The 243,793-nt window shown below is 46.4% G+C and overlaps 3 protein-coding genes and 1 long non-coding RNA gene across 7 annotated transcripts; 2 read left to right on the forward strand and 2 right to left on the reverse strand.

Moving 5' to 3' along the window:
- The first annotated feature begins 28,646 nt into the window (after positions 1-28,646).
- Positions 28,647-47,137, forward strand: LOC143804203 (gastrula zinc finger protein XlCGF66.1-like). The gene is made up of 7 exons (XM_077282063.1): positions 28,647-28,781; positions 39,166-39,255; positions 39,363-39,530; positions 39,614-39,737; positions 39,853-39,950; positions 45,581-45,638; positions 45,999-47,137. The coding sequence occupies exons 2-7, from the start codon at positions 39,178-39,180 to the stop codon at positions 46,778-46,780; spliced, it is 1,308 nt and encodes a 435-aa protein (XP_077138178.1). The 5' UTR covers positions 28,647-28,781; positions 39,166-39,177; the 3' UTR covers positions 46,781-47,137.
- Positions 47,138-62,644: 15,507 nt separating this feature from the next.
- Positions 62,645-101,159, forward strand: SLC4A1AP (solute carrier family 4 member 1 adaptor protein). Of its 3 annotated transcripts, none has more exons than XM_077282067.1 (14): positions 62,645-64,524; positions 65,242-65,440; positions 65,819-65,941; positions 66,998-67,058; positions 72,027-72,166; positions 72,690-72,850; positions 74,011-74,080; positions 75,504-75,693; positions 77,293-77,392; positions 78,300-78,510; positions 90,677-90,775; positions 93,497-93,582; positions 93,660-93,732; positions 100,628-101,159. In XM_077282067.1, the coding sequence occupies exons 1-14, from the start codon at positions 62,848-62,850 to the stop codon at positions 100,675-100,677; spliced, it is 3,240 nt and encodes a 1,079-aa protein (XP_077138182.1). In that variant the 5' UTR covers positions 62,645-62,847; the 3' UTR covers positions 100,678-101,159. The 3 variants fall into 3 exon arrangements, with proteins under 3 accessions (XP_077138182.1, XP_077138183.1, XP_077138184.1); XM_077282068.1 differs by having other exon boundaries at positions 78,318-78,510; XM_077282069.1 differs by lacking the exons at positions 75,504-75,693; positions 77,293-77,392; positions 78,300-78,510.
- A 7,229-nt stretch (positions 101,160-108,388) lies between these two features.
- LOC143809029 (uncharacterized) lies at positions 108,389-150,886 on the reverse strand. The gene is made up of 3 exons (XR_013222033.1): positions 149,412-150,886; positions 111,662-111,805; positions 108,389-108,847 (listed from the first exon to the last, which is right to left on the reverse strand). It is a non-coding gene; the product is annotated as an uncharacterized LOC143809029 (long non-coding RNA).
- A 4,252-nt stretch (positions 150,887-155,138) lies between these two features.
- Positions 155,139-243,366, reverse strand: LOC143804212 (uncharacterized). Of its 2 annotated transcripts, XR_013220997.1 has the most exons (6): positions 242,830-243,366; positions 205,331-205,409; positions 195,933-196,414; positions 177,971-178,024; positions 156,517-158,595; positions 155,139-156,336 (listed from the first exon to the last, which is right to left on the reverse strand). XR_013220997.1 is itself a non-coding variant. In XM_077282071.1 (5 exons), exons 1-5 carry the CDS (start codon positions 242,896-242,898, stop codon positions 158,467-158,469), a joined length of 813 nt encoding a protein of 270 aa, XP_077138186.1. In that variant the 5' UTR covers positions 242,899-243,366; the 3' UTR covers positions 155,139-158,466. The 2 variants fall into 2 exon arrangements, 1 of the variants encoding a protein (XP_077138186.1); XM_077282071.1 differs by having other exon boundaries at positions 155,139-158,595.
- Between the last annotated feature and the right edge of the window lie 427 nt (positions 243,367-243,793).

Raw genomic sequence — 243,793 nt, forward strand, 5'->3', positions numbered from 1 at the left:
CCAAATCACATGAATGTCTAGAATTGATGTTTCTTGAAACGGCTGATCTCTAGTGTGCCTATTCTAATGCTGATTTTGAGCTTTTTGTAGATGGATCCCGTCACCAAGATGACCAAGGATGCTACTGTACCAGATATGCTGTGGTCTCAGAACATGAGGTAATCAAGGCAGAGTCAATGCTAGCTCATATGTGTGCACAAGAAGCAGAAGGTAAGACTGTAAATATCTACACTGATTCCAGGTATGCTTTTGGCATTGCACACGGTTATGGGCCTATCTGGAGAGCCAGGGCTTTCCTGACAGCAAATGGCCACCCCTTTAAACATGCTGAGGCAGTCCAGCAACTTATGAATGCACTACAGCTTCCCACCCAAACAGGCATCATAAAGGTAAAGGCACATACTAAAGGCACTGATGGACGGACAAAAGGGTAACGCACTGGCAGACCAGGCTGCCAAGAAAGCAGCAAGCACTCCTGTAGCCTCTCAAGTACATCACCTAGACACCCCACCATCTCCATTTGTGTTGAAAGACATCTTAGCCCGGTTACAAGAACAGGCAAGTAAGGAGGAGAAAAATAGGTGGCAAAAGATAGGGGCTTGCTCTGATACCGTTACCGGACTATGGGGGAGGGGTGAAAAGGTCTGCCTACCACAGGTACTGTACCCAATGATGGCACAGGTTCTGCACGGGAATGTGCACCACTCGAAGACGGCCATGTGTGATACCCTATAGAAACAATGGATTGCCCCCGAGTTTTCCACCTGCGCAGAAAGGCAGGTACAGAGCTGCATGATATGTGCCACACATAATCAGGGTAGGACAGTGAAAACCCCATCCAAACACACTCCCCGGCCCCTTTAACCAATTCCAGAGACTGCAGATTGATTAAATTCAGTTACCCAGGGTAGGGACGTATGAGTATGTGTTGGTCTGCATTGATTTATTTTCAGGTTGGCCAGAAGCCTACCCAGTTGCCAAAGCTACGGCTAAGACAACGGCGAAGAAACTGATGGCTGAGATCATATGCAGGTATGGAGTTCCTGAAGTCATTGAAAGCGATCAGGGTTCCCATTTTACTGGAGAGATCATGTCAGAGGTAATGGCAGCACTGGGGGTAAGTCAAGCATTGCATACTCCATCCGCAGAACAGTGGAAAAGTGGAGAGACTAAATGGAACTTTTAAGCTTAAAATCCAGAAGGCAATGACAGAGACTGGTAAACCATGGACAGAATGCCTTCCTCTAGCTTTGTTTTCAGTAAGATACCCCAAACAGGAAGACAGGACTGTCACCGTATGAGATTCTGTTTGGCAGGAGCCCCAATCTTGAATGTTTCTTTCCACAACAGTTGTAGCCCAAGTACCAGGACTTGACTAGCTATGTGCAGACCTTACATGGACACCTTGCCAAAGTGCATTTAACTGTCTTCAGTTCTCTTCCAGACTCAGACAAGGTTCCTGGACACCATCCTTTTGTGCCAGGAGACCTGGTGTATGTGAAAAAGTTTGTGCGCAGAGATTGTCTCCAGACGAGATTTGAAGGACTTCACACGGTGATCCCTGTCACCCCCACGGCAGTAAAACTTGAAGGAAAGAGCACCTGTATCCACGCCTCACACTGTAAAAGAGACCGAACCAGTGTTTAGTCACAGAAGTGACTGAAGGGAAATGTTGCTGTTGTTTTTGATCTCGGGGCTGGGGGCCATCCTCGCCCCTACCTCTTCGGCCCCTATTGTAAATAAGAATTCTGGCCCCACTATTCTCTGGGTAAACCTGACAGCCCCGGTGAATATCTGGCGATTTGATTTCTGTAATGTAGTCAAGTGCCCCGAGACTGAACGGGTGGTAGAGGGAATCATCCAGTTTTATATGTGTGTTACCAGAAATGACAACAATAACCGTTATTATTGGTCAGATGCTGCCTGGAGTACAGGGAATGATTGGGGATATAAACCTAGCGAAGCCATGTTCCCTAAGGATGGGACGGGTAAGAGTCTCCGTGAGAGAATGCATCTAACAGCCCCAAGGAAAAACCTATGGTTAGAATGGGTGAGATACAATGTAAGAGTCCAGAATATCTCTGTAGGATGTATTGCTTGTGCTGCTGCGAATATGCATCTATACACACATGCACTGCTTTTTCCTGATGACAACACCACTGCCTGTGTCATGAATTTGTTGAAAGGTTTGAAGTCCACTGATTGCCCAGATCATGTCCCATTAATTCATAAGGAACCCAGACTAAAGGTCCCAGGAGGAGTAACCGTATTAGCTGACAATTACACCTGCTATAATTCCCACGACGCCATAGGTACACCAGTAGGCATCTTTGAGACAGGTTTCTGCAAGGAGAACAGTTCCTTAGATACTGATTTGCTAATCAAACATACAGAATATATGTACGACATTTATTGGTTATGTGGAGATGGTAAGCTCCGTCCTAGGTTGCCTAATGCCTGGATAGGTCAATGCACCCTTGTTAAACTAGCCATGTAGTTCAAGATTTTATTTTTGGGATCCAAAGATACCTGATGAACCTACCAGAAAGAGGAGAAGCCTCGATCAGCTCCACATGAGTTATGAAGAAGATCCACTAGTATATATTGATGCTATTGGGGTGCCAAGGGGGGTGCCTGACCAGTTTAAAGCCCAGAACCAGATTTATGCCGGCATTGCTTTTATAATCCCACAGGTGCAGATTAATAAAAATGTTGAATGGATCAATAATATATATTACAGAGAACAAAGATTTGTCAATTATAGCTGTGATGCCTTTCAGGATATAGTTGAGGATTTGGGCCCTAACACTTGTATGACCCGTGCTGCAACCCGACCTAAGAGAATTACACTGAATCCTGTCCAGACAAGATCACATGTAGTGATATAAGAAGCTGACACAGGATTGTGGTTGGCGGATAGTGGGGACATTAACTTTTAGGAGTAGGCTGACAGTAATCCTTTTGGGAAGGAGCTGTAGACCAGCATGTCATGTCACTCCCCACCACCAGAGAACCAACCACATCAGGTAGGGTAAGACAGATACAGGAGTATTATCCCTGGAGGCCCTCTGACTAGCTAGCTACGCAAAAACAATTGGCTGACCCTGAGAACCAACCTTTCTCATTCTACAGACAAATAATGACCATATGATGGACGTATTACGTGCACCTAGGCAGGCCTAGGTAGTTAGTGAGCACAAAAACAAGTGACGTGCTAAGACGCAAATTAAGATTTTCTACAGATGTGACAAAAGGAAAGTGTAGAGCTATTTCAGTTGAAATGGGAAAACAGTCCCATAAACCCACTTGATGTTAGAATATTGGTAAATACATTCATTGACGGTATGACCAAAGACATACGAGATGAAATATAGACAGCCAGACCTGAATGGCGAAATGTAGATCCAAGAGACCTGAAGGTTTCTAAAGAAGTTGAACAAATTAGGACAATAAGACGACGTGTCATGTATGCTGGAGTAGACACATCTTTCTTCTCCAGTTGGTTAGGTGGGATCAAGGGATTCCTTCAATAAGTTTGTTTAGTACTAATTGCCCTCCTCATAGTTGAATCGATAATTCTCTGTTGTGTTATTCCCTTGTACAAAAAGGTTATTGCCAAAGCAACTCCGACTGGCACCTTCCTCAATCAAGAAGTAGATCCATCAGAGTACAATGGTACTGATCCAGGGGAGATCCCGAAGTATATTCCTCTCAAGAGAATAGACAAAACCCCCCATTCTCAGATGATGCCAAGAGATTTAGTTTAGGGACAGTGGGAGAACTCCATGTGAGGTTAGTGAAGGGTTCAGATGCCTGGAGGCCTCTCGCTAGGGGAGAGTTTCTGAGGTGTCTGGATGAAGAAATCCACCTCCCCTTTTCCCATCACATGGACAGTCTCGAAGGATCTTTCTTTAAGGGAAAAACTTAGTGTTTAGGGGGGATTGTCAAGGTGAAAATATACTTTCTTATATACCTTTGTACTTTTATATATCATATACTGTGAAACAATAAGTTTTCCCCTGCTAAAGCAAATGTAATTGTATTTAAAGATGGCCGCCAGAGTTCAGTTTCGTTTCAGGTTAGTGTCTGGAGGGATGAAGATTCATTTCTTTAGAAACGAAACTGAAGGAATGTGAAGAAGAGGAGGATCCACCAGAAGATGTTAGAACAAATCAGAAAGACTGAATGCTAGCTTAAACCCCGCCTAATGCACGCCTTCCCCTAACACTCAATATAGTATTGTGTATTTTTAGAATAAAGCCAGTTGCTGTGACCGTTACACACATGTGTGTGGATTCACGAGCATGCACTGAGTGTTGTGAATTTGCTTTTTGCTCCCTCTAGTGGTTACTAGTTTTTTGACTCTGGTTTTTCTGTCATTCCTTTTATCCGCACCTGGGTCGTTAGTTAAGGGTGTTGCTATATAAGCTCCCTGGACCTTCAGTTCAATGCCTGGCAGCGTAGTTATCAGAGCTAGTCTGCTGTGCTCTTGTCTACTGATCCTGGTTCCAGTTATTTCAGCTAAGTCTGCTTTTTGCTTTTTGCTATTTGTTTTGGTTTTGTATTTTTGTCCAGCTTGTTCCAAATCTATATCCTGACCTTTGCTGGAAGCTCTAGGGGGCTGGTGTTCTCCCCCCGGACCGTTAGACGGTTCGGGGGTTCTTGAATTTCCAGTGTGGATTTTGATAGGGTTTTTGTTGACCATATAAGTTACCTTTCTTTATTCTGCTATCAGTAAGCGGGCCTCTCTGTGCTAAACCTGGTTCATTTCTGTGTTTGTCATTTCCTCTTACCTCACCATTATTATTTGTGGGGGGCTTCTATCCAGCTTTGGGGTCCCCTTCTCTGGAGGCAAGAAAGGTCTTTGTTTTCCTCTACTAGGGGTAGCTAGATTCTCCGGCTGGCGCGTGTCATCTAGAATCAACGTAGGAATGATCCCCGGCTACTTCTAGTGTTGGCGTTAGGAGTAGATATATGGTCAACCCAGTTACCACTGCCCTATGAGCTGGATTTTTGTATTCTGCAGACTTCCACGTTCCTCTGAGACCCTCGCCATTGGGGTCATAACAACTGAGATTGAACCAGCTACCTGTCTGACTCATTCTTACCCGGTACCACATGCTTATAGTTTAATTTGGAATGACTGGTGAATGAGGATTTATATTGTCGTTTACGACCCCGACAGTGCAGTCACTGTGTACATACATTACATTACTGATCCTGAGTTACATCCTGTATTATACTCCAGAGCTGCACTCACTATTCTGCTGGTGCAGTCACTGTGTACATACATTACATTACTGATCCTGAGTTACATCCTGTATTATACCCCAGAGCTGCACTCACTATTCTGCTGGTGCAGTCACTGTGTACATACATTACATTACTGATCCTGAGTTACCTCCTGTATTATACCCCAGAGCTGCACTCACTATTCTGCTGGTGCAGTCACTGTGTACATACATTACTGATCCTGAGTTACATCCTGTATTATACTCCAGAGCTGCACTCACTATTCTGCTGGTGCAGTCACCGTGTACATACATTACATTACTGATCCTGAGTTACATCCTGTATTATACTCCACAGCTGCGCTCACTATTCTGCTGGTGCAGTCACTGCGTACATACATTGCATTACTGATCCTGAATTACATCATGTATTATACCCCAGAGCTGCACTCACTATTCTGCTGGTGCAGTCACTGTGTACATACATTACATTACTGATCCTGAGTTACATCCTGTATTATACTCCAGAGCTGCACTCACTATTCTGCTGGTGCAGTCACTGTGTACATACATTACATTACTGATCCTGAGTTACATCCTGTATTATACCCCAGAGCTGCACTCACTATTCTGCTGGTGCAGTCACTGTGTACATACATTACATTACTGATCCTGAGTTACATCCTGTATTATACTCCAGAGCTGCACTCACTATTCTGCCGGTGCAGTTACTGTGTACATACATTACATTACTGATCCTGAGTTACCTCCTGTATTATACCCCAGAGCTGCACTCACTATTCTGCTGGTGCAGTCACTGTGTACATACATTACATTGCTGATTCTGTGCTATATTTTCTATCTGTTGCTCCTCAAAAAATTAAAGCGAAGGCTACAATCCCACATCCTAGATATCATTAAATGAAATATTCCAGTTGTAAATCTTTAGTCATTTTATAGTGGAATGTGTTGAGAAGAATAAAACAAAAAAAAAAGATCAATGTAAATCACAATATCCCACGGAGGTCTGGATTTGGAATAATACTTAAAATCAAAGTAGAACATCAAATTACAGGCTGATCCAACTTCAGTGGAAATGCCTCAAGACAAGGAAATGATGCTCAGTAGTGTGTGTGGCCTCCATGTGCCTGTATGACCTCCCTATAATGTGCAGGCATGCTCCTGATGTGGCAGCGGATGTTCTCCTGAGGGATCTCCTCTCAGACCTAGATTAAAGCATCCGCCAACTCCTGGACAGTCTGTGGTGCAACGTGACGTTGGTGGATGGTGCGAGACATGATGTCCCAGATGTGCTCAATCGGATTCAGGTCTGGGGAACAGCGGGTCAGTCCATAGCTTCAATGCCTTCATCCTGCAGGAACTGCTGACACTCCAGCCACATGAGGTCTGGCATTGTCCTGCATTAGGAGGAACCCAGGGCCAACCGCACCAGCATATGGTCTCACAACGGGTCTGAGGATCTCATCTCGGTACCTGATGGCAGTAAGGCTACCTCTGGTGAGCACATGGAAGGCTGTGCGGCCCTCCAAAAAATGCCACCCCACACCATTACTGACCCACTGCCAAACCAGTCATGCTGAAGGATGTTGAACCAAAAAAGAAAGGAGTACAAATGTCCAAAGAACCATAATTAAAACAATAGTGACTTTTATTAAACAAACTCAAATAACAAACAGATCCACTGCGCACCCACTGTCGGCCATTGAAGAGAAGCCCAGAGGTACACGTAAAGGTAAAGTGCCTTGGTGACATATATGGTTCACCATATATATTTCACCATATATGTCACCAAGGCACTTTATATGCTATATATGGACTATATGTCTACATTTGTCATTTGTATTTGGAGACGCTTTTTATAATTATTTATGTATTTTTTATTATATTTATATTTTATGTATATTAATATCACTTATTTTTCTTGTGTAGAACACTTATGTATTTTTTATGTAGCTGATGCTAACACTTTTTATCTGTACAACCACTAATTTGTATGCACATTTTTTGTGTTCGGGATTATATGTATATGTGTTCTTATCTTCACCAAGATGGCCGCACTGTATGTGTACCTCTGGGCTTCTCTTCAATGGCCGACAGTGGGTGCGCATGCGCGTTGGGTGTTTTTGCTGCCCGCCTCCTTTGGCTGCTATCTGACAATGTGAGGCGCACACATTATGACGTCTTACGGCGGTATTCCGCCTGTATGCGCCCCACAGTGACGGCTGCTAATGGCGACTGGCGTGACTCACCAGTGCGCATGCGCTATTCTTTAACCACATTTCCGGTACCATACGGATATAAACACACGGGATAGGGATAATTCTAAACCCTGTTGATAAAGCTACACTGCGAAACGCGCGTCCGGGGCCGCTGGGTGAAGTGTGGGTCGCTCCCCCTACATTTACTATGGGTAAGTTTGCAAACTATTGATTTGTTATTGGCGTTTTTTGGGTACCATTTTTTGGTTTTTAGGAACCATTTGACTTTATATTTAATTATTGAGTTCCACATGCCGCCATAGTTATATCTATTGCTGTCCTTCCCTGGGGATGAACTTTGGTGACCTACTTCACCTGGCTTACCGTGTTATTCCCTTTGTTACCTCTGTTAATATATAGTGCGTACTGCATATATATTTATTATTATTATGGATCTGTTTGTTATTTGAGTTTGTTTAATAAAAGTCATTATTGTTTTAATTATGGTTCTTTGGACATTTGTACTCCTTTCTTTTTTGGTTCTGCATTGTTGGAGTTGTTCCTTTGGCTGGGCACCCTTGGGGTGTTTAGGGAGGGATTTTTACCCTCAGCTACATGATACATTGGGGCTTATTGATTACGGTTGTATATGCTGAAGGATGTTGCAGGCAGCAGATCACTCTCCATGGCGTCTCCAGACTCTGTCACGTCTGTCACCTGTGCTCAGTGTGAACCTGCTCTCATCTGTGAAGGGCACAGGGCGTCAACATCGAATCTGCCAATCTTAATGGGCTCTGGTAAGGCCGGCGTCACACTAGCGAGTTTTACGGACATATGAGAGGTGCAGAAAAAACGGATTGCATACGGTACAATGATTCTCTATGGCCCAGCTTCTATCATCCGTATTTTACGGATCCGTATTATACGGTCTTGTACGGCCGTAGAAAAACGCAGCATGCTGCGTTTGTCACCGTATTGCGCCAAAAAATCGCCAATGAAAGTCTATGGGGGCGAGAAAAATACGGAATGCACACGGACCAGCAGTGTGACTTGCGAGAAATACGCAGCGGTGTTCTATAGAAAAGCCGGTAATTCAATTGCCGGCTTTTCCTATCTCCTTCACAAACCCGACATGATATGAGACATGGTTTACATACAGTAAACCATCTCATATCCCTTTTTTTTTGGCATATTCCACACTACTAATGTTAGTAGTGTGTACGTGCAAAATTTGGGTGCTCTAGCTTGTAAAATATAGGGTTAAATTGCGGAAAAAATTGGCGTGGGCTCCCGCTCAATTGTCTCCCCCAGAGTGGTAAAGCCAGTGACTGAGGGCAGATATTACCGGTAATAGCCTAGAAAGGGTCCATGGTTATTGGCCCCCCCTGGTTAAAAACATCTCCCCCCCCCAGCCTATTCTGGCACTTGGCCACTCTCTTCCCACTCCCGTGTAGCGGTGGGATATGGGGTAATGAAGGGTTAATGTCACCTTGCTATTGTAAGGTGACATTAAGCCAGATTAATAATGGAGAGGCGTCAATTATGACACCTATCCATTATTAATCCAATAGTCCGAAATGGTTAATAAAACACACACACATTATTAAAAAGTATTTTAATGAAATAAAGACACAGCGTGTTTTAATTTTTTATTATACTCTTAATCCACCTGAAGACCCTCGTTCTGTAAAAAAGGAAAAATAAAAAATCAACAATATCCCATACCTTCCGTCGGTCAGTCACGTCACACGATGTAAATCCATCTGAAGGGGTTAAATCATTTTACACCCAGGAGCTCTGCTAATGCAGTCACTCCTGTCTGTAAAATGTTGTGAATGAATGTAATGCAGGGGAATGTCCTGTAGTTACCTTGAGTCGCGGTGATGCGCCCCCTGCTGGATGTCCTCATATGAACTCGAGCCTGAGAAAATTTCTGCGTAATACGGCCGTAAAAATCGGACCGTATTTTCATACGCTGAGTGTGACGCCGGCCTAAATGTCAGTCTCCCTGCACGGTGTTGGGCTGTAACCACAACACCCATGTGTGGACGTTGGGCCCTCATATCACCCTCATGGAGTCTGTTTCTGACAGTTCGAGCAGACACATGCATGTTAGTGGCCTGTGAGGTCATGTTGCAGGGCACTGCCACTGCTCCTCCTGTTCCTCCTTGTACAAAGAAGGAGGTAGTGGTCCTGCTGCTGGGTTGTTCCCCTCCCATGCCCCCCTACAGACAGGGCCGGCGTTAGGGGCAGGCAGACCAGGCAGCTGCCTGGGGCCCCCACTCCCCCAGGGGCCCCCAGCTAGCGGCAAATCACGCAGCCGCTATGGGGCCCCGGGCCCCTGTGAGGCAGGGGGCCCGCCTGCCGCCAGCGCTGACTCCCCCGCCGCATTGAACTGTACCGGCATCTGCCGGTACAGTTCAAAGCAATGATGGAGGAGAGAGCGTCACCTGACGCCCCCTCTCCCATCATTCCCCGCTCTGCCTCTGACACAGCGGGTGCGCGCGCACTCACTGTGTCCCAGGCAGAGCAGCTGCAGCCGCCGACACAGGAGCAGCGCGGGCACGTGTGGAGAGGTGAGGAGCTTGTGTTTTTTTTTTTTCTTTTTACTGGACGGGGAGAGGAGAGGGGAGGAGGGGAGAGGAGAGGAGAGGGGGGGATGTGAGCTGTGGTGTACACCACTGGGGGCTGTGCTGTATACTACTGGGGGCTCTGCTGTATACCCCTGGGGGCACTGCTGTACACCACTGGGGGCTGTGCTGTATACTACTGGGGGCTCTGCTGTATACCCCTGGGGGCACTGCTGTACACCACTGGGGGCTGTGCTGTATACTACTGGGGGCTCTGCTGTATACCCCTGGGGGCACTGCTGTATACCCCTGGGGGCTCTGCTGTATACCACTGGGGGCTGTGCTGTATACCCCTGGGGGCTCTGCTGTATACCCCTGGGGGCTCTGCTGTATACCCCTGGGGCTCTGCTGTATACCCCTGGGGGCTCTGCTGTATACCCCTGGGGGCTCTGCTGTATATTACTGGGGGCTCTGCTGTATATTACTGGGGGCTGTGCTGTATACTACTGGGGGCTCTGCTGTATACCCCTGGGGGCTCTGCTGTATACCCCTGGGGGCTCTGCTGTATACCCCTGGGGGCTCTGCTGTATATTACTGGGGTCTCTGCTGTATATTACTGGGGGCTGTGCTGTATACTACTGGGGGCTCTGCTGTATACCCCTGGGGGCTCTGCTGTATACCCCTGGGGGCTCTGCTGTATACCCCTGGGGGCTCTGCTGTATACCCCTGGGGGCTCTGCTGTATATTACTGGGGGCTCTGCTGTATATTACTGGGGGCTGTGCTGTATACTACTGGGGGCTCTGCTGTATACCCCTGGGGGCTCTGCTGTATACCCCTGGGGGCTCTGCTGTATACCCCTGGGGGCTCTGCTGTATACCCCTGTGGGCTCTGCTGTATACCCCTGTGGGCTCTGCTGTATATCCCTGTGGGCTCTGCTGTATACCCCTGTGGGCTCTGCTGTATATCCCTGTGGGCTCTGCTGTATACTACTGTGGGCTCTGCTGTATACTATATGGAGGACTATGGCGTGTGCATTTTAATATATGGAGGACTATGAAGAGTGTATTATACTATATGGAGGACTGTGGAGCACATTATATTATATGGAGGACTATGGGGTGTATTTTACTAAACAAGTAAAATGCTGCATATTCATTGGGTGATTGGATTGTTTATGCCGGAATAAAAATCATTGTTCTCAGCAGCACATCACCCTATGTAAACTGTAGATGTGCTGCTGATAACATGATACTGTATGGTGATCTGTTAGTGATCTATTAGTGATGGTTCTGTCCCATCATTCTTTCTCAGATGGTGGAAAGAGGCCGGGAAACAAGCGTCCAACGACTTCAGTATTGTCGATCACACTCGTTTAGCGGCCTGAGATCAGCGCAGGTAAATACAACCGAAATGCTTCTGTGTGACGTGCAATATGTTAGCATTTGGGGCCCCATTTTAAACTTTGCCTAGGGCCCCACTTTGCCTAAAACCGGCCCTGCCTACAGATCGGAGGAAAAAGGCAGTGGCACTGAGAAGGAATGCCTGCAGCCCTGCACTCATCTCAAGAACCGTTAGCGTGAACAGGAAAACAAGATTAAAGCAAGTACTTCTTAAAGCATGTCTAAACTGTCTATAAACTGCATAAATCAATAGTCTAGTGTATGTTTTCTCTGCATGCTTCATATTTTAGTTTGTGTTTCCTATGAGCTCATGTTTGAAGAGGTTGCTCTGATGCTCTTCATGTTATTACCTCCTCTAGCTTAGGATGCATGCATGGGAACTTCCTGGTTCTTAAAGAGACAGTGCGTGCACTCCTTAGATGTCCCCAGCCAATACGTGGAAGTCATCCGGTACTTAAGGCACCTTCCCCCATTGGGAGGTGCCTGTTCAACATCTTGGACTTTAGTGTCTAGTTTGTCTGTAAGCTGCTAATTCTGTTGTCAGGTCCACTCCTTGCCTGAACCTGTTTCCGCCACCCTGAGGGGTGAATAACCTGTACCTTGGAGCTGTACCTGTATTTGTTCTTGTCTGGACCTGTGTCCCTGGAATTGTATGCCCAGGCCTGAACCTAAACCTGTGTCTGAATTTGGACCTTACTCTTATCCTGTTTGTATCCAGCCTGTATCTTTCCCTGTATCTGCTGTGTCAGTATCTGTACCTGTCTCTGTATTCTTGTACGTCGGGATCAGCACTTGTTTCCGCACTAGCTGTGTCTGATTCAGTTCCTACCTCCAAACCGGTTGTCTGAATCTGTCCTTACCCTGTACCTGCTGTAGCAGATTCCTTTCCTAATCTGCTGTGTCTGACTCTGTACCTTTCCTTATTTTTTTGTGTCTGAGCCAATACCTAGCTCCAAATCTGTAGTGTCTAAACGGGCATCTATCTCTATTCTGCTGTCAATGTGCAATATCTGTGTGTACACTGGCTACTTCATAGGAAGTACCCTGTGGGAAACTCCGCTTCCCTGCTTGTCCGTATCTGCGGGTCTTAGTCTGTCTAGACTGAACTGGGTCCTACCCATTCCTGTATTGCAGTTGTACCTACCAGTGACCCATTTGTTCCATCCAGTGTGAAGTGGCTCCTATCTCTGCCTGTATGTCAAGTCATGCCCGCTAGCACCTGTCTGTATATCGGCCGTGCCCGCCAACACCTGCCCGTTTGTATACCAGAAGTCTGCCAGTACCTGCCTGCCTGGGAATCGGCCATGCCAGTCAGTATACCTGCTGGACATACCGTGCCCGCCAGTATCCCTGCTGTTCCTGCCAGTTGCTATTATTACAGCTTCCTGTCCCTTTGGGGGGTCAACTGCTACTGCCGGATGTCGCCCTGGAGTGGTACCTGGCAGCTACCGGCCACACAAGCCTGACCTCACCACTAGAGGCTCCTGCGAAGACCAAAGTGGCTGCTTAGTCACTGCCCTCCAGGGTAGGTGTGCTCCGTGGCACAGTGGGTCCACCATCCACGCTTTCACAGAAAGTCCGAGTGCGAGAGTAAGGCTGCCGTCACACTAGCAGTATTTGGTCAGTATTTTACATCAGTATTTGTAGCCAAAACCAGCAGTGGGTGATAATACAGAAGTGGTGAAGATGTTTCTATTATACTTCTTCTCTAATTGTTCCACTCCTGGTTTTGGCTACAAATACTGATGTAAAATACTGACCAAATACTGCTAGTGTGACGGCGGCCTAACATGTATTGCATATTTACAATTTGTTAAAGTTGTTGTTGTTCTAAAGTTGTTTTCCGATAAATATATTTTATGTTCTATCTAAATAGCTTGATTATCTTAATATATACTTACCTTGTAATGTCTTCACATCCTGTTCCATCCAGATGTGTCCGGATCCCAGAATTCCAAGCGGCCAAAGTTCACTGACCGCCATATTGGGACACCCAAGTGATAGGTGTCTCAATATGGAAACTGCTGGTGGTACCAGCCTCTTGCGCAGTACCACCAGCGGAACACCGTCACACCACACACTGTATACGTGGTACACACCACACAAACACACACTGTAAACGCCGTATGCACCACACACACTGTATACGCCGTATGCACCACACACACACACTGTATACGCCGTATGCACCACACACACTGTATACGTGGTACACACCACACAAACACACACTGTATATGCCGTATGCACCACACACACACTGTATACGCCGTATGCACCACACACACTGTATACGCGGTACACACCACACAAACACACACTGTGTACGCCGTATGCACCACACACACTATACGCCGCATGCACCACACACACTGTATACGCCGTATGCACCACACACACACACACACTGTACAGTATATGCCGTATGCACCACACACACACACACACTGTATATGCCGTATGCACCACACACACACACACACACTGTATATGCCGTATGCACCACACACACACACTGTATATGCCGTATGCACCACACACACACACACACTGTATACGCCGTATGCACCACACACACACACTGTACAGTATACGCCGTATGCACCACACACACACACTGTATATGCCGTATGCACCACACACACACACTGTATATGCCGTATGCACCACACACACACACACACTGTATATGCCGTATGCACCACACACACTGTATATGCCGTATGCACCACACACACACACTGTATATGCCGTACGCACCACAACCACACTGTATATGCCGTATACGCCACACACACTGTACAGGGGCGGATTATCAGAGGGTCAATATGGGCAGTAGCCCAGTGGTGTGGGGGGGCCCTGGGCTACCGCACAGATTGACCCAGGCTGCTAATCCGCCCGAGTGTGACTGAATGCCCGCCAGCATTTATGTGCCCCCGGACCCGGTGGGCAGAGAGAGGGGGCCCGCATTGGGCCCCTTCCGGCGCTGCGGCGGTTTCCTATTGACGTGCGGGCGCGTGCCCGCACGTCAATAGTTAACAACAGCCGCCAGCGAATTGGAGGCTGGCAGCTGAAGTCGGCCACAGCGTACACGTCGCCGGCGTCTGACGTCATTGTCAGTCACCGGTGAGTGTGCGCTGCTGGAGGGAGCTCGCCGCCTGGAGCGCTGGCCAGGTGAGGAGACTCTGTTTTTTTTTGTTTTTTTTTTTTGATAAGCTAACGGTGGACACACTGGGGGCAATGCTGGAGGACACACTGGGGCAATGCTGGAGACACTGGGGCAGATTGCTGGAGACACTGGGGCAAATTGCTGGAGACACTGGGGCAGATTGCTGGAGACACTGGGGCAATGCTGGAGACACTGGGGCAATGCTGGAGGACACACTGGGGCAGATTGCTGGAGACACTGGGGCAATGCTGGAGACACTGGGGCAGATTGCTGACACACTGGGGGCAATGCTGGAGAACACACTGGGGCAATGCTGGAGACACTGGGGCAATGCTGGAGACACTGGGGCAGATTGCTGGACACACTGGCGGCAATGCTGGAGACACTGGGGCAGATTGCTGGACACACTGGGGCAATGCTGGAGGACACACTGGGGCAGATTGCTGGAGACACTGGGGCAATGCTGGAGACACTGGGGCAGATTGCTGGACACACTGGGGGCAATGCTGGAAGACACACTGGGGCAGATGATTGCTGGAGACACTGGGGCAATGCTGGAGACACTGGGGCAGATTGCTGGAGACACTGCTTCAGATTGCTGTAGACACTGGGGCAGATTGCTGGAGACACTGGGGCAATGCTGGAGACACTGGGGCAGACTGCTGGACACACTGGGGCAATGCTGGAGGACACACTGGGGCAGACTGCTGGACACACTGGGGCAGATGATTGCTGGAGACACTGGGGCAATGCTGGAGACACTGGGGCAATGCTGGAGACACTGGGGCAGACTGCTGGACACACTGGGGCAATGCTGGAGCACACACTGGGGCAGACTGCTGGACACACTGGGGCAGATGATTGCTGGAGACACTGGGGCAATGCTGGAGACACTGGGGCAGATTGCTGGACACACTGACGGCAATGCTGGACATACTGGGGCAGATTGCTGGACACACTGGGGGTAATATGCTGGAGACAGTGGGGCAGATTGCTGGACACACTGGGGGCAATGCTGGATACTCTGAGGCAATATGCTGGACATACTGGGGCAGATTGTTGAACACACTGTCTGGGGGCAATGCTGGATACACTGGGGCAATGCTGGAGACACTGGGGCAATGCTGGAGACATTGGGGCAATGCTGGACACACTGTGGGCAATGCTGGACAATTGGACATACTGGGGCAGATTGCAGGACACACTGGTGGTAATATGCTGGACACACTGGGGCAATGCTGGACATACTGGGGCAGATTGCTGGACACACTGGTGGTAATATGCTGGACATACTGGGGCAGATTGCTGGACACACTGGTGGTAATATGTTGGCATTACGGTGGCAGATTGCTGGACACACTGGGGGTAATATGCTGGACACACTGGGGGTAATATGATGGACACACTGGGGGTAATATGCTGGACACACTGGGGCAGATTGCTGGACACACTGGGGGCAGGACTGGAGGCATGGGCAGAATGTAGACACGGGGCATGATTGGAGACACGGGGCAGAATGAAAGACATGGGGCAGGATTGGATCATGGGGCAGGATGGATACGATGGGGCAGGATGGGGAGATCATATGGGGTAGAATGGATACTCATGAGTGCAGGATGGGAGAACATATGGCTGAAGCCAGGAATGAGACACACGGGGCCAGGGTGGGGAATATTATTACCATAGGGGCTAATTAAGGGATATTATTACTGCAGTGATGTATTTATTTTATTTTTTGAGTATACTGTTTTAAATGGGGGGGGGGGGGCGGTCCGGTTACTGTGCAGAGTGACTCTATATCGCCTTTTTTTCTTCATGTGGTGTAATGTAGAAGTTGTGAAAAATTAAGCAATGTGTTCTGCAAGCGGAGCTCGAGATAACTGTGTTATATCCTGCAGAAACGAGTCCTGGCTGGAAGAAGTGATGGCGGACTTCACCTAGAGACGTCACTGGTGAGTCAGTGTTACCTATACACTGACACTATACAATGTATACTATATACAGAGGTCCTGTGTACAATGTCACCAGTGATCACTGTATTACCTATACATTATATACAGAGCTCCTGTGTATAATGTCACCAGTGATCACTGTATTACCTATACATTATATACAGAGCTCCTGTGTATAATGTCACCAGTGATCACTGTATTACCTATACATTATATACAGAGCTCCTGTGTATAATGTCACCAGTGATCTCTGTATTACCTCTACACAGACACTGCATACTAAGTACAGATCTCCTGTGAATACTGGCACTTACGGTGATAGTATTGTGTTTTTTTTTTTTTTATTACTGATCAGTATTGTAGTATTCAGTCACTATGTGGTGGTAATTTGTGGTCTTGACATGGCGCGGTGGTATTTGTCCCTTGTATGTGATATTATTGGTCAAAATATACCTAAATTGTATTGCAGATTTTAACAAATATTTAATAGGTTACAGTAGAGTAGGGCCCGGCCATTTTTCTGGAATAATCTGGTTCGGGTATAACATGACCCCCGTCACATGACCGGGGGGCCCACAGTGTCTGAACAGCCCGGGGCCCTGGCTACCCTTAATCCACCCCTGACACTGTATATGCCTTTTGCACCACAGACACACACACTGTATACACTACGCACCAGACACACACACTGTATACACCGTACGCACCACATACACACACACACTATATGCCGTATGCACCACACACACACACTGTATATGCCGTATGCACCTCACACACACTGTATATGCGGTATGCACCACACACACACTGTATATGCCGTATGCACCACACACACTGTATATGCCGTATGCACCACACACACACACACACTGTATATGCCGTATGCACCACACACAGTATATGCCGTATGCACCACACACACACACACACACTGTATATGCCGTATGCACCACAGACACACTATATATGCCGTATGCACCACACACACACTGTGTACGCCGTATGCACCACACACACACACACACCGTAAATGCCGTATGCACCACACACACTGTATACACCATACGCACCACATACACACACACACTATATGCCGTATGCACCACACACACTGTATATGCCGTATGCACCACACACACACACACTGTATATGCCGTATGCACCACACACACTGTATATGCAGCGCCCCAGAATCCTGGTCGTTGCAGTACTGTGGCTCCGCCACTAAGGGGGGGCCATGGTGCGTTCGATGGCACTGAAGGAGTTCCTCTGAACAGGTATCACAGACACCAATATGTTTCACAGCTGGGCCTCCGGGGGGGTTTTGTTGAAAGAGGCAGCACCTTGCTGAGGCGCATTACCGGTGGCCGGAACGCCGAGGGAGTGGAATAAGATACAGCTTTAAGCCATACTCCAAACAGCGGCAGGACAGTCAGTCTCAGGCGGGCTGTCTACCACATATCACCTATGAAGTCTTGGGGGGCAATTGCGGGAGAGGGGCGTCTCTAGGGTCCCGGAAGAACTCCAGGCCTACCTGACAAACGGGTGCCGTTCTTACTGTAACATCAGGAAGGGACGGAAGATTAGCAGAAGACCAGTTAATCGAGTTGTGAGGGAACTTAAGAAACAGACACAACAGTTGTGGGGTACTTTCCGTGAGCACAGCAGGGAAGGACTACAACACACAGCGCTAAGAAGGAAGGCACTGATTTCCACCTGTGAAGAGAACTCTGGAGGTGCCATTGGACCGGCCGGACTTGCGCAGCCTGGTGAACCGTATTCTGGACTGAGGACTCAGAGATCTCCAGTAAAGAGGTAAAGAGACTGCAACCTGGTGTCCTCGTTATTTACCGCGACCTGCACCCCACAACTGCACCGCTACACCACCGTTACAACACCACTTATTGCACCGGACGTCCCCCACTGACGGACAGGGCCACGGACCGGGTCTAGCCACCGTGACAACCCCAGGACTGAGACCTAGAGGCCCGGCTCCGGGTACCCCTCGGCCCTGCGGCGGTGTGGGGGCGCTCCAAACTTGGCGTCACGAACAGGATCTACTTAAGCCTGAAGAATCAGGTCATGTGTGCCTAGGAACTGTGATTTACTGTGCTTGGACTGTACTTTATTGAGAGAACTGTGTGCTGCGCCATTTGCCGCTAAGAGTTCGCGCCAAAATCCGCCGCCATTGCAGCGCTGAGGAGAGCGCAGGAAGAGAAGAGGGGCGTGGAGTGGGCGTAGACGAGCTGGGGAGCGCGAACAACTATGGCCGCCCAGTCTAAGTATTTCAGCCGAGGTCCGCCTCCTGATCCTGGCCGGAGGGTGGAGACCATGGGGACGGGGCCGCCCACGGAAGAGGCCGCGGGAGGAAGACGCGGGAAAAGAGCAAGAAATGGCGGCACCAGGAGCACCACGCGGAGCTGATCCGGCCCAGTCCGAGGCCGCACAAGCTGGGACAGGCTCCGAAACGCCAACGCTGCGGGGTCTGACCCTCACCGAGCCACTGCTGGGCCGACCCCCTGTGCCGCTGTCTGACGAATGTGTGGCTGCAGCCGAGGCCCGACAGCTGGCCCGCCGACTGAAGGCCGATGCCCGTGCCCTTACCCGGGTGGGCCAGCCCACCGAGATCGAGTTGTCTCCTGTTGTCGCTAACCCGGCCGCGGCGGAAGGTACACTACCCGCACCGGGCCTGAAAATCATGCCGGATGCTGAGCACTTACGGCGCCTTATGGCAGAGTGGCGGAGCCGGCCCCAGCCTGCGGAGCAAGTGGATCTGATTAGTGCCCCTGAGATCTCGCCATCACACTGGGGTGTTGTGGTGGCCTTCAATCCCCGGCACGGAAGAGGAGTGATACAAGAAATTGGGGAGCCAGTACAGGTCCGGGTAGACCGGGAGGAAGTGGAGCCTTGCAGCGGGAGGTTCGATCGTGACCTGGAGCCGGGAGACGCCGTCACCTATACGAGGTGGAGAAGGGGCACTGGCGAGATGGGCTGGTTCGCCCGAGGTGTCCAGCGATGCGTCGCCCTCCAGGCTGCTGCGGGAACACCAGGGGGGGATGATCCCGTGAGGAAGGTAGCGGAACCCGGCCCCGCAGAACCGCGAGAAGTCCAACATCGCCGCACCCCAGAGGGACGGGTGCACCTGCCGACAAGGAGGACCTCCCGGCAAGGGATTTTATCATTACTGGGACCGGAACGGCGTCCTGGCTCACCGGGGCGGTCTGTTGGCCTGGTGAGGCCGGATAGGAGGTCGCCTTCCGCAGAACCCCAGTAAGGTTTTATTGCTTGATGAAAATGTAAATAGTTACTGTTTGTTCTTTTGTTCCTGTTGCTGCTAAACCCGTCCAGGGTAAACTTTAAAAAGGTGACCCCTTTGTTGACCCGGGGTCACTATTGTTGTTTTCCAGAAGTTTTGCACAAAGTTACACAAACTGCAGTGATCATGGACTGTGCATGATTCAAACTTTCCTGTAAATAGTTTGCACCTTCTTAAAGGTGCTTCCTACTGGTTTTAGTTAAAGACACTTTGCGAAGATGCCATTCCGGAACCTTTGCACGAACTGGTAGGCTGAGAAGAAGAGCTACCTCAGAAAGACTTGATCTCCTCTTAAAGGGGAGGTTAGAAGTGAACTTGAAAAGTGATACTGTTTCCGAACAGTAACGTATGCTGAAAGAAATGTAACTGTTTTACATGAAAAGTTATATGTGTTTAATGTGTTTGAAATGTGAAACTTGAATAATGTTCTTTAAAAGGAAAGATGCAGAAAGCCTGTTGAGGTAGACTAGAGTTCTGCATAATTGGAAACGTAAGAAAGTAATAATGAAGGTGAGGATAGAAGGTAAACCCTGCGTCCCCATAGAAAGTTAGTTCGTTACTAAGGACAGAAAGTAGACCCGTAGGGGTTAGTGAGTGAGTCCTTATAGGAGCCAAGCAGAGTGGGCTCCATGTTCTCAAACTGAAAGGAATGTTATGTCTATACTATGTATAGTAGAGAAAGGCAGTAGGCCCTGGCTGAACGGGGCGGTCCTGTAAAAGAAAGGAGAGGCAGTAGGTCTGGTGCCATAGGGACAGGCGGTCCTGCAGGTTCAAAAGTAGGAGAATGAAGAGTTAACTTGCCCTGTAATGTGATTATGGGAAGGCCTTTGGTAAACTAAGAGTGTATGTTTCTTAAAGGCAATGTTAATTTATTGGTCCAGAGTTTGCACTAAGTAGAATACCCGGTTGGGTAGCAGGAGTTAGGTATAGCCTGTAATTTACGATGTTGACTATGTTTGTAACGTTAAAGTGTCCTCACCTCCCATAAAGGAAGCCTGTTCAAGTATACTTATTGTTTTGCACTCAACAAAATTGTATGTCTTTTTGCTAATCTGTATTGTTGTTTTTCTTCCCAGTCCCGGAGTACTGTGTTTAACCAGGGGGGAGTGCAGCGCCCCAGAGTCCTGGTCGTTGCAGTACTGTGGCTCCGCCACTAAGGGGGGGCCATGGTGCGTTCGATGGCACTGAAGGAGTTCCTCTGAACAGGTATCACAGACACCAATATGTTTCACAGCAGGGCCTCCGGGGGGAGCTAAGGGTGCTATTCATTAGGCCACTCCCCACCATAGTGGGTAAACTGGGGGTCAGGCAGGAAGTTAGGGAGAACGCTGACTGGATTGAACGAAGCAACACCTAGTGAGAGAGGGTGTTGTGGAGGAAGAGACAGTAGGGTCTCTGCCAGGGGTGGGATCCTGGCAGAGGCTTGGCTTTGGAAAGAACGTAACGGGACCGTGCCTGCTCAGCATAGCGGCGGTGCCCAAGAAAGGACTAGAAGCGAGATAGATTGTGCTGAGTGAGAAGCGAGATCAAGCAGAAGGAGAATACCAGCAGGGGTTTTGTTGAAAGAGGCAGCACCTTGCTGAGGCGCATTACCGGTGGCCGGAACGCCGAGGGAGTGGAATAAGATACAGCTTTAAGCCATACTCCAAACAGCGGCAGGACAGTCAGTCTCAGGCGGGCTGTCTACCACATATCACCTATGAAGTCTTGGGGGGCAATTGCGGGAGAGGGCGTCTCTAGGGTCCCGGAAGAACTCCAGGCCTACCTGACAAACGGGTGCCGTTCTTACTGTAACATCAGGAAGGGACGGAAGATTAGCAGAAGACCAGTTAATCGAGTTGTGAGGGAACTTAAGAAACAGACACAACAGTTGTGGGGTACTTTCCGTGAGCACAGCAGGGAAGGACTACAACACACAGCGCTAAGAAGGAAGGCACTGATTTCCACCTGTGAAGAGAACTCTGGAGGTGCCATTGGACCGGCCGGACTTGCGCAGCCTGGTGAACCGTATTCTGGACTGAGGACTCAGAGATCTCCAGTAAGGCCGGCGTCACACTGGCGAGTTTTACGGACGTAAGAGCGCAGAAACTACGTCCGTAAAACTCGCATAACATACGGCACAATTATTCTCAATGGGGCTGCTCCTATTAGCCGTATATTACGGTTCAGTATTATACGGCTTTCTACGGCCGTACAAAATCACAGCATGCTGCGTTTGTCAGCGTACTGCGCAAAAAAATCGCCAATGAAAGTCTATGGGGGCGAGAAAAATACGGATTCCACACGGACCAGCAGTGTGACTTGCGAGAAATACGCAGCGGTGTTAGTGAAAAGTCGGTAATTCAATTGCTGGCTTTTCATTTCTCCTGCACAAACCCGACAGGATATGAGACATGATTACATACAGTAAACCATCTCATATCCCCCTTTTTTTTGCATATTCCACACTACTAATGTTAGTAGTGTGTATGTGCAAAATTTCAGCGCTGTAGCTGCTAAAATAAAGGGTTAAATGGCAGAAAAAATTGGCGTGGGCTCCCGCGCAATTTTCTCCGCCAGAATGGTAAAGCCAGTGACTGAGGGTAGATATTAATAGCCAGGAGAGGGTCCATGGTTATTGGCCCCCCCCCGTGGCTAAAAACATCTGCCCCCAGCCACCCCAGAAAAGGCACATCTGGAAGATGCGCCTATTCTGGCACTTGGCCACTCTCTTCCCACTCCCTGTAGCGGTGGGATATGGGGTAATGAAGGGTTAATGCCACCTTGCTATTGGAAGGTGACATTAAGCCAGATTAATGATGGAGAGGCATCAATTATGACACCTATCCATTATTAATCCAATTGTAGGAAAGGGTTAAAAAACACACACACACATGATTGAAAAGTATTTTAATGAAATAAACACAGCGGTTGTTGTAATAATTTATTGTTCTCTCAAATCCATTTGCAGTCCCTCGCTTGGCAACATAATAAACGCACAAGATACATACCTTCTGATGTACTGTCAGGTCCAACGATGTAATCCATCTGAAGGGGTTAACTAATATTACAAGCAGGAGCCCTGCTATAATGCAGCTGTGCTCCGTGCTTGTAATTCCCCTGCGAATGAATGAAATGTAGGTCATTGACCTACATTTCATTCTTTCGCGGTGAGGCGCCCCCTGGTGGATGTCCTCATATGACCTGGAGCGTGGGAAAAAGTTCCCAGGCTGCAGTTCATGAGAACATCCACCAGAGGGCGCCTCACCGCGAATGAATGAAATGTAGGTCAATGACCTACATTTCATTCATTCGCAGGGGAATTACAAGCACGGAGCACAGCTGCATTATAGCAGGGCTCCTGCTTGTAATATTAGTTAACCCCTTCAGATGGATTACATCGTTGGACCTGACAGTACATCAGAAGGTATGTATCTTGTGCGTTTATTATGTTGCCAAGCGAGGGTCTGCAAATGGATTTGAGAGAACAATAAATTATTACAACAACCGCTGTGTTTATTTCATTAAAATACTTTTCAATCATGTGTGTGTGTGTTTTTTAACCCTTTCCTACAATTGGATTAATAATGGATAGGTGTCATAATTGACGCCTCTCCATCATTAATCTGGCTTAATGTCACCTTCCAATAGCAAGGTGGCATTAACCCTTCATTACCCCATATCCCACCGCTACAGGGAGTGGGAAGAGAGTGGCCAAGTGCCAGAATAGGCGCATCTTCCAGATGTGCCTTTTCTGGGGTGGCTGGGGGCAGATGTTTTTAGCCACGGGGGGGCCAATAACCATGGACCCTCTCCTGGCTATTAATATCTGCCCTCAGTCACTGGCTTTACCGCTCTGGCGGAGAAAATTGCGCGGGAGCCCACGCCAATTTTTTCCGCCATTTAACCCTTTATTTTAGCAGCTACAGCGCTGAAATTTTGCACATACACACTACTAACATTAGTAATGTGGAATATGCAAAAAAAAGGGGATATGAGATGGTTTACTGTATGTAAACCATGTCTCATATCCTGTCGGGTTTGTGCAGGAGAAATAAAAAGCCGGCAATTGATTTACTGGCTTATCACAGATATCGCGCTGAATGAAATCTAAATACAGAATATATATATATGTGTCTCAATGACATATATATATATATATACTGTATATATGTTTTCCCTAACATTTGAGCACATAAATCCATTAGATGTCGGTTTTGCAAGCCTGCGCGAAAATCTCGCAGTACGGATGCCATACGGATTACATACGGAGGATGTCATGCGCAAAATACGCTGACACACCCTGACTACGGATCACTATTTTGGGAACATTTCTCCGTATTACGGCCGTAGTACGGACGTATAATACGTGGCGTATTGTCTTACGCCGAGTGTGACGCCGGCCTAAAGAGGTAAAGAGACTGCAACCTGGTGTCCTCGTTATTTACCGCGACCTGCACCCCACAACTGCACCGCTACACCACCGTTACAACACCACTTATTGCACCGGACGTCCCCCACTGACGGACAGGGCCACGGACCGGGTCTAGCCACCGTGACAACCCCAGGACTGAGACCTAGAGGCCCGGCTCCGGGTACCCCTCGGCCCTGCGGCGGTGTGGGGGCGCTCCATATATGCCGTATGCACCACACACACACACACTGTATATGCCGTATGCACCACACATACTGTATATGCCGTATGCACCACACACACACACTGTATATGCCGTATGCACCACAGACACACTGTATATGCCGTATGCACCACACACACTGTGTACGCCGTATGCACCACACACACACACACCGTAAATGCTGTATGCACCACACACACTGTATATGCCGTACGCACCACACACACTGTATATGCCGTACGCACCACACACACACACTGTATATGCCTTACGCACCCCAGATATACACACTGTATATGCCGTATGCACCACACACACCGTATATGCCGTATGCACCACACACACACTGTATACGCCATACGCACCACAAACACTGTATATGCCGTACACACCACAAACACACACTGTATATGCCGTACGCACCACAGACACACTGTATATGCCGTATGAACCACACACACTGTATATGCTGTATGCACCACAGACACACACAGTATATGCCTTATGCACCACAGACACACACACACTGTATACGCCATACGCACCACAAACAAAACAAATTAAACCATCTGGCTATACCAATCTGGACAATGGAAGAAGAAACTCCCAAACCATGTAAGAAAAACGAAGAAATAGAGTGCTGACATATGTATAAAAATATATAAACTTTATTAATCACAATTGATAAGTAAAACTAACAATAAGAGGTGTACATAAAGAAGGAAACATCTGTGTGGAGATGATCAAAGAAATGGGGTTATCACAATTCAGGGAAATAATTAGTGACACGTATGCCCAGATATACCGGGTCTAACGCATGGGGTAACCTATTAGTACTTGCTATGACGCTATACCTCCAAGAGAGTCAGACCAATATACACTCACCGGCCACTTTATTAGGTACACCTGTCCAACTTCTTGTTAACACTTAATTTCTAATCAGCCAATCACATGGCGGCAACTCAGTGCATTTAGGCATGTAGAGATGGTCAAGACAATCTCCTGCAGTTCAAACCGAGCATCAGTATGGGGAAGAAAGGTGATTTGAGTGCCTTTGAACGTGGCATGGTTGTTGGTGCCAGAAGGGCTGGTCTGAGTATTTCAGAAACTGCTGATCTACTGGGATTTTCACGCACAACCATCTCTAGGGTTTACAGAGAATGGTCCGAAAAAGAAAAAAAATCCAGTGAGCGGCAGTTCTGTGGGCGGAAATGCCTTGTTGATGCCAGAGGTCAGAGGAGAATGGGCAGACTGGTTCGAGCTGATAGAAAGGCAACAGTGACTCAAATCGCCACCCGTTACAACCAAGGTAGGCCTAAGAGCATCTCTGAACGCACAGTGCGTCGAACTTTGAGGCAGATGGGCTACAGCAGCAGAAGACCACACCGGGTACCACTCCTTTCAGCTAAGAACAGGAAACTGAGGCTACAATTTGTACAAGCTCATCGAAATTGGACAGTAGAAGATTGGAAAAACGTTGCTTGGTCTGATGAGTCTCGATTTCTGCTGCGACATTCGGATGGTAGGGTCAGAATTTGGCGTAAACAATATGAAAGCATGGATCCATCCTGCCTTGTATGGAGCATCTTTGGGATGTGCAGCCGACAAATCTGCGGCAACTGTGTGATGCCATCATGTCAATATGGACCAAAATCTCTGAGGAATGCTTCCAGCACCTTGTTGAATCTATGCCACGAAGAATTGAGGCAGTTCTGAAGGCAAAAGGGGGTCCAACCCGTTACTAGCATGGTGTACCTAATAAAGTGGCCGGTGAGTGTATATATATATATATATATATTACCTCCATAGCATGTTTAGTCTTCCAATCTTTGCATGAGCAATGTAAAGAGGTGTAGCCCATAAGTGCCACCCATATGATCACTCAATCGGTGTCAGTTTCCCTGTCAGTTTCCCTGAGAAGAACTTTTTATTGTTAAAGTGCCAGTGCAGTTAAATGCTCCCTGGGCACCGCCCCAACGTGCGTTTCGCGTTTGCTTTCTCAAAGGGGTTTTCTTTAGCACTTTAACATGGGTAAGTTCTCTTTTACTTCTTGGTTACTCCCGTGTTTATTGATTTCCCTGTACCAGACTGAATTACTGTGATTAAGTTTCCTATACTGCTACTGTTCTTCTGTGTATCCGCACACATGGCTCTCTTCATCTCGTCTGCCATCCTACATACCCTGGTCCTAGCTGATAGACTTGTTGATCATCAAGACCCACTCTGCTGCAATGTTAACTGCGATCCGTGCTGCTCACTCAGAAATCCGACTTTAAGAATAAACCTCACCCGATCAGCCCAACTGTATATGTCACCAAAATATATGCCATCCCCGTGCACCACTGAGGCTCCATTTCTGGACATGAAATGGTGTGGGGTTATAGGCAATAACTGCGCCACGTATAGGTTGGTTTCCTGAAAAAAATCCATGAAAGATAATCATCTGAAAAAACAAACTTAGATTGATCACCGTAAACCCTGTTGTGATAATAGAGATCACTGTGGAAGCAGTTCATTCTGACTCCTGAGCACATAGTTAGCTTGGGGTGCCCAAGAGGGTTCAATAGACTAACCCTGACATGCCTTCTAGGGACGTCATCTAATTCAGATGATAAAATAAGTTGAATTTTGCCTTCACAGGCAGCCTCTGTGTCTGATAAAACATTGCTGGATGCCTCCTCAACAATAAACTGTCTGCGGGTGATATACTTCTTTTTGTCTGTGTGAGACAGGGGAGACCATGGGGAGGGGTCTGTGTGAGAGAGGGGAGACCATGGGGAGCGGTCTGTGTGAGAGAGGGGAGACCATGGGGAGCGGTCTGTGTGAGAGAGGGGAGACCATGGGGAGCGGTCTGTGTGAGAGAGGGGAGACCATGGGGAGCGGTCTGTGTGTGAGAGGGGAGACCAAGGGGAGCGGTCTGTGTGTGAGAGGGGAGACCATGGGGAGGGGTCTGTGTGAGAGAGGGGAGACCAAGGGGAGCGGTCTGTGTGTGAGAGGGGAGACCATGGGGAGCGGTCTGTGTGTGAGAGGGGAGACCATGGGGAGCGGTCTGTGTGATAGATGGGAGACCATGGGGAGCGGTCTGTGTGATAGAGGGGAGACTATGGGGAGCGGTCTGTGTGAGAGAGGGGAGACTATGGGGAGCGGTCTGTGTGAGAGAGGGGAGACCATGGGGAGCGGTCTGTGTGATACAGAGGAGACCATGGGGAGCGGTCTGTGTGAGAGAGGGGAGACCATGGGGAGCGGTCTGTGTGATAGATACAGAGGAGACCATGGGGGCGGTCTGTGTGATAGAGGGGAGACCATGGGGAGCGGTCTGTGTGATAGAGAGGAGACCATGGGGGTGGTCTGTGTGATAGAGGGGAGACCATGGGGAGCGGTCTGTGTGATAGAGGGGAGACCATGGGGAGCGGTCTGTGTGATAGAGAGGAGACCATGGGGGTGGTCTGTGTGATAGAGGGGAGACCATGGGGAGCGGTCTGTGTGATAGAGGGGAGACCATGGGGAGCGGTCTGTGTGATAGAGGGGAGACCATGGGGAGCGGTCTGTGTGATAGAGGGGAGACCATGGGGAGCGGTCTGTGTGATAGAGGGGAGACCATGGGGAGCGGTCTGTGTGATAGAGGGGAGACCATGGGGAGCGGTCTGTGTGATAGAGAGGAGACCATGGGGGTGGTCTGTGTGATAGAGGGGAGACCATGGGGAGCGGTCTGTGTGATAGAGGGGAGACCATGGGGAGCGGTCTGTGTGATAGAGGGGAGACCATGGGGAGCGGACTGCGTGATGGAGGGGAGACCATGGGGAGCGGTCTGTGTGATAGAGGGGAGACCATGGGGAGCGGTCTGTGTGTGAGGAGACCATGGGGAGCGGTCTGTGTGTGAGGAGACCATGGGGAGCGGTCTGTGTGTGAGGAGACCATGGGGAGCGGTCTGTGTGTGAGGAGACCATGGGGAGCGGTCTGTGTGAGAGGAGACCATGGGGAGCGGTCTGTGTGTGAGGAGACCATGGGGAGCGGTCTGTGTGAGAGGAGACCATGGGGAGCGGACACTGATTATCTCCACGCTCTGACGGCTGCACAGCCATAGACTCGTCCTCTGTACTTGTATCCTAGTTACTGCAGCAGTTGTGGTGATGTCATGGTCATGTGATGATGATCAGTCACGTGAGGGGAGGAGTAAAGCAGGGCATTTCCTGTGATGTATGGAAGGTCCTACAGTCTCTGCCATGTAATTACCTGATCACATGACGGTGACGTCAGCACAGGTCCTGTCCCCAGCAGGAGGTGACATGCGCAGTGATCGCTCGGTGAGCCGCCGCTTCCTTTGTTTCCTCTCTGTATATTCTGCTTTCCTCTCTCGGTTTCTTATCCCGCAGTTGTCCTGGATGGTGAACATGATGCGGGGGGCGGCCTGACGTGTAGAATGTACTCTGTGGGGGTCTTGTGCATATGATATGCTCGGGGACAGTGTATATAATACAATTGGGTGTCTGTGTATATAATATACTGGGGGGGGGGGCTGTGTATATAATATACTGGGGGGGGGCTGTGTATATAATATACTGGGGGGGGGCTGTGTATATAATATACTGGGGGGGGGCTGTGTATATAATATACTGGGGGGGGGGCTGTGTATATAATATACTGGGGGGGGGCTGTGTATATAATATACTGGGGGGGGGCTGTGTATATAATATACTGGGGGGCTGTGCATATAATATACTGGGGGCTGTGTATATAATATACTGGGGGGGCTGTGTATGTAATATACTGGGGGGGGCTGTGTTTGTAATATACTGGGGGGGCTGTGTATATAATATACTGGGGGGGCTGTGTATATCATATACTGGGGGGGCTGTGTATATAATATACTGGGGGGGCTGTGTATATAATATACTGGGGGGGCTGTGTATATAATATACTGGGGGGGCTGTGTATATAATATACTGGGGGGGCTGTGTATATAATATACTGGGGGGGCTGTGTATATAATATACTGGGGGGGCTGTGTATATAATATACTGGGGGGGCTGTGTATATAATATACTGGGGGGGGCTGTGTATATAATATACTGGGGGGGCTGTGTATATAATATACTGGGGGGGCTGTGCATATAATATACTGGGGGGGGCTGTGTATATAATATACGGGGGGGGCTGTGTATATAATATACTGGGGGGGCTGTGTATATAATATACTGGGGGGGCTGTGTATATAATGTACTCGTGAGATTGTGTATATAATTTGGGGAGGGACTGTATTTAATATACTGGGGCTGTGTATATAATATACTGGGGGTCTGTGTATATAATATAAGGGGGGGCTGTGTATATAATATACTGGGGGGGCTGTGTATATAATATACTGGGGGGGGCTGTGTATATAATATACTGGGGGGGCTGTGTATATAATATACTGGGGGGGCTGTGCATATAATATACTGGGGGGGGCTGTGTATATAATATACGGGGGGGGCTGTGTATATAATATACTGGGGGGGCTGTGTATATAATATACTGGGGGGGCTGTGTATATAATATACTGGGGGGGGCTGTGTATATAATATACTGGGGGGGGCTGTGTATATAATGTACTCGTGAGATTGTGTATATAATTGGGGGAGGGACTGTATTTAATATACTGGGGCTGTGTATATAATATACTGGGGGTCTGTGTATATAATATAAGGGGGGGCTGTGTATATAATATACTGGGGGGGGCTGTGTATATAATATACTGGGGGGGGCTGTGTATATAATATACTGGGGGGGGCTGTGTATATAATATACTGGGGGGGCTGTGTATATAATATACTGGGGGGGCTGTGTATATAATGTACTCGTGAGATTGTGTATATAATTGGGGGAGGGACTGTATTTAATATACTGGGGCTGTGTATATAATATACTGGGGGTCTGTGTATATAATATAAGGGGGGGCTGTGTATATAATATACTGGGGGGCTGTGTTTATAATGTACTCGTGGGATTGTGTATATAATTGGGGGAGGGACTGTATTTAATATACTGGGGCTGTGTATATAATTGGAGGGCTGAATGTATAATGTACTCGGAGTCTGTATATAATTGGGAGGGGCTGTGTATTTAAATGGAGGAGAGACTATATAATATACTGGGGGGTTGTGTATATAATATACTTGGTGGGTCTGTATATAATATACTTGGGAGGTGCTGTGTATTTTTAATTGGGGGGTCTCTGTATATAATTTGGGGGGGCTGTGTATATAATTGGGGGTATATAATTGGGGGGGCTGTGTACATAATATACTTGGGAGGGGCTGTGTCTATAATTGTGGAGGGGGCTGTATATAATATACTTGGGAGGGGCTGTGTCTATAATTGTGGAGGGGGCTGTATATAATATACTTGGGAGGGGCTATGTATATAATTGTGGAGGGGGCTGTATATAATATACTTGGGAGGGGCTGTGTATAATTTACTTGGGAGGGGGCTGTATATAATTGTGGAGGGGGCTGTGTATAATTTACTTGGGAGGGGGCTGTATATAATTGTGGAGGGGGCTGTGTATAATTTACTTGGGAGGGGGCTGTATATAATTGTGGAGGGGGCTGTGTATAATTGGAGGGGGCTGTATATAATATACTTGGGAGGGGGCTGTATATAATTGTGGAGGGGGGCTGTGTATATAATTTGGGGGCTGTGTATATAATTGTGCAGGGGGCTGTATATAATATACTTGGGAGGGGCTGTGTATATAATTGTGGAGGGGGGCTGTGTATATAATTTGGGGGTCTGTATATAATTTGGGGGCTGTGCATATAATTGTGGAGGGGGCTGTGCATATAATATACTTTGGAGGGGGCTGTATATAATATACTTGGGAGGGGGCTGTATATAATTGTGGAGGGGGCTGTATGTAATTGTGGAGGGGGGCTGTGTATATAATTTGGGGGCTGTGTATATAATTGTGGAGGGGGCTGTATATAATATACTTGGGAGGGGCTCTGTATATAATTGTGGAGGGGGCTGTATATAATATACTTGGGAGGGGGCTGTGTATGTAATTGTGGAGGGGGGCTGTGTATATAATTTGGGGGTCTGTATATAATTTGGGGGCTGTGTATGTAATTGTGGGGGGGGGCTGTGCATATAATATACTCGGGGGGGACTTGAGACACAGTAAGTGACTGCTCAGCCGGTCGCTATCCTCCGCAGTGATCTTTTGAAGTATTTGTGTTGAGAAGTGTTCTGGTAAATATTTATACTTTGATTATTATTTAGACAAATATACTTCAATATCTTTGATAATTTTGTCTTTCAGTATTGGCTTTAGAAGTGATATTCATAGGGGTACAACGACAGAAGGAATGGCGGGGACCAGGTAGCGCAGCAATGAGAACAGTGGGGGATTGTTGTGGGAGAAGAATGTTTTTTAAGTGGAATTCCCCTTTAAGAGCGCGTATACTAATGGTGTGCTGTCTTCTAATTTGGGATGATGTGCAGTGGAGATAAGTGGTAGAATGTGGGCACAGGCTTCCTGCAGGGCAGATTGACAATGGAAATGGCTGTGGTTTTGGGTGGATGGCAGAATCACTTGCTGTAAGGCCTCATTCACAGATCTGTGATTTTTCTCCTAGGAATAAACACGGACCTTTGTCCATCAGTGGTTTCAGTCTGAGTTTTCATCAGTGTTTGGTTCGTCTGGCAGTTTTTACCATCAGAGTTTTATCAGTGATTTTTAACTGATGAAAAAAACAAAATCTGCAAAACTTCTATATATTACATTGTTAATCAGAGACAGCGCACGGATTGTACGCTCGTGCCATCCCTGTGCTGTCCATCATTTTCCTTGACCCGTAGACTTGTATGTGTGATTTTAATCCCCAACCCTCATCAACATATCGGACACACGTGCCCTAAAAAAAAAGTACAAACGTGAACAGGCTCATAGACTGTACAGTGACATGTAAATGTTCGTGCACCCCTTGTCAAAATGATTATTGTTTATAAAAACCCAGCCTCCTCTAACCTTGTGCCAAAATCCAGCAGCCATGGGTTCTTCTAAGCAGCTGCCGATCACTCTGAAAATGAAAATGGTGGAGGCCACAAAGCAGGAGAAGGCTTGAAGAAGATAGCAAAGCGTTTTCAAGTTGACCTTTCCTCAGTTTGAAATGTTAATAAGTAATGGCAGTTACCAGGAACAGTGGAGATCAAGATAAGGTCTGGAAGACCAAGCAAAATTTCAGTGAGAGCTGCTCGTAGAATTGCTAGAGAGGCAAATCAGAACCCCCACTTGACTGCGAAATACCTTCAGAAAGATTTAGCAGACTCTGTAGTTGTGGTACATTTTTCTACTGTTCAGAGAGACACCTGCACAAATATGGCCTTCATGGAAGTGTCATCAGAAGAAAACCTCTCCTGTGTCCTCGCCATAAAAGTTGGTGTGAGAAATATGTGAAAGAACATCTAAACAAGCCTGATGCATTTTGTAAACAAGTCCTGTAGACCGATGAGGATAAAATAGAAATCTTTGGCCACAATGATCAGAGGTATGTTTGGAGAAAAAGGCACAGAATTTCAGGAAAAGAACATCTCACCAACCATTAAGCATTGGGGTGGATCAATCTTGCCTTGGGGTTGTGTTTGCAGCCAATGGCACAGGGAACATTTCAGGGGTAGAGGAAAGAATGGATCCAATGAAATTTCAACAAATTCTTGAGGTAAGCATAACACCATCTGCAAAAAGCTGAAGGCAAAAGAAATAGAGGATGGCTTCTACAAATGGATAATGATCCTAAACACACATCACAATCCACAATAGACGACCTCAAAAGCCGCAAGCTAAAGGTTTTACAATGGCCCTCACAGTCCCCTGATCTGAACATCATTGAAAATCTGTGTCTAGACCTCAAAATATCAGAGGATGCAAGACGACCCAGGAATCTCATAGAACGGAGGAATTCTCCAAGAAAGAATGGATGAAAATCCCTCAAACAGGAATTGAAAGACTTGTCTGTCTACAAAAAGTGTTTACAAGCTGTGATACTTTCAAAAGGGGGAGCTACTAGGTACTCACCATGCAAGAAGCAACAAACTTTTGCATCTGCCCATTTTCCTTTTTGTAATTTTTAAAATTTTAAAAGATGACACATTTTTTTTGCCTAAAATACAAAGGAAATGTGTCATCTGTAACTTTAGCCCTTTTAGATATCAGTTTTATCCATGAGAATAACAACACCTATGTGATTCCGGACTTCTGAATAAGGCCTTAAAGGGATCCTGTCACCTGAATTTGGCGGGACCAGTTTTCAGTCATATGGGCGGGTGTTGTGAATCTGCTTTTGGGCTCCTTCTGGTGGTGGCTAGTGGTACTGGTGACTCGGGTCTGTTTTCTTTCTCAGTTCACCTGTTTTCATCAGTAGTGGGGTGTTCCTATTTAATCCTGCTCTTCAGTCATTGCCTTGCCGGCCATCAATGTAACCAGAGCCTTTCTGTTGCATGTTCCTGCTCCTAGACTACTGATCAGCTAAGTTGGACTCTTAGTCCTAAGTTTGTTGCATTTTTGTTCCAGTTTACAGTTAAGTCTTTCTCTGTAGCTGGAAGCTCTTGTGGGCTGAAATTACCACTCCGGTGTCATGAGTTGACACATGAGTTTTAAAGTAATTTCAGGATGGTATTTTAAAAGGGTTTTCAGCTGACCGTGCAGTTCCCTTTTGTATCTTTCTACTATCTAGTAAGCGGACCTCGCTTTGCTGAACCTACCTTCATACTGCGTATGTCTTTTCCTCTGAACTCACCGTCAATATATGTGGGGGGCTTCTGTCTCCTTTTTGGGGGAATTTCCCTAGAGGTAAGCCAGGTCTGTTTTTTCCTCTACTAGGGTAAGGTAGTTCTCCGGCTGGCGAGAGACTTCTAGGGATAAAACTTAGGCACGCCCCCCGGCCACTATTAGTTGTGTGGTAGGTTTAGCTCACGGTCAGCTCGAGATTCCATCACCCAAGAGCTCGTTCGTTATTTATGTGTCCTGACGTTCCCCTGCCATTGGGAACCATGACAGGCGGGGTTTTCGGGTGTTTGATTCACCCTTTCCTTACCCGCTGGCTGCAATATTGGATTGAAATTCATTCTCTGTCCTCCATAGTACATGCCTGCGCAAGGCAGGGGGACACAAAAGGCAAATGGTAAAAAGTGCTAATACAGTGCAGATACACAGTGCTATTGTGTGCATTTAAGGGAGAGCAGGGAAGGTTAGTCTAAAGAGATGTGTTTTTAGAGCAGGCTTGAAGCTGGATACTGGCAATTAACTGGATTGTCCTGTGGGTAGTGCTTTCCAGAAAACGGGGACAGCACGAGAGAAGCCATGGATATGGGAGTGGGAAGTTTGGATAATGGAGGATGTTAGTCTTAGGTCATTAATGGTGCAAAGAGGATGAGTAGGGTAATAGACTGATGAGGGAGCAGATGTAGGGCAGTGCAGAACTCTAAAAAAAAAAACAGTACACAGGTAACGTTGCTTACCTGTCACGGCCTCCAAACAAATGCACTTTCAAGGTGCAGCTGACCCAAGTTAAAATGGCAACTACACAGGTGCAATAATACCGATGAGGCAGCCAGCCTACAATCAGGGATTGGCCGCTTGGCACACCAGTGCAGACAAATAAACTGTATGTGGCGTGTTCACACAGAAATGCAGAGCATCTGACTCAAAGCCTATTAGTGATGCCATATGGCGGGCTTAATCAGTGCTGACTAATGCATCCTGTGTGAACAGCGGCCACAGTATACAGAGCCAAACGGGTCCAACTGCACCCTGAAAGATATAAAGTGCACAAAAACATAATAATGTATGCAAGGTATTGGTTTATATTATGGCCACGATACTTGAGACGGCAACCCGCGTCAAGGGTCCTTGTATCTTGCCGGTCCTACTCTAAACAAAAAACACAAAAGAGGAAAAACCTCCACCAACTTCTAGGAAAAAAAAAGAAGTGCAGAACTCTGTAGCAGGGCTGTGGAGTTGGTGTCCATTTTGGTGGAGTTCGAATAAAATGAAGCACCTCCAACTCCTAAAATATATAATAAATTGGGTACAGTAGTGCAATGCAGAATGTGCTGAAGAATTTGGGGAAGTTATGAAATGTCCTATAAATGTCTGTCCTGTTCCTGATATAAGGATCTTGGCTTTTAGTTGATGAATCTGTGCTACACTTTATGTACGTGATTATACAAAAAAAGGAAAAGAGTCATAGCTAGATAAATAGAAAATAGATACCAAATTTTATTAAATACAAATTAAACACACCATACAAAAATTATGTTTAAAAGAAGCAACGTATAGAGCAATCAAAAATAGGCCAGTAAATGTATATTGGGTTAGTGACAAAATATCGCCCAAGATAGTGAGTGCCAGCGGACCTGCAGCACAACTAGGGATGTAAAATCTTAATTGTCACATAAAAAGAAAAACAGAACACTGGATAGTGACTAGTTAGTATAGCTTAGGGTGGACAGAGTAACTGTCATAATCAGGCTCACAGGTGCAACCAGCTACCAGCGGCTGATTTATAAAGCATATCCACCCATTAAAGTGTACCAAACTAACAAACTCCAGCGGCAAAAGTATATCAGCTGACAAAGAAAGATAATAAATATACATGTGAAGTCACATAACATTACCCGTCATGGTGTAGTGCAGGGCGGCTGGGACTCTCCCCGACGTACGTTTCAGTACGAATGACCTTCCTTACTTGGATGGAAGAAAAGTGCTCCTCTTTTTTCCATCATCGGAAATTGTGCTGGAATTATGCCATCTATTAGAAAAATCTATTCACCCGATGCTATATGTGGTGGGAAGAAACGGACTACATCTCTACTGTAATATTTATAATATACAGCTTATGTTCCCTATTGTTCCTCCGCTTTTCCCCTTTCCCCCTCCCTTCCCCCTTCCCCCCTTCTTTTCTCCCCTTTTTTTTTTTTTTTTTTTTTTTTTTTGGTGTTTTTAAAAAAATGGGTGTCATTTTTTGGATTCAATACATATTATATGGTTGTATCTGCAGCACGGAAAAAAGCACTTGCTGGTTGCAGTATAAACGCCGATATATTATCTCTTTATAGCCCTGGTGCAGTCTGACGCGCACGGTACCTTTTCACTGTCTGCTAACATGCCGTGGGACGGTGCCGACTTCCGTGTACCAGGTTGCTTGGTGACGGCCAGGCGCCGGCCGCCCCATGTGACCTGGGTCCGGATTCTTGGTGCCGCTGTGCGGTGATGGGCAGCGATGCGATGGTGCGCGCCCAGCTTATTCCTATTGGTGCCTTCTGACCATGTGATCAGTTCGGACGCATATAAATACTGAGACACTTTCTAGTAATAGCCACGCCCCCTGAGGAAGGTCATTCGTACTGAAACGTACGTCGGGGAGAGTCCCAGCCGCCCTGCACTACACCATGACGGGTAATGTTATGTGACTTCACATGTATATTTATTATCTTTCTTTGTCAGCTGATATACTTTTGCCGCTGGAGTTTGTTAGTTTGGTACACTTTAATGGGTGGATATGCTTTATAAATCAGCCGCTGGTAGCTGGTTGCACCTGTGAGCCTGATTATGACAGTTACTCTGTCCACCCTAAGCTATACTAACTAGTCACTATCCAGTGTTCTGTTTTTCTTTTTATGTGACAATTAAGATTTTACATCCCTAGTTGTGCTGCAGGTCCGCTGGCACTCACTATCTTGGGCGATATTTTGTCACTAACCCAATATACATTTACTGGCCTATTTTTGATTGCTCTATACGTTGCTTCTTTTAAACATAATTTTTGTATGGTGTGTTTAATTTGTATTTAATAAAATTTGGTATCTATTTTCTATTTATCTAGCTATGACTCTTTTCCTTTTTTTGTATAATATGCAGCTCCTGAGTCGCTTATGTTCACAATATGCAATTGGCATATAGATGTTAGGTAGACATCGCAATATATATGGTAAATTATGATTTGGAGAGGTTTTTTTCTATTTATGTACGTGATCAGTAGTGCGGCTGGTGTGGAGTCGGAGTTGAGGAGTCTGTGGTTTGGCTTACTGACTCCACAGCCCTGCTCTGTAGCGGATGGGTAACCAGTGTAATGGCTGGCACAGGGTTGGGGCATCGGTGTAGCGGCTGCACAGGAATCAGGGTGGATAAAAATCAATGTTTTTTAAAAAAAATAAAAAAAATCGGATTTTTTTGATTTAAATCGGATTTTTTTGATTTAAATCGGATTTTTTTCAATAAACTGCTTTTTGAGGAAAATATTTTACCATCCAAAGGTTCTTCCATCATGAGATAAAGCTGAGTTGTTTAACTCAGTAGAATAAAGGCTGTATATGTGTAACATTCACAATGCCATGCTCTTCCAGAGGTTTCTGTAGGATGCTGACTATCCAACAAGTTTGGGCATGTCAACTGAATGGAAAAAGAAACTAAACCAAAAGTGAAACCAAGCTAGAAGTGTGGAATTAAAGGGGCAGTATGAACAAAATGTGGAGGCTATTAATAGTTTATACAATTAAGACATGCTGCTTTTAAACACCTACCTATTGCCATATAGTAAAACAAAAAAGATTTTTACTTACTTTGGGGTCCCCCCCTCACCCTGGCGTTAGATCGTTGCCCCTAGTTTCGTCCGTGTAACTATGGGCGCACATGCGCACTGCTCTCACTTCTCATTTTAATCGTGATTTATATTAAAAAAAACCTTTTGATTTAAATCAGTGATTTAAATCATGATTAAAATCATGATTTAAATCGATCCGATTTAAATAGAAAAAAATCTTTTGATTTAAATCGTGATTTAAATCATGATTTAAATCGGCGTGATTTAAATCAATCCACCCTGACAGGAATATGATCCTGGCTGCTGCATTCAGGACGGATTGGAGAGCGGAGAGTTTAGTAAGAGGGAGAACGATCAGTAGAGAGTTGCAATAGTCCAGACGAGAGTCGCAAATGAATAAGGGCGACAGTAAAAGATTTTGCTGAATCATAGGTGAGGAAAAGGAGGCAAATAATATGCAAAGACAAACAAACAAACTTGAAGGCGAGCTTTAGGTTTAATTAGATAACCTTACAGCGTTTGGGAACAGACACAAGAGATTGGACATATCATAAACTAAATGTTGCAAAGGGAGAAGAGAGATTCAGGCTTTACAAGGGTAAATAGCAGAGAAAATGAACATATACCAGTATGAAGAGAAGAGTGTTAGATTTCTGCCATATTTACCTGCTGTGCTGAGCAGTGTGTATCCTGTGTAATACTATATTCGCTATAGTGGGAGCCGGACGCCGAATACATAATATAATCCTCAGTCTGGTATATAGGTCACCTGCATTGTGTACTGTGTGTCGTCCTGTGTAACTCCCAATTCATGACACCCTGAACGTCATCTAAGATTTTCTTCAAAATGTGATTTTGCGCTCAGTCCTTGTTTCCTCTATGTCTTTATGTACATAAATCTCACAAGTAAACTTTTTACTTTGAAAGACGATGATTAGTGATGAGCGAGTGCACTCGTTGCTCGGGTTTTCCTGAGCACGCCCGGGTGTCCTCCGAGTATTTGTAACTGCTCGGAGATTTAGTTTTCATTGAGGCAGCTGAGGCGTGCTCAGGAAAACCCGAGCAACGAGTGCACTCGCTCATCACTAATGATGATCTATTCTATTAGTGACCCCCGAGGATGGAGCAGGACAGAGACCACATGGCGGCTCGGATATTAGACCTCACCCTGGAGATAATCTACTGGATCACTGGAGAGGTGAGATCTTCACATCACTCTGATCTCTAGGAATAAAGCAGGGAAATGACGGGAAAGGTGAAGGATTCTTGTCCTCTGTGTAGTGATCGGCGTCTCCCCATACACAGGATCACACAGTAGTGAAGACGTCATCTGGGGAGTGTGTGACCCCCCGTGTGTCAGGAGGGCGGAGCAGGACCCCGAGTGACATCACCGAGCCTCCACCTCATTCACTGATACATGAGCAGAAGATCCTAGAACTGACCAATAGGATCACTGAGCTGCTGAGCGGAGAGGTGAGCGCTGCCGGGAATGCTGGGACATTATACAATAACGCCGGGGGAGGGGTCTGCTAATGGCGGGTCATTGTGTGTGTCAGGTTCCTATAAGGTGTCAGGACGTCACCGTCTATTTCTCCATGGAGGAGTGGGAGTATATAGAAGGACACAAGGATCTGTACAAGGACGCCATGATGGAGGATCACCGGTCCATCACATCTCTGGGTAAGAGGAGACCTTCCTGGGTTGTAGAGAACAGGTCTGAGAGTCGTCTAGATTCCCCATCATCTGCTCATCACATGTAGACAATGTATTCAGTCACTGCAGTTATTTCCTATAGATGGATCCAGTCCGAGAAATCCCCCGGAGAGAAGTCCCAGTCCTCTATATTCCCAGGATCGGCCAGAGAAGGAGGAAGATGTCCCCTGGGATCATCAGGTAGATGAAATGCCTACAAATCCTCTATAGATTGATGTAATGAGGCTTCTACTTATATCCGCGGCATATAGACTTGGTGATGTAGAGATTCTCTGACCCAGACATCCAGTCTTCACAGTTTGTCCCATGTTAAAACCTTTCAGGTCCTTATAGTTGTCCATTTTTAGTGCGTCACAGAGAAAAAATAGAAGAACCGACTGCTCTCTTACTTCCTGATATATCCCACTGCTACCAAGAGCCCTTGTCACAAGATATTCTACGTTATTCCCTTCATTGATGAGCGGTGGTAACGTTGTCGCTGATCAGTGTATGCCGTTTGGCCTGTCTATTGTTGGTTGTGGTCCGTACAAATGTTTTCTGCTTTTCTATAAGCTCGCGTTAGACTTTCAGCTGTTTTTAAATTGAGATTCAATGTGGATAAATGTAAAGGTATGAAGTATAAACGATGGTCAGCACTCACATCTTTTTGAAAGAATTGCTTTATTCATCCAGTAGTTGTTAATGCAGAAAATAAATATCCATTGCGCTCCCAGGCAACATGTTTCATACCTACATGGTCCATTGAGGCTTGACAAAAGACCATGCCAGTCTGAAACAAGTTGCCTGGGAGCACAGGAGATATTTCTTTTCTGCCTTTTTACATTTTGTGCCTTTTTATACTACTGGATCCAGGGCTGCCTCTAGGAATTTCGGGGGCTCCATACTGACAACATTTTTGGGGCCCCCTTGAGACTCCGCGTAGGCTCCACCTCAGCTCCGCCTCCACCCTTCGAACCTTCCACTGTTCCACCACCCACTCTTGGAAAAACTCAACTTCTCCACCACATCCTCATCAATCTGATATTAACATTTCCCATCAAACACCAGATCACACTCAGAACCAGCAGCTTTTGGTCTGGCCAAAAGAATTTTTAAGCCGCCACCACGACACGGTAGACTCATTTGGCTGGGCCCTACTCTACTCTAAACTCTTAAAGGGAACCTGTCACCTCAAATTGGCGGGATATGTAAATGCCTTTTTTCTGGTCCGATTGGCGGCGTTTCGTCTTCATTTCTCCACCCCACCAGTCCCTGTTGTCCGCAATATGTTCGAGAATTAGAGTACTTGTCCTCCATAGTTCGCGCGTGCGCAATGCAATCTTCGCTCGCACACGCACAGTATGCTTTGCCCAACTGCGGGCAAAACCGAAAAGTATTACTGCGCATGCGCACTATGTCCCGGAAGTATTTCGCTGTGTTCTGGGACATAGTGCGTGCGCAGTAATGCTTTTCGGCTTTGCCCACAGTTGGGCAAAGCATACTGCATGAGCAAAGATTGCATTGCGCACGTGCGAAATATGGAGGACAAGTACTCTAATTCTCGAACATATTGCGGACAACAGGGACGGATGTGGTGGAGAAATGAAGACGAAACGCCGCCCATTGGACCGGAAAAAAGGCATTTACATATTCCGCCAATTGGAGGTGACAGGTTCCCTTTAAATATAAAAATATTTTTAGGTATTTTTCTTTAAAGGAATGAGTCACATAAAATTTTTTTTAAGTGACCATTAATACAACATACAAGGGACAAATGCCATCACACCATGCCCAGATCACATAGTGACCGAATAATACCACATACAAGGGACAAATACTGTCACACCATGACCAGACCACATATTACCACCACATAGTGACCTATAATACCCCATATAAGGGACAAATGCCATCACACCATGACCCGACCACATATTACCACCACATAGTGACCAAATAATACCACATACAAGGAACAAATACCACCACACCATGACCAGACCACATACTACCACCACATAGTGAATGAATACTACAATACTGATCATTAATAAAAAAAAAACACAATACTAAGTGACATTATACACAGGAGCCTCTGTATTCAGTGTCAGTGTACAGATAATATAGTGATCACTGGTGACATTATACACAGGAGCTCTGTACAGAGTATACAATGTATAGTGTCAGTGTACCAGTGACGTCTCTAGCTGAAGTCCTTCATCTTTGCTTTTCTTTTTCATGCAGCACAGACCGCCATCACTTCTTCCTGCCAGGACTCATCTCTACATAAAATAACAGTTAGCTAGAGCACAGCTTCCAGAGCCCATTCCCCTCTTTTTCCCTTCCTTCTACACTACACGTCTGAATATAGATATGCACCCACCATTCCAAATATAAATTATAATCCGCTAGGCTTGAGCGACACGGATCGGTCAATTTCATAAGTCGCCGACTTTCGGCAAAGTCGGGTTTCGTGAAACCCGAGCCGATCCCAGTGTGGGATCGGCCATGCGGTCGGCGATCTTCGCGCCAGAGTCGCGTTTCGTATGACGCTTTAACCGCCATTTTTTCAGCCAATGAAGGAGTGTGGGCAGCGTGATGACATAGGTGTCGTCTTGCTTTCTGCGGCGTCACAAGGGGGTGGGGGGTATAAACGCCATCTTACCGTTTTGGATGTAGCGATTTACACAGTCCGAGGAGAGAGAGAGAACACGAAACCCGACTCGATCCTAAAAAAGTAAAAGTCGCTCAACCCTATAATCCGCCACTGAGCCCCTTCTAGCTGTACATGGCCACTTTCCCCATCTAATAAATATATAAATTTAATTAGCCCCTGTACTCTTTCCCCCAATTCATTGCCAGTCACTGCATATTCAACACCCCCCCACTATGAACCTCCTGCTACCCCAACTCATTATATTTACATGCCCCTTCCGCCCCAATTCATTGTCATGTCTTCTCTCTCCCACCCTCTATTCATTATCAACAGCTCTACCCCCACATTCAATACATAATTTACTCCCCCGCCCTCAAAATTCATTATTATTTGCTCTCTCCCGATCATTTACTCTCCCCACCCCCACCTTCAATTCAATTGCTGTCCCTCCCCTCCCCACTTAATCATGTGCAGTCCCCCTCCCCCCACTTCATTATGTACAGTCCCCTTTACCTCACCCATTTAATTCATTTTGTACAGGAAACAAAAAAGTTTTGTATACTTACCTCACAGTCGCTCCCCAGCAGCGCGGCTGTGCCTCCAGCGTCCGGTACATGTCGGGCGGCGCGTACGCGATGACATCATCGCTTACGCGCTGTCACCTGACAGGAATTACACAGAAGACGGAGGGAGCAGGAGCTGGGCAGCCGGGAAAGCTCCCGGGCCCCAGCGCCCACGTGTGCACCGCAGCGTGCACCACTTTGCTGCACGATGGGGCCCGATGAACAGTAGCACATAAGCGAGGCCCTGGACCTGCGGGCCCCTCTGTGTGCTGCTGTTCACCGGGCCCCATACAGCAGTAAGGGCAGTAATGCCCTGACGGTTGCCCTGACTGGATCAATAAAACAATTACCGTATATACTCGAGTATAAGCCGAGGCACCTAATTTTGCCACAAAATACTGGGTAAGCCTATTGACTCGAGTATAAGCCAGATATGCAATGTCCCCTCATTCCCTGTCCTTGTATGCATGGCCCTCCCTGTCCCTGTTCTGGTATGCAATGTCCCCTCATTCCCTGTCCTTGTATGCATGGCCCTCCCTGTCCCTGTTCTGGTATGCATGGCTCCCCCCGTCCCTGTCCTGGTATGCATGGCTCCCCCCGTCCCTGTCCTGGTATGCATGGCTCCCCTCGTCCCTGTCCTGGTATGCATGGCTCCCCCCGTCCCTGTCCTGGTATGCATGGCTCCCCCCGTCCCTGTCCTGGTATGCATGGCTCCCCCCGTCCCTGTCATGGTATGCATGGCTCCCCCCGTCCCTGTCATGGTATGCATGGCTCCCCCCGTCCCTGTCCTGGTATCCATGGCTTCCCCCGTCCCTGTCCTGGTATGCATGGCTCCCCCCGTCCCTGTCCTGGTATGCATGGTTCCCCCATCTCTGTCCTGTATGCATGGCTCCCACCGTCCCTGTCCTTGTATGCATGGCTCCCCCGTCCCTGTCCTGGTATGCATGGCTCCCCCGTCCCTGTCCTGGTATGCATGGCTCCCCCCGTCCCTGTCCTGGTATGCATGGCTTCCCCCGTCCCTGTCCTGGTATGCATGCTTCCCCCATCTCTGTCCTGTATGCATGGCTCCCACCGTCCCTGTCCTTGTATGCATGGCTCCCCCGTCCCTGTCCTTGTATGCATGGCTCCCCCGTCTCTGTCCTGTATGCATGGCTCCCCCGTCTCTGTCCTGTATGCATGGCTCCCCCCGTCTCTGTCCTGTATGCATGGCTCCCCCCGTCCCTGTCCTGGTATGCATGGCTCCCCCGTCTCTGTCCTGTATGCATGGCTCCCATGGTCTCTGTCCTGTATGCATGGCTCCCACCGTCCTTGTCCTTGTATGCATGGCTGCCCCCGTCCCTGTCCTGGTATGCATGGCTCCCCCGTCTCTGTCCTGTATGCATGGCTGCCCCCGTCCCTGTCCTGGTATGCATGGCTCCCCCGTCTCTGTCCTGTATGCATGGCTCCCACCGTCTCTGTCCTGTATGCATGGCTCCCCCCGTCCCTGTCCTGGTATGCATGGCTCCCCCGTCCCTGTCCTGGTATGCATGGCTGCCCCCGTCCCTGTCCTGGTATGCATGGCTCCCCCGTCTCTGTCCTGTATGCATGGCTCCCACCGTCTCTGTCCTGTATGCATGGCTCCCACGGACCCTTGTTTACTTAATTCTAAAAGAAACATATTTGGTATTGCTGGGTCCTTAAATGATCAGTCTATGAAAATATGAGTCACCCATATAGTAAATAGGGTATAATGGTGTGCACTCAGTTTGGGGCGAGGTGCTGGTGCCACGGACTGTAAGAGTCCAATTAAATATTAATTTAGAAGACACCGCACACTCTGGTAATTGAATATGCAAAAATAGGATAAATTTATTCAACATAAACAGCACATGTTCTATTTTTTCTTTTAGCGACTATATGAATAAGACTCGGGAGAGTCGAAACGTCAATGTTACTTTCTTGGTCACTTAATATATATTTGAATTTTGCTCCCATGTGCTGTTTACGTTGAATAAATTTATCCTATTTTTGCATATTCAATTACTAGAGTGTGCGGTGTCTTCTAAATTAATAACCCATATAGTAAACGCCATAAAGAAAAAAACATTTCAGACTCCATAATTGCCATTTTTCGGTCACTGAACCTCCCACATAAAATGTAATAAAAAGCAATTAAAACATTGTACCCAAAAAAAGGCGCTAATAACAAAGTCATCAATACATGAAAAAAAGAATACAAAAGTGACGGGCCTGAGTGTCCGGCAATGCAAACAAATTTTTTTGGTTTTTCTAACGTTCTGAATTTTTTTTTTGTAACCACTAAAATGTATATAATAAAGTATATACAAGATTGGCATCTGCCTAATCCCACTGACCTGACTATTCAGGTTCCCAAGTTATTTTTTTACCATAGAATACATTATATAAAAGCAAAACCCCAAAAAACCAGTGAAGGAGTTGTAATTTTTTTTAGACAATTTTATCCCACTTTTATTTTTTTTCCTCAGTACATTATATTGTAGATTGATTGGTGTCATTCATGTGTTTTTAACAATTTTTGACCTTCATCAGGATAAGATAAACTAGGGTAACTTTTTATTACTTCTCATGTCTTTAATGTGGGATTCTTGCAGGACAGTTCGGGTGGAACGTCGAGTGGATTTGAAAACATCTCATCAGTGTCATTGAGTGGTAAGAGCCGCTCGCAAATCTTGTTTCGCTCCTGGGAAGTTCGCAAACAATGTCTTCTTCGTGATCGTTATTTTTACCATTCTCATTGCTCTTTCTCTTTTCCAAGAATATTAGGGTGAAGGAGGGCCTTGTAGAAGGGGTGTGGTATATAAATGGGGGTGTGGGATCTGTAAAATTGGGTGTGGCATGTAAATGGAGTGTGGTCCGCCACTATTTCTACCCGTGTACTGCGGGACCTCTCCATGTGTCATATTCCTCTATGTCCTTTGTGCTTTGTTTCCTGCTTGTTGTTGTCTCAGATTTAGCAAAGTTTCATTAGTTTCTTTAGAAAACTATCCAATTTTTTGTTTCTTTCTCCAGATGAACACTTGATAGGAGACTTCAATCCACATCACAATATGTCTCTCTGTTACGAAGTAGAGGAAAACAATATCATAGAAGCCAAATTAATCACCGATGATGAACCTGCCGTCATTCAGTGCATTAATTTATCCTCTGATATCTCCGATCACTGGATACCTTCATCTGATCAATCGCTGATCCAGGCGCAAACTGGAAACGTATGGAAATATTTTAAAAATAAATCTAATCGTTCTTTGCCTGACAAAACTGTGACAGACGCACAGCCATTTTTATGTTCAGAATGTGGGAAATGTTTCGCCAAAGAAATTCAACTTAAGAGACATCAGAGAACTCACACGGGTGAGACGCCGTATTCATGTTCTCAGTGTGGGAAGTATTTTAGCCAGAAATCGCATCTTGTGGACCATCTAAGAATCCACACAGGAGAGAAACCATTTTCATGTTTAGAATGTGGGAAATGTTTTAACCATAAGAAAAATTGGTTAAGTCATCAGAGAACTCACACGGGGGAGAAGCCGCACCCATGTACCGAATGTGGGAAAAGTTTTAGTCGGAGATCATATCTTATGACTCATCTGAAAATCCACGCTGGTGAGAAGCCGTTCGCTTGTTCAGAATGTGGGAAATGTTTCAGTAATAAATCACATGTTTTGGAACATCTGAGAACTCACACAGGGGAGAAACCGTATTCGTGTTCCGAATGTGGGAAATGTTTCGCCCACAAATCCAATTTCGAAAGACATAAGAAAACTCATTTTAATGTTCAAATTGTTTTATAAAATGTTTCCGAGGTGAAGCGGCTATCTATATATGCCTTCTAATATACAAAGTAATCCCTTCAGGTCTCATGTTTTAAAAGAATGGCACAGCTTGAAGTCTCACTAGAGCGGGACATTAGTGCTAGAGTAGGAGTTCATTTTCTACCTCTCTAGTTGAACACCGCTGTCTCCTACTTATTTTGAAACATTTGTCTCTAAATATCCTCGTTTTTAGCTTAGCATGGAATTACATTTACAGAGACGAGCTACCATACCATAGTATAGACAAGGTCCAGGAGCCAGTATGTACTCGTGTGCCTCACTTTATCGATTTGTTCACTATTCTAAATAAATAAAACATGTTAAGTTTTGGCCTTTAATTTCTGATTCCTAAAATTGATTGGTTTGTGAACTTCCTGATATTCAGTTTGCAGAATAGATAATGTGAAGGTATTTTTGAGGCATGGTGATCAGTGAGTGGCTGAGTGGATATTTCTGTACATTTTCACAGTATGGAGATGGGACCAGAAGTAATGACAATATAAAAAAAATGATCAAAATATTGGTTTAGTGAAAAATGAAGCGTCTCATCATTTACTTTTTTCATTTTTTGTCCTGTTTTTTTTTTTTTGGGTTTAGTGCAGAGGTGGGGAACCTTTTTTCTGCCATTTTGAGTATTTATACTACGCTTCGGGGGCTGTACAAATTCCACTTCAACTCCTCCCACAAGGAACGTCCTGGCACTGGTGTCAGGATATAATATTTAATTTCCTGAGTCTCAGCATTCAGTAGTGAACATTGTGTGCACCAGCTCACAGAGCAAGAAGAAATTAAAGGACCAACGGCTATCAAACACAGCTGCCAGTCCAAGCTCTTGGATCCCCAGGAATCTGCCCATGGGCCGGAGAAAAGGTTATTAAGGGTCGTAGATGGCTGGCAGGACTGAAGTTCCCCATCCCTGGTTTAGTGAATCATTTACTTTTTTTTTTTTTTTGTCACTTTTCATTTTTTGTGTCTTGACGTTTTCGCACCAAGATGTTTCAAAATGGAGCAGGTTAGTTCATGAATTTATAAACATACTGATAAACCAAGCAATTACTGAACTGCAGGTTAAATCAAAAGAGTGTTGTTTTTTTTTTTATAAAAAGTTATAGTTTTATTACTACAAGACAATACCAACATTGAAGTAAAACAATGCCTCAAAACCGTAGAAACAAATATATGACGGCAGAAAATCGTGATGAAAATTCAAGTGATAGCAGGTAAGTACTTAATTACATTATGAGCACCTCTTGTTAGGCTTGATGATAGAGCATGCTGAGAAAATATCTCTATTAAATCTCCATTATGTTTGACAAAATGTCAACTTAGAATTTATTAAAGGGACATATAAACAGAATCAAGATGCCCTATATAGAGATAGATTATCAATCAATATATTTATGCCCAGCTAACTAATATCACCTACCAATACATAACACGTGTCAAGAAAGACATTTTGAAGCCGAAATCAACTAGTATTCTAACCCATAAATAGTCCTATTTATCCAATCTTATTGTAAACACTATAAATAGAAACTATAGCAAATTAAGCTGACTCAATTGCTGACTTAATTTGCTATAGTTTCTATTTTTAGTGTTTACAATAAGATTGGATAAATAGGACTATTTATGGGTTAGAATACTAGTTGATTTCGGCTTCAAAATGTCTTTCTTGACACGTGTTATGTATTGGTAGGTGATATTAGTTAGCTGGGCATAAATATATTGATTGTTAATCTATCTCTATATAGGGCATCTTGATTCTGTTTATATGTCCCTTTAATAAATTCTAAGTTGACATTTTGTCAAACATAATGGAGATTTAATAGAGATATTTTCTCAGCATGCTCTAACAAGAGGTGCTCATAATGTAATTAAGTACTTACCTGCTATCACCTGAATTTTCATCACGATTTTCTGCTGTCATATATTTGTTTCTACGGTTTTGAGGCATTGTTTTAATTCAATGTTTGTATTGTCTTGTAGTAATAAAGCTATAACTTTTTATCAAAAAAAAAACAACAACACTCTTTTGATTTAACCTGCAGTTCAGTAATTGCTTGGTTTATCAGTATGTTTATATATTGAGTGGAGTGTTACCCATCCCGAGAGTGGGGTAATGGGTCTGGGTCATATGTTTACATAGTTCATGAATTTGTAAAAAGTGGCATTTGATGAATCAGCCGAAACCCTGTGAAGACCACAATCCCCACCAAAAATGATGAATGGAGAAAATAAGGCGAACACATAAAATTGAATTTAAAAAAATCTCAAAGGAAAAGAAGTGTACCTTTAGGTGCAAATGAAAAACTGACAAAAAGCAACAAAAATTTAGACAAAAAACACAAACTTGACAGTGAATCAGTCCCAAAATATTTTCACAGTCTGCGCCACTTGAGACACATTTGTGTACATTTCACGAGTTCAGAAATCCTCCACCAGTGGATATAAACTGCTGTCAGGACACAGCAGATTCAGAAGGGAAGGAATGGCGTGTAGTAAGGATGACAAGTTCTTGCTTTAGCAAATTTAGACCCGATTACCGTACATGTTTAATAATACCAATAACTGTCGGTTTATCTATAACCTTTAGACTTACACATGTAAGAATAAATAAAATAGATACATAAATAGAATAAAACAGGAGTGTTAAGTTTACATTACTTAGAACATTTCTATATTTTTTTAAGCAAGTTAATTGCCATATAAAGCAGTAATAAGAGCATAATAGATATAGGAAATCCTGTTATAACAGAGCAGGTAACTGATATAGATGAGATAGAATAACAGTCACAATTACAAGTGCCTATAACTTACGTAAACACGTAACTTTCTATGAACCTACAGAGATGACATGTAATCGTATCCCCAATGATAAAGATGTTCAAACGTGTACAAGAGCAGCTCACCAAGAAGAAAATATCCTACGCCCCAACGTATGTTTCGCCTGGCTTTGTCAGGAGTTGTGAGATTACCCCCAGTATACGGAGAAAGATCGTGGTTACGTTCAAGTTCTTACAGGTGCATGCGCCATCCATGACCCTCTTACCAGAACAGTTAAGTCGCCGGATCATGCTGTGCATGTGCATGGCCATCAAACTAGCGAATAGCAAACATGCCGGATATCGAAAAATACAAGGCTGCTCGCCTGCACGAACCCTAAGGACAAAAAACAGCTTTGAGATTAAATAGAACCAGATGTTTGTATCAAAAATAATAGCATAATTTTCTGGGGACCCAACTATCACATAATTTAAAAAAAAAAAGATATTGTCGGGCATTACACTAAAAAAGATAAGTGTGGCACTCGTGCCAAGAAAAGCTCTACAGCCAATAACAAAACAAGATAAATAGTTGAACGCATACAAAATGAAGTTCGACGACGTACAAAATGGAGACCACTCTTCCATACAAAATCGTGGTGAGTCTGTTAAAACGACAGAGTAAAAGAGAAAAGTCGTCAATAAACAAAGTTCACCTAATGCAATTAGTGAAAGTGAAATGCTGTAAAAAATAAGTGAAAGCAAATTGTGTGCAGAGCGCTTGTTAAACGATTGTGAAACGTAAGGCTGCAGTCAGATGCAGCAGCAGCTTTTCCCACATGCTCGATGAGGACACGTGCAAGAAGAAAGGGATGTGGCCCAAATGACAATATCGTGTACAAAAATCTAAGCTTTGTGGTACAAAAGTAAGATGGCAAATGGTATAAGCTTAAACTAGACTGAAGGTCAGCTAGATTAATCATCCTACATGAGACAAGGCGATGAATCTGATGAGTTTTAAGGCTGTCTGCGCTATATAAACGTAAAAGAGCTTTAGTAAATGGCGCCATTTTGGTTTATGACTAACATTACCGAAACGCTCTAATATGGATATCGATGAAAGGACACCGCTAAATAAAATGGAGAAATAAGGGGAATGTTATCTCTCACCTGGTGAGGTGGATCCTCGAAGCCCTTGGTCCGGACAGATGAAGTTGGAGCAGTCAGGAGATCTACATGGAACAATGGAGGCTGATGTGGCAGAATGAGGAGCAACAGGAGGACACAATAAGAATCATGGGAGCAAACGAAGCAGGGCAGTGCATTGAGAAAACGACAACAGGTGTAGAAGAGTTGTAGAATACAAGACCGAGCAGGGAATGAATCATGACTATATAATATGGAATATAGTGGAGCTTATTACATGGTAATGCAGGATGAAAAAAAGCCGTAGGTCAGTTATGTTCAACCTTTCACTTCTACATTAGATGGTTTAGAACTCACAATGCCCTTTATTATAGGACCAGCATCCAAGCCTTTTTTAGAAGCTGATATTGTGCCTGTTGTTACTATTATTGCGGTCGGGCATCGCGCAGTCTGACTATTCTAAGGGCTGATTGAGACGTCTGCAGATCTTGGTCCGATAATGGACCGCGAAGCACGGACTGACCATGGGTCTCTCGACCCAAGCATGATAGCTGCATATATTTCTACGAGGTTGTCTACGCAATGTTGCGACTGCCAAAAACCTGTCATTCTGAGTTTTTCTTTTCCTGTTACACCGTTTACCGATCTGATTAATTTACTTTAGATTTTGATAGAGCGGACATTTCTGACAGCAGCAGTACCAAAAACGTGTGTTTTATTTTTTAAAATTATTTTCAATGGGGGCAAAGAGGGGTAATTTGAACGGTTTTTCTTTTAAACTTTTTTTTTTTTTTTACTTTTTACTGGTTTCAATAGTCTCTTTAAGGGACATGCAGCTGTGATCGTCCAATCGTCAGCAGAAATCACAATCTCCTATGAACGCCGGCCACGAGCTGAAGATGCTGTTGACTGTTCTCTCCGTCAGTACAGAGATTACGTACCACCTTAATTGAGTCCCGTTGACTTGCAGACATCTGTCAAGCATGCGGATCGTAAAACCACTGTGCCATATGGTGGGTTTACCCTGGAGGGGCATGACTAAGCCGCTACCTGTTTTTTGCGCTACAGCACCTGATGGTGGAGTTAGGCTTGAGCTGCAGGTAACCGCCAAGTACCACTCCAAGGGCAGTCCCCAATACTTTGGCAGCTGACCCCAAGGGTCAGGATCGCAGTCACAGACTCGGTGTCACTGGCAGGACAGGATTCAGAGTCACTGGTTGGCTAGGTGTCAGAACTTCTTCAGACAACATGAATTTCTGGGTCATAAGATAGGACGGGCACTAGTGCTGGCTCAGGTGCCGCCAGAGCGGAGCAGTTCCACGCTCAGCCAACATGGGAAACAGGAACAGGTTCCAGTTTAGACAACACGGTTAACTAGAACAGGGACCTGCAACTGACTAGTTGCACAACTACTACCTAACCAAAGGGGAAGCATTGCTCAGTCACCTACCTAAAGGGAAGTGTGCCTTAAATACCTGATGCCTCCCAGCTATTGACTTGGGGCATTCCCAGAGTGCCAGCTGATTCTTTAAGAAGTGGGCAGCACACACACTAAGTGTGGTGCCGGTAGACTTGCGAACGTACACAGTCCTAGGGGAGCAGGAAGCCACGGCAGAGCAAGAAGACACCACAGTGCGGTGAGTATGTTGATGTCACTGCTAGGAGGAAGGAGAGTGACCATGCAGGGATACCGGCATTACAGTACCAGCACCCCCCTACACTCCCTCTTCTTCAGGCCCTCAAAGAATCTCTGTAGAAGAAGTGGGGCATAAATATTCTCCTTGAGTTCCAACGATCTCTCTTTGAAGCCAAGTACTCTCCAGTCTACTAGAAAAATGGTTTTATCCCTCACTTTTTTTCATGCTTCTCACCACCAAGATATCCTTAGTGCAGACTGAAGCAAGAGTGATTCCAGGATCCTTGAATTGCAAAGTCTCTCCCTGCCTGGTATGATCGGTCATCGCAGTGTAAGAATTGAAGATAAGTTGAGGTTCTTCCTCTTGGTTGGTGGGCAGGAAATACCTGGAAAGTGCAACTGCCTTGTCATTCTTGTCAACCTGCCATTTGAGAATTGAAGATACCCTCTCTGGGTCCATCTTCATAGCGGCATCCACGATTATACGTCTTCAAGACTGTAAAGATCCCGGGAACAAGTCTATGGAACAATCGCCCGGAGTGTGTGGAGGCAATGATTCCAGCTTCATCATCACTATCAAAGTCATCAGCGCATGATCAGTCAGCGGGCAGCAGACCTGGCGGAGAAGATGGCATCACTGGCAGCTGAACTTAATGTACATGGACCAGACGTCTCTCGTGACACGACTGTCCCCAACGAAGCACCTCACCCGATCTCCAGTCCAGAATGGGCTCATGAGTTCGCGACCATGGAAGACCCAGAAGAAGTGGATGCAACAGACCAGAAAACACATAAAAGGGGCTATCTTCTCCGTATGCGGCATTCCTATTTGGAGTTTTACTTGTTCAGTAACAGCTTGAATGACTACAGATAGGGCCTATCCTTGAAGCAGGACACCACCAAAGGATTCTGGAAGCGTCGAACGGGTATCTGATACCGATTCATCACGGCTTGCTGCAAGAAATTTCCCACTGAACCGGAGTCAAGGTACACGGTCTCAACGAACCGGGCGCCTTCACATGATACAGATACCATACATTCAGAGTCAACGGTGGAGAGGAATTACTCTCGCCCAGGGTAGTTGCTCTTACAGATCTTAGGCTTTGGAGTTTCTCCCGACTACTCAGGACAACAACAGACGAGATGTTCCGTGTTACCACAGTAGTAACACAATCCCTTGACACAATGGTGTTCCTGCTGCTGCTCAAAAATCTGCCTGGATTTGATGCGCTTTTGATGCGGATTTTCATGTGGTTTTTTTTTATGCGGATTTGTATGCGTTTTTTAAGCTAAATAAAGATCTATTATTTAGCAAAAAAAAAAAAATTGTGATGTCATTTCTTGTCCAACCTCCTCATTTACATACTCCATTGAAGAATAACGTTTACACACACAGATAATAGATAGATGGATCTATAGATAGATAGATAATAGATGGATAGATCTATAGATAATAGATAGATATATAGATAGAGCTATAGTTATATAATACCAAGCGCGATGTTTAGTAATAAAACATAATAAAATGGTACATAAAGATTTAAACAAAGACTCTCACACACAAAATCTGCATTGGCCGGGGTCACACACGCGAGAAACTTGCACCTGAATACCGGAACTGCCGCCTGCACTCAGACTGGAGCGTTCAGATGCATAGAAATACACGCAGCCGCGCACTCCGGTCCTGAGTGCCGGGTATTGAGGTGCAAGACTCATGTGAGTTTCTCACAAGTGTGACCCCGGCCTTAAGCGCAATATCTGTTTAATTTAAAAGAAAAATTTGAAAAAAAATGTCATGGGCTCCCACGCAATTTTCTGCGCCAGAGAGGGAAAGCCAGCGATTAGGAGCCGATGTTCATAGCCTGGGAAGGGGTTAATACCCATGGATCTTCCCAGGCTACGAATATCAGTCCGCAGCTGTATGTTTAGCCTTTACTGGCTATTAAAATAGGGGGACCCCCAAAAACAGTACGTGGGGTCCCCCTATAATAGCCAGAAAAGGTTATGCAGACAGCTGCGGTCTGATATGCATAGCCTAGGAAGGGACCATGGACATTGCGCCCCCCCCCCCCCCGGCTACAAATACCAGCCCGCAGCCACCCCAGAAATGGCGCATCTGTAAGATGCCCCAATTCCGACACAGCCTCTCTCTTCCCACTGCCCTGTAGCGGTGGCATATGGGGTAATAGTTGGGGGTTGATGCCACCTTTGATGCCACCTTTGAATTGTAAGGTGACATCAAGCCAGCTTAATAATGGAGACGTGTAAATAAAAGACCTATCTGGTACTAATCCTATAGATGTTAAAGGGTTAAATAAACACACACATGCAGAATAAAGTATTTTAATGAGATAAAACACAGTAAAGTTTTGCCATCTTTATTGTCCAGCCAATCCATGTAACGCCCTCGATCTCCTGCAAAAAATAATAAACCAACCCAAATACTCCCTGGTCCGACGTAGTCCATTCAATAACGAGTGTCCCACGACGATGTCCCCTATAGAGCAGTCACATCAGGTGATGTAACTGCTGTACAGGGCCAGTGACACACTGACTGGAAACAATGGCTCCTGCAGTGTTATCACTGAGGGTTCAATGGCCTCTCACTTTACGGCACTGCTGTGTGAGAATTTTCTCATGCAGCGGTGCCGCAAGTGACAGTATGAACTCTGCACTCGCAGAGGCGGAAGGGATACAGAGCGGAAGATTATCTCCTGTCACTGTATCACCGGAGCCCCTGGAGAGTGGTCGCATCTGCCGATAAGACAGCTCTTCATGGGTGATCGTCATGGGACACTCATTATTACATGGATTGCATTGGTCCAGGGAGCATACTGTTGGTTTTTTATTTATTTTTTTACAGGTGATCGAGGGAGTCGGGAACTAGGTGATTGACGAGTATATACTGTATGTTGTATGTACTGTATATACTGTATGTATGTACTGTATATGTGGGGGTTTTTTTACACTTGAACACAGTAGCCGGATGATGGGACTACTACTGTCCCATTATCTGGCTAGCTGTCACTGTAGCAGGCATAGCCGGATGGGACTAGTAGTAGCATCGGACGATGCCTGCCTACATACAGATCAGCACAACACACAATCACCCGCACACAGACATGCACATCTTCTCCACCCACACACGCTTCCTCCTCCCGATCTGCAGCGTTTCTCGCAGCAAATCCGCAGATCTTTTTTAAACCTGCGGTTTTGCTGCGGATTGCCCTGACACAATGGTAGTCAATGGGTGCAGAAATGCTGCAGAACCGCAAAACGAATTGACATGCTGTGGAAAATAAAACGCTGCAAATCCGAGCATATGCACACCAAATGTCAATTTCACATTGACTAACATTGGTAGTGCACTTCAGTGCGGATTTGATGCAATTCCGCGCATCCAATATACAATGCTATACAATGGACAGAGCCTGCGCCATTCAGAGCTTTTGGTTCCAACGTCTCTACTCGCACCACCACTGCCTGCAGAATGAGTACGGTGGCGCCCGGATGCCTTGATCCTGTAGGAGATAAGGAGACGGCTTGGCGCAGTTGTGGATTCTGGGGTCTCGTTGCCCACAGCTGGTGCCCGGATGCCATGTTCCTGTGGGAGATAGAGAGACGGCTCGGCACAGCTGTGGATTCTGGGGTCTTGTTGCCCGCAGCTGGCGCCCGGATGCCATGTTCCTGTGGGAGATATGGACACGGCTTTGCGCAGCTGTGGATTCTGGTGCCCGGATGCCATGTTCCCGTGGGAGATACAGAGATGGCTTGGCGCAGTTGTGGATTCTGGGGTCTCGTTGCCTGCAGCTGGCGCCCAAATGTCATGTTCCTGTGGGAGCTAGAGATGGCTTGGCGCAGTTGTGGATTCTGGGGTCTTGTTGCCCGCAGCTGGCGCCCGGATGCCATGTTCCTGTGGGAGATAGAGACAGCTCTGCGCAGCTGTGGATTCTGTTGCCAGGATGCCATGTTCCTGTGGGAGTTATGGAGACGGCTCGGCGCAGTTGTGGATTCTGGGGTCTCGTTGCCTGCAGCTGGCGCCCAAATGTCATGTTCCTGTAGGAGCTAGAGATGGCTTGGCGCAGTTGTGGATTCTGGGGTCTCGTTGCCCGCAGCTGGCGCCCGGATGCCATGTTCCTGTGGGAGCTAGAGATGGCTCTGCGCAGCTGTGGATTCTGGTGCCCGGATGCCATGTTCCTGTGGGAGTTATGGAGACGGCTCGGCACAGCTGTGGATTCTGGGGTCTCGTTGCTCGCAGCTGGCGCCCGGATGCCATGTTCCTGTGGGAGATACAGAGACGGCTCGGCACAGCTGTGGATTCTGGGGTCTCGTTGCCCACAGCTGGCACCCGGATGCCATGTTCCTGTGGGAGATACGGAGACGGTTCGGCACAGCTGTGGATTCTGGGGTTTCGTTGCCCGCAGCTGGCGCCCGGATGCCATGTTCCTGTGGGAGCTAGAGATGGCTTGGCGCAGTTGTGGATTCTGGGGTCTTGTTGCCCGCAGCTGGCGCCCGGATGCCATGTTCCTGTGGAAGATAGAGACGGCTCTGCGCAGCTGTGGATTCTGGTGCCCGGATGCCATGTTCCTGTGGGAGATACGGAGACGGCTTGGCACAGCTGTGGATTCTGGGGTCTCGTTGCCCACAGCTGGCGCCTGGATGCCATGTTCCTGTGGGAGATACAGAGACGGCTTGGCACAGCTGTGGATTCTGGGGTCGTGTTGTCCGCAGCTGGCGCCCGGATGCCATGTTCCTGTGGGAGATAGAGACGGCTCTGTGCAGCTGTGTATTCTGGTGCCCGGATGCCATGTTCCTGTGGGAGATACGGAGACGGCTTGGCACAGCTGTGGATTCTGGGGTCTCGTTGCCCACAGCTGGCGCCCGGATGCCATGTTCCTGTGGAAGATAGAGACGGCTCTGCGCAGCTGTGGATTCTGGTGCCCGGATGCCATGTTCCTGTGGGAGATACGGAGACGGCTTGGCACAGCTGTGGATTCTGGGGTCTCGTTGCCCACAGCTGGCGCCCGGATGCCATGTTCCTGTGGGAGATACAGAGACGGCTTGGCACAGCTGTGGATTCTGGGGTCTTGTTGTCCGCAGCTGGCGCCCGGATGCCATGTTCCTGTGGGAGATAGAGACGGCTCTGTGCAGCTGTGTATTCTGGTGCCCGGATGCCATGTTCCTGTGGGAGATACGGAGACGGCTTGGCACAGCTGTGGATTCTGGGGTCTCGTTGCCCACAGCTGGCGCCCGGATGCCATGTTCCTGTGGGAGATACAGAGACGGCTTGGCACAGCTGTGGATTCTGGGGTCTCGTTGCCCACAGCTGGCACCCGATGCCATGTTCCTGTGGGAGATAGAGACGGCTCTGCGCAGCTGTGGATTCTGGTGCCCGGATGCCATGTTCCTATGGGAGATACGGAGACGGCTTGGCACAGCTGTGGATTCTGGGGTCTCGTTGCCCACAGCTGGCACCCGATGCCATGTTCCTGTGGGAGATAGAGACGGCTCTGCGCAGCTGTGGATTCTGGGGTCTCGTTGCCCACAGCTGGCGCCCGGATGCCATGTTCCTGTGGGAGATACAGAGACGGCTTGGCACAGCTGTGGATTCTGGGGTCTCGTTGCCCACAGCAGGCGCCCGGATGCCATGTTCCTGTGGGAGATACAGAGACGGCTTGGCACAGCTGTGGATTCTGGGGTCTCGTTGCCCACAGCTGGCACCCGATGCCATGTTCCTGTGGGAGATAGAGACGGCTCTGCGCAGCTGTGGATTCTGGTGCCCGGATGCCATGTTCCTATGGGAGATACGGAGACGGCTTGGCACAGCTGTGGATTCTGGGGTCTCGTTGCCCACAGCTGGCACCCGATGCCATGTTCCTGTGGGAGATAGAGACGGCTCTGCGCAGCTGTGGATTCTGGGGTCTCGTTGCCCACAGCTGGCGCCCGGATGCCATGTTCCTGTGGGAGATACAGAGACGGCTTGGCACAGCTGTGGATTCTGGGGTCTCGTTGCCCACAGCTGGCACCCGATGCCATGTTCCTGTGGGAGATAGAGACGGCTCTGCGCAGCTGTGGATTCTGGTGCCCGGATGCCATGTTCCTGTGGGAGATACGGAGACGGCTTGGCACAGCTGTGGATTCTGGGGTCTCGTTGCCCACAGCTGGCGCCTGGATGCCATGTTCCTGTGGGAGCTAGAGATGGCTTGGCGCAGTTGTGGATTCTGGGGTCTTGTTGCCCGCAGCTGGCGCCCGGATGCCATGTTCCTGTGGAAGATAGAGACGGCTCTGCGCAGCTGTGGATTCTGGTGCCCGGATGCCATGTTCCTGTGGGAGATACGGAGACGGCTTGGCACAGCTGTGGATTCTGGGGTCTCGTTGCCCACAGCTGGCGCCTGGATGCCATGTTCCTGTGGGAGATACAGAGACGGCTCGGCACAGCTGTGGATTCTGGGGTCTCGTTGCCCACAGCTGGCGCCCGGATGCCATGTTCCTGTGGGAGATACGGAGACGGTTCGGCACAGCTGTGGATTCTGGGGTTTCGTTGCCCGCAGCTGGCGCCCGGATGCCATGTTCCTGTGGGAGCTAGAGATGGCTTGGCGCAGTTGTGGATTCTGGGGTCTTGTTGCCCGCAGCTGGCGCCCGGATGCCATGTTCCTGTGGAAGATAGAGACGGCTCTGCGCAGCTGTGGATTCTGGTGCCCGGATGCCATGTTCCTGTGGGAGATACGGAGACGGCTTGGCACAGCTGTGGATTCTGGGGTCTCGTTGCCCACAGCTGGCGCCTGGATGCCATGTTCCTGTGGGAGATACAGAGACGGCTTGGCACAGCTGTGGATTCTGGGGTCGTGTTGTCCGCAGCTGGCGCCCGGATGCCATGTTCCTGTGGGAGATAGAGACGGCTCTGTGCAGCTGTGTATTCTGGTGCCCGGATGCCATGTTCCTGTGGGAGATACGGAGACGGCTTGGCACAGCTGTGGATTCTGGGGTCTCGTTGCCCACAGCTGGCGCCCGGATGCCATGTTCCTGTGGAAGATAGAGACGGCTCTGCGCAGCTGTGGATTCTGGTGCCCGGATGCCATGTTCCTGTGGGAGATACGGAGACGGCTTGGCACAGCTGTGGATTCTGGGGTCTCGTTGCCCACAGCTGGCGCCCGGATGCCATGTTCCTGTGGGAGATACAGAGACGGCTTGGCACAGCTGTGGATTCTGGGGTCTTGTTGTCCGCAGCTGGCGCCCGGATGCCATGTTCCTGTGGGAGATAGAGACGGCTCTGTGCAGCTGTGTATTCTGGTGCCCGGATGCCATGTTCCTGTGGGAGATACGGAGACGGCTTGGCACAGCTGTGGATTCTGGGGTCTCGTTGCCCACAGCTGGCGCCCGGATGCCATGTTCCTGTGGGAGATACAGAGACGGCTTGGCACAGCTGTGGATTCTGGGGTCTCGTTGCCCACAGCTGGCACCCGATGCCATGTTCCTGTGGGAGATAGAGACGGCTCTGCGCAGCTGTGGATTCTGGTGCCCGGATGCCATGTTCCTATGGGAGATACGGAGACGGCTTGGCACAGCTGTGGATTCTGGGGTCTCGTTGCCCACAGCTGGCACCCGATGCCATGTTCCTGTGGGAGATAGAGACGGCTCTGCGCAGCTGTGGATTCTGGGGTCTCGTTGCCCACAGCTGGCGCCCGGATGCCATGTTCCTGTGGGAGATACAGAGACGGCTTGGCACAGCTGTGGATTCTGGGGTCTCGTTGCCCACAGCAGGCGCCCGGATGCCATGTTCCTGTGGGAGATACAGAGACGGCTTGGCACAGCTGTGGATTCTGGGGTCTCGTTGCCCACAGCTGGCACCCGATGCCATGTTCCTGTGGGAGATAGAGACGGCTCTGCGCAGCTGTGGATTCTGGTGCCCGGATGCCATGTTCCTATGGGAGATACGGAGACGGCTTGGCACAGCTGTGGATTCTGGGGTCTCGTTGCCCACAGCTGGCACCCGATGCCATGTTCCTGTGGGAGATAGAGACGGCTCTGCGCAGCTGTGGATTCTGGGGTCTCGTTGCCCACAGCTGGCGCCCGGATGCCATGTTCCTGTGGGAGATACAGAGACGGCTTGGCACAGCTGTGGATTCTGGGGTCTCGTTGCCCACAGCTGGCACCCGATGCCATGTTCCTGTGGGAGATAGAGACGGCTCTGCGCAGCTGTGGATTCTGGTGCCCGGATGCCATGTTCCTGTGGGAGATACGGAGACGGCTCGGCACAGCTGTGGATTCTGGGGTCTCGTTGCCCACAGCTGGCACCCGATGCCATGTTCCTGTGGGAGATAGAGACGGCTCTGCGCAGCTGTGGATTCTGGGGTCTCGTTGCCCGCAGCTGGTGCCCGGATGCCATGTTCCTGTGGGAGCTAGAGATGGCTTGGCGCAGTTGTGGATTCTGGGGTCTTGTTGCCCGCAGCTGGCGCCCGGATGCCATGTTCCTGTGGAAGATAGAGACGGCTCTGCGCAGCTGTGGATTCTGGTGCCCGGATGCCATGTTCCTGTGGGAGATACGGAGACGGCTTGGCACAGCTGTGGATTCTGGGGTCTCGTTGCCCACAGCTGGCGCCTGGATGCCATGTTCCTGTGGGAGCTAGAGATGGCTTGGCGCAGTTGTGGATTCTGGGGTCTTGTTGCCCGCAGCTGGCGCCCGGATGCCATGTTCCTGTGGAAGATAGAGACGGCTCTGCGCAGCTGTGGATTCTGGTGCCCGGATGCCATGTTCCTGTGGGAGATACGGAGACGGCTTGGCACAGCTGTGGATTCTGGGGTCTCGTTGCCCACAGCTGGCGCCTGGATGCCATGTTCCTGTGGGAGATACAGAGACGGCTTGGCACAGCTGTGGATTCTGGGGTCGTGTTGTCCGCAGCTGGCGCCCGGATGCCATGTTCCTGTGGGAGATAGAGATGGCTCTGTGCAGCTGTGTATTCTGGTGCCCGGATGCCATGTTCCTGTGGGAGATACAGAGACGGCTTGGCACAGCTGTGGATTCTGGGGTCTCATTGCCTGCAGCTGGCGCCCGGATGCCATGTTCCTGTGGGAGATAGAGACGGCTCGGCACAGCTGTGGATTCTGGGGTCTCGTTGCCCGCAGCTGGTGCCCGGATGCCATGTTCCTGTGGGAGCTAGAGATGGCTTGGCGCAGTTGTGGATTCTGGGGTCTTGTTGCCCGCAGCTGGCGCCCGGATGCCATGTTCCTGTGGAAGATAGAGACGGCTCTGCGCAGCTGTGGATTCTGGTGCCCGGATGCCATGTTCCTGTGGGAGATACGGAGACGGCTTGGCACAGCTGTGGATTCTGGGGTCTCGTTGCCCACAGCTGGCGCCTGGATGCCATGTTCCTGTGGGAGCTAGAGATGGCTTGGCGCAGTTGTGGATTCTGGGGTCTTGTTGCCCGCAGCTGGCGCCCGGATGCCATGTTCCTGTGGAAGATAGAGACGGCTCTGCGCAGCTGTGGATTCTGGTGCCCGGATGCCATGTTCCTGTGGGAGATACGGAGACGGCTTGGCACAGCTGTGGATTCTGGGGTCTCGTTGCCCACAGCTGGCGCCTGGATGCCATGTTCCTGTGGGAGATACAGAGACGGCTTGGCACAGCTGTGGATTCTGGGGTCGTGTTGTCCGCAGCTGGCGCCCGGATGCCATGTTCCTGTGGGAGATAGAGATGGCTCTGTGCAGCTGTGTATTCTGGTGCCCGGATGCCATGTTCCTGTGGGAGATACAGAGACGGCTCGGCACAGCTGTGGATTCTGGGGTCTCATTGCCTGCAGCTGGCGCCCGGATGCCATGTTCCTGTGGGAGATAGAGACAGCTCGGCACAGCTGTGGATTCTGGGGTCTCGTTGCCCGCAGCTGGCGCCTGGACGCCATGTTCCTGTGGACGCTGCGTACAGCCAGTCTGGGTCCATAGATCACGTAGTGTCGGTGCCTGTCCACTGTTACTCTCTGTATCGGGCACATGTAGCGTCTCGCAGGCCGATAACGCCATAGCGCATGTTCCGCGTCGCATGCCGGGAAGAAGCTTGTAGAGACTACACTACAACGCCGGCCATACTGCATGCGGAGCGTCTGGGGCCAATAAGTCCGGCCTGGTAGGACATGATCTGTAAGGACCATTCTCCATTGTGGCTCTCTATGGCTATACATGGCTGCCTCCTGACACAAGGTAACAAAACCCCCAGAAAGTAATAATCAGCCCCCAATGTAGAAACATCACGGCTGGATCACTGGGTCGGGTTTTCTAAGTCTAGGTGAAGTGAGCTCCATTCTGGGCACTTCCGCCTGGAATTCCGTTGCCATAACAACAATATTCTACCTAACAACAAAGTCAGTCGCGCCGGAAGTGATGTAATCTCTTGGCGCCGTCATGTGACCGGAAGAGGCTCCTTCGTTTCCGGTGCGCTCATTTTGGCTGCTTCCCGTGACCCGGCCGCGTTGTGTACGAATATCAGAGGCTGTGAAAGTGGCGCTGGATAGATGGAGGCCGCTCAGCTGTCCCCCCTTGATGGGGAGCGGCCCTGTGATCCCGGGTCCCTGGAGGCCGGGGATCCGGAACCCATTGGCGGGAATGAGGCCACCTGCCATGGCAATGGCGGGACCCAGGGCGATGAGGGGCCACGCGATCCCGGGGCCAGGGATTCCTGGATCTGGAATGATGAGACCCCCGGGGCTCAGGATGCTGAGGGGGTCAGGAATTCCAGGGTCTGCATTGATGAGGGATCCGGTACCAGCATCTCTGAGGGGCCCCAGGATTCCGGGGCCCGGACTGGGAAGGGGTATGGGGATTCCAGGACCTGTGGGGATACCGGGGCCCGGCGCATTGAGGGGCCCAGGGCCAGGATTGATGAGACCACCAGGGCTTCCGGGTCCTACTCTACGGGGACTGATGCAAACTCCGGTGAGGGGCCCCATGCCCAGACTGATGAGGCCGTCTTCACTCCCAGGTCCTCCAAGGGGCCCGAAACAATCTCCAGTGAGGGGCCCCGGACTGATGAGACCTCCCTCACTCCCAGGTCTACCAAGGGGCCCAACACAATCTCCAGTGAGGGGCCCCGGACTGATGAGACCTCCCTCGCTCCCAGGTCTACTGAGGGGCCCAACACAATCTCTAGTGAGGGGCCCTGGTCTGATGAAACCTCCTTCGCTCCCAGGTTCTCTACGGGGACCGGTACAGTCTCCAGTGAGGGGCTCCGGACTGAAGAGACCATCCTCACTGCCAGGGTCTCTGCGGGGATCGGCACAAGCTCAAGTGAGGAGCCCCAGACTGATAAGACCTACTTCGCTCAAAGGCCCTCCAAGGGGGCCAGTGCAACCACCAATAAGGGGACCGGGAATCCTGGCGCCATCACCAGCAGCAATGAGGAACCTGGGGATTCCAGGGATGGGGCCCATGCGATCTCCAATGATGCCCGGGACTATTCACCAGACCAACGGCTTACCGAGTCCAGTAGGCCTAAGGGGACCTATGCTGCCAGGACCTCCAATAAGAGGCCCCATGATGTTAGCTCACCGGAATCCTGGGATGCTGGGGCCAAGGATCCCCCAAAACAACCCCTTGCAGAATCAAATAATGGGGAAAATGGGTCCAGGGTCAACACCCTGGAGAGTTCCTCTGAGGGGCCAGGGTCCTTTAAGAAGCCCATCGCTCCTATCAGGCCCAGCTCAAATGAAAAGGCCTTGGACCAGCTTGACAAACCCAGCAGCTCCACCGTTCACTCCATCAGCAGGGAAGCGGCCCCGGATGTCAGCGCCCGGCTTCCCTCTGATGCCTACCAATCCTGCCCTGCCATTCCCTATCGGGAGCCTACCTGGTCCGGGTGGCCCGAGGCCGTTTACAGCTTGGAAGTGCTGAAGGGCGGCAGCATCCTGTCAACCAAAAGCTTGAATGGCTCTAGCTGGACTGTTTTCGGCAGGCTGCCTACTTGCCACGTGTCTCTTGAACATCCTTCTGTTTCACGGTACCATGCAGTCTTACAGTACCGCTCGGTCCCGGGGACGGAGCCAGATCAGGGACCTGGGTTCTATGTATTTGACCTGGGCAGCACCCATGGGACCTTCATCAATAAGCAGCGGATCCAACCCAAGACCTACTGTCGCATCCGAGTGGGGCACGTGCTGAAATTTGGCGGAAGCACCAGACTCTTCATCTTGCAGGTCTGTTAAGTTCTGACAAGATCTCAGCTTGTTGTTTTTTTATTTTGTCATAGATTTTTAATATTTCCCACAGCTGATTTCGTGCTACAATTGTATCACCTCTGCGGAATCCTCTGTGAGCTGCTGGGCTGCCGATTGATACATTTTCTGCTCAATGATATGTAACAAACCATCATGGCAGGGTCTTTAGTCATTGTGGGAGCTCGGGGGTACATTTAATATTATGGGGGGTGGGTGACTTCAGAAGAGGTGATGAAGGGGATATTTAGGAGTATTACCATGGAGGGGTGTGGAGTACAGCGCTTCACACTGCTCCGGTATGATGAGAGCAAAGGCTAGGAGGAGTATGAAACACTCCAGACAGTTGTCGCCCATTGTCCTCCGCTCTGCCTGGCACCCGGTAACTGTCCAGAGACATGATTGATTGAATTTCTGTCTAGAGCTTCTATCGTGTCCGTCAGCGCAGCCTCCACCCTCATTGACATCGGGACAGGGAGAGCAAATGTCTCAGATACGACACTGTCATGTCCCCACTCGGTTATTATTTTTCCATAATGCCTTTAATGGGGTAAAATGCAGCCAAGAGTCTTTTCTGCAGCTGTCCTGGGACTTGGCTTCTGCCTTTTGTTGAATTTTGGATAATATTTACCCTCTATGGTGCAGGTTTAATGGGCGAGATCTGATTGATTTGGTTTTTTTTGTTTGTTTTTTTTTTAGGGTCCAGATGAAGATCAAGAAGCAGAGTCCGAGCTGACAGTAACAGAGATCAAAGAAGCTCGGCGGCAGAAAGAAAGTCTGCAGAAGAGGATGCTGGGAGATGATTCAGATGAAGAAGACAACCCCGAGGAGGAAGGAGAAGTGAAGGGGAGAAAGGAGTGCGGAGGGGCAGACGAAGCTGGCTGCACGTGGGGGATGGGTGAGCCAGAACCTCACATTCAGTTTTTGTCCGACTGTGGACGTGACATTTCATATAGGAGATCCCATCAGTATATGATATTTATGGGGTCTTCTCTCCATGTTCTACATGTTGGCGTTCATGTCCTTCAGTGGCTGCTTGCGGTCAGTGATTGGGAACAGCTTTGTGAATGAGAAGCCTTGTCAGCTCTCCTGTATTTGACTTACAGAGAGATTGTCTGGACAGAGTACAGTCCAACCAAAGGCTCAGCTGTGAGATGTATTGGATCATGGTGGGTGGAATGTTTCCATTCACTGACTACAAGCAGAGATTCGGAGTTGGATTAGAAATTCATACTAAAAATATATTAATGTTGTGTTTTTTTTCCCCACTTTGCAGGGGAGGACGCGGTGGAGGAAGAGAATGACATGAACCCTATCGCCATGGAATATCAGGCGGAGAGGGAAGCGCTTTACTCTGGAAATCCTAAAAAGGCACTCCAGGGATTCTTTGATAGAGAAGGTAATGATCCAGTGAATCTAGCGCATTTCAACGGCTGAGGACATTTTATCATTGTTTGTTACAAATTGTGCAAGATCCAGTTAAAGGGAATTTTCCATTAAAAAAAAGTCCACAAAAAATAGCGCTTATCAAAAATATATCAGCTAGTACTCTCCTTCTGTGTCTCGACATCCAACGCCTGCTCTCCGCTCTTGTCTCTGTGTTTAGACTGTAGCACGGACATCACAGCTGCAGCCAGTCGCTGAGCTCAGCAGCTTGTCGTCTGCATTAGCAATGCTGCTGAGCTCAGTGATATGAGCCGTCGACACAACGTGACCTCTGCATTCAACACACAGAGACCATAGTTAAAGCAACGGACTGGCGCTGGATCTGCGGAGAGGAAATGCTATCAGATTGTTATTTTAGATGAGTCTTCATTTGGGACCCCCTTCATACTTGTTGTCCAGTGCCGCACATGTCCACAAAATGATGCGAGTGACACTGATAACAGTGCGTCAGCAAATATTTGCCAGGATCCGTGCACAATACCCATCGATCGTGCGTATGTCCTGGCAGTTATCTGCCGAACCAAAGTCATCATTTCCATTCAGAAGTGAACGGCCCAGGACAACATCTGCTTTGTTTTGGATTTGCATTAACACATCATTGCAGTGACTGATCCGGCAGCGCTGCTTCTTCCTCGTGTACTTTTTTGGTGCTCTCATGAATACTGTAGATTGTATTAGTCTGAGCAGTCGTGTGATAAATACTGTGATGCCCGTCGTGCATCAGAGCTACGGAGTTTACAGAAACCCATATGTGACACAATATCAGGGGAGCCTAAAGTTCAGTAGTATGATCCTGTCCCTCATCAATCTTACCCGACCTAGGAGTAAAAAAAAATAAAAATGCCACCATCAAAAAGGCAACACATGTAATGCCTCCTCTGTCCCCCTACCCCCAATGTGTGCCACATATTATATATAATATACCTCAGGTGATGACAACCTCCAGTATAAATACTATTTTTGGGTCATTTTAGCTCATTGGTGTCTTAATCATTCTTGTATCTTGCAGGAGAAGAGCTGGACTTCGAATATGAAGGACGAGGCATTGGGTCGTGGCTCTGCAGTGTAAAGTATGTCAGAGCAGTAAATATATGAAGACCTGGATATAAAGGGCACCTCTCCTTCATTGCTGCCTTATACCAATGTCATTAAAGATCACAAGAGTTTTTTTTTTTTTTTTAAATGTTTCATTTTAACCTTTTTACATTTTTTCCACCTAACTGCTTTACTGTGGAAACAATGCTGCAAAGTAAAAATGCTTCCAAAAATAGAAGGTAATGGTTTCTTTATTAACAAAATGAGCAAAAAAGAAATATTAATCCTGTCAGTATCTGTGACCGCCCGTCGCCTCCATCACTTCTTCTCCGTCACTTGTGCACAGTTTCTGAAGGAACTCGGCATGAGTCGGACAACGACCACCAAACGTCCAGTCAATGTCCTTAAGAGCGAGGAGTCCTGGGGGTGATGATCCGGCCCCACAGATCCCTGATCTCCCATCATCCCGTCTGTCTGGGATCACAGGAAGAGACAGAAGGATCCGCACAAGCCTCATACACAGAAGATCTGGGGTCAGGTCTCCAAGATGTTTGGCACAATGTCCTGCCGAGATCCTCCATAACCTGTGTACAAGTGACAAGAAGAAGTGATGGAGGCGACGGGCCGTCACCAGATACTGATGATGGAGGCGATGGTCGGTCACCAGATAGAGATGATGAAGGCGACTGGCGTTCACCAGATAAAGATGATGGAGATGACCGGCTGTCATAACATACGGATGATGGGCGGTTACCGGACAACCTTTGGTTACCGGACGATGGGGGCGACGGGCAGTTACCAGATACTGATGGGATTAACATTTCTCTTTTCGCTTCTATTTCTTTTTATTATTATTATTATTTTTATTATTATTAAAGATTTCTTCTCTTGCAGCATTTTTGTTACCTGCCTAACTCTAGCACAGTACTGTATACACATATTTTTATTTTATTTTTTTAATCTTTTTGAATTATTTGACTTTCCTTAATGGGAGCTGATCATGTCCAGGACCTTTTCCTCCTGCAGATATAGGGCTAACCTGCAGGTATGTGGCCTTAAAAATCGTGCCTGCCTTACTGGAGCAGCGGCTGCAAAGAGGAGAATTGCCTTTTATTTCCTCCCTGCAGCTGCTCATTACCAGTGTTCAGGGTGGTGCAGGGAGCACTGTCTCCCCATACTGTGTGCGTGGCTGTAATCACTCCCTGGGGCTCTGACAGTCTGGTCTGCAGAGAGTATGCGCGCATGGCAAGCTGTAAAGTCCTGGGGAATGATTATGGCGGTGCACACAGTATAGTGAGGTGCTTCACCGCCCCAATCACTGGAAACGAGTGGGTGCAGGGAGGTTATAAGTTAATTTTCTCTGTAGCTGCTGCTCCAGTAAGGTAACAATGCCGGACTGCCGCACTCTTTACCCGTAGATTCTCTATATAGCTGCAGGTAAATGGCCTTACTAGGCATGATGGCTTCTTCCCATTAATTCGTTTTTTGTTTGTTTGTTTTTTTTGAATGGGAGGAAAAAAATTCCACCATTCTTTTTGTGACTCTTATGGTAATTTTACATTTCATTAATTTTTTAACGGATTGGTACAAATACTGTTCAACCAAGTCTAATGTGGTTTTTGTTTTGTATTTAACGTTTTATGCTTTAGTCCATAATAATAAAAGGTGAAGTAGTTTTAGTGTCACAGCATTCAGAGAGCCACAGCTTTATCTTTTACGTTACAAGTGGTTTTTTTTTGTTAAAGTCCTTATCGGTGGTGTTTTGGGGTGTATGTTGTCTATCGGTTCTTATAAGTTAATATTTTTCAGGTGTCCGTCTGATGTAGTTGGCTTTTCCCTCTGCTTACCATCAGTTATCGTTTTACTGTGTGTCGTTATGATTGCAGATTTTTTTGTGAGAGAAAGTTAATGAAAAGTTGTTTTGTTTGTTTTTTTTAAATAAAAGTAAATTTTTTTTATTTTAACATTCTTGAGATTTTTGATCTTTTAATAATGCATGGCCGTTGAAAGCGTTAAGATTACACTGTCTGATGGTCTGTTATCCTCCCAGCTGCCATAGGAATCCCACCCAAATGTGGTGATAAGAGGAAGGGAACTGTACGCTGCGAGGGGGTTTAATAATCTCAGACCGACCGTATTGGTTGCTGTCACTTTTGTCGTCAGTCTGTTTTGCCGTCTTATAAAGCGCAGACAAAATAATGTGGAAGCCCCTGGACCGGCAGCTGCGTCAGTAGTTTGGCCGCTGGACCAGAGCCCTGCAAGTCTTCTAGCTGCCGCTTCTCCAGCTTTACCTGTGCATTGTACCACAGCGATGGTGTCGGCTACAGAAGGAGGCTCACGGGTCTGGTCTGGTGGTCGCTGGACCAGGTCCTGATAAATCAATTGTTTCAACTATTGCACTTTTGTAAAAATGAGGAGCGTCAGAAGACGTCAGCTCAGTGTCTTCAATGAAAACCCTTATCTCCTGTCATTAAGGGTTTAGTTAATGTCAGAGGTCGGCATGGAGGGCTCAGTAAGTGCTTGGATAATGGTGTTGCTGCCGTCTCGACACCTTCATCAGTTTAGGATGAAAAACACGAGAGTTTCCCATTACACTTCTTCTATTAACTGGAACCCAATTTTGTTTCTCCTCCCCAAGCTCCAATTTACGTGCCTGTAAGTAGGCAGCATTACATTTACTCCAGAGCTGCATTCACAATTAAGCGAACTTTAGAGCTGCACTCTCCCAGTATTTCCTGCTTATTTAGGGCTGAACCAGCGGCCATCATCATAACGCAGTTGTATAGTAACCTATGAAAGTACTTGGGCCTCCTGTCTTCGCCCCACTTTTCTGTTCACTTTACCGCTGGGTTTTACAGTGAAGGAAATAAGTATTTGATACCTTGCTGATTTTGTAAGTTTGCCCACTGACAAAGACATGAACAGTCTATAATTTTAAGGGTAGGTTAATTTTAACATTGAGAAATAGAATATCAAAAATAGAATCCAGAAAATCACATTGTATAAATTATATACGTTTTATTTGCATTTTGTGGTGAGAAATAAGTATTTGATCCCTCTGGCTAACAAGACTTAATACTTGGTGGTACAACCCTTGTTGGCAAGCTCAGCAGTCAGACGTTTTTTGGAGTTGATGATGAGGTTTGCGCCCCTGTCAGGAGGAATTTTGGTCCAATCCTCTTTGCAGATCATCTCTAAATCATTAAGAATTTAAGGCCATCGCTTGGCAACTCGGAGCTTCAACTCCCTCCATAAGTTTCCTATGGGATTAAGGTCTGGAGACTAGCTAGGCCACTCCATAACCTTAAAGGGAACCTGTCACCTGAATTTGGCGGGCCCTTTTTTCGGTCCGATGGGCGGTGTTTTCAGGTGTTTTATTCACCCCTTCCTTTCCCGCTGGCTGCACGCTGGCCGCAATATTGTGTTGAAGTTGATTCGCTTTCCTCCGTAGAACACGCCTGCGCAAGGCAATCTTGCCTTTGCGCACGCGCAGTATGCTTTGCCCAACTGCGGGCAAAGCCGAAAAGCATTAGTGCGCATGCGCGGGCGCACTATGTCCCGGGAGTATTTAGCTGAGTTCCGGGACATAGTGCGCCGGCGCATGCGCACTAATGCTTTTCGGCTTTGCCCGCAGTTGGGCAAAGCATACTGCGCGTGCGCAAAGGCAAGATTGCCTTGCGCAGGCGTGTTCTACGGAGGAAAGCGAATCAACTTCAACACAATATTGCAGCCAACGTGAAAGGAAGGGGTGAATAAAATACCGCCCATCGGACCGAGAAAGGGCCCGCCAAATTCAGGTGACAGGTTCCCTTTAATGTGCTTCTTTTTGACCCACACCTTTGTTACCTTGGCTGTATATTTTGGCTCATTGTCTTGCTGGAAGACCCAGCCACGACCCATTTTTAATGTCCTGGCGGAGGGACGGAGGTTGTCACTCAGGATTTTACGGTACATGGCTCCATCCATTCTCCCATTGATGCGGTGAAGTAGTCATGTGCCCTTAGAAGAGAAACACCCCCAAAACATAATGTTTCCACCTCCATGTTTGACAGTGGGGATGGTGCTCTTTGGGTCATAGGCAGCATTTCTCTTCCTCCAAACATGGCGAGTTGAGTTAATGCCAAATGTCTCATTTGACCACAGCACCTTCTCCCAATCACTCACAGAATCATCCAGGAGTTCATTGGTAAACTTCAGAAGGGCTGCACATGTGCCTTCTTGAGCCAGAAGATCTTGTGGGCACTGCAGGATTTTAAACCTTTATGGCCTAATGTGTTAGTAATGGCTTTCTTGGTGACTGTGGTCCCAGCTGCCTTGAGATCATTAACAAGTCCGTGCCCCCCCCCCCCCCCCCCCCCCGTGTAGTTTGAGGCTGATCTCTCACCTTCCTCATGATCAAGGATACCCCACAAGGAGAGATTTTGCATCATGGTGCCCCAGATCGATGTCGATTGACAGTCATTTTGTATTTCTTCCATTTTCTTACTATTGCACCAACAGTTGTCTCCTAATCACCCAGCATCTTACTTATGGTTTTGTAGAACATTCCAGCTTCACACAGGTCTGTGATCTTGTCCCTGACATCCTTATAAAGCTCTTTGGTCTTGCCCATGTTGTAGAGGTTCGAGTCTGACTGATTTAAGAGTCTGTGGACAGGAATCTATAAAGGTGACTATGTAAGACAGCTGTAACGAGTTGATTAGGAGCTTCTAACTGGTCTGTAAGAGCCAGAACTATTAATGGTTGGTAGGGGATCAAATACTTATTTCTCACTGCAAAATGCAAATAAATGTATATAATTTATACAATGTGATTTTTCTGGATTTCATTTTTGATATTCTATCTCTCAATGTTAAAATTAACCTACCCTTAAAATTATAGACTGTTCATGTCTTTGTCAGTGGGCAAACTTACAAAATCAGCAAGGGATCAAATACTTATTTCCCCCACTGTATGTTCTGTGATGGCTGCTCTTCATGGTCCGCGTCTTCTCTTATGCACAGGCTGCCCGTGGACGATTCTTCTGGGAAGCAGCTGGTAGCAGAGGTGGTACATTCAGGAAAGAAAAAAGACGCCATGAGGCTGTGCGCCCTGGAGGCCTGCCGCATGCTGGACATGAGAGGGTTACTCCGCCAGGAGGCCGGTGAGTACTAACATTGCCCAGGAGCGGTGCAAAGGCTTCTACATGGATTTAGGCATTAAGTCTTTATAGCTGGACGTCCGATCGGCCGGACCCCCTCAGATTGGTAGATGAGGACCCTCACCCCATCGGCTCGGTCATACAAGGCGATCATTCTATGGAGCCATTCACATGATAAAATCTGCTGTTAACACCTCTGTGTTATACGTTGTTGTTGTTTTAAGCTATTCCTCTCTGTTATCAATCATATCAGACTGGCGAGATGCAGATAAAAAAAGAAAAATCACAACTCTCTACTCTCCAGTGCCAAGAACTTAGTGTCCATCCGATCAGCCTGACTTCCTGCCATCTCCAGCCTGCAGTGGCTGATGAGAGGACAGTAGACTGCACACCATTACTATTTGTTGCCACTTTTCTGGCCATCTTTTGCTTTTTCCGCAGTTGTAAATTCATGTAGGTGCGTTGTATTCTTCCATGTTGGTTGTTTCTTCCCAACGATAATGATCCAACCTGTCGTTTTCTCTAGTGTCGCGCAAGAGAAAAGTCAAAGAGTGGGAGGCCGAGGATTTCTACGACAGCGATGACGACACTTTCCTCGACCGCACGGGAGTCGTGGAAAAGAAGCGGCTGAATCGTATGAAGAAAGCCGGGAAGATTGATGAAAAACCGGAAACCTACAAGTCCCTGGTGGGTAATGAGGGAAGACGTGGGTCCAGATGCAGGTTCACTCCAGTCACACCCAAACCTGCAGTTATGGCTAAAGATGAGAGAAACGACTTACAGGACCTCGTTCAGCACCACATGAGTAGTCGCTGATTGCCGGACGGGAGTCTTGTGAATAGAGTTGAGCAAATTTTTTCGGGTCCCCGCTTATTTGGCAAGCTATAACGCTTGCCGAATAAGCTGCAGAGGGAACCCGGATACATGGAGCGCGCCGGCTGATCGGCGCCGCAGCTGCATGTGTCGCGGCTGTGTCACAGCACATGCAAGGAGAACCCAACAAACAGGCTCTCCATGCATGTGCTGTGACACAGCCGCAACACATGCAGCTGCGGCGCCGATCAGCTGGCGCGCTCCATGTATAGCGGGGACCCGAAGAAATTCGCTCAACTCTACTTATGAACCTCCTTACATCTGTCGGCATCCCGTAATGCCGATAGGTAGTAGGTGGTCTGCAGGACTCCCGTCTGACGGTCACAGACCACTAATGTGGTCCTACAAAGCGAATCACCCCTCTTCTAGTTGTGAGAAATGCTAGTTCACCTACCAACATGGATTTATTCTTGTCTTGAGATGCATCATGACTCCAGTCACACTCAAAGCTGCTGCTTGCTTATTCAGTTTGTGCACTGAGCGCCCCTGCAGAGTGTGAGATGTAGGCGGCCATTGTACATTTTGGAAGCAAAAAGGGTTTAGGGGATCACAGCTGATGCCGGTCTCAGTCAGAGACATGCAGCTTTGGATGTGACTGGAGTATAATAATAATGCTCAACAAGTGGCACCATGATTGTAGGGAGATTCTTATAAAATATTTTGTGCTGATGTCTTTGATTGTTCTCGTCATCTTTTCGGAGGCGGATGCAGAATTCCAAATCTCCTGCATCTATATTAGAAAAAAGTTCTGCCTTCTTCCACCACTAGGGGGCGCGTATTGTTGTCTGGTCACGGATTCATTTTACTGCACATCTGAGAGCTGACCACTATAGAAAGATACAATGCCATTTTGTATTACGTTAATGTCGTATTGATGGGTCATAAAAGGGACTTGAAATGTTTGAATCCGTCGGGCGCCGGTCCCGGAACAGATTTTACAGGTCACTGATGTGATTTTATGTTTCTGTCTTTAGATTTCAAAACTGGATCTTGTCGAGAAAGAAATGGAAGAGATAGCGACAAAGCTAAAAACAAATCGACAAGGTAATAAATATTGGAGGCCCCACCCTAAATGATATTGGTCTGGGCTCCCTCTAATATAGGAGGGATTAACAATAGCAACCCTATTTCCCAGCCAGATAATAATAATAAAAAAAATATAAAAAATATAAAGAAAAATATAAACAGCCAGGCAGAGAAAATTGAAATTGCTAAAAAAATGGATTGGCTAACCACTCGGGGCGTAAAAATAACAAGACAAAAAACCACTATATAGGAGTTAAACAAAATATATATAGATAGATATATAATAAGACAATATATACAAAATAAGTACAATAAAATATGCCTTTATTATATATTCTTGGCAGACAATGGCACAAACAATGTGCCCGTACTTGAAAGTAATAAATACCATAAAAATGTTCAAATACATATATATTACAAAACATAAATGGAAATAGCAAAAAAGCAGATGAAAAAAGGGGGGATAAAATAGAAATCATATAAGATATTCTGCAACCATCTGAAAAAATAGGACAATGGTGTGCGCATATAATCAGTCCCACAGAAAAAAAAAAAAAAAAAAAAATATATATATATATATATATATATATATATATATATATATATATATATATATATATATATATATAGTCAACAGTATATGTGTAATGGACATTAATCAGTATTCACTTAAGTGTAATGTGAAGCGAAAGTGCATGTGCAATATAAAAATATATTTGATACAAAGAATCAAAAAGATGACAGTACAGTCAAAAAAGGTGCAAATAACGAAAGTTAGTTTAATATAATATATACATATATTTATATCTATACTCAGTGCGCACACCAAGACTGTACATAAATTCAAAGATGGTGTATACCTTTTAATGCCCGACTTTCGAAGTACAGCGCACCCCAACGCGCGTTTCGGATAATCCTTCGTCAGCCCCTGACACAGGATTATCCGAAACGCGCAACACCACCGGACACCACAAAGGTACGGACCTACTCCTCCCAAATTCCTGCCAGGGTTCACCATGAACAAATAATGGAAAGTGAAGGTTCTACTGGAACCCACAAATGGACGTCGGCGCTACTTCATCCTTTATTGATCCGCGTGTGCAATAGACTCGTTTCAGAGCCGGACCTTCCCTTTTGTTGGAAAACGCCAGTAACTCCAGTTTGGCATACTGCTTTTCTTTTTTCTGATGATGGTCAATCTCCAAAATGCATTTTTTACTGCAGAGCTGGATAAATAAAAGTTCATGGAGGCACCGCGGTGTTAGTGACTATAACAAGGAGGGTGACAAATGTCTGGTCACCACCGTGGTGGGAATTGAGTCACGTGGCGTGATCGCTCGTGTCCCATTATAACCGAGAGCTCCCAGATGTCGGAGCATTCAGATTCTCCGTCGTACCGATTGTGACTGACCTGGTGTCTCTCACCTGCCTTTCCCCCCAGATGAAGCCCAGACGTCCACCCAAGACTCCCTGGACGCCTTCATGACTGAAATAAAATCCGGCTCCTCTTTCGATAGCGTGACTCGCAAGAAGCTTCACATACAATCCTTGGAGCTGAAGAAGGAGCAGCAGAGGCTAAAGAGCCTCATAAAGATCGTTCAGCCAACCAGACTCCCTGAGCTCAAGCCTGGGTAAGTGACAGCCATTAAAGGGAACCTTGCAGAAGACTGATGGTACCCGAAACACAGGCATCATGAATCGTGGACAGTGGCGTCATTGCAGCCAAGGGTAGTTTACTAGTCACAAGGCCAGTCCATCGAGACTTCTCTTCTCGCCCCGGTTCCAACGACTGACAGGTCTCTCCCAAAGGAGAAGCCACTGGGACTGGCCTCTAGTACTGGTCATCTGAGACCCATGGCTCCCGGCCTCTAGTACTGGTCATCTGAGACCCATGGCCCCCGGCCTCTAGTACTTGTCATCTGAGACCCATGGCCCCCGGCCTCTAGTACTGGTCATCTGAGACCCATGGCCCCCGGCCTCTAGTACTTGTCATCTGAGATTCATAGCCCCCGGCCTCTAGTACTGGTTATCTGAGACCCATGGTCCCCGGCCTCTTGTACTGGCCATCTGAGACTCATGGTCCCCGGCCTCTTGTACTGGCCATCTGAGACTCATGGTCCCCGGCCTCTTGTACTGGTCATCTGAGACCCATGTCCCCCTGGCCTCTAGTACTGGTCATCTGAGACTCATGGCCCCCGGCCTCTAGTACTGGTCCTCTGAGACTCTTGGTCCCCGGCCTCTAGTACTGGCCATCTGAGACCCATGGCCCCCAGCCTCTAGTACTGGCCATCTGAGACTCATGGCCCCCGGCCTCTAGTACTGGTCATCTGAGACCCATGGCCCCCGGCCTCTAGTACTGGTCCTCTGAGACTCTTGGTCCCCGGCCTCTAGTACTGGCCATCTGAGACTCATGGCCCCCGGCCTCTAGTACTGGCCATCTGAGACCCATGGCCCCCGGCCTCTAATACTGGCCATCTGAGACTCATGGTCCCCGCCTTTAGTACTGGCCATCTGAGACTCATGGTCCCCGGCCTCTAGTACTGGCCATCTGAGACTCATGGCCCCCGGCCTCTAGTACTGGCCATCTGAGACTCATGGCCCCCGGCCTCTAGTACTGGCCATCTGAGACTCATGGCCCCCGGCCTCTAGTACTGGCCATCTGAGACTCTCAGTCCTCGGCCTCTAGTACTGGCCATCTGAGACTCATGGCCCCCGGCCTCTAGTACTGGCCATCTGAGACCCATGGCCCCCGGCCTCTAGTACTGGCCATCTGAGACTCATGGCCCCCGCCTTTAGTACTGGCCATCTGAGACTCATGGTCCCCGGCCTCTAGTACTGGCCATCTGAGACTCATGGTCCCCGGCCTCTAGTACTGGCCATCTGAGACTCATGGTCCCCGGCCTCTAGTACTGGCCATCTTAGACTCTCAGTCCTCGGCCTCTAGTACTGGCCATCTGAGACTCATGACACATAGGGACAGACCCTAAATGTTTTATTACACAGAAGCAAATTACGGCATATTCCATCACACCTCTAAATACTCTGCGCTGCTGGGGAGCCGGTCACTATGTCACTATATTGATCATTTGCTAGAATTTAGCACATTTGTGTCCTGAAATACTCTGTGCTGCTGGGCTGCGTCGGTCACATTACAGATCCGTCCTAGGTAACGTTACATGGTGGACAAGTAACTGACCGAGCGTTAGTGAAACCTGACCTTGTCATTTCAGCCCTGCATCTCAAGACCCAAAAATGAAGAAGCTGACGTTACCAATGTTTGGGGCGATGAAAGGAGGAAGCAAATTCAAGCTGAAAACCGGGACGGTCGGGGTAAGAGGCGCAGTGTGGCTGCAGGTTCATAGTCGGCGCTGGTGAGATTGAGATCTGAGCAAAAGTAGGAAAATCGATTATTCCAAAGTCCTGAATTTAAAGGGATAGTCCGGCTCTGCTGTATCGGTACGTGAGCTGGGTCAGTGCGGTCAGAAACCCACAACGATATCCGCTGGTGTCGCCCCCCCCAGCCCTCTAATGTAGACGGGACATCACTGGCTTCATTACTTGTGTCTGTTTCTAGGAAAGCTGGGTGGCTACCAAAGTGCTGATACGTCAGGTCAAGTCACCTTTAAAGGCTTTTTCCACTGTTAGAGATGTTATTGACTGCTGCAGCCAATCACAGCTTGTGCCGTCTACATGAGCTGCCGTGGTGATGTGAGCTGGCGAGTGATATCACTGCTAAAGCCAGTCACTGAAAACGGGGAATTGACGTATTGCAAGCGCCGCCCCCGGGAAGGTGATGACTACCGGAGCTTATTAGACATTTCAGGAAACGTGGGCTCCGGGAGACCCCTTTATTCCCATTTACAGGCCCTTGTATGAGCCACATTACATAGACCGTGGCTCTGATAATGCGCACTGATGCTCTTCGGAAAGTGGTCCATCCATATGACAGCGCCAATCTGGGTTCTGCGATTGCTTTGTACCATCCAGTAAAGTAGATCTGCCCTTCAGGACCCTGGGAAAGCTGGGTGACCACCCTTATGTTACAGTAATGGTTTCCCCAGATATTTTCCTCTAGTGCATCGGACGGTCCGACATGGTCTAAAGTACTGGTACCCGCCAGAATTCCTGTACATCAACTTGTATTCAGCTAAATGGGGAACTACAAGTCCCAGCCAGCTCTGCACATTAGATTAGCAGTGACTAAGACCCCTCCATATGTTGAATAATTGGATATTAGTATATTCCTGTGTTACAGAAGCTGCCCCCAAAACGGACCGACCTTCCCTCCAGCCTGTTAACCATGAAAGGTGACGATAACGAGCCAGAAGAGGAGGAGGATGAAGATGACAACATGGAGACCGCCAGCCGCACAGAGAATCGACCGGTACAGAGCGAAACCATGGAGCGCATCCCGGAAAACCGCCACCACCCTACCCAGGGAAATGAAGGTACTCCATGCCTGTGAACCTCCTCCAGGACTGGGGCATTGTGATGAACTTTCTCACTATTTTTAACCCCAAAACATTAAAACGGCGACCAGATATAAGGGTGTAGCGCCCCCCTGAATTGGAAAATCTCTGAGGCTCCAGCTACCGGGGGTAGCTGAGACAATGGACAAGCACGGTCAGAGACAATCTTACCGGTCTCTGATCAGCGATCACGTAAAAAAAAAAGCAAAAAACTGTGATCCGGTTAAAAAATGATTTCTCTGTCCTCTGACATGATATAACATATCAGAGGAAAGAGAAATTATGACCCTGAGCCCCCCACTGTACCTTTTAACCGGATCCATGATCCCCCTCCTTTCCCCCCTCCTTTTGCTGCTGAAAGAAAAAGGCAGCTTCATGCGCAGTGTGCCTGCCAGAATCTTGTAGGGTTAGATTAGGTTTAGGTCCAAGAATTAATTGCCCACCATACAAATTTATATTCCCATCAATGTATTTCCCAAAAACCCACTGCCTTTAACTACTGTTCCTGGATCCCCACAAATGTCCCTGAAATGAAAAGATTTTCGGGCATTACCCTCAACATGGGATTAGTTAAAAAAAAAAAATCACACTCCGCGCCTACTGGGCAACACAAATCTGTCCACATCACCCCTGTATATGTGGTTGTCATGTCCTGAGCCCACTATGAATGCTGCATTCGACGAGTCCTTGATGAGTTTAAAGGGCCGTCTGCCATTTAGATCATTCCTCCCCTTCAAATATGGCATCAAGCTCTATAAAATGTGCAAGAGCACAACAGGGTAGACGTGCACCGTCCTAATAAATGACGGTAGGGACCAAAAGTTAGCTCCCAAAACTGCCCCAGACAATTGGCATCCCATTTAAAATTGTCTGGGAGCTAATGACTCCCGTTTCTCCATCAAGGTTATACCACGTGTATACCGACCACTACTACACGAGTATCCCCCTATACAAATCCCGCCACGCTGCAGGGGCCTGTGGGACAGTCAGGGAAAAACAGTGGGGTTCCCATCACAGATGGTGTCCAGACGTTTGGAGAGGGGGGGCGTCATTCTCACTCGCAAGTGACCAACTTTTTGCAGCGAAGCAGAATGATATGTGCTGACCGCGCTGTATGCGGACCCCACTGTGACCGACAGAGACGGGGTCACCACCATGGACAAGGAAAACTCAGTCTGCATCATAGATTACAATAAATATATGCAAGGCGTTGACTTGTCGGACCAGGTGCTGCAACCGTATCGGGTGAAGCGTAACCGAGGGCCTAGTGGCATCCTACCTCATCCAGATTATTACCTACAGCAGCTTCATCCTCTATATAAAGTCACAAGGAGCGCTGACATGGCTGCAGTTCCAGGAGAAAATTGTAGTGTCTCAAGAGGCAGCCTGCGAGTCAGAGGATGTCTGGGGACTATCAAAGCGACATTGTATTCGCCTTGTCCCTGCCGCTCCCACCCAAAACCGGCCACAAAAAAAGATGATGTCTGGTTTGTAGGAAGCACGGTAGAAGGAGTGATTCCCGCTATTATTGTCCCATGTGCCCATTCCAACCTGGCCTTTGTATCTCCCCCTGTTTGAAACTGTATCACACAAACTTTCTATTATTAATTTGACATGAATAAAGCTAAATTATGTGGTAGCATCTTTTATTATATATATGTATATATGATCTCACCCCCCCCAATGGCGGTGGTCATTTTGTCCTTTCTCATTCTCGGGTCCTCTACCAGAGGCCTGGTTGTTTGAGGGTTCTGTGCAGGATCTTAGTTGTTCCCAGCATTGCGCTTTTCTGGACAAAGAGCTTAGATGTTGCTCCTGGGATTTGTTGCAGCCATTTTCCCAACTTAGGGGTCACTGCTCCTAGTGCTCCTATCACCACTGGAATCACTGTTGCCTTCACCTTCCACATCTTCTCCAGTTTTCCTTTGAGGTCCTGGTATTTCTCCAGCTTCTCATATTCCGTGTTTCTGTTGTTGCTATCACTTGGCGCTGCTGCATCTATTATCATTGCTGTCTTCTGATCCTTGTCTACTATCACACTGTCTGGTTGGTTAGCCAACACCTGCTTATCCGTCTGGATCTTGTAGTCCCACAGGATTTTAGCCCTTTCATTCTCCACCACTTTTTCTGGGGTCGCCCATCTGGACTTAGGGGGACTTAGCCCATATGCTGTGCAGATGTTCCTGTATACAATTCCCGCTACTTAGTTGTGGCATTCGGTTTACGCTGTTCTTGCATTTTGCATCCTGCCATTGTGTGTTGGATGGTTTCTGAGGTTTCTTTGCATAGTCTGCACCTTGGGTCTTGTCTTGTGTGGTAGATTCCTGCTTCTATGAATCCGGTACTTAGTGCTCGCTCTTGTGCTGCTATGATTAGGGCCTCTGTGCTGTCTCGGAGTCCAGCTTTCTCCAACCATTGGTAGGATTTCTCCCTGTCGGCCACCTCCATTATCTGTCCATGGTATGTCCCATGCAGCGGCTGTCTTGCCATAGATCTTCATGTTCCTGTTCCTCCTTCCAGATCTGTTGTTACTGCCTTAGGCTTTCTCTCAGCATCTCATCTTTTGGTGCCATTTTTCTGATGTATTCCTGGATACTCCTGGTTTCATCCGTGATGGTGGCTTGGATGCTCGTCAAGCCTCGACCACCCTCCTTTCTGTTGGTATACCATCTTTAGGTTTCAGACTTAGGGTGGAGACCTCCATGTATTGTGAGGAGCTTTTGTGTCTTCACATCTGCAGCTTCCATCTCTTCTTTTGGCCAGCACACTATGCCAGCAGGGTATCTGATAACTAGTAGGGCATATGTATTGATGGCGCGGATTTTATTCTTCCCATTGAGCTGGCTCTTCAGGACCTGTCTTACCCTTTGATGGTATTTGGATGTTGCTGCTTTCCTTACCTCCTTATGGTTACCGTGTGGGATCCCGAGGTACTTGTAGCTTTTCTGTATATCTGCTATATGCCCTGCTGGTAATTCCACGCCATCAGTCTTGACTACCTTGCCTCTCTTTATTACCAACTGGCCAAGGTCTTCACTGTAGATCCTTGTCAGGTGGATATATATTTTACTTCATTTTGCAGATTATAAGACACCGGTTTATAAAACCTACCCAAAATTTTGGGGAGGAACATAGGAAAAAAATGTTGCTTTTTTTAAGAAAATGGTGCATGTTTAATCCGCTTTTGCAGTAGCTTACCTGGGGGGCACTGGTGGTGGAGTGGTGTCCCAGGTGCTAGGGTCGCAGCTGGCAGAGGTAGGAGATGCTGTTGGCACCAGGCTGGTAGGACTGGGTTCGGCAGCGGCAGGAGTCGGGCGACGGTTGCAGGAGCCCCAGGCTGGTACGATGAGGTGTTCAGTGGTGCAGGGGCTCCGTCAACATTTTGTGAAAGCCCGGTGCCACGCATCTGAGTACTCCGGAAAAATGGCCTCTGGAGGCGGCCCATACACAATTAAGATCTCAGTGCTGAGATCTCGGGAGAAGAGATCTCCGTGCCTCCGGTGGCCATTTTCCCGGAGTTCACTGCATAGAAGAGTATGGAAAGTGCGGTGCTTTCAAAAAATGTCGGCGAAGCCCCCGCACCACTGAAACACCTCGTCATACCAGCGTGAGGCCCGCAGCCATCGCCTGACTTCTGCTGCCGCCGCCAGAAGCTTCCAGCAGCGGGGACCCTGGGACCCCGCTACACCACAGCCGGTAAGCTCCACCACGGCTGCAATTAGGATTAGAAGACGCACCCCCATTATTCCTTCAAATTTTATATTTATTATATATTATATTTTTATATTTACAGTTTGAGTCCCAGTAGAGAGGAATTTTTAAGACAATAAACAGAATATTACTCTGTCGCCTCATTGGGGGACACAGGACCATGGGTGTCCACTAGGAGGCGACACTATGCATAATCTGAAAAAGATTAACTGTGGCTCCTCCTGTGCAGTATACACCCCTGGACGGCGTCAGCCTTCTCCAGTTTTTGCTTAGTGTCGCATAGGAGGCACACCTAAGATTTTTTACTCCGTTTTTTTCCAACGGATTACAGATGAAGAAAAGAGGGTCTCCTGTGAGACTCCCGGCATGGCTCCTTCCTCGGCCCCCTATCACGGGGTGCCCGGTTGAAGTAGAGACGGCTATTCCCCATGTTGCTCCTTCCCCAGTCCCTCGGGTGCTGGTTCGAAGTCGAGACTCCCCTCCTTCCCCAATTCCTTTTGGTTTCTGGGTTGAGGTCGAGGCGAGGATAAAGGCCCCTGAAGGTGACATCTGCACCCTCCCTATTCCCCATCTGGGGGCATTAGGTTGAGACGCCTCAGGTAGGGCCTGTACAGGCAGCATTCTACAGCTCCCAGCAATGGGCCAGCACACTGCGCCTGCATCCAGGGACCCCAGCCCAGCTGCGGGCTCCTGTTGGGGCCGGGGGAGTGCAGGCAGGCATGGCACATACAGATACAGGGCTCCCTGCGCCCCTGTCTCTGCGGCAGCACCAGCTCTATACTGCCTCGGGGACCCCTCACCGGGCCCCCCTTCCGATTACAGCCCCACCGCTATCCTGCCTTTAAATCCGGAGGGGTCTGGTTCAGATCCGACCCCCTCCCAGACTTTCGCGCCGGCCTGGAGCCCTTCTGGGCATCAGGCATCTAATTTAGGCCCCGGCTTCGGCCTAGCTGAAGCCACCGCCTCCTCTCCACCCCCCGGCCCGCCTCCCGGATGACAAATATGACACTACAGTGTCAAAAAGGGGGTGGATCGAGACAGAAAGGGCGCGTTTTTACACAGCTTTGCCGCCTTTCTCAGCTCTCCGCCCCCTTCTCCCCCTGCCTCTTCTCCTCGGCGGCCATTTCTACTGCAGCAAGGATTAACCCTGCATCTCCCGGTCAGCAGGACCAGGCAGCCAGTCTCTGGGGGGCACAAGACTAGATCTTCGGCGCTGGACCTAGGGGCATACTGGTGGGGTAAGATCACAGCTGGGTTGCTTTACTCGGCTGTGAATCCATATTACCTATAAGGCTCCCCTATAGGGTTCTCTGCAGTAACGTCCTCTGCATAGCAGCTCTTCTGCACTCTGTGCACTATGCCGGGCTCAAGGTCCAAGAGAACCAGGCAGGACTGCTATTATGCATTCTGTACAGCCTGCGGGACCGCTCTCCCCAGTGGCAGCACGTAACGCACTGCCAGGACTGCATCCAGACTATTGCGTCAGAGCCCCAAGAGGCCCCTGCCAATGCTTCGGTGTCTAATGCCACGCCGGAATGGGTCACTCAGAGGTCGCAATCTATGACGCAGTCTATAGATAACCTAACCTCCATATTGCTTCAGGCTCTGCAGAGTCATGCCTCGGCTATTACCGCTACCCAGCAAAGGGAGAGCTTGACTCAGGAACAGATCGACCTGGCACATCCACGTCTAGGTCAGGACGCAAGCGGACTCATAGGTCAAGTCCATCTGCTTCATCCCATAGCACACGGTCATCCCCTTCTAGGGAGAGACACCGTAGTTCCAAGTCATCTAGACCATCCCCTTCCAGGGGCAGACAATGCAGATCTCCGCAGTCCCCGACCAGAGAAGGTCTCCTCCCCAGGTCACCCAGCAGGGGACGCCTCAGTGATACACAGGATTCGGAAGGCATCTGTGACTCAGACAGGGAAACGGAGGGGTCCCTGGTCCCAATCCCCCCCTATCAATACAGCGCTAGTCGAGGACATAATCTCTTCCATCCATCGGGTGCTGGACATTTCTAATCTTCCACCAGAGGATTTCCTTTGAAGGACCTCTGAAGCCTTCTAAGGTTTTCTCTAACCACCCAGACTTTAAAGCGATCCTTATAGAGCAGCTCTCACAGCCTGAGAAAAAATTTGCTAATCGCAAATATCTGGAGGCAAGGTACCCTTTCCCACAGAAGGACACCAAGGAATGGACAGATCCACCTGAAGTGGACCCCCCAGTCTCTAGACTAGCAGCACAGACCCTCCTTTCACTGCCAGATAGCTCAACCCTCAGGGACGCAGCAGACTGGCAGGTAGAACGCATGGCTCGTTCAATTTTCGAGGCAGCAGGGGCATCTCTGGCTCCCGCGTTCGCCTCAGTTTGGGCTGCCAAGGCCATACTGGCTTGGGCCAAAAATGTACAAGCTCTCCAAGCATCTGCTCCTGAGCTGTTGGACCAAGCGGTTCAAATAGCAGTTGTAGCAGATTACATGCTTCATGCAGCTCTGTATTCAGCAAGGGGTTTAGCGGGGATAGCATCAAACACCATCACGATTCGGCGTATCCTCTGGCTGCGGGAATGGAAAGCCGACGCAGCCTCAAATAAGTCCCTCACGCACCTCCCGTATCTCAGTGGGTGACCTTTCGGTGAAAAGTTGGACACAATGATATCCAACGCCACTGGGGGGGAAGAGTACCTCTGTCCTTCAACTGAAACCTATACACACTTACAAGAAGTGTAACAAAACTGATTCTGATCCTTTCGGAATTCCTCAGGCTGGTCCGTCTCGCATCCAGCACAAAATCGTAACCGTTCCCCACACAGGGAACAACTCATGGTTGACGCAAAGGTCGGACAAGACCTGGCAGTTAAAGCAGGCCAGTCAAAGCCCAAAGGAGGTAAACCTCAGATTTTTTCCTCCTCATGACTCACGGACCACGGAAGACATCCCACCCATAGGCGGCCGACTTTGCTCTTCCAGCAAGTCTGGATGCCTACTACAGAAGACAGGTGGGTCAGGGAACTAGTGTCTTCCGGATACAAGATAGTGTTCAACCTCCAACCCACCGAACCGAGTCTTCCTCTCTGTTCCCCCAAAACCACCAGCCAAGGCTCGTGCCTTCCACCAAGCGGTTCCCTCGCTTCTTCAAGCAGGAGTCATAGTACCGGTTCCCATGGCTGGGCGCTTCCGAGGGTTCTACTCCAATCTATTCGTAGTCCCCAAGAAAGGAGGCAGCGTACGGCCCATACTGGACCTAAAACAACTCAACAAATATGTACGGGTTCGTCGCTTCCGCTGGAGTCCCCTTCGGTCCATCATTGCGTCCATGGAGAAGGGAGAATATCTCGCCTTCATAGAAATACAAGACGCATACCTGCATATACCGATTGCACCTGCTCGTCAAGAGTTTTCTCAGGTTCGCAATCGACCAGGACCACTACCAGTTCGTGTCTTTTCCGTTCGGACTCGCCACAGCTCCCAGAGTATTTACCAAGGTCATGGCAGCCACCATGGACGTCCTGCACTCCAGAGGCATAGTAGTCGTTCCATACCTGGATGTTCTACACATCAAGGCTCCTAGCTTCAAGGACTGCGAGCTCAGCGTCTCAATCACAATCGACACTGAGTCGCATGGGCTGGTTAGTCAACCTACAAAGGTCATCACCAACCCTGAGTCTGTCTCTGACCTTCCTGGGAATGCTATACAACACCTCCAGGGGTCTAGTGCTCTTTCCCAGGCACAAGGCACTGGCTCTCCGCCTAGTTGTTCGCATCCTCTTCCACAAACCCCCTTGATCTCTACGGTTTGCCATGAGTCTTCGGCAGGATGGGGGCAGCAATAGAAGCGGTCCCAATTTGGCCCAGTTTCACCTCAGGCCTCTCCAACTAGCCATTCCCCAGTGGAAGCGACGATGCCCATCAACATCCTGGGAATTCGTGCCATCCTCCTGGCATTGAGGGCCTTCCATCACTTACTGGCAGCCTCTCACATCAGAATACAATCGGACAATGCCACCACTGTGGCTTATGTGAATCACCAAGGCGATGCGAGAAGTGTCACACATCCTCCACTGGGTGGAGGACACAGGCTCGGTTCTCTCGGCAGTCCACATTCCGGGTGTGGACAACTGGGAAGCAGACTTCCTCAGACGACAAGGAATAGATTCGGGAGAGTGGTCTCTCCATCCCGAAATTTTTTGCCAGATCTGCCATCGCTGGGGGACCCCAGATGTGGACCTAATGGCATCCCACTTCAATGCCAAGGTCTCCAACTTCATGGCCAGAACACACGATCCGCTGTCGCTCGGAGCAGACGCTCTGGTTCAGGACTGGACCCAGTTCCAGCTTCTGTACATTTTTCCATCTCTACCCCTGTTATCCAGAGAGGTGAGGAAGATCAAGCAAGAGGGAGTTCCAACCATCCTAATTGCCCGGACTAGCCCAGACGTACATGGTACGCCGACATCGTACAACTCACAGCAGATGCCCCCTGGCGTCTCCCCGACCGCCACGATCTTCTATCACAAGGCCCGTTCTACCACCAGAACTCAGGGGCTCTCAATTTGACGGCGTGGCCCTTGAGACCTGGGAACCATGATCAGGGCACGGAAGCCAGCCTCTGCCAAGATTTATTACCGTACCTGGAAAGCTTTCTTTACCTGGTGCGAATCTCGTGGCCAGACCCCACTCCCTTATTCCCTACCCAAAGTACTTGGCTTTCTCCAATCGGATCTGGAGGCCAGGCTGTCATTGGGATCGCTTAAGAGCCAGGTGTCAGCCCTCTCAGTGCTTTTTCAAAGGCGCATTGCTACCAAGCCGCAAGTAAGGACTTTTCTTCAGGGGGTTTCCCGATTGGTTCCCCCCTACAGACGACCACTAGAAACGTGGGACCTCAACCTGGTCCTGACAGCATTGCAGGAACCACCCTTCGAAACCCTTAAGGAGGTCCCGCTCCGCCTTCTCTCCCAGAAGGTGGTTTTCCTGGTGGCAATCACCTCGCTACGCAGGGTGTCTGAACTGACAGCACTCTCCTGCAGACGGCCCTTCATGGCCTTTCACCAGGACAAGGTAGTTCTTCGTATGGTCCCATCCTTCCTTCCGAAGGTTGTGTCCAACTTCCACCCCAATGAGGAAATTTCACTACCATCCCTTAGTCCGGTCCCGGTTCATAGAGTGGAGAAGGCTCTGCATACGCTTGACCTCGTCAGGGCATTGCGAACATACGTGTCTAGGACTGCGTCCTTCTGGAGGTCTGATTCTCTTTTCCTCCTTCCGGAAGGCGGCCACAAGGGTCTGCCAGCTTCCAAAGCTACCCTTGCCAGGTGGATCAAATCCACCATACAAGAGGCCTACCGCGTTAAGAATTCTCCTCTTCCAGCCGGTATTACGGCACACTCTACACGGGCGGTAGGGGCCTCCTGGGCCATTCGGCACCAGGCTTCGGCACAACAAGTGTGTAAGGCGGCCACTTGGACTAGCCTACACACGTTTACTAAACACTACAGGGTTCATACCCAGTCCTCAGTGGACGCGAGCCTGGGTAGATGTGTTCTGCAGGCGACTGTGCCCTAAGTATAGGGGCCTGTCTGCACAATATTCGTCCATTGCTTCCCACCCAGGGACTGCTTTAGGACGTCCCATGGTCCTGTGTCCCCCAATGAGGCGACAGAGTAAAGGAGATTTTTGTGTACTCACCGTAAAATCTCTTTCTCTTAGCCTCTAATTGGGGGACACAGCTCCCACCCTGTTGCCCTTTCCGGGCTGTTATTACTGTTGAGTTCTCATATTGTTTTCTTGAGCTCGTACATAGTTGCCTTCTTACAGGCATAATTAAGTTATTCATGTTGCGTTCCTCCTACTGCTTTTGCACAAAACTGGAGAAGGCTGATGCCGTCCAGGGGTGTATACTGCAGAGGAGGAGCCACAGTTAATCTTTTTCAGATTATGCATAGTGTTGCCTACTAGTGGACAATAGCATAACACCCATGGTCCTGTGTCCCCCAATTAGAGGCCAAGAGAAAGATGTTACGGTGAGTACACAAAAATCTCCTTTTTGTTATCAGTAAAACACATTTTATCCCATTTCACAATTAATTCCAGGACTTGATCACTCACATAAACGTTTTGGACCATTTATCTTAGTTTGACTGTTATTACAACTTTCCTTTTCATTTATATTATACTAGATTGTGGCCCGATTCTAACGCATCGGGTATTCTATAATATGCATGTCCCCGTAGTATATGGACAATGATGATTCCAGAATTCGCGGCAGACTGTGCCCGTCGCTGATTGGTCGAGGCAACCTTTATGACATCATCGTCGCCATGGCAATTATTATGACATCTACGTCGATACTGTGCCCGTTGCTGATTGGTCGAGGCGAATTCGCGGCAGACTGTGCCCGTCGCTGATTGGTCGAGGCAACCTTTATGACATCATCGTCGCCATGCTGTGCCCGTCGCTAGATTGTGGCCCGATTCTAACGCATCGGGTATTCTAGAATATGCATGTCCCCGTAGTATATGGACAATGATGATTCCGACTGTGCCCGTCGCTGATTGGTCGAGGCAACCTTTTTGACATAATCGTCGCCATGGCAACCATTATGACATCTACGTCGATACTGTGCCCGTCGCTGATTGGTCGAGGCATGGCGGCCTCGACCAATCAGACGCGGGATTTCCATTATGACATCATCGTCGCCATGCTATGCCCGTCGCTGATTGGTCGAGGCCCAGGCGGCCTCGACCAATCAGAGAATGAATAAATGGGACAGACAGACGGAAAAACCCTTAGACAATTATATATATATCGATATATAGATATTTAGGTTGGTGATCCGGGCTTGATCACCTTAGTGGAGGATCTCTAATAATCAGGATGTTCCGTACATATACACTGTGCGACTTACTGTCTGGCTCTCGCCAAGCCTCCTGTACCAGACAATACTTTCCGGATTCTGCAGGGGATCGGTTATTTTGTGCACATAGTGTTTCTTACCTTGGTTGGCGGGAGCCTATTATGGGGTACTACGTCTTTTGACACATTGTCTCTCACATTGGGATTGATTGAGCTGAATGGGGGGTCGGCTTATACTCGAGTATATACGGTAAATATATTTATTTATTATTCATTCCACTTTGCATTAAATCCTGTGTAGCAACTGAAGGGTTAAAAAAAATCCAGACAACAGCTCTGAAGTACTGGAGGGGTGCAGTTTTTAGAATGGTGCCACTTTTGGTGAGTTTCCTATATACAGGCCCCTCAAAGTCCATTTAAATCTGAGCAGGTCTCTAAAAAAACAGGTTCTGTAAATTTGTTGAAAAAAATGAGAAATCGCTGCTAAAGTTTTAACCCTTCTAACTTCTTAACAAAAAAAAAAAATGTTTCAAAAATTATGCAGATGTAAAGTAGACATGTGGGAAATGTTAAAGGGGAAGCTGTCCTCAGTATTGTGCTCAGTGACCACAGACAGTGTCAGGTCGGCGCCGTTATACTGATTACACTGATACCTGGTGATGAAATCCGTCTTGTGGTTGTTGTTTATTTAAACTTTATTTTCAGTTTTTAGTTAATGATATGCTCGTGCTCCAGGGCGGGGAATGCTCTGATTTACGTATTCATACTGATGGCTTTTGAGAGGTCACTGACCCTTATTTTATTCTGCATTGAATTATGGTTTGAAAAAGAAAATTAGAATTCACATTCATCAGGCAGGTGGCAGCGCTGTACCATGATACGGTGGATAATATGCCTGTTTTTGTTATTTAGACAAAGTTTTGTTGTTAAAATATATATATATATATATTAATCAAAATGGTGCCGGCGGCTGCACGGTACCATCTGTTGCATTCAGATATATGCTACTGTGCAGGTGGCGGCAGTGCCATCTTGACGGAGCCATTTTTTTTTTTCCTGTAGCAAAATAGCACCACCTGCGCAGTGGCATGTATCGGAATGCAGTAGGATGGCACTGCTCAGCCACCGGCGCCGTTTTGATTAATACATATATTTTTTAAAACCAAACTATATGTCTAAATAACATGAAAGCAGGCATATTCTCCACCGTATCATGCTACAGCGCTGCTACCTGCCTGATGAATGTGACGTTTTGGGTTTTTTCAAACCATATTTCTAAGCAGAATAAAATAGGGGTCAGTGACCTCTCATAAGCCATTAGTATGAATATGTAAGCAGAGCACCACATGAAGACCCCCACATCCCCCCGCCCCGGACCACGAGCATATCATTAACTGAAAACTATAAATAAAAATTAAACAACAACCACAAGACGGATTTCATCACCAGGTCTCATTGTAATCAGTATAACGGCGCCGACCTGACACTGTTTAGTTACCGAGTGGAGGCGGTGCAGCCATCAGTGCTTTTCATGATGCAGACGTATGCAACGTCCCATCACCTGTTCTCATGTTGTTGCAGCTCCTGATATGGAAGAGAAAATCCAAAGTGAAGAGCCAAAGAGAAAATCAGAGGCCCCCAGTGCCAGTCTGAGGGCTCCGAAGGGCCACAGTCCTCCTGGTAAGCAACAAAACTAAAATCACTCTCATAAAATGTCATTCACTGTGTGTAGAATATACAGGTGCTTCTCACAAAATCATCAAAAAGTTCATTTATTTCATTTCTTCAATACAAAAAGTGAAACTCATATATTACTGTATATAGAGTCATTACCACAGAGTGATCTATTTCACGTGTTTATTTCTGTTAATGTCGATGATTATGGCTTACAGCCAATGAAAACCCAAAAGTCATTAACTCAGTAAATTAGAATAATTAACAAAAACACCTGTAAAGGCTCCTAAGTGTTTATAAAGGTCCCTTAGTCTGTTTCAGTAGCTCCACAATCATGGGGAAGACTGCTGACTGACAGATGTCCAGAAGGCGTCACTGACAAACTCCACAAGGAGGGGAAGCCACAAAAGGTCATTGCTGAAGAAGCCGGCTGTTCACAGAGTGCTGTATCCAAGCATATTAATGGAAAGTGGAGTGGAAGGAAAAAGTGTGGTAGAAAAAGGTGCACAAGCAAACGGGATAACCGCAGCCTGGAAAGGATTGTTAAGAAAAGGCCATTCAGAAATGTGGGGGAGATTCACAGGGAGCGGACTGCTGCTGGAGTCATTGCTTCACCACACACAGACCTATCAGGACATGGGCTACAAGTGTCACATTCCTTGTGTCAGCCACTGATGACCAATAGACAACGCCAGAAGCATCTGACCCGGGCCAAGGAGAAGAAGAACTGGACTGTTGTCAGTGGTCCAAGGTGTTGTGTTCAGATGAAAGTTTATCCAGGTCCCAGAGTCTGGAGGAAGAGTGGAGGCCACAATCCAAGCTGCTGGAGGTCTAGTGTGAAGCATCCACAATCAGTGATGGTTTGGGGAGCCATGTCATTTGCTGGTGTAGGTCCACTGTGTTTGACCAAAGTCAGCGCAGCCGAATACCAGGAGATTTTACAGCACTTCATGGTTCCCTCTGCTGACAAGCTTTTTGGAGATGGAAATGTCATTCTCCAGCAGGACTTGGCCCCTGTCCACACTGCCAAAAGTACCAATACCTGGTGTAAAAACAACAGTATCACTGGGCTTGATTGGCAGCAAACTCGCCTGACCTTAACCCCATAGAGAATCTATAGAGTATTGTCAAGAGGAAGATGAGAGACACCAGACCCAACAATGCAGACGAGCTGAAGGCTGCTATCAAAGCAACCTGGGCTTCCATAACCCCTCAGCAGCACCACAGGCTGATCGCCTCCATGCCACGCCGCATTGATGCAGTAATTGATGCAAAAGGAGCCCCGACCAAGTACTGAGTGCATTTACTGAACATGTATTTCAGTAGGGAACATTTCAGATTATAAAATCATTTTTTCATGCTGGTGTTATAAAGTATTCTAATTTACTGAGATAATGACTTTTGGGTTCTCATTGGCTGTAAGCCATAATCATCAACATTAACAGAAATAAACACGTGAAATAGATCACTCTGTGTGTAATGACTCCATATAATATGTGAGATTCACTTTTTGTATTCTAGAACTGAAATAAATTAATTTGTTGATGATATTTTAATTTAGTGAGACGCACCTGTATATGAGGTTATTCTAATCCGGCATCTGATAATCCAGTGCATAATATATACAATGAGGTTCCTGTCATCCGGCCGCTCTGTCCTCTGTGGTGTTCGCACGGCGGCTGCTCTGTCCTCTGTGGTGGTCACTCTGCGGCCCTCTGTCGTGTTCACTCTGCGGCCCTCTGTCCTCTGTGGTGTTCACTCTGCGGCCCTCTGTCCTCTGTGGTGTTCACTCTGCGGCCCTCTGTCGTGTTCACTCGGCGGCCGCTCTGTCCTCTGTGGTGGTCACTTTTGCGGCCGCTCTGTCCTCTGTGGTGATCACTCTGCGGCCGCTCTGTCCTCTGTGGTGTTCACTCTGCGGCCGCTCTGTCCTCTGTGGTGTTCACTCCTCGGCCGCTCTGTCCTCTGTGGTGCTCACTCTGCGGTCGCTCTGTCCTCTGTGGTGTTCACTCTGCGGCTCTCTGTCCTCTGTTGTGGTCACTTTTGCGGCCGCTCTGTCCTCTGTGGTGGTCACTCTGCGGCCGCTCTGTCCTCTGTGGTGGTCACTCTGCGGCCGCTCTGTCCTCTGTGGTGGTCACTCTGCGGCCCTCTGTCCTCTGTGGTGTTCACTCTGCGGCCCTCTGTCCTCTGTGGTGGTCACTCTGCGGCCGCTCTGTCCTCTGTGGTGGTCACTCCTCGGCCGCTCTGTCCTCTGTGGTGGTCACTCCTCGGCCGCTCTGTCCTCTGTGGGGGTCACTCTGCGGCCGCTCTGTCCTCTGTGGTGTTCACTCCTCGGCCGCTCTGTCCTCTGTGGTGGTCACTCCTCGGCCGCTCTATCCTCTGTGGTGTTCACTCTGCGGCCGCTCTGTCCTCTGTGGTGTTCACTCTGCGGCCGCTCTGTCCTCTGTGGTGTTCACTCCTCGGCCGCTCTGTCCTCTGTGTTGATCGCACGGTGACCGCTCTGTCCTCTGTGGTGGTCACTCCTCGGCCGCTCTGTCCTCTGTGGTGTTCACTCCTCGGCCGCTCTGTCCTCTGTGGTGTTCACTCCTCGGCCGCTCTGTCCTCTGTGGTGTTCACTCCTCGGCCGCTCTGTCCTCTGTGTTGATCACGCGACTGCAGCTGAGTTCTCTGTGTTGTTCACGCGGCATCCGATCTGTCCTTAGTTCTTTCTTTGGTATTTCCTATTTTTAGGCGCTAAGACTGAAGATGGAGACGAAGAGACGGCAGCTCCGGAGGCCTCAGCAGTGAGACAGAAGAAGGTGCTCGGGCCGAGCCGGGTGAGTGCGACTCTGTACTGATAAATGTCAGCAGTGTGTGATGGAGAATAATGGTCCAGAAATGTCTCTGTCTGCAGCCCCCACCAGGAGCCCTCTCTTCCAAGTACCCCGAGGACGACCCTGACTATTGTGTGTGGACGCCCCCGACAGGTAACGACCGCCTATAAAAGGGGCTGACCGTATTCTGACTATTTGGGCTCATACTCATCTGTGTTTAAAATGGACGAGTGCAATCCGATAAATGACTTAACGTTGATCAATGATTCTCGGCTCATCTGCCTTTTTTTTTTTTCTCCGCTCGGACGGACAAATTGCAGCATGCTGCGAGTGGCCGTGTCAATCAGACGAGACTGAGTAAAAATAAATTGCACGACACACGGGCCATGCGTGTACCATGCGATTTTAACGCACCTATTTAATTGGAAACCCGAAATTTCATCACCTAAGTACAGTAAATTCACAGCATGGACTGTCAGAATAGCTATAGAGAAAGAATAAAAGAAAATATGGCGTGGGGTCACCTTTAATTTTCTTAACTAGCTGAGGAAAAGCCAACAGCTGGGGACTGATGTTTATACTGTAGTATGGGAAGGAAGTAATAGCCATGGAGCTTCCCATGCTATCAATAGCTCACAGATGTCTGCTTAGCCTTTACAGGTTATTAACAAGAACTGACCCCCCTTCAGAAAATTTGGTGTCCCCCATATTATTAATAACCAGTAAATACTAGGCAGACAGCTGTGGGCTGATATTTATAGCCTAGGAAGGGGCCATGGATATTGGACAATTCCCAGACTAAGAACATCAGCACTCAGCCTCCCCAGAAATGGCGCATCCACTAGAAGTGCCAATTTTGACTCTTAGCCTCCGTTCTTCCCACTTGCCCTGGTGCAATGGCAAGTGGGGTAATAGTATTGGGGTTGATGTCACCTTTGTATTGTCAGCTGACATTAAGCCCAGTGGTTAGTAATGGAGAGGAGTCTATCAGACACCCCAATTATTAACCCATAGTCAAATGTAATCGAGGCAAACACAGCATGAAGTCCTTTAGTTGAAATAAAAACTCCCAGACTTTCTTTCACCCATTAATATTGTAAGAAAAATTTAAAAAAAACAAAGGAATCTTCACCTGTCCACCGATAATCCATTTGTTCCTCTCTGAGCCCAACTCTGCTACATCTGGATGCTTTGCTGAGCGGCCACATAAAATGCAAAAACTCAGCCCGGCATCCAGGAGACACTGAGCTGCGCGTGAAGAACGTGAAAGTAATGTCTGTAAGGTGACTGGAGTTCATAGCTAATAAACTCCGCTCACCACACTGACGCCTCCGATCGCTGCGTAAGACATTCTTATACAGTCCGCCCCGTACTCTGCAGTGCCGGCTGTGTTGTGCAGTCTGCCCCGTTCTCCACAGTGACGGCTGTATTATACAGTCCGCCCCGAACTCCGCAGTGATGGCTGTGTTATACAGTCTGCCCCGTTCTCCACAGTGCCGGCTGTGTTATACAGTCCGCCCCGTACTCCGCAGTGCCGGCTGTGTTATACAGTCTGCCCCGTACTCCGCAGTGCCGGCTGTGTTATACAGTCCGCCCCGTACTCCGCAGTGCCGGCTGTGTTATATGCCCCATATTCCGCAGTGCCGGCTGTGTTATATTCCCCGTACTCCGCAGTGCCAGCTGTGTTATATGCCCCATATTCCGCAGTGCCGGCTGTGTTATATTCCCCGTACTCCGCAGTGCCGGCTGTGTTATACAGTCTGCCCCGTACTCCGCAGTGTCGGCTGTGTTATATGCCCCGTACCCCGCAGTGCCGGCTGTGTAATACAGTCCGCCCCGTACTCCGCAGTGCCGGCTGTGTTATACAGTCTGCCCCGTACTCCGCAGTGCCGGCTGTGTTATACATTCCGCCCCGTAATCCGCAGTGCCGGCTCTGTGTGTTATATGCCCCGTACTCCGCAGTGCCGGCTGTGTTATACAGTCCGCCCTGTACTCCGCAGTGCCGGCTGTGTTATACAGTCCGCCCCGTACTCCGCAGTGCCGGCTGTGTTATACAGTCCGCCCCGTACTCCGCAGTGCCGGCTGTGTTATACAGTCCGCCCCGTACTCCGCAGTGCCGGCTGTGTTATACAGTCCGCCCCGTACTCCGCAGTGCCGGCTGTGTTATACAGTCCGCCCCGTACTCCGCAGTGCCGGCTGTGTTATACAGTCCGCCCCGTACTCCGCAGTGCCGGCTCTGTGTGTTATATGCCCCGTACTCCGCAGTGCCGGCTGTGTTATACAGTCTGCCCCGTACTCCGCAGTGCCGGCTGTGTTATACATTCCGCCCCGTAATCCGCAGTGCCGGCTCTGTGTGTTATATGCCCCGTACTCCGCAGTGCCGGCTGTGTTGTACAGTCCGCCCTGTACTCCGCAGTGCCGGCTGTGTTATACAGTCCGCCCCGTACTCCGCAGTGCCGGCTGTGTTATACAGTCCGCCACGTACTCCGCAGTGCCGGCTGTGTTATACAGTCCGCCCCGTACTCCGCAGTGCCGGCTGTGTTATACAGTCCGCCCCGTACTCCGCAGTGCCGGCTGTGTTATACATTCCGCCCCGTAATCTGCAGTGCCGGCTGTGTATGTTATATGCCCCGTACTCCGCAGTGCCGGCTGTGTTATACAGTCCGCCCCGTTCTCCGCAGTGCCGGCTGTGTTATATGCCCCGTATTCTGCAGTGCCGGCTGTGTTATACAGTCTGCCCCGTACTCCGCAGTGCCGGCTGTGTTATACAGTCCGCCCCGTACTCCGCAGTGCCGGCTGTGTTATATGCCCCGTACTCCGCAGTGCCGGCTGTGTTATATGCCCCGTACCCCGCAGTGCCGGCTGTGTTATACAGTCCACCCCGTACTCCGCAGTGCCGGCTGTGTTATATGCCCCGTATTCCGCAGTGCCGGCTGTGTTATACAGTCCGCCCCGTACTCTGCAGTGTCGGCTGTGTTATATGCCCCGTACTCCGCAGTGCCGGCTGTGTTATATGCCCCGTACTCCGCAGTGCCGGCTGTGTTATATGCCCCGTACTCCGCAGTTCCGGCTGTGTTATATGCCCCGTACCCCGCAGTGCCGGCTGTTATACAGTCCGCCCCGTTCTCCGCAGTGTCGGCTGTGTTATGTGCCCCGTACTCCACAGTGTCAGCTGTGTTATATGCCCCGTACTCCGCAGTGCCGGCTGTGTTATATGCCCCGTACTCCGCAGTGCCGGCTGTATTATACAGTCTGCCCCGTACTCCGCAGTGTCGGCTGTGTTATATGCACCGTACTCCGCAGTGCCGGCTGTATTATATGCCCCGTACTCCGCAGTGCCGGCTGTGTTATATGCCCCGTACTCCACAGTGCCGGCTGTGTTATATGCCCCGTACTCCGCAGTGCCGGCTGTGTTATATGCTCCGTACTCCGCAGTGCCGGCTGTGTTATATGCCCCGTACTCCGCAGTGCTGGCTGTGTTATATGCCCCGTACTCCGCAGTGGCGGCTGTGTTATATGCCCCGTACTCCGCAGTGGCGGCTGTGTTATACAGTCTGCCCCGTACTCCGCAGTGCCGGCTGTGTTATATGCCCCGTACTCCGCAGTGTCGGCTGTGTTATATGCCCCTTACTCCTCAGTGCCGGCTGTGTTATACAATCCGCCCCGTACTCCGCAGTGCCGGCTGTGTTATATGCCCCGTACTCCGCAGTGCCGGCTGTGTTATATGCCCCTTACTCCGCAGTGCGGCTGTGTTATATGCCCCGTACTCCGCAGTGCTGGCTGTGTTATATGCCCCTTACTCCGCAGTGCCGGCTGTGTTATATGCCCCTTACTCCGCAGTGCCGGCTGTGTTATATGCCCCTTACTCCGCAGTGCCGGCTGTGTTACAGTGGGGCAAAAAAGTATTTAGTCAGTCAGCAATAGTGCAAGTTCCACCACTTAAAAAGATGAGAGGCGTCTGTAATTTACATCATAGGTAGACCTCAACTATGGGAGACAAACTGAGAAAAAAAAATCCAGAAAATCACATTGTCTGTTTTTTTAATCATTTTATTTGCATATTATGGTGGAAAATAAGTATTTGGTCAGAAACAAAATTTCATCTCAATACTTTGTAATATATCCTTTGTTGGCAATGACAGAGGTCAAACGTTTTCTGTAAGTCTTCACAAGGTTGCCACACACTGTTGTTGGTATGTTGGCCCATTCCTCCATGCAGATCTCCTCTAGAGCAGTGATGTTTTTGGCTTTTCGCTTGGCAACACGGACTTTCAACTCCCTCCCAAGGTATTCTATAGGGTTGAGATCTGGAGACTGGCTAGGCCACTCCAGGACCTTGAAATGCTTCTTACGAAGCCACTCCTTCGTTGACCTGGCGGTGTGCTTTGGATCATTGTCATGTTGAAAGACCCAGCCACGTTTCATCTTCAATGCCCTTGCTGATGGAAGGAGGTTTGCACTCAAAATCTCACGATACATGGCCCCATTCATTCTTTCGTGTACCCGGATCAGTCGTCCTGGCCCCTTTGCAGAGAAACAGCCCCAAAGCATGATGTTTCCACCACCATGCTTTACAGTAGGTATGGTGTTTGATGGATGCAACTCAGTATTCTTTTTCCTCCAAACACGACAAGTTGTGTTTCTACCAAACAGTTCCAGTTTGGTTTCATCAGACCATAGGACATTCTCCCAAAACTCCTCTGGATCATCCAAATGCTCTCTAGCAAACTTCAGACGGGCCCGGACATGTACTGGCTTAAGCAGTGGGACACGTCTGGCACTGCAGGATCTGAGTCCATGGTGGCGTAGTGTGTTACTTATGGTAGGCCTTGTTACATTGGTCCCAGCTCTCTGCAGTTCATTCACTAGGTCCCCCCGCGTGGTTCTGGGATTTTTGCTCACCGTTCTTGTGATCATTCTGACCCCACGGGGTGGGATTTTGCGTGGAGCCCCAGATCGAGGGAGATTATCAGTGGTCTTGAATGTCTTCCATTTTCTAATTATTGCTCCCACTGTTGATTTCTTCACTCCAAGCTGGTGGGCTATTGTAGATTCAGTCTTCCCAGCCTGGTGCAGGGCTACAATTTTGTTTCTGGTGTCCTTTGACAGCTCTTTGGTCTTCACCATAGTGGAGTTTGGAGTCAGACTGTTTGAGGGTGTGCACAGGTGTCTTTTTATACTGATAACAAGTTTAAACAGGTGCCATTACTACAGGTAATGAGTGGAGGAAAGAGGAGACTCTTAAAGAAGAAGTTACAGGTCTGTGAGAGCCAGAAATCTGGATTGTTTGTTTCTGACCAAATACTTATTTTCCACCAGAATATGCAAATAAAATGATAAAAAAAACAGACAATGTGATTTTCTGGATTTTTTTTTCTCAGTTTGTCTCCCATAGTTGAGGTCTACCTATGATGTAAATTACAGATGCCTCTCATCTTTTTAAGTGGTGGAACTTGCACTATTGCTGACTGACTAAATACTTTTTTGCCCCACTGTATATGCCCCTTACTCCGCAGTGCCGGCTGTGTTATATGCCTCGTACTCCGCAGTGCCGGCTGTGTTATACAGTCGACCCTGTACTCCGCAGTGCCGGCTGTGTTATATGCCCCGTACTCCGCAGTGCCGGCTGTGTTATATGCCCCGTACTCCACAGTGCGGCTGTGTTATATGCTCCGTACTCCGCAGTGCCGGCTGTGTTATATGCCCCGTACTCCACAGTGCGGCTGTGTTATATGCTCCGTACTCCGCAGTGCCGGCTGTGTTATATGCCCTGTACTCCGCAGTGCTGGCTGTGTTATATGCTCCGTACTCCGCAGTGCCGGCTGTGTTATATGCCCCGTACTCCGCAGTGCTGGCTGTGTTACATGCCCCGTACTCTGCAGTGCCGGCTGTGTTATATGCCCCGTACTCCGCAGTGCCGGCTGTGTTATATGCCCCGTACTCCACAGTGCGGCTGTGTTATATGCTCCGTACTCCGCAGTGCCGGCTATGTTATATGCCCCGTAGTCCGCAGTGCCGGCTGTGTTATATGCCCCGTACTCCGCAGTGCCGGCTGTGTTATATGCCCCGTACTCCGCAGTGCTGGCTGTGTTATATGCCCCGTACTCCACAGTGCGGCTGTGTTATATGCTCCGTACTCCGCAGTGCCGGCTGTGTTATATGCCCCGTACTCCGCAGTGCCGGCTGTGTTATATGCCCCGTACTCCGCAGTGCCGGCTGTGTTATATGCCCCGTACTCCGCAGTGCCGGCTGTGTTATATGCCCCGTACTCCGCAGTGCCGGCTGTGTTATATGCCCCGTACTCCGCAGTGCCGGCTGTGTTATATGCCCCGTACTCCGCAGTGCCGGCTGTGTTATATGCCCCGTACTCCGCAGTGCCGGCTGTGTTATATGCCCCATACTCCGCAGTGCCGGCTGTGTTATATGCCCCGTACTCCACAGTGCGGCTGTGTTATATGCTCCGTACTCCGCAGTGCCGGCTATGTTATATGCCCCGTAGTCCGCAGTGCCGGCTGTGTTATATGCCCCGTACTCCGCAGTGCCGGCTGTGTTATATGCCCCGTACTCCGCAGTGCTGGCTGTGTTATATGCCCCGTACTCCACAGTGCGGCTGTGTTATATGCTCCGTACTCCGCAGTGCCGGCTGTGTTATATGCCCCGTACTCCGCAGTGCCGGCTGTGTTATATGCCCCGTACTCCGCAGTGCCGGCTGTGTTATATGCCCCGTACTCCGCAGTGCCGGCTGTGTTATATGCCCCGTACTCCGCAGTGCCGGCTGTGTTATATGCCCCGTACTCCGCAGTGCCGGCTGTGTTATATGCCCCGTACTCCGCAGTGCCGGCTGTGTTATATGCCCCGTACTCCGCAGTGCCGGCTGTGTTATATGCTCCGTACTCCGCAGTGCCGGCTGTGTTATATGCCCCGTACTCCGCAGTGCCGGCTGTGTTATATGCCCCGTACTCCGCAGTGCCGGCTGTGTTATACAGTCCGGTTTCCAACAGCTGTTTCTCGATATTTCTAATCGTTTCTCTGCTTTTTTGTTAATCAGGGCAAACTGGTGATGGACGGACCCATCTGAATGAAAAGTTCGGTTACTGACCCCACCCCGCTGATCATGATCCACTTCCTGACAGCCGGCACCTACAGGTTTGTCTGCGATTGTCTCTGGATGCTGCCGCATAATTTGTTGCATGGACACCGGATGAACACGTCCAAAGCGACTGGATCCTTCCCCCTCCTCCATCAACTATGGCGGCAGAGAAGCCGGACCCCCGACAGATCACATCGTACTGATCCTCCTGCACCGCTCGCCCTTACCCAATTTTGGTTTTACTAAATTTACAAGCGATGTGTTATTTCAGTTCTTTTTATGAAAAGACTCCGTAGCCGTGCCCCTGTAGACCCCACAGCTCCTATAGGCGCTCAATTCTCCTTGTGGATTTTTTATTTTTGTGCTTTCTCGTTTTTATTTTATGGATTTTTTTGTTATTGCCACATGTACAATTTGGAAGTTGTAAATACCTGATTACTTTGTAGAACTTTCTAAAACAAGATTAAAAATGTTACATTATTCTGTTTGATATCCATTGACTCCTCCTTTATAACCTTATTAACCAATTATTCACTGCCTGCAACATACAACATACTGATCCTGAGTTACACCCTTTATTATCCAGAGCTGCACTCACTATTCTGCTGGTGCAGTCACTGTGTACATACATTACATTACTGATCCGGAGTTACATCCTGTATTATACCCCAGAGCTACACTCACTATTCTGCTGGTGCAGTCACTGTGTACATACATTACATTACTGATCCTGAGTTACATCCTGTATTATACTCCAGAGCTGCACTCACTATTCTGCTGGTGCAGTCACTGTGTACATACATTACTGATCCTGAGTTACATCCTGTATTATACCCCAGAGCTACACTCACTATTCTGCTGGTGCAGTCACTGTGTACATACATTACATTACTGATCCTGAGTTACATCCTGTATTATACTCCAGAGCTGCACTCACTATTCTGCTGGTGCAGTCACTGTGTACATACATTACATTACTGATCCTGAGTTACCTCCTGTATTATACTCCAGAGCTGCACTCACTATTCTGCTGGTGCAGTCACTGTGTACATACATTACATTACTGATCCTGAGTTACATCCTGTATTATACCCCAGAGCTGCACTCACTATTCTGCTGGTGCAGTCACTGTGTACATACATTACTGATCCTGAGTTACCTCCTGTATTATACCCCAGAGCTGCACTCACTATTCTGCTGGTGCAGTCACTGTGTACATACATTACATTACTGATCCTAAGTTACATCCTGTATTATACCCCAGAGCTGCACTCACTATTCTGCTGGTGCAGTCACTGTGTACATACATTACATTACTGATCCTGAGTTACGTCCTGTATTATACTCCAGAGCTGCACTCACTATTCTGCTGGTGCAGTCACTGTGTACATACATTACATTACTGATCCTGAGTTACATCCTGCATTATACTCCAGAGCTGCGCTCACTATTCTGCTGGTGCATTCGTTGTGTACATACATTACATTACTGATCCTGAGTTACCTCCTGTATTATACCCCAGAGCTGCACTCACTATTCTGCTGGTGCAGTCACTGTGTACATACATTACATTACTGATCCTGAGTTACATCCTGTATTATACTCCAGAGCTGCACTCACTATTCTGCTGATGCAGTCACTGTGGACATACATTACATTACTGATCCTGAGTTACATCCTGTATTATACTCCAGAGCTGCACTCACTATTCTGCTGGTGCAGTCACTGTGTACATACATTACATTACTGATCCTGAGTTACGTCCTGTATTATACTCCAGAGCTGCACTCACTATTCTGCTGGTGCAGTCACTGTGTACATACATTACATTACTGATCCTGAGTTACATCCTGCATTATACTCCAGAGCTGCGCTCACTATTCTGCTGGTGCATTCGTTGTGTACATACATTACATTACTGATCCTGAGTTACCTCCTGTATTATACCCCAGAGCTGCACTCACTATTCTGCTGGTGCAGTCACTGTGTACATACATTACATTACTGATCCTGAGTTACATCCTGTATTATACTCCAGAGCTGCACTCACTATTCTGCTGATGCAGTCACTGTGGACATACATTACATTACTGATCCTGAGTTACATCCTGTATTATACTCCAGAGCTGCACTCACTATTCTGCTGGTGCAGTCACTGTGTACATACATTACATTACTGATCCTGAGTTACGTCCTGTATTATACTCCAGAGCTGCACTCACTATTCTGCTGGTGCAGTCACTGTGTACATACATTACATTACTGATCCTGAGTTACATCCTGTATTATACCCCAGAGCTGCACTCACTATTCTGCTGGTGCAGTCACTGTGCACATACATTACATTACTGATCCTGAGTTACGTCCTGTATTATACTCCAGAGCTGCACTCGAATATAATTCCAGATTGACAGTGAATACTGACACTAGTAGAGCAGTGGATTTGTGAGCTGTCATGACATAGGAGCTTCCCAGTTTATCGTGCCTAGGATGAACAGCCCCTTTAAGGATTTCCATGCAGATATAGTATTCCTGTTACCAGGAGAGGGCGCTCTGCTTCTTCCAGCCTCTGTTTCCGGCCTCCCATGGTTCTGACTTCTATGCCGTAATGTTCTTCCTTTTCTCTGTTTTCATAGGAAAAGAATCCATAAAATTAGGGGTTGAAATTTGGTCATTGCTGCAAGGGCTGTAACCCGATGATCTGGTCCTCTGCCTCCGTGGGGGGGAGGGGGACTTATTATTTTGCATCTTACAGACTTGGAGGGTTAATATTTGCCGGAATATTTACTATACACAATAGATATTTTCACATCAAATGTCAGATGTGGGCGAGGTGCGGGCTCCAGCGTCCGCCATTGTGTACAGTAACCACCACACATCTGATCCCCTCCGCTCACACCGGGTATAATGGACACTAGTCTTGTTTCTGGAAGGAAAGGCTTTATTTACTCTGTAAGGTTCCAATGTACTCATTGCACAATTAGTCGTTTTCACTATCCCTGCTTTCTGTCATTGAATGGCACCTGTCACACAATATCAATTTTCCATGTGTGAATTGTGCAGTATGTTACATTGTACAACACCATATAGAAACATTTCCGGGGTTAATGCTCCCCCAGAGAACCATTAAAAATGTTTTTTAAACAAACAAAAAAAAGCATAAAATACTAATATTTAAAAAAACAAACCATCGCTGCCTCTAAGGGACCCATAAATGAACTGAACCTCATGAATATTCATAGACTTTCCGGAATATAAAACTAAATGTATATATATTCACCACTGTTAGTAACTAAAAGCCCAGTGGCCTAATAGTGTGTGATATATAAGGAAATGAGCCAAAAAGCCGGATATTAGTGATGTAAGAAACAAGGAAATGGTGTAAGACCTATGGCTATTAGAAACTGTGACGTGTGATCAACAACAAAACAAACATCCGGGATGGAAGTGAATATTCTAGAACATTTATTCTACTGAATCATGAAACCCTTCCATCACGTATGTTTGTAGATCACGTGTCGGGCTGATTCTTATAGCCATAGGTCTTATAACATTTCCTTGTTTCCTACATTTCTGCTAAAGGAATACCATCAATATTTTTATATTAAGTGATTATCCCAACTTTATTCATTTCTGATGGTTCATGTCATTGCATTAATTGCGTAATTTACCTCAACTGGATGAGCCTATATATTTGTATATTTTTGATTGATGCCATAATAAATCCAACATTCCCATTGTAGCATTGTACATCTGCTAACTTTATATTTTTGGGAGGAATTTTTCCCTTAGTCACAAAATATAATGCACAAGATTCTTCATAGCACCTGCACTTTAAAATTTGGCATACATACCGGATGATGGTGCGTATGTGCTGCTTTCTGTCCTCACTGACTTCCCGGAATGCATCTATTCTGATCGCTTGTGCTGAAATGGAGTGGTACAAGGGGATGGAAATAAATATTAGGGCATATAAACGTAAAGTGAGGGGTCAGGATAATAATATATAAAGTGCTGGTGCAATAACCGGATATTCCTGATACTCACTATATACTCGAGTCAAGATAGTCATATTATTCTAATCGCCATATTAGTTGATACTCCATAAATACCTGAAATAGTGCAGTGTGTCCCATTAGATGCGCCCACCCTGACGCTCGTTTCGGTGTCAGCCTTCACTCCATAAATACCTGAAATAGTGCAGAGCGTCCCTTTAGATGCGCACACCCCGACGCGCGTTTCGGTGTCAGCCTTCACTCCATAAATACCTGAAAGTGCAGTGTGTCCATTTAGATGCGAGTTTTGGCGTCAGCCTTCGTCAGACGAAGGCTGATTCCGAAACGCGCGTCGGGGTGGGTGCATCTAAAGGGACCCTCTGCACGATTTAAGGTATTTATGGAGAATCAACTAATATGGCGATTAGAATAATATGACTATCTTCATAGTGACTATCAGGGATATCCATTTATTGCACCAGCACTTTATATATATTTATCCTGATCCCGCACTTTACTTTTAGATACCCTAATATTTATTGCCATCCCCTTGTACCACTCCATTTCAGCAGCATTATTCACTCTCAGATTTTTCTCATTTTTTGCAATCTTTGCACTTTACAGTTGCTTTTTTGCACAGAGGCACCGTTTTATTCCTATGTATGTATATAAACTGCTCAAAAAAATAAAGGGAACACTGAAATAACACATCCTAGATCTAAATGAATGAAATATTCTCATTGAATACTTTGTTCTGTACAAAGTTGAATGTGCTGACAACAAAATCACACAAAAATCATCAATGGAAATCAAATTTATTAACCAATGGCGGTCTGGATTTGGAATGATACTCAAAATCATATTGGAAAATCAAATTATAGGCTGATCCAACTTCAGTGGAAATACCTCAAGACAAGGGAATGATGCTCAGTTGTGTGTGTGGCCTCCAAGTGCCTGTGTGATCTCCCTACAATGCCTGGGCATGCTCCTGATGAGGCGGCGGATGGTCTCCTGAGGGAACTCCTTCGTAAAATTTACTATTCATCTTAATTGTTGGACTCTTGTTCTCGTTTTTTTCCTCCATTTTTTTATATTGTGGTTTATTATATGAACACTGTGTCTAACTGATTTTTTTGGGGGGGCTATATAGCAGTATTAGATCATCATGATTTTACAGTATTATGTAGGGACTATGTTTTGTTATATTGTTTGGTACTATTACATGGGCGGGCACTGTTTGGTACTATTACATGGGCGGGCACTGTTTGGTACTATTACATGGGCGCTGTTTGGTACTATTACATGGACACTGTTTGGTACTATTACATGGGCGCTGTTTGGTACTATTACACGGACGCTGCTTGGTACTATTACACGGGCGCTGCTTGGTACTATTACACGGGCGCTGTTTGGTACTATTACACGGGCGCTGTTTGGTACTATTACACGGGCGCTGTTTGGTACTATTACACGGGCGCTGTTTGGTACTATTACACGGGCGCTGTTTGGTACTATTACATGGACACTGATACTGTTACATGGACACTGTTTGGTACTATTACATGGACGCTGTTTGGTACTATTACATGGACACTGCTTGGTACTATTACATGGGTGCTGTTTGGTACTATTACATGGGCGCTGTTTGGTACTATTACATGGGCGCTGTTTGGTACTATTACATGGACACTGTTTGGTACTATTACATGGGCGCTGTTTGGTACTATTACACGGACGCTGCTTGGTACTATTACACGGGCGCTGCTTGGTACTATTACACGGGCGCTGTTTGGTACTATTACACGGGCGCTGTTTGGTACTATTACACGGGCGCTGTTTGGTACTATTACACGGGCGCTGTTTGGTACTATTACACGGGCGCTGTTTGGTACTATTACACGGGCGCTGTTTGGTACTATTACATGGACACTGATACTGTTACATGGACACTGTTTGGTACTATTACATGGATGCTGTTTGGTACTATTACATGGACACTGCTTGGTACTATTATATGGGTGCTGTTTGGTACTATTACACGGGCGCTGTTTGGTACTATTACACGGGCGCTGTTTGGTACTATTACACGGGCGCTGTTTGGTACTATTACACGGGCGCTGTTTGGTACTATTACACGGGCGCTGTTTGGTACTATTACATGGACACTGATACTGTTACATGGACACTGTTTGGTACTATTACATGGATGCTGTTTGGTACTATTACATGGACACTGCTTGGTACTATTATATGGGTGCTGTTTGGTACTATTACACGGGCGCTGTTTGGTACTATTACACGGGCGCTGTTTGGTACTATTACACGGGCGCTGTTTGGTACTATTACATGGACACTGATACTGTTACATGGACACTGTTTGGTACTATTACATGGACGCTGTTTGGTACTATTACATGGACACTGCTTGGTACTATTATATGGGTGCTGTTTGGTACTATTACATGGGCGCTGTTTGGTACTATTACATGGGCGCCGTTTGGTACTATTACACGGGCGCCGTTTGGTACTATTACACGGGCGCCTTTTGGTACTATTACACGGGCGCTGTTTGGTACTATTACACGGGCGCCTTTTGGTACTATTACACGGGCGCTGTTTGGTACTATTACATGGACACTGATACTGTTACATGGACACTGTTTGGTACTATTACATGGACGCTGTTTGGTACTATTACATGGACACTGCTTGGTACTATTATATGGGTGCTGTTTGGTACTATTACATGGCGCTGTTTGGTACTATTACATGGGCGCCGTTTGGTACTATTACACGGGCGCCGTTTGGTACTATTACACGGGCGCCTTTTGGTACTATTACACGGGCGCTGTTTGGTACTATTACATGGACACTGATACTGTTACATGGACACTGTTTGGTACTATTACATGGACGCTGTTTGGTACTATTACATGGACACTGCTTGGTACTATTATATGGGTGCTGTTTGGTACTATTACATGGCGCTGTTTGGTACTATTACATGGGCGCCGTTTGGTACTATTACACGGGCGCCGTTTGGTACTATTACACGGGCGCCTTTTGGTACTATTACACGGGCGCTGTTTGGTACTATTACATGGACACTGATACTGTTACATGGACACTGTTTGGTACTATTACATGGACGCTGTTTGGTACTATTACATGGACACTGCTTGGTACTATTATATGGGTGCTGTTTGGTACTATTACATGGGCGCTGTTTGGTACTATTACATGGGCGCCGTTTGGTACTATTACACGGGCGCCGTTTGGTACTATTACACGGGCGCCTTTTGGTACTATTACACGGGCGCTGTTTGGTACTATTACATGGACACTGATACTGTTACATGGACACTGTTTGGTACTATTACATGGACGCTGTTTGGTACTATTACATGGACACTGCTTGGTACTATTATATGGGTGCTGTTTGGTACTATTACATGGGCGCTGTTTGGTACTATTACATGGGCGCCGTTTGGTACTATTACACGGGCGCCGTTTGGTACTATTACACGGGCGCCTTTTGGTACTATTACATGGGCGTTGTTTGGTACTATTACACGGGCGCCGTTTGGTACTATTACACGGGCGCCGTTTGGTACTATTACATGGACACTGTTGGGTACTGTTTGATACTATTACATGAGCAATGCTTATAAAATTTTTAGTGGCTGTATAGAAGTGTTACTTTATCAGGATATTACAATATGATATGAGGACCTTGTAGTTCTTTATATAGGCACGGTGTAGAGCTGTATTTTGGGGATTATATTGCACTTGCTCTTTCAGGACAGTACGGTATTATTTGGCGTCCATGTGGCGCTGTTTCCCTTGGACTCGTGCTCTGGTTCCTCTGGTTGATTCCAGCACGTTCTAATGATCAGTTATAATCTATCCCCCATTACATCGCGGATGTGCGGTAATACTCACCAGAGCTCCGCTTAATCCGAGGTTCATCTTTTACGGCTTTTTTTTTTTTTTTTGCTGAAACAGAAATCTTGCAGGTGACATTGTCGTAAACCTGATGAATTTTTAATGCGTTTGTATGTTTTTGCATTTAGCTTACAACTTGAAGACATTCATTTCCTGGCCAGAAAGGTGCGGGGAATCCGCAGGCGTCCGGGGAGGATTTCTGGCCGGGGACTGACGCCGAGTCCGAGATACTTTATATCTAAACACGGAGACAAAGCATTAAATTGTCGTCAACATTACGGTTTTTATCTACAAATCATGTTCAGCTCCGAACACTTCTATTACACATTTGGAGACACGTAATATTTTTTTTCTCCATTCACAACCAAAGCAGCTGCACAAACCTCCATCCACATCCAAAGCTGCATAGTTTTTTTTCCCCCCTTACCTTTGTTTTATAGGATTATGTACTCGGGGGTCACGTTTATGATCTGTATTCTGTTCTGTTGGACAGGAGGATATACACAGCTTGTAGGATGAGGGTCCGGACCTTTCCCCTTGACAACATTGAACCCATCAAGGTCAACCCGGCTGAGAGCTCGCAGAGCAGTAGAATTGTGTACGCAGCTCTGGATGTGACTAGAGTATGAGAATGCTGCTATATCTAAATGCATGATGTAGAATGGCGCTCAATGTGATCGGATTCATAGTCACTTACTAGACACTAACACATCATAATCCTGGAGCTACAAATGACGTCTTGTCCCTCGGCCAAAATTTGCTGGAATTCAATTTAATGTGGGAGTTTGGATTTAAAATAGTTTATTCTCCTGCAGAAACCAGAATCACGTGTATAATAGACAACCAGAGATTATCCTGGAAAATACCAGCAGCAGAAAGGACACGGAGCATCTAGAATATCCACCCTCCGTATAGCAAGAGTTACCCAGAGCCAACAGGGGGCATTCATCTACTGTACATAGGGGCAGTATTATATTATATTCTTATACATTAGGGCAGTATTATAGTACTTATATTCTTGTATATAGGGGTCAGTATTATAGTAGTTATATTCTTGTACATAGGGGCAGTATTATAGTAGTTATATTCTTGTACATAGGAGCAGTATTATAGTAGTTATATTCTTGTACATAGGGGCAGTATTATAGTAGTTATATTCTTGTACATAGGGGCAGTATTATAGTAGTTATAGTCTTGTACATAGTGGGCAGTATTATAGTAGTTATATTATTGTACATGGGGGCAGTATTATAGTAGTTTTATTCTTGTACATGGGGGCAGTATTATAGTAGTTTTATTCTTGTACATGGGGGCAGTATTATAGTAGTTATATTCTTGTACATGGGGGCAGTATTATAGTAGTTATATTCTTGTACATGGGGGCAGTATTATAGTAGTTATATTCTTGTACATGGGGACAGTATTATAGTAGTTATATTCTTGTACATAGGGGCAGTATTATAGTAGTTATATTCTTGTACATAGGAGCAGTATTATAGTAGCTATATTCTTGTACAGAGGAGCAGTATTATAGTAGTTATATTCTTGTACATAGGAGCAGTATTATAGTAATTATATTCTTGTATATAGGGGTCAGTATTATAGTAGTTATATTCTTGTACATAGGAGCAGTATTATAGTAGTTATATTCTTGTACATAGGAGCAGTATTATAGTAGTTATATTCTTGTACATAGGGGCAGTATTATAGTAGTTATATTCTTGTACATAGGGGCAGTATTATAGTAGTTATAGTCTTGTACATAGTGGGCAGTATTATAGTAGTTATATTATTGTACATGGGGGCAGTATTATAGTAGTTTTATTCTTGTACATGGGGGCAGTATTATAGTAGTTATATTCTTGTACATGGGGGCAGTATTATAGTAGTTATATTCTTGTACATGGGGGCAGTATTATAGTAGTTATATTCTTGTACATAGGAGCAGTATTATAGTAGTTATATTCTTGTACATAGGAGCAGTATTATAGTAGTTATATTCTTGTACATAGGAGCAGTATTATAGTAGTTATATTCTTGTACATAGGAGCAGTATTATAGTAGTTATATTCTTGTACATAGGAGCAGTATTATAGTAGTTATGTTCTTGTACATAGGAGCAGTATTATAGTAGTTATATTCTTGTACATAGGAGCAGTATTATAGTAGTTATATTCTTGTACATAGGAGCAGTATTATAGTAGTTATATTCTTGTACATAGGAGCAGTATTATAGTAGTTATATTCTTGTACATAGGGGCAGTATTATAGTAGTTATATTCTTGTACATAGGAGCAGTATTATAGTAGTTATATTCTTGTACATAGGGGCAGTATTATAGTAGTTATATTCTTGTTCATAGGGGCAGTATTATAGTAGTTATATTCTTGTACATAGGGGCAGTATTATAGTATTTATATTCTTGTACATAGGAGCAGTATTATAGTAGTTATATTCTTGTACATAGGGGCAGTATTATAGTAGTTATATTCTTGTTCATAGGGGCAGTATTATAGTAGTTATATTCTTGTACATAGGAGCAGTATTATAGTAGTTATATTCTTGTACATAGGGGCAGTATTATAGTAGTTATATTCTTGTACATAGGGGCAGTATTATAGTAGTTATATTCTTGTACATAGGGGCAGTATTATAGTAGTTATATTCTTGTACATAGGAGCAGTATTATAGTGGTTATATTCTTGTACATAGGGGCAGTATTATAGTAGTTATATTCTTGTACATAGGGGCAGTATTATAGTAGTTATATTCTTGTACATAGGAGCAGTATTATAGTAGTTATATTCTTATACATAGGGGCAGTATTATAGTAGTTATATTCTTGTACATAGGAGCAGTATTATAGTAGTTATATTCTTGTACATAGGGGCAGTATTATACTAGTTATATTCTTGTACATAGGAGCAGTATTATAGTAGTTATATTCTTGTACATAGGAGCAGTATTATATTAGTTATATTCTTGTACATAGGGGCAGTATTATAGTTTATGTATTCTAGCAGTATTATGAGTATTTCCCTTCCCTATTTACCTGTATTAAGAATTTAAAGAAAGTTTCCATCTTTGTCAGTTCACTTTCGCTAATGATGTCCTCGTCCGTCTGATTAAGCCGCGGCCTCACAGGTTAGTCGGCCTCTTATTCCAGTTCTTCTCGGGACCTCAGGGCGATTCTAATCTATGACAAAGAGCTCATGTATCAGATCTGTCGTTAGTGAACTCCGCCTTTTACCCATTTTATTTCTCTGGCGAGACCACCAATATTCAGACTGTAAAGACAAGAGGATTTTTTTATGTGAGTTTGGAGAGTGATATCTTGTGATGCGATTAGTTTTATGGAGCCTTTTATTGCGCAGATGACAGACGCTCTCGGCTTATAGACGAGGTTCAGTCTTGTATGAAGAGAAAAAGATCTGAAGTGAAATGGCTGAATGTATAAATCGGGACAGAAAGTGAGTCGGGGTCATGGGGGGTAAATTATGTGGCTCAGTGGCCTTTAAATGAAAGGAAGTGCAGCCATATGGCAAAGATCATAGACGCAGGGTCGGTTTTAGACAAAGTGGGGGCCTGGGCAAAAGTTTAAAGTGGGGTCCCAAATGCTAACATATCGGACCATCCCACAGAAACATTTCTGTTGCATTTATAAGCGCTAAGTTCAGGCCGCTAAACGAGCACGATTGAGAATATTAAAGTTGTTTGACGCATGTTTCCCGGCCACTTTAGGGTAGGTGCACACGTTTAGTAATTGGCAGCACTTTGGACGCAGCACATGTCCACTGCCGGCTATTGAACGCACGTGATTCCGCATGTGTTCATTGGACCGTGCGGATTCACTGTGTCCAATACATTGTACAGGCGAAATTCATCTTGTGGATACAAATAAAGATAAATTGACATGCTGCAGTCTGGAAAGACGCGCCACATGTCTGTCTCCGTGGGTGAGCTGCGGGCATCTGTGCACGTACAGTGGGCATGGGATTTCTTGAAATCTCATCCACTATGCTGTAACATCTGGCCGCTGCACAAGTACACAGCGTCCAACCCTCAGCGTTTACTGACCGTGTGTACCTACCCTTACTCCATCTGAGGAAGAATGATTGGTACAGATAGTCCTCGATACCGTATAATGCAGATCCCATATAATACATATAGTATAATGTACTCCCCATGGTCCTTCATAGTGTAATGCAGCCCCCTCATAGAGTATAATGCAGCCCCCCAGAGTATAATGTAGCCCTCCACACACAGTGTAATTCAGCCCCCTCTGAGGGGAGTTGTTATGATCCTAGTGGCAATGATCACAAGTTTGACTAGCTAAGTAACTAAACCGACGACCAGCTCTGGGAAAGTGGTATCTGGATTGACCGCAACCTGATCCTATCCGCAAACAACTATAGGCAGCCGTGGAACGTTACCTGGAAATCCTAGACGTCTCTTCACGGCCTGAGAAACTACCTATTCCTAGAGGGAAAGTAAAGTCCTTACTTGCCTCAGAGAAATGACCCCCAAAGATATAGAAAAGCCCCCCACAAATATTAACGGTGAGTTAAGGGGAAAGCACAAACGCAGAGATGAAATAGATTTAGCAAATGAGGCCCGCTAACACTAGATAGCAGAAAATAGGAAGGGAGCTGTGCGGTCAATAGAAAACTCTAAGCAAAATATCCACGCAGAGATTGCTCGAGCCCCCGCACCAACTAACGGTGCGGGGGAAGCAACTCCGTACCCCAGAGCTTACCAGCAGCAAGAACTCGCATATTAGCAAGCTGGACTAACTCATCATACACTGAAATCATATTGCAGACAGATGAGCAAAAAATAATCAAACAGAAACTTAGCTTCTCCAGAAGAGACTGAAAACGAAGATAATCAGGGGAGATCAGAATAGCACTGAATACATCGACAGCCGGCAACAAGTGGAAGTGAAACAGAGCCAAATAGGAAACTCCCAAGTGCATAACGAGGCAGCTGATCCAGCCACAGATCAGCAGGATAACAAACAAAGCCACCAGGGGGAGCCCAAAAACAACACTCACACAATACCACCTGTGACCACAAGAGGGAGCCCGAAAACAGAGTTCACAACAGTACCCCCCCTTGAGGAGGGGTCACCGAACCCTCATCAAAAACCCCCAGGGCGATCAGGGTGAGCCACATGGAAGGCACGAACCAAATCAGCCGCATGAACATCAGAGGCGACAACCCAGGAATTATCCTCCTGACCATAGCCCTTCCACTTAACCAAATACTGAAGCCTCCGTCTAGAAATACGAGAATCCAAGATCTTCTCCACCACGTATTCCAATTCTCCCTCAACCAGCACAGGGGCAGGAGGCTCAACCGAAGGAACCACAGGCACCACATACCTCCGCAACAACGACCGATGGAACACATTATGAATAGCAAACGATGCTGGGAGGTCCAAACGAAATGACACAGGGTTAAGGACTTCCAAAATCTTATAAGGACCGATAAACCGAGGCTTGAACTTGGGAGAGGAGACCTTCATAGGAACAAAGCGAGAAGACAACCACACCAAGTCCCCAACGCGAAGTCGGGGACCCACACAGCGACGGCGGTTGGCAAAGCGCTGAGCCTTCTCTTGTGACAGCTTCAAATTGTCCACCACATGATCCCAAATCTGATGCAACCTACCCACCACAAGATCCACTCCAGGACAGTCAGAAGGCTCCACCTGACCCGAGGAAAAACGAGGATGAAACCCTGAATTACAAAAAAAAGGCGAAACCAAAGTAGCAGAACTAGCCTGATTATTAAGGGCAAATTCGGCCAATGGCAAAAAAGCCACCCAGTCGTCCTGATCAGCAGAAACAAAACATCTTAAATAGGTTTCCAAGGTCTGATTAGTTCGCTCGGTCTGGCCATTCGTCTGAGGATGGAAGGCCGACGAAAAAGACAAATCAATGCCCATCTTAGCACAAAAGGTCCGCCAAAATCTAGACACAAACTGGGATCCTCTGTCGGAAACAATATTCTCAGGGATCCCGTGCAAACGAACCACATTTTGAAAAAACAGCGGAACCAACTCGGAGGAGGAAGGCAACTTAGGCAAGGGCACCAAATGGACCATCTTAGAAAAACGATCACACACCACCCAGATGACAGACATTCTCTGAGAGACAGGGAGATCTGAAATAAAATCCATGGAAATGTGCGTCCAAGGCCTCTTCGGGACAGGCAAAGGTAACAGCAAACCACTGGCACGAGAACAGCAAGGCTTAGCCCGAGCACAAATCCCACAAGACTGCACAAAGGAACGCACATCCCGCGACAAGGAAGGCCACCAAAAGGACCTGGCCACCAAATCTCTGGTACCAAATATTCCAGGATGGCCTGCCAACACCGAAGAATGAACCTCGGAAATAACTCTGTTGGTCCATCTATCTGGGACAAACAGTCTCTCCGGTGGACAACGGTCAGGTCTATCTGCCTGAAACTCCTGCAGCACTCGTCGCAAATCTGGGGAGATGGCAGACAAAATCACCCCTTCTCTGAGGATACCAGCCGGCTCAGAATCTCCAGGAGAGTCAGGCACAAAACTCCTAGAAAGAGCATCAGCTTTCACATTCTTCGAACCAGGCAGGTACGAGACCACAAAATCAAAACGAGAGAAAAACAACGACCAACGAGCCTGTCTAGGATTCAGCCGCTTGGCCGATTCGAGATAAATCAGATTTTTGTGATCAGTCAAGACCACCACACGATGCTTAGCTCCCTCGAGCCAATGTCGCCACTCCTCAAATGCCCACCTCATAGCCAACAACTCCCGATTACCGACATCATAATTCCGCTTGGCAGGCGAAAACTTTCTTGAAAAGAAAGCACATGGCTTCATCACAGAGCCATCAGAGCTTCTCTGCGACAAAACAGCCCCCGTTCCAATCTCGGAAGCATCAACCTCCACCTGGAAGGGAAGTGAGACATCTGGCTGACATAAGACCGGAGCCGAAGAAAACCGACGCTTCAGCTCCCGAAAGGCCTCCACAGCCGCAGAAGACCAATTAGTCACATCAGAACCCTTCTTGGTCAAATCCGTCAAAGGCTTAACAACACCAGAAAAATTAGCGATGAAGCGACGGTAAAAATTAGCAAAACCCAAGAACTTCTGAAGACTCTTAACAGATGTAGGCTGAGTCCAGTCATGAATAGCCTGAACCTTGACTGGGTCCATCTCAATAGTAGAAGGGGAAAAAATGAAACCCAAAAAAGAAACCTTCTGGACTCCAAAAAGACATTTTGAGCCCTTCACAAATAAAGCATTGGCACGCAGGACCTGAAACACCATCCTGACCTGCTTAACATGGGACTCCCAATCATCAGAAAAAAACAGAATATCATCCAGATACACAATCATAAATTTATACAGATACTCGCGGAAGATGTCGTGCATGAAGGACTGAAAGACAGAAGGAGCATTAGAAAGTCCAAAAGGCATCACCAAGTACTCAAAATGGCCTTCGGGCGTATTAAATGCAGTTTTCCATTCATCACCCTGCTTAATACGCACAAGGTTATACGCACCACGAAGATCTATCTTGGTGAACCAACTAGACCCCCTAATGCGAGCAAACAGATCAGATAACAATGGCAAAGGATACTGAAATTTGACCGTGATTTTATTTAGAAGGCGATAATCAATACAAGGTCTCAGGGAACCATCCTTCTTAGCCACAAAAAGAACCCCGCACCAAGAGGGGAAGAGGAGGGGCGAATAAGTCCTTTCTCCAAAGACTCCTTTATATAACTCCGCATAGCAGCATGCTCCGGCACTGACAAATTGAAAAGTCGTCCCTTCGGAAACTTACTACCAGGAATCAAATTTATAGCACAATCACAATCCCTATGAGGAGGTAGAGAATTGAGTTTGTGCTCATCAAATACATCCTGGTAATCTGACAAAAACGCAGGGACCTCAGAAGGAGTGGACGAAGCAATTGACACCACAGGAGCGTCGCCATGAATTCCCTGGCAACCCCAACTTGACACAGACATTGCTTTCCAATCCAGGACTGGATTATGAGTCTGCAACCATGGCAGACCCAACACGACAACATCATGCAAATTATGCAGAACAAGAAAGCGAATCACCTCCTGATGAACAGGAGTCATGCACATGGTCACCTGCGTCCAGTACTGAGGTTTATTCGTAGCCAATGGTGTAGAATCAATTCCCCTTAGTGGAATAGGGAATTTTAAAGGCTCCAAAACAAAACCACAGCGCCTGGCAAATGACAAATCCATCAGGCTCAGGGCAGCACCTGAATCTACAAAAGCCATAACCGGGTAAGATGACAAGGAACAAATCAGGGTAACAGACAAAATGAACTTAGGCTGTAAAGTACCGATGGTGACAGATTTATCAATCTTTTTTGTGCGCTTAGAGCATGCTGAGATAACATGAGCTGAGTCACCACAGTAAAAGCACAACCCATTTTGCCGTCTATAATTTTGACGTTCACTTCTGGTCAGAATTCTATCACATTGCATAGACTCAGGTGTCTGTTCAGAAGACACCGCCAAATGGTGCACAGGTTTGCGCTCCCGCAAACGCCGATCAATCTGAATGGCCAGAGTCATTGACTCATTCAGACCTGCAGGCGTAGGGAACCCCACCATGACATTCTTAATGGCTTCAGAAAGACCTTTTCTGAAATTTGCAGCCAGGGCACACTCATTCCACTGAGTAAGCACCGACCATTTCCGAAATTTCTGGCAATACACCTCAGCTTCATCCTGGCCCTGAGAGAGGGCCAACAACGCTTTTTCAGCCTGGTTCTCAAGATTAGGTTCCTCATAGAGCAATCCAAGGGCCAGAAAAAACGCATCAACACTAAGCAATGCAGGATCCCCTGGCGCCAATGCGAAGGCCCAATCTTGAGGGTCGCCACGCAAGAAAGAAATAATAATCTTAACTTGCTGAACGGAATCACCAGAGGAACGAGGTTTCAAAGAAAGAAACAATTTGCAATTGTTCTTAAAATTCAGGAACCTAGATCTATCTCCAGAAAACAACTCCGGAATAGGTATTCTAGGCTCTGACATAGGACTGTGAACAACAAAATCCTGAATACTTTGTACCCTTGCAGCAAGATGATCTACACTGGAGGCCAAACTCTGGATATCCATATCAGCAGCTGAACTCAGAGCCACACCAAGATTAAGAGGAGGAGAGAAGCTAGACACACAGCAGCTAGACACATGGCAGCAAAAAAAAAAAAAAAAATTCTACAAGGCTTCTCTTCTCCTGCTTCTGCCATGCAATTAACACTTTATGGGCCGGCTGTACTGTTATAATCCTAGTGGCAAGGATCACAAGTTTGACTAGCTAAGTAACTAAACCGACGACCAGCTCTGGGAAAGTGGTATCTGGATTGACCGCAACCTGATCCTATCCGCAAACAACTATAGGCAGCCGTGGAACATTACCTGGAAATCCTAGACGTCTCTTCACGGCCTGAGAAACTACCTATTCCTAGAGGGAAAGTAAAGTCCTTACTTGCCTCAGAGAAATGACCCCCAAAGATATAGAAAAGCCCCCCACAAATATTAACGGTGAGTTAAGGGGAAAGCACAAACGCAGAGATGAAATAGATTTAGCAAATGAGGCCCGCTAACACTAGATAGCAGAAAATAGGAAGGGAGCTGTGCGGTCAATAGAAAACCCTAAGCAAAATATCCACGCAGAGATTGCTCGAGCCCCCGCACCAACTAACGGTGCGGGGGAAGCAACTCCGTACCCCAGAGCTTACCAGCAGCAAGAACTCACATATTAGCAAGCTGGACTAACTCATCATACACTGAAATCATATTGCAGACAGATGAGCAAAAAATAATCAAACAGAAACTTAGCTTCTCCAGAAGAGACTGAAAACGAAGATAATCAGGGGAGATCAGAATAGCACTGAATACATCAACAGCCGGCAACAAGTGGAGGTGAAGCAGAGCTAAATAGGAAACTCCCTAGTGCATAACGAGGCAGCTGATCCAGCCACAGATCAGCAGGATAACAAACAAAGCCACCAGGGGGAGCCCAAAAACAAAACTCACACAAACCACCTGTGACCACAAGAGGGAGCCCGAAAACAGAGTTTACAACAGGGAGTATAATGCAGGCCCCACCCCCACAAACACACAGTATAGTGCAGCCCCCCCACATACAGTGTAATGCAGCCCCCAGAGTATAATGCAGCCCTTCTAAGTATAATGCAGGCCCCACCCCCACACAGTACAATTCACCCCCCACACACAAAACACACAGTGTAATGCAGCCCCCTTCACACAGTATAATCAGCCCCCCACACAAAGTATAATTCAGCACCTCAGAGTATAATGCAGCCCTACACATCATAATGCAGTCCCCCACAAACACACAGTATTGTGCAGCCACCCCCACACAGTATAGTGCAGCCCCCTTCACACACAGTATAATCAGCCCCCCAGAAAAACACAGTATAGTGCAGCCACCCACACACACATAGTATAATGAAGCCCCCCACAAACACACAGTATAGTGCAGCCCACACAAACAGTATAGTGCAGCCCCTACATACAGTACAATGCAGCCCCCCTCATACACAGTAACGTGCACCCCCCACACACAGTATAATGCAGCCCCCTTCACATACAGTGTAATCAGCCCCCTCACACACAAAATTTAATGCAACCCCCCCTGAGTATAAAGCAGCCCCACACAGTATAATGCTGCCCCCCACAAACACACACAGTATAGTGCAGCCCCCACACACAGTATAATGCAGCCCCCACACACAGTATAATGCAGCCCCCCCACAAACACTATCGTGCCGCAGACATGAATATGGAATGGCTCACATCAGCTTGGCTGCCTCTCAATCTGTGAACAGGTGTCTATGTGTAAAGGCCTAATTTATAGAGTCAACTTGGAGGTCAAATTTGTAGACCAGCCTCTTAGGTTAATATTCTAATCCTTGGATTGTGACTGGATCCTGGCTATTTTACCAATTAACACATTTTTTTTCTTTGAACACTCTTTGTGTAAATTTTCTTTCTAAGATTGAATATACAGTGTGAGGCTGCAATTCGGCGTTTTCCCATCAAAGGCACTAAGAGGTGTGAAGTGTTTCCAATTCTGTGTGTGTTCTCAGGACACCCCTCCCTCCGGGGTGACTGGAGACCAGGAGACTACCTGCTCAGGATAACAAAGGTCATGACATTTGTGAGAGCTGCAGTCTAAGACAGATGTTAATTTACTGCTGGTCATATATACATACATATTTCACTACAGGGGGCGGTGTGTATACATGGGGACAACCCATGGAATTGATAATGCACACACTGATTACAAGCAAACAGGTCACAGGTGAGGATGTTACCTTTAGGAGCCATTCACACCCATTTGTGTCAACTTCTGAGCATGTTATCAGGCCAAAATCACCAGGGGATGGGAACTTTTGAGCACAACTGTATCTATTGTCTATCTATAGATCTATCTATTTATTATCTATCTATAGATCCATCTAACTATCTATTATCTATCTATTATCTATCATCTATCTATAATCTATCTATAATCTATCTATCTATCATCTACTGTATCTATTATGTATCTATCATCTATCTATTTAATATCTATTATCTATCTATCAATCATCTATCTATCTATTATCTATCTATCTATTATCTATCTATTATCTATCTGTCTATTATCTATCTATCTATTATCTATCTATTTAATATCTATTATCTATCTATCTATTTATCTGTCAATCATCTATCATCTATCTTTAATCTATCTATCTATCTATCTATTATCTATCTGTCTATTATCTGTCATCTATCTATTTAATATCTATTATCTATCTATAAACTATTATCTATCATCTACTGTATCTATTATGTATCTATCATCTATCTATTATCTATCTATTATCTATCTATCTATTATCTATCTGTCTATAATCTATCTATCATCTATCCGGTGAGCCGGACGCACACATTAGTGTCGCCCCGTGCATTTCTGTGGCCGTCAGTGACTTTGGTGGTGACTGAATGTGATAATCTAATGAGACAATGTAAGAGGAACGGATTACGGAAATCTCTGAGCTATCAGGGACCACCAGCACGGAGACGGATCCGGCCCAGTCCTAATCGCCTCCAGCTAAGGGAAGTCAGAGATACTGTATGTAAGTCAGAGAAAAACAAGAACTCGTCCCCGGAGGACGGAAATATCCTTTACAGATCAGTGAAACATCTGCTGCATGAAAATTCAGATCAGCGCGTTCTGGAGCTACGTGCACGGCTGTGCGCACGGCAGGTTGGGGTCCGGCCTGGAGTCAGCGCTCCACTTCTCTCACTGTCAGCACAGACTGGATTGTTCTGTCATTGTGTGATGGACGCACCTGGTCTATAAACCACAGCCTGTGCGCTCACGATGAGGCCACGAAGGGCAATGGACAACTTCCCCATGGACAATGTAGACCCAAGTTCCACTCGCGGAGGGTCGTGAAGGAGGGATGGCTGGTGATGAACTGAACAATCGACAGAAATTAAGGAAAGGCTTTTACTTTTTCTCTGGAGCCCCTGAAAAAAATACAGCACATGTAGACTTGTGCAAAAAATCCAAAACGGTATCTCTCTGGTTAATGGGGGTGCAACGTTAGTCCGCCTCCTGTGGTGCACCCTGGGTAACGCTAAAGGACTAACAATCTTGACGACCAAACAATCAAATTACATCTAGATCTCTTGGTCAATATATTTTACATCGGGGGCGTGGCCTAGCTTCTGAGGATGCAGGTCGCATAGTGCGGGAGCTCCGTTCCCAGGACCCATAAACCGGCACACAGCAGCACACAGACGGTGCCTTTCTCTCCCAAACTCCCCGCACTTACCCCTGACTGGCCGGTGAGTGCATGGGGAAATCTAAAGCCGCCGCAGGGGACCCCGCCAGGCGCATTGTGGATTTCTTTGCAGCAACCCCGCAGCAGACTCAGAAATCCAAGATGGCGCCGCTATCCCCGAGATCCTCTAGAGCTGCGCGCCGGGGCTCCCAGTCTTCTGCCTCCAGCTCAGCTGCGGCTGATCCCTCAGAGGCCCCGGTTACAGCCTCGCTACTCAGAGATATGCTGGGAGACCTCCGCACCTCTATACAGGACGATATGCGTTCCATGATGGCAGATCTCAGGGGGGAGGTGGAGGAATTGGGAGGCCGCACAGATCACCTTGAAAATAAAATGGCCGAACTAGTGTCTTCTCACAATGACCTATGGGAGGCTCATGATAACCTGAAGCTGCTAGTTACCAAAACCCATGCTAAAACCCTGGATCTGGAGGACAGGTCCAGGAGAAACAATGTGAAACTCAGAGGTATTGCTGAAACAGTTGGGGCTGATGATCTCAAAGCCTATCTACAAGACTTCATCATTTCTGTCCTCCCTCTTTATACCAAAGAGGACATTGTGATAGACCGTATTCATCGTATCCCTAAGCCCTCAGGCCTTGATCCTGCAGTCCCCAGAGATGTACTGGCTCGTATCCATTTTTTTACTATGAAAGAGGAATTTATGCAAGCATTGAGACTGAAACCCTCGCTGCCTGAACGGTTTGCCGCCATTGCTGTTTTTCCTGACCTGTCCCCGGGGACTCTTGCCCTCCGCAGGGCATATGCTCCATATACTTCAATCCTGAGGGAAAAGGGCATTTTATACCGCTGGGGTTTCCCTACCAAACTCTGCATCCGCAAAGACGGTTCGATTACCACGTGCCTATCCCCGTCGCAAGCAGCCAAGACCCTGTCCCAGTGGGGTTTTGATCCTCCTGCACCTGCTCCTGCCTCTTCCTCCCTCAAGTCTGGAGGACCTAACTCCCGAAGGCGCCGCATCATCCCAGACTGGAAGGTTGCCTGAAGTGTCTCTATCCTCCATTTCCTGGCTGGAAGAATTTAATTTCTTTCTTTCCCGCAAAGTTCTGATTTTTCTTTTCTTATTTTGTTTGCTGATTTTTTGCTGAGACTGGTTCCCGGCGGGAGTTCCCTCAGCTTATTGCCCCTTAGGTGAACTGTTTTCTATTTTCACCTTGGAATCAGGTTATCCCTGAGTGTCCATTTGTTTAAATGTTTGGATGTTCGTTTCCCCTCCCCCCCTCGTCTTCCCTCTTCTTCCCTCCTCCCCTCCCTTCCCCCCCCCTTTCAGTCTAATATTGCTTGATATCCCACGACGTATCGATATCTACGTTATGTGTATAGGTTTGCATGTCTACTTCTGCAAATTGTGTAACATTTTACAATGAGTGTTTCTTTATATTCTATTCATGTTAACGGTCTCAACTCCCCTGGTAAGAGATCTATAGTCTGGCGTCAACTCGCTAAATCCAAACATGATATTATTTGTTTGCAAGAGACTCATTTATTAGAACGGGATAATATTAGAATGTATTCGAATTTATATCCCCATCAATTTTTTGCGAATGGGAAGGTCAAAAAAGCTGGGGTGGCAGTCTTCTTTAGCAAAGCTAACTCTTTTCAACTAATTAACTCTATAGCCGACCCGGCGGGCAGATACATCATAATCTTATGTTTACTCCACAATACCCCTTATACCATTACTTCTGTGTATGGCCCAAACTTTGGTCAGATCAAATTTCTAAATAATCTATTTCAAATTTTGAGTAACTGTCAACACGGCTATAAGTTAGTGGCCGGAGACTTTAATATCCCGGTATCCAAGAACCTAGATTGTTCTTCGGCTGCTGTGACTAGGGGTGATGCGGCCCAGCTAATTAACTCCAACAATTTTCACGATATTTGGAGATATCTCCACTGTAATGAGAGAGATTACACATTTTGGTCCCCCCGCCACAGTTCTTACAGTAGAATTGATTATATTTTAGTGGATGACGTCACCCTCCCTCACTGCACATCTGCAAATATAGGTAACATCACATGGTCCGATCATGCACCTGTGTCGGTCTCCCTAAAAGACCCCTTTGCAATCAGACCTCCTTCACACTGGCGCCTTAATGACCACCTTCTTTCTGAACAAGCGAACTCTAATTGAAAACTCCTTGCAGGAATTTTTTGCCTTTAATGACTCAGCGGAGGTACGCGAGGACTCCCTCTGGTTCGCCCACAAGGCAGTGGCTCGGGGTCTCTTTATTAAGATGGCTGCGACCGCTAAACGCAAGTATAATTTAAATCTTCAATCTGCCTTGGTTGAGGTGTCTCGGCTGGAGTCTCTCCACAAGTCCAACCCTTCTCCTCAACTATTTTCCAGTCTTTCTAATGCACGCCTATAAATCCGCCAGGTTCTCCTCCATAGAGCAGAAAATTCGCTCAGGAAATCGAAAGCCAAATTCTACTCCATGGGTGACAGAGCAGGAGCTTTATTGGCTAAACGCGTAAAAAAAAAAGAAGCCCACTCCAAAATTGCCTATCTTCTGAAATCAGATGGCTCTTGGATTATAATCCAATTCATATCGCTGATGAATTTGCCTCTTATTACTCTTCATTATATAACCTAGACTCTGATGTTAATACTCCTCAGCCCTCTGGAGACTCAATTAACGCCTTTTTGAGTAAAGCGAACCTCCCTACAGTCAGTTCGGACCAGTTGTCTTTCCTTAATGCGCCTATAGAGGCAACAGAAATCTCCCAAATAATCAAAGAGGCCAAGAAACGCTCCGCCCCGGGCCCGGATGGCTTTTCTTTTTCATATTATTCTCATTTTCTTGCTATCCTCTCCCCTTTTCTCTTACGTTTATTTAACTACTGGCGCTCTTTGGGTGCGATTGAGAGGGATGGTTTGGAGGCGTGTATATGGACCCTTCCTAAACCTGGGAAACCTATGAACTCCCCTGGCAATTTTCGCCCTATTGCCCTTTTAAATTGCGATGTAAAGATATATGCTAAAATCTGGGCCAATAGGTTATTGTCAGTACTCCCATCCTTGGTTCACTCGGATCAGGTTGGGTTTGTCCCAGGCAGGCAGACCAGAGATGGTACGAGACGCCTGATTGACCTGCTGGATGTGGTGGAGAGGGGGAAGTGCCCCAGTGTGTTCCTGTCCCTCGACGCGGAGAAGGCGTTCGACCGAGTGCACTGGGGCTATATTGCAGCTACTTTACACAAATTTGGTCTTACTGGTCAGATTTTCTCTGCTATTGTGGCTTTGTATTCCAACCCTTGTGCCTCGGTTCGCTCGGCTGGTTTCAAATCCCGTATATTCTCTATATCAAATGGGACCCGGCAGGGTTGCCCCCTCTCCCCTATCATCTTCGCTTTAGTCATGGAGCCCATGGCGGCTGTGGTGAGGCAATGCCCTGACATTAAGGGGGTAATGGTGGGGAACCGGGAACACAAAACTGGCCTCTACGCCGACGATGTGGTGCTAACCTGCTCCGCTCCCCTTGAGTCACTTTCTGCAGTGTATTCCATCCTCGCCCAATTTGCTGAAGCCTCTTATTATAAACTAAATCTCTCCAAGTCCACAATTTTCCCCCTATTTATCTCATCCTCTCTCCAACTCCAAATCCAATCTATTTACCCTTTTGTATGGTCCCCACTTGGTTTCACATACCTAGGTATTCAAATTACCAATATTAAAAACATTGTTCGCCTCAATTGTGACTCAACCCTTCGTGAAATTAAAAAAGAAATTGACCAATTTGCCTGTTCTCAACTATCCTGGATGGCTAGGATACAAGTTTCCAAAATGTTAATTCTCCCTAAACTTATTTATCTTTTTAGGTGCCTCCCCCTTGCTATCCCTTCTAAGCGCCTCTCTGCCTTTCAAGCTATTATCGACCGTTTTGTTTGGAATATCAAGCCGCATAGAATAAAACGCTCTTTAATGGCTCTTCCTTATGCCAGGGGAGGCCTTGGTGCCCCCCCAGATCCATCTATATCATAAAGCTGCCATTCTAGATCCCCTTAAAATTTGGTGGGAGGGAAACTCCTCCCTCCAGTGGTTTCAAATTGAATCACATTTTGCCCCTAAGAGTTCTCTCAAATTATTGCTTGAACTTTGCTTACTCCGGCCGCCCAAGTGTAGCTTGTCTCTTAAATCGATTTGCTCCGCCACTAAAGTTTGGGCTAGTCTGTGCCCTACTAATCTCCCCTTTATATTTGACTATATCTCTATTCAAGCATTAGAACACGCAATAGAGGGTCTGTCTCTCCTCGCCTGGGGGGACTGCGGGATTCACTGTGTGAATGATCTGTATGGTGAAGCTGGCCTGAGATCATTTTCGGACCTCTCTGCTCGCTATAACTTGCCTTCTAGGGCCTTTTTTCAGTATTTCCAAGTTCGTAGCTTCCTCAAGCGTTGCAACTGTTTTGGTGTGGCCGTGTCCCCTTTGGGTGTGGAGACTCCGATCCACAGATTTTTCAGACCAAACACTTGGATCCCTCATGGCATCTCTATCATTTATAAATCCCTTCTTTCACATAATTTTTCAGAGAAACTTCCATTTATGTTCACTTGGGAGGATGCCCTTGCGTTTAGGGCCCCACCAGAGGATTGGACCATGGCTATGCTCCATCCTTCCAAATTCTCTTCGTGCCTTGGTCACCTCGAACAAAGCAAAAAGATTCAGCTCCTATGGTATTTCACTCCTGCTAAACTTTCTAAATTCTACCCGTCCTCTTCCCCCTTGTGTTGGAAAAATTGCAACATGTCTGGTTCGCTGGCTCATGTTTGGTGGAGTTGCCCTTTGCTGCAAACATTTTGGCGTCAGGTTGAAGCGATCCTTGCGGAGGTGACCCATCTCCCCTTTAACTTAACTGGACCCTTAGCGGTATTGGGTATATCTCTCGTAGACTTTCCACCTACTCTTCAGCCCATTATCTCTAATGTCCTTGTGGCGGCTCGACAGTGTATTGCAAAACACTGGAGATCTTCTAACATTCCTTCCAAATCTGAATTAATTTCCAAAATTAATTTACACTTTAGTTATGAGTCGATTACTGCAGACTGTCTCTCTAAGAAAAATAAGGTCCTTACGTGGTGGGATCCCTGGGTCTCTTCTCCCTTCATTTCCTCCCCCAGCCACCATCCCCCTGCTCCTTCCAGTTGACCCGACTGTTTGCCACTATAACTATGTATGCACCCTTGTTTGGTACTTATTGTAATTTTTGTATCAATTTTGTTCGTGGATATTATATATCTATGCTTTTCCTCTTCCCCTCTCCCCCTTCCCCCTGTTGCATTCTACTTGTACCTTGTTTACTCAATAAAAATTGAATGGTTAAAAAAAATATATATTTTACATCATTTCAACTCTGATTTCTGTTCCTTTGTCCCCTTTCAATTAGTGTTTATTGTTCGTTATTCATTCTTATATGATGTTAAAATATATGTTCAAACAATTAAATAAATATGGTTAATGTTCCCTGGAGATTCTCCTCTGAACCCATCACCTGGGAATCCAGAATGTCCAAGAATGACCCCAGATTGTCCAAGAATTCTCTCAGAATGTCCAACAATGACCCCAGAATATCCAAGAATGACCCCAGAATGCCCAGGAATGCTCCCAGAATGTCCAAGAATGACCCAAGAATGTCCAAGAATGACCCCAGAATGCCCAAGAATGCTCCCAGAATGTCCAAGAATGACCCCAGAATGTCCATGAATGACCCCAGAATGTCCAAGAATGACCTCAGAATGTCCAAGAATGACCTCAGAATGTCCAAGAATGACCCCAGAATGTCCAAGAATGACCCCAGAATGCCCAAGAATGCTCCCAGAATGTCCAAGAATGACCCCAGAATGTCCAAGAATGACCTCAGAATGCTCCCAGAATGTCCATGAATGACCCCAGAATGTCCAAGAATGCTCCCAGAATGTCCAAGAATGACCCCAGAATGTCCAAGAATGACCTCAGAATGCTCCCAGAATGTCCAAGAATGACCCCAGATGGTCCAAGAATGACCTCAGAATGCTCCCAGAATGTCCATGAATGACCCCAGAATGTCCAAGAATGACCTCAGAATGTCCAAGAATGACCCCAGAATGTCCAAGAATGACCCCAGAATGTCCAAGAATGACCCCAGAATGCCCAAGAATGCTCCCAGAATGTCCAAGAATGACCTCAGAATGTCCATGAATGACCCCAGAATGTCCAAGAATGCTCCCAGAATGTCCAAGAATGACCCCAGAATGTCCAAGAATGACCTCAGAATGCTCCAAGAATGTCCAAGAATGACCCCAGATTGTCCAAGAATTACCCCAGAATGTCCAAGAATGACCCCAGAATGTCCAAGAATGACCCCAGAATGCCCAAGAATGCTCCCAGAATGTCCAAGAATGACCCCAGAATGCTCCCAGAATGTCCATGAATGACCCCAGAATGTCCAAGAATGACCTCAGAATGTCCAAGAATGACCTCAGAATGTCCAAGAATGACCCCAGAATGTCCAAGAATGACCCCAGAATGCCCAAGAATGCTCCCAGAATGTCCATGAATGACCCCAGAATGTCCAAGAATGCTCCCAGAATGTCCAAGAATGCCCTCAGAATGCTCCCAGAATGTCCATGAATGACCCCAGAATGTCCAAGAATGACCTCAGAATGCTCCCAGAATGTCCAAGAATGACCCCAGATTGTCCAAGAATTACCCCAGAATGTCCAAGAATGACCCCAGAATGCTCCCAGAATGTCCATGAATGACCCCAGAATGTCCAAGAATGACCCCATAATGTCCAAGAATGCTCCCAGAATGTCCAAGAATTACCCCAGAATGCTCCCAGAATGTCCAAGAATGACCCCAGATTGTCCAAGAATTCTCTCAGAATGTCCAACAATGACCCCAGAATATCCAAGAATGACCCAAGAATGACCCCAGAATGTCCAAGAATGACCCCAGAATGCCCAAGAATGCTCCCAGAATGTCCAAGAATGACCCCAGAATGCTCCCAGAATGTCCATGAATGACCCCAGAATGTCCAAGAATGCTCCCAGAATGTCCAAGAATGACCCCAGAATGCTCCCAGAATGTCCATGAATGACCCCAGAATGTCCAAGAATGACCTCAGAATGCTCCCAGAATGTCCAAGAATGACCCCAGATTGTTCAAGAATGATCCCAGAATGTCCAAGAATGACCCCAGAATGCTCCCAGAATGTCCATGAATGTCCCCAGAATGTCCAAGAATGACCCCATAATGCTCCCAGAATGTCCATGAATGACCCCATAATGTCCAAGAATGCTCCCAGAATGTCCAAGAATGACCCCAGAATGTCCATGAATGACCCCAGAATGACCAATAATGACCCCAGAATGTCCAAGAATGACCCCAGAATGTCCATGAATGACCCCAGAATGACCAATAATGACCCCATAATGTCCAAGAATGACCTCAGAATGCTCCCAGAATGTCCAAGAATCACCCCAGATTGTCCAAGAATGACCCCAGAATTTCCAAGAATGACCCCAGAATGACCAAGAATGACCCCAGAATGACTACTTTTGGCCAAGTTTCCCTTTTTAAGCACGGGCCCTGGGACTGTGCCATTGGTAAGTGTCTGCCACCATGTTACCCTCTGGCTGCTTGTCTCTTTGCTCTTTTAGTAAAGTGGAGGGGTTAGTGTGAGCCTCTATGCACAAGACCCCCATATAGTAATCATCATAGTGCAGAAAATGACATGAAAGCTTCGTCCTTCTTTGTCTTTGGCTTCCAACCTATCTACAAGCCTTGTCTGCTCCTTTGTGATAAAAAAAAAGTAACGTAAAGGCTCGTTACATTTTCATCACCATAATACTGCCAAATAGTGAGCACATAATAATACCGCCATATTGTGGCTACATAATAATTCCGTTTGCTCGTGGTTCATCATATGCCATTCCATGGGGTGTTGAAAAGCACTAAATGATACAATTGCCTCATGTGCCCATTCTGTCGTGACCTGGCTCTGCTGAGAGTAGTAGTTCGGCAGTGCTGAGCTACTACAGGGATTGGAGACGCCAATATATCACTTTACTGGATTGCACATGGCTGATAAGCCTCACTCACATTGTCAGGTTCCTTTACTGAAGAAGGAGATGGAAGGGAACAGTTGACCTTTGATACTGCAGAAACCATCACATCATTCCAGGGTTGGCGTCACAGTCTGGAGGGTCCGGGGGGCCGCTGCTGGATAACCATCAGACAATGGGCAGGGTCCAGCTCTGGTCATGATCCCGGCTGTGAGTCACCTCCATGTTCCCCACTAAACCCCCTCGGATTGAGTCACAGCCTCATGGACATCAGGCCTTGGGTGGGCCGGGGGTCTCACAGAAGGTCATGTTGTTCTTGCCTCATAGGGAGAATTACATTTATCCATGAAGTAATGTGACAAAGCACAAATCCACTTCTGGTCTACGATATTGTAAGCCATGGAAGAAAACACGATCAGGAGTAAATACTGGCGCCCGTCCTGAGCGTGTGAGTCGTCGTCATGTGACGTTTAGCTTCTGGAGAAACACAGCACATGTCAGCGTCCGCGGGCGACTGTGCACACATAGTGGACATGGGATTTCTAGAAATGCTGCAAACATCCACAGCGTCCAACCTGCAGCAACTCCTGATCCTGGGCACGTACCCTAAGAATGAAAATCAACAGAGCCGAATCCTGACAGTGAGGACATTACACGCTCTTAGGACGCTTTATATACATGTATCACATTATCTGACAAGCTATGGATAACGTGTGTACAGGATCAGAACTAATAACAGCACAAGTAGCAGTCATATTCTCATACATAGGGGCAGTATTATAGTAGTTATATTCCTGTACATAGGGGCAGTATTATAGTAGTTATATTCTTGTACATAGGAGCAGTATTATAGTAGTTATATTCTTGTATAAAGGGGGCAGTATTATAGTAGTTATATTCTTGTACATAGGGGCAGTAGTATAGTAGTTATATTCTTGTACATAGGGGCAGTATTATAGTAGTTATATTCCTGTATATAAGAGCAGTATTATAGTAGTTATATTCTCATACATAGGAGCAGTATTATAGTAGTTATATTCTTGTATATAGGGGGCAGTATTATAGTAGTTATAGTCTTCTACATAGGAGCAGTATTATAGTAGCTATATTCTTGTACATAGGGGCAGTATTATAGTAGTTATATTCTTGTACATAGGGGCAGTATTATAGTAGTTATATTCCTGTATATAAGAGCAGTATTATAGTAGTTATATTCTTGTACATAGGGGCAGTATTATAGTAGTTATATTCCTGTACATAGGAGCAGTATTATAGTAGTTATATACCTGTATATAAGAGCAGTATTATAGTAGTTATAGTCTTCTACATAGGAGCAGTATTATAGTAGCTATATTCTTTTACATAGAGGGCAGTATTATAGTAGTTATATTCTTGTACATAGGGGCAGTATTATAGTAGTTATATTCTTGTATAAAGGGGGCAGTAATATAGTAGTTATATTCTTGTATAAAGGGGGCAGTATTATAGTAGTTATATTCTTGTACATAGGAGCAGTATTATAGTAGTTATATTCTTGTACATAGGGGCAGTATTATAGTAGTTATATTCTTGTACATAGGAGCAGTATTATAGTAGTTATATTCTTGTACATAGGAGCAGTATTATAGTAGTTATATTCTTGTACAAAGAGGCAGTATTATAGTAGTTATATTCTTGTATAAAGGGGGCAGTATTATAGTAGTTATATTCTTGTACATAGGGGGCAGTATTATAGTAGTTATATTCTTGTATATAGTGGGCAGTATTATAGTAGTTATATTCTTGTACATAGGGGGCAGTATTATATTAGTTATATTTTTATATAAAGGGGGCAGTATTATAGTAGTTATAATCTTGTACATAGGAGCAGTATTATAGTAGTTATATTCTTGAACATAGGGGCAGTATTATAGTAGTTATATTCTTGTACATAGGGGGCAGTGTTATATTAGTTATATTCTTGTATAAAGGGGGCAGTATTATAGTAGTTAAATTCTTGTACATAGGAGCAGTATTATAGTAGTTATATTATTGAACATAGGGGCAGTAATATAGTAGTTATATTCTTGTACATAGGAGCAGTATTATAGTAGTTATATTCTTGTACATAGGGGCAGTATTATAGTAGTTATATTCTTGTACATAGGAGCAGTATTATAGTAGTTATATTCTTGAACATAGAGGCAGTATTATAGTAGTTATATTCTTGTACATAGGGGCAGTATTATAGTAGTTATATTTTTGTACATAGGGGGCAGTATTATAGTAGCTATATTCTTGTACACAGTGTTGTGAATTTGCTTTTTGCTCCCTCTAGTGGTTACTAGTTTTTTGACTCTGGTTTTTCTGTCATTCCTTTTATCCGCACCTGGGTCGTTAGTTAGGGGTGTTGCTATATAAGCTCCCTGGACCTTCAGTTCAATGCCTGGCAACGTAGTTATCAGAGCTAGTCTGCTGTGCTCTTGTCTACTGATCCTGGTTCCAGTTATTTCAGCTAAGTCTGCCTTTTGCTTTTTGCTATTTGTTTTGGTTTTGTATTTTTGTCCAGCTTGTTCCTAATCTATATCCTGACCTTTGCTGGAAGCTCTAGGGGGCTGGTGTTCTCCCCCCGGACCGTTAGACGGTTCGGGGGTTCTTGAATTTCCAGTGTGGATTTTGATAGGGTTTTTGTTGACCATATAAGTTACCTTTCTTTATTCTGCTATCAGTTAGCGGGCCTCTCTGTGCTAAACCTGGTTCATTTCTGTGTTTGTCATTTCCTCTTACCTCACCGTCATTATTTGTGGGGGGCTTCTATCCAGCTTTGGGGTCCCCTTCTCTGGAGGCAAGAAAGGTCTTTGTTTTCCTCTACTAGGGGTAGCTAGATTCTCCGGCTGGCGCGTGTCATCTAGAATCAACGTAGGAATGATCCCCGGCTACTTCTAGTGTTGGCGTTAGGAGTAGATATATGGTCAACCCAGTTACCACTGCCCTATGAGCTGGATTTTTGTATTCTGCAGACTTCCACGTTCCTCTGAGACCCTCGCCATTGGGGTCATAACAGTTTGCCAGGCCAGTATTAAATGTTTAATGCATTGCAGAAGAGGGATTATAAGAAAGAAGATTCTGAGTTTTTTTTTTTTCCTTTTTCCCCTTTACCTCAGAGTGGCTATGCTTGCTGCAGACATGAATGTCCAGACCTTGATTACAAGTGTGGACCAGCTGGCTACTCGTGTGCAGGGCATACAAGACTATGTTATCAGAAATCCTAGGTCAGAACCTAAAATACCGATTCCTGAACTGTTTTCCGGAGACAGGTTTAAGTTTAGGAATTTCGTGAATAATTGTAAATTGTTTTTGTCCCTGAGACCCTGTTCATCTGGAGATTCTGCTCAGCAAGTAAAAATTGTTATTTCGTTCTTACGGGGCGACCCTCAGGATTGGGCTTTTTCGTTGGCGCCAGGAGATCCGGCATTGGCTGATCTTGATGCGTTTTTTCTGGCGCTCGGTTTACTTTATGAGGAACCCAATCTTGAGATTCAGGCAGAAAAGGCCTTGCTGGCTATGTCTCAGGGGCAGGACGAGGCTGAAGTGTATTGCCAAAAATTTCGGAAATGGTCCGTGCTGACACATTGGAACGAGTGTGCACTGGCCGCTAATTTTAGAAATGGCCTTTCTGAAGCCATTAAGAATGTTATGGTGGGTTTTCCCATTCCCACAGGTCTGAATGATACTATGGCACTGGCTATTCAAATTGACCGGCGGTTGCGGGAGCGCAAAACCGCAAATTCCCTCATGGTGTTGTCTGAACAGACACCTGATTTAATGCAATGTGATAGAATCCTGACTAGAAATGAGCGGAAAATTCATAGACGCCAGAATGGCTTGTGCTACTACTGTGGTGATTCTACACATGTTATCTCAGCATGCTCTAAACGTATAGCTAAGGTTGTTAGTCCTGTCACCGTTGGTAATTTGCAACCTAAATTTATTCTGTCTGTAACTTTGATTTGCTCACTGTCATCTTATCCTGTCATGGCGTTTGTAGATTCAGGTGCTGCCCTGAGTCTCATGGATCTCTCATTTGCTAAGCGCTGTGGTTTTACTCTTGAACCATTAGAAAATCCTATTCCTCTTAGGGGTATTGATGCTACACCATTGGCAGCAAATAAACCGCAGTATTGGACACAGGTTACCATGTGCATGAATCCTGAACACCGCGAGGCGATACGTTTCCTGGTTTTACATAAAATGCATGATTTGATTGTTTTAGGGCTGCCATGGTTACAGACCCATAATCCAGTCCTGGACTGGAAGGCTATGTCAGTCTCAAGTTGGGGCTGTCGTGGTATTCATGGGGATTCCCTGCCTGTGTCTATTGCTTCTTCTACGCCTTCGGAAGTTCCGGAGTATTTGTCTGATTATCAGGATGTCTTCAGTGAGTCTGAGTCCAGTGCACTGCCTCCTCATAGGGACTGTGACTGTGCTATAGATTTGATCCCAGGCAGTAAATTTCCTAAGGGAAGACTGTTTAATCTGTCGGTACCTGAACATACCGCTATGCGTTCATATATCAAGGAGTCTCTGGAGAAAGGACATATTCGTCCGTCTTCTTCCCCTCTTGGTGCGGGATTCTTTTTTGTGGCAAAAAAGGACGGATCTTTGAGACCTTGTATTGATTATCGGCTTTTAAATAAGATCACTGTCAAATTTCAGTATCCTTTACCGCTGTTGTCTGACTTGTTTGCCCGGATTAAGGGTGCCAAGTGGTTCACCAAGATAGACCTTCGTGGTGCGTACAACCTTGTGCGCATTAAGCAAGGTGATGAATGGAAAACCGCATTCAATACGCCCGAAGGTCATTTTGAGTACTTGGTGATGCCTTTTGGGCTCTCCAATGCGCCTTCAGTTTTTCAGTCCTTTATGCATGACATTTTCCGGAAGTATCGGGATAAATTTTTGATTGTTTATCTGGATGATATTTTGGTTTTTTCTGATAATTGGGATTCGCATGTGGAGCAGGTCAGGTTGGTCTTTAAAATTTTGCGTGAAAATTCTTTGTTTGTCAAGGGCTCAAAGTGTCTCTTTGGTGTACAGAAGGTTCCCTTTTTGGGGTTCATTTTTTCCCCTTCTGCTGTGGAGATGGACCCAGTCAAGGTCCGAGCTATTCTTGATTGGACTCAGCCCTCGTCAGTTAAGAGTCTTCAGAAGTTCTTGGGCTTCGCTAACTTCTACCGTCGTTTTATCGCTAATTTTTCTAGCATTGTGAAACCTTTGACGGATATGACCAAGAAGGGCTCCGATGTAGCTAACTGGGCTCCTGCTGCCGTGGAGGCTTTCCAGGAGTTGAAACGCCGGTTTACTTCGGCGCCTGTTTTGTGCCAGCCTGACGTCTCACTTCCCTTTCAGGTTGAGGTGGATGCTTCGGAGATTGGGGCAGGGGCCGTTTTGTCGCAGAGAGGCCCTGGTTGCTCTGTTATGAAACCTTGTGCCTTTTTCTCTAGGAAGTTTTCGCCTGCCGAGCGAAATTATGATGTGGGCAATCGGGAGTTGTTGGCCATGAAATGGGCATTTGAGGAGTGGCGTCATTGGCTCGAGGGTGCTAAGCATCGTGTGGTGGTCTTGACTGATCACAAAAATCTGATGTATCTCGAGTCTGCTAAACGCCTTAATCCGAGACAGGCCCGCTGGTCATTGTTTTTCTCCCGCTTTGATTTTGTTGTCTCGTATTTACCAGGTTCAAAGAATTTGAAGGCCGATGCTCTTTCTAGGAGCTTTGTGCCTGATGCTCCTGGAGTCACGGATCCTGTTGGTATTCTTAAAGACGGAGTTATCTTGTCAGCTATTTCTCCGGATCTGCGACGTGTGTTGCAGAGATTTCAGGCTGATAGGCCTGAGTCTTGTCCACCTGACAGACTGTTTGTCCCGGATAAGTGGACCAGCAGAGTCATTTCCGAGGTTCATTCCTCGGTGTTGGCAGGTCACCCGGGAATTTTTGGCACCAGAGATCTGGTGGCCAGGTCCTTTTGGTGGCCTTCCTTGTCAAGGGATGTGCGGTCATTTGTGCAGTCCTGTGGGACTTGTGCTCGAGCTAAGCCTTGCTGTTCTCGTGCCAGCGGTTTGCTCTTGCCCTTGCCTGTCCCGAAGAGACCTTGGACACATATCTCCATGGATTTCATTTCTGATCTTCCGCTATCTCAGGGCATGTCCGTTATCTGGGTGATATGTGATCGCTTCTCCAAGATGGTCCATTTGGTTCCTTTGCCTAAGCTGCCTTCCTCTTCCGATCTGGTTCCTGTGTTTTTCCAGAACGTGGTTCGTTTGCACGGCATCCCTGAGAATATTGTGTCAGACAGAGGATCCCAGTTCGTTTCCAGGTTCTGGCGATCCTTTTGTAGTAGGATGGGCATTGATTTGTCGTTTTCGTCTGCTTTCCATCCTCAGACTAATGGACAGACGGAGCGAACCAATCAGACTTTGGAGGCTTATTTGAGGTGTTTTGTCTCTGCTGATCAGGACGATTGGGTGACATTCTTGCCGTTGGCTGAGTTTGCCCTTAATAATCGGGCTAGTTCCGCCACCTTGGTTTCGCCTTTTTTCTGCAACTCTGGTTTCCATCCTCGCTTTTCTTCGGGTCATGTGGAGCCTTCTGACTGTCCTGGGGTGGATTCTTTGGTGGATAGGTTGCAGCAGATCTGGAATCATGTGGTGGACAACTTGAAGTTGTCACAGGAGAAGGCTCAGCGCTTTGCCAACCGCCGCCGCGGTGTGGGTCCCCGACTACGCGTTGGGGATTTGGTATGGCTTTCTTCCCGCTTTGTTCCTATGAAGGTCTCCTCTCCCAAATTTAAACCTCGTTTTATTGGGCCTTACAAGATATTGGAAATCCTTAATCCTGTATCTTTTCGTCTGGATCTTCCTGTGTCGTTTGCTATTCACAATGTATTTCATAGGTCCTTGTTGCGGCGGTACATTGTGCCTGTAGTTCCTTCTGCTGAGCCTCCTGCTCCGGTGTTGGTTGAGGGCGAGTTGGAGTACGTGGTGGAGAAGATCTTGGATTCTCGCCTCTCCAGGCGGAGGCTTCAGTACCTGGTCAAGTGGAAGGGCTATGGTCAGGAGGATAATTCCTGGGTGGTCGCCTCTGATGTTCATGCGGCCGATTTAGTTCGTGCCTTTCATGCCGCTCATCCTGATCGCCCTGGTGGTCGTGGTGAGGGTTCGGTGACCCCTCACTAAGGGGGGGGTACTGTTGTGAATTTGCTTTTTGCTCCCTCTAGTGGTTACTAGTTTTTTGACTCTGGTTTTTCTGTCATTCCTTTTATCCGCACCTGGGTCGTTAGTTAGGGGTGTTGCTATATAAGCTCCCTGGACCTTCAGTTCAATGCCTGGCAACGTAGTTATCAGAGCTAGTCTGCTGTGCTCTTGTCTACTGATCCTGGTTCCAGTTATATCAGCTAAGTCTGCCTTTTGCTTTTTGCTATTTGTTTTGGTTTTGTATTTTTGTCCAGCTTGTTCCAAATCTATATCCTGACCTTTGCTGGAAGCTCTAGGGGGGCTGGTGTTCTCCCCCCGGACCGTTAGACGGTTCGGGGGTTCTTGAATTTCCAGTGTGGATTTTGATAGGGTTTTTGTTGACCATATAAGTTACCTTTCTTTATTCTGCTATCAGTAAGCGGGCCTCTCTGTGCTAAACCTGGTTCATTTCTGTGTTTGTCATTTCCTCTTACCTCACCGTCATTATTTGTGGGGGGCTTCTATCCAGCTTTGGGGTCCCCTTCTCTGGAGGCAAGAAAGGTCTTTGTTTTCCTCTACTAGGGGTAGCTAGATTCTCCGGCTGGCGCGTGTCATCTAGAATCAACGTAGGAATGATCCCCGGCTACTTCTAGTGTTGGCGTTAGGAGTAGATATATGGTCAACCCAGTTACCACTGCCCTATGAGCTGGATTTTTGTATTCTGCAGACTTCCACGTTCCTCTGAGACCCTCGCCATTGGGGTCATAACACACAGTCAGTATTATAGTAGTTATATTCTTGTACATAGGGGGCAGTATTATAGTAGTTATATTCTTGTACATGGGGGCAGCATTATATTAGTTATATTCTTGTACATAGGAGCAGTATTATAGTAGTTATATACTTGTATATAGGGGCAGTATTATAGTAGTTATATTCTTGTACATAGGGGGCAGTAATATAGTAGTTATATTCTTGTATATAGGGGGCAGTATTAAAGTGGTTATATTCCTGTACATAGGGGGCCGTATTATAGTAGTTATATTCTTGTACATAGGAGCAGTATAATAGTAGTTATATTCTTGTAAAAAAAGGGGCAGTATTATAGTAGTTATTTTCTTGCACATAGGAGCAGCATTATAGTAGTTATATTCTTGTACATAGGAGCAGTATTATAGTAGTTATATTCTTGTACATAGGAGCAGTATTATAGTAGTTATATTCTTGTATAAAGGGGGCAGTATTATAGTAGTTATATTCTTGTACATAGGGGGCAGTATTATAGTAGTTATATTCTTGTACATAGGGGGCAGTATTATAGTAGTTATATTCTTGTATATAGTGGGCAGTATTATAGTAGTTATATTCTTGTACATAGGGGGCAGTATTATATTAGTTATATTTTTATATAAAGGGGGCAGTATTATAGTAGTTATAATCTTGTACATAGGAGCAGTATTATAGTAGTTATATTCTTGAACATAGGGGCAGTATTATAGTAGTTATATTCTTGTACATAGGGGGCAGTATTATAGTAGTTATATTCTTGTACATAGGGGGCAGTATTATAGTAGTTATATTCTTGTATATAGTGGGCAGTATTATAGTAGTTATATTCTTGTATATAGTGGGCAGTATTATAGTAGTTATATTCTTGTACATAGGGGGCAGTATTATATTAGTTATATTTTTATATAAAGGGGGCAGTATTATAGTAGTTATAATCTTGTACATAGGAGCAGTATTATAGTAGTTATATTCTTGAACATAGGGGCAGTGTTATATTAGTTATATTCTTGTATAAAGGGGGCAGTATTATAGTAGTTATATTCTTGTACATAGGAGCAGTATTATAGTAGTTATATTCTTGTACATGGGGGCAGCATTATATTAGTTATATTCTTGTACATAGGAGCAGTATTATAGTAGTTATATACTTGTATATAGGGGCAGTATTATAGTAGTTATATTCTTGTACATAGGGGGCAGTAATATAGTAGTTATATTCTTGTATATAGGGGGCAGTATTAAAGTGGTTATATTCCTGTACATAGGGGGCCGTATTATAGTAGTTATATTCTTGTACATAGGAGCAGTATTATAGTAGTTATATTCTTGTAAAAAAAGGGGCAGTATTATAGTAGTTATTTTCTTGTACATAGGAGCAGCATTATAGTAGTTATATTCTTGTACATAGGGGCAGTATTATAGTAGTTATACTCCTGTATAAAGGGGGCAGTATTATAGTAGTTATATTCTTGTACATAGGGGCGGTATTATAGTAGTTATATTCTTGCACATAGGGGGCAGTATTATAGTAGTTATATTCTTGTACATAGGGGCAGCATTATATTAGTTATATTCTTGTACATAGGAACAGTATTATAGTAGTTATATACTTGTATATAGGGACAGTATTATAGTAGTTATAATCTTGTACATAGGAGCAGTATTATAGTAGTTATATTCTCATACATGGGGCAGTGTTATAGTAGTTATATTCTTGTATATAGGGGCAGTATTATCGTAGTTATATTCTTGTATATAGGGACAGTATTATAGTAGCTATATTCTTGTATATACGGAGGAGTATTATAGTAGTTATATTCTTGCAGATAGGAGCACTATTATAGTAGTTATATTCTCATACATAGGGGCAGTATTATAGTAGCTATATTCTTGTACATAGGAGCAGTATTATAGTAGTTATATTCTTGTACATAGGGGCAGTATTATAGTAGTTATATTCTTGCACATAGGGAGCAGTATTATAGTAGTGATATTCTTGTACATAGGGGCAGTATTATATTAGTTATATTCTTGTACATAGGGGCAGTATTGTAGTAGTTATATTCTTGTACATAGGGGGCAGTATTATAGTAGTTGTATTCTTGTATATAGGGGGCAGTATTATAGTAGTGATATTCCTGTACATAGGGGCAGTATTATATTAGTTATATTCTTGTACATAAGAGCAGTATTATAGTAGTTATATACTTGTACACAGGGGGCAGTATTATAGTAGTTATATTCTTGTACATAGGGACAGTCTTATAGTAGTTATATTCTTGTACATAGGAGCAGTATTATAGTAGTTATATTCTTGTACATAGGAGCAGTATTATAGTAGTTATATTCTTGTACATAGGGGCAGTATTATAGTAGTTATATTCTTGTACATAGGGAGAGTATTATAGTAGTTATATTCTTGTACATAGGGGCAGTATTATAGTAGTTATATTCTTGTACATAGGGGCAGCATTATAGTAGTTATATTCCTGTACATAGGAGCAGTATTATAGTAGTTATATTCTTGTACATAGGAGCAGTAATATAGTAGTTATATTCTTGTACATACGAGCAGTATTATAGTAGTTATATTCTTGTACATAGGGGCAGTATTATAGTAGTTATATTCTTGTACATATGAGCAGTATTATAGTAGTTATATTCTTGTATACAGGGGGCAGTATTATAGTAGTTATATTCTTGTACATAGGAGCAGTATTATAGTAGTTATATTCTTGTACATAGGAGCAGTATTATAGTAGTTATATTCTTGTATATAAGGAGCAGTATTATAGTAGTTATATTCTTGTACATAGGGGCAGTATTATACTAGTTATATTCTTGTATATAGGGGCAGTTTTATCTATATCTATATATATATATAATTGTCTAAGGGTTTAATTGTCTGTCTGTCCTGGAAATCCCGCCCTGGCGGCCTCGACCAATCAGCGACTGGCATTGTCCTCCACTGCTGTCAAGTGCCGCCATTGTGTTGTCTAAGGGTCTAATTGTCTGTCTGTCTCGGAAATCCCGCCTTGCTGATTGGTCAAGACCAGCCGGCCTTGACCAATCAGCGACGGGCACAGTCTGCCGCGAATTCTGGAATCATCATTGTCCTCCACTGCTCTCAAGTGCCGCCATTGTGTAGGGTGTGTGCCTGCGTCTCCCTGTATGGGCGGCATCTCCCTGTGTTTCTATCTTAGAATGGGTCGTAAACGAAAATACGCCAATGAGGATGACAGAAAAGCAGCAGCAGCAGCAAGAAAACGACAACATCGGGAACAGGAGACACCACAACAAACTGCCGCCAGACAAGCCCAGGATGTGGAATCTCACAGTCAACGTCGCCAACAGGAGACACCACAACAAACTGTTGTACGACAGGAACACACACTACACAATACAGGCCACGCACTATATATAACACAGCCCACTTACTATATAACACAGCCCACGCAGTATATAACACAGGGTACATAGTATATAGCACAGCCCACGCAGTATATAACTGCGCCGCCCTCTGCCTGAACAGTGAGTGCGGAGAGACGGGACGCTGAGCAGCAGCGATGAGAGGTGAGTATGTGATATTTTGTTTTTATTGCCTCAGCAGCAGCATTACATGTGGCACAATGCTGTATGGAGCGTCTATGGGGCCATAAAGAACTGCATGGAGCATTATATGGGGCATCTATGGGGCCATAACTGCATGAAGCATTATACTACGTGACTGGGCAAAATACTACATGGACATGCAATGTACTGCGTGGGCTGTGCAATGTACTACGTGGGCTGCGCAATGTACTGCATGGGCTGCGCAATGTACTGCATGGGCTGTGCAATGTACTGCGTGGGCTGTGCAATGTACTACGTGGGCTGCGCAATGTACTGCGTGGCTGTGCAATATACTACGCTTACATATTCTAGAATACCCGATGCTCTAAGGGTCACTTCCGTCTGTCTGTCACAGATATTAATTGGTTGCGGCCTCTGTCTGTCATGGAATCCAAGTCGCTGATTGGTCTCGCCAGCTGCCTGTCATGGCTGCCGCGACCAATCAGCGACGGGCACAGTCCGATTAGTCCCTCCCCTGCTCCCCTGTAGTCACTGCCCGGCGCCCGCTCCATAATCCCCTTCCCCTCCAGTCACCGCTCACACAGGGTTAATGGCAGCAGTAACGGGCCACGATGTAACGCACTCCATTACCGCTGCTATTAACCCTGTGTGTCCCCAACTATTTACTATTGACGCTGCCTATGCAGAATCAATAGTAAAAATATGTCATGTTAAAAATAATAATAAAAAAAAAAACAAAACCTGCTATACTCACCATCCGCCGCCTTTCTCGCTCCTCGTGACGCTGCGGTGACCGCTCCATGCAAGCGGCAGGTTCCGGTCCCAATGATGGTACGCCAGAAGGACCTTCCATGACATCACGGTCATGTGACCGTGACGTCATCACACTCTGGGACCGGAAGCTGCCGCCTGCACCGCGCACAGGACCAGGACTTCAACGGGCCCTCGGAAGGTGAGTATATGTTTATTTTTTATTTTAACTCTGTATACTATGTGGCTCTGTGCTGTATACTCTGTCGCTGTGCAATATACTACGTGGCTGGGCAATATACTACGTGGCTGGGCAATATACTACGTGGTTGGCCAATATACCACGTGGACATGCATATTCTAGAATACCCAATGCGTTAGAATTGGGCCACCATCTAGTATACTATATAATTGTCTAAGGGTCACTTCCGTCTTTCTGTCGGCAACTTCCGTCACGGAAGTCCCGCGTCGCTGATTGATCTCGCCAGCTGCCTGTCATGGCTGCCACGACCAATCAGCGACGGCCACAGTCCGATTAGTCCCTCCCTATTCCCCTGCAGTCAGTGCCCGGCGCCCGCTCCATACTCCCCACAGTCACCGCTCACACAGGGTTAATGCCAGCGGTAACAGACCACGTTATGCCCCGGGTAACGCATTCCGTTACCGCTGCTATTAACCCTTTGTGACCAACTTTTTTCTATTGATGCTGCCTATGCAGCATCAATAGTAAAAAGATCTAATGTTAAAAATAATAATAAAAAAAAAACTGCTATTCTCACCTTCCATCGTCCGACGATGCGCTTGCGCCTGCCGCCATTTTCCGTTCCCAGAGATGCATTGCGAAATTACCCAGAAGACTTAGCGGTCTCGCAAGACCGCTAAGTCATCTGGGTAATTTCGCAATGCATCCTGGGAACGGAAGATGGCGGCAGCCGCGCGCGCATCGCCAGAGCTTCGCTGGATTCCTGCGGGTGAGTATATCACTATTTTTAATTTTATTTTTTTTTTAACAGGGATATGGAGCCCACACTGCTAAATACTACGTGGGCTGTGTAATATACCGCGTGGCCAGTGTTAGATACTGCGTGGGCTGTGCTATATACTACGTGCCCTGTGTTATATACTGCGTGGCCTGTGCTATATACTACGTCGCCTGTGTGCCTGTGTTATATACTGCGTGGGCTGTGTTATTTAGTACGTGGACTGTGTTATATACTATTTGGGCTGTGTTATATACTGCGTGGCCTGTATTAACGCATCGGCTATTCTACAATATGTATGTATGTATGTATGTATGTTTATAGCTTTGCCGCTTCTCTTCTGTATTGTGCCACTATTTACTTGCACTTTGATGTAATGTACTGGTCATAGTTAATATATCAGTGACTGTATAAGGCTACTTTTACACTAGCGTCGTTTGCAATACGCCGCAATGCGTCGTTCAGGAGAAAAAACGCATCTTGCAAAGTTGCCCGCAGGATGCGTTTCTTCCCCATAGACTGACATTACCGACGCATTACGACGTATTGCCACACATCGCAACTGTCATGCGACGGTTGAGTCGTGTTTTGTCGGACCGCCGGCACAAAAAAAGTTACATGTAACTTTTTTGTGTGCGTTGAGTCCGCCATATTCGACTGTGCATGCGCGGCCGGAACTCAGCCCCTTCCTCCCCGGACATTACAATGGGGCTGCGGAAGCGTTGTAAGGCTGCTTCCGCTGCCCACGTCGGGCATTTATTTCACAGCATGTGTCGGCACGACGCACTGCGACGGGCCCGTACCGACGCTAGTGTGAAAGCAGCCTAAAAGTGTGATGTTTTCCACATCTATAGTTTTTCCTGGAGTTTTTCCTGTATGATCTTCCAAATTGTGATAAGTAATCATTCGTGTGACCAGGAGGCTGGATAGAAGCGGACAGATGTCGGCCGGGGGCTGAGGAGGACGATGAGCTCACACTCACCTGCAGTCCTCCGACATGGACACTGCTTCATTGTTCAGATAAAGTCACTTTATTATTTCTTATCATCACTTACATCATTATTATTATTATTTATTATTATTATTATTATTTATTGTTATAGCGCCATTTATTCCATGGCGCTTTACATGTGAGGAGGGGTATACATAATAAAAACAAGTACAATAATCTTGAACAATACAAGTCATAACTGGTACAGGAGGAGAGAGGACCCTGCCCGCGAAGGCTCACAATCTACAAGGGATGGGTGAGAATACAGTAGGTGAGGATAGAGCTGGTCATGCAGCGGTTTGGTCGATCGGTGGTTACTGCAGGTTGTAGGCTTGCCGGAAGAGGAGGGTCTTCAGGTTCTTTTTGAAGGTTTCGATGGTAGGCGAGAGTCTGATGTGTTGTGGTAGAGGGTTCCAGAGTAGGGGTGATACGCGAGAGAAATCTTGTATACAATTGTGGGAAGAGGAGATAAGAGGGGAGTAGAGAAGGAGATCTTGTGAGGATCGGAGGTTGCGTGTAGGTAAGTACCAGGAGACGAGGTCACAGATGTAAGGAGGAGACAGGTTGTGGATGGCTTTGTACGTCACGGTTAGGATTTTGTAGTGGAGTCTCTGGGCAATGGGGAGCCAGTGAAGGGATTGACAGAGGGGAGAGGCAGGGGAATAGCGGGGGGACAGGTGGATTAGTCGGGCAGCAGAGTTTAGAATAGATTGGAGGGGTGTGAGAGTGTTCGAGGGGAGGCCACAGAGCAGGAGGTTACAGTAGTCAAGGCGAGAGATGATGAGGGCATGGACTAGGGTTTTTGCAGATTCTTGGTTTAGGAATGTACGGGTCCGTGAAATATTTTTGAGTTGAAGGTGGCAGGAAGTGGAAAGGGCTTGGATATGTGGTTTGAAGGAGAGATCAGCATCAAGGATTACCCCGAGGCAGCGAGCTTGTGGGACTGGGGAGAGTGGGCAGCTGTTTACTGTAATGGATAGGTTCGTTGGGGGGGTCGTGTGAGATGGGGGAAAGACGATGAATTCTATTTTGTCCATGTTAAGTTTTAGAAATCTAGCGGAGAAGAAGGATGAAATAGCGGGTAGACATTGTGGGATTCTGGTTAGTAGGGAGGTGATATCTGGTCCAGAGATGTAGATCTGTGTGTCATCAGCATAGAGGTGATACTGAAAGCCATGAGATTCTATGAGCTGTCCCAGGCCAAAGGTGGAAATGGAGAAGAGCAGGGGCCCTAGGACTGAACCTTGCGGGACTCCGACAGATAGGGGGCGAGGTGAGGAGGTGGTGTGTGAGTGGGAGACGCTGAATGTCCGGTCTGTTAGGTATGATGAGATCCAGGATAGGGCCAAGTCTGTGATGCCAAGGAATGAGAGGGTCTGTGATAATAGGGAATGGTCCACTGTGTCAAAGGCAGCCGACAGGTCGAGGAGGAGGAGGACAGAGTAGTGTCGCTTGCTCTTGGCAGTTAAGAGGTCGTTGGTGACCTTAGTTAGGGCACTTTCAGTGGAGTGGTGTGACCGGAAGCCAGATTGTAAGCGGTCAAGGAGGGAGCAAGAAGAGAGATGGGAGGACAGTTCAAGGTAGACGTGTTGTTCCAGTAGTTTTGAGGCATAGGGGAGAAGTGATATAGGGCGATAGCTAGATACAGAGGATGGGTCAAGTGAGGGCTTTTTGAGGATAGGTGTGATGGAGGCATGTTTAAAGCTTGAGGGGAAAACACCAGTTGTTAGTGATAGGTTGATGAGATGGGTTAGGGTTGGGATGAAGATTGTGGTGAGGTTTGGGATGAGGTGGGATGGGAGCGGGTCAAGTGCACAGGTGGTGAGATGCGATCTTGAGAGTAGAGTGGAGAGTCGATCTTCTGTAATGGTGGAGAAGTTGGTTTTGGAGGTGGAGGGCTGGGAAGTCGGGAGGAAGGGCTCTGGGGCTTGTTGACCAAAACTGTCTCTGATGTTATCAATCTTCTGCTTGAAAAATGAGGCAAAGTCTTCAGCAGAGATAAGTGGGGAGGGAGGAGGTGCTGGGGACGGAGGAGAGAATTGAAGGTGATGAATAACTGTTTAGGGTTGTGAGACAGGGAGGATATGAGAGATGAGAAGTAGGTTTGTTTAGCTGTGGCGAGTGAGGTCTTGAAAGTAGTGAGGGACTGTTTGAATGCGATTAAGTGGTCGTTGGAGTGGGATCTTTTCCATCTGCGCTCAGCAGCCCTGGAAGCTCGCCTCAGTTCTTTGGTCAGGCTGGTGTGCCAGGGCTGTCTGTTGATTTTGCGAGCTTTGGTATGTGTAAGTGGGGCAGTAGATTCCAAAGCTACAGCTATTGTGGTGTTATATAGAGCGGCAGCATCATTCGCATTGTGTATGGAACTTATGTCTGTGAGAGGGAGGAGGGATTCCGAGAATGAATGTAGGTCAAGATGTTTAATATTTCTGCGAGGGTGTGAAAGTTTGTGGGGTGGGGATTGTAGACATGGAGTGGAGAGAGATGAGAATGTGAGTAGGTTGTGGTCAGAGAGAGGAATAGGAGAGTTAGAGAAGTTAGATAGGGAGCAGAGGCGGGTGAAGATGAGGTCCAGTGTGTGACCATCTTTGTGAGTGGCTGCAGAAGACCATTGAGTGAGGCCGAAGGAGGAAGTGAGAGATAGAAGTTTAGTGGCAGCTGAGAGGGAAGTGTCAATGGGGATGTTGAAGTCACCCATGATGATAGTGGGGATCATGTCTTATACTCCAGTCACATCCAAAGCTGCATCCACACACAGGCCGGATGAAGTGATATCCTATAATGGATTGTGAGACCCTTCTGCATATTTACCATTCCCAGGTCAAAACTTTTATAAAGTGGGCGTATCGTAGATTTAAATAAAATTTATGATTTGTCAATAAATTGCACAAAAAGTTGCAGCTCCCTCTGCAGTGTGGGTGACATTACATTGGCTGTACATAGGATCACTGTGTCTAGGGCCATGTTCACACCACAATACAAAAACTCCCTGAGAATTGCAACCAGGAAGGTGGGAAGAGTTTTTTTCCTTTTTTTTTTCTCACACCCAAAGACTTGAATGGCCGAGTCTCGTCCAAATCTCTGCTGATCTGCTACAATGTGTCAGTCTGGAGTTTACAGGCAGAGTTTCCCCGAAAGGGTCTTATATTAATTTTTGCTCCAAAAGATGCGTTTTGGGTCCCTTTTTTTTAGTGTGATTGTTTGTATAGCGACACAGACACTATTTAAATGGACTTTTTTTTTATGAACAGTGACTAGGGCTTATTTTTGCAGTAGGGCTTTTACTTCGAGCATCCTCAAAAATCCTGAAAAATCATGCTGGGCAGCTAGGGCTTATATTCGGGGGTAGGTCTTATGTTCAGGGAAACAGGGCATCTAGACTGGATACAATTGTATCTCCAGAACTAGAAATGTGCAGGATGAGTCCAGTGTCACAAAAGCAAAATACACGCTTGTTGTTGTTTATTATTGTTTATTGTTGTACATTATTGTTTGTTGTTGTATATTATTGTTTGTTGTTGTATATTATTGTTTGTTGTTGTTTTATGTTGTTTTTTATTGTTTGTTGTTGTTTGTTGTTGTTTGCTCTGCATGGAATCAAGAGTTTTCTTATTCCATGAGATCAACCAGACAAAACCTGGGAATGGCGACAAACTGACACATAAAAGTGATGATTCTTCGAAGCCTTTACATCATAAAAATGGGTAAAACGTTTTGAAAACGCACAAAAAATTGTGCAAAATTTTAGCAATTTGGGCAATCCTCACACCAGTTTGAATCTGCTCTGTCAAAATGGGCGAAACTGTGGAGGAGCAGGACGCGGTCACAGCCGTCTGTCAAATTCTGCAAACAGCGCCGTCATCTTGTAGGCCAGAGATGCTACTCCAGTCACTGACCAGAAGCGCACACCATTAGAAAAGGCGCCAAATCCATTAAGTGTCGCGCGCCTCCCATTAAATTCGATGCCTCCAACAAGGATGGCGAGGCTCGGGCAACGGCTGCAACAAAGTCTGCTGGAAAGTTCTCGAGTTTGTGATTTGGACACTGATCAAGATTTAATTATATAAAAACGGAAAATCTGGATGATTTGGATAATTCTGGGTGTGCTGATTCCGGGGGGCCGCATTCTTCACCCCAATCAATGGCCACCTGAGTGGTGTCCGTGCTCCCCGCGGGCGCAGACCCCTATAAATACACGGCTCGTTATCCATAGTCCGACCTCCAGGAAACGCTCAAGTGTCTCCAGATGTTGCATCTCCCATTGGCCGGAGAATTGGGGGTTTAATAAGAGAAAGTCTGTGACAGCTGCAGACGTACGAGCGGGGGATGGGGCATGTGGTAGCCATTGCCACCGCGCCGACAGCTCCGGAACACAAGGTTGTGATTACTGGCCCGTTGTGGTTGTGGAAGGGAGAAGACCATCATAGTCCGGAGGACCACGGCCATAGCGGAGCCATCGGCCATAGCGGAGCCATCGGCCATTACTCGTCTCTGCACCGGCGCGGGACACGGCCACCACTCAGCACTAGGCGGCCATTGATTAGGGTGAAGAATGCGGTTACTTGTGCCCCCCGAACCAACACACCCAGAATTATCCCTGGAATTATCCAGGTTTCTGCAATTAAACCTCAATCACTCAATCCCATGACCCTAGTGGCTCCGGCTCCAGGCCAGCCGTGAGTGGCGGCAGCGGTACGACCAGTGGCACATGGTCATCCGGACGCCTGACCACAATGCTGTCCACACCCGATGTTCCCGGCTTCTGTGATCTCTGAATTACAAAAATCCAGATGTGAGAAGTCGCTAATAGATCAGTCTGAGCATGATAGGAGTTGTAGCTTGACAAGCACTTGCATACTGATGGGGAGAATAAATCCACAAGGTGGCGCTGCTGTACACTGTATAGAAGCTGCAGCACTAAATGGCCACACTACAACACCCAGCATGCCACACTGCGGGAAGGCTTAGTTCTGCAACAGCTAATCAGCCAGGATTTGTAGATGCCCTTCCTGTAGGGGGTGCATTACCCTTTCTGTAGCCTACCTGTTTTTTTTTTCTTGTTTTTTTTAAAAAGGGAAATTATGCTCTGGCATTTGAGGATGGGGTCACACATAGGGCCAGCATCAGGGGCAGGCAAAGTGGGCATTTGTCTTGGGCCCCCACACTATGTGCCCCCAACAGTATATGTGCCCAGGCCTGATGTCTGCCTCTCCTCTGCCTTCCTGTTGTCCTGAATCCTTCCTCACACCCGGGCCCTGGAGACCAAGGGCCACAAAAACTCCATTGGGCCTATAGGAAAAGACCAATCCTAAGAAAGACTTGCCATAATTGGGGGCCCCATTGGAGATTTTGCTTTGGGGCCCATGAGCTTCAGGTTATGGGCAGAACACAGGAGGGTAACGGGCCTGGCGGGGCATGGCGGGGCCTGGAGGGGTTTGTCCACAGGTGACAGTTTGGGGCTACGCTCGCTTGGTGATGCATCTTCCTTATAGAAACCTTATACCCCAGTTGGTACCTTCCTGACTTTACCTGCGGTGGCCGGGTCCTGCCCTGCGGTGGCCGGGTCCTGCCATGCGGCGGCCGGGTCCTGCCCTGCGGTGGCCGGGTCCTGCCCTGCGGTGGCCGGGTCCTGCCCTGCGGTGGCGGCTGCTCTGTGATGTGCGGGTCCTATATGGACGCCATCGCGTTACATTTCACTCACATCACTGGACACAGTCCGGAATTTGCCAAAAAATGGGCGCTCCCTTCTAGTATGGGGAGTTCTTGGGGTCGGCAACTAAATATTCCATTTTTACCAACCCAGATGTTAAGTCTATTTTTTCAGGCTCTGCCCCTATATGAGCCAAGTATAACACTATATGGCACTACGTGGTCACAATACACTGCCAGCACTGGGCAGTCCGGCTCCAATCTCACATATTTCCCTTGTCCTTGTACCTTTCCCCTTTTTTCGCTCGTCCTGACACCAAAGACACAATGTCTTGTGTTATTGTCTCATATTTCCTACCGGAAGGGCCTATAACAAGTCTGTGTAGCACAGAGAGGGAGTCTCCTGTACAGCAATACATTGTAGTGGTCACTCAGAGAGACATATGAATGGTTGCTAGGCAACACAACACAACATTCCGTACAGAACTCGCTGCCATGCAGCAGGAATAAGTGCAATTCTTTGGGGGGCCAAGCAATGCCTCACTATACCGGGCGAGCAATGTAAAACCCGTCTGGGGGTAAACGAGACCCTCAGCCCCCAGGGGCTTCCACCCCATTACTACAGCTCTGGGTTTCTGAATTAAACCTCTGCAGGTTCTGGTGATGCTTGAAACCTGCTGGCGGCACGGGGCAGAGATCTACATTATGTAACCTGCAATAAATTTGTTAGTGTTTTCGGGCCAGCTGGCTCCGCCGCGGGATTACTGCAAGAGCAAGGCAGGCAGCGACAAGGGGACCTCACTGGGATGGCATTGAAGGGGTTAATAAGATATTACGGGTGGAATTAGTTGATGTATCAGCCTGGGAAAACATTAAATGGAACGCACGGGACTAGAAAAGCATGGCTGCTTTCTACAAGAAATAGCGCCACGCTTGTCCAAAGGCGGTGTCCGGTACTGCAGCTCACTTCAGTGGAGCAGAGATGACTATGAACATGTCTGACAGCCTCTGTCCTGCTATCCCTCACTATTCGGCAAATTGGGATGTTCACCCGCCACAGGAAATTAATGTCACCCACACACCTATTTAAAGGGATGGTTCCGGATTTTTAGGCTGGGTTTGCGGGTTGTGTCTTTAATGATAGCATTCTCTGTAATCATGGGGGATGTGAAGCGTTTTTGATGGGACATTCTGAAATAAAAGCAATTTTGCTGTGTCTATAGAAAATTGTGAAAGATTAGGTTTTATATGTGAACCTGACCTAAAAAGAATTGGTAATAGCAGGAAAGTTACCAATACTTTGTCACTTCCCGGAAGCAGCAGTGCTGGTGTTCCAGCGGTCCCCAAACATTTTCTGTCACATAGGGAGAGATGATGTAGTACTGATACATCTGAGATGGCCTCTGGGTTGAAAGGAGCCTGGGGTCAAGGGTATTTACTGCTTAAAGGGGACTGGTCACTTTCCTTAAATATGTACATTTTTCCTTTAGTGTAAAAGCCACTGTTCTCCTGATTCCGGCGATGTTTTTCTTTTGTTTCTGCTCCTCTCCCTTCCTAAGATATGGCCTCCTCTTCCCTGCACATACATCAAGCCTGGTTGGCTAAATGGGCGTGGCCATGAAGACCACTCCCACAGGGAAGAGTCGAGGATGACGCCCATTTGAGAACGAGGGTAAATTTATATACAGGGAAGATGAGGCCGTATCTCATGAACAGATAGGTGCAGGAACAAAAGAAAAACATCGCCGGATTCAGGAGAACAGCGGCATTTACACGGAGTAGAAACATTACATATTTATGGCAAGTGACAAGTTCCCTTTAAGAGAGTCTAGTGTGGGGGCTGCATTACTTCAGGGGATCTAGAGATTTCCATTTATTTAGAATTCTTTGAATCTGTTTATGTTTGAGAGGATCTCCCTAATTTCCCTGACAGCTATGCCATAAGCATCACCCACGAGATTCCATCCAGTCCTTGACAGAGAAGAAACCATAGAAATGTAGGACCTAGTGTCTTATACTGTAACAATGAACCATCACGTAGGACGAGGAGCGGCTATGTCCTCCTTCATGCATGTTACTATTGCATCTCTCCAGAACTGGCTTTTCATCTCGTTAAAGGGGACAACAATTATCCCTTATCCACAGGGACCCCCACCTTTCACAACAGTAGGAGTCATTAGTGCACGAGCATGACCACCACTTCAGTCACTGTCTACGGGAGCGAAGCGGTGCTCCTGCATCCACGGTAACACTAGTTCACAGCACCGCTCTATGCACACGAAGCTGGGGGGTCTCAGTGGTCGGACCCCCACATATCATACATTTATGACCTATTTTTTGAATAGATGATAACTGGTGATGATGGTCTTTCATGTAACAGCCCCTGCCCCTGCGGGGGACTGATCCGTCTCATGATGGGCACGGCGGAACCCCTAGTCTATAATGGTATCCGGCGTTTTATCAAGAAAAAAATAGCGCATGACATCACATGACGGCCCAATTTTACTTACTCTTCAGAAATTGGGGAACTGTAAGTCCCAGCATACGCCATGAGCTGGAGCCATCACCAACCCTGGGCCTGATGACTCCATTCATAGTCAGGAGCCATTCTGCTGTAATGAGGGGCCGACCTCCACATGGTGCCCCCCGAGCTCCCAGCTGCCGGGGGGCGCACATACAATCTGCATTTCAGGGGAGGTTTGCAGGAGCCGAATTCTCAGAATTGGATGGAACAGCCGCGGGGATCGGGCGCTTCACTATTTTCTGCTTGAAAGCGTTTACAAAAGCCGTGCTGAATATTTAATAGGCCTCACACCCAGGATCTGCCGCCTGCGCCCGTCACCTAGTGTGACCTGCTGTCTGACAACAGCACTCACCCAGGGGGACGCGGGCCAAGACCAGCGTGTGCCCACCGACAGACACCAGGCACATCCTTAAAGGAACTGTCCATCGTATAATTAAAAGTTCTGCAACTTTCTAAAATACTTTGTGTCCAATTTCCTCATTATTTCTGGTATTTCTGCCGCTGTCCAGAGTCGCAGTGTCCCCTCCTCCCTTCTGATTCTTCCTCCTCACCTTCAAGCAGATATCACTTTTTTTTAAATTCCTCAGCCAATACAGTTATATTGCTGCCTGGATTTTGTGGTACAAATTTGGTTTTTATCTATTGTTTGGGAAATGGTTGGCCGGGAGGATAGGAATATATATATATATATATTTATATGCAATCACTTGTCCAGTCCCCTGTTATATTTAGTTCATCGTAGAGCCTCCTATGAAGCCCAGCCACATGTGTGCAACAATGGGGGTCTTTAGCAGGTACATAAACAGGAGAAACTCCAGCTCAACTGACTTGTGAAGAAACGTTTCTATTTATTCACCCCATAGGCCTCCATGTTAGTATAATGCACAGCCCATTGTCATTCATAAAGGTTAATGCACAGCCCATAATCCTCCATATAGTATAATGCACAACCCATAGTCATCCATATAGTATAATGCACAACCCATAGTCATCCGTATAGTATAATGCACAACCCATAGTCCTCCATATAGTATAATGCACAGCCCATTGTCTTCCATATTATTATAATACACAGCCATAGTCCTCCATATAGTATAATGCACAACCCATAGTCATCCATATAGTATAATGCACAGCCCATAGTCATCCATATAGTATAATGCACAGCTCACTGTCCTCCATATTATTACAATACACAGCCATAGTCATCCATGTAGTATAATGCACAGCCCATAGTCCTCCATATAGTATAATGCACAACCCGTAGTCCTCCATATAGTATAATGCACAACCCATAGTCATCCATATAGTATAATGCACAGCCCATTGTCCTCCATATTATTATAATACACAGCCATAGTCATCCATATAGTATAATGCACAGCCCATAGTCCTCCATGTTAGTATAATTCACAGCCCATATCCTCCATAAAGTATAATGCACAGCCCATATCCTCCATATAGTATAATGCATAGCCCATATCCTCATTATAGTATAAGGCATACCCGAATATCGTCCATATCGCATAATACACAGCCCACATCCTCCATATAGTATAATGCACTCCCCATAGGCCTCCATATAGTATAATGTACAGACCATAGTCATCCATATTAGTATAATGCACAGCCCATAATCATCCATAAAGTATAGTGCACAGACCATAGTCCTCCATATCGTATAATATACAACCCACATCCTCCATATAGTATAATGCACTCCCCACAGGCCTCCATATAGTATAATTTTCAGACCATAGTCATCCACGTTAGTATAATGCACAGCCCATAATCATCCATAAAGTATAATGCACAGACCATAGTCCTCCATATCATATAATATACAGCCCACATCCTCCACATAGTATAATGCATTCCCCATAGGCCTCCATATAGTATAATGTACAGACCATAGTCATCCATAAAGTATAATGCACAGACCATAGTCCTCCATATTAGTATAATACACAGCCACACGCAGTGTGTACATGTGCCTAGATGTGCAGGTCACAAGTTGAGGGTGGGCCCCTCAGGCGTTGTGGGCCCCGGCATTTGCCTTGTTGCTGTCAGTGGATAGACACATTCATAGTTTTATATTAGGAGCCGGTAGAACCTGGGGTTTTCCAAATGTGCATTTTACTATAATATATCAGTGCAAGCAAGACAAGCGTTATTATAAGGGGAGCAAAGGATGCACCTGGCACTCAGGAACCTGAGGGGCCCAAAAGGCCCTTCTGCCTCCTTCAAAGAGTCCAGTGCTATAAATGATGTTGAAGTCACCATTACAGACTTTGCATTGGGTCCTAGAAACCCCAAATTACTCTCTGGGTTACAGAAAATTAGTTGTAACTATGTTCTGACGCACTGACAGCAAGCAGAGATCTTTAAAATGGTGAAGAATTGAATGTATTAGGCTTTTATCACAGACTTATAGGCCACACCAAAGTCTTAAAGGATAAGAAAAACATGACAGGTTTATTTATTTTTTAGAAAAATAGCACCACCTCTATCCACAGGCTGTGCCTGGTATTGCAGCTCAGTGCCATTCACTTCAACGGGGCTAATCTGCAATACCAGACACAACCTGTGGACAGGACTGGCGCAGTGTGTGATATAAAGCAGAGGAGTTATTCCTAATCCTAAAGAACCCCATTAATCTCCATACAATTCCTCCCAATCTGTCCAGTCTTATAATACAACATCCCATAATATCAGGACGCTGGTCACTAAAGGGTTCGTACAAGATTGAAGAAACATGGCTTCTTCTAGAAATGGCGTCACCCTTGTCCACAGGTGAACTGGTATCACAGCTCAGCTCCTTAGGAATGAATGGACCTGAAATGCAGTACCAAACACAACCTGTGGACTAGGTGGCGCTGGTTTTTTTTTTTTTTCAATAACGCAGCCATAAAGGAGACTGCCTCTCCAGGATGCACAGGCTTGTTTTAGGTTCTTCACATTACAGGATGCACCATAACAAGAGCACACAAAAATCCATGGACCCTTAGGATACAACGGGAGGAAAAAGGTGTCAGAACATGGAGGATCATAAGAACGTGGAGGCAAGAAAAACGGAGACGTGGTGACCCTCAGGACGGGTTGTCTTTGCATTTTATTGAAGCCTTTCAGACAGAAGAAGTGGTTACCTATGGTTTTAGTAGCTGTTGTTACACTAGAAAAGCTCGTATAAGTAAAAACATCCACGCGCCTGTCTTACAAAAATACGTGTACAAAAATAATTTTGCAACTATGAAAGTGTGCGTGTCACTTATCAGCCATCGACTGATCGAAAGATCCGGCTGGTGCAAGGGAGTCATTACCCAACTGCGCGCCAATATCACCGGGAAATGTTACTGTACATCGGGGTTATTGGTGGCTTATTCCAGATGACGGGGGGTCAACCGTTATTTAGGATCTATCCAGTTTATTTAGCAATTTAGTCTTTTGGTTACAAGTTTGACGCCCAAAAAATATAGTTTTGTGGTGGCTGTTGGACACTAATGACGTGGTCACTGGAAAATGTTTCTACTATATAACAGGCTGACTGTACACTACACACAGACTTGTTTTTAGTTCCTATTTCTCGGGGCACAGGAAGATATTCTACAGCTTCAGAAAGAACAAAAAACTTGGCAAACTAACTTGCCTCTAGTTTTCCACTGCCCTTGGAATCGGCAGATCTGAAGGTTGAGAAATGAAGATGATGTGGCAGAGACCGCATACTTCCACCAATTTATTTTTTTCAGGGGGAGATGAGCGTTGGACAAGTTCTTGGTTGAATCCTTGACTTTATTGAACCTTTTGCTCCCTCTAAGAAAGGGGTCCCCAACCTGTAGCTCGAGAGCCACGAGTGACTCGCGGGCCCGTGATGAGTGGCTCGCGACTGTCTGCCAACTTGGTGCATTAGCACCAGGTGTAGACAACAGCTATTAAGAGCAGATCTCTAGATGGTGAAGAACAGACCTGAATGGGGGTAAGATAGGAAATCCTAGAACTTGGCATGCTGCATTGGTGTGATTTCAGTGGAAAAGTTTGGCTGTCATTATACCGGTGATAGGGGGCTTTGGGTGTCACTACTGTGAGTGGGGCAGGAGCTGAATGTGGCTCATGACCCTCTCTGGAGCTGGACGTGGCTCGCGACCCTCTCAGAGCTGGATGTGGCTCGCGACCTTCTCTCAGAGCTGGATGTGGCTCGCAACCCTCTCTCAGAGCTGGATGTGGCTCGCGACCTTCTCTCAGAGCTGGACGTGGCTCGCAACCCTCTCTCAGAGCTTGTTGGGGCTTGCGACCCTCTCTCAGAGCTGGATGTGCCTCGTGACCTTCTCTCAGAGCTGGATGTGGCTTGTGACCCTCTCTCAGAGCTGAATGTGGCTCACGACCCTCTCTCAGAGCTGGATGGGGCTTGTGACCCTCTCTCAGAGCTAGTTGTGGCTCGCGACCCTCTCTCAGAGTTGGACGTGCCTCGCGGCCCTCTATCAGAGCTGGATGTGGTTCGCCACCCTCTTCTCAGAGCTGGATGTGGTTCGCGACCCTCTCTCAGAGCTGGACGTGGCTTGTGACCCTCTCTCAGAGCTGGACGTGGCTTGTGACCCTCTCTCAGAGCTGGATGTGGCTCGTGACCCTCTCTCAGAGCTGGTCGTGGCTTGTGACCCTCTCTCAGAGCTGGACGTGGCTTGTGACCCTCTCAGAGCTGGATGTGGTTCGCGACCCTCTCTCAGAGCTGGATGTGGCTCGTGACCCTCTTCTCAGAGCTGGTCGTGGCTCGCGACCCTCTCTCAGAGCTGAATGTGGCTCACCACCCACTTTCTTAGCTGAATTTGGTTCTCAAGGTCAGAAAGTTTTGGGAACTCTGCTTTAAGATGAGCATCAACATTGCCAAAACAGCCCCTTATCTACGCCACTATTCCACTATTGAAACACCATTGAAAATCACTTTTTATGTGGCAGTTGGAGCTGAAATTGCGGATATATGGCCATTAAAGCTTCAGTACATAGGATTCCCAGGACTATCCTAAATGACTGGGCGACTTCTGCAATTCATAGCTCGGAACAGACAAGTCAACTTCGAGGTTGATCAATTCTGAATGCAGGTTTGGACGTGACTGGTGAAGAAGACATGATGTAACCAAAGCAAAGTATTTGTAAAGTTAGGACACGCTCACTGTGAAGGCTTCCTTTTTTCTTTTTTTTTTTACTTATTGGTCACTTTCGACATGACTGAAGGAGCCTATGATTGAAGCCCTCGACTGAGTGAGCAGGGTCTTCATCAGCGCCATGTGTAGAAGATATTTCTGGCCCGAGACATACAGAGACTAGATGGACCTAAATTAATGAATAAGCCACAATAACCCACGAGCACAGCCAAAGGACTCTTCTCAACCCATAACCAATGAACCAGGTATCTGGTAATGGCATTGTGTGGCCATTTCCCATTGGAGCAGAGATGAGCCCAAGCTGCCAGGAAATTCTTACCAAATTATTTTTGTTTCTAAAGTTTCATTCATAAGAAATAATGCAGCCCCACTGGATAAAAAAATTGAGAGAAAGCACAGCCCCAGAACTGCTTCTATGGAATTTCACAAGGCTTTTTCCTGATTTGTAAAAATCCTGACAAAAACCTCTTCACTACTGAGGTTACTGTGGTAAGACAATTACCATAGATGGGTTCCGCAACGGACAAAGGGTTAATGGCAATTTTGGTAGCACTTCTAAGTTACAACAAATTTCCTGTACAGCTTAGACCATCAGTTAAATTGAGTCAACTTTTCCCGATTGTCTCCTCTAGTCTTTTCGAATAATGTTGCCTTCGGTTACGATTTGGCCGAAAAGTCCATATTTCCATGGGTAATATTGCCTTATAGTAGTATAGTCCTTTATTATATAATGAGACCACAAGCAGACAGGTGATGGCCCTCATGTCAACCATCTTTAGTCGTGGCCTACAGAGATGTCCCGTCAACAAAAACAACCAAAAAAACACAGTCCTTTGGAACAAAACACATCATCATCATTTTCTTCATCTTTCACATGCCAGACTGGCACACATACAACCATCAACATTGCCAAGATGATGGACGGGATTCTCCTTCTCCACCATGGTTCTCAGTCATCAACTTCTTCATCCTCGTAATATCGTAGTCCAAGAAGTAAACGACCAACGTGGGTCCTACTCTACTCAAGCTATAAAGCTTCTTCTACCAAGTGCCACCACTTAGCCGTAGACATTCAACACGTTCTCCTCCCTTTTCTGAAAAGCTACTGAAGTCCTAGCTGATGATGGTGCTGGTACAAGACTAGGAGCACAGAGCAGAATCTCTTGTATATGAATATATACATATATGTATTGCTTTGTTTAGTAACAGGTTGTGCTGAGTGAGTGTCCTGAGATTGTCGTCTTCCAGAGCATTCTCCTTAGTAGGCACATGACGGTTCTTCAACAGCAACTATTGGGCTGATAGGCTTTACGGTGCTAAGGGAACGGAATGCAAATATTGCCGGGTCATAGACAAAATGTGGAGGTTGTCGGCCACCATTGATATTCTGGAAATGAAGAAGAAACACAAGATTAATGGAAATATGTGCAGAAACATTTCTTAGATGATGAACAGTCAAAGGCATGACAAGATGTATCCACCAATTACCAAAACTCTACAAGGTGCCAACCCCCCCCCCCCCCCCGGGCTTTGTTACCCCCAAACAAATCCAGAGGCGTAACTTTAGGCTTCGTGGTAAAATCTGTACCATTCTCACCTCAATGACCATAGTTCTCCCAAAAATAAAGTTGTATTATTTGTCCCTTCGGCCATCTTACATCTTAGTCTCTAAGTCCAGAATGTCAGTGCTTCCCCTGAACCCTTAATATCTTCAGACCTTCATAAAAGAGCCATTACAATAGTGATCAGTAGTGAAAAAATTACACACTGAGCAAAGCAAAAAGAATTAAAATAAAAACAGATATAACTATCAAGTGATGAGCGAAATATAATAATGTAGTACTTGCTAAGGAGAGAGTGGCAGACCATTCGGAAGAGTTCAAAATGGAATCAAGGAGAAAAAAACGAACTGTAACGTCCAATGAACAAAAATATCTAGTCTTTTAGAATTAATGAGTACATCCAGTGTTTTATCTATGCTACGTGTCCATTGATGTCAGCATTGTATGGTCTTTTGTTTTGGTCATCTTGTGTAACGGGCAGATATTCTCTTTGTGTTGTCATCACCGTGTTATCATTTTGTGCTTTCCTTTTTCATCTTTAATAAATTTTGTATTACACTTATTTATTGGTGCTTATTTTTGTTCATTGGACCTTATAGTTCGTGTTTTTGTCCTTGATCAGTAGTGAGCACAGTGTTGGAGGTTTTGAGATCTGATCAAACCACCGAGAGCCTTACCAAAATTTTCAACTTTTGTGTACAATTGAAACATTGGTTAACTATTGATACCACCATATCCCATGGGAAAATTGAGAGATTTTTAACTGAAAAAATATCTTCAGAGCCTCATTCCTTCATGTAAAGGAATTGACGCCCCCAACTCATTGAATGCCACCAATGTGTTAGCCGACATGTCTATAAGGCTAGGTTCACATTGCGTTAATGTGTGTACGCTAACGGACAGCGTTGCACGGCGAAAATGTCGCAATTAACGCCGTGCAACGGGTCCGTTAGCGCACCCATTGACAGCAATGTAAATTTCGCCTGTAGCGCATCGCTAGCGCGTGCCCTTTTCGGCTCGCGCTAGCGATGTGCCGTTCTTTTGTGACGCGCCGCGGATGCTGCTTGCAGCGTCCGCGGCGCGCCCGAGGTCCGTTCCCCGCTCTCGCAGATCGGGGATCTGCTAGAGCGGGGACGTTAACGTGACCCCTAAACGCGGCTCCGAAAAAAACATTGCGTTAGCGCAATCCGCTAGCGCTAGCGCTAAACGGATTGCCCTAACGCAATGTGAACCTAGCCTTAGGCTTGACAAAGATATTCAATCTTCCAGTAGAAGCTTTATAGAACGTTGGATCAGTCACTTATGATTTTAGGGAGTGCTTCATAGGGGGACATTTGGTGGTAAAAATGGGAATGTTTTTTCGAGGGACATGGGTTAAGATTACATTTATTTAGACCTTCTATGACATATCAGATCTGAAACGAGACCCCTAATGATCCAGATCAAGTTTAGACCCCAGACTAGATTATAAACGTTCCTTCCTTGCTCCTGGACCCGGCTTAGCTCCAGTGTAGTGGTGCCCAGAGCTCAAGAAGGGCCAGAATTCACAACTATGCACCAATGTCTATTTCTACATGGGGCAACCTGACAAAACCTGGGAATAGATATGTCTTCCTCACCCTTGTCCTCACTGCTGAGTTTCCAGTGGATAAAATATAGGGGCTTTTCCATTGGGGACAAGGGGGTTACATCTGCAGGGTCCTTCAAAGAAACCCATTTTAAAGGGTGGACAAGTTGAGTTCTGTGGAAAATATCCAGTGCTGCTCAGCTATCTGTGGATCAGTTCCTGCTTTTAATAACCTTAGACGTTATTATAATTTACTGAACATTCCTAAAAAAAAGAAAGCAGAACTCCCTATAAATAAACACTTGGCTCCTCTCCGAAGAGCTCGTCCAATATTGCCGGCCGCAGAGCCAAGAACGTTCATTCACCCCTCTTTAGTGCAAGGTTTCTCCATCTGTTCTCTGAAGTAATGGAGGCTAAACTTTTATAATGGGAAGCCCTGACTTACTGTAAAAAGGGATGGAAGCCCCTCGTCCTCCTCCAGGGCTCCCCTACCCTCACGAGTCCTGGCAGATATTTCTCAAAGTGGCCCAGAGCCCATTCTCCATTGAAGTGTTGCGATTTATGGACAGGTAGATCAATGTGCCATTAACCGTAACTTTATATATTGATGAAGAAGTGTGAAAGGATCTGGCAGTCACCCTATGACTTGGCGTATGTAGGGCCTGACCTTTCCGTAAAGCAATTACTGGCGGACCAAGCATAAAGGAAGCCCAAGGAGGCAGGAGGTTGGGGGAACTCGGTGCCAAACTGCATCCTTCCCAATTGCCGAGTTTTCTGCCCAGGAGATGGGACTTACATCGGAGGTGGGTCAACACCAGGGCTCTCTGAGGGTCTGCCGCTCTCTATTGGGTGGCAAACACACAGCCAAAGGATTACATAGCAGAAGATGGAAAGAAACTGCTCTTATTTGCCAACCAAACAGTGGGAGATAGGAGGTTCCGGGCAGGTTGGCCGTCTCTCTAAGGCCTCATGGCAGCCACATGGACTACCTCTGTGGTATGCATGCCCTCAGGAGCCCAAGTACCGCACCGCCATTGTGTCCGGTAACATTCTGCCCTATCAGGTGATACAGAACGCACATGATGCAGGTTTTTTCCGTTGCACTTGTGAGCGGTTACGATGAATCCGGAAAAATTTCTCCCTCGCTAGGAGAGTCGGAGAGGAATGTCCATTAATCGCATTGCTCGGCTACGTTTTATCACCGCAATTAAATCCAGAGACAAAGAGAAGGGAGTGATGCACGGTCCGAGGTCGTTACCCAGCATGCCGTTCTCTGCCTTAAATTACAGGTCTGTGCTTGAACTTCAAAGACGGGCGCTTCTGGCACTTGCCGTCGCCTAGAGAATGCAGATTCTATTGTTGGGCTGCCAAGTCTGTCCGTGGCCTCAACTTAAAAAATAAAAATGGGGACAAATGGCAGGCAATTTGTCTGGAGGGTCGCTGTCGCAGCCCAGGTTACAGCGGAGACTACGCAGGACAAACGCAAAATGGGGAACAACAACCCCCCCCCGGCTCCACCACCTTTCTTCTAGGGATGGCCTCTATTGCCCATCCAGATACATTTGCCTGTTCTCCAAAAAAAAGTGGAAAGTTTTGAAATGAATGATTGCGATAAGCAAATAAATCTGCAGGACCCTGGTCCAGCGTCTAGGTCTATTCCGTGCCCGTTGGACAGGAGCCTTGAGGACCGCCTCCTACCTCCCGACATACCTGGCTTTACTCTTGACTTCCCTGCCTGGGGTCACAAACTATGTATCAGACCGCAACAATGACTTTGTGCTACTGCGGCTAATCAAAAGAGTAAAGCCGCGATGCAGTCAGGTAGGAGGCGGTCCTCAGGGTTCCCATCCAGCGGCCATGGAATAGACCTGGACCGTGGTCCTATGAATCAATTCACTCATCCCTATAAAAGACCAATTCTAATAACTCTTTTTGCAAATATTTCTACTCCAGTCACATCCATATCTGCACTCACATTGTAGTTGAGTCTATGCTGTTCCCTGTTGGTCTGAAAAGCAAGTCCTGTTGTATGTAGCCATACAGTCACCTCCCAACCACCTCGGATCCACCAGAACAAATCTGAATTAGGGATCTGTTCTACTGTCCCAAAAAGCTTGTTTTGACTTCAATTGTGTCCTCAGGACACGGATACAGTTTGTTCCAATGGTGGAGCAGTGAGCCAACAGATCCCTGCATCACTATTCTGTCTAGGAGGAGACTGAAGGACCTTTAGGTCATCCAAACTGGCAGAAGAGACCAGCTAAGGGATGTGAAACACACACAGGCTCGTGGGAGGCTTCACACAGGGTGTGGGGCACTGTAGTCGATATCACTCAGTGTGTGGGGAGCACTGAGGGGAAATCATACTGTGTGTGGGGCACAGTGGGGGGAATCATACTGTGTGGGGGGCACTATGGGTAAATCATACTCTGTGTGTAGGGCACTGTGGGGGAATCATACTGTGTATGGGGCACAGTGGGGAATCATTATGTGTGTGTGGGGCACTGTGGGGGAATCATACTGTGTGTGGGGCACAGTGGGGGAATCATACTGTGTGGGGGGCACTATGGGTAAATCATACTCTGTGTGTAGGGCACTGTGGGGGAATCATACTGTGTGTGGGCACAGTGGGTAAATTATACTGTGTGTGGGGCACTGTGGGGGAATCATACTGTGTGGGGCACAGTGTGGGAATCATACTGTGTGGGGCACAGTGGGGGAATCATACTGTGTGTGGCGCACAGTGGGTAAATCATACTGTGTGTGTGGGGCACTGTAGGGGAATTATACTGTATGTGTGTGGGGCACAGTGGGGGAATCATACTGTGTGTGGGGCACTGTGGGTAAATCATACTCTGTGTGTAGGGCACTGTGGGGGAATCATACTGTGTGTGGGGCATTGAGGGGGAATCATACTGTGTGTGTGGGGCACAGTGTGTAAATCACACTGTGTGTGGGGCACTGTGGGGGAAATATACTGTATATGTGAGGGGCACTGTGGGGGAAATATACTGTATATGTGAGGGGCACTGTGGGGGAATCATACTGTGTGTGGGGCGCTGTGGGTAAATCATACTCTGTGTGTTGGGCATTGTGGGGGAATTATACTGTATGTGTGTGGGGCACAGTGGGGGAATCATACTGTGTGGGGCACTGTGGGTAAGTCATACTCTGTGTGTAGGGCACTGTGGGGGAATCACTGTGTGTGGGGCACAGTGGGGAATCATAATGTGTGTGTGGGGCACAGTGGGTAAATCATACTGTGTGTGGGGCACTGTGGGGGAATTATACTGTGTGTGTGAGGGGCACAGTGGGGGAATCATACTGTGTGTGGGGCACTGTGGGTAAATCATACTCTGTGTGTAGGGCACTGTGGAGGAATCATATTGTGTGTGTGGGGCACAGTGGGGGAATCATACTGCATGTGGGGCACTGTGGGGGAATCATGCTGTGTGTGGGGACACTGCGGTGGAATCATACTGTGTGGGGCGCACTGTGGGGGAATTAGAGTGTGGGGGCACTGTAGGGGAATCATACTGTGTGTGGGGCACTGTGGGGGAATTATACTGTATGTGGGGACAGTGTGGTGGAATCATACTGTGTGTGGGGCACTGTGGGGGAATTATACTGTGTGGGGGCACTGTGGGAGATTCATACTGTGTGTGGGGCACTGTGGAGGAATTATACTATGGAGGGCACTGTATGGGAATTATACTGTGTGTGAAGGCACTGTGGGGGATTCATGCTGTGCATGGGGCACTGTGGGGGGAATTATACTATGTGGGGGGCACTGTGGGGGAATTATACTGTGTGGGGGCACTGTGGGAGATTCATAATGTGTGTGGGGGAACTGTGGAGGAATTATACTATGAGGGCACTGTATGAGAATTATACTGTGTGTGAAGGCACTGTGGGGGATTCATGCTGTGCATGGGGCACTGTGGGGGAATTATACTATGTGGGGGGCACTGTGGGGGAATTATACTGTGTGGGGGTACTGTGGGAGATTCATACTGTGTGTGGGGCACTGTGGAGGAATTATACTATGTGGGGGGCACTGTGGAGGAATTATACTATGTGGGGGGCACTGGATGGGAATTATACTGTGTGTGAAGGCACTGTGGGGGATTCATGATGTGCATGGGGCACTGTGGGGGAATTATACTATGTGGGGGGCACTGTGGGGGAATTATACTATGTGGGGGGGCACTGTGGGGGGAATTATACTATGTGGAGGGCACTGTGGGGGAATCATACTATGTGTGGAGGCACTCTGGGGGATTCATGCTGTGCGTGGGGCACTGTGGGGGGATCATACTGTGTGTGGAGGCACTCTGGGGGATTCATGCTGTGCGTGGGGCACTGTGGGGGGATCATACTGTGTGTGGGGGGCACTGTGGGGGAATGATGCCATGTTGGAGGCACTATAGGGGAATTATACTATATGGGGGCAGCACTATGGGAGAATTATACTGTGTGGGGGGCAGTTACTAACGTTCCAAAATTGTAGCAATATTAGGAAAGACGAAAGAAGGGTAAAACTGAAGGAACATTGCCTCCCTCTCACAGACCAGAAGTAAAGGGGTATCTGCCCGAACAGCACGTTGCAGTAACCAGTGCTCAGCGCATTATGGGATTTTTTCCCATTATTGTTAAATGCAGCTGTGGATAGGACTAGAGCATAACTGTACTAACTGTAATGTTTGCAGAGTTATTGAACATTAAATACAGATTTGGAAAGATCACATGATGTGTAGTAGACGGGCTGGGCTTTGCAGAGATTCTGGGTGCAGCTCTGGATGTGACTAGAGTAATAATCCGAGGCCTTAGCATTGCCTTACTGATTGGCATTGTACTATAAGAATGGGCAGTGAATGTTCCCTGTAACAGACGAGCGGTGGACGAGGCGCCCCATCTGCATGATCTGGTGGCTCTGCCAGCTCGGGCCGGGGGCGTCCGGAGAGGATTCTTCCTTCCCGCAGAGCAAATATTGAGAATCGAGGTGTTTACTCAGTTCTGCTGGAGGAATTGCCTGGAAACCCTCGTTTACTTCCCTTAACGACGACTATTTAAAGGCGACCCGGATCAAAGGATCCTTCATAACTGAGTCAATGTCATAAACCGCGCTGGAAATGTAATTAGCGTCATCCTTAATCGAATCGTTGGCAATGGGAATTGCAGAATAATGCATGGGATTATTTCATCGGTCACTATAGAGCTACAGGTAACATGTCTCTGTGCATAAGTTTTCACACCCAACATATTTGCAAATGACGGGTTCAAGCATCCAAGTAAAGGAGGATTCCGCCATTCAGGAGGGGCTATAAAGATCTCCCTGGAGGACGCAGTACATCCATGCATTAGACAATGACAAAAGTGTAATACTCCAACTCCCCTGTGGTGGCGCTGCAGAGGAACTGAACACTCAGATCAGAGTCTCTCCATACATTGATTGCCTCAAGCTTAGCATCAAGGAATTGCCCAAAATCCAGAGATCCTAAAATGGGAGCTTAGTGCAGAATTCTGCCCACCCAGTCAATAAAAGAGCCTTCCTTAAAGGGGTTGTCTATCTCTGCTCACTTCCACATCTGGAGGTCAGCAGGGCTGGAGACGTTCCCTCTACAGATATGTGCCACCTGGTATGAAGGAGTGGCAGGAATCGTGCACCTGTTCTCGACATCTGCTGCTTGTGCACATGAGCCAGAGGATATCTCTGTGGACTAGACGTCACCGGACCCTCTTACCTCCCAATATGGGAGTATGCGGAGCCAGATTACCCCTTTAATCTGCTGCTACACAGCTAGGATCAAAGCAATGACTATTTCTTTGGTAAAATGGAGGTCCCAATAATCCTCATCTTCCAAACTTTCAGACAAGAAGAGTTCTGGTATACACCAAGTCCACGTGGTAATGGGCGAGTCCTCCAGAAATCGGGTGTACACTGCCACAGGGTCTGGTTGTGGCTTTACATCACTGGGGCAGCCTCTTGGCATTGTGCACACAGATCCTAGTATTACGAGTGCAGCAACACACGAGCCTCAATCTCCAAAACTCCTGATATACAGCCCTTATGATGACATTGCTTCCAGAAGAAAAACACTAACAAGCCTTAATAAATCAACCAATTAGAAGAGGTTCCTCCATACTTTTGACTCTGTCGGTTGCGTTATTACAGCTGTAGAAGCCATGGTCTCAGGGAGCCCGGACCACTGAACCCAACACACAATATCCTGACACTGGACAATGGCAGAAGCTTCTGCAAGAAGGTCCTCAGAAGTGAAGAAGACCTGACACTGGACTCCGGTCTGATAAGTAATCAAGTGAGGGGTCTGATCTAGGATCTCATGAATTTAGGGGTCACGTATGGGGTCTGATTCAATGGAGAGGTTTGGTTTTGGGTCCTGACTGATATTAGTCATATGGTCTCAGATCTGATTTAATTTAGAGGTCCGGTTTGGAGTTTTGACTGAATTTAGTGGTTTGGTCTGATTCAATGTATGGGACTGGTTTGGGGTCCTTCGTGAATTTAGGGATCTGTTGTCTGATTCAATGCAAGGTTCTGGTCTGAGATCCGATTCAATGCATGGATCTAGTTTGGGATCTTGACTGAATTTAGACATTTGGTCAATGTAGGGATCTGGTCTGAGGTCTGATTGAATGTACCTGGCTGGTTTGGGGTCTGGATTCAATTTAGGGTGAATTTATGGGACAGGTCTAAAATCTGGTTTAATTTAGAGTTCAATAGACATTAGACATCTGAGCCTGATAATTTAGGGATCTGCATGAATTCACAGGTTTAGTCTGATGTCTTTTTGAGTTTAGGGGTCTGGTCTGGAGTCTAACCAAATTTAGGAGTTGGGCTTGCAGCCTAATTCAGTTTAGAGTCTGATTACATTTAGGGGCCTGGTCTGGGGTCTGATAATTTAGGGATCCGGTCTGGGATAACATTTATCAGTGCTGCACTGTTCGGTACATTGTTGCTTTACCAGTAGGGGTGAGCGCACACTTGGCGGACGACTAGTTATATACATTCTTAGCAGGAAAGTGTGCCTTTACCTTTGGCTCATGATTGAAGGGGTGGCCATCCAATAAGTATTGGGGTCTCACATTTTCTAGTTAGACCCCATAGTAAACTAATATCTAACTTCTTTCATCTTAGTGACTTGTTCCGAGGCTCGTACATGGGACAAGCGCTTTGTCATCTCTCCCCCTCATCTGCTTTCCTACATACGATCTCCAGGCAGGAAACAAATATCGAATTCTGCTCTGCATAATTGTAAACAAGTGCGTCCCCCGGGCCGGTGGTGGTCCACAGAGAGGGCCCCGAGCTTCGGCAGCGCTGCTCAGGAACAGCATTTACATCAGCCAACTTCCAACCGCATTATGTAATCCTACAAGAGTCACCAGCGGTTACTGAACTTCTACCAGTTACAGTCCGTATACATCACCGCGCCATTACTGCCTGGATCCCGACATCTGACAGGTGTGAGGAGGCCATTATAGCTCAGGTCCCACAATGAATAGTGGACATCAAAATGGTTCCAGGTGCTGAACAAGCAGGGAGTCATAGCATAATGTGTGCTCCCAGTGCCTGGAAACCAGCAGGAAACCACAGCAATTGTGAATAGTTGTTACGGGGCTATGATACAACTGCATACACGCCAACGTTTCGGGATGCCCTCTCGGGGATATATACATTTCACACAATTGCCACATCTCCCGAATGTGCCTTTGCACAGGGGCTCCATATAAAGACTGACCATCAAACCACGCACAATTTGCCTTCCAGAAGTGCTGCCTTCCAGGAGACTTTGGCGGCACTTTTCTTTCAGAAATCTAAGACATCTACCCTTCTTCCAGAAGTCATGGTGGCCACAGATTTTTGACTTCTGGTAGAAATGCCCTTTATGATAATAAAAGTGCCAAACATCTTCAATAGCTCTTAATACGCTGGATGACCCCTTTTATGCAGAAAGCCAAAATTCCTGAGGGTACACTTATCTCTTAGAGGAACTGTGCCAAGACAGATCCACCTTTCCCGGAGTGTTTGCCTGAGATTACGGTCTATTTACCGAGTCACGGAGAATTGCGCAAACCACTTGGCACATAATGGACCATTGTAGACCATGCAAAACAAAAATAGTGGATTGTGAGCTGACCCTCCTTCCTCATTCTTCTTACAAATCTTGGCCGGGGTGTAGATATATTTGTCAGTTGACCCTGATGTCATTTACAAGGAATGAAGACACGGACGTAAGGCCAAGATTTATATACACAGAAGCCGTCAGAAGTTACAGGACGCAGGATTGCACTTGACCCGTGAACACAACACACAAGACTTCCTTCCAAATGGAGAACCTACTTGGGTGGTCGTAAAGGAAATTTGACCCATGGCCTATTGTAGTTTGCAAACCTTGGTTGCCCTTGGATTGGGTAGATTGTTTAACAGGACTGTCATAGTATTATCCGAGGGCTTCTTTAGTAACACTGAGCATTAAAATTTACACCAAACTTGAGAATGGCTGGCAAAAGACAGTACAACTATTGCCAGTCTGAACTTTTAGAAGCCTCTGATGTCAAATTTTGAAGAAGGTTGGAGTCTTAAGAAGGAGCAATGCACCTGTGTTTTCCAATGTCTCAGTCACCCAAGCAGGACAAAAAAACAAATCTATGACTAGAGGGTCTTCTTACTCAGACAGCCAGGAACAGACTGATGTCTACTGAGATATCTGCTCAATACTTTTCAGTCCTCCCACACATATAGATGCAGAAATCACAGATATAAAATATGAGAAGCCAACTCAATTCTAGGTATAAATAGTAAGCAACACAATATATTCTCCAAGAAACCAATAGTCAGATCATCCAGTGACTGAGACGTTGGTGTCATGTCAATACAATTTCACAGCTGTCCTCAATAGACATTGACCCAACTCAAGCCAAGGAGAATGAAACAGGAACTACAAGATGGCCAAATTTATGGTAGGACGAAGAAGTACGAGAAAGTCTGAATTTATGGAAGGACCATGAACTACAAGAAAGCCAAATTTATAAAAAAAAAAAATAAGAGCAACTAAAGGCCAAATTTATGGAAGGACAAAGATCTACAAGAAGGTTGGAATTTATGGAAGTACCAAGAACTACAAAGTGGATGAATTTATGGAAGGACGAAGATCTACAAGAATGCTGAATTTATGGAAGGGCCAAGATCGACAGAAGGTTAAAATTATGGAAAGATGAAGACCTACAAGAAGTTCTGATTTTATAGAAGGTAAAAAGAACAACAAACTGGATGAATTTATAGAAGGAGCAAGATCTGCAAGAAGATTTTAATTCATGGAAGGACCAAGATCAATAAAAAGGTTTGAATTTATGGAAGGACCAAGTACTACAAGAAAGCCGAATTCATAAAAAGACCAAGAGCAACAAAAGGCCAAATTTAGGGAAGGACAAAGATCTATGGTAATAAGGTTGGAAATTATGTAAGGACCAAGAATTACAAAGTGGATGAAGTTATGGAAGGACCAAGATCTACAAGAATGCTGAATTTATGGGAGGGCCAAGATCGACAGAATGCTAAAATTATGGCAGGATGAGGATCTAGAAGTTTTGAATTTATAGAAGGCACAAGAACAACAAACTGGATGAATTTATAGTAGGACCAAGATCTATAAGGTGGATGAATGTATAGAAAGACCAAGATCTACAACAAAGATGAATTTATAGAATGAGCAAGATCTGCAAAAAGATCTGAATTCATGGAAGGACCAAGCTCAACAAGAAGATCTGAATTCATGGAAGGACCAAGCTCAACAAGAAGATCTGAATTCATGGAAGGACCAAGCTCAACAAGAAGATCTGAATTCATGGAAGGACCAAGATCAACAAGAAGATCTGAATTCATGGAAGGACTAAGATCAACAAGAAGATCTGAATTCATGGAAGGACCAAGCTCAACAAGAAGATCTGAATTCATGGAAGGACCAAGCTCAACAAGAAAGTTTGAATTTATGGAAGGACCAAGAACAAAAAAGTGCATGAATTTATAAGAGGACCAAAATCTACAAGTAGGAAAAAATTAATTAAAAGACCAAGATCTATTAACTTCCATAAATTCTATAGGACTAAAGACTGTATGGGAGGACCTAATACTAAAAAGTAGCCAAATGTATGAAATAACCAAGATCTACAATATGGTTCAATATATTGAAGGACCAAGAACTACAAAGTGGACAAATTTATGGAAAGACCAAGATTGACAGAAGGCCAAATTTACAGAAGGACCAAATCTACATAAAGGCCGACGTCACCTCCTGTGATCATTGGAACTTCTAGGGTCCTGAGAAACCTCATCCAGATCACCCTGCTCTTCAGGGAACGTCTCCATTGTTTGCTGTAATTAAAAATAAACCCCAGAATGTCACGGGTATTAAGGCAAAAATGTAATATGTCAAAACAAGTTCCTGGCTCGAGACTCAAAGCCTCTGTTGTGCTAGGGAGTGAAAGAGCATATTTCTCTCCATTGAGCAGAGAGACGGCAGATAAGGAGCAGGAAACCCTTGCTAAGAGTTGGCAGAGTTCCTTCTATATCCAGATAAGAGACATGGAAGAACAGCAGAGGCGGCCATGATCTTACTCAACATTACACAAGTCTGCTGTATCAGGCCACATCTCCAGCCCGGGCTCCGGCCGTGCACAAATATCTTCTGGCAGGGTATAAATAGCCATAAAGACAACAATGGGAAATAGAAGCTCCGTTTCCAGTGACGCTGGACGTGGCATTGAGATGTCTCCATCATCAAACCAACAAAGGCTCCATGAAACAAATCAAACTCCCAAAGATCAACGGTGACCTCCACTCGGGAAATGTCTTTTTTTGGGGGTCATTGAGGTTATGATAGAACTAAACTAAGTAAAAATAAGTAGTGCATAATAAAACTCTAGTTTTTAGGAGTGGGCAAACTTACCAAGGACAATTTAAAGATGCCCAAAAGTGGGTTCTCCTGTGGCAAAGGCTTGATGGCGCTATCAGGTTCCGGTTACTTCTGCATTGGAAGCAATGATGTTACAACCCCACTCACCTGATGAGACGCGTGCCTGATCGGAGGTATCGTGCATGATCGGAGGTATCGTGCATGATCAGAGGTATCGTGCATGATCGGAGGTATCGTGCATGATCGTAGGTATCGTGTATGATCAGAGGTATCGTGCATGATCAGAGGTATCGTGCATGGTCGGAGGTATCGTGCATGATCGGAGGTATCGTGCATGATCAGAGGTATCGTGCATGATCGGAGGTATCGTGTATGATCAGAGGTATCGTGCATGATCAGAGGTATCGTGCATGATCGGAGGTATCGTGTATGATCAGAGGTATCGTGCATGATCAGAGGTATCGTGCATGGTCGGAGGTATCGTGTATGATCAGAGGTATCGTGCATGATCAGAGTTATCGTGCATGATCAGAGGTATCGTGCATGATCGGAGGCATCGTGCATGATCGGAGTTATTGTGCATGATCGGAGGTATCGTGCATGATCAGAGGCATCGTGCATGATCGGAGTTATCGTGCATGATCGGAGGTATCGTGCATGATCGGAGGTATCATGCATGATCGAAGTTATTGTGCATGATCGGAGGTATCATGCATGATCGAAGTTATTGTGCATGATCAGAGGTATCGTGCATGATCAGAGGTATCGTGCATGATCGGAGTTATCGTGCATGATCGGAGGTATCGTGTATGATCGGAGTTATTGTGCATGATCGGAGGTATCGTGCATGATCAGAGGTATCGTGCATGATCAGAGGTATCGTGTATGATCAGAGGTATCGTGCATGATCGGAGGTATCGTGCATGATCAGAGGTATCGTGCATGATCGGAGTTATCGTGCATGATCGGAGGTATCGTGCATGATCGGAGGTATCGTGCACATGCCTTTTTCTAATGAACATGATGCGTACACGATACCTCTGGTCATGCATAATACCTCCCAATCATGCACGCGTCTCATCAGGTGTGTGGGGTCGTAACCTCACTGGCACTGCTCCTGCAATGTGGATGTCACCGGTTTGGGATAACCCCTGTTTAGTAAGTACAGGCGAGTCATTGGACAAACTTGCTGATTGTCTCCAATTGCAACAAATAAAACTTGTAACTGCCTCACCACTAGAGGGCAGTGCAGGCTTCTACCTTCCATGCCTTTGACTGCTATCACTTTTGTCTGGAGGGTTTCTGTAATTTTAGACTTCGCCACCGCCTGCAGTAACATCTGTGAGTCGTCCGCCGGTGTGTACAGGGATGTGAATGGTTAAACGTGAGCGGCGCGCCATCGCCTGCGCACAGCCGGCAGCGTCAGGGTGGCGGACCTTCAGTAAGACGTGGCGGGCAGGAGATGTTCGGCAGCAGCTGCAGGGCCGGCTGACAGCACAATGATCCGCGGACAATGCGGCACGACGCTGAGCTCCGGCTCATTTCATGCTGCAGCTGCTCCGGGATACATATTCATCACCGCAGAACAAAAAGATCAAATGAAAGAAACGTTTTCCTTCCCTGAACCGAAATGCAAAAATTTCCATGAACGCGTGGGAGGGAGAGGGGACCGTCCTCGGGGTGAGAGGCCTCGTGCCAGAAAAGCTCTAGAAGCTTTAAGACGAAAAAAAAAGACGGTACATTAATATGGAGAAGATCCTTAAAGGGATTGTGTCGCTGATGTCACTTTTGTAACATTCTTTATAGTTTACATTTTCTCATCGTAAATTTTATTATTCTGAAGACTGTAGGAAACAATGGGAAAGCACTGTGGGCATGCTCTGTGACCTGTGCAGGGAGGAGGAGGAGGTGTGCCTGCCAGCAGACTTAACGGGAGACCTGCCTGTCCATAGGCTATGGAAAATCCACGTATAACAAAAAATATATGGTACTGTGCCTTTAAGAAAAACGTAGCATTTAGTTTTTATCAAATATTACACACACTGGATGTATCTGACCAAATGTTCAACACATTGGGTGACATCACTGAGGCACCGCAGACCTCGTGCCTCATAGACAATCACCCTCCATCTAACCAGATCAGCACAGTCCTCTCCTGAAATACTCTGTGCTGCTGGGGTCCCTGGTCCTCACAGAAGATCAGCAGAAGAAGTGTCCACTGGAGGATGTCCTGGTGGAGCAGTGGGACCCTTTGGTCGGGCACAATGTGACCTGTGCCCCTCCGTGGCCTCAGGATCTGGTTCCTGGACTCCAGCCAGAACACTAGTAGGGCGGTGCGGGCCCAGGTGAGGCGGTGCGGGCTCAGGTGAGGCGGTGCGGGCCCAGGTGAGGCGGTGCGGGCTCAGGTGAGGCGGTGCGGGCCCAGGTGAGGCGGTGCGGGCTCAGGTGAGGCGGTGCGGGCCCAGGTGAGGCGGTGCGGGCTCAGGTGAGGCGGTGCGGGCTCAGGTGAGGCCGTGTCATCACAGGACGCCAGAGAGGCCTCCTCAGGAGCTGACATGGAAGGGGCGCCAGGACTCCATGTGTTATTCACAAATTGCCCTGGAGCTTCTGTCACCGGCCCACAGCGACGCACTGGGAATAATCAGGATAATCCTCCGCCAGCTGTGACCGGGCGTCTGCTGTACCCTGCAGACACTGGGGCCATTCACAACCGGAGGCCAAAAACCTCACCGTCATCTAATATTGTAAAGAGGATCGAATGCCCGCCAACTGGGGACGTCATAAAAAATGGTCGTTCATATATACCTATAAACCTGGGTCTAAGCTAGGACTTAATCCACAGGGGCAAAGTTCAGTCTGATGTCCTAACCCTGCTGCCCTAACCCTGCTGCGCTAACCCTGCTGCCCTATCCCCGCTGCGCTAACCCTGCTGCCCTAGCCCCGCTGCCCAAACCCCGCTGCCCTATCCCCACTGCTCTAACCCCACTGCCCTATCCCCGCTGCCCTAACCCCGCTGCCCTAACCCCGCTGCCCTAACCCCGCTGCCCTAACCTCGGCTGTCCTATCCCCGCTGCCCTAACCCCGCTGCCCTATCCCCGCTGCCCTATCCCCGCTGCCCTAACCCCGCTGCCCTAACCCCGCTGCCCTATCCCCGCTGCCCTAACCCCGCTGCCCTGTCCCCGCTGCCCTAACCCCGGCTGCCCTAACCCCGCTGCCCTAACCCCGCTGTCCTATCCCCACTGCCCTAACCCCACTGCCCTAACCCCACTGCCCTATCCCCGCTGCCCTATCCCCGCTGCCCTAACCCCGCTGCCCTAACCCCGCTGCTCTAACCCCGCTGCCCTAGCCCTGCTGCCCTAGCCCTGCTGCCCTAACCCTGCTGCCCTAACCCTCATTCCCTAGCCCTACTTCCCTAACCCTGCTATCCTAACCCTGCTTCCCTAACCCTGCTGCCCTAACCCTCATTCCCTAGCCCTGCTTTCCTAACCCTGCTGCCCTATCCCTGCTGCCCTATCCCTACTTCCCTATCCCTGCTGCCCTATCCCTACTTCCCTAACCCTGCTATCCTAACCCTGCTGCTGTAGCCCTGCTGCCCTGTCCCCGCTGCCCTGTCCCCGCTGCCCTAACCCCGGCTGCCCTAACCCCGCTGCCCTAACCCCGCTGTCCTATCCCCACTGCCCTAACCCCGCTGCCCTATCCCCGCTGCCCTATCCCCGCTGCCCTAACCCCGCTGCTCTAACCCCGCTGCCCTAGCCCTGCTGCCCTAGCCCTGCTGCCCTAACCCTGCTGCCCTAACCCTGCTGCCCTAACCCTGCTGCCCTAACCCTGGTGACCTAGCCCTGCTGCCCTAGCCCTGGTGACCTAGCCCTGCTGCCCTGACCCTGCTGCCCTGACCCTGCTGCCCTAACCCTGCTGCCCTAGCCCTGGTGACCTAGCCCTGCTGCCCTAGCCCTGGTGACCTAGCCCCGCTGCCCTAGCCCTGGTGACCTAGCCCTGGTGACCTAGCCCTGCTGCCCTAACCCTCATTCCCTAACCCTGCTGCCCTAACCCTGCTGCCCTAACCCTCATTCCCTAACCCTGCTGCCCTAACCCTCATTCCCTAACCCTGCTGCCCTAACCCTCATTCCCTAACCCTGCTGCCCTAACCCTGCTGCCCTAACCCTCATTCCCTAACCCTCATTCCCTAACCCTGCTTCCCTAACCCTCATTCCCTAACCCTGCTGCCCTAACCCTGCTTCCCTAACCCTGCTGCCCTATCCCTGCTGCCCTATCCCTGCTGCCCTATCCCTACTTCCCTAACCCTGCTATCCTAACCCTGCTGCCCTAACCCTCATTCCCTAACCCTGCTTCCCTAACCCTGTTTCCCTAACCCTGCTGCCCTAACCCTCATTCCCTAACCCTGCTGCCCTAACCCTCATTCCCTTACTCTGCTTCCCTAACCCTGCTGCCCTAACCCTCATTCCCTAGCCCTGCTTCCCTAACCCTGCTGCCCTAACCCTACTTCCCTAACCCTGCTGCCCTAGCCCTGTTGCCCTATCCCTACTTCCCTAACCCTGCTGCCCTAACCCTCATTCCCTAGCCCTACTTCCCTAACCCTGCTATCCTAACCCTGCTTCCCTAACCCTCATTCCCTAGCCCTGCTTTCCTAACCCTGCTGCCCTAACCCTCATTCCCTAGCCCTGCTTTCCTAACCCTGCTGCCCTATCCCTGCTGCCCTATCCCTACTTCCCTATCCCTGCTGCCCTATCCCTACTTCCCTAACCCTGCTATCCTAACCCTGCTGCTGTAGCCCTGCTGCCCTATCCCTACTTCCCTAACCCTCATTCCCTAACCCTGCTGCCCTATCCCTGCTGCCCTATCCCTACTTCCCTAACCCTGCTTCCCTAATCCTGCTGCCCTAACCCTGCTTCCCTATCCCTGCTGCCCTATCCCTACTTCCCTAACCCTGCTGCCCTAACCCTCATTCCCTAGCCCTACTTCCCTAACCCTGCTATCCTAACCCTGCTTCCCTAACCCTCATTCCCTAGCCCTGCTTTCCTAACCCTGCTGCCCTAACCCTCATTCCCTAGCCCTGCTTTCCTAACCCTGCTGCCCTATCCCTGCTGCCCTATCCCTACTTCCCTATCCCTGCTGCCCTATCCCTACTTCCCTAACCCTGCTATCCTAACCCTGCTGCTGTAGCCCTGCTGCCCTATCCCTACTTCCCTAACCCTCATTCCCTAACCCTGCTGCCCTATCCCTGCTGCCCTATCCCTACTTCCCTAACCCTGCTTCCCTAATCCTGCTGCCCTAACCCTGCTTCCCTATCCCTGCTGCCCTCTCCCTACTTCCCTAACCCTGCTATCCTAACCCTGCTGCTGTAGCCCTGCTGCCCTATCCCTACTTCCCTAACCCTCATTCCCTAACCCTGCTGCCCTATCCCTGCTGCCCTATCCCTACTTCCCTAACCCTGCTTCCCTAATCCTGCTGCCCTAACCCTGCTTCCCTATCCCTGCTGCCCTCTCCCTACTTCCCTAACCCTGCTATCCTAACCCTGCTGCTGTAGCCCTGCTGCCCTAACCCTCATTCCCTATCCCTGCTGCCAGGTACGGACTGGGGCTGAATTTCAGCCCTGGCATTTGAAATCACACAGGCCCATGTTGTCCCCGTCCTCAGTCACTAGATGGGATATATCACTAATATTACCCTGGATAGAGGAAAGGAAGATTTACTACAAGACCAATATTTCTAATGATACCCATGGCCTGCTGGGGTAAGTGACGGAGTCAGCGACTTTGTGCTCCGTCACAACTCTTAACAGTATGGGTGTCTTGAGAACATCGATTCTGTTAACAAGGTTGCAGACAAGGCGGCCCGCAACAAGACAGGCCCTACTGGCATTTGCCAGAATTGCCAGATGGCCAGTCCGGCCCTGCCTGCTGCCCTAGCACTGTTCACCTAGCCTTGTGCCCTAGCTCTGGTAAAGGCAGAGGGGCTTGTTGGCGCCTCGCACAGCACCCCGGGCTCTTTCCTCTCCATCCCCTGCCCTGGTTACAGCTCTGGTTGAGGCTCAGATTAGCCCCATCCCCAATATACAGGGGTAAGCAATGTAGAATTGCTCAGATCTTATAGCCCCCTCATCTCCGGGCTGGAGAATTGGAGCAGCGAGGCGTCAGACGGAGGATTTTCTGTGCAGAGTTCCCCTTTTCTCCGTGAAGGCTTCTGTATAAGATATCAGGACCGGATGTAGCAGAGCCGGGTTGTTCATGTTCAACCTTATTGCTTCCTTCCAGATATTTAGGGTTTTATGACGCCCCGCGCTTTGTCCAAGTTGTGTTGTGCCATGATGATGGGAACTTGTGCCGCTCCTCTGTTATTCCTCATAGCTGAGTTTTGCCATTCCACTTGTCCAAGGGGCGTTTTCCACTTCGACACATTGACACAAGGTCACAAGTGTCCATTTATCCGCACATTTCCAGGAGGAATAACAGAGGAACGGTACAAAGTTACAGGGAAAGAGGCGCAGATATATTTTTAGTGTGGAATATAAATATTTACTATAACAGGAGTAAAGTCGACCTGATCTCGTCACCCCCTGCAGGTTCAGTGTCTGCACAGATTGTAATCTGCTGTGGAGATTTCTGGGAGTTGTAGTGCCAATCTCCTAAAAATAAAGATTCAGGAGCCAATTAACAAACAAATAAGAATAAAAGAACTTACTCGTATTTTAATGACTCTCGTCTTGGATCCACACGTCTTCTTCAGCAGCATTTTCTGAAATAAAGGAAACCAGGTAAATTTTATATGGTGGCGAACAGGAATATAAAAGAATACAATAGTCAGCAGGGGGCGACACTGAGCACTGGATATAAAGAATATGAAGGACGATGGCAGAGTGAATAAAGTAAGACAATCCGAATGACTGACTTCAGGATATAATTAAGGAGCGATAATGGCCAGAAATGGAAACGAAGGGTTGTCACAACCGCAGAGATCTCCAGGCTGCGATCGTAGGTCTGTGGCTTTATGTAGAGACCTATTATCCGAGGTGTGTAGTGTATTGAAAGCGTCAATGCTGACATCCCTGGTGAGCAAGAGTAGTATCAGGATTAGCTTCAGCATCCTTGATGGATGGTTATTTTAATAAAGGGTTATGGTGGCCTGGGGTAGTGAGGTGCATCACAGTTCATTTTAGTATCCCTGGTGGCCTAGGGCACTAAGGGTAATTTAGTCATGGCCGGTGGCCTAGGGTAGTGAGGCAACTAACATTGGCACCTACAAATGTGACTGGGCAGAGTGACCTCATCATTAGTGAACAGGTCTAACAACAGGTCATAGCCTCTAATCCTGACCCTAACCCAAAGGCAGCCATACTGGCTGTGACCCTGCTTTCCCAGAACAGTGATTTAGGTAATAAGTATGTTTCCCATTCTCAACCTGTTCATTGATATTTCTGCACGTTGTGAAGGTGAAAAACTACAGACAGAACATATTTCTTCCTGATTTTTTGATTCTTTTTGTCTTTATCTGCAGTATATTGCATAGCATATGACACGTAGTAACTGCCAGGAGATGTATATCATCCTCCAGAGCAGCAGGGAAACGTGTGTCACAACATGGAGGAGTCCTTGACATAGAACATTGCCTCTCCACGCTACGCCGAGCATGTACAGAAGCTTCCTGTTTATACAGAGGTGAGAACATGGTGCATATTGTACAACTCAGGCCCAAAATAAAAGAACACAGGTCCTGCTCCGAGACGACGAAGACAAAACAGATCAGGACAATAGACATGCAGAGGCATAGCGAGAAGACGTGATCATAACTCGGCCCCAGACCTCATTTACCGATAAGATATTTCTTAAAGGAGAACTTTGGACACAGGAGAGGTGCTGTACTTTTTATATTTAAAGCTACAGACTAATTTTTACATTTTAGCATCTTTTAGTTGTTATCTCTATCACAACTATTTATTCTCAATGGCAATAGTTAAAGTACAGCCAAAATTGATGTATAGTGTGGATTTTACACTTGCAGCAATATGCTGCAAATTTTCACGGCAGATTTCATCTCTGTGTTTTTTTTAGCAGTCTGTCGCTATTTAAAATTTGCAGCTCCTTTAGTAATGTTATTTTTCCCCACTGTGGAACTGTTGTGAAAACATTGAGCAAAGTTCGATTACGAATAATTATGTTGTACCAAAGTGTGGTACCGCAATGGGGTCCACATGAAGGCCATAATAATAATGGCTTTTACTGAACATCAAAATGTAAAATACTTCCCTTTTGACCTCACTTGTTTTTGCATTTGCTTCCCAAGTCCCATATGTTGTAATAAAGTTTATGTCAATGGATGAAAAGTTAATATATTTTCCACCTTAAAATCCCATAACAGAGCTATGAACATTACAGCAGCCAATGACCAGAAATAACAATAATATAAAGCATAGTATAGCATAGCAAATGATGAGATGTGGACCGGGCTTTAGTGAATATACTAACCTGAAGTGTTTTCTTCAATGCCTTACATTGGTTACCATGACAATAAGTTACATAATAATCACAAGTCATTTGTAACACGAGAGTGAAGTGGAGGAAGTAAAAAGTCATAAAAAGAGGAATTGTTCCATGAAACAACACCTTGCCCAATTGCGGTATATACTACATATCCAGGGGTGCTTTAAATATGATGCACTTCTCCTGTTTTGTGGCCCTTTAAAAATATAACACAACAATCTTCATCTCTGAATCATTAACTATTACATAGTGAATCTGTTGTGCCCCTATGGATCGTGTCCTATGCCGCTCATTCCCACTGACGTAGTCACAATGTTTATCACGTCCCGCACATTTCTGGAACATGTCCAGGCAAGGAGTAATCCCCGATCCCTATACACCAGGGTACGATCCGCTTCATAGACCGATTATGGAACTGAAAGGGAAAGTATCATCTTTTCTATGACATTCTGTGATCTGTAGTACAGTACTGAGCTATTCGTTAGCTCCTTCCATTGACAGTTGCAGTGACACTTTTCACCACTGGCAGACGCTGTCAGCACACTCCAGTGCAACACAGTCTCCACCAAATAATTAATCTACACAAAAAGTGACCAATATCAAATTGAGAGACTTAATTGAAAACAGCCCCCATGGTGATTAATGCACCTTGGGAATGTCCCCCACCCATATCCTGGCACCTGGGGTCTCTTATACGCCATACCGTTTGGCTGCCTCTATACTGGCATCAACACCACGGATGTAAGACAAGCGTTGCCCAAATCTGATGGGTTTTAGCTCCTGGCATAGCCTGAATGTTCACTAGAAGCAAAGCTTTCTTCACAAGCCAAGAGGTGTCACATTGTTTAATATACCGGTAGTTTTTGAAACCAAGAAGATCCCGGGAGGTCCATGTGCAGAGCGCACGTTACTATATTAGCATTCAGCTGCAGTCAGAAATGCAAATCTAAGGTGGTTAGGAAATACGGAGCTTTTCACCCGGACAGTCCAGGCCACAGCTAGAGCCATCCTTATACTTTCCTAAAGGAGGACACATTTTTCAACCATTCCACCAGCTTATAGGTCTCCATCCATCCTTTTCATGTGTCATGACTTTAGCCAACCTGCTTGAGATCTCACAGAATCTGTTGTAACGTTCTCTACTCAACGTCTGACGATTAAACAGGAGGCTCAGTCCCACGCCTGTCTCATTCCTGAGAGCTCTGCTATGACTTACCTTTCCTACATTTCTTGCGTAGTTTACTTGCTCCCCTGGCACATTATGTGGCTTCAGCCACACACGGTCCTAACTTCCTGCAACCAGCTCCTATTATAACCTACAACACAAGTACATGGGACTGAAAACCATCAGCACATACGAGTAAGTCACATATAACTCTTCCTGTTTGTTGCCTAAACACACACCTTTACCAGTGTCCTGACGCTTCCTGTGACCATGTTAATGCTGGCACCTCCTACACTACCGTTCAAAAGTTTAGGGTCACCCAGACAATGTTGTGTTTTCCATGAACGCTCATACTTTTATTAATCAAATGAGTTGCCAAATTAATGTAAAATCTAGTCCAGACATTGACAAGGTTCGAAAAAATTTTTTCTTTGAAATAATAATTTTCTCCTTCAAACTTTGCTTTCATCACAGAATGCTCCCTTTGCTGGAATTCCAGCATTGCAGACCTTTGGCATTCTAGAAGTTAATTTGCGGAGGTAATCTGGATAAATTTTCCCCCATGCTTCCAGAAGCCCCTCCACAAGTTGGTTTGGCTTGATGGGCACTTTTTGGTACCATAAGGTCAAGCTGCTCCCACAATGGGGCTGAGATCTGGTGACTGTGCTGGCCGCTCCATTACAGATAGATACCAGCTGCCGGCTTCTTCCCTAAATAGTTCTTGCATAATTTGGAGGTGGCTTTGGGCCATTGTCCTGCTGTAGGATGAAATTGGCTCCAATGACGCGCTGTCCACAGGGTATGGCACGGCGTTGCAAAATGGAGTGATAGCCTTCCTTATTCAAAATCCCTTTTACCTTGTACAAATCTCCCACTTTACCAGCACAAAAGCAACCCCAGACCATCACATTACTTCCACCATGCTTGACAGATGGCGTCAGGCACTCTTCCAGCATCTTTTCAGTTGTTCTGCGTCTCACAAATCTTCTTCTTTGTGATCCAAACACCTCAAACGTGGATTCTTCTGTCCATAACACTTTTTTTCAATCTTCCTCTGTCCAATTTCTGTGTTCTTTTGCCCATATTAATCTTTTCCCTTTATTAGTCAGTCTCAGATATGGCTTTTTCTTTGCCACTCTGTCCTGAAGGCCAGCATCCCGGAGTCGCCTCTTCACTGTAGACGTTGACACTGGCGTTTTGCGTGTACTATTTAATGAAGCTGCCAGTTGAGGACCTGTGAGGCGTCGATTTCTCAAACTACAGACTCTAATGTACTTGTGTTGTTGCTGAGTTGTGCAGCGGGGCCTCCCACTTCTTTCTACTCTGGTTAGAGCCTGTCTGTGCTCTGCTCTGAAGGGAGTAGTACACACCGTTGTAGGAAATCTTCAGTTTCTTGGCCTTCATTTCTAAGAACAAGAATAGACTGTCGAGTTTCACATAAAAGTTATTTTTTCTGGCCATTTTGAGAGTTTAATGGAACCAACAAATGTAAGGCTCCAGATTCTCAACTAGCTCCAAGGAAGGTCAGGTTTATAGGTTCTCTGATCAGCCAAACTATTTTCAGCTGTATTGACATACTTGCACAAGGGTTTTCAAGGGTATTCTATTACACAGTTAGCAAACACAAAGTACCATAAGAACACTGGAGTGATGGTTGTTGGAAATGGGCCTCTATACACCTATGAAGATATTGCATTACAAACCAGACATCTGCAGCTAGAATAGTAATTTACCACATTAACAATGTATAGAGTGTATTTCTGAATCATTTAATGTTAGCTTCATTGGAAAAAACTGTGCTTTTCTTCCAAAAATAAGGAAATTTTTAAGTGACCCTAAACTTTTGAACGGTAGTGTATGTCAGTAAAGCCCCCCATACACATTCGACTAATATCAGATGAATCCACTAAAATAGACAGGTTTGTCACATTCTAATGTGTATCGGGTCACCAGTCAACTGATAATTGGGGAAGATGACGATCGGGCATGGCTGATTTCGGACTGCCGATCGTTTTGTTTTCTCAGAAATAAGCCGCCGGCAGATATGTCTAGCAGTGGCTCACTCATAGAGAACATAGGAGCTCTTGACTAAGTGAGCACTCTTGTGTATTGGAGAGGCTGCCGGGATGAACAATTGGCCATAGCATCATTCAGTTGACAGTCATCTAATGTTTATGTTGACTTTGCCCATTATTCTGGCAACACAACACACTGTACAGCACACAATAACATATTATAACAATCATATACAAAGCAGACACACAACCCATATGCATTTCAATTGAAATACTGTATCTGTAGACAGTTTTTTAAGGTGCTATACCTACAGTCTTTTACTTAAGGTATAAAATGTTTGAGGTTTTCCCCCTTTATAGAGTCTTTAAAGAGACTCGAAAAGAGAAGGTTAATAAACCTGTTTGGTAATGTTTTTCCACTATGTTAGCAATCTATGGAAACCAGTCTCTTTGTCTTCTGATCTAATAGCAAGGTTACGATTTTGGGACCGCTATGGGGGTTAATTGCAGTCCAGGCCAACTCCTGAAATGCCAAGAAAGACCAAAGAGGTTTATCACATCTAAAGCCAATGCAATCTGAAATAGAAGACTAAGCTTTTCATCGGATGTCCATCAGAACATAATCTCATCTGAACATGCACCTGCCTCTTCATGATCATCTCCAGCTATGCCATCACACTGATTACTATATTTGCCCAACTGCCAGCTGCTCCCTTTGACTTCAATGGCCAATTCCAAATGTCAAGTCAAAATTAGGAGCCCAGTTTGAACCAAATTTGAGTTTCATAGAAATCCAGATACCTTTCTGGCCATCATAAATGATTTTAGAGAGTCAGCATACATAAATCCTTGCAATAACATTTATCACCACTGGAGGCAACAAATGCATTACATCAATATTAACAGAATGATTTTTATATACCGTGGTACAGCCTGATGCAAAATCTATTTTATGGCCTTTGTTCCCTTAATTAGACAAGCGTCTTAGGGGGCAGAGCAAAAGTTACAGCTAGCTGTAGACTATATACCTAGTATGGCTACATCACTGCTTAGATTTACATTGCTTGCATTGGGCTTTTGTCTATTCTAGTCTTAGGGAGCCATGGACCCTACTGGGCATTTGCATGTTGCTACCCAGAGTATACATACACATACTATACATACTGCCTGGAATGGACTTATTCTATGCTAGGGTTAGACTTGGCCACTTGTCTCCATGAGGTCTAAGGAGGACATTGGTTTCTGCTGAAAGACCAGCTGCCTAGCCCTCAATGAAGCTCAACTGGTGGCATTCATGGAGACCATTTGTAGACAAATAGTAAATGTGGACAGCTATAACCAAGACACGCTCTATGCCGAGTCCATGAGTTGGTGCTTTGGTAAAATGTCTTCTACGTGTGCCAGGCTGCTACACAAAAGTTTCCAGTGCGGTGCGGCGATGTCGACATTTGCATGGATTATTTATTATTAAGTGGCCAGAAATTTTGAATGTCCAGAATTATCCACTGGTTTGAATATAAATCTGAAACGTCTGTCATCAGTGAGAAAGGATGAATCCTACGAGTGTCGCAAGAAACGATCCACACGTCAACTGTTCTAAGACAATTCAGGTGAAGTTGAACCGGTAAATCTTAGGTGACTGCTGAGCCTGCATATCCAAACCCAACACGTGATACAGTCCCTGTATCTAAGCCTAGACTATGTGGTTAAATTTTCTGAGTCTTTGAGTCACCCATGCTTCGTGTTATTGTATAGCCCCTGTCCTCCTCAAATCTTCATTTCAGATCCTTCTTTCAGATTTTACATTAAATTTACCAGAGTGTCTCATCTACAGCCGTCTGGAAGTTAAGAGCATCCAAGTAATATGGGATCGTAGAGGACATGTCCTCTAGGTGTTTATGCCTATTAATGGTGGTCTATGCAAGTCTCAGGCACAGGCACTGCTATTGGGGGGTGCTTCGTGGCCCATTACGGTCCCCAAACCTCTCTTCTACAAAAGAGAGCACCAGTATTATATATTGTACAGATTTTGCACTACTTGGCAGACAGCAATGTCTGTCGACTCACTGACCGGTCTGTGTTTTCAGAGTGGAGAGGGAAATAAGCAGCTACCAACCATCTCAGCTTGCCTCCGGTGAGAGGAAAGGAAAGGACATGTTCAAATTCAACATGCTCAGTCTTACTTCTTTTTCCATCAAGGGAGAGTTGTACAACTCCAATACACAACAGATAGCGGGCTGCCAGTCCCACCAATATTGTTGGTTTTACCAAACCTTATCTCATATGGGCACCTAGACTCTTTCTGTCCCCAAGATGTCTTGTTTCGAATATTCCGGCGTGAATCCAGAGGTTGGGACATGTACAACCAGAATCTGCTGTAATCTCTGTGATCTGAGGGCTTTCCTCAAAATTCTTTGCCCACACCCATTAGAAGCGCTGTATGTATAGCAAGTTTTCGACTCGGTGGATCCAGCATTTTAAAAGACTTTCCTGTTTTACGATGCCCTGAGCCCATGACTATATCCAGTCTATCCGTAGTAACTAATCCAAGGAATCTGATTGCTGGATGTACGGAACAGCAGGGGCATAACTACAATAGGGGCAGGTGTTTCAATCGCACCCAGGTCCTGGAGCCTAACGGGACCCAAAAGTCTCTTGGGCTTATATAAAAAAGACCAATAGTAGTAAAAACTTGCAACAATTGGGGCCCCCGATTTTGCATTGGGGCCCATGAGCCACTGAGAAACAGGTCACACCAAAAACTGGAAAATTACTTATCTGCAAACACAATATAATCCTACAGAGCGTTCACACAATATTAATGCTGACACGTGTGTACACCGAGCCCCGTACACGGACTACTAACCACTCACACGCTATGGTCACGCAACGTACAACATTTATACTCGGCCCTGGACTTTAGACGTCCTAAGGTTGTGCGTCACAGCATTTTATGTGGTATCTGATATTGTAAGTCAGTAATCACTGTGCTCACAGCTCTCTTCTCATCCTAGAGATTGCTCATGGGCCACCTCCAGATTAAGAGTGCTCACAAGCTGCCCCCTAAACCAAAGGATGCTCACAGGCTGCCCCTTATACTATATGGTGCACACAGGCCACCTCTGATTCCAAAGTGCTCATGGGCGATCTCTCATTCTAGAGTGCTCATAAGCTGCCTTTCATTTTAGAGTGCTTACAAGCCACCTCTCATCACAGAGTGCTCACAGGCTACTTCTCATTCTAGAGTGCCCACAGGTCCTGTCTCTCGCTAGAGTGCCCACAGGTCCTGTCTCTCTCTAGAGTGCCCACAGGTCCTGTTTCTCTAGAGTGCCCACAGGTCCTGTCTCTCGCTAGAGTGCCCACAGGTCCTGTCTCTCGCTAGAGTGCCCACAGGTCCTGTCTCTCGCTAGAGTGCCCACAGGTCCTGTCTCTCGCTAGAGTGCCCACAGGTCCTGTCTCTCGCTAGAGTGCCCACAGGTCCTGTCTCTCGCTAGAGTGCCCACAGGTCCTGTCTCTCTCTAGAGTGCCCACAGATCCTGTCTCTTTCTAGAGTGCCCACAGGTCCTGTCTCTCTCTAGAGTGCCCACAGGTCCTGTCTCTCTCTAGAGTGCCCACAGGTCCTGTCTCTCTCTAGAGTGCCCACAGGTCCTGTCTCTCTCTAGAGTGCCCACAGGTCCTGTCTCTCTCTAGAGTGCCCACAGGTCCTGTCTCTCTCTAGAGTGCCCACAGGTCCTGTGTCTCTCGAGTGCTGACAGGTTGCTACTAGTTCTAGAGTGCTCAGAAGATTTCTCCTATTGCATGATGCTTACATCTGACCTCCTAATCCACAATGTGCCAGAAAGACATGTCTCAAAATGAAATCGGGCCACATCTCATCCCACAGAGAGATCTGGTTAATGCCATTAGCTGCTTTCATTGATAAACTCATTTAAATAATAAGATATTTGATAACTTAATGTTGACTGTGGCACATAAAGCATTTATGTCAGGCAGTAATATACAGAGGAAGCATGCAAGGCCTGACGTAAATCCAATTAACTCGGAGAAAACCTGGCAGACCGACATAGTATTCCACCCTATGTCTAACTCCTGTGTGCAAAGTTTCCAGGCTCTTCTGCGTGACACAATCTCATTTAATATTTCAGCACTTCTTAATTTCTCTGTGTATAAGATTTGTCAAGTTCATTCAGGCAATAACTCAACTGATGTGTGTGCACCTCGCAGAAGAGGAAGCACAACGTACAATGTGCGGTTTACCAGACATTCACAACAATAGAGAACACATCCGTACAATCTGTGTAATGAAGCAACATGTACAGCCTGTCGATCCTGCTGCATACTGCTATACACTGACACTGGGAATGTACAGGGGTGTAACGCCTGAATAATAGGGCATGACAAAGTATTATAGTACTTATACTCACTACTATAATACTGCCCCTATGTAAAAGAATATAACTACTATAATACTGCCCCTATGTACAAGAATATAACTACTATAATACTGCCCCTATGTACAAGAATATAACTACTATAATACTGCCCCTATGTACAAGAATATAACTACTATAATACTGCCCCTATGTACAAGAATATAACTACTATAATACTGCCCCTATGTACAAGAATATAACTACTATAATACTGCCCCTATGTACAAGAATATAACTACTATAATACTGCCCCTAGGTACAAGAATATAACTACTATAATACTGCCCCTATGTACAAGAACATAACTACTATAATACTGCTCCTATGTACAAGAATATAACTACTATAATACTGCCCCCTATGTACAAGAATATAACTACTATAATACTGCTCCTATGTACAAGAATATAACTACTATAATACTGCTCCTACGTACAAGAACATAACTACTATAATACTGCCCCTATGTACAAGAATATAACTACTATAATACTGCTCCTATGTACAAGAATATAACTACTATAATACTGCCCCTATGTACAAGAATATAACTACTATAATACTGCTCCTATGTACAAGAATATAACTACTATAATACTGCCTTGTATGTACAAGAATATAACTACTATAATACTGTCCCTATGTACAGGAATATAACTACTATAATACTGCCCCTATGTACAGGAATATAACTAGTATAATACTGCCCCTATCTACAGGAATATAACTACTATAAAGCTGCCCCTATGTACAAGAATATAACTACTATAATACTGCTCCTATGTACAAGAATATAACTACTATAATACTGCTCCTATGTACAAGAATATAACTACTATAATACTGCTCCTATGTACAAGAATATAACTACTATAATGCTGCCCCTATGTACAAGAATATAACTACTATAACACTGCCCCTATGTACAAGAATATAACTACTATAATACTGCTTCTATGTACAAGAATATAACTACTATAATACTGCTCCTATGTACAAGAATATAACTACTATAATATTGCCCCCTATGTACAAGAATATAACTACTATAATACTGCTCCTATGTACAGGAATATAACTACTATAATACTGCCCCTATGTACAAGAATATAACTACTATAATACTGCTCCTATGTACAAGAATATAACAACTATAATACTGCCCCTATGTGCAAGAATATAACTACTATAATACTGCCCCTGTGTACAAGAATATAACCACTATAATACTGCCCCTATGTACAAGAATATAACTACTATAATACTGCCTTGTATGTACAAGAATATAACTACTATAATACTGTCCCTATGTACAAGAATATAACTACTATAATACTGCTCCTATGTACAAGAATATAACTACTATAATACTGCTCCTATGTACAAGAATATAACTACTATAATACTGGTCCTATGTACAAGAATATAACTACTATAATACTGCCCCTATGTACAAGAATATAACTACTATAATACTGCCCCTATGTACAAGAATATAACTACTATAATACTGCTCCTATGTACAGGAATATAACTACTATAATACTGCCCCTATGTACAGGAATATAACTACTATAATACTGACCCTATGTACAAGAATATAACTACTATAATACTGCCCCTATGTACAAGAATATAACTACTATAATACTGCACCTATGTACAAGAATATAACTACTATAATACTGCACCTATGTACAAGAATATAACTACTATAATACTGCTGCTATGTACAAGAATATAACTACTATAATACTGCTCCTATGTACAAGAATATAACTACTATAATAATGTCCCTATGTACCAGAATATAACTACTATAATACTGCCCCTATGTACAGTAATATAACTACTATAATACTGCCCCTATGTACAGGAATATAACTACTATAATACTGCCCCTATGTACAAGAATATAACTACTATAATACTGCCCCCTATGTACAAGAGTATAACTACTATAATACTGCCCCTATGTACAGGAATATAACTACTATAATACTGCCCCTATGTACAAGAATATAACTACTATAATACTGCCCCCCTATGTACAAGAATATAACTACTATAATACTGCCCCCTATGTACAAGAGTATAACTACTATAATACTGCCCCTATGTACAAGAATATAACTACTATAATACAGCTCCTATGTACAAGAATATAACTACTATAATACTGCTCCTATGTACAAGAATATAACTACTATAATAATGTCCCTATGTACAAGAGTATAACTACTATAATACTGCTCCTATGTACAAGAATATAACTACTATAATACTGCTCCTATGTACAAGAATATAACTACTATAATACTGCTCCTATGTACAAGAATATAACTACTATAATACTGCCCCTATGTACAAGAATATAACTACTATAATAATGTCCCTATGTACAAGAATATAACTACTATAATACTGCCTTGTATGTACAAGAATATAACTACTATAATACTGCCCCTATGTACAGGAATATAACTAGTATAATACTGCCCCTATCTACAGGAATATAACTACTATAAAGCTGCCCGTATGTACAAGAATATAACTACTATAATACTGCTCCTATGTACAAGAATATAACTACTATAATACTGCTCCTATGTACAATATAACTACTATTATACTGCTCCTATGTACAAGAATATAACTACTATAATACTGCTCCTATGTACAAGAATATAACTACTATAATACTGCTCCTATGTACAAGAATATAACTACTATAATACTGCTCCTATGTACAAGAATATAACTACTATAATACTGCTCCTATGTACAAGAATATAACTACTATAATACTGCTCCTATGTACAAGAATATAACTACTATAATACTGCCCCTATGTACAAGAATATAACTACTATAATACTGCCCCTATGTACAAGAATATAACTACTATAATACTGCTATGTACAAGAATATAACTACTATAATACTGCTATGTACAAGAATATAACTACTATAATACTGCTCCTATGTACAAGAATATAACTACTATAATACTGCTCCTATGTACAAGAATATAACTACTATAATACTGCTCCTATGTACAAGAATATAACCACTATAATACTGCCCCTATGTACAAGAATGTAACTACTATAATAATGTCCCTATGTACAAGAATATAACTACTATAATACTGCCTTGTATGTACAAGAATATAACTACTATAATACTGCCCCTATGTACAGGAATATAACTAGTATAATACTGCCCCTATCTACAGGAATATAACTACTATAAAGCTGCCCCTATGTACAAGAATATAACTACTATAATACTGCTCCTATGTACAAGAATATAACTACTATAATACTGCTCCTATGTACAATATAACTACTATTATACTGCTCCTATGTACAAGAATATAACTACTATAATACTGCCCCTATGTACAAGAATATAGCTACTATAATACTGCTTCTATGTACAAGAGTATAACTACTATAATACTACCCCCTATGTACAAGAATATAACTACTATAATACTGCCTCCTATGTACAAGAATATAATTACTATAATACTGCCCCTATGTACAAGAATATAACTACTATAATACTGCTCCTATGTACAAGAATATAACTACTATAATACTGCCTCTATGTACAAGACTATAACTACTATAATACTGCTCCTATGTACAAGAATATAACTACTATAATACTGCCCCTATGTACAAGAATATAACTACTATAATACTGCCCCTATGTACAAGAATATAACTACTATAATACTGCTATGTACAAGAATATAAATACTATAATACTGCCCCTATGTACAAGAATATAACTACTATAATACTGCTCCTATGTACAATATAACTACTATTATACTACCCCCATGTACAAGAATATAACTACTATAATACTGCTCCTATGTACAAGAATATAACTACTATAATACTGCCCCTATGTACAAGAATATAGCTACTATAATACTGCCTCCTATGTACAAGAATATAATTACTATAATACTGCCCCTATGTACAAGAATATAACTACTATAATACTGCTCCTATGTACAAGAATATAACTACTATAATACTGCCTCTATGTACAAGACTATAACTACTATAATACTGCTCCTATGTACAAGAATATAACTACTATAATACTGCCCCTATGTACAAGAATATAACTACTATAATACTGCCCCTATGTACAAGAATATAACTACTATAATACTGCTATGTACAAGAATATAAATACTATAATACTGCCCCTATGTACAAGAATATAACTACTATAATACTGCTATGTACAAGAATATAACTACTATAATACTGCTCCTATGTACAAGAATATAACTACTATAATACTGCTCCTATGTACAAGAATATAACTACTATAATACTGCTCCTATGTACAAGAATATAACCACTATAATACTGCCCCTATGTACAAGAATATAACTACTATAATAATGTCCCTATGTACAAGAATATAACTACTATAATACTGCCTTGTATGTACAAGAATATAACTACTATAATACTGCCCCTATGTACAGGAATATAACTAGTATAATACTGCCCCTATCTACAGGAATATAACTACTATAAAGCTGCCCCTATGTACAAGAATATAACTACTATAATACTGCTCCTATGTACAAGAATATAACTACTATAATACTGCTCCTATGTACAATATAACTACTATTATACTGCTCCTATGTACAAGAATATAACTACTATAATACTGCCCCTATGTACAAGAATATAGCTACTATAATACTGCTTCTATGTACAAGAGTATAACTACTATAATACTACCCCCTATGTACAAGAATATAACTACTATAATACTGCTCCTATGTACAAGAATATAACTACTATAATACTGCCTCTATGTACAAGACTATAACTACTATAATACTGCTCCTATGTACAAGAATATAACTACTATAATACTGCCCCTATGTACAAGAATATAACTACTATAATACTGCCCCTATGTACAAGAATATAACTACTATAATACTGCTATGTACAAGAATATAAATACTATAATACTGCCCCTATGTACAAGAATATAACTACTATAATACTGCTCCTATGTACAATATAACTACTATTATACTGCTCCTATGTACAAGAATATAACTACTATAATACTGCCCCTATGTACAAGAATATAGCTACTATAATACTGCCTCCTATGTACAAGAATATAACTACTATAATACTGCCTCTATGTACAAGACTATAACTACTATAATACTGCTCCTATGTACAAGAATATAACTACTATAATACTGCCCCTATGTACAAGAATATAACTACTATAATACTGCCCCTATGTACAAGAATATAACTACTATAATACTGCTATGTACAAGAATATAAATACTATAATACTGCCCCTATGTACAAGAATATAACTACTATAATACTGCTATGTACAAGAATATAACTACTATAATACTGCCCTTATGTACAAGAATACATAGTAGTGATATTTTTGTATATAGGGGCAGTATTATAGTGGCAGAGCTATATTTCTAGCAGCTTCTGTAATGTGCCCTTTAAAGGGTTACATTATATAACGATGAATAAGACCTATTCTCAGTCAGTTATTATGCGTCGTCTTAGAACAGACCATTAATTAGTAATTATAAAACATTGGTTAATGAACCATTCTTATTCCAGGTCCTTTGTTTGTCTGCGTGTAGTCACAGGCTTTGGGGCAGAGCGTAATCAGCCTGGAATGTATTAACAGGACATTACATGATTCATTCAGGGCTAATGTCCCTTTAAATGCAGGATCCTTTAAGAGTAAAGTATCCACAGAGCACATGGAGCAGGCATTACCTTGCTCAGATGGCACAGTCACTGCCGGCTTGTGGTTTGCAGCCCGGGCTTGTCTGTGCACTACGTGACTGAAGCGGCTTCATCCCATTAACTTTCCTTTCTAATAATATAAAAGTGGCTGCAGTGGAAACTGGGACGAATGTTACTCAACCTCCAGCCTGGAGCGACCCGGCCGAGAGCTGCAGACACGGGACTGGGCCGCCGCTCATCTGCAGACAGTACGGTGTGCAAGGTACTAACATGGCAGAGACGCCCAGTGCTGGCGAGATCACACAGAATGTGGTCGGTCAGATGGAAAGATAATTCCATGAGTCTCAGTGTAATATCGTAGGGTCTCCACCCTCCCGCACTGCTGTATTCTGCTAGGGAACACACTACCGGACACTCCCCTTTTTAAAACTGATCTGCATAGGCAGCAAAAATAAACACTGTTGTCAACCACGACTGTGGACGCCCACTGCAAACCCATGTACATCGGTTGCAATACTTTGGTGCTATTTGCATTTTTGTGTCATGTCATTGTCCTCCTCCCAATCTCCGTACTAGTCCCAATCCAGGGGGTCAAATTATCTATTTAATTTCTTTAAGAAACTTTTAGCACTTGTCAGAATCACCTCTTTTGCCTCGTTCAGTTGAGTCTTGTCCACAGTTTAGCGCAGTTTGCTTTAGTCTAGGTTTACTGTGGTTTTGCAGATGAGACTGAGCTGCTGCAAAGAGAAGAGGCTGAGCTGCTGCAAAGAGAAGAGGCCGAGCTGCTGCAAAGAGAAGAGGCTGAGCTGCTGCAAAGAGAAGAGGCTGAGCTGCTGCAAAGAGAAGAGGCTGAGCTGCTGCAAAGAGAAGAGGCTGAGCTGCTGCAAAGAGAAGAGGCCGAGCTGCTGCAAAGAGAAGAGGCCGAGCTGCTGCAAAGAGAAGAGGCCGAGCTGCTGCAAAGAGAAGAGGCCGAGCTGCTGCAAAGATAAGAGACCGAGCTGCTGCAAAGAGAAGAGACCGAGCTGCTGCAAAGAGAAGAGACCGAGCTGCTGCAGAGAAGAGACCGAGCTGCTGCAAAGAGAAGAGACCGAGCTGCTGCAAAGAGAAGACGCCGAGCTGCTGCAAAGAAAAGAGACCGAGCTGCTGCAAAGAGAAGAGACCGAGCTGCTGCAGAGAAGAGACCAAGCTGCTGCAAAGAGAAAAGACCAAGCTGCTGCAGAGAAGAGACCGAGCTGCTGCAAATAAAAGAGGCCGAGCTGCTGCACAGAGAAGAGACTGAGCTGCTGCAAGTAAAAGAGACCAAGCTGCTACAAAGGGAAGAGACTGAGCTGCTGCAAAGAAAAGAGACCGAGCTGCTGCAGAGAAGCGACCGAGCTACTGCAAAGAGAAGAGGCCGAGCTGCTGCAAAGAGAAGAGGCCGAGCTGCTACAAAGGGAAGATTCCGAGCTGCTGCAACGAGAAGAGGCCGAGCTACTCCAAAGAGAAGAGGCCGAGCTGCTGCAAAGAGAAGACGCTGAGCTTCTGCAAAGAAAAGAGACCGAGCTGCTGCAAAATAAAGAGACCGAGCTGCTACAAAGGGAAGAGACCAAGCTGCTGTAAAGAGGAGAGATCGAGTTGCTGCAAAAAGAAGAGACCGAGCTTCTGCAAAGAAAAGAGACCAAGCTGCTGCAAAGAGAAGAGACTGAGCTGCTGCAAAGAAAAGAGGCCGAGCTGCTGCAAAGAAAAGAGACCGAGCTGCTGCAAAGAAAAGAGACCGAGCTGCTGCAAAAAGAGGCCAAGCTACTCCAAAGAGAAGAGGCCGAGCTGCTGCAAAGAGAGTGGGAGAGAAAGGACTGGAAAAGGGATGTAGAGCGGGCAGGAGGAAGAGAGCAAGAAGGAAAAAGAAAGGCAAATAGAGAGAAAGGGAAAGAGAGAGAGAAAGGAAGACAGATAAATGTGTGCCTGGATCTATACCACCATGCTGGCTTACATCAGCAGTGGTCACCTTGGTGTCAGGAGGCCTCTCCACCTACGGACCTCAATCCTGTGAAGTAGGAAGGAAGGCAGACACACAAAGGATCTGTCAGCTTTCAGCAGAGGGTGGAGTTGCCCTTTAAATCTTCTTTTGTGTCAGTGATGACTAAGAACTGAGACAAAACTAAAGTCTTGTAAAGATGAGGTGATGAATACCACAGACAAAGCCGAGAACTACAGGAAGTGCTGTAAGGTGGACATTCCACCCCTGACAGTCCCACATGCTGCCGCATTCGGTGCGGATTCCTCACCGTTGATCTAAACAAATGCATTTCGTGCACGTAAAAGAAATTGAAAAAAGAAAAGAAACTGGGCAAAAATGACAAAAAATGAGGTGTCTGACGCTGGGACGTTCTGTGTCACCATCTCTGCAGTGTAGACGTGATCAGCGTGCAGTGAAGGAGATGATCAGTCAACCTCCGAAGGCGGCAAGACTGGACTTCTGAGCCCCCCCATCCCCGATGTTTTCTTGTGCGGACTCAGTACAGCTGTGCCCACTATGGACGTCTAAGACTCTAGTCCTACATCTCGGGCACAACACCACAACCAAGAGAGTTTTTTGAACTTTAAGGCCTTACTTTAGACGGCGGCCAAGTTTGAGGTTTGTGGCACCATATGGAAGTAATATGAAGGCCATACACTAAGTCATGGCCACCTGACGCCCAACTGAGCGGTGACCATACGTAGACCCCACAATGACCCCAACATCTGCAGACCGCCTGATAGGGAATGAATTCACACTTACCTGTTGCATCTTTTCCAGGTCCAGGCTGGGTCTGCTGTTTTTGTCTCCGTAGCCCTGTCTGTGTCTCTTACATGGCATTCCTTGGTCAAACGTGGCCCCCACACTGGTGAATATAAGGGGCCGGGAGGCCGGGATCCGGTTTAAGGACTGTAGTCTCTTAGGAGGGGAGGCACTAAACAGGATGGGACTCGAATTTCCACACAAACTGTCCACCTGCTCAACAGGCCTGAAGGACATGGCGCACAAGTGCTTGACCTCCTCGTCGCTGGACGATGTGTTGTCGCTGTGGCAGCTCAGTCGGCTGACCTGAGACCACTTGCGTTTTTCCGCAGCAAATTCCCGACTGATTCGTTCCAGCTCCTCTTCCGAGCTGTGCCGGTCCAGGCCGGGGTGGAAGATGGATCTCACTTTGCAGCACTGGTTGCCTTGGTTCTGCATCTGGTTGGTGGCCAATGGGGTCAGGATACAATTTCGTCTTCTCTCTGTCGAGAACATGCAAAAAAAAAAAAAAAAATTGGAGTAGTCAGAGATCTGACAACCCTTCCTACATCACTAACCCCAGACCCAACTGTCCTCAACCCCATGACTCACCAAAGGTCCATTACACAACCCACCAATCTCCACCAACCACAGAATGTGTTTTCTCAGGCTGACAACTCATCTCCATACGCCCTTATTTTGGATATTTGGTTGTCAGAGAGGTGACTCGTCATCCCAGGATCCTCTTCTATGTGCCAAAATGTAGCAAATATTCTAACATCCGTCCATAGGTGGTCTCTAAATGACCCAGCACTCGTGTGTTACATGAATAAATATTGTAAACAGCGCCATCTTTGCCAAAACAGGAAATGCACAACAAAACAAATGAGGAACGAATGGGAGGAAACTGGAGTCAACGTGTGACCGTACTGTAAGAAACCGCCTAAAGGAAATGGGGTTTACATATAGAAAAGCTAAATGAAAGCCATCATTAACACCTAAACAGAAAAAAACAAGGTTACAATGGGCTAAGGAAAAGCAATCGTGGACTGTGGATGAATGGATGAAAGTTATATCCAGTGATGAATCGTGAATCTGCATTGGGCAAGGTGATGATGCTGGAACTTTGGTTTGGAGCCGTTCCAGTGAGATTTATAAAGATGACTGCCTGAAGAGAACATGTACATTTCCACAGTCATTGATGATATGGGGCTGCATGTCAGGTAAAGGCACTGGGGAGATGGCTGTCATTACATCTTCAGTAAATGCACAAGTTTATGTTGATATTTTGGACACTTTTTTATCCCATCAATTGAAAGGATGATTGGGGATGATGAAATCATTTTTCAAGATGATAATGCATCCTGCCATAGAGCAAAAACTGTGCAAACATTCCTGGAAAAAAGACACATAAGGTCAATGTCATGGCCTGCAAATAGTCCGGATCTCAATCCAATGGAAAATCTTTGGTGGAAGTTGAAAAAAATGGTCCATGACAAGGCTCCAACCTGCAAAGCTGATCTGGCAACAGCAATCAGAGAAAGTTGGAGGCAGATTAATGCAGAGTACTGTGTGACGCTCATTAACCCCTTTACCCAGGGCCGGACTGGCCATAGGGCAGTTCTGGCAAATGCCAGAAGGGCCGATGGCAGTAGTGGGCCGCTCGAATGTGCCGCTGTCGGCACACTCCCCACGCTGTCGCGGCACACTCCCGGCCCCGCATTCAACTATACCGGCGTCATAGACGCCGGTACAGTTGAATGCAATGATGGAGGAGAGAGCGTCTGCTGACGCCCCCTCTCCCATCATTCCCCGCTCTGCCTGCCGCTGACACTGCGGGTGTGCGATGACGTCATATCATCGCGCACCTGCTGTGTGACCGGGCGGGCAGACTGCGACTGCTGAGACCAGAGCCAGAGCAGCGCGGGGCAAGAGGAGAGAGGTGAGTAGAGTGTTTGTTTTTTTTATCAATGAGTGATGACTGGATTGTGGAGCTACTGGGGGGGGCTGCCTGCCTGCATTACTTTCTAAGGGGGCTGCCTGCCTGCATTACTTTCTATGGGGGCTGCCTGCCTGCATTACTTTCTATGGGGGCTGCCTGCCTGCATTACTTTCTATGGGGGCTGCCTGCCTGCATTACTTTCTATGGGGGCTGCCTGCCTGCATTACTTTCTATGGGGGCTGCCTGCCTGCATTACATTCTATGGGGGCTGCCTGCCTGCATTACATTCTATGGGGGCTGCCTGCCTGCATTACATTCTATGGGGGCTGCCTGCCTGCATTACATTCTATGGGGGCTGCCCGCCTGCATTACATTCTATGGGGGCTGCCTGCCTGCATTACATTCTATGGGGGCTGCCTGCCTGCATTACATTCTATGGGGGCTGCCTGCCTGCATTACATTCTATGGGGGTTGCCTGCCTGCATTACATTCTATGGGGGCTGCCTGCCTGCATTACATTCTATGGGGGCTGTGCTGCATTATATTGTATGGTGTCTGCCTGCATTATATTCTATGGGGCTGGCTGCATTCCATTCCATGGGCCTGTGCTGCATTATATTCTATGGGGCTGGCTGCATTCCATTCCATGGGCCTGTGCTGCATTATATTCTATGGGGCTGGCTGCATTCCATTCTATGGGCCTGTGCTGCATTATATTCTATGGGGCTGTGCTGCATTACATTCTATGGGGCTGTGCTGCATTACATTCTATGGGGCTGTGCTGCATTACATTCTATGGGGCTGTGCTGCATTACATTCTATGGGGGCTGCCTGCATTACATTCTATGGGGGCTGCCTGCATTACATTCTATGGGGGCTGTGCTGCATTATATTGTATGGTGGCTGCCTGCATTACATTTTATGGGGGCTGGCTGCATTCCATTCCATGGGCCTGTGCTGCATTATATTCTATGGGGCTGGCTACATTCCATTCCATGGGCCTGTGCTGCATTATATTCTATGGGGCTGGCTGCATTCCATTCTATGGGCCTGTGCTGCATTATATTCTATGAGGCTGGCTGCATTACATTGTATGGTGGCTGTGCTGCATTATATTGTATGGGGCTGTGCTGCATTATATTGTATGGGGCTGTGCTGCATTATATTCTATGGGGCTGTGCTGCATTATATTCTATGGGGCTGTGCTGTATTACATTCTATGGGGCTGTGCTGCATTTAATTCTATGGGGCTGGCTGCATTACATTCTATGGGGGCTGTGCTGCATTACATTCTATGGGGCTGGCTGCATTACATTCTATGGGGGCTGTGCTGCATTACATTCTATGGGGACTGTGCTGCATTAAATTCTATGGGGCTGTTCTGTAGTACATTCTATGGGGCTGGCTGCATTACATTCTATGGGGGCTGTGCTGTATTACATTCTATGGGGGCTGTGCTGTATTACATTCTATGGGGGCTGTGCTGTATTACATTCTATGGGGGCTATGCTGTATTACATTCTATGGGGGCTGTGCTGTATTATAGTCTATGGGGGCTGTGCTGTATTGTAGTCTATGGGGGCTGAGCTGTAATGCTGGATACAGCTGTAATTATATGTTACATTCTATGGGGACTGTGCTGCATTAAATTCTATGGGGCTGGTCTGTATTACATTCTATGGGGCTGGCTGCATTACATTCTATGGGGGCTGTGCTGTATTACATTCTATGGGGGCTGTGCTGTATTACATTCTATGGGGGCTGTGCTGTATTACATTCTATGGGGGCTGTGCTGTATTACATTCTATGGGGGCTGTGCTGCATTACATTCTATGGGGGCTGTGCTGCATTAAATTCTATGGGGCTGTTCTGTATTACATTCTATGGGGCTGGCTGCATTACATTCTATGGGGGCTGTGCTGCATTACATTCTATGGGGCTGGCTGCATTACATTCTATGGGGGCTGTGCTGCATTACATTCTATGGGGGCTGGCTGCATTACATTCTATGGGGACTGTGCTGCATTAAATTCTATGGGGGCTGCCTGCATTACATTCTATGGGGGCTGCCTGCATTACATTCTATGGGGGCTGTGCTGCATTATATTGTATGGTGGCTGCCTGCATTACATTCTATGGGGGCTGGCTGCATTCCATTCCATGGGCCTGTGCTGCATTATATTCTATGGGGCTGGCTGCATTCCATTCTATGGGCCTGTGCTGCATTATATTCTATGGGGCTGGCTGCATTACATTGTATGGTGGCTGTGCTGCATTATATTGTATGGGGCTGTGCTGCATTATATTCTATGGGGCTGTGCTGCATTATATTCTATGGGGCTGTGCTGTATTATATTCTATGGGGCTGTGCTGCATTTAATTCTATGGGGCTGGCTGCATTACATTCTATGGGGGCTGTGCTGCATTACATTCTATGGGGCTGGCTGCATTACATTCTATGGGGGCTGTGCTGCATTACATTCTATGGGGACTGTGCTGCATTAAATTCTATGGGGCTGTTCTGTAGTACATTCTATGGGGCTGGCTGCATTACATTCTATGGGGGCTGTGCTGTATTACATTCTATGGGGGCTGTGCTGTATTACATTCTATGGGGGCTGTGCTGTATTACATTCTATGGGGGCTGTGCTGTATTACATTCTATGGGGGCTGTGCTGTATTATTCTATGGGGGCTGTGCTGTATTATAGTCTATGGGGGCTGTGCTGTATTGTAGTCTATGGGGGCTGTGCTGTATTACATTCTATGGGGACTGAGCTGTAATGCTGGATACAGCTGTAATTATATGTTATATAGTCGTGTTACACTCCCCTCACTTCTTGTAGCCTACAAGTGTACAAAGATATTATACAGTCACCATGCGACAAGTGGGCCTGTGTGACTTCAAATGCCAGGGCTGAATTTTAGTCCCAGTCCGGCCCTGCCTTTACCCCCAAGGGTGGTTTGCACGTTAATGACCGGGCCAATTTTTACAATTCTGACCACTGTCCCTTTATGAGGTTATAACTCTGGAACGCTTCAACGGATCCCGGTGATTCTGACACTGTTTTCTCGTGACATATTGTACTTCATGATAGTGGTAAAATTTCTTTGATATTACCTGTGTTTATTTGTGAAAAAAATGGAAATTTGGCGAAAATTTTGAAAATTTCGCAATTTTACAACTTTGAATTTTTATGCCCTTAAATCACAGAGATATGTCACGCAAAATACTTAATAAGTAACCATTTCCCACATGTCTACTTTACATCAGCACAATTTTGGAACCAACATTTTTTTTTGTTTGGGAGTTATAAGGGTTAAAAGTTGACCAGAAATTTCTCATTTTTACAACACCATTTTTTTTAGGGACCACATCTCATTTGAAGTCATTTTGAGGGGTCTATATGATAGAAAATACCCAAGTGTGACACCATTCTAAAAACTGCACCCCTCAAGGTGCTCAAAACCACATTCAAGAAGTTTATTAACCCTTCAGGTGTTTCACAGGAATTTTTGGAATGTTTAAATAAAAATGAACATTTAACTTTTTTTCACACAAAATTTATTTCAGCTCCAATTTGTTTTATTTTACCAAGGGTAACAGGAGAAAATAGACCCCAAATGTTATTGTACAATTTGTCCTGAGTACGCTGATACCCCATATGTGGGGGTAAACCACTGTTTGGGCGCATGGCAGAGCTCGGTAGGGAAGGAGCGCCATTTTACTTTTCAATGCAAAATTGACTGGAATTGAGATGGGACGCCATCTTGCGTTTGGAGAGCCCCTGATGTGCATAAACATTGAAACCCCCCACAAGTGACACCATTTTGGAAAGTAGACCCCCTAAGGAACTTATCTAGATGTGTGGTGAGCACTTTGACCCAACAAGTGCTTCACAGAAGTTTATAATGCAGAGCCGTAAAAATAAAAATCATATTTTTTCACAAAAATGATATTTTCACCCCCAATTTTTCATTTTCCCAAGGGTAAGAGAAGAAATTGGACTCCAAAAGTTGTTGTGCAATTTGTCCTGAGTACGCTGATACCCCATATGTGGGGGTAAACGACTGTTTGGGCGCATGGCAGAGCTCGGAAGGGAAGGAGCGCCGTTTGACTTTTCAATGCAAAATTGACTGGAATTGAGATGGGACACCATGTCGCGTTTGGAGAGCCCCTGATGTGCCTAAACATTAAAACCCCCCACAAGTGACACAATTTTGGAAAGTAGACCCCCTAGGGAACTTATCTAGATGTGTTTTGAGAGCTTTGAACCCCCAAGTGTTTCACTACAGTTTATAACGCAGAGCCGTGAAAATAAATTTATTTTTTTTTTCACAAATGATTTTTTAGCCCCCAGTTTTGTATTTTCCTGAGTATGCTGATACCCCATATGTGGGGGGGAACCACTTTTGGGCGCATGGCAGAGCTCGGAAGCGAAGGAGCGCCATTTGGAATGCAGACTTAGATGGATTGGTCTGCAGGCGTCACGTTGCATTTGCAGAGCCCCTGATGTACCCAAACAGTAGAAACCCCCACAAGTGACCCCATATTGGAAACTAGACCTCCCAAGGAACTTATCTAGATGTGTTGTGAGAACTTTGAACCCCCAAGTGTTTCACTACAGTTTATAACGCAGAGCCGTGAAAATAAAAATTCCTTTTTTTTTCTCACAAAAATGATATTTAGCCCCCAGTTTTGTATTTTCTCAAGGGTAACAGGAGAAATTGGACCCCAAAAGTTGTTGTCCAATTTGTCCTGAGTACGCTGATACACTGTATGTGGGGGAAAACCACTGTTTGGGTGCATGGCAGAGCTCGGAAGGGAAGGAGCGCCATTTGGAATGCAGACTTAGATGGATTGATCTGCAGGCGTCACGTTGCATTTGCAGAGCCCCTGATGTACCCAAACAGTAGAAACCCCCCACAAGTGACCCCATATTGGAAACTAGACCTCCCAAGGAACTTATCTAGATGTGTTGTGAGAACTTTGAACCCCCAAGTGTTTCACTACAGTTTACAACGCAGAGCCGTGAAAATAAAAAATCTTTTTTTTTCCCACAAAAATGATTTTTAGCCCCCCAAATTTTTATTTTCCCAAGGATAACAAGAGAACTTGGACCCCAAAAGTTGTTGTCCAATTTGTCCTGAGTACGCTGATACCCCATATGTTGGGGTAAACCCCTTTTTGGGCGCACGGGAGAGCTCGGAAGGGAAGGAGCACTGTTTTACTTTTTCAACGCAGAATTGGCTGGAATTGAGATCGGACGCCATGTCGCGTTTGGAGAGCCCCTGATGTGCCTAAACAGTGGAAACTCCCCAGTTCTACCTGAAACCCTAACCCAAACACACCCCTAACCCTAATCCCAACGGTAACCCTAACCACACCCCTAACCCTGACACACCCCTAACTCTAATCCCAACCGTAAATGTAATCCAAACCCTAACCCTAACTTTAGCCCCAACCCTAACTGTAGCCCCAACCCTAACCCTACCTTTAGCTCCAACCCTAGCCCTAGCCCTAACCCTAGCCCTAACCCTAGCCCTAACCCTAATGGGAAAATGGAAATAAATACATTTTTTAATTTTATTATTTTTCCCTAACTAAGGGGGTGATGAAGGGGGGTTTGATTTACTTTTACAGCGTTTTTTTTATAGCGGATTTTTATGATTGGCAGCTGTCACACACTAAAAGACGCTTTTTATAGCAAAAAAGTTTTTGCGTCTCCACATTTTGAGACCTATAATTTTTCCATATTTTGGTCCACAGAGTCATGTGAGGTCTTGTTTTTTGCGGGACGAGTTGAAGTTTTTATTGGTAACATTTTCGGACACATGACAGTTTTTGATCGCTCTTTATTCCGATTTTTGTGAGGCAGAATGACCAAAAACCAGCTATTCATGAATTTCTTTTGGGGGAGGCGTTTATACCGTTCCATGTTTGGTAAAACTGATAAAGCAGTTTTATTCTTCGGGTCAGTACGATTACAGCAATATCTCATTTATTTCATTTTTTTATGTTTTGGCGCTTTTATACGATAAAAGCTATTTTATAGAAAAAATAATTATTTTGGCATCGCTTTATTCTGAGGACTATAACTTTTTTATTTTTTTGCTTATGATGCTGAATGGTGGCTCTTTTTTTGCGGGACAAGATGATGTTTTCAGCGGTACCATGGTGATTTATATCCGTCTTTTTGATCGCATGTTATTCCACTTTTTGTTCGGCGGTATGATAATAAAGCGTTGTTTTTTGCCTAGTTTTTTTTTTTTTTTCTTACGGTGTTCACTGAAGGGGTTGACTAGTGGGACAGTTTTATAGGTTGGGTCGTTACGGACGCAGCGATACTAAATATGTGTACTTTTATTGTTTTTTTTTTTAATTTAGATAAAGAAATGTATTTATGGGAATAATTTTATTTATTTTTTTATTTAGGAATTTTTTTAATTTTTTTTTTACACATGTGGAATTTTTTTTTTTTTTACTTTTTTACTTTGTCCCAGGGGGGGACATCACAGATCGCTGATCTGACAGTTTGCATAGCACTCTGTCAGATTAGCGATCTGACTTACAGCGCTGCAGGCTTACCAGCACCTGCTCTGGACCCGGAAGTAGTCCCTGCAGGACCCGGATGCAGCCCCGCGGCCATTTTGGATCCGGGGCCTGCAGGGATAGGAGGTAAGAGACGCTCGGAGCAACACGATCACATCGCATTGCTCCGAGGGGCTCAGGGAAGCACGCAGGGAGCCCCCTCCCTGCGCGATGCTTCCCTGTACTGCCGGCACACCGCGATCATGTTTGATTGCAGTGTGCCGGGGGTTAATGTGCCGGGGGCGGTCCGTGACCGCTCCTGGCACATAGTGCCGGATGTCAGCTGACACCTGGCCGCGCTTCCCCCGTGAGCGCGGCCGATCGCGCTGGACGTACTATCCCGTCGGTGGTCATACGGGCACACCCCACCTCGACGGGATAGTACGTCCAATGTCAGAAAGGGGTTAAGTCCATGACTCAGAGACTGCAAGCTGTTAGAAAAGCCAGAGGTGGTGCAACAAAATACTAGTGATGTGTTGGAGGTTTTGTTTGTTTGTTTGTTTTTCATGATTCCATATTTTTTTCCTCAGAATTGAGTGATTCCATAATTTTTCCCCTATGCTTGGACAAAAAAGTAACCATTACTGACTACCACATTTTTTGTTCTAGATTTCTTTTAGTGTTTCTTAAAGCCAGAAAGTTGCCATTTGAAATGACTTTGGCTTTGTGCCATGTCTGTGATCTGCTTTTTTTCTACAAAATTAAACAACTGAATGAACATCCTCCAAGGCCGGTGATTCCACAATTTTTGCCAGGGGGTGTAGATCAGTGTTCCTTGTAGAGCAGGTAGATATGTAGCCCTTATGGTACAAGATCTTAGCCTGAACCCCCTCAAGATTAACACCATGCCCCCCCAGGCGAGCAGCATCCTTCTTTGACCTCTAACCTTTGTCTATCTGTGCAAGCTCCTGATTTTCTCCTTCTGAATCGTCGCTGTCGTCCTCATCGCTCGGGGGGTATGAAATCTGAAAAAGGCGAAATAAACATTGTTTTCCGCAGTCAGTAAATCGGTATATTCATCAGTGCTAATAAATCATCAGCCGCAAGAAATATTCTGTTTTTATGGTGTAAACAAAAATATTTCTATTCACTGACAGCAAGCAGAATTCTAAAAACGGAGGGAAATTGAAGCACAAAGTGTATTAGAAAGTTGCAAAACATTTCAGTACACAATGATTAAGCTTCAAGTGCGAGGACGTCGTTAAGAAACGCATTCTGGAAACCGTCAGCAAGCAGGTGAGCTGCCGCATTATTTTATTGCCACTATGTTTACTGCTTTGCTTTCATCTGGTTCACTTTCAATAATGACGATTTCACAAAACAGACAGAATGTGTTAGACCAGGATCTATTAAGCTGTCAGCCTTCTTGCTGATGGTTTCCATTCGAAAACAGACACTTTTCTTTTTCCAACACTGCAGAACAAAAAACAAACCAATAAAGTGTTAAAGACATTTTATGAAGATGTCACTTTGTAAGTTTTATGATTCGAGATGAGACGCCCCTTTAACTGCCAAAATTGCACATTATAGAGGGTCTCTGGCTGCGCTCCGTCCCTTTATGCCGGCGCTGACAAGCTGATTTCCTAAAGACCAAAACCCGATTAATAAATTACTTATTGCGCTGAAGGTTCCTGGAAAGTTTTCTAACCCATAAAAAAAAAAAAAAACGCCATAAACTAGATTTTTGGAAGCGTCCCCGTCACTCCTTCCAAAACTTGTGAGAACCGTGCCCAGAAGGAAACCATCAGCGGGACTGTTATCCGAGGGGCGGGGGGACCCAGCGCTGCGCTCCAGGACTGAACCAGGCGCAACCGGATCCCCCCAGAACCAGAGCCAGAAAGTGTGAAAAGTGCAGTGCGGCGACAAGGAGCAGGGATGGTGGTAATAATTATAGAACTCGCCATATCAATTCATAATGAAGCCCCCACCCAAAATAAAAACACTATAAATGTCATTGTCACAGATCCAGGCTCTGGAAAAGCTGGGTACCAACCACAATGGCCGCCATTATAGGAGTAAGTAGCTCAGCTTTCCTTATATCCTAAGGAGATCTACCCTTTTGTTTCTGAAATAAATCCCCCACTCATCAAACATTTAATTATAAAAAAAACAGGTCTGGAGTCTGGGAAAGCTGGGTGACAACTAATATAACTCTACTTATAGTCTTCACTGATGTTTTCACTCAGCTTTCCATGAGTCCTGAACAGATCTGTCATGTTATTCAGTGTTATATTTGTTTCTCTGCTCTAGTACTAACGTACGTGGCTCTTCCTTGCAGGAGTCTTGGAAAGCAGAGTAGTAAAGTAACCATTATAACAGGCCTGATATCCCCACTGGGGATTTCTACACAGATTTCATAGAGTCACAAACACATCTGTGAATTATTTTTTGATACACATATATCCATACAGTACTAATGCAGATCTATGCAGGAACCTAGGAAAGTTGGGTGACCACTACTTCTCACCATGAAAGCCCCAAGATAGGCATTTACTCAGCTTTTATTTTAAGTCCTGAACAACAGATTTGTTCAATTATCTCATTCATTACCCCAGTACTCTAATGCAAATCAGCCATTCAGAGTCTGGGAAAGCTGAGTTGCCGTTATTATTGCTGTCATTAACGAGTTCATAGGCTTTCTCAACTTTTTCTGTTTATTAGTTCTGAACAACTCTAAGGTTATTTGGTGAGATGTATCCCTCTACTACAGTGCTAATGCAAATCTTCCATGCAGGAGGCTGGGAAAGCTGAGTGACAACCACTTTACCCCCATTATAGCTCCAAGAGAGGTTTACATTCAGCTTTTTCTAAGAGTCCTGAATGACAGATTTAGTAAGCTATTTAGTGATACATATTCAAGTAGTAATGAAAACCAGTCTTTCAGGGGTCTGGGAAAGCTGTGTGATAACTATTATAACCCAATTAAAGCTTCCACTTTGATTTTACGCAACTTTCTGAGGCCCAGACAGATCTCTCAAGTTATTCAGAGATAAAAAAAAACAAAACCTGCCCTATTTATTTATTACAACAGATCGTCCATGCAGGAGTCTGGGAAAGCTGGTAACAACTCCTATGAGACCACATTACAGCCCTGTAGTGGATTTAATTCAGCTTTCCATGAACAACTTTATGACAGGTAAGGGAGAAAGAATGTATCACTGCAGATCTGCCATTCAGGAGCCTGGGAAAGTGGAATGTGAACAGCTAATGGCAGCCACAGTGTTTAATTGAAAGGGGCGATTCCAATGCAGATTTTGGAAATTTAAACTAAACCTGCACCTCTATCACAGGCGTGAATATTTCTACATGACTCCTATCATCTCTGGTGTAACCCCGTAACGGAAAGTCATCAGCAGAAAATGACCGGCTGCGCAAATCAGGTTTCTGATCTAATGTATAGTTATCAGTCATTGTACAGGAGGAGGAGGTGAGCTGTGACATCACCTATTGTAGATGGTGGATCCTGTGTTATCTACTGTATATAGAGGTGTTATCAGTCATTGTAAGGAGGAGGAGGTGAGCTGTGACATCACCTATTGTAGATGGTGGATCTGTGTTATCTACTGTATATAGAGGAGTTATCAGTCATTGTACAGGAGGAGGTGAGCTGTGACATCACCTATTGTGAATGGTGGATCCTATTATCTACTGTATATAGAGATGTTATCGGTCATTGAACAGGAAAAGGAGGTGAGCTCTGACATCACCTATTGTGAATGGTGGATCCTGTGTTATCTACTGTATATAGAGGTGTTATCAGTCATTGTACAAGAGGAGGAAGTGAGCTGTGACATCACCTATTGTGAATGGTGGATCCTGTGTTATCTACTGTATATAGAGGTGTTATCAGTCATTGTACGGGAGGAAGTGAGCTGTGACATCACCTATTGTGAATGGTGGATCCTGTGTTATCTACTGTATATAGAGGTGTTATCAGTCATTGTACGGGAGAAGGAGGTGAGCTGTGACATCACATATTGTGAATGGTGGATCCTGTGTTATCTACTGTATATAGAGGTGTTATCAATCATTATACAGGAGGAGGAGGTGACCTGTGACATCACCTATTGTGAATGGTGGATCCTGTGTTATCTACTGTATATAGAGGTGTTATCAGTCATTGTACAGGAGGAGGTGAGCTGTGACATCACCTATTGTGAATGGTGGATCCTGTATTATCTACTGTATATAGGGGTGTTATCAGTCACTGTACAGGAGGAGAAGGTGAGCTGTGACATCACCTATTGTGAATGTTGGATCCTGTGTTATCTACTGTATATCGAGGTGTTATCAGTCATTGTACAGGAGGAGGCGAGCTGTGACATCACCTATTGTGAATGGTGGATCCTGTGTTATTTACTGTATATAGAGGTGTTATCAGTCATTGTACAGGAGGAGGAGGTGAGCTGTGACATCACCTATTGTGAATGGTGGATCCTGTGTTATCTACTGTATATAGAGGTATCATCAGTCATTGTACAGGAGGAGGTGAGCTGTGATATCACCTATTGTGAATGGGGGATCATGTGTTATCTACTGTATATAGAAGTGTTATCAGTCATTGTACAGGAGGAGATGGTGAGCTGTGACATCAACTATTGTGAATGGTGGATCCTGTGTTATCTACTGTATATAGTGGTATCAGTCATTGTACAGGAGGAGGAGGTGAGCTGTGATATCACTTATTGTGAATGGTGGATCCTGTGTTATCTACTGTATATAGAGGTGTTATCAGTCATTGTGCAGGAGGAGGAGGTGAGCTGTGACATCACCTATTGTGAATGGTGGATCCTGTGTTATTTACTGTATATAGAGGTGTTATCAGTCATTGTACAGGAGGAGGAGGTGAGCTGTGAAATCACATATTGTGAATGGTGGATCCTGTGTTATCTACTGTATATAGAGGTATTATCAGTCATTGTACAGGAGGAGGAGGTGAGCTGTGACATCATCTATTGTGAATGGTGGATCCTGTGTTATTTACTGTATATAGAGGTGTTATCAGTCATTGTACAGGAGGAGGAGGTGAGCTGTGACATCACCTATTGTGAATGGTGGATCCTGTGTTATCTACTGTATATAGTGGTATCAGTCATTGTACAGGAGGAGGAGGTGAGCTGTGATATCACTTATTGTGAATGGTGGATTCTGTGTTATCTACTGTATATAGAGGTATTATCAGTCATTGTACAGGAGGGGGAGGAGGTGAGCTGTGACATCACCTATTGTGAATGGTGGATCCTGTGTTTAGACGTGTTATCAGTGTAATCCTGCCTCTGATAATAAAGAGTCTCCTGAAAACTCTTCTTGAAAAGACAGGAAGTATCAGACTAATATACCCCAGTGGCCACTGTGAGAATTGCAAGATTACTTTTTGTTGTAAACATGATATAGTAGGAAAAAAAAAAAGAGACATTTTCAAATCATACATGTAACACAAAATCATGAACAATCCATCATTTTCTGATGCTACATTCTCATTCTTCCGTGAGGATGGCGCTCGCTCACATTGGGAGAGCGTCCATGTTCTCCATCCGGGTGCGACACTATTACATCTCCGGACTGGTGTGGGGTTCACATTTTGGCGCCGGTGACCCTTTCACCTCGTCCCAGGAGCTTATAAACAGGAGAACGACTTTATAAGAAATTGAGAGCAGCATCGGCCACTTTCCGGAGCCGCTCCGAGGAGTTCAGCTTTATTACAAATCTGGATTTTTTGTTGCCAAAACTCAGGGGAAAAAAAACAAAAAAGAAAATCTTGTGCAGAGAAAATCGCCACCTCCCTGCGCGCCGCTGCATGTGTCCCACATTACACTGCAGTTATCAGGGGAAGACATGCTGAGAGTTGTAGTTCTACAGTAACCCGAGATGCAGATGGAATAGAAATCCAAAGCCCGGTAGCATCAGAGTGAGCCGTATCCCCGGAGAAGACGCGGCACAAGACAAGGACCACTACCCCCATCCATACAGATGGCAGGATGGAGGATAGGGAATATTACATCACTCACATCGCAGTCTTAAAGGCACAGTAACACTATAATACCAGAGGCGCAGGTCTACGAACCAAAGGGAAATTCTGAGATTTTGTGTTGCAGGGATTCACCATTTTTCAAGATCTCTACTTGCTGTGAGTGAGATCAGACATTTCTTTCCACATCCAGTCCAAGTGATGCAACCCTCATGTATCACACATCTAAACTTACCACTTCTCACAGCTGAGGGTTTGTTGCAGTTGTGTTCAGTCTGTGACGATACAATGTATCACTGCAGGAAGAACAAATGATCAGGTCAAGAGTTCTGCTGGGGGGATAACGCTCTGAGGACTGATCAGTCTGGAGACAAATGCAGCAAACCCTCCGCTGTGAGAAGTATGAAGTCAAGCTCAGCTTCTAAATGCAAAAAAACAATGTTCCTATTCCATGACAGCATGTACATAGGGACAGTATTATAGTAGTTATATTCTTGTACATAGGAGCAGTATTATAGTAGTTATATTCTTGTACATAGGAGCAGTATTATAGTAGTTATATTCTTGTACATAGGAGCAGTATTATAGTAGTTATATTCTTGTACATAGGAGCAGTATTATAGTAGTTATATTCTTGTACATAGGGACAGTATTATAGTAGTTATATTCTTGTACATAGGAGCAGTATTATAGTAGTTATATTCTTGTACATAGGGGCAGTATTATAGTAGTTATATTCTTGTACATAGGGACAGTATTATAGTAGTTATATTCTTGTACATAGGAGCAGTATTATAGTAGTTATATTCTTGTACATAGGAGCAGTATTATAGTAGTTATATTCTTGTACATAGGGACAGTATTATAGTAGTTATATTCTTGTACATAGGAGCAGTATTATAGTAGTTATATTCTTGTACATAGGGGCAGTATTATAGTAGTTATATTCTTGTACATAGGGGCAGTATTATAGTAGTTATATTCTTGTACATAGGGACAGTATTATAGTAGTTATATTCTTGTACATAGGGACAGTATTATAGTAGTTATATTCTTGTACATAGGAGCAGTATTATAGTAGTTATATTCTTGTACATAGGAGCAGTATTATAGTAGTTATATTCTTGTACATAGGAGCAGTATTATAGTAGTTATATTCTTGTACATAGGGACAGTATTATAGTAGTTATATTCTTGTACATAGGAGCAGTATTATAGTAGTTATATTCTTGTACATAGGAGCAGTATTATAGTAGTTATATTCTTGTACATAGGGGCAGTATTATAGTAGTTATATTCATGTACATAGGAGCAGTATTATAGTAGTTATATTCTTGTACATAGGGACAGTATTATAGTAGTTATATTCTTGTACATAGGAGCAGTATTATAGTAGTTATATTCTTGTACATAGGAGCAGTATTATAGTAGTTATATTCTTGTACATAGGGGCAGTATTATAGTAGTTATATTCTTGTACATAGGGACAGTATTATAGTAGTTATATTCTTGTACATAGGAGCAGTATTATAGTAGTTATATTCTTGTACATAGGAGCAGTATTATAGTAATTATATTCCTGTACATAGGGGCAGTATTACAGTAGTTAAGTTATATTCTTGTACATAGGGACAGTATTACAGTAGTTATATTCCTGTACATAGGAGCAGTATTATAGTAGATATATTCTTGTACATAGGAGCAGTATTATAGTGGTTGTATTCTTGTACATAGGAGAAGTATTATAGTAGTTATATTATTGTACATAGGGACGGTATGATATCAGAGATATTCATTACTTGGTCAGAATGTTTGGAGACAGATCTACAAACGACCGACAGAAGTGAAAGTGGTGAGCTGTTTCCTCCTCTTTCTTGTAGCCCCATAGATACATTTTACCGTATTTCTGGTTGCCGAGCTCTTGCATTGGTGACATTAGCAGTTATCTGTGGCAGGATACATTGTATCTCAGTGCTCTGGGTGCTTCCATTTCTTGCTTCATACATCAGACATGTGACAGGTTTTGTGGTCAACATGTAAATCATCAAAATGTAAAAATCTGCAAACCTATGAAGTTATTCGGTTTAACCACAGCCATGTGCTTCACGGGTTTTACAATCTACAAATCCAGATCTCAACAGTGACAAGAATCATTATCAGAGAAGGTTCCTCTTTCTGATTAGAGATCTGATGAGGGCGATATAGTCTGCTGAAAAAAAACCAATTGTTTTGTTTCCTGGGCCTCAGTTTAACCGCACACAGTGACTGTACCAGCAGAATAGTGAGTGCAGCTCTGGGGTATAATACAGGATGTAACTCAGGATCAGTAATGTAATGTATGTACACAGTGACTGCACCAGCAGAATAGTGAGTGCAGCTCTGGGGTATAATACAGGATGTAACTCAGGATCAGTAATGTATGTACACAGTGACTGCACCAGCAGAATAATGAGTGCAGCTCTGGGGTATAATACAGGATGTAACTCAGGATCAGTAATGTAATGTATGTACACAGTGACTGCACCAGCAGAATAGTGAGTGCAGCTCTGGGGTATAATACAGGATGTAACTCAGGATCAGTAATGTAATGTATGTACACAGTGACTGCACCAGCAGAATAGTGAGTGCAGCTCTGGAGTATAATACAGGATGTAACTCAGGATCAGTAATGTAATGTATGTACACAGTGACTGCACCAGCAGAATAGTGAGTGCAGCTCTGGGGTATAATACAGGATGTAACTCAGGATCAGTAATGTAATGTATGTATACAGTGACTGCACCAGCAGAATAGTGAGTGCAGCTCTGGAGTATAATACAGGAGGTAAGTCAGGATCAGTAATGTAATGTATGTACACAGTGACTGCACCAGCAGAATAGTGAGTGCAGCTCTGGAGTATAATACAGGATGTAACTCAGGATCAGTAATGTAATGTATGTACACAGGGACTGCACCAGCAGAATAGTGAGTGCAGCTCTGGGGTATAATACAGGATGTAACTCAGGATCAGTAATGTAATGTATGTACACAGTGACTGCACCAGCAGAATAGTGAGTGCAGCTCTGGAGTATAATACAGGATGTAACTCAGGATCAGTAATGTAATGTATGTACACAGTGACTGCACCAGCAGAATAGTGAGTGCAGCTCTGGGGTATAATACAGGATGTAACTCAGGATCAGTAATGTAATGTATGTATACAGTGACTGCACCAGCAGAATAGTGAGTGCAGCTCTGGAGTATAATACAGGAGGTAAGTCAGGATCAGTAATGTAATGTATGTACACAGTGACTGCACCAGCAGAATAGTGAGTGCAGCTCTGGAGTATAATACAGGATGTAACTCAGGATCAGTAATGTAATGTATGTACACAGTGACTGCACCAGCAGAATAGTGAGTGCAGCTCTGGAGTATAATACAGGATGTAACTCAGGATCAGTAATGTAATGTATGTACACAGTGACTGCACCAGCAGAATAGTGAGTGCAGCTCTGGAGTATAAGACAGGAGGTAACTCAGGATCAGTAATGTAATGTATGTGCACAGTGACTGCACCAGCAGAATAGTGAGTGCAGCTCTGGGGTATAATACAGGATGTAACTCAGGATCAGTAATGTATGTACACAGTGACTGCACCAGCAGAATAGTGAGTGCAGCTCTGGGGTATAATACAGGAGGTAAGTCAGGATCAGTAATGTAATGTATGTACACAGTGACTGCACCAGCAGAATAGTGAGTGCAGCTCTGGGGTATAATACAGGATGTAACTCAGGATCAGTAATGTAATGTATGTACACAGTGACTGCACCAGCAGAATAGTGAGTGCAGCTCTGGAGTATAATACAGGAGGTAAGTCAGGATCAGTAATGTAAAGTATGTACACAGTGACTGTACCAGCAGAATAGTGAGTGCAGCTCTGGGGTATAATACAGGAGGTAAGTCAGGATCAGTAATGTAATGTATGTACACAGTGACTGCACCAGCAGAATAGTGAGTGCAGCTCTGGAGTATAATACAGGATGTAACTCAGGATCAGTAATGTAATGTATGTACACAGTGCCTGCACCAGCAGAATAGTGAGTGTAGCTCTGGGGTATAATACAGGATGTAACTCAGGATCAGTATTGTAATGTATGTACACAGTGACTGCACCAGCAGAATATTGAGAGCAGCTCCGGAGTATAATACAGGATGTAACTCAGGATCAGTAATGTAATGTATGTACACAGTGACTGCACCAGCAGAATAGTGAGTGCAGCTCTGGGGTATAATACAGGAGGTAACTCAGGATCAGTAATGTAATGTATGTACACAGCGACTGCACCAGCAGAATAGTGAGTGCAGCTCTGGGGTATAATACAGGAGGTAACTCAGGATCAGTAATGTAATGTATGTACACAGTGACTGCACCAGCAGAATATTGAGAGCAGCTCCGGAGTATAATACAGGATGTAACTCAGGATCAGTAATGTAATGTATGTACACAGTGACTGCACCAGCAGAATAGTGAGTGCAGCTCTGGGGTATAATACAGGATGTAACTCAGGATCAGTAATGTAATGTATGTACACAGTGACTGCACCAGCAGAATAGAGAGTGCAGCTCTGGAGTATAATACAGGATGTAACTCAGGATCAGTAATGTAATGTATGTACACAGTGCCTGCACCAGCAGAATAGTGAGTGTAGCTCTGGGGTATAATACAGGATGTAACTCAGGATCAGTATTGTAATGTATGTACACAGTGACTGCACCAGCAGAATATTGAGAGCAGCTCCGGAGTATAATACAGGATGTAACTCAGGATCAGTAATGTAATGTATGTACACAGTGACTGCACCAGCAGAATAGTGAGTGCAGCTCTGGGGTATAATACAGGAGGTAACTCAGGATCAGTAATGTAATGTATGTACACAGTGACTGCACCAGCAGAATATTGAGAGCAGCTCCGGAGTATAATACAGGATGTAACTCAGGATCAGTAATGTAATGTATGTACACAGTGACTGCACCAGCAGAATAGTGAGTGCAGCTCTGGGGTATAATACAGGATGTAACTCAGGATCAGTAATGTAATGTATGTACACAGTGACTGCACCAGCAGAATAGTGAGTGCAGCTCTCTGGGGTATAATATAGGATGTAACTCAGGATCAGTAATGTAATGTATGTACACAGTGACTGCACCAGCAGAATAGTGAGTGCAGCTCTGGGGTATAATACAGGATGTAACTTAGGATCAGTAATGTAATGTATGTACACAGTGACTGCACCTGCAGAATAGTGAGTGCAGCTCTGGGGTATAATACAGGAGGTAACTCAGGATCAGTAATGTAATGTATGTACACAGTGACTGCACCAGCAGAATAGTGAGTGCAGCTCTGGGGTATAATACAGGATGTAACTTAGGATCAGTAATGTAATGTATGTACACAGTGACTGCACCAGCAGAATAGTGAGTGCAGCTCTGGAGTATAATACAGGATGTAACTCAGGATCAGTAATGTAATGTATGTACACAGTGACTGCACCAGCAGAATAGTGAGTGCAGCTCTGGGGTATAATACAGGAGGTAACTCAGGATCAGTAATGTAATGTATGTACACAGTGACTGCACCAGCAGAATAGTGAGAGCAGCTCTGGAGTATAATACAGGAGGTAACTCAGGATTAGTAATGTAATGTATGTACACAGTGACTGCACCAGCAGAATAGTGAGTGCAGCTCTGGGGTATAATACAGGATATAACTCCGGATCAGTAATGTATGTACACAGTGACTGCACCAGCAGAATAGTGAGTGCAGCTCTGGGGTATAATACAGGATGTAACTCAGGATCAGTAATGTAATGTATGTACACAGTGACTGCACCAGCAGAATAGTGAGTGCAGCTCTGGGGTATAATACAGGATGTAACTCAGGATCAGTAATGTAATGTATGTACACAGTGACTGCACCAGCAGAATATTGAGAGCAGCTCCGGAGTATAATACAGGAGGTACCTTGTCCCCCTTTCCATGGGTGCCACTTTCCGTACAACCATCTTTATATAGATTAACTGTAAAGCGCTGCGGAATATGTTGGCGCTATATAAATAAAGATTATTATTATTATATAGATCATGTCTGTCATACAATATATCTTCTATTATACAGGTCAGCTGTCCGTCTGTGAACTGAGCTGCATTAATTATAGCGCCGGGTTCATATAAGGACTGCACAATCCCAGCGTCATTCACGTCCTGACCTCACTCATATAATCCCGCCATGTAAACAGCAAAATATAGGTACAAGTGACATCCACTGCAGACACGAGCGACACCACAACCCTCATCATGTATCCGTATATATTCAGAAAACCCATCAATCTCCATATGGAAACCATCATCAGGCAGGCTGGTTGCAGATTATCATTAGGAATATATAATTTTCTGAAACATTGCAAAATCTACAAACGGACACGTGACATTTTCAGAATCTTGCGGTTTCCACTGTCCGTACAGTTACTTCAGAGTATCTTCTCGGCTTTTGCTCGGTATGTGAATGCACTCCTTTGTTCCCTGTTATCAGTCACATCAGACATGAGAGACTGTGTTCACCTATGAGAGGAGCCAGAAGTGCAGGCCACGCCATGTCACCCCCTGTTCTGGGCTGTGGCCCCCATTATATGGCTGCTGTAGGACTTTAGGCTCCGCGCCCCTTTAAGCGCAGGCGCTTACCGAACAATGCCCTCTATTCAGCGGCACAGGAACGATCTGGCTGCACTTGGCTGAGGAATTAGCCATGTAAATCTATTGGCACCGAGGACGATGCACCTGGATCCGCGGGATCGGCCCGGGCCGCCGAGGAAATGGAGTGCAACCACAAATCTGACATAAACTGGAGACCCCCAGTAATTATTTATTTGTGCCCCCACGTTTAGTCCTGGCTGTCAGGGAGAGGAAGGTGGGACCTCGTGATGGATGTAGATTCGGAAGGGATCACATATTTTCACAGTAATGTCACCGGCTTCCTCAGGCTCCACCATCAGCCTGGTGATATAGCAGTTTGGGAGCCAATCAGGAGTCTGGAAAAAAGGAGCTGTATGAGCAGCCATATTACTTGTCATTCAGCTTTCCAAAAAACGAATATGTAAAGAAGCCCATACACCCCCGACAGCCCCCAGGAAACGTTCGTCCACTGACAACTATCCCGAATCCCCCACACATGGCAAAGTAAGACGCTGACAGATTTGTCCGGCCCCATCCAGATTCTTCTGTCCTTCATCAATCAACGCCGTCTTCATCCTCGGAGCTCCTCTGCCCCACCTCCCAGACCTCTCCATCACCTCCCTCTGGACTCCTCTGCCCCACCTCCCAGACCTCTCCATCACCTCCATCTGGACTCCTCTGCCCCACCTCCCAGACCTCTCTATCACCTCCCTCTGGACTCCTCTGCCCCACTTCCCAGACCTCTCCATCACCTCCCTCTGGACTCCTCTGCCCCACCTCCCAGACCTCTCCATCACCTCCCTCTGGACTCCTCTGCCCTACCTCCCAGATCTCCCCATCACCTCCCTCTGGACTCCTCTGCCCCACCTCCCAGACCTCTCCATCACCTCCCTCTGGACTCCTCTGCCCGATCTCCCAGACCTCTCCATCACCTCCCTCTGGACTCCTCTGCCCCACTTCCCAGACCTCTCTATCACCTCCCTGTGGACTCCTCTGCCCCACCTCTCAGACCTCTCCATCACCTCCCTCTGGACTCCTCTGCCCCACTTCCCAGACCTCTCCATCACCTCCCTCTGGACTCCTCTACCCCACCTCCCAGACCTCTCTATCACCTCCCTGTGGACTCCTCTACCCTACCTCCCAGACCTCTCCATCACCTCCCTCTGGACTCCTCTGCCCCACCTCCCAGACCTCTCCATCACCTCCCTCTGGACTCCTCTACCCTACCTCCCAGACCTCTCCATCACCTCCCTCTGGACTCCTCTGCCCCACCTCCCAGACCTCTCTGTCCCCTCCTTCTGGACTCCTCTGCCCCACCTTCCAGACCTCTGTGTCCCCTCCCTGGGATGTCTGGGACGTGGACTATGAAACAATTTACGTGATTTAGATAAGTAACTTGTTTTAGTTTCGACAGCTTGCTGGCCACAAACATTTATGGCAATAGATTTGATACTATATGTGGGACAGCGGTACCAGGAGAACTTGGTGAATGGATATATCTATTACACTGTACCAGAGCTTGCTATAAAACTATTTCTATTCCTTTGGCTCACAATTTACTAAAGAGTAGATCTGGATGTTAGATTGAAATTAGAGGACAATATATACATAGTCAGTTTGGATTTGCGCTTTTTCTTTAGTCATGCTAATGACAGTTACAGCATGAGCCTTTAATATGAGGGCAATTTGTAGTCCTTTGAATGGACACTGTTTGGCAACTCCCAATAAACTCTAGTGAATACTAGAGTTTTTTTTTCCATTTCTATCTTAGGAGAGGCTAGTTTATACATTTTTATAGCCAAAGGAATTAGCTATTTGTGTGCATGGTGGTGGATGTTGGGTGTGGTTAGCTGACAGGGCCTTCAGGGATAGAAGGGATAGCCGTCGCGGAGTGGGGGCGCCGTGTCGAACTTAGGGTGCCAACCTCCACAGTCAGGAAGGTACAGCGTGTGTAGGACTTTATTAGGGCCACATTAGGTTTGTGTACCATTATCTTTAATCTGGCACTTTCCAAATTAGTACCCTTGTACCAATACCCAATTTCACTTTGGTGATGGTAATTTATGAATTTGTCTAGTGTTGATCATTTGGTCTTTTTAAATATTTATGAATAAAAAATGCTTTTAGGGTTTTGTTTTTCTGTGGTTTAGTTTATTTCTAATATACCCTAGTTACCATTTAAGATGGTTACTCCTCTACCCTACTTTCCAGACCTCTCTGTCCTCTCCCTTTGACCTCCTCTACCCTACCTTCCAGACCGCTCTGTCCCCTCCCTCTGGACTCCTCTACCCTATCTTCCAGACCTCTCTATCACCTCCCTCTGGACTCCTCTGCCCCACCTTCCAGACTTCTCTGTCCTCTCCCTCTGGACTCCTCTGCCCCACCTTCCAGACCTCTCTGTCCCCTCCCTCTGGACTCCTTTACCTTACCTTCCAAGCCTCAATATCACCTCCCTCTGGACTCCTCTACCCTACCTTCCAAACCTCTCTATCACGTCCAATTGGACTCCTCTGCCCCACCTTCCAGACCTCTCTGTCCCCTCCCTCTGGACTCCTCTGCCCCACCTTCAGACCTCTCTGTCCCCTCCCTCTGAACTCCTCTACCCTACCTTCCAAACCTCTCTGTCCCCTCGCTCTGGACTCCTCTACCTTTCCTTCCAAGCATCTCTATCACCTCCCTCTGGACTCCTTTACCCTACCTTCCAAACCTTTCTATCACCTCCCTCTGGACTCCTTTGCCCCAACTTCCAGACCTCTCTGTCCCCTCACTCTGGACTCTTCTACCCTACCTTCCAGACCTCTCTGTCCTACCTTCCAGAACTCTCTGTCCCTTCCCCCTGGACTCCTATGCCCTACCTTCCAGACCTCTCTTTCCTCTCCCTCTGGGCTCCTCTGCCCCACCTTCCAGACCTATCTGTCTCCTCCCTCTGGACTCCTCTGCCCCCACCTTCCTGACCTCTTTGTCCCCTCCCTCTGGACTCCTCTGCCCCACCTTCCAGACCTCTCTGTCCTCTCCCTCTGGGCTCCTCTGCCCAAATTCCAGACCTCTCTGTCTCCTCCCTCTGCCCCACCTTCCAGACCTCTCTGTCCCCTTCCTCTGGACTCCTCTGCCCCCACCTTCCAGACCTCTCTGTCCCCGCCCTCAGGACTCCTCTGCCCCACCTTCCAGACCTCTCTGTCCGCTCCCTCTGGACTCCTCTACCCTACCTTCCAGACCTCTGTCCTCTCCCTCAGGACTCCTCTGCCCCGCCTTCCAGACCTCTCTGTCCTACTCTGCCCCACCTTCCAGACCTCTCTGTCCCATCGCTCTGGACTCCTCTAACTTTCCTTCCAAGCCTCTCTATCACCTCCCTCTGGACACCTTTACCCTACCTTCCAAACCTCTCTATCACCTCCCTCTGGACTCCTCTGCCCCAACTTCCAGACCTCTCTGTCCCCTCCCTCTGGACTCTTCTACCCTACTTTCCAGACCTCTCTGTCCTACCTTCCAGAACTCTCTGTCCCTTCCCCTGGACTCCTATGCCCTACCTTCCAGACCTCTCTGTCCTCTCCCTCTGCCCCACCTTCCAGACCTCTCTGTCTCCTCCCTCTGTCCCACCTTCCAGACCAGTCTCATACCTCTGGACTCCTCTGACCCCACCTTCCAGACCTCTCTGTCCCCTCCCTCTGGACTACTCTACCCTACCTTCCAGACCTCCCTGTCCCCTCCCTCTGGACTCCTCTGCCCCAACTTCCAGACCTCTCTGTCCCCTCCCTCTGGACTCTTCTACCCTACCTTCCAGACCTCTCTGTCCTACCTTCCAGAACTCTGTCCCCTCCCTCTGGACTCCTATGCCCCACCTTCCAGACCTCTCTGTCCCCTCCCTCTGGACTCCTCTGACCCACCTTCTAGACCTCTCTGTCCTACTCTGCCCCACCTTCCAGACCTCTGTCCCATCGCTCTGGACTCCTCTAACTTTCCTTCCAAGCCTCTCTATCACCTCCCTCTGGACACCTTTACCCTACCTTCCAAACCTCTCTATCACCTCCCTCTGGACTCCTCTGCCCCAACTTCCAGACCTCTCTGTCCCCTCCCTCTGGACTCTTCTACCCTACCTTCCAGACCTCTCTGTCCTACCTTCCAGAACTCTCTGTCCCTTCCCCCTGGACTCCTATGCCCTACCTTCCAGTCCTCTCTGTCCTCTCCCTCTGGGCTCCTCTGCCCCACCGTTCAGACCTCTCTGTCTCCTCCCTCTGTCCTCCTCTGCCCCACCTTCCAGACCAGTCTCATACCTCTGGACTCCTCTGACCCCACCTTCCGGACCTCTCTGTCCCCTCCCTCTGGACTACTCTACCCTACCTTCCAGACCTCCCTGTCCCCTCCCTCTGGACTCCTCTGCCCCAACTTCCAGACCTCTCTGTCCCCTCCCTCTGGACTCTTCTACCCTACCTTCCAGACCTCTCTGTCCTACCTTCCAGAACTCTGTCCCCTCCCTCTGGACTCCTATGCCCCACCTTCCAGACCTCTCTGTCCCCTCCCTCAGGACTCCTCTACCCTACCTTCCAGACCTCTCTGTCCTACCTTCCAGGACTCTCTGTCCCTTCCCTCTGGACTCCTATGCCCCACCTTCCAGACCTCTCTGTCCTCTCCCTCTGGACTCCTCTACCCTACCTTCCAGACCTCTCTGTCCTACCTTCCAGACCTCTCTGTCCTCTCCCTCTGGGCTCCTCTGCCCCAACTTCCAGACCTCTCTGTCTCCTCCCTCTGGGCTCCTCTGACCCAACTTCCAGACCTCTCTGTCTCCTCCCTCTGGACTCCTCTGCCCCACCTTCAAGACCTCTCTGTCCCCTCCCTCTGGACTCCTCTGACCCACCTTCCAGACCTCTCGGTCTCCTCCCTCTGGACTCCTCTGCCCCACCTTCCAGACCTCTGTCCTCTCCCTCTGGACTCCTCTGCCCCACCTTCCAGACCTCTCTGTCTCCTCCCTCTGGACTCCTCTGTCCCACCTTCCAGACCTCTCTGTCTCCTCCCTCTGGACTCCTCTGCCCCCACCTTCCAGACCTCCCTTCCTAGACAGACCCCGTGCCCCTCTAGGACCAACTAACTATGGACAAAGTTGGGCCCCCCCCCCAAAAAAAAAAAAATCTATAAAAAGGGGGTGTCTAACCACGAATGGCCCTTTAACTAAGAGCAAATTTCAACCCCAGCTGACTCTAAAGGCCACAGGCCTGAACTTCTGACTTTCTGAGTTATAGAGACAGCATAGATAATAGGCAGGGTATAAAACGTGAGGTCGCAGCGCCGGAGAGTTTTAACAGAAAATCAGCAGAATTTACCCCTATAACGCCTCTATGGTAAACCTGATATATACAACTCCACGTAAACAATGGCACTTTGGCTTTTGGAATATAATGGACTTCCAAGTTAATTGATCACCTTTTCCACCCCAACAGAAAAGAGCTAAGGTGCAATACCTGACACAACCAGGTGACCACTGTGGCGCTGTTTCTAGAAGAATCCAGCCATGTTTATTGAAATCCAGGACTTCCCCTTTAATGGGGAGATGTAATAAACTGTTGATTCTTTAAGCAGTTTCCTCCAGCAGCTGAAGTAGTCCGCATCCGAGGATGCCAAGTGGCAGCGAAGAGTCAGCCAGCCATGACACGCTGCTCGCTGCCAGGCTCGGAAAGAAACAGCAACTCTTGGACACATGTTCCCAGTAACTGGTCATTAATGGTCCATTGACGACAGCACGACCCGACGTGCCGCCGCAGTGCGCACAGCAAAGGGGGCAACAAGAGAAGGTCCAAACCGAACCCGGGGTCAAATATCGACTAAGAGGACAGCAATGAACGCAGAGGATGAGTACACGCTTCCACGGAAGTGAGAGAATTATCGGCCCTCACCGCAAGAGCGATGGAAAGTTCAGCTCCACGAAGAAGGACATTACCTGGCGTGAGGCTTCCACACTGGCACACTGCTCAGGAAGACAGCTGTGGGCAGAAAAAGGCATCGAAGGCTTCTGCTCAGAGCAACGTGGACCAGACGTTACAGGAGAGCGACAGATATGCAGAATAACACGAGTCATGTATAGCAGTTATATTCTTGTACATAGGGGCAGTATTATAGCAGTTATATTCTTGTACATAGGGGCAGTATTATAGTAGTTATATTCTTGATAGGGAGCAGTATTATAGTAGTTATATTCTTGTACATAGGGGCAGTATTATAGTAGTTATATTCTTGTACATAGGGGCAGTATTATAGTAGTTATATTCTTGTACATAGGAGCAGTATTATAGTAGTTATATTCTTGTACATAGGAGCAGTATTATAGCAGTTATATTCTTGTACATAGGAGCAGTATTATAGTAGTTATATTCTTGTACATAGGAGCAGTATTATAGTAGTTATATTCTTGTACATAGGGGCAGTTTTATAGTAGTTATATTCTTGTATATAGGGGCAGTATTATAGTAGTTATATTCTTGTACATAGGGGCAGTATTATAGTAGTTATATTCTTGTACATAGAGGGAGTATTATAGTAGTTATATTCTTGTACATAGGAGCAGTATTATAGTAGTTATATTCTTTCCTATAGCAGCAGTATTATAGTAGTTATATTCTTGTACATAGGGGCAGTATTATAGTAGTTATATTCTTTCCTATAGCAGCAGTATTATAGTAGTTATATTCTTGTACATAGGGGCAGTATTATAGTAGTTATATTCTTGTACATAGGAGCAGTATTATAGTAGTTATATTCTTGTACATAGGGGCAGTTTTATAGTAGTTATATTCTTGTATATAGGGGCAGTATTATAGTAGTTATATTCTTGTACATAGGGGCAGTATTATAGTAGTTATATTCTTGTACATAGAGGGAGTATTATAGTAGTTATATTCTTGTACATAGGGGGCAGTATTATAGTAGTTATATTCTTGTACATAGGAGCAGTATTATAGTAGTTATATTCTTGTACATAGGGGGCAGTATTATAGTAGTTATATTCTTGTACATAGGAGCAGTATTATAGTAGTTATATTCTTGGACATAGGGGGCAGTATTATAGTAGTTATATTCTTGTACATAGGGGCAGTATTATAGTAGTTATATTCTTGTACATAGGAGCAGTATTATAGTAGTTATATTCTTATACATAGGAGCAGTATTATAGCAGTTATATTCTTGTACATAGGGGCAGTATTATAGTAGTTATATTCTTGTACATAGGGAGCAGTATTATAGTAGTAATATTCTTGTACATAGGAGCAGTATTATAGTAGTTATATACTTATACATAGGAGGCAGTATTATAGTAGTTATATTCTTGTACATAGGGGGCAGTATTATAGTAGTTATATTCTTGTACATAGGAGCAGTATTATAGTAGTTATATTCTTGTTCATAGGGGCAGTATTATAGTAGTTATATTCTTGTACATAGGAGCAGTATTATAGTAGTTATCTTCTTGGACATAGGGGGCAGTATTATAGTAGTTATATTCTTGTACATAGGGGCAGTATTATAGTAGTTATATTCTTGTACATAGGAGCAGTATTATAGTAGTTATATTCTTGTACATAGGGAGCAGTATTATAGTAGTAATATTCTTGTATATAGGAGCAGTATTATAGCAGTTATATTCTTGTACATAGGGGCAGTATTATAGTAGTTATATTCTTGTACATAGGGAGCAGTATTATAGTAGTAATATTCTTGTACATAGGAGCAGTATTATAGCAGTTATATTCCTGTACATAGGGGGCAGTATTATAGTAGTTATATTCTTGTACATAGGAGCAGTATTATAGTAGTTATATTCTTGTACATAGGGGGCAGTATTATAGTAGTTATATTCTTGTACATAGGGGCAGTATTATAGTAGTTATATTCTTGTACATAGGAGCAGTATTATAGTAGTTATATTCTTGTACATAGGAGGCAGTATTATAGTTATATGTTTATAAATGGATTCAGTCTCTGTATATTTGAGGTGGAGATGCCCTTTAAGGTAGTTGCCAAAATGTACAGTTCAGTTTATGAGAGGCCATAAATGTGATGTGAGGGACGTGACACAATATAATGACACAATAAACCTTATGAGGTGTTTTATTTTTACTGTGGAAATATAAACACTTAGTAAAGGTAATTTCTACATTATCTCGAATGGAAAAAAAATCCCAGGGTCAAACTGTAAGATGAACTCTAGGACTCAGGTCATCGTTTTGCCTTTTCTTCCGGACAGAACATGTGTCCCTTCTGTTCTGGATGGGTCATGACTGGCAGATCACTGGGTGCAACCTTTGGACACCACCAATTAACCTTATGGGAGTGTCGTAAACGCTGGCAAACCCATTTTACAATGATTATATGAGGTTGTTATAAGTTTTAGCACTTATGGGATATCCCTGGGATGTGTCTGCAGGCGATCGCTGCCTCGATTAATCATTATACCCTTTATAATGTACAGTAGAGACTAATGGCATTACCGCCTGTAGCAATCCGTACAGTAAAGTTCCAGGCGAGGTGTTTAAAGGGCCTACGTGAAGAGTAACACCTACACACCGTGAACTGAAAGGACATGACCAGGAGCGATAAGAGACAGCCCGGGTGCGTGGAGCACTCATATAACATGTGCAGGAATAGATCTGATGTATTCTGACCTGGTATCTGCCCAGCTTCTGGAAGGGCAAGGCCTCCATCACCACTACAGGCATCTGTCAATTGTTGTAATTATGTATTTTTTTTTTACCCGGCGTAAATGCTGCTGTTCTCCTGAATCCGGCGATGTTTCTCTTTTGTTTCTACCCCTCTCCGTTCCTGAGATATGGCCTCCTCTTTTCTGTATATAAATCCAGTCTTGTTAGCCAAGTGGGCTTTTTTATTTATGACGACGCCCACTTGGCTAAAAATACTTAAATCTATATAGAGAAAAGAAGAGGTCATATCTCAGGAATGGAGAATCGCAGGAAGAAAAGAAATATAGTGTCAGATTCAGGACAACGAAGAAAGACATTTACATCGGGTAAAACAATATCACATATTTACGGAAAAATGACAGGTTTCCTTAAATACTTTGTACTGCTAGAGACCCAATTCATCTCCAGTTCTAATCCCCTCCATCATGCCACCGACTCAGGGAAAGAACAGTCACGTCCTCACATCATCACAAGTGTTCTCATCTCTACCCTCCTCAGGATCAGGACAGTCATCTCCTGAAATACTCTGTGCTGCTAAGGGGGCCTTCTTCTCTAGGAATGTGACCACCCATAAGATCAGTACAGTCCTCCCCTGAAATACTCTGTGCTGCTGGAAACCCTTCTTCTAGTATATAACTCTGCCTGCAATTTCCCATACAATGAGAACAGTTGTCTCCTGAAATACTCTGTGCTGCTGCATTCTTACATAATTGAAAACGGTTTGCCTCCTAAATGTGTAGATGACGTGATTTACAAGGAAAATTCAGATCATCCGTTGCCTTCAATGCTCAGCGTCCATTACTTACACGAGGCGGCCGGTTAGTACAGGTGCGTGGTCGGGACTGGCGACTGAATGATCCTTCTGGTTTATTCACAGTATTCAGCACAGATATCGTAGGAGCAGGAATCCCGGGCTGAATAGGAGATACTGATACCAGAGCACCCAAGAAAAGCAAGTCAGACTGTAGAGCGACACGAAGGGAGGTGAAGGGCTCCCACATCCCAGCGCAGTCAGAGGACTCCGACTCAAAAAGTGCCAAATTGTCCTGTCACTCTCAGCAGAGGTCCCAGAGGGCGCTCCGAAGGGAGCAGCGGAAGTTCCAGAGAGCGCTCCAAAGGGAGCAGCAGATGTCCCAGTGGGCGCTCCGAAGGGAGCAGCAGAAGTTCCGGAGAGCGCTCCGAAGGGAGCAGCAGATGTCCCAGAGAGCGCTCCGAAGGGAGCAGCAGAAGTCCCAGTGGGCGCTCCGAAGGGAGCAGTGGAAGTCCCAGTGGGCGCTCCGAAGGGAGCAGTAGAAGTCCCAGAGAGCGCTCCGAAGGGAGCAGCAGAAGTCCCAGAGAGCGCTCCGAAGGGAGCAGCAGAAGTCCCAGAGAGCGCTCCGAAGGGAGCAGCAGAAGTCCCAGTGGGCGCTCCGAATGGAGGCGCAGAAGGGAGCAGTGGAAGTCCCAGTGGGCGCTCTGAAGGGAGCAGCATAAGTCCCAGAGGGTGCTCTGAAGGGAGCAGCGGAAGTCCCAGTGGGCGCTCCGAAGGGAGCAGTGGAAGTCCCAGTGGGCGCTCCGAAGGGAGCAGTAGAAGTCCCAGAGAGCGCTCCGAAGGGAGCAGCAGAAGTCCCAGAGAGCGCTCCGAAGGGAGCAGCAGAAGTCCCAGAGAGCGCTCCGAAGGGAGCAGCAGAAGTCCCAGTGGGCGCTCCGAATGGAGGCGCAGAAGGGAGCAGTGGAAGTCCCAGTGGGCGCTCTGAAGGGAGCAGCATAAGTCCCAGAGGGTGCTCTGAAGGGAGCAGCGGAAGTCCCAGTGGGCGCTCCGAAGGGAGCAGCGGAAGTCCCAGTGGGCGCGCCGAAGGGAGCAGCAGAAGTCCCAGTGGGCGCTCCGAAGGGAGCAGCGGAAGTCCCAGTGGGCGCTCCGAAGGGAGCAGCGGAAGTCCCAGTGGGCGCTCCGAAGGGAGCAGCGGAAGTCCCAGTGGGCGCTCCGAAGGGAGCAGCGGAAGTCCCAGTGGGCGCTCCGAAGGGAGCAGATGTCCCAGTGGGCGCTCCGACGGGAGCAGCAAAAGTCCCAGTGGGCGCTCCGAAGGGAGCAGCAGAAGTCCCGTGGGAACTCCGAAGGGAGCAGCAGAAGTCCCGTGGGAACTCCGAAGGGAGCAGCGGAAGTCCCAGAGGGTGCTCTGAAGGGAGCAGCAGAAGTCCCGTGGGAACTCCGAAGGGAGCAGCGGAAGTTCCAGAGAGCGCTCCAAAGGGAGCAGCAGATGTCCCAGTGGGCGCTCCGAAGGGAGCAGCAGAAGTTCCGGAGAGCGCTCCGAAGGGAGCAGCAGATGTCCCAGAGAGCGCTCCGAAGGGAGCAGCAGAAGTCCCAGTGGGCGCTCCGAAGGGAGCAGTGGAAGTCCCAGTGGGCGCTCCGAAGGGAGCAGCATAAGTCCCAGTGGGCGCTCCGAATGGAGGCGCAGAAGTCCCAGTGGGAGCTCCGAAGGGAGCAGTGGAAGTCCCAGTGGCGCTCCGAAGGGAGCAGTAGAAGTCCCAGAGAGCGCTCCGAAGGGAGCAGCAGAAGTCCCAGAGAGCGCTCCGAAGGGAGCAGCAGAAGTCCCAGTGGGCGCTCCGAATGGAGGCGCAGAAGGGAGCAGTGGAAGTCCCAGTGGGCGCTCTGAAGGGAGCAGCATAAGTCCCAGAGGGTGCTCCGAAGGGAGCAGCGGACGTCCCAGTGGGCGCTCCGAAGGGAGCAGCGGAATTCCCAGTGGGCGTGCCGAAGGGAGCAGCAGAAGTCCCAGTGGGCGCTCCGAAGGGAGCAGCAGATGTCCCAGTGGGCACTCCGAAGGGAGCAGCAGAAGTCCCAGTGGGGGCTCCGAAGGGAGCAGCGGAAGTCCCAGTGGGCGCTCCGAAGGGAGCAGCGGAAGTCCCAGTGGGCGCTCCAAAGGGAGCAGCGGAAGTCCCAGTGGGCGCTCCGAAGGGAGCAGCGGAAGTCCCAGTGGGCGCTCCGAAGGGAGCAGATGTCCCAGTGGGCGCTCCGACGGGAGTAGCAAAAGTCCCAGTGGGCGCTCCGAAGGGAGCAGCAGAAGTCCCGTGGGAACTCCGAAGGGAGCAGCAGAAGTCCCGTGGGAACTCCGAAGGGAGCAGCGGAAGTCCCAGAGGGTGCTCTGAAGGGAGCAGCAGAAGTCCCGTGGGAACTCCGAAGGGAGCAGCGGAAGTCCCAGTGGGCGCTCTGAGGGGAGCAGCAGAAGTCCCAGAGGGTGCTCTGAAGGGAGCAGCGGAAGTCCCAGAGGGCGCTCCGAACGCAGCAGCAGAAGTCCCAGAGGGCACTCCGAAGGGAGCAGCAGAAGTCCCAGTGGGCGCTCCGAAGGGAGCAGCTGAAGTCCCAGAGGGCACTCTCTGAAGGGAGCAGCAGAAGTCACAGAGGGTGCTCTGTGAAGGGAGCAGCAAAAGTCCCAGTGGGCGCTCTGAAGGGAGCAGCTGAAGTCCCAGTGGGCGCTCTGAAGGGAGCAGCTGAAGTCCCAGTGGGCGCTCTGAAGGGAGCAGCAGAAGTCCCAGTGGGCGCTCTGAAGGGAGCAGCAGAAGTCCCAGTGGGCACTCCGAAGGGCAGCCAAGGATGTGATGAATTTAGCAGACCCAGAGGATGTTATAAAGCAAACACAAGGCCCAAATAAAACACCAAACTGAGCTAAGACAACCCCAATAAGTCAGCAGGACCGAAGAGCAGAAAATGTAGAATAATTTCGGTACCAGCAGGAAGGAGGCCAGAATTACCCAGAAGGGACGACTGCGGTGTACAAGCCAAAGATAGGAGTCATTAGTGCACGACTGATCCCTCGTATTCATGGTTGTCTCTCTGGAGTTTTTTCGGCACAAAGAGCTTTTTGTATAAAACACGAGCGATCTTACAATAATTGAGCCGCTGCTTAAAAACTTCCATACTGGACGCTCCAATCCCTCATTTCCTGAAAGGCCGCAGTCGGGGAGACAGACAGTGGTAATGAATCCGGTCACATCCTGAGGTCAGGAATATCATGGGAAATGTACATGCCGGTCGTGTTAACACCACCCGTACCGGACCTGGCGACAAAGTCTCACAAAAATATTGACGGTTGATAAAATGACTTCTCAGTTTTGATGAAAAATTGCAAAATTGTAAATCAATTCGGAATGACATTGTATCTCGTGCTCCAGTCACATTTAAAGCTGCGTTCACAAATCCTCCGATTTCCTGCTTGTGGGCTTCGCATTACCACTATATGTAGTGGAGCCTGCGAGACGCCTGCCCCGGTCACACCAGTACACACACACACCCAGCTTTTTCAAGCACCTGACTTACATGGGGCAACACAATCAGGGCATACTTTCCCGCTTTGAGGTTGTTGGTACTTTACAGTAGAGCAAGAAGGAACAAACTTATTCCATTTTAGACTTAATCTATATATATAATCGTCTAAGGTCCACTTCCGTCTGTTTGTCTGTCACGGAAATCCAGCATCAATGATTGGTCGTGGCCGACCGCGAACAATCAGCAACGGACGCAGTCCGTCCCCGAATTGGCGCAGGATTTGAACCACGCTTCGCTAATTGGTCGCGCCCGGCCGGCCAAATCCTGTGTATTCATTGCATTATTCTGAAATCTTCATAAATAAACTACAAACATATTCTAGAATACCTGAGGCGTTAGAATCGGGCCACCATCTAGTATATAATAAATGTTTGGTGCTCACAAATTTACAAAAAGACAAACAGAAAACTCCCTGTGGAATATTGTGACCGACACATTCACCATCTCAATCACGACTGTGATAGATCTAGAATTCTGGTTAATATTACATTTCTGGGGTTTCCCAAGGCCGAAAGTTCAGGCGCTAGGAACCACAGAAGCGACTATGTACCCGGATCGTGGATATATCCATGGATTGCACTGATATCGGACTATTAGAGACCGGATCGTGGATATATCCATGGATTGTGCTGATATCGGACTATTAGAGACCGGATCGTGGACAAATCCATGGATTGAGCTGATATCAGACTATTAGAGACCGGATCGTGGACATATCCATAGAATATTACTGTTACTATGCAGGAGATCTGGAGCTCCCCCTGGTGGTGGCTGCCGGCAGACAGAATATTACTGTTACTATGCAGGAGATCTGGAGCTCCCCCTGGTGGTGGCTGCCGGCAGACAGAATATTACTATTACTATGCAGGAGATCTGGAGCTCCCCCTGGTGGTGGCTGCCGGCAGACAGAATATTACTGTTACTATGCAGGAGATCTGGAGCTCCCCCTGGTGGTGGCTGCCGGCAGACACAATATTACTGTTACTATGCAGGAGATCTGGAGCTCCCCCTGGTGGTGGCTGCCAGCAGACAGAATATTACTGTTACTATGCAGGAGATCTGGAGCTCCCCCTGGTGGTGGCTGCCGGCAGACAGAATATTACTATTAGTATGCAGGAGATCTGGAGCTCCCCCTGGTGGTGGCTGCCGGCAGACAGAATATTACTGTTACTATGCAGGAGATCTGGAGCTCCCCCTGGTGGTGGCTGCCGGCAGACAGAATATTACTATTACTATGCAGGAGATCTGGAGCTCCCCCTGGTGGTGGCTGCCGGCAGACAGAATATTACTATTAGTATGCAGGAGATCTGGAGCTCCCCCTGGTGGTGGCTGCCGGCAGACAGAATATTACTGTTACTATGCAGGAGATCTGGAGCTCCCCCTGGTGGTGGCTGCCGGCAGACAGAATATTACTATTACTATGCAGGAGATCTGGAGCTCCCCCTGGTGGTGGCTGCCGGCAGACAGAATATTACTATTACTATGCAGGAGATCTGGAGCTCCCCCTGGTGGTGGCTGCCGGCAGACAGAATATTACTATTACTATGCAGGAGATCTGGAGCTCCCCCTGGTGGTGGCTGCCGGCAGACAGAATATTACTGTTACTATGCAGGAGATCTGGAGCTCCCCCTTGTGGTAGCTGCCGGCAGACAGAATATTACTATTACTATGCAGGAGATCTGGAGCTCCCCCTGGTGGTGGCTGCCGGCAGACAGAATATTACTATTACTATGCAGGAGATCTGGAGCTCCCCCTGGTGGTGGCTGCCGGCAGACAGAATATTACTATTACTATGCAGGAGATCTGGAGCTCCCCCTGGTGGTGGCTGCCAGCAGACGGAATATTACTGTTACTATGCAGGAGATCTGGAGCTTTGTATCAGAAACCCCGCAGTTCTGGCCATATAGAAGGAATGTAATCAGCAGCCGGTTCCATTTTTAGGCGCTGCGACTTTGTGGTATAAGCGGCAGCTAGAAGAATCCGTTTTGCCATTTTGAGCCATAGCACAGATCTGCGCGCAGGAAACATTCACACCATTATCTGACACTTTTGCATTATAGAAGTTCACTAATCCGATAACATTTGCGCCCCTTTTGTTATTGCGGTTCCTGCAGATTTGTCTTATTGATGGTTGATCCTGCTGCACATGAACATGTATTTTTGTCCCGGCAGATCTTCAGGGCTAGAAGAGAAAACTAAATCCCCGGCCCCTCATCCGCTCTAGGAAATCACCTGGCAGCGACGATCCAGTTTCAGCTCTAATCCCCACGACCTTGGATAAACTGTATTTATCTGTCGCTGCCTCCAGGTATACACTGGGTAAAGTCACCTGTCCCAGCCAATAACACGGCCCCCCGCTCTGCACGTACGCCGGCCGCCCAGGACACATCCCTGGGGGTCATTCAACAGTCACAGAAGAAAAATGACCCAATATGGTGATAAAACTGATGATTTGGGATCAGACGTTGAATATTTATGTAGTCTTGGTTTCTTAAAGGGGAAGTACACTAATCTGCTTCACTCACATCCAGAGCTGTAATCACAATTCAGCTACAGACCACTCCAGGAATATAGAATAATTCCTTTTCAGACCGAATCTATTCCTTGCTCTCTTTTGATTGGCTACATGTAGGTCACATGATCGGCTTCTAACGGTTGCGGTTCCTCTACTCCAGTGTCCCCAAGACAACACTTCCTGGTCTGAGCTCTGGAGGGTTTGGTTTTTGAAAGGGAAAACATATGAAAATCAATGCTCACCATCATGGGTTCTACAAATGCGGCTGCAAAACAGGAAAAGAAGTTTTGTCATGGGGACAGAGCAAGTGGAGTAACTATTTCTGCTTTTTAAGCCTCTTTTGAGCTTCTGTATAATTGACGATCAGAGTGTAAACTGCAAAGACAAACTCTGGAGGTAAGAAATGCTGCAAGCCTCCAGTGAAAAGTCCGGATGTGTTGTCTTGGGGAACAACAGTGCTAATGCACCCCCCATTATTGGATCGTGTCAACAGCGGCTGCCTGGTAGGCCCTAAATAATATAGATGGCCGCAGTCTGGTTGGCCCTGGGTCTGTCGACGGCAGTAGTCCTGTAGGCCCTGAATCTGTCGACGGCAGCAGTCCGGTAGGCCCTGGGTCTGTCGACTGCAGCAGTCCGGTTGGCTCTGGGTCTGTCGACAGCAGCAGTCCGGTAGGCCCTGGGTCTGTCAACGGCCGCAGTCCGGTTGGCTCTGGGTCTGTCGACGGCTGCAGTCCGGTTGGCCCTGGATCTGTCGACTGCAGCAGTCCGGTTGGCCTTGGATCTGTCGATGGCTGCAGTCCGGTTGGCACTGGGTCTGTCGACGGCAGCAGTCTGCTAGGCCCTGGGTCTGTCAACGGCAGCAGTCCAGTAGACACTGGGTTTGTCAATGGCAGCAGACCTGTAAGGCCTGGATCTGTCAATGGCAGCAGTCCGGTAGGCCCTAAGTAATATAGATGGCAGCAGTTTAGTAGGCCCGGGATCATGCAGATGGAGGTTGTCCCTGGATCTGTAAAATGGCAGCAGACCAGTAGACCAGTAGGCCCTTGATCATGTGAACGGCGGCAGTTCAGGAGGCCTTGGACCGCGTAGATGGCAGTAGACCGGTAGGCCCAGGTTCTGAGGATGGCGGAGGTCTGGTAAGCTCTGGATCGTGTCAATGGCAGTGGTCTGGTAGGCTCTGGATCTGTCAACGGCAGTATTCCGGTAGACCCTAAATCTTGTTGGCAGTAGCAGAGCGGTAGGCCCTGGATCTGTCGATGACAAGAGTCCGGTAGGCCTTGGATCATGTCGATGTTGGCAGACTGGTAGGACATGGCCCATGTATACATTTCCAAACAATGTCCTGAACCTTCGGCAGGGAAGTAAAACATTGGGGTCACTGCAGACCCCTCTAGGGTTCGGCATATGTCAATCACGCGAACACTTATGACCCCCTTGAATCAAATTGTGGAGTGTTGAGAATTGTAGTTCTGCACCGTCCACATCGGACTCACATGTTACACGTAGGCTGGATGCAAGCGCCATACACCCAATCGCTTCTACGGTAGTGCGCTATACACAACGCCAGAGTCATACATCTACCGGGCCTCTGTGCGCCACGGCTCGTGGTACGCCAGAATACAGCAGTGCAAATCCCTCTGCCCTCCTGGTAGCTTGTTACAATGCACCAGTGCAGATGCCATGTATCACTGTGAAATCCAGGCCATTTATCTCACAGAGGTTTGTCTAGATTACAAACAATTGCAACAAACAATCAGCTGTGAGAAGTATTAGATCTGGAGAGTTATAAAGCTATGCATGTAAATAGGAGTATCCCAAGTCACTGACAGCAAGCGGAGATCCTAAAAATGTGAGAAAATTAAATACATAATATACACCCCCCGATCATATTTATGAATATGAAAAAAAAAAAATATATATATATATATATATATATATATATATATACACACACACACATATACAGTACAGACCAAAAGTTTGGACACACCTTCTCATATAAAGATTTTTCTGTATTTTCATGACTATGATAATTGCACATTCACACTGAAGGCATCAAAGCTATGAATTAACACATGTGGAATTATATACTTAACAAAAAAGTGTGAAACAACTGAAATTATGTCTTATATTCTAGGTTCTTCAAAGTAGCCATCTTTTGCTTTGATGACTGCTTTGCACACTCTTGGCATTCTCTTGATGAGCTTCAAGAGGTAGTCACCGGGAATGGTCTTCCAACAGTCTTGAAGGAGTTCCCAGAGATGCTTAGCACTTGTTGGCCCTTTTGCATTCACTCTGCGGTCCAGCTCACCCCAAACCATCTCGATTGGGTTCAGGTCTGGTGACTGTGGAGGCCAGGTCATCTGGCGTAGCACCCATCACTCTCCTTCTTGGTCAAATAGCCCTTACACAGCCTGAAGGTGTGTTTGGGCTCATTGTCCTGTTGAAAAATAAATGATGGTCCAACTAAACGCAAACCGGATGGAATAGCATGCCGCTGCAAGATGCTGTGGTAGCCATGCTGGTTCAGTATGCCTTCAATTTTGAATAAGTCCCCAACAGTGTCACCAGCAAAGCCCCCCCACACCATCACACCTCCTCCTCCATGCTTCACGGTGGGAACAGACATGTAGAGTCCATCCATTCACCTTTTCTGCGTCGCACAAAGACACAGTGGTTGAAACCAAAGATCTCAAATTTGGACTCATCAGACCAAAGACAGATTTCCACTGGTCTAATGTCCATTCCTTGTGTTCTTTAGCCCAAACAAGTCTCTTCTGCTTGTTGCCTGTCCTTAGCAGTGGTTTCCTAGCAGCTATTTTACCATGAAGGCCTGCTGCACAAAGTCTCCTCTTAACAGTTGTTGTAGAGATGTGTCTGCTGCTAGAACTCTGTGTGGCATTGACCTGGTCTCTAATCTGAGCTGCTGTTAACCTGCGATTTCTGAGGCTGGTGACTCGGATAAACTTATCCTCAGAAGCAGAGGTGACTCTTGGTCTTCCTTTCCTGGGGCGGTCCTCATGTGAGCCAGTTTCTTTGTAGCGCTTGATGGTTTTTGCCACTTTTCCCAATTTTTCGGACTGACTGACCTTCATTTCTTAAAGTCATGAAGGCCACTCGTTTTTCTTTACTTAGCTGCTTTTTTCTTGCCATAATACAAATTCTTACAATCTATTCAGTAGGACTATCAGCTGTGTATCCACCAGACTTCTGCACAACACAACTAATGGTCCCAACCCCATTTATAAGGCAAGAAATCCCACTTATTAAACCTGACAGGGCACACCTGTGAAGTGAAAACCTTTCCCGGTGACTACCTCTTGAAGCTCATCAAGAGAATGCCAAGAGTGTGCAAAGCAGTCATCAAAGCAAAAGGTGGCTACTTACCTAGAATATAAGACATTTTCAGTTGGTTCACACTTTTGTTAAGTATATAATTCCACATGTGTTTAATCATAGTTTTGATGCCTTCAGTGTGAAGTTACAATTTTCATAGTCATGAAAATACAGAAAAATCTTTAAATGAGAGGGTGTGTCCACACTTTTGGTCCGTACTGTATATATATATATATATATATATATATATATATATATATATATATATATATATATACACACACCGCATACACATAAATATAATCGGGGGGGGGTGTGTCACTACAGGAGTTTATCTGTGTGTTACATATAAAGCGATCATTTTATACTGAGAGCTTCCACGCCTTTCCTACATACATACATTATATATATATATATATATATATATATATATATATATATATATATACACACACACATACATACATACACAGACATACACAGACACACACCTCAACATCACATGTGACAGTCATGATTGCTCAAGTTAAACGACAGACCCGGGCAGGTCCGGTGATTGCATTATATACGATGGGTGAGGCTTATTAGCAATAAGTGGTGGAGGCGAAATTACACGGGCGTAACCACAATGAAGAGCTGTTACCTGCAGACATGTATATACTGTACCTACCACGTGTATACACTCTGCACCTGCCTTGTGTTCATGTCATGTACCTAACGAGTGCATATGCACCGTACAAACCACATCTATATCCACAGCATCTACATCCACCAGAGCCACCATGTCCATATCCAAAGCACCTACATCCACCGCACTCACCTCATTCATATCCACAGCATCTACATCCACAGACGCACCACGTCCATATCCACAACGTCTACATCCACGGACCCACCGCATCCATATCCACAGCATCTACATCCACCGCACTCACCTCATTCATATCCACAGCGTCTACATCTGCAGACCCACCAAGTCCATATCCACAGCATCTACATACATGGACTCACCATGTCCATATCCACAGCATCTACATCCACCGCACTCACCTCGTTCATATCAACAGCATCTACATCCATGGACCCACCATGTCCATATCCACAGCATCTACATCCACCGCACTCACCTCGTTCATATCAACAGCATCTACATCCATTGACCCACCATGTCCATATCCACAGCATCTACATCCACCACACTCACCTCATTCATATCCACAGAATCTACATCCACGGACCCACCACGTTCATATCCACAACGTCTACATCCATGGACCCACTGTATCCATATCAACAGCATCTACATCCACAGCACTCACCTTATTCACATCCACAGTATCTACATCCATGGACCCATCATGTCCATATCCACAGCATCTACATCCACCGCACACACCTCGTTCATATCCATAGCATCTACATCCACGGACCCACCACATCCATATCCATAGCATCTACATCCACTGTACTCACCTCGTTCATATCCACAGCATCTATATCCACTGTACTCACCTTGTTCATATCCACAGCATCTACATCCACCGGACCCACCATGTCCATATCCACAGCATCTACATCCACCGCACTCACCTCGTTCATATCAAAAGCATCTACATCCACTGCACTCACCTCGTTCATATCCACAGAATCTACATCCACGGACCCACAATGTCTACATCCACGGCCCCACCGCATCCACATCCATAGCATCTACATCCACCGCATCCATATCCACAGCATCTACATCCACCACACTCACCTTATTCATATCCACAGCATCTACATCCATGGACCCAACATGTCCATATCCACAGCATCTACATCCACTGGACCCACCATGTCCATATCCACAGCATCTACATCCACCGCACTCACCTCGTTCATATTCACAGCGTCTACATCTGCAGACCAACCATGTCCATATCCACAGCATCTACATCCACCGCACTCACCTCGTTCATATCAACAGCATCTACATCCACCACACTCACCTCATTCATATCCACAGAATCTACATTCACGGACCCACCACGTTCATATCCACAATGTCTACATTCATGGACCCACCGTATCCATATCAACAGCATCTACATCCACAGCATCTACATCCACCGCACTCACCTTATTCATATCCACAGCATCTACATCCATGGACCCACCATGTCCATATCCACAGCATCTACATCCACCGGACCCACCATGTCCATATCCACAGCATCTACATCCACCACACTCATCTCATTCATATCCACAGAATCTACATCCACGGACCCACCACGTTCATATCCACAGCATCTACATCCATGGACCCACCATGTCCATATCCACAGCATCTACATCCACCGCACACACCTCGTTCATATCCACAGCATCTGCATCCATGGATCCACCATGTCCATATCCACAGCATCTACATCCACCGCACTCACCTCGTTCATATCAACAGCATCTACATCCGCAGACCCACCAAGTCCATATCTACAGCATCTACAACCATGGACTCACCATGTCCATATCCACAGCATCTACATCCACTGCACTCTCCTCGTTCATATCCACAGCATCTACATCCACCGGACCCACTATGTCCATATCCACAGAATCTACATCCACGGACCCACCACGTTCATATCCACAACGTCTACATCCATGGACCCACTATATCCATATCAACAGCATCTACATCCACAGCACTCACCTTATTCACATCCACAGTATCTACATCCATGGACCCATCATGTCCATATCCACAGCATCTACATCCACCGCACACACCTCGTTCATATCCACAGCATCTACATCCATGGATCCACCATGTCCATATCCAAAGCATCTACATCCACCGCACTCACCTCGTTCATATCCACAGCATCTACATCCATGGACCCACCATGTCAATATCCACAGCATCTACATCCACCACACTCACCTCGTTCATATCCACAGCATCTACATCCATGGACCCACCATGTCAATATCCACAGCATCTACATCCACCGCACTCACCTCGTTCATATCCACAGCATCTACATCCATGGACCCACCATGTCAATATCCACAGCATCTACATCCACCGCACTCACCTTGTTCATATCCACAGCATCTACATCCATGGACCCACCATGTCCATATCCACAGCATCTACATCCATGGACCCACCATGTCCATATCCAAAGCATCTACATCCACCGCACTCACCTCGTTCATATCCACAGCATCTACATCCACCGCACACACCTCGTTCATATCCACAGCATCTACATCCATGGATCCACCATGTCCATATCCACAGCATCTACATCCACCGCACTCACCTCGTTCAAATCCACAGCGTCTACATCCGCAGACCCACCAAGTCCATATCTACAGCATCTACAACCATGGACTCACCATGTCCATATCCACAGCATCTACATCCACTGCACTCTCCTCGTTCATATACACAGCATCTACATCCACCGGACCCACTATGTCCATAACCACAGAATCTACATCCACGGACCCACCACGTTCATATCCACAACGTCTACATCCATGGACCCACTGTATCCATATCAACAGCATCTACATCCACAGCACTCACCTTATTCACATCCACAGTATCTACATCCATGGACCCATCATGTCCATATCCACAGCATCTACATCCACCGCACACACCTCGTTCATATCCATAGCATCTACATCCACGGACCCACCACATCCATATCCATAGCATCTACATCCACTGTACTCACCTCGTTCATATCCACAGCATCTATATCCACTGTACTCACCTTGTTCATATCCACAGCATCTACATCCACCGGACCCACCATGTCCATATCCACAGCATCTACATCCACCGCACTCACCTCGTTCATATCAAAAGCATCTACATCCACTGCACTCACCTCGTTCATATCCACAGAATCTACATCCACGGACCCACAATGTCTACATCCACGGCCCCACCGCATCCACATCCATAGCATCTACATCCACCGCATCCATATCCACAGCATCTACATCCACCACACTCACCTTATTCATATCCACAGCATCTACATCCATGGACCCAACATGTCCATATCCACAGCATCTACATCCACTGGACCCACCATGTCCATATCCACAGCATCTACATCCACCGCACTCACCTCGTTCATATTCACAGCGTCTACATCTGCAGACCCACCATGTCCATATCCACAGCATCTACATCCACCGCACTCACCTCGTTCATATCAACAGCATCTACATCCACCACACTCACCTCATTCATATCCACAGAATCTACATTCACGGACCCACCACGTTCATATCCACAATGTCTACATTCATGGACCCACCGTATCCATATCAACAGCATCTACATCCACAGCATCTACATCCACCGCACTCACCTTATTCATATCCACAGCATCTACATCCATGGACCCACCATGTCCATATCCACAGCATCTACATCCACCGGACCCACCATGTCCATATCCACAGCATCTACATCCACCACACTCATCTCATTCATATCCACAGAATCTACATCCACGGACCCACCACGTTCATATCCACAGCATCTACATCCATGGACCCACCATGTCCATATCCACAGCATCTACATCCACCGCACACACCTTGTTCATATCCACAGCATCTGCATCCATGGATCCACCATGTCCATATCCACAGCATCTACATCCACCGCACTCACCTCGTTCATATCAACAGCATCTACATCCGCAGACCCACCAAGTCCATATCTACAGCATCTACAACCATGGACTCACCATGTCCATATCCACAGCATCTACATCCACTGCACTCTCCTCGTTCATATCCACAGCATCTACATCCACCGGACCCACTATGTCCATATCCACAGAATCTACATCCACGGACCCACCACGTTCATATCCACAACGTCTACATCCATGGACCCACTATATCCATATCAACAGCATCTACATCCACAGCACTCACCTTATTCACATCCACAGTATCTACATCCATGGACCCATCATGTCCATATCCACAGCATCTACATCCACCGCACACACCTCGTTCATATCCACAGCATCTACATCCATGGATCCACCATGTCCATATCCAAAGCATCTACATCCACCGCACTCACCTCGTTCATATCCACAGCATCTACATCCATGGACCCACCATGTCAATATCCACAGCATCTACATCCACCACACTCACCTCGTTCATATCCACAGCATCTACATCCATGGACCCACCATGTCAATATCCACAGCATCTACATCCACCGCACTCACCTCGTTCATATCCACAGCATCTACATCCATGGACCCACCATGTCAATATCCACAGCATCTACATCCACCGCACTCACCTTGTTCATATCCACAGCATCTACATCCATGGACCCACCATGTCCATATCCACAGCATCTACATCCATGGACCCACCATGTCCATATCCAAAGCATCTACATCCACCGCACTCACCTCGTTCATATCCACAGCATCTACATCCACCGCACACACCTCGTTCATATCCACAGCATCTACATCCATGGATCCACCATGTCCATATCCAAAGCATCTACATCCACCGCACTCACCTCGTTCATATCCACAGCATCTACATCCATGGACCCACCATGTCAATATCCACAGCATCTACATCCACCGCACTCACCTTGCTCATATCTACAGCATCTACATCCGTGGACCCACCATGTCCATATCCACAGCATCTACATCCACCGCACTCACCTCGTTCATATCCACAGCATCTACATCCATGGACCCACCATGTCCGTATCCACAGCATCTACATCCACCACACTCATCTTATTCATATCCACAGCATCTACATTCACAGTGCCCACCACGTCCATATCTACATCCACCACGTGTATATATAATGCACCTACTACGTGTATATCTACCCCACCTGTCACATCTTTACACTCCGTTCCTACCATGTGTCTTTATTTACCATACCTACAATGTGTATATCTTCCGTACATAATACATGTATGCATTCACCGTATGTACAAGGCATGTATCCACTGCAGACTTTCTCTGGGTTGGTCATTAATAGAGGAGGGTCTGCTTTGGCAATACTGGACCATTCATACATCAATATTACCTTCAGGACGACCAATCCAATAATACAGATGGGTTCTATGTTGGGGATTTTCTACCTTTCTACATCCACACACTTTAACGTGTCATCCCTGATAATCCGACACTTTCAATTACTTGCAATTTTATTTATAACTTTTCCCAAAGTTCTCCCTTTTCCAATAACAAAGGCCGCCCCCCCACCCCTTCTTATTCCCATGCTTCCTATGAGCCCAGCGCCCCCTGGTGTTCATCGCCAGCTTTAGCCTTAAAAACTTCCTTCTCTTTTTAATATTTTCAATCATGTTCATTTTTTTTTTTTAGAGCCGGATCCAGACTTATCATAATGGGATCTGATATTGTAGCCCCATCGTCTTGACACAAGGTAGCATGACGGAGCCGGATTGGGAGGTCAGACACTTTGTATCTGCAGGTGTTTGGTTACAATGTGAGCGAGATCGATACATTGTATCCAGGACTGAGACAGACATGAAAGCCTGGGGAGAAGCCTAATCAGACCCCACTAGGCCCCAGGCGTGGACGCAGCTCACTTGCAGGTCTACAGAGCAGGCCTGGTGGCTGGAAAGATCTAGGAGGGCCTGAGATGGTGGGCCTGAGATGGTCTGCAGACGTCCATCCAGGCCATCAGCCCTGACTCCCCTCCGAATGCAATGTCCTTGGAGAAACAGCTAATCATATAATCATACCCCAATCCTTCCACCCAACACGAGGCAAAAATGTAAAAAAAAAAAAAAAAAACTCTAAAAAACCCCCAAAACTGTGTGTACCTTGAGTTGGTAGGGCTGGATCTCGCTCAGACTCTGGCTCTGCAGCTTCTTGGTTAGAACCTTCAGCATTGTACAAATCCAAAGGGCGAGGAAGGGGTTAAAGGCTCATTGAACACACTCACGCTCACACAACCACACACACGCCAAGAATTTAAAAAAAAAACTCCACGGGAACCGGATTTATTTTTTGTTTCTTTAGGCATAAAAAAAATTTAGATGCAAATAAAGAAAAAAAAAAAAAAATTAAAGTTTTTGTTTAAAAAAAAAAGTAAAGTTTTGGTTGCTTAAGTTTAGTTTTTTAGTAAGATTTTGGAGCAGCGTAGCCCCCTTTATTGTGGGTTCATGGTCGGTTTTTTGGTGAGCGGCGGCGGCGCCCAGGCATGCTGCTGGATCCCACTCACACAGACATTCACTCACGCACCCACTCACACACACGGCCGCTCTGTCTGCGGCTCTGCCTTCTAGCAATGTGAAACTTGCAACAAACACACTGATCAGTTGCTCACAGTGATTGGTTGGCAAAAAGGAAACTGTGTCAATTTCAGGAGGCCGGCCCTTTATTTAAAGGGAAAGTAACAGCAGGCCAGGCCTGGGATCCTGCAGAGACACATGAATTGCTGATTCTTTCCTTCTTCCTGTAAAGCTCAGGGGATGGGAGACTAAAAAGCTGCAGAACAGTCAGTAGGGAGATCACAGGCCGTGCGCTCCACTAAACGCGCCTCACGACACGTCTAACCTTGGAGACGGCCTGAACCGTGCGCTTAGTAATCACCAAGGCGACACGTGGCCCTTTAAAAGGAGAAAAAAAAAACTAATAAATTCCACATATTAAACCGCGATTTATGTGAATGGAGGTGAGATCACAATTACGTCAGAAAATACAGCTCTACCCAAAGGGCGGCCGAAACAGAGGAATGTTACTGTATATAGGGGCAGCATTGTACTAGTTATATTCCTGTACGTT

This window comes from Ranitomeya variabilis, chromosome 2 (assembly GCF_051348905.1).
Source record: "Ranitomeya variabilis isolate aRanVar5 chromosome 2, aRanVar5.hap1, whole genome shotgun sequence".
Taxonomy (NCBI): Eukaryota; Metazoa; Chordata; class Amphibia; order Anura; family Dendrobatidae; genus Ranitomeya; species Ranitomeya variabilis.

Excerpts from the sequence above, each read along its gene's own strand:
- LOC143804203 (XM_077282063.1), top strand. The coding sequence starts at position 39,178 with ATGGAGCAGGACAGAGACCACATGGCGGCTCGGATATTAGACCTCACC. Across the intron at positions 39,531-39,613 it reads CTGAGCTGCTGAGCGGAGAG|GTTCCTATAAGGTGTCAGGA; the intron begins GTGAGCGCTGCC and ends TGTGTGTGTCAG. Across the intron at positions 39,738-39,852 it reads CCGGTCCATCACATCTCTGG|ATGGATCCAGTCCGAGAAAT; the intron begins GTAAGAGGAGAC and ends TATTTCCTATAG.
- SLC4A1AP (XM_077282067.1), top strand. The coding sequence starts at position 62,848 with ATGGAGGCCGCTCAGCTGTCCCCCCTTGATGGGGAGCGGCCCTGTGAT. Across the intron at positions 74,081-75,503 it reads GCTAAAAACAAATCGACAAG|ATGAAGCCCAGACGTCCACC; the intron begins GTAATAAATATT and ends CTTTCCCCCCAG. Across the intron at positions 93,583-93,659 it reads AGGTGCTCGGGCCGAGCCGG|CCCCCACCAGGAGCCCTCTC; the intron begins GTGAGTGCGACT and ends CTCTGTCTGCAG.
- LOC143804212 (XM_077282071.1), bottom strand. The coding sequence starts at position 242,898 with ATGCTGAAGGTTCTAACCAAGAAGCTGCAGAGCCAGAGTCTGAGCGAG. Across the intron at positions 196,415-205,330 it reads GCTTGCACAGATAGACAAAG|AGAGAAGACGAAATTGTATC; the intron begins GTTAGAGGTCAA and ends TGTTCTCGACAG. Across the intron at positions 178,025-195,932 it reads ACCTGGAAAAGATGCAACAG|AAAATGCTGCTGAAGAAGAC; the intron begins GTAAGTGTGAAT and ends CCTTTATTTCAG.